Raw genomic sequence first — 235084 nt, 5'->3', positions numbered from 1 at the left:
CTTCTTTTTTTTTTTTTTTTTTTTCCCGATAAAAGGGGATAAAGTGTGGTTTCGGAGTGCGGCCTTGGGGATTGGGAGGCGGTGCTAGGGAGACTGCAGTGACGAGTTATGTCCACTAGGCGTCACCCCAGATCCCATGGTTTTTGAAAACAGACTTTTCAACCAACTGTGGACGTGGCTAAAACTTTTCTTACTGAAGTTTGGAACTGCAAACTAGAGTTTTAACGGGCTCGTTGGTCTAGGGGTATGATTCTCGCTTAGGGTGCGAGAGGTCCCGGGTTCAAATCCCGGACGAGCCCTTTATTTTCCTGCTGTCTGGCTTCAGCTTATTAAAGGGGCATTTCTTCTTACTATTTCCTCATGAGCATCAGTTTATGTTGCACTGTCTCAGGTATATGTGCCCCTTTGTAAGGCAAATGCTCCTTGCTTAGTCATGGGAGCGAATGCCAGAAAGCAGCACACACTGCTTACACAGAATTTCCTTAAGATTTCATGCTTCTAGAATCAACTGCCCTTTCTCTTCTGCGTTTTCTTGGGAGTCATGCGGCACTTGGAGACCCACACTTTGATATAAACCCTGACTTCACCGCATTGGAAGCTCAGGGCCCTGTCGTCGGGTGTGAGACCTCGGCAGGTGGCACACGTGGCGAGGCCTTGTTCCACGAAGTCTGAGCTTCCTCCGGCACTCCAGCGCGGGGTCCCAGGGCTGTCTGGGTGAGCTGTAGCCGGGGTGTCCCTGGTACCCTGGGAAGTCGCTGAGCCCTGAGGACGGGACAGGTGTGCCAGGGTGGCCCCAGGAGCCGCCCACGCCAACAGCCACGTGGCTGCGCAGGCCACAGCTGGGGAGCCAGTCACGGCAGTCACTCCTGGCACTCGGGTTCCCATGCCCTCTCCCCACCTCAGCACTACCCCACTAGCCCCCTTCCCCAAACCCCCTTTTAGCTAGTACCTGTCTCACCCTAGATTACGTCTAGACCCGGCTGTGTGCCAAAGTTAGCTACCCTCTGAGGTCCTCCTCACCTCCCAGAGCCGGCAGTCCGGCGATCCAGCCTGCTGGGCCCAGGGGGTGTGGAAGTGTGTGGCCTGGGTGGTTGCCATGGTGAGTGGGGGTAAGGCAGGTGGGGAGGAGACTCACTCCCTTCAAAGGAATCATCTGGAATCACCTCTGAGCACCCATTCCCTCGCCCCCTCCCTCCTTCCAGGGTCCCTGTCCAGGTCCCCAGCCACCTGCGTCCTGCCTCACCTGGCGCCTGGCCCTCCTTCTGCCCACCCCCGTTGTGGTGTTTAACTCCCAGCGCCCCTTCAGGCGTTTGACCCAACAAGCCTAGAATTTCAGCATCATCCTTGACTCCCTCTCCGGTTCCCTGTAGGTGGGTCCCTCACAAGCAGTGTGAGCTCTGTCTTCAGGGTAGCTCTGGACACTCCCACCTCCTTCTGCCCCACTCCTGCAGCCCTTTGGCAGGCCTCCCAGGCGCCCCTGAGCCCGAGGGAGCCTGAGGGCGCCGAGCAGCCGCCATGGCTGCTGCACCTGCTTGTGGCCTAGGAAAGCAGTCGAGGGTGGCCCAAAGTCTTGGGACCCTGCACCCATGTGGGAGACCTGGAGTAAGTTCCTGGCTCCTGGCTTCAGATCGGGTCAGTTCCAGCCATTGCGGTCGCTTGGGGAGTGAATCGTCGAACAGAAGATCCTCTCTGTCGCTCCTCCTCTCTGTATGTCTTACTTTGCAATAAAAATAAATTTAAAAAAAGTTAATGGAAACCGTGTGTGACAACACTATGCATGATTTCACATTTTTAAAAGCTGATATCAGGCCAGTGTTGTGATGTAGTCAATAAAGCCGCTGCCTGTGACACTGGCATCCCACATGAGCAATGACTCATGTTCCAGCTGCTCCGCTTTCGATCCAGGTCCTTGCTAACCGCCTGGGAAAAGTCACGGACTGTGGTCCAAGGTTGAGCTCCCTGCCCGGCCCCCCGCCCCCGTGTGGGAAACCCAGATGAGGCTCCTGGCCCAGCCCTGCCTGGAAGAACTCTCTCTGTCACTCTCTCTCTCTCTCTGTAACTCTGCCTTTCAAATAGATAAATAATAATAATAGTAATAATTTTTTAAAAGGTATGAACTCTGCTTACCACAATCTTTTTTTGACGCTCCCGGGTGTTCCGTGGCAGCCCCTTCTGGCCACAGTGTGGCGCTGTAAGACTTTCTGGGAACTTTGAAAGGTTCCTGCACCTGCTCGTCCAGGCAGGCAGGAGCGATCCCCAGCCCTGTAAACTGGAAGGCAGCCTTGCCCCCGGAAGACCGGCTGAAGTGCAGCTCTTGGGGCCCCCGGTGTGTAAACGCTGGCCGCGAGGGTGTTCAGATCGCACTAAGGTTTTGCACGAAGCAGTCTGCAGGAGTAGGAAGCCTGAGGCTGAAGAAGAGCCTGTGTGTTCCAACAGGACTTGGTCAACCTCCACTGACTGCAACTGCTAGGACAGCTGTGGCAGTACATCGGGAGGACACAGGAAGGGCTGCAAGGTCGTATACGGACCAGGGGCTGAGACCCCTGCTGGTGCTGCTAAAACGCCCGAGTAGCCGAGCATGCTGTGGGCACGACCTCGTGCTAAGCCAGCCCTCTTGTGGAGAACACAGGGAGCGCCTTGGGTCTCCAAGGGCAAAACTGCAGCGTTCGTTTTTTAGGGACGCCGAGATTTATTTTTGACTCTCTCTGTCTGGGTGGGAATTTCTAGGGAAGACAATTATGTCGTCCAAGACGAGTTCACGCAACAGCATAAAGACGTCTCACAGCAGAAGGCGAGCCTCGTTTAGGAAAAGAAAGAAGCTGCAGAGGGGAACTCCGGGGAGACGCAGCCGCAGGCCTAGGGTCCCGGGAGCAGGAGCTGGAGGAGAATCCACACTTCCCTGTCAAGGAGCTGTCCGCTCTTGTGCCACCCACATGGTGCTATGCAAGTCCCACCCAGGCAGGCATCCAAAAGTTATTAAGGTCTGCCGAGAAAAACTCTCAGATACCATAAAAAGCCTGGCGTAGCGCGAGAGGGGTGCGTACTCATTCTTGCATTTCTTTGAGGTTTATTGGGCACATGCTGGTTGGACATCTGCTGGGTTCTAGACGCTGGGCTTGACACAGAGATCCCGAAGGCAGCCAGACACACACGTGGTGTCTGCCTCCTGGAAGAGGGGGCATGATATATTTCATATATTTCATATATATATATATATATATATATATGAAATCAAGAAGTAGCATTAATTTATGGTGCCAAATAAGGCCCACAAAGAACAACGCAGGATTTCATTTGGTAAAACTGGAGCTGTTCACACGCTCTGGTGTTTCTGGGGAGTTCATGGAAAGAAGGGTGTATGTATGGGAGTGACATACACCAGGCAGGACATGGCAGGTGCGCAGAGTGAGAGCCTGGGATGTGTCCTGGCGGCCTTGAGTTGGAGGGAAGCCTAGCCAGTTCAGTCTGGCCGGAAGGAGAGAGGGAGCAGATGGGAGTGAGGGGTGAGGCTGCCTGTGCAGGATCATGTCCCCAGGAGCAGCAGACTGAGGGCACAGGCTTCCTGAGGGGGTGGTGGAAGTGAACCCCTCAGGGCCGGCATGCTATGTGATTCTGGCAGATGATCGGGAAGCAGTCAGGCTCCCTTGAAGCCCAGTGAAGCTGTGTTGCAGTTCCCATAGCAAGCTCAGAGCTCCCAAGGACGGCCAAGCCCAAGACCCCTCCTCAAATCCTAAACCATCAGATATTCTCAGTTCCTCTATTCCCCCAGCTCTGCCCACCCTCCCGCCCCGTCCAAAGGGGCCCAGGAAGGTCCGTGGAGGTGAGTTCAGGGACACAGGGCCGGTTGGTGGCAGAGCCAGTGTGACCTCAGGCGGTCTGCTCCGGTAACTTCCCACCGCTGCTCCCCCTGCTCTGGCTGGATGCTTTGGAACAGGCAGTTTCATCCTTTTGTTTATTTGAAACAGCACATCAGATTTTGAGAGGCCCCGGGGGTTGCATGTGGGTGGGGGCGGCATCTTAGGTGGCACTCAGGGCATGGGGAGGGGTAGTCAGGGGTGGCCGGGTTAATGACCCTTCCCTAATGCTGATTCACAGGGAACCGTGGAGAACTCAGCCTGGGGCACCTGGGAAGCAGGTGCGTTAGGATTATAGTGCTCTTGAAGGCAAGGGACACACTTAGGGCAGCTCACCCCACACCTGGTCATCCCTGGGCTATCACAGCCACCAATCATTTCAGGAAGGTAATGGAAGGGATGAGACAAGGACTAACTTGGCCTTCCTGCAAGGAGGGACAGCCCCTCCCTGGCGTGTAGCCCAGGGCAGTGACGCAGGCCAGGACAGACTCTGACTAGGACACGACCTGCCTGAGGGCAGAAGCAGCAGGTTCTGGGGTGTCAGCCCACCCAGTCTGTCCTTCTCATCTGGGCAAGGAAGCCGGGCAGGTGGTGGGCAGAGAGTGGGAGGGGTGCCCAGGGGCTTGCTGTCTGGGAGGTTGTTTTCTGCAATCGCCACAGCCTGGCACGGATGCCTCTCCCACCAAGGAAGTGTCTCACGAAGGGCTCCCCACGAGCCGAACACTCTCAAGTCAGAGCTCACCATTTTGGCTCTGGCACCTGGCACCCGATTTCCCTGTTGCTTGCCCAACCATAGTCTGAGTGGCTGGCATGTGGAGGGACATAGTACCTGTGGTCACAGAATTGCCATTTTTGCAATCATTGGATTTGTTTAATTTTTCTTTGTTTCATTTATAATTATTTCTTTGACTTTTTAAGACAGAAAAGAGAGCATTCGCAGCTGCTGGTTCACTCCCTAACTGCCCGCCCAGCATGTCTGGGGCTGATTTGGGTCTTTACCCAATCACAGCCCGTGTAGGCTTCCCAAGTGACCCCTAGTTGAATAGCTCTCACATTTTTCTGTATATGAAAAGAAAGGGAGTGGGGGAGGAAGTCTCACAACTCTGCAAATCCATGTACCAACATGTATGGATAGAGCAACCTCCAAAGGGAACCCAGGCTTGCTTTTGGTCCTTGGGGTGGGGCTGGGGGGAGTCCAGTCTCCAGCTGAGCTGGAGACCTGATGCTCTGAAACCTAGAAGCCCCGGACTTCTGCCAGATTCATGTGAGCACCAGGAAGCTGTTTTGGCCTTGTCCTAGATACCACGTGGGAGGCAAACCGGCTGGAACTGGAACTAAGTGCTCAGCTCTTGCCCTGCCTGCCCTGTTCCCTTGCCCAGGTGAGAAGGACAGACCGGGGTGTGCTGATGCCCCAGAACAAGCTGCTCTGGCCCTCAGGTGACGATCCAGCGACCATGGCTGTTTCCCAAACATTTTGAGTGAGAAGGTATCTCTTTTATATTAGTAACAGTTACAAGTTCAACATTCGGCTGCAAGTTTAACATACATCATGGAATTGTACCAATAAACAAAGATAAAAAATATAGTATCATATTGTCAAGGTATGTATTTAATTGTTTTGCTGGGAGTCCTCCTTTTATTGAGGAGTAGAGATATCTAATTCAACATATCTTCACTCCTCAGTATGCTAGTCTCCATTATACAGTTCATCCATGACAGTATATGTAATACTTGTTCACCTATACATCTAATTGTTTTGTATTTTGCTTGAATGTTGCCTTGTATCAGAGAGAACATATTTGTCCTTTTGGGACTGGTTTATTTCACTGAGCATAATGGAAGACCATTTCTTTATCAATGGAATGAAAATTCCAGCCCTGTCATAGGTTGGTAGTAAGAAACTCTGGAAAACAGATAACACTGCGGTTGGCACAATCAGACCTTCACTGAGTGCCTAGAAATGCCCACGTGGTTTAGCGAGACCTGTGCACTCTACACTCCTCTAACGGGAAGGAGTTACCATGACACCCAGGCACCTTGCTGCAGAAGTCCCTCCCATCCTGCCCCGTCCACTTCGGCCGTCCCCACACTTCACCTGCTGCCTCTCAGCTACTGTTAGAGAGCACAGAGACACAAGAGATTTTCCCAAATGTGAGATCAAAAGGATGTGCTGCCTGTGAGACCAACAGTGAGAGTGACAGGTGAGAGGAAGCAGCTCAGAGTGAAGCAGGACTGAGTGGGAGGAGGGCTGGGAGGAGGGCTGTGATGGCTTGGGAAAAAGATGCCAGTGGGACTGGCTTGTGGGATTCGAGTGCAGAGGTTTTAGGAACTCATGGGTATGTTGGCTCTGCCGGGTCAGCCCTGTGTTGGGCATTTTGTTATTATTACTATTTTTTAAAAGATTTATTTATTTTTATTGGAAAGGCAGATGTACAGAGAGGAGGAGAGACAGAGAGGAAGATCTTCCATGATTCACTCCACAAGTGACCACAATAGCCAGTGCTGCGCTGATCTGAAGCCAGGAGCCAGGAACTTCTTTTCGGGTCTCCCACACGGGTATAGGGTCCCAAGGCTTTGGGCCATCCTCGACTGCTTTCCCAGGCCACAAGCAGGGAGCTGGATGGGAAGTGGAGCTTCTGGGACCAGAACCGGCGCCCATATGGGATCCCGGCACGTTCAAGGTGAGGACTTCAGTTGCTATGCTATTGCGCTGGGCCCTGTGTTGGACATTTTGAAGGACTTGGGTGGAAAAAAGTTGCAGAAACAAACACAACAGGTGTAATCAGGGACCAGTTGAGGGCTGACATGACCAGAGAAGGCTTTCTGGTAGATCTGAACTTCCAGCTGGATCTTGTCACCTCAGCAGAATTTGAATGAGCAAAGAGAAGGAAAGTATCCCGAGGGAGGTAGCTGGGGTCCGGAGTCTGCGAGGGAGGGACTGAACATCCTCTGCCATTTTCTGCCTTCCCTTACTCAGCCAGAGTTCAAGCCAAGGATGTGAAGGCACTTTTGCCCTGGATGATCCTGATGGTGATTGTTTTCTTGATGCTTCTGTTCTGGGAAAACGAGCTGAGTGAGCACGAGCCATTGCTAACCTTGGAGCACTTGCATGTAGACTACCCCCCGGACGGCACTGCGGTAAGGTACTGCAACCACCTGATCCAGCAGAGACTCATCAGGGAGCGAGACCACACCTGCAAGAGGGAGCATGTGTTCATCCATGAGAGGCCTCAGAAGATCAACAGTGTCTGTCTGTCCACCAAGAAGGTGGCTTGCCTGAACCAGTCCAGCCTCATCTGCTCCCAGAGCGAGACCAAGTTCAGACTAACCGTCTGTGAGCTCACTGCAGGCACCAGATACCCTGCGTGCAGTTACCAGAGCTCAGCCACCCAGGGATTTATCCTTGTTGTCTGCGATGATTTGGGACCATTGGCTTTTGAGGGATATGTCGAGTAACAGCTACTGTCCTCTCTGCTTGCTCAGTGGCTACTGGGTTGGCTGGCTGGCTGTGAGGTGAACTTGAGTTCTAGACATGGCGTGATGCTTGCGTGGCTGCTGGGACTGAACTTGTCCTTCCAGAATTGTTGAGTTAGTAGTGTCTTATTTTGCTTCAATAAAGAAATCTTCAAAAAAAAAAAAAAAGAAAGAAAAGAAATCTTTTGAACTATTAACTCTGTGTATTTTCAATTTGTGTTCCTCGTATTTGGGAGTCATTCAGGAGCCAAGAGTGAGTTGGAGGCAGGACTGGGATTCACTAGTGTAAAGTGAATGAGACAGTCATGCTTAGTGTGAGATGTAACACACTACCCCCCAATCCTACCAGTCATCAAAACACAGAGTTTCTATCCATCCTTTAAAAAAATCAATATTAAAGCAAACATTTCCAAGGTATGGAATACCCACATTTAAAAAATCTGGTCTGACAGAGTTTGGATTAGAGCTGAGTTCTGTGAGTTGTACTATTGTAGATCAAATTCTGCTGTGCAAATAGGAAATATTTGGTCGCAGGGGATTGTATTGCATTGATTCTACATGTTGTACTAAAATAGTATTTATCTTGATCACTGAGTTTTTTGCTATGTCTTTACATTTTTTAGCTGGAATAAGCAACTCTGTAATTATACCCTAATGCCAGCCCTGACTCTAAGAATAAAAGCAATTGAGATCACCTATCAGGGTCTGTTTGGGTTTGTTTACTAATATTTAAAAGGCAGGATTTACAGAGGTTTGGAGAACCAGAAAGAGAGCGATCTTCCCTCCTCTGATTCACTCCCCAAATGGCTACAGTAGCTGGAGCTGGGCTAGTATGAAGCAAGGAGCCAGGAGCTTCTTCCTGGTCTCCTGTGTGGGTGCAGGGACCTAAGGCATTGGGCCATCCTCTGCTGCTTTTTCAGGTCATAGGCAGGGAACTGGATGAGAAGTAGAGCAGTGGGACTTGAATCAGTGCCCATTTGGGATGTGAGTGCTACAGGCAGAGGATTAGCCCCCAAGGTCTTTTCTAAAGATGGAAGTTACAACACACCACCCTTAGTCCTGTCCAGCAACTCACTCAGTGTCGTGAAACAAAAGGGGAGTGTGAAAGAGGCTGACTGGTCAGTGGCCATTTCGCTAGTGACAACTGGGTGAGGATCTCCTGGGGAGACAGTGGGGTGCAGGACTCCCCGTGTCATACTTCTTGCCATCTCCAGAGGGAGCAGGGAGGGCTTTGGAGGCAGACCAACGTTGTTCAGCACTCAGTTCTGACAGCTGGACTCACAGTTTTGTTCCTGAGGTCCAGCTGTAGGCAGAGCAGCTTCCCTACTGGAGGCCTCTGGACATGCTATGGGATCCCACTCTCTGATAACAGCCTCCTCATCTGGGAGGTGAAGGGCCCCACCTAGCCCATCTTTGAGGTTCCTTCCAAGTCTGTTGCTCTACAATTCAATATCCTAGGTGATGTGGAGATTGGCTTTGCTGGAGGTGAGTCTTGCTATTGGAAAGTACAAGAAATAGAGCCAGTGGCAACTGAAGGCCAGATGATGGGGTACCTAACTGTGAGCTGCTCCGATCCTGCGTGTGAGCACCAGAGAAGCACACAAGGGCTGAGAACAGGCCTTATGGGGTCCCGCAGCTCCTCAGGGCACTTGCTGTTGCTACCTTCTCAGCTGGGGGACTTGCACAGCTGCAAGTTTAGACCAAATTCCATGGCCATCTCAGAGGGAGGCCCTGTGCGTCAGTTGCTGCCTACCTCCGCAAATCTTCTGTAAGCATCAAGTTCTGATGGACTGAGTGGATCTATGGGGGATCGCGACCAGGGTCTGTAGAGGGTGCAGTGCAACCTTGGAACTTGGCCAGAGGTCACTGTCCCACAACTTCTTTCCCATGCTGGCCTCCTTTCTCCATGGGAATGCTGCCACAGGCTTGGGTGCCACCAAGTGAGTAGGGCCCTGAGTACCCGAGTCTAGGTTGAGTAGGAGCAGCTGGCCCTAGCACAGGACTAGCTGGGTCTTGGTTCCAGCACTTCTTGAGCGCAACGCTGAAGTAGATGAAGTGTGTCCTTCAGTCCCAGACTTCTAGTTTTTTTGCTTTTTTTTTTTAAGCTCTGTTTCCTTTCCTTAGCCACCTCCTTTGGCTGTATTGTCTTTATTTTTTCTTCCCTTCAGCCTCTAACCTCCCCTCTTCTGAATACAAGTGAAATCTTACAGATGAGCACATTTCCAAAACAGTGAGAATAACAGCGACTGCAATGGCGTCTGTGCTTGGAGTGCTTTCAATGATCTTATTTATGTAAAGTTCTGCTTAGTTTTGCTTATTTCAAAGGAAGGAAAGAGGGGAGAAAGGGAGGAAGAAAGGAAGGAGGAAGCGAGGAAGGGACGAGGATAGGTGAGGATATGAGGAGAAGAGAAGAGAAGAGAAGAGAAGAGAAGAGAAGAGAAGAGAAGAGAAGAGAAGAGAAGAGAAGAGAAGAGAAGAGAAGAGGGCATTTCCTGTCTGCTGATTCACTGGCTGATTAAAATCTAGACGTTGGAGCTCAGTCTGTGCAGGCATCCAAGCATTTGTCCAACACCTGCTGTCTCCCAGCATACAGATTAGTAGGACACTGGAATTGGAAGCTGGGCCGGGACTGGAGGTCAGATACCCTGATACCAAATAGGATACCTCAAGCAGTATTTTGTTCTTAAGATTCGTTTTATTTTTATTGGAAAGTCAGCTATACAGAGAGAAAGAGAGACAGAGAGGAAGATCTGTTGGTTCACTCTCTAAGTGGCTGCAATGACTGGAGCTGTGCTGATCTGAAGCCAGGAGCCAGGAGCTTCCTCTGGTCTCCCATGTGGGTACAGGGTTCCAAGGCCTTGGGCCATCCTTGACTGCTTTCCCAGGCCACAAGCAGGGAACTGGATGGGAAGCAGGGACGGTGGGGATCCCTGAGTGTTCAAGGTGAGGACTTTAGCCTCTAGGACACCACTCTGGACCCCCAAACAAGATTCTTGCTTAATGTGAACACTGGGAAGCAGGAGATGCTGAGGATGACGGCTTCAGTACTGGATTCCTTGTCACTCATTTAGGAGACCCAGATTGAGTTTTGAACTTCTGGTTTCTGCCTGGCCCTAGTCCTGACTACAGCAAGCATCTGGGGAGTGAACCAGCAGATGAAAGATCCCTCTCTCTCTCTCTCTCTCTCTCTCTCTCTCTTTCTCTCTCACACACACACACACACTGTCTCTTTCTCTCAATTGTAGAAGTCCTTATTCATAACATCAGGTAAGTGGAACAAGGTTTTATACAGTGACTCATAGGATCCTTGAATCAGTGAGGAAGGTTCAAGGATTCTGAGGTAGTGTTTATTTCAGGAGGTGATTTTGGAAAAAGCAGAATGTTGAATGAATGGAGGAGGAAGTGGTGATGAGTGGACAAGGGTGGTGACACTGCATCTAGATGTGCCAGGCAAGGAGGCTTTGAGGGGCAGAGATCAAAGAGGGCACGAGGGGAACAGGGTCACCGTTAACCATTTTGTCTGGACTTCTCATGACGAGTTTTCTAGTACTCACTATAGATGAAGCCATGTTCTGTTGTTAACCAGTGCCATTGTGAAGCTCATGTGTTCAGTTCAAGTTTTGACACAGGACAGAATAATGAGAAAAGGGGTTCAGAGTTCTGGGGGGCTTTCAACCCCACCTAAAAGCAGGAAAAGACCGACATGTATCCATTGACTAGGGTGAAGAAATATGAAATGAAGGACAACACTGGCCAAGCTCCAGAGTGCCAGAAAAGCACAGGTCATTCTGGGTTCAGCTCTGGACAGGGCAGCTTTCACAGAGCAGGAGGCCGTGCTGTGGGCCGTCAGGTCTCTGGCTGCCAGAGGGACACTTAGTTCTCTGTGTCCTCGGTTCCACATTGTCTCCTCTGTCAGCCGTGCCCCTCCTCCCTCAGGTGGACTCAATAATAGAAACTCCCAGGAAATAGACACAATTTCACTTCTAACCCTGCAGCAAGCCTGGAGTCTTTTTCAACCGGATCAGCTTGACAAAGGAACTGGTAAAGTCGGATCCCATGACTGGGAATGGGTGGGAAAAGCCATGGAGAGGCGGGAAAATGGCATTGTATGTTTCCTTCGGCTTCATTTCTCCAAGTGGTTATCATGTGTCAGATACCAGGGGTGTGAGACCAGGGGTTCTAACAAGAGTGAATAGCATGTGGATACTTTTTTCTAATCTAATCAATGAGATTATGCATAACAGGACAGTGAAGAGGAAACATACTTAGCACCTAACTTCATTCTCACCTTTCTTTTTCATATGGGGAAACTGAGGTTAAAAGAGGCCAATTTTGAGGAACTTGAAGTCAGATCTTCAAACTTTACCACTGCTTGTTTTTTGACTTTATCTTACTGCCATTCCAGCGTGAAGGGGTCTGTCCATGTTGGAGTCACTTCTGGGAATAACTATAGTGGGAAAAAGAGCACCATCTCCTTAAGAGTTTCCTTGTTTTTATCTTTGTGTCTCTGGTGCAGAAAAGACTGCCCTGGCTCTGCGATGGAGACTTCTCTGCTGCTGCTTAGCCTGGGCTTGGTTCTTGCAGGAGCTTCAGAAGTTATGGAGATAAGGAAAGAAGAATTTGCAGAAGAGCACATGCACGATGACATGGCAAACCAGGCTGTTGAGATATTAATGAATGTGACCCTGTTGGATAAAAACACCAGTCTCCTTGTGTCCAAGAATACTATGTCTTCCTCATTATTGAAATTTGGAAAGATTCCTTATGGCATCCCTAAGGGAAACAGGCTAAGTGATGCCAAATGTTGTTGCAATGAAGTGATGGTCTGGAGAAAGGTTTCCAAAGTCAATGGCTCATGTGGGCTGAGCGACATCTTTCCCCACGGCGCTGTGGAAATGACCCGCGGGATCCAGAAGGTCCCCAGATGCAGCTGCAGGCGTGGGAAACACCTTGGTGTCAGCATCTGTGGCAGTGCGGATCTGGAACTTTCTGTGTGCCAGCTCCCCGCAGGCAAACAGTTTCCCAGGTGCCAATACCACAGTGTGACCTCACTGAAGAAGTTGTTGATGGTGCTGACAGGCCATTCTCTGATGAGCTGGCTAGTCAGTGGCTCAAAGCTCTAAGCCCCACAGGCCTTTGAGAACGGGGCCCACCTAAGGAGGCTATAGTCATGTTGGTTCCTGTTTCTTTCCTTCTACTATCTAAATGCAATAATAAATTCTTCATTGTTTCTGCTAATTAGAGAAGTGAAAATTCCCAAACTGGATAATTCCATGAACATTTACAACTGATTCTGGGGTGCAGATTCATATTCATCTCCCCCTGCTTTCCTTCCTCCCTTCTTTGAAACAAACTGAAAGAAACTGGGCTCTGTGCTAGTTTACTCATGAAGTGAGGAAGCTGAGTCTATCCACCTAGGTGGAATTTAAAGCGAAGTTCTAAAACCCATGTGGATGATGAGAAGTGAATGGTTCTGCCAATGAGGTCTCCAGCAGTGCAGCAAAGGAGTGCCCACCCCGATCTCTTCATTGTGCCCACAGCGCCCATGCCCACCCACGTGGACAGGGGTCTGACCATCCTCCAGCACATGTTAAGGCAAACAGCCTTTGGCTGGGCATCACCTAATCCAGTACTGCGCAGTCACCACTCCCCTACCCTCAGCTCCATCCCACGGGTTGCTGCCAGAAGAAATAAAAGCTCTGATATTCAAAATCTTGCCACCCTGTGACTGTGGGAGCATAATGGCAAGCCAAGGAAGAATGAAGGAGACGTGAAGATGGAAATAGGAAGTCTGTGCCAAGTTCCAGGCGGGATTGATTTTTCATCTTGATGTTTTCTGATATTTTAATGATTTTTCCAGACAGTTGTTTGCAAGTCTTCATGATTCAACTTTCTGTAGAAAGCCTGGATGGTTGTCCTGCTCATGGCTGTGTGCCTACATGCTTCTGTTTCTGACTCTTACGTCTTCCTTCCATCCTCAAGTCATCTTATTGCAGTGTTCTCAGTTTCAATAAATGCATGTCAATGAATATTATACCACTGTGACATTTTTCTTGTATCTGACTTCTTACAAGTGAATTTTCTGGTCATGGGCCAGCATACAACATTCTGGCAAGAAACAAAACTAAAGGACAGGAGCTGAAAGATTTAGAAATACACGATTTAAGACTCTTAGCAGGACCAGGGACCTGGATACACTCCCAGGCAAACAAGCAAGTTGCTCCCAGATACTGATTTCAATAGGTTTCTTCCAGCAAGCCATTATAAAGATCTGAGGGTCTTGTAATAGAAAAAAAAAAAAAGGAAAAGGAAAAATTACAGAGACTCAATAACATAGTTAACAATCTTATTATTTATGCTAATCATGCTGGGCATTGGGTTGCAGTTGGGAGACCGTCCCCTTATCCTCAGATTAACACTCACTCAACTACAGAGGTTCCCCTGACATCCCTGCCAAACCAGGGTCTTCCACACGTTCGTCATCACCTTTCTCAGGCAGTGGACCACTCAGAGCTTAGGAGTTCTCATGCATCTGATATGGTTGCCAAGGGTAACCTGTAAAGAACAAGTGTTTAACCTTGAAAAGGCAAGAAGCTTCACACCAGCTCCCGTCTTGCTGTGACCAACCATGATGAACTACAAAGAATTCCCAACATTTCCCCAAGGTTTTTCATCTTGGTGCAGAAAGATTACACTGGAACTGCAGAACTCTGACAATCAGCATTATGGTGCGTGACAGCACAGACTTGCACCTGCTTTCCTGATCAGCATAGTGGCAGCTTAACTGAATGTTCACTGGGTTTGGCCAACAGGCGTGTAATCTGCAGGTGCGTAATGAGCAGCCAGAAGGGAGAGGGAGAAGAGATTCCTGCATCTTAAAGGTTTCTTCTTCACAGGAAAACTCAGGAGCCATCTGTGTTAGATAGAAAAAAAGCAAACTTGCTTATAATCATGCTGAAAGGTAAAGGTGAAACATCCCTAACAATTTGCACCCCTCAAGATTGTTTCGAAGATAAAATCATGGTTCCTGTTCTTTTTGTTGCATTACATCAGGGCACTGTGCTAAGTATACAACAACAAAATTACCAAGGGTAGCATTTGATCTACTGGTTAAGCTATTGATTGGCATACCTACATCCCATAATAGGTGTCAGGGTTCAAGCCCACACTCCACACCTTGGGAAACAGCAAGTGATGTTGAAGTGGTTGGGTCCTACCAGTCATGTGGAAAACCTGGTCTGAGTTTTCAGTTCCTGGCTTCTGCCAGAAACTGAAATTGTGACCAATTGAGAGTGAAGCAGCAGATGGGATCCCTCTGAAATAAAATTTTAAAATCATTTCCAGGCCCTGTGCAACAGCCTAGTGGCTGGGTCCTTGCTTTGCATGTGTTGGAATCCCATAGGGGCGCTGATTCCTGCCCCGGCTGCTCCACTTCCCATCCAGCTCCCTGCCTCTGGCCTGGAAAAGCAACACAGGATAGCTCAAAGCCTTGGGACCCTGCACCCACATGGGAGACCTTGAGGAAGCTCCTGGCTTTGGATCAGCTCACCTCTGGCTATTATGGCCGCTTGAGGAATGAGTCAGCAGACAGAAGATCTTTTTCTCTGTCTCTCCTCTTTGTAAATCTGCCTTCCTGATATAAATAAATCTCTTTTTTTAAGAAAAATCATTTGTAATTTATAGATGACTGACAAAGGGTTGATGACTTTAATGTAAAAAGAGGTCATTAATTTGATAAGATGAATATTCATACAGAAAAATCAGTAAGGGACACATGAAAATTAACTAAAGGAGAAATGGTCATTCAACATTAAAATTTTTTTTCTTCCTACTAAATGTATTATGAATAAAAACAATGTACTGTCACATTTTCCCTCACACAATTTGCAGAAGCAATAGTTTAAAAATATCCTGTAGTGGGGCTGGTGCTGTGTGCTGTTTGCAGCATCAACACCCCACATGGGTGCTAGTTCAAGTCCCGACTACTCCACTTCCAATCCAGCTCCCTGATAACACACCTGGGAAAGCAATAGAAGATAATCCAAGTGCTTGAGAAATCTGCTACTTATGTGGGAGACTTGAATGGAACCCCTACCTCCTGGTTTTAGCCTGGCCCAAGCCTGGCTGTTGCAGCCATTTGGAGAATGAACCAGCAGATAGGACATCTCTCTCTTTGTAACTTTGCCTTTCAAATAAAAATAAGCTTTTTAAAAAGTGACCTAGCAGTGGCATGGCATAAATGTGGGAAAGGAGCTGTTTCTGTGCACTCCTCCAAGGAAACCAAGGTGGCAGTTTTCGCTCTTTCTGAAGAGCAGCTGGAGTGAAGCCCAGTTCATTTGGAGGATCTCTATGCACTGTTCTAAATCACTTCGCCCTTGACACCCCTCCCTCTTCTACAAGGTTTAGGAAGGAGACTCAAGCCAGTCAGCACTGGCCCCAGGGACTTTGATATGTGGCCCAGGGACTTGCCTTGCCCAGGATCAAAGGGCAGGGTCACACAGTGGGCAGAGCCCTGGGCAAGCCGGCACTCCCGGCTGTGCTGTCACGCACGTCCAGTTCAGGGTGTTCCAGCTGCTCTGTATTTGGCAACCTGAGAATTCGAGCTGAGCTCTCTGGCCTATCGCACTAAACACGCTTGCTGAGGGCTTGCCTGGCACAGGCAATGGGGGTTAGTTAGAGGAAGCTCATGGAGGCAGGAAGGCCTGGGGGAGGGGCTCTTGGCCAGGAACACACAGCCTGGGACCCTCACTTCCATGTCTGACACTGCTTCCCGCATCTCCCCTTGCCTCCTGTCCTCACGCCAAGTCCTTATTCTGGCCTCCTGACTCCACCGTGCACTCAGCACACTTCTTGCTTTTGCATGTTGCTCCAGCTTCTGTGTTCTGCTTTGGCATTAAATCTTGCAGATTCAACCTTGTGTGCCCTTTTCTGCGTATTCTGCATCCAATATTCACTGTTCAGGTGTGGAGTGACAAGTGGGGAGATTTCTAGGGTCAAGACTAAACGTAAAGTTCTCATTCAAAGGCTGCTATTCCATCTGTGCTGGTTTCAGCCCCTTTGGAGCCACTACCTGTGTCAATACAACTCTTTGGGCTGAACTCCTGATGAACCAGAGGATAAGCTGGCTCATCAGGAGAAAAGAGAGTTTATCACAAGCCAGGAATACCTGATAGCCTTGAAACACCAAGGAGCAGACTGAGTCCCAGTGCTATCTCTTCTTCTTGCCTCCCTCTGGCCACAAACAGCAGAAGAAAAGTTCACTAGCCTTGGCGTTATCTTTGCCAAGGTCAAGCAGATACTCCCATCCAAAGATGTCTGACATGCTGCATCTGTGCAGATCAACACCCACCATGATGACACATCACAAGCATGTGCAAACCGAGGAGCTGCTACCTTCCCTCATCCCCCACACCTAAAAAGGATAAAAGCCCAGTGCTGTGTACCCTGGGTGGCCATTTCCCTCATGGGTCACCCTGCCATGTGGAAGTGGCCCCAGCAAAACCAGTTTGAAGAAGAATAAACCTGGAAACATTCTATGATGCCAATTCTTTTATTTGGAAATTTAAAAATGGATTTGAAAGAGAGAAAACACTCCCCTGTGTTGTTTCATCCCCAGCTGTGCAAAGCAGCTGAAATACCAGCTTCTCAACTGGCATCTTCATGGATGCATCAAACACCTGCCTCTATACCTCTTTCATTTGAAAGTAGAATTGCCACCAAGGAGCACCGAGGACTGCATCCCTACTGCCAAGGAGACCACGGGGAAATGGAGTGCCTTCGGAGACCAAGAACTCTGAGGTCAACCACCCCCATTTGGATCTACCACATGGGATGGAAGAAGCCCAAATCCTGCCTTGCAGGTTCCAAGGTCATCGGAACAGCAACCAGGATCCCTGAGCGGTCCGCAGAAACGGAAGAACAGTAAACTTTCTTCGGGACTAGGGAGAGGAGCTTTCTCTGGTCCTTGCCTGCTTCCAACTTTGGGTCCCCACCCCCTCTCGTAATAACCATCAGGAGCACTCCAGAAACCCCTCAAAACAAATAAACAAACAAACCAACAAAACTAGAATAGATAGACAGAGAACAACAAGGAAAGCTTAGAACCAGACAGGAAACGGTCAGCGGGGATGCACTTATACCTCACTGGGTGGGACACAAAGATTAGTTACTCCTAACTGGGGTATGGAAGATTTCTCTGCACACCCCTCCTAAACATGCTCACCTAAACTGTTGACATATATACTGTTAGAATTATAGAGTTAGACCACCCGAAAAACAGCCAGGTTCAGCGAAATCATGCTTCAATGCTATAAACTGCTAAATACTAAAATTAAAATAGGCATGAGAAGCTGAATAGCAATCTAAGCCATTTTAAGGTGTATAGAATACGGTTGAATGTAAACCAAAATTGAAATGTCTATGAAGAAGTCACAGGTTGTGGTTGAGAACCTGCATTTTCCTATTAACATATTGGTTAATCAATACCATGTCAATTAATGCCATAATGTTGTAAATGGTTGGAAATATTATGTTGGGACTTTTAATTGATTGGAATGCTACTCTGCCGGCTCTACCTTCAGACCAGAGATGGTCTCACCAAGAAACCATTGAACTTACCAGGAAAATAAGATGCTGGACTTTATGCTTGGTAAATACCTCCAATGAAAGAATGTCAATTGAATTCGAACTATGGAAATGCAACAAGGTGGAGCAATCCACCATGGGGGAGGGCTTTGGGAGGGGCGGGGGGAATACCAGTGCATAAAAAAATGTATCACATAATGCAATGTAATTAGTTTTAACAAAAAGGAAATGCAATAAAAATATATGTTTCCAAAACAAACAAACAAAAAAAGTAGAGTTGCAGAGACAGAAAGGTCTCCATCCACTGGTTCACTCCCCAGATGGCTACAGTGGCCAGAGCTGAGCCAATCCAAAGCCAGAGGCCAGGATTTCTTTCAGGTCTCTCACGTGGTGCAGGGCCCTGAGGCTTTGGGCCCCATTGTGCTGCTTTCCTGGGCTGTAAGAATAGAGCTAGGTAGGAAGCAAAAACAGCTGGGACATTAACTGGTGCCCATGTGGGATGCTGGCATTTTAGGCAGAGGTTTAGTTTGCTATGTGCCTGGCATTTTGCATATATCAAACCCATTGACTTATATTTAATAAATGCCATTATATTTAATAAATGCCATTATTTTTCTCTCACAATCATATATTTTTTATTTTTGCAATTATATTTTTAACAAAGTTTAATTACTATGAAAAATTGCGTGTATTTTTCTATTTATGATGGGTAAGTCACATTTTATTACCATACAATGTTCTTCATTCATCTTGTATAGATGCAGAATTCCACCTGGTACAATTTCCCTCCTGCTGGTGTGATTTCCTTTAACATATTTTGCTGTGTGAATTTGCTGCGGGCTTATACTGTAAGATTCCTCTCTATTTTTGAGACATTCGAGCTAGGTATAGAAATGCTGGAGGCGTAGCTTTCTTGCTGCCAGTTCTGTTTTCCCACTGCTTTCTTACTTGTTTTGTTTCAAATGGAAAGTCTGGCAGCACCTTTGTCGCTGTTTCTCTGGGCCATACCGAGGTGTTCTGGCTAAGACTGCGTTTCAGGGTTTCTCCTTAGTGCTGCTCTCCCCTGCCTCACCCTCCACCCCAGCCAAGTTTGAGCATGAGGTGTCTTGGCCTATTTTCTTCATGTTTTTTGTGCTTGGTGTGTACTGAGTTTTTATGTTTTTGTGAATTTACACTTTTGACCACATTTTAAGGTTTTGTTCTGTGTCTTCATTTTTTTTTTTAATTTCCCAGTTTTCGCTTTAAGGATTTCCAATAATCTGGGTATGAGGTTATTTCCATTTATTGTACAGGGTTTTTTTTAATGCAATGTCTAACCAATGTATATGTTCATACTATACTCCGCAGCTTTTTTTTTTTTTCTGAAAACATTATCCAGGCTTCTTTTTTCTAGAATCCAAGACTCTGCTGACCTTTTAACTTGTATGAAATTCATCAGTAACAGATGTTTTAGCATCCTTCTGCTTTCACTCTAAATCTGGGGCTGGTCTGATTTGATTTCCGTTGATCATCCTCCTTGCTATGGTGTTTTCCTGCACCTTTATGTGCATTGTAGTCTTTGAGTGGATCCCAGCAGTTCTGAATTCTGCATTATTGATTTGCCCTGTGGAACATTCATGGCATCCTGCAAATCTTGTTGAACTTTGCTCAGGGATACTCGGGGTCTTCATGTGAGGACTTGTGAGATAGATCTGAAGTGTGCAGTCCAGGGTTAGTGATGGACCATTGTGGAGGCTACCACCTAATGTAGGGATGGGAGCAGGAAGGGGACAGCTGTGACCTTACTGAGTCTTCCACCTAAGGCTTTCCAAGGGCTTCCTTTTCCAAGTCGGGCAACTGGGAGGAGGCGCTGTTCACTCTGCTTCTTTTAGACAACCCTCTCCCTAGCCTTGTCTGAACTTCTCCAATGCATGCTCTGGCAGGCCTATGAGGGAAGCCCTTGGCAGAGCCCCAAGGCCACGACTCGGTATTACACTCTGTGCTGTGGACTTGAGCTACCTTGTCCCCTCTCCTCCATGTCCTCAGTTCAGGCCACCTGCGGGCTGTAAGTCCACCCTCCCTTTACCTCATCCTGAAACCTCTCTCAAGACAGTGGACAGAGTCAGGGCGGGACCCTCCTTGTTTATTTCAGTTGTTTCAATGACCTGTGTGTTTTGTTGCCATTTGGTCAGGGTCTTAGAAATAAGTCTTCAAGACTTGTGCTAGTTTTGTGTTGTTTCCAATGGGATAACTCAGGGATATATTAGTCTACCTTGGCTGATCTAGTCCTTCTTCTTCTTCTTTTTTTTTTTTTCACACTTTAAACCTGTACAGTACTTCCCTGGAGACATGCTGTCTTCACGTTTAGGGAGCGCAGGACCCTCTCCTCTGCTTTAGTGCCACGCAGCAGACATGAGCCCCAGGGACTTCTCTACCCGTGAGGAAGCTGGAGATGGATGAACAGACCGAGGAGGCAAGTCGTAGCAAAATGAATTTTATTGAAAAGAGCAGAGGGATGGAAAGAGCAGAGGGCAGGCTGCTGGGAAACATCTGGGGGAGACTTCCTGAGCAGGAGAAGGCCATTGCAAGCAAGTCACCTGGGGGATTCATTCCCATTGCTACGTTTTCAGGACAGCATTTCCAGAGAACGTTTCTTAAATGGAGAGCCCATTCCCCTTACCTCACTTTTGGCTGTGATTTGTGCAGATAGAAAGAAAGTTCTATCTTGGGGCCTGCTGGGGCTGGGGCCAAGAGGGGACATCTGCGCTCTTCATCACATGCCTGGGACTAGACACAGACAACTCCAGCAGCCTGACCTTCAGCATGGTCTTGGCAGTGGAGTCTGCTTTCCTCCCTAATAAGTACAGATTTTCTTTGTGTCTCTGTTATTATCACACGTATTTTCTAGCTCTTAAACCCAGCAAAGTTAAGAAATGTTCCACATTGCTGGAGGGGCCTCTTTTGTTTTCTCTGGTTTCTGTGGTACTTGTTCTAACCAACTCCTTTCAGTGGCCAAGTGCCATCCACACTGAACACAGTAATGGAGCTGCACAAGGTGAGACATGCACGGGTCAGTGTGCAAATTCTCTGGGTACAAGAAAGGATCGGGGTTCTGGCGTGGTAGCCTAGTGGCTAAAGTTCTCACCTTGTTGTTCATATCCCAGCAGCTCCACTTTCCTTCCAGCTCCCTGCGTGTGGCCTGGGAAAGCAGTCAAGGACAGCCCAAAGCCTTGGGACCCTGTACCCACGTGGGAGACCTGGAAGAAGCTCTAGACTTCTGTCTTTGGATCAGATTAGCTCAGTTCTGGCAGTTGCAGCCACTTGGGGAGTGTACTAGCAGACAGAAGATCTCTCGGTCTCTCCTTTTCTCTGTAAATCTGAACTTTGCAATAAAAATAAATAAAATTTCAGGCTCGGTGTGACAGTGCATTGGTTAAGGTCCTCTCTTTGCACACCCAGGATCCCATGTGGGTGCTGGGTCTAATCCCAGCAGTCCCGCTTCCCATCCAGGCCCCTGCTTTAGCCCTGGGAAAGCAGTCGAGAATGGCCCAAAGCTTTGGGATCCTGCACCCATGTGAGAGACCTGGAGGAGGTTCCTGGCTCCTGGCTTCGGATTGGCTCAGCTCCAGCTGCTTGGGGAGTCAATCATCGCATGGAAGATCTTCCTCTCTGTCTCTCCTCAACTCTGTATATCCATCTTTCCAATTTAAAAAAATGAATCTTTAAAATAAACAAATAAATAAATAAGTAAAATTTAAAGAAAAGAAAGAGGTCAGGAGTGAAGACTGACGCCACTTGAGGGCTACGTTAGCCTGGGACACATCAATCCCTCTTCTCAGACACCAGGATCAGAGGAAGAAAGGACGAGACTGCAATGGCCAGCCCACCACAGGGACAATCAGGATGGAGACTAAGGGGGAACACATGCCAGCCACTGGTGCAGTCACCCTGCTGACACTGCAGCTTGTGACTGTTGTTATCTCACCCTGGGACCCCCTGTGGTGGCCTCAGGTGGGAGGGTGAGGGGGGGGACACAGCAGAACAGTAACTTCACTCACTTGAAAGTGAGTGAGGTAAACAGAGCTTGAAGCTATTGATATTAGTCAAAAAGAGGACCTTAACAGGTCATTGTTACAAAGTAACTACTTTGTTTCCCCCTTAATTGTAACTTAGAGATTCAATGAAGCCCGTGCCCACCACCTGGAGAGAGCCAGTGATGCATGACCTGAAGCGGAGTATTCTCATGGGTCAACTACTGACAAAGCTGAATCCATCCCACATCCAGGTTGGCAGCCCTGGCTTTAGGAAACAGGAAGAGAGTATCAGCAGTTCTCTATAGCATTCCATAATGGTTGCTTGCTTTCTGGGTGAGAGTTCTTATCTTTACATTGGGATTTGATTCAACAATGCATTAGAAGGTCAACTGGGATCCTCAACAGCTTTAAGCAAAGTTCTTCTTTCTCATGGAAAAGAAATTTGCAGCTAAGGAGCTCCAGGACTGGGGTGTAGTGTCATGTTGCAGGTGACCATGAGGGATCAGTTCGCAGGGTCCACTCTGCTGACCACCCAGTGTGGATTCTCTTCTGAAGGAAAAATGGACAATGAAATACCAGTCAGTACTTGAACACTCAGGTCAGCTCCGAGAGACGAGAGAATGCTAGGTAGGTCCAAGGGAGTTACTTTTTTTTTTTTAAAGGTTTATTTATTTTTGTTGCAAAGTCATATATATAGAGAGGAGAGACAGAGAGGAAGACCTTCTGTCAGATGATTCACTCCCCAAGTGAGCACAATGGCTCGTACTGTGCTAATCCGAAGCCAGGAGCCAAGAACTTCCTCCAGGTCTCCCACGTGGTTGCAGGGTCCCAAGGCTTTGGGCCGTCCTCGAATGCCTTCCCAGATGAGCATTTCTGTTTATATGACATATATATGCTTGTATGCCATTGATAAGCATTAAGTCCTATGAACATCTTTACCAACAAATAAGAAATTAAAACTTCGTGCATTTGTTTATTTATTTATTTATTTATTTATTTATTTATTTAGGGCCAAGAGTGTTAGCCTAGCAGTTAAAGTAGTCACCTAGCCTGGGCTGGGATTCCTTACGCGCATCAGTTCTAATCCTGGTGGTCCCACTTCCCATCTAGCTCCCTGCTTGTGGCCTGGAAAAGCAGTGGAAGATGGCCCAAACTCTTGGGACACTGCATCCACATGGGAGACCCAGACGAGGCTCCTGGCTTCCTGACTCCTGGTTTCCACTAGGCTACCGCACCAGACCCTGGATTTTGTTTTGAAAGAGGAAGATAAAAATGGGTATTGAGATTGGCAATGGCAGTGGAAAAAAAAAATCCCACTTGAAACAATAACTTTTGTATAACTCATCTTACAGAGATCTATTAGACCATTACAAAGACTGTTCAAGAAACTGTTTTGGGAGAGTAATTTGTTGAGATGCAAAGATTTATAGAGAGGTGGAGAGACACTCCCCAAGTGACCACAAAGGCTGATGCTGTGTTGATCTGAAGCCAAGAGCCAGGAACTTCCTCCATGTCTCCCACACAGGTGCAGGGTCCCAAGGCGTTGGGCCATCTTTGACTGCTTTCCCAGGCCACAAGCAGGGAGCTGGATGGGAAGTGGAGCCACTGGGATTAGAACCTGTGACCATATGGGATCCTGGCACGTTCAAGCAGAGGATTTAGCTGCTAGGCCACCATGCGGGGGCCAGAACTCCATGTCTTTAACATAGGAAGTTATGCTACTTTTAGTTCTTGAGGTGTGTGAGTTAATAGCATGTGTGCTAAAATTTACAATTTTGTATATCCAAAAGATGCAGAGAAGCAGCAAGGTTACACAGAGGGCAAGCGTGACCACATCAATGAACATTCCCATGCACAGAGCTGTACTTCCTGCTTTCCTAGGACAGCCCCAGGTCCCTGGGTTCTTCTGGTTCTATAAGAAAGGCAGGGGTTATCCACACAGTCACAGAGCTGAGTTGCTGCTATCCTCAAGAACTGAGGTTTTGGTGTAGATGTGTTGGATTTAGGAAAGAAATGAAAACTTTTTCCTATATGGAACTTTGAGAAGCAAATTCACGTGGCACCTGTTCAGAGAGGATTTTTTTTCTTCAAGCTAATGTTGATTTTTGAACTTGGCTTTTGGTGTCTTTAGACATTAGAGCACATCATTTATTTTGGGAGAAAACCAAAGCAAACACTCATGTCATAGGTATGTGATTGAGTCTGTATGTGTTGAATCAAGTCTTAACAGTTTCCTTTACACCTCTGCTCTTATCTTGTCTAATGAGAACAACTTGTATTAATCACTGAACTATGAAACATGCTCTGTTATATTAATAGTTAATGTTCTTAATTTTTGTAAGATATTCTTTTGAGTGTTGGGCTATTATACTTTGAGTTTTAGAGAGTATGTGTGTTTGTGGGATGTGTGTATGTAATTCTGTGTCTATGTGATATGGGATGTGTGTATGTAATTCTGTGTCTATGTGATATGGGATGTGTGTATGTAATTCTGTGTCTATGTGATATGGGATGTGTGTATGTGTGAGAGAGAGTGATATGAATACAACAATCTACATTCATTTTTTTAATATGCAGCCTATTGTTTCCCCAGATCTACTTTTCTTTTCCAATACAAATTCTGTGATTGCATTCTCTACATTCTATTGCCCTGCCTATTTCTTTTCTGAGATAAACTATGAAATTATAAAATAAACAACAATTCCAATATTCACATTAATATCAAATTCTACCTAGCATAATCTTTCACAGATCTTGTAAAAGCGTATGATCAATAAGCTGAACAAAGCACAGATAATCGCCCCTAAGTGTGTTCTGGAGTCAGGCTAGCTCTGGAATGAAATTGTCAAAGTTGAGCTGCAGTTTGGCTCTGAAGGTTTATTTTTCATTGTTGTCTTTAATGAGCTTCTGTTTGTAGCTGCTGTATGTTTTAAGACACAGCCTGCGTACTGGTCCTAGAGCAGGAACTGTGTTGATTGGAGTAAAAGACTCAATACCTCACACTGTTGATTCTCTGTTTCCCTACAGGGATGCTCTTTTTCTCCTGATTTTCCCTACCTGATCCCTAATATAAAGTTTGCTTAAGGGTGTGAAGATCTGAAATTTAAACAGTGCTTCAAAATGCTTGTAAGAAGTATAAATCCCAGGCTGGTGAAATTTTAGGGTTTTAATTTGTAATTTTATGATAATATTTTTTAATGTACACTATAGTAAAAGGCTTAATGCTCCACTGAATAAAGAATTCAACAAACAGAAAGGCAGAAGTTCAGCAGGAAAATAGGCAAGGAATATGAATAATAATTAATTGAAAAGATCAATCTAATGCATCTAAAGCGTATTTTGAAATAGTCACAAAAAGTATAACAGTGTATAATTCTTCACGACTTGTTTGGGAGCAATCTAAACAACCTAAACACTGCATTTGAAATAAAACTAATCCACACAGACATTTCTTATCCATTTTTTATTTTGTCTTCCAGTTGCAAGCATTTTGATGCAATTGAGGGAATTTTAAACTTTTTAAAAAAGGTTTAATTATTTTACTTGCAAGAGTTTACGTAGAGAGAGGGGGAGACAGAAACAGAGAAATCTTCTATTTGCAAATGGCTGCAATGACCAGAGCTGAGCTGATCTGAACTGGTAGCCAGGAGATTCTTCTAGACCTCCCACATGAGTGCAGGGGTCCAAGGAGTTGAGTCATTCTCTGCTGCTTTCCCTGGCCATCAGTAGGGAACTGGATCAGAAGTAGAGAAGCCTGGACAGGAACCGGTACCCACATGAGATGCTGGCACTACTGGTGGAGGAGTAGCTTGAAATGCTACAGTGCCAGTGATAGAATTTCATCCTTTTTTATAGCTCAAAAATATTTCATACACACACACATATATATGGATGAACACATTGGTTGATTCCATAGTTTGGCTATTTTGAACAAATATGGTGATGAGATATTTCTTTGATAGAGTATGTTGATGACTTTTGGGTAAATGCCCAGCAATGGAATCATTGCCGAGTCTACTTCCAGTTTGTAAAAAAGCTATCTTACAGTTTTCCGTAGTAGTTACACCAATTTGCATTCCCACCGACACGTGTAGGAGTTCTCCTTTGTCCATATCCTTGCCAGCTTTTGCTTCTCTGTCTTCCATCCATCCTGCTCTTCCCCACTCTGACAGGGAAGAGGGAATATCTCACTGTGCTTTTGATCCGTATTTCCCTCCTGGCTGGTGATCTTGAGCATTTTCTCCTATGCTAGTTAACCATTTGCAGTTCTATTTCTAGACAGGTTCTTTCCCTGTTTCTTAACTGATTTGGCTATTTTCTTGTTGAAGCTTTTGAGTTGTTGGTGCATTTTTTATATTAATCCTTTGCTGGATTAACAGCTTGCAAATATTTTTTCCATTTTATTGGATGTCTCTTTCCTCTATTGGTTGTTTCCTCTGAAAAACAGAGGCATCTGAGAGTGATATAATCCCATTTGTCTAGTTAGATTTTTTTTTACTGAATTTAACTAGAGATATCCTGGGCTCCATTTGCAAAGCTGGTCTATCCGTAAGAGTCACTCAAATTAGGAATGGGCTTGTCCTGATGCTAACGAAAAGTGGGAGTTCACCGATACCAAAATGTAAGGTTCTGGGCCCGGCATGGTAGCCTAGTGGCTAAAGTCCTCACCTTGCACAAGCCAGGATTCTATATGGGTGCCAGTTTATGTCCTAGCTGCTCTACTTCCCTTCCAGCTCCTTGCCTGTGGCCTGAGAAAGCAGTCCAGGGCAGCCCAAAGCCTTGGGACCCTGCACCTGTGTGGGAGACCAGAAGAAGCTCCTGGCTCTGGCTTTGGGGATCAGCTTAGCTCTGGCCATTGTGGCCACTTGGGGAGTGAACCAGCAGATGGAAGATCTTTCTCTCTGTCTCTCCTTCTCTCTGTATATCTGACTTTCCAATAAAATTCAATAAATCTTAAAATACATACATAGGGTTCTGGAAATTTGATAGCTCATAATTAGGAACATGCTCAATTCAAATACTAAAAGTAAATTCTTTTCATGATTATTTTGCTATTACTCTTTTTTTGGTAAAATAGATCATTTTCAAGAAAAGAATACAAACTGAAACTGTAGCATAACATTCAGAAATAATCATCTTCTAAAATCTTGTTTTTTCTTCTCTCCCTCATGTAAGCTATATTCATATTGATAGAGTTCATGAAACAGGTAAAATTCAGGGTTTTGATTTTTTTCCCCAGTCACTTGGGATTCACTTTGTCTATGTCTGAATTTGTTACTGTTATATTGATGAGCAATAGTGAACAGGCATGCTGTCAAAAATTGGAATTCTGCCAGGATTTTGATGGTGTGGTTTCTCCTTTATTCCTCAAGGAAGGACATGCACTTCAAGTTGACCAATCCAAAGACCTCTCCTCCTCATTGTCATTTCTGTAGTAGAAGCAAGGCCAATCAGGAAAAAGGCCCTCCATATTGGACGGTGGGAGAAGAAAGCCCTTCCTACTGTGACCCTAATATAAGACTAGCAGCAGGTGTGATCAGCCCTGCCCTGGCCTGGACAGAGACTGAGAACAGCATCAGTGTACCGTGTGACTGGAGGAGATAGCGAGAGTGTGAGTCCAGTGAGGAATTGAACTTCATCCTCCTGCTATCATCCTGGGACTCCTGTCTTCTGTGAGTCGGTAGAGTCTTCAACATTTCAGGTATTTATTTGCGATTTCTCTCACAGTCCATCAAACAGTGCTTTTTTGATATCATATTATAGTACATAAAATTCCACTGAGTCATACATTTGTAAATTCTGGAAAATAGCTCATTCTAAGAATATATAAATCATGACTACTGAATATCACCTCAATAAACATCAGCTTTTATGAAAATGATTATTATTGCTAACATGGTTAGAATCGATGACTCAACTGAACCTTTCCTACATTCTAAGATATTATATTTTTAAGAGGTTTAATATATACATTTCCAAACATTTGACATTTTTTTTTCTCTCAATTGAAACGTGCTGTACATCTGTCCATAAGCATTTTTATGACTGAAAATTCTAGCTGATACAATGTTGGGGCTGGAGTGTAGTTTTGGTGCTGTGAGAATGGCACTGGGACACCTGTATCCTGAGTTTGTGCTGCTTCTGCTTCTGTTTGTAGCTTCCCAGGAATGCTTACACTGAGGCAGCTGGTGAGGTTCAAGTGCCTGGGTCCCCAAGACCCATGTGGGAGACTCAAATATGCTCCAGGTTTGGTTTCAGCTTGGCCCAAACATGGCAGTTGAGATCTTAGAGATCTTGCTATATCTACCTGTCTCTTGCTTTCTAACTTTCAAAAAAAAAAAAAAGTTAACAAATTAAGTATTGGAAAGAATATAGCTTCTCAAGTTTTTGGGTTATATTTATCTTTTCAGAAAAAAAAACCTTATTAAAACAACTTCTTTTGGATAAAAGATACATGATTTCTCTCTTTATCACACTCTTTCAAAAAAAAAGATGTATTTATTTTTATTGGAAAGGCAGATTTACAGAGAGAAGGAGAGACAGATCTTCCATCCGCTGGTTCACTTCCCAAGTGACCATGATGGCCGGAGCTGAGCTGACCCCAGGAGCCAGGAGCAAGGCTTTGGGCCATCCTCTACTGCTTTCGCAGGCTGCAAGCAGGGAGCTGGATGGGAAGTGGAGCAGTGGGGACATGAAGTGCCCATATGGGATATCTGTGCAAGGATTTAGCCATTAGGCTGTCACATCAGGTCCTCTTTATCACACTCTTAACAAGACTGGGTTTGTAAGATATTATTTTTTTATAAAGATTTATTTATTTTTATTACAAAGTCAGATATACAGAGAGGAGGAGAGACAGAGAGGAAGATCTTCCATCTGATGATCCACTCCCCAAGTGAGCTCAACGGCCAGTGCTGTACCGATCTGAAGCCAGTAGCCAGGAACTTCCTCCAGGTCTGGGTGCAGGGTCTCAAAGTATTGGGCCGTCCTCACCTGCTTTCCAGGCCACAAACAGGGAGCTGGAAGGGAAGTGGAGGAGCCAGGATTAGAACCGGCGCCTACATGGGATCCCGGCGCGTTCAAGGCGAGGACTTTAGTCGTTAGGCCACGCCGCCGGGCCCTAGATATTATTATTTTTTTAAGATTTATTTATTTTTATTGGAAAGATGGATTTACAGAAAGAAGGATGGACAAAGAGAAAGATCTTCCATCCACTGGCTCACTCCCTAAAAGGCCACAATGGCCAGAGCTAAGCAGGTCCAAAATGAGGAGCCATGAGCTTCTGCCGGGTCTCCACGTGGGTGCAGGGGCCCCAGGACTTAGGCTGTTCTCCTCTGCTTTCCCAGGCCAAAAGTGGGAAGCTGGATGAGAAGTAGAATGGTTGGAACTAGAACCAATGCCCATACGAGATGCCTGTACTGCAGGTGGAGGATTAGCCCGTTGAACTACAGTCATGGTCCCTGTAGGATATTATAATTGTCACTAATTTGAAAGCTAGTTTAAACTTTCCTTTTTGTGACTGAGGTTATATAATAATTACATAATCATTGTGTATTAATGTCTTAACATAGATTTTAAAATTATTTGGCTTAGGCTTGGCACAGTGGCCTAGCAGCTAAAGTCCTCACCTTTCACTGGTCAGGATCCCATATGGGTGCCAATTCTAATCCCAGCAGCCCTGCTTCCTATCCAGCTCCCTGTTTGTGGTCTGGGGAAGCAGTCCAGGATGGCCCAAAACCTTGGGACCCTGCACCCGTGTGGGAGACCTGGAAGAGCTCCTGGCTCCTGACTTTGGATCTACGCAGCTCCGACTGTTGTGGTCACTTGGGGAGTGAATCATCGGATGAAAGATCTTTCTCTCTGTCTCTTCTCTCTGTATCTCTGACTTTGCAATAAAAATAAATAAACCTTTAGAAAATTGTTTGGCATTTTCTGCTTAAATGTTGACTTGCTTTTTAGACACCACTAAGGTATCCATCTGAAGTGCACACTGATGTACTTAGAAAGCCCAGACCAATCTTTTCTTTTTACTATAAATTCATGTGTGTGTGTTGTGGTGTGGTGTGGTTAACAGAGTCCTGGCGCTCAGGACCTCTGCTTGAGGAGACACCCTGGCCGAACAACATCTCTCAGGACCTTCCCAAGTCTACAAGTTGGAGTTAACCATGACCCTGTGAGAAAAATCAACTTTCTGCTATACATGAACATAAACTCAAGATAGTAAATTTTTTCAATTTATGAAAGTAACAGAATACAAATGAAAATGCACATACTTTAAGAAAGTACTTTGAGAAACATGAAATCAAAGGTTAAATTAATAAATAAAGGATTAAGGGCTTGACACAGTAACCCAGAGGCTAATGGGGAGTTCTAATCCTGGCCAGTTCTAATCTTGGCCATCCCATTTCCCTTCCAGTTCCCTGCTTGTGGCTTGGGAAAGCAGTAGAGTATAACCCAAAGCCTTGGGACCCTCCTCAAACATGAGAGAAGCTCCTGGCTTTGGATCAGCTCTGGACATTGTGGCCACTTTTCTCTGTAAATCTGCCTTTCCAATAAAAAATTAAATTAAAACATAAAATTAAAAAGGAAGAATAGAACATGTGGTTAAAGAATTTTCCTCATCAAAGCAGGATGCCAAGGGAGGGGGTGGTAAAAAAACTTCTCTCTCCTTTTAAGATTAAAATATATATATTCCAATTATTTGGCAGGTAGAATTACAGGGGAGAGGGCAAGATCTTCTATCCCTTGGTTCACTCCCCTAATCACGGCAATGTCTGGGGCTAGGCTGGAACTGAGCCAGTAGCCAGGACTGAAGAGCTTCTTCCAGGGCTCCCACGTGGGTGCATAGACCCAAGCTCTTGGACCATCTGCTGGTTTCCCAGGAATTTAAGCAGGAACCTAGAAAGAAGAAACAGAGTTTCAGTTGTCACCCGGGTGTTGCCACAACACCAGGCCCACTTGTGTCTCTTTTCAACAAAAGTCATCGCTTCCTAGGAAGGGGCCACATGTATTTGCTCCACATGGAGAGAGGTCTGAGTCACCTCTGCCCCCAGCTCTCCCCCCACTGGTATCTTGATCTCCTCTTTCCTTCTTCATCCCTCACCCCCCACTCCTGCTTACTGTATTGCTCAATCTTTTTTTTTCTCCTGATTTTTATCTCTATTTCTTATTTCTCTCCTTTTACATCTCTCCCCACCCCTTATCCACAATCTCTGAACTAGTACACTTTGTGTCAGAATTAATTTTAACCATTAAGTCAAAGAAAGTTATATGTGAATGGTCAAAATCTTACAGTTTAGAATCACAGTGTTAGAAAACTGCCCTGTACGGAAAGCAAAACAGCACGTTTTCACAATAGATGACATCTCCTTATCTCTTTTAGTCTCCAACAAAAGAAATGTTGAGGATTCTGATCTCGATACACCCACTGTCTCTATTGCTACTGCAGCTGGCACAGCCATCACAGCCTGAAGAGAGAAGCCATTATCACGTGGAACCTGATGAAATGTACAACTACGACGAAGCTGTAGAAGAATTTTTTGGTAATGGTCCTACCAGACCACCTATCAGAGAAAAATTCATTAGGACTTTCCTTATTGGGTCAGAAAGGCCATTATATGATTCCCTCTTCTGCACTGACTCAATCTTGCTAAAAAATGTGCACCATAAGTCTCGTTGTATGGCAGAACATTATTTCATCTTAATGCCTTACAATGAGGTGAAAAAAATATGTTATACTAGGTTTGTTGAATGTAAGGATGGAATTAAGAAATGTAACAGAAGTAGGGTGCCCATAGAAGGAGTCTATTGTAAATTAACAGAAGGTACCAACATGCCTGAGTGCCAATATGATTCATTTTATAAGAAAGGGCTTGCTGTAATTATTTGTAAATGGGCAAATGCTTTTGAAGAACTTATTCCTGTTACTGTAAATGATATCAAGGAGTTACAGTAATGAGCACAAAGGCGCCCTAAGTGAAGTCTTCCTCAGGGTTTAAGAAACCATCTCTGGTGCAGGTGTCTCCCACAACAAAGACACCTTCAAGAAAGAGGAGGCATTTGAGAAGTCAGTCACCCTCTCCACAAGATCATCAATCATCCAAATTGTGAATGGTTATTTCATCGCACTCTTTGTAATCATCAACCTCCCTCCTGCTGGCCCCAACATTACCCCAAGGCCACGTGAGCTGGGGTCACTACACGGTGACCTAGCTAATGCCCGAGGATGCGTGTTTAGAATGCAATCTACGTATGAATGCGTGAAATGCAAGGACGGCCAATATTAGCAGGAATAGGAAAAGGTGGCCTGAAGTGTGCTCCCAAGACACACTCATGGAACTTTCTAGTCCAGTAGGATAAATAAAGTGCTTCATAGGACAGTGACTCTGATGTGGTTTCTGGGTTTGGAACTTGCTTCTAGTGACACAATCTGAAAGCAAGAACACTCAATCCCTTAGAGATGAGACAGCTTCGAGCACCAATGTGTAGATATTACATGTTTCCTATTCCTTCCACGAAACATGACACACATGACCACAAAAATTGGTTCTAAATGGGGGACACCTCAGGATAAAACCATATAAACACTTGGGAAAGCAAACTGTTCCAAAATACCGTCAACCCTCCAGTACGTTGGTGAATAGATTAAGAAAATTTGGAAGTTAAAATTAGGGGCCACTGCCATGGCTCAATAAGCTAATCCTTCATCTCCAAGTGCCAGGATCCCATATAGGCACCAGTTCATGTCCTGGCTGCTCCACTTCCCTTCCAGCTCCCTGCCTGTGGCCTGGGAAAAAAGTGGAGGATGGCCCAATTCCTGGAACTCTGCACCTGTGTGGGCGACGAGGAAGAAGCTCCTGACTTCAAATCGGTTCAGCTCCGGCTCTTGTGGCCATTTGGGGCATGAACCAGCAGGTGGAAGATCTTTCTGTAAATCTGCCTGCAAATAAAAATAAATACATAATTTTTTAAAAAGAAAGAAAAATTAAACAACCTAAGAAGGGACTGTGGGTTTTAATTCTTTGTATTTTGAATACTAGTTTAATTCTCATCATTAAAGCCAAAATAAGCCTCTGAATAGGTTTTCTGGAAAAACCGAGCATTCCAAAAAGCTCACATTGTTCCACAGTCCGGCAGGAGCCTGACAGCATGAACATGCCACCAGTTCACACAGAGCCTGGTATAGCAGAAAACACCAATGATGCTGGGTCTGGGCCTGCCCGGAACCTGCTCTGGGCCTTCAGTTTGTGGCTGGTAGCTCTCAGCCATCCTTGGGTATGATCAAAGAACAGAGCAGAAGGGTTTTAGAAGTCATGTGGAAGAGGTGGAGCATTGTGGCATAAACAGTACATGCACATACTGCCCTCATTCTCCTTATCTCAGTGGAAATGCGCACCAAGTGCCCTCTTGCTTCAGTCACAGGTCATGCAAGCAGTGTGTCCAGGCTTAATCCCTCGTAAAATTAGGCTTAAAATTTCCACTTAAAAGCAGATTTTGAAGGCTTCAAAGACTCATGGCCGCAGACATGGGCGTGTTCTCCCACTAAAGCCCTTGGGTAACTCCTGACTCTCCGGGACCTGACTTGCACTCTCACAGGTCCTTCCAATGTTTCCAGGGCTGTCTTCAACTGCAGTGCTGTCTGTGGATGGACCCAGCAGGCTATCAGGATCCCACTCTACACGGGTGGTCCTGCTTCCAACACTGCTGTTTCCTCTGGCGACCTAAGAATATGCTATGTTCTGTCCTTAATGGTCCAAAACATATTTGCGATCAGATAGAACTATCTTTAAAATTAAATGTTCAGGAAATCAGAGTAGGCAACAATGTTGTGGTGCATCATTATATGTCACAAAGCATTTAAACCTTACAATGCATCCAAGTGTTGCTGTTAAAAGAGCTGGGAAGGTAGCATAAGATGGCCCAAGTATTTAAGTTCCTGCCACCTGTATGGGAAACCAGAGGGAGTTCCTGGCTCCTGACTTTAGTCTGGCACAGACCTGGCTGCTGTGGGTATTTAGGGATGGAATATTAGCAGATGGAATATTTCTCTTTCTTTTTCTCTTCCTCCCCCCTCGCCCCCAGCACCATGTAAGTTAAAAAAATAATAAGAATTTCAAAAAATTCAAGCAATACTAAGATAAACTGAATTTAACATCTTGCATAAGCCTCTTTATTTATTTATTTATTGTAAGATTTATGTTTTGGTGCCATGGTGGGAAAAATTTTTTAAAAATTTACGTATTGGGGTCTAGTGTAATAGCGTCCTCACTTTGAACACACTAAAATCCCATTATGGGCACCGGCTCTAATCGTGGTGGCCCCACTTCCCATCCAGCTCCCTGCTTGTGGCCTGGGAAAGCAGTCGAGGACAATGCTGCCCATGTGGGAGACCCAGAAAGTCCAAAGCTGGGAGATAGGAACTTCTTATGGATCTCCCACATGGGTGCAAGGGTCCAAGACCTTAGCCATTCTTCATTGTTTTCCCAGGCCATTAACAGGGAACTGGAACAAAAGTGGAGCAGCCAAGACTTAAACTGGTGCCCATGTGGGACGCTGGCACGACAGGTAGAGAATTAGCTTGCCACAATACTCTGCTGGCCCCTCCACTCCTTTCTTGGAGACACTCCAATAAAAGTTGTGTCCAGTGCCCGCCACTCACCCCCACCTTCTGCCACCTGCCAAACCCTGCTGACTCCCCTCTGACCCGGGGTGCTTTCCCTTCTGCAGGCTCCTTGCATGACCACACATTGCTTCCTGAACTTTTCCTTGTCTCCTCTCATGGCCTGTGTACTGCTTACTGCTTCAAGGAATAGACTCAAGGACTGCGGTGGGTAAATGCGTCTGTCCTCACAGGAGCACCTTTACCAAGCCCTTCCTGTATGGCTACGAGTCATTGAAGCTTGTTAAAAAACTGTTTATCTGGGCCCGGCAGCGTGACCTAGCTGCTAAAGTCCTCACCTTGAGCACACTGGGATCCCATACGGGCGCTGGTTCTAATCCTGGCAGCTCCACTTCCCATCCAGCTCCCTGCTTGTGGCCTGGGAAAGCAGTCGAAGACAGCCCAAAGCTTTGGGACCCTGCACCCATGAGGGAAACCCGGAAGAGGTTCCTGGTTCCCAGATTCGGGAACCGGCCGTTGCGCTCACTTGGGGAGTGAATCATCAGACGGAAGATCTTCCTCTCTGTCTCTCCTCCTCTCTGTATATATGACTTTGTAATAAAAATAAATAAATCTTAAAAAAAAAAAAGAAACTGTTTATCTCTCCGGCTCAGCACAATAGTGGCTAAAGTCCTCACCTCACACGCACTGGGATCCCACGTAGATGCAGGTTTTTGTCCCGGCAACCCTGCTTCCCATCCAGCTCCCTGCTTGTGGCCTGGGAAAGCAGTCGAGGACAGCCCAAAGCCTTGGGACCCTGCACCCACATTGGAGAACCAGAAGAGGCTCCGGGCTCCTGGCTTTGGATTTGCTCAGCTCCAGCTGTGGCAGCCACTTGGGGAGTGAATCAGCAGACAGAAGATCTTCCTATCTCTCCTCCTCTTATAGCTGTGACTTTCCAATGAGAATACAGCAAGTCTTAAAAAAAAAAAAAAAAAAAAAGGAAATAAAGAAAGAAACTTTATCTCTCAACATTAACTCCAAAAGCTTTCTCTCTGAGGGCATTAATCAAATAAAATGGATAATTGTTGAGGTGAGGTTTTCATTTCATTCTTCCTTTTTCTATGGATACCAATTATCCCTGAGTCATTTATTGTGAAGCCTTAGGGCAGGCACTGTGGTACAGAGGGTCCCACCCAGCTTGAGATGCCTCCATCCTGTATCAGAGTGCCAGTTGAGTCTCAGCTGCTCCCTTGGACCCCAGCTTCCCCCTAACACATCCTGGAGTGTAGCAGATGGTGGCTCGGGGACTTGGGTCCCTGCCACCCACTTAAGAGACTTGCATGGAGTTCCAGGCTCTTGACTTTGGACCCTGCATCCACATGGGAGACCTGTAGGAAGCTCCTGCCTCCTGGCTTCAGATTGGTGCAGCTCTGGCCGTTGCAGTTGCTTGGGGAGTAAGTCAGTGGGCGGAAGATCTTCCTCTCTGTCTCTTCTTCTCTCTGTATATCTGACTTTCCAATAAAAATCAATCTTAAAAAAAAAAAAAAAACAAGAATCTGATCAATACTCACAATCAAACATAATTTATGTACCCAAATATATGTAAGGTCATGTAGCTTAAACACTCTAGTCAGGAGTTACTTTAAAGAAGTTGGGTCCCACAGTAGAACTAACTTAGGAAGGATAGGCAGGAAACTTCTGTGGTGTTAAAAGGATTGATGCAAGCTCAGTGCAATGGCTCAGTTAGCTAATCCTTCCTTACCAGCCTTCCTACAGGGCACTGATTCCAGCCCCTGCTCAGCTCTGGCCTTTGTGACTATTTGGAGGGTGAACCCCAGTGGATGGAGAAACGGTCTGTCTCTCTCCAATATTCTTATTCTCCAATAAAAATAAATATATCTGTTTTATTTATTTATTTTTTTTTTTAAGGAATTAGTGAAAGCCTTGTGAATTCAGTAGAGTTCAGGCTGTTAGGAGTTAATTGTGGCTGAGAGGCAGGAAACCCACAGAGCCTGTTACCCCCGCCCCAGGCTGGCTGCGGAAGCTGTTTTACCTGCTTGAGCCACTAGGAGCCTGCAGAGTATTTTGTAAATTTCTTTCCTGAGTTAGGTTCTAGGGCCTGACTTGTGAACTTTACCCAAAAGAAGAGTGAGTCGTGGGACTCCCTGAAAGCACTATGGCATCCCTTAGGGAGAAAAGCTGATGGAAATCCGTAGGAGAATGTAGCCACATCCACAGTTTAGAGAGTACAGTTGCTTCTGGTGTCTTGGTAGTTCACCCTTCCGGTATTGGCTAAGATAAAGTCAGGTTTGGAATCCTTTCACTTTCCATTGCTAAACCTAATGCCCTGAGGTCACTTGTCAAATTCCTGACTGGGCTGACTTTCTCTAAGACACACTCTTTCCGCTGGTATTTCCTTGCCCTTCCGAGCTCTCTTGCCTTGCACTGTCTTTGCTTCTTTCTCCAGAGATGGGTTTCCCCCCTATTACAGTAGAAATTTCCCTAAGCCAGGTCAGAGCCTCCTGCGACTCCTCAGCTCGGATCTGAAACGTCACAACAGCCCACAGGTCTTGACACTTCCTGCCCATCAACACGGTTTCTGTGAGGTCACTGTCAGGAGGCATGAGTCAGAGGCAGAAAGGAAAATAATGAATCGGGGAGGGCTGGGAGGATGTAGAGATAATATATACGCAAGTGGTTGCCTGCCTACAAGAACAGGAAGGACAGAGGACATTATGGAATAATTGAAGGGACTAAGTGGGAAATTAAAAGCTAGCTCAAAAGAACCAGACTCTTTCCTCTCTTCAATTGCTCATCCACATGTGTCCCTGGGGTCTGGGAAGGTGAAGCAGAGAAAAATGCTAGAGGGGAGGAAATCTCTCAATTAAACCACACAGTAAGTTCTTACAGCCATTTTCACGGATGTCTGCCTGCTCCTATGTAGGACCAACTGCACTGCTTTGCTTCTGGTTATGTTTTTAATTTTTAAAGACTTATTTTTATTGAAAGGCAGAGTGACAGAAAGAGGGGAGACAGAGATCTTTCATTTGCTGGTTCTCTCCCTAAATGACTATAATGGCCTGAGCAGAGCTCATCTGCAACTAGGAACCAGAAGCTTCCTCTGAGTCTCCATGTGGGTGCAGAGACCACTTGAACCATCTTCTACTGCTTTTCCAGGCGCGTTCACAGGGAGCTGAATTGGAAGTGGTACAGCCAAGACTTGACTCAGTGCTCATATGGGATGCTAGTGCCACAGACTGAGCCCAAGCCAGCCAAGTCACAGCACCGAATCCCCTGTTTTAATAACTAGAGACTCTGTTTCTTTTCTTTCCATTCATTTTTATTTAGACATATATGTGTATATATATGAGAGAGAGAGATCTTCCATCCTCTGACTCCCTCCCCAAATGCCTACAATAGCCAACATTGGGCCAGGCCCCAAACCAAGAGTTAGGAGGCCCATTCTGGTCTCTAGAATGGGTGGCTGGACCCTAAGTACTTGATCTGCCATCTGCTGCTTCCCAGCATATCCGTTAGCAGGTGGCTGGATTGGAAGCAGAGCCAGGACTCAAGCCCGGGCACTTCTGTGTGGGATGGACACATCCCAAGCTGAAGCACATGAATGCTCCCCTACTTCTTGAGATATTGGGATTTAGAAGAGACAGGCTAAGAGATGCCACCTGTGTCCTCTGTTTATTTAGTCCCGTAGCTATCCTCTTCAGTAAGTAGATTCAATAGTTTTTCTGTTGAGATGGTCTTTTCACCAACTTGCATCCTCTTCAAGAGCAACAAAAGGGTAGAGAGGTGCTGAGATGAGGACTCCCCCTACTCCCACCCTGTCCTGCTGGTTCCTCATCCTTTCGAGCTTCTGGTGTGAGTGGCAGTCTACTTTTTAGACTTAATTTAGAACTACTTCCCCTGCCCCCAGCTTCACCTCCTGACTCATACTTCTTCCCTCTCAAACCCTGCGTCAGACTCTGAATATAGAACTAACATCTTGTCTACCTGGGGTAGCACAAATGACAAGCATTGGCTGATTAAAACTCTGAAAGGACTTAGAGAAGTGTAGGGAAGGTCTCAAAAGAAAAGGAAGAGAACAGAGGAAAGAAAAGAAAAGGAAGGAAGGTGAGAGGGTCAGGAGGAAGCAAGGAAACTGGGGAAAAAAAACTGAAGAAGAGAGAAGAGGGGTTGAAGAAAAAGTGCCTACCCTACCCCAGCACGTGTTCTACCTTGGTCTGCGCCCCAGAGCACATCACTGGCAGATCCCCCAGCCTGTGTCTTATGTTTTTCCAGCCTCAGAGAAAACACCCTGACCCACATGAGTATTCTATGCAACCAGACACAGAATCGGTTTAATAAAATCCACACAAGAGAAGTGCAGTTGTGCAAAGCTGAGATGTCTTATGCAATTGCCACAGAGGATTGGGGTGGGTAACAGGAAAGGACAGGGGATGCATTACACTCCTTCAGACAGGCTCACCCTGACTAAGGGTGGGGCTAGAGCAGCTCTGTGCTTTTCTCTTCCCCAGAGAAGCAGCAGGTAAGCCGAGACAGATAACCTAGTGAAGCCAGGCCTCACTACCCTACTCTGCCACCTCTAATTCTGGGTACAAACTGCAAGATGGGTGACCCCAAGGCAAAGAAGAATTAAATTTTCAGGATGGAAAGAACAAATGGTCCATCCTCTCTTCCCAGAATCTTCTCTGCAGGATCTGTAAACAGGAGGAGAGGACCTCAGAAAGGAAGAGGGAAGAAAGAGAGGCTCGGCCGCTCATGGCGCTATTTGGACCTTCTGGTCGTTGCAAGTCATAAAAATGTGCTTCTCCAGAACAAAAGTGAGATAATGGCAGTTGGGAGTAACTTGGCCTGGTTTGGATAATTTGCAGAATGTCAAGTTGAAAGGACGGGGACTCTTGTGACATTTGCCATTCTTGGATTCACAGGCCACGGTGGGAGTTTTGCAGACGGCTTTGACGGTCTTGGGTTCCTCGTGGATGAAAATGTACTGCGATATGCAGCTGCGGTTGTTCTCCTTTGCCTTCTCGGCCATCATGGTGTTGCAGTCCCTCGACAGCAAGTCAAATCTCAGGTACTGGTTGTGGCTGTGGGAGGGGGCCTCAGCTCTGAGCAACCTGTCCCCTGCAGACTTCTCCGGCCTGCCCGTGCCCTCTTCTGGCCAGCCAGGTTGTTTCACCCGCGTGTTGCTTATCTCCGGACTTTCTGTGGTTTGAGCTGCCTTCTCGGTGGCCTCCGCCCTGTCCTGAAAGTCACCAGACCAAAACTCTTTCAGCGACTGCCCGCTGTCCTCCAGGACTGCTGCGGCCATTCGGAGGCCCAGCCCCAGGCCCATCCCCATGCCCAGTAGCAGCAGCAGCAGCATGAAGAACATCTGGACCAGAGTCAGCTTCATTTTGGCTGGAAGGGAGGAGAGCAATGGAAAGATAGAACTGATGAAAACTGACTGTGGCGGAGGTTGTGGCTTCCCAAGCTCCATAGCTCCTCCTGGAGCTCTCTCGCCCTGTTCAAGGCGGGGACACGCTTCCTTTCTTACCCCATTTCCCCTTGTTCCTCTCTACTGCATTCCTCCCTATTCACTGATGGGCAATGAGGGGTGGATCCTAAAAACAGGAAAGAGGACAAGGAGAAGCAGTTTTGAAATCGGGTCACATAGGGGAGTTTAGTGAGCGAAGTTGACTCTTACTGATTCCTAGACAGGAATTATTTCTGAGGGGATGGGTCTTGTGGCACAGTGAATAAAGCTGCCACTTAAGATACTTGGATCTCATAGCAGAATGACTGGTTTTAGGCTCAGTTACTCTGTGTGTGTGTGTGTGTGTGTGAGAGAGAGAGAGAGAGAGAGAGAGAGAGAGAGAGAGGGAGAGATAAAGAGAGAGAGATTGTGTTTTAGGAAGTATTTGGGCCGAGCACAGTGGCCTAGTGGCTAAAATCCTCGCCTTGAATGTGCCAGGATCCTGTATGGGCACCGGTTCTAATTCCGGCTGCTCCACTTCCCATCCAGCTCCCTGCTTGTGGCCTGGGAAAGCAGTCAAGGATGGCCCAAAGCCTTGGGACCCTGTACCCAAGTGGGAGACCCGGAAGAGGCTCCTGGCTCCTGGCTTCAGATCGACTCAGCTCTGGCCATTGTGGTTACCTGGGGAGTGAATCATCAGATGGAAGATTTTCCTCTCTGTCTGTCCTTCTCTCTGTATATCTGTCTTTCCTAGAAAAATAAATAAATCTAAAAAAAAGAATTATTTATTTATGGGCCTGTTATGGTAGCCTAGTGGCTGAGATCCTCGCCTTGTACGCGCTGGGATCCCATATGAGCGCTGGTTCGTGTCCCAGCGGCCCCGCTCCCCTGCTTGTAGCCTGGGAAAGCAGTGGAGGACAGCCCAAAGACTTGGGGTCCTGCACCCGTGTGGGAGACCTGGAAAAAGCTCCTGGCTCTTGGCTTCAGATCAGAAAGGCAGAGTTCCTGGAAGAAAGGGAAACACACAGTGAAATCTTCCACCCACTGAATAACTTCTCCAATGGCCGCAATGGCCAGAAGCCAGGAGCCAAGTGCTTGGAAATCCACCCTTGTGCTCCAGATAAAATGCAAAGACCCAAGCACTTTGGCCCCCTTCTGTTGCCTTCCCAGGTACATTATCATGTAACTGAATTGGAAGTGAAGAAGGTGAGACTGGAACCCGACTCCTGTGAGATGCTGGTGTGGCAGGCAGTTGTTTGTCATGTTGTGCTCCCTGACAATGTCCCTAAAAGCTGCAGATGATGACTGAAATGCTTGGGTCCCTGTTACCCATGTGGGAGACCTGGAAGGAGCTCTTGGCTCTGACTTTGCCCTGACCTAACCCCAGCTGTTGCTGGGGAACAAAACAACACATGGCATATCTCTCAATCTCCCTCTCTCTCTCTCACCTCCTACCCCACCTCTCCCACTCTCTTTGTCACTCCGCTTTTCAAATAAATAAATCCTTTCCAAAAAAGGGGGAAACTGTTTCAAAATAACCAAAGATGAGAGCTGAGTACAGAGATATATCCTAATAGAAAGTCAAATTCTCAGAATAGAACTGGAATTATCATAGGAGGTCACCTCTCTATTTTTATGCCAAATTTGCCATGTACTCATTCAAGTATCAACTACTCTCCTCCACCCCACAAAAAACACTTTCAAAGAATAGATAACATCAAGTCCAGATTTGTGTGTAATAGGTAAAAGCTGCTACTTGAAATGCTGTCATCCCATATGGATGCCAGTTCATGTCCCGGCTTGCTCCATTTCCCATCCAGCTCCCTGCTAATGGCTCAGGAAAAGCAGCAGGTGATTCAAGGGCTTGGATCCCTAACACTGGTGTGGGAGACCTGGATGAAGCCTCAGGCTCCTGCCTTCTGCCTGGTTCAGTCCTGGCCATTGTGGCCATTTGGAGAGCCTGGAGGGGAAAAAAAAACCCGTTCCATCTCAAGCTTTTATTGAAATCATGCCAGAATTTTTTTTTTTTAACAGTTACAGAGAGGATCTTCCATCCGATGATTCACTACCTAAGTGAGCGCAACGGCCGGTGCTGAGCCGATCTGAAGCCAGGAGCCAGGAGCCTCCTCCAGGTCTCCCATGCTGCTACATGGTTCCAAGACTTTGGGCTGTCCTCGACTGCTTTCCCAGGCTGTAAGCAGGGAGCTGTATGGGAAGCAGGGCTGCCTGGATTAGAACCGGAATGCATATGGGATTCTGGCCCATTAAATATCTTTGTCTTAGGAAATGAAACCTGAAATATATAGGAGCAATGGAGCCCAATGTATTTAACCTACTCTCAATATAGAATTTACATACACAGATGTGTAGGCGTCTATGTGTTTACAGATGCATAAGATGATAAAATAAATGTGGGAGGAAATTCTAAAAGAATCGATCTTGGTAAGAGTGCTCAGGAGTGCGGTGATCATTTGGTCTAAGAGTTAAGATGTGTCTTGGGATGCCCACTTTCCTCATCAGAATGCCTGCCTTGAGGATTAGCTTCTCTGCTTCCGATCCAGCTTCCGGCTACTTCCTGAGCAGTAGCAAGTGTTGGCTTAAGTACTCGGATCCCTGCTATGCAAGTGCAAGACGGAGTGACTTCAGTGTTCCTGGATTCAGCCTGACCTAGCTCCAGCGTGGCTGACATTTGGGGAATGAACCAGCAGGGGGGAGGTCTGTCTGTGTGTCTTTTTGAAAGCAAGTCTTAGAATAATAAAACAGTAATAAAAGGATTTTAAAGAGAGTACTCAGAAATTTCTTGTATTATTATTATTTCCAATCTTCTCTGAAGTAAAAAAACACATTTTTCTTTTTTTAACTTTGAAGAACTTGCCCTAGTGTTCCGTGGGGCACCCAGCACCTCTGTGACTTACCTGCACACCTGAGTCGCTTTGCGGAGTCTGGTACCTTCCTGCTCCCCACGCTCTTCGCTCCCAGATTCTCCTCTGTGTTAGAACAATCTGGACGCTGGTGTGTAGAGTATAACTGTCTGCAAGTGGTCAGTGTGCTCTTAAACACTTCCTTCTGAAGCCCACTCCCCCTCAACCCTCACTCAATGGTGAATAAATACACTCTGCCAAGTCCCCAGTTCTACTCCCACGGACGTTTAAGTTAAGGCCATTGAAGCCTTGAGACAAATCCGGACATCCAAGACAGGAAACGCGTCCAGCCAGGGAATCTGCAGCTTTCTTTCTTCAGTCAATTGCTCCACTCCTTAGTTACACCCACGACTTTGTGGCTCACAGCAGTCTGACCCTCTGCATGACTTTCAAGCCCAGTCATGGCCTTGTATCGCCCATGTGTATTTCCTCTAAGCCTTTCCTGTCGTTTCTGGAATGTCAAGCTCTTTGGCTTTTATTTATTTACCCTCTAACACGGTTATTTCGTTTTCCACGTTCAACAACTATTGCCATGACTTAATTTGAAGATTCAGAGTATTTCAGTCAATTATGAATTCTCATATCCCTCCACTTCTGAGCCAAGGACAACCTTTCCCATAAGGATATCCAGATTTTATGAATCTGATCAATTAGCCATAGATAAGAGACCGTGTTAAGCAGCATTATCATTGTCACTCTCTATGACAATGCTGGGTAAATCAAACAGGGTTTCAAACTTGAGTCAGAAGTTCACTTGTTAAACCAAAGTTGGCTTCATAAGACAATATTTCTCAGAATTTTTCAGATAATGGCCTGAGAGCCACTCCGGTGTCCTATAAATCTTTCATGCTGACTTTTTCTTTTTTTACAGTGCCGATGTCTGTAATTTACATTAAAAAGACAAAAACAAACCTACATAACACACTGAACTTCAAACAAGGCACTTCTGTTCACCCTCATCATATGCCTGTCCTAGCCTTCTTTGGTGTCTGTTCTACTCACTCATTCCACTGGTCTATTTGTAATGAGAAGAGGAAAGCAAGAACCCTCTGTTGAGTCCAGTGGCAGTTAGAGACAATAGGGATAATACATTCAACTAAAGGTACCACCTGCTAGATTCTCACTGGAATGTCTGGGTAATTTTTAGAGATTATTTGAATTTAATTAATTTAATGTGGTGAAAGAACTTAAACCTGTGGTCTAAACATAGCCTTTGAGCAGGTTTTTATTTTTTCTTTTCCTAGGCCACAACTTTCTTTCTTTCTTTCTTTCTTCCTTTCTTTCTTTCTTTCTTTCTTTTTTTTTTTAGATTTATTTTTATTGAAGAGTCAGATATACAGAGAGGAGAGACAGAGAGGAAGATCTTCCGACCAATGACTCACTCCCCAAGTGACCACAATGGCAGCAGCTGCGCCAGTCTGAAGCCAGGAGCCAGGAACTTCCTCCAGGTCTCCCATGCGGGTACAGGGTCCCAAGGTTTTAGGCCATCCTCCACTGCTTTCCTAGCAGGCCACAGTTTTCTTATCATAAATTTCGATAATAGTGACACCTTATAGAACTGTTATGAATATTATGTAAGATGCTACACGGTAAAGTCTCAATATGTTAGCCATCGTTGATAGTGTTATTACTATCACATACTAATCATCAACACATGACCATTACCCACCCAATCAATGTGATTTTCTTGTATTAAGGTAGCATGTTCTGCAGCAGAGGCCTAATGGTTGAACGTGTTTCTAAGATGCTGGCATTGTTCAACTGGGTCAATTGCTGCTTGTGATGTCAGCTCTTCGTACCGGAAAGCAGGCCATAAGTTGGGAGCTGGAAGGGAAGTAGAGCAGCCAGGACGCGAACTGGTGTCTATATGGGATTCTAACTTGCAAGATGAGGTTTTAGCCATTGATCCATTGCATGGACCCTCCTTTTTTTTTTTTTTTTTTTTTTTTTTTTAGATTTATTTACTTTTGTAGAAATGGCAGATTTATAGGTTCCAAGGCTTTGGGCCATCCTTACTGCTTTCCCAGGCCACAGGCAGGGAGCTGGATGGGAAGTGGAGCTGCAGAGCACAAACTGATGCTCATATGGATGCAAATGTTGGCGGGTGGAGGATTAGCCAGTTGAGCTGTTGTGCCTGCCCAGCACATAAACCCTCTTATACTTTGTATATCCCAATTCTCCTAACATCGGCCAGCTCTTTCATTCTCAAAATCTTTCCTTCCCTGATTGCTGTGGTTCCTGATTTGTGTTTCTGTCCATTCAAATCCCGGCCTCATCCTGGGTCCACTCAGTGGCCCATTTTTCTGGGGGAATTACTGCACTATGTCTTGTTCTTTCTGCCTGAGTGACCTAGGTAACTTCTGTAATCTTGGAGGAGTTTTGCTAATAAAATGTGAGCAATAAACAGACTTCAATTTCCCTAATATGGTACAACAGGAACTTTCCAAACCAGTAGTCTGCAGAGGGAGCTCACCCAGACCATCAAAGCTGTCAGTCTGTCTTGCCAAGTGGCCCTTTGTCTTCACCCACGCCTCCTGAGGGAAGAGGGCAGCTTGCTGACATTCTGGGTCACAGCCTCGGTAAAAATTATATTCTGGCTCCTTATCAATCAGTATAATACTCACTTTTAAAGATTTATTTATTTTTATTTTAAAGTCAGGTATATAGAGAGAGGAGGAGACAGGGAGGAAGATTTTCCATCTGGTGATACACTCCCCAAGCAGCCACATGGCCGGAGCTGGATCAATCCGAAGCCAGGAGCCTGGAGCCTACTATGGGTCTCCCACACGGATGCAGGGTCTCAAGGCTTTGTGCTGTCTTTGACTGCTTTCCCAGGCCACATGCAGGGAGCTGGATGGGAAGCGGGGTTGCCAGTTTTAGATCCAGTGCCCATTTGGATCCTGGCATGTGCAAGGTAAGGACTTAAGCCGCTACGCTACCACACCGGGCCCAATATTCACTACCTTTTTACAGACAGATTTTGTCATTCTCTTTGGAGGATTTTGGCTAAAAATATTTTTTGAAATATCTTTCTTATTTTGTATGCCAAAGAAACAAATTTCTTTATAAACTGCATACTTTTAGTATGAATCTTCATAACTCTTCTTATTCGAAAATTATCACTAACAAAATGAAATAATGATGACAAATAATAGAAGCTTTTAAGTCTATTCCAGGATGGGTGTTGGACACCGGGGTAACCTCCATGTGGGATGCTTGCGTTTGATATCGGAGTGCCACTGACAGTCCTGGTTCTTTGGCTTCCAATTCAGCCTCCTGCTAACCCACTTGGGAGGTGGTATATGTGGGCCCAAGTGTTTGAGTCCCTGCCGCTCACATAGGAGACCCAGACGGAGTTCCAGATTCATGGTTTCAGCCTGGCCCAGCCCTGGCCAGTGCAACCATTTAGAGAGTAAGCCAGTGCATGGAAGATCTTTGCCCTCCTGCTCCTTCTGTCATTCTGCCTTTCACATAAATAAAAAGATTTTTGGGCCCGGCACGGTGGCCTAGCAACTACAGTCCTCTGAATGTACTGGGATCCTATGTGAGTGCCAGTTCATGTTCCAGCAGCCCCGCTTCTTATCCAGGTCCGTGCTTGTGGCTTGCTAGGAAAGCAGTCGAGGACGGCCCAATGCCTTGGGACCCTGCACCCGCATGGGAGACCTGGAGGAAGTTCCTGGCTCCTGGCTTTGGATCAGCTCAGCTCTGGCTGTTGCCACTTGGGGAGTGAATCTTTGGTAGGAAGATCTTCCTCTCTGTCTCTCCTTCTCTTTCTCTCTCTCTCTCTCTCTTTCGCTATATATATATATGTATCTGATTTTGCAAAAAAAATCTTTTAAAAATTTAAAAAATGAAAATAAATTCATAATCAGGTTTGAAATAATCCAACAGGAAATAAAAATAAAATATGGAAGAGAGATGAAACAATAGGTTAACGTTTATTATAATTGAAGTTGCATATGATGGGCATTTGGGGTAAATTTTATTCCTCTATTTCAGTGCATGCTTGAAATTTTCTAAAAAAAAAAAAAGGAAGGAAAAAAGGGAAGAGAAAAGAAAAAGGAAGAAAAGGAAAGAAGCAAGGAAAAAGAAACTGCACATAGACCAAGGAGGAGTGATGAAACAGGTGATGAGTGAGCAAGTTCAGGCCGTTCTGCTTTGCTCTTGGGTTTTTGCATCCAGTACACACTGCTCCTTGCTCCACTTTTTAAAATTATTATTATTAATTACATTGTATTATGTGACACAGTTTCATAGGCTCTGGGATTCCCCCAACCTCTCCCCTTACCCTCCCCCCATGGTGGATTCCTCCACCTTGTTGCATAACCACAGTTCAAATTCAGTCGAGATTCTTTCATTGCAAGCATATACCAAGCATAGAGTCCAGCATCTTATTGTCTAGATAAATTTAACGGTTTCTTGGGGAGACCATCTCTGGTCTGAAGGCAGAGCTGGCAGAATATCATCCTGGCTTGCTCCACTTTTGATTTCCTCTTCTGACCTAGGAGAGAGCTTGTAAAGCCCTAGAGGTTTCAAGGAGTGAGCCAAGGGAGGGGTGTGCCCAAGTGGTATTGTTTCACTCTCAATGTTAGGAAGTCAGCCCTACCCCATGCACCCGCCCTTCAGCTGAACCCTGGCTGAGCTGGTGTTGACAGAGATTGCAGTGTGTTGAGGAGAATGGAATGCCCTAAGAACAGAAAAGTAGGGTTGTGCAGATGTGGAAGAATCTGTGCTGGACAAGAGAGACAGGAAAATGGGAAGCACTTGGCCCTTATTTTCCTCTTGTCACCCTCAGCAGTGGAGGAAGTCAGGAAAGAGTGGAATCTGGGACAGAGGAATTTGCATGAAGAATAGACATGGCTCATGTGGACCGCCAAAATTCAGATCATCTTCCCGTCTTCACAGCTGAGCACAGGCCAGCCTTCCCAGTAAACACCAGAGCTGAGACCACCTGTGGACGTCAGATTTTTGAGATTTCTTCCCCCCTCACGCACCACAAACTGGTCAAACACAGTGTAAGATTATACCACTTGAGACATATCCCTCTAATAATCTTCCTGCAGTTTTTTCTTTTTAAAAATGTATCATTTAGGGCCCGGTGCAGTGGCCTAGCTGCTAAAGTCCTCGCCTTGAATGCGCCCCAGGATCCCATACGGGCGCCGGTTCTAATCCTGGCAGATCCACTTCCCATCCAGCTCCCTGCTTGTGGCCTGGGAAAGCAGTCGAGGACGGCCCAAAGCCTTGGGACCCTGCACCCGCGTGGGAGACCTGGAAGAGGTTCCTGGTTCCCGGCTTCGGATCGGCGCGCATCGGCCCGTTGCGGCTCACTTGGGGAGTGAATCATCGGACGGAAGATCTTCCTCTCTGTCTCTCCTCCTCTCTGTATATCTGGCTGTAATAAAATGAATAAATCTTAAAAAAAAAAAAAAGAAAGAAAGAAAAGCGTGTGTGTGTGTGTCTGCATGAGACCCACATACACCGTTGGGGAGAGGGAGACGTCAGGGAGGGAGAGAATTTGCTGGAGTGGAAGATGGTCATTTCCAAAATGATCGGCAGATAATTCAGTTAATACAGTTCTTTTAGAATGACCACAGAGATTGAGACAGTGAATTTCAGAGAGAAAGAACTGTAGTTTCAAACAACGGTCAGTATTTGGTATTTCAACTTGAGGTAATGGCCAAACAAGTTTTAGTGGAATCACATTTAATCCAATCAGCAAAAAAAGCTTCTCAAGTCAAAAAGAAGATATACGAGTCAAACTAGTAGCTTCCAATCTTTAATCACAAAGCCTTTTTTGTTTTGTTTTGTTTTGTTTTGCTATTCCTAGCCCCTGTGGGTCCCTAAGCTTGTGAAGTGGTTATTATTTTTCTTGATGAGATAGAGATAACTAAGGCATCCAGAAAGGTCAGATGGCCACCCAGAAACTCATAGGTCTACACTTGATTTTTGTCTGTGCATCCAGAGTTCTTTAGTTTTATGGGACCAACTCATACTAACCAATAAAAAAATAAAATTGTGAACAAGAGCTACATTGAAAACTGTGCACAGAGAAAAATAAACCCTGTACCTTCTCTTGCTGACTCAATTGGAGATCAAACCATGAAAAGATGTTTGCTTGGCAAACAGGAGTGGCAAGTGTAGTCTTGTGATTCATTCAGGCCAGGATGAGGTTAACAAAAACATTCCTGACTTGGAATTAAAAAACTGAGCGCTTGTCTAACTCCTCAGCAATGTTGGCTTCGTAAGAAGCCATTCCCACCATTTAGAATTTCACCATCTAGTCTTCAGACTTTAGAATCCCTTCCCTAAAATGCAACAGCATTCCTATTGGTTTGTATTCTCTTATTAAACTTATATGTATATTTATTTTTCATTTTATTTGAAAGGCAGAAAAAGAGACAGATGGAGTAAAGTCTTCCATCTGCCAATTCACTTCACCAACGCTCATAAAAACCAGGATCAGGTCAGACTGAAGCCAGAGCCGTCTACGGCCATACCACTCTGAACACGCCCGACCTCGCCTGAAGCCAGAGCCAAGAACTCTGTCTGGGTCTCCCGCATGGGTAGCAGGTATCCATCCACCACTGCTGCCTCCAAAGGTATGCGTGAGAAGGAAGTTGGAATCAAAATGGAGCTGGCTGAGACCAGACACTCCGATAGGGTAAGACTAAAATCAGCTTGCAAAACTAACTCCAATAAATGATGACTCAAACCAATTTAAGTAAGAGAAAATAGGAAGGATACATTTTGATTGATTATGTTTTAGGGATAAAGAAACTGAAATCTCCACGCTTTGCAAAGCCTACTATACAATTCAGTCCCCAAACCTGGAGTCTGTGAGTTCTTAACCCTCTCCTCACTGATAAATTAGGAGTTGGGAAAACAAAAACAATGTGGAAATAATAGTCTTGCCCATTTTTCTGTATCCCTTGAACCTTTTTACCCTAATTAACTATGTAAAGATTGTCAAAAAAAAAAAAAAAGAAGAAGAATTTGGATAGTCCGGTTTACAAATATTGGTCTATTTACCAAACGCTGATTTGACTTCATTTAGTTTCCAGGCAGTACCAATAATAAAAATTTAAGGAAATTTTCCTATTGTACTTATGAAGCAACATAGTGTCATTTTCTTATTTGTATTAGTAAAAATAAATAAACCAGGGTTGATGATGTGGTATAATAGCTTAAGCTTCTGCCTTTGGTGGTAGCATCTCATATGTGTGCTAGTTCGGGCCTTGGATGCTCCAAATCCTATTCCAGCTCCCTACTTATAGCCTGGGAAATCAGCAAGGATGGTTCAAGTTCTTGGGCCCCTGCACCCAGGAGACTCCTGGCTCCTGGCTTTGAGTCAACTTAGCTCTGGCCATTGCTGCTATTTGGGGAGTGAACCAGCAGATGGAAGATCTCTCTATCTCTCCTTTCTGTAACTCTGCCTTTCAAATAAAAAAATACAATATATCCTTAATAAACAAATAAATGAACTTATTAAAAAAGACCTTTTGGGCCTGGCACAGAAGCCTAGTGGCTAAAGAATCCCACCCCTTGCAAATGCCGAGATCCCGTATGGGTGCAGGTTCATGTCCTGGCTGCTCCACTTCCCTTCCAGCTTCCTGCTTGTGGCCTGGAAAAGCAGTTGAGGATGGCTCAAAGCCTGGCTCCTGGCTTCGAATCAGCTAAGCTTCAGTCGTTGCGGCTGCTCGCGGAGTGAAACAGCCCATGGAAGACCTGTCTCTCCTCTCTGTAAATCTGACTTTCCAATAAAAATAAATAAATCTTTTTTAAAAAGTATTTGCTCCTATACTGTAAAAGTGTATTTAAAAAGTGAGGAAGGCACAGACACATGTGGGCCACTTTCAGGGATAGAGTGGCAGGAAGGGTATGGGTGGGAGACAGCTGTTTTTACTTCCATCTTGTGTCCTCAGCAGGAGAGAGGGAGTCCCTCCCAGTTGCCTGGCTTCTTAGGAGCCTGGAAAGGAGAGCTGTAACATGATTGCATCTTAGCAAAGATGTTAGTTAAAGTTGGTGTTCAATATGAGAATGTCCTTATTCTAGAAATGTTTGATAACATATTCAACAGTGGCAGGATGGCTGCCATAAGGTTACTGGTGCGAGTCCCAGTTGCTCCACTTTCTTTTCTTTTTTTTTTTTTTTTTTAAAGATTTATTCATTTTATTACAGCCAGATATACAGAGAGGAGGAGAGACAGAGAGGAAGATCTTCCGTCCGATGATTCACTCCCCAAGTGAGCCACAACGGGCCGATGCGCGCCAGTCCGAAGCCAGGAACCTGGAACCTCTTCCGGGTTTCCCACGCGGGTGCAGTGTCCCAATGCATTGGGCATTGGGCCGTCCTCGACTGCTTTCCCAGGCCACAAGCAGGGAGCTGGATGGGAAGTGGATCTGCCAGGATTAGAACCGGCGCCCGTATGGGATCCTGGTGTGTTCAAGGCGAGGACTTTAGCCACTAGGCCACTGCCGCCTGGCCCCCAGTTGCTCCACTTTCAAGTCAGCCCTTCACCGTCTTGAGAGACCCAGGAAAAACCCCTGACTCTTGGTTGAGCCTGACCTAGCACTAGCCATTGCAGTCAGCCGGGAGAGTGGACAGTAGTCAGAAGATCTCTCCCTCTTCTCCCTTTTACTCTGTCTTACAAAAAATTGTCTTTAATTTTAAAATGAATAAAATATACAAAAAGTTGCCTGGCAGGATATGTACATCTACTTACTTTGAAATGGCTCAGCAGAGAAAAAGGAAGTGCAGTAAAGGAGTGACCCTTTGTTAGACACAGACAGGCTCGGAGGAAAGTAGGCTGTGTTTCTTAACACTTTCACCTTTGTCAGCAGCTGAAAGCTTTCTCAAGTCAAAGGTGACTTTCTTAAGCTGGTGACAATGCTTTTCTTGGCTGGGCATGTAAAGGAATTCTTTTGACTGTTGTAAGATGTAGCTGCTAATATTGCATGGTTACATAAAATGCAGAACATACACATACCTTTTGTTCTTGTTGCGGTTGCTTTTTGCACATATGTTTTTAAAGGCCATGGCAAAGGTAAATTTTACAGTGAACCATAGCAGTAGATTAAGGATCTTAACATGTTTATTTTACTGCTATTTGACACTATGATACAAAAATAAGAGGATTTACTTGACATTTTTAATAAATATCTCATGGGCTTTGTTAAAATTTGTTAAAATTTGCTTCTGTTCAAATTTGTTGAGATCGCACATAAAAGTATCCTAATATTACTTTGGCTGGTATTTTCTAATTACTGTATAATATTTTGGGAATGTAAATTTTATTTGAATGTCAACTACAGTTAAGCATGTGCCGTTTGTTTTTCTTGCTCAGGTTTTGTAATTTGATCGAATGTTTTTATTATAGTTTAATAAATGTTTGCTTTATTAAAAAAAAAAATAAAGGCCATGGCAGTAACCCTCCCTTCTGCCCTACGGCTTCTTTCTCTACACTAACACCACCGCTTCTGGGCACCATCCCCGTCCCCTACACAGCAGTCTGCACAAACCACATTCCTCAGCAAATGCTCCCATGCGTAGCATGAACCCCATCAACCTCCTCCCACTACTATTTGCCTCATGAAACATTGCCCACACAAAACACACCCCCTTTCCACTGCCCTCCCAGAACAAACGACTTCCTTCACCACTTGCACCCATGCACAAGGCTTCCGCCTACAGACCCTTCACCTGTCCCCACCTGTCCTCAGTCAAACTCCCCATGCCCTGAGGACAAGCCTCCTGCACTGGGAAACAGATGTGAGGTTGAGGCTTTCTCAGTCAGGGTAACAGACTGCCTGTGTGTGGGCTGGGAAAGCAGTTGAGGACGGACCAAAGCCTTGGGACCCTGAACCGGCGTGGGAGACATAAAAGAAGGTCCTGGCCCCTGGCTTCAGAATGGCTCAGCTCCAGCTGTTGCAGCCACTTGGGGAGTGAACCATCAGAAGGAAGATCTTCCTCTCTGTCTCTCCTCCTCTCTGTATATTTGCCTTTCCAAAAAATATACATAAATCTTGAAAAAAAAGTCATTTTGAAAAGCTGGCTTCAGTTCTCTTTTTCTCTTACCCAGGCCTTCTTGTGCTTTGGTCATTGATTCTTCATTACTCCTGAATGATCAACATAGACAAGGTAGCTTCACCAGGAACCAGAGACCCTAACTGCCTATCATCCTATCTGACTCCTTACATTTCCAAACAGAGGAATGAACCCTAGCTGCAATTTTGGTTAGGTGGATCTGCACAAACGAGAGAGAAGGGGGCCCAGAGCTGTGGTTTAGCTGCTCAAGTCCTCACCTTGAACATGCTGGGATCCCATATGGGTAATGTTCTAATCCCGGCTGCCCCACTTCCCATCCGGCTCTCTGCTTGTGCCCTGGGAAAGCAGTCAAGGACGGCCCAAAGTCTTGGGACCCTGTACCCATGTGGGAGACCTGGAGGGAAGTTCCTGGCTCCTGCCTTGGGATCAGCACAGCTCCGGCTGTGGCGGTCACTTGGGGAGTAAATCATCGGACAGAAGATCTTCCTCTCTGTCTCTCCTCTGTATATCTGACTTTCCAATAAAAATAAATAAATCTTAAACAAGAATAAGAGAGAGAGAGAGAGAGAGAAGGGAAGAAAAGAGAAGAGAAAAAGAAGACAAGAGGGCCTGGCACAGCAGCCTGATGGCTAAAGTCCTCACCATGCAAGTGCCAGGATCCCATGTGGGCTGCAGTTCACATGCCACCTACTCCACTTCCCATCCTGCTCCCTGCTTGTGGCCTGGGAAAGCAGTGGAGGATGGTCAAAAGTCTTGGGACCCAGAAGCCACATGGGAGATCTGGAAAAGACTCCATTCTCCTGGGTTTGGATCAGCTATGCACCAGCTGTTGCAGCCACTTAGGAAGTGGACCAGCAGTTGGAAGATCCTTCTCTCTGTGAATCTGACTTTCCAATAAAAAGAAATAAAAATCTTTAGAAAAGAGAGAAGAGAATAATTATATCAATAATCATCATTTCCTGTGTGTTTATTATAGTACCAGGCTTTGTCTAAACACTGAATAGCTGTTTCATATAATCTTTGTGTAATAGTAAGTGCTATTATTATCACAATTTTACAGTTAAGAAAACTGAGACGCAGGAATAGTTTTACTTACCTAAGATCATACAGCTGACAAGTAAGGGGGCAGGGATGGAATTCATACAGACAGTTGGATTATGGGCCACTAATTTACACTTCATAGGTTCAGAGATGAAGTGGTAATAGAAAAAGTGAGGCCATAGTTCCTAAACTCTGCGCCAGAGTATAAACTCATACAGATACCATGCAATATTTTTTAAGCTAAAAGGAAAGATGACAATATTTTAGAGTTCTTGTATGCTGTGTGAATTCTTAGTTTGAGATAACTTTTTGAACATTAGATTAGGCTACATTCCTTCCAATAACAAAATATGTTTGCAAAGCTGGTTTGAGGAGATGCTTCTGATAAAAAGTGAATACTAGATGGGAAACAACATGAAACAGTAGATGAGGATTGCAAAGTCAAGTCTCAAGGTTTGTTAAATTGTACAAAGCCAAGCAGGTGCATACATCCCATAAGTACTTGCAATTTTCTTTAGAATGAATTAAAAAAAATTCTAGCTTCCATGTGTTTCTTTCCCACATGATAAGTAAGCTTTTGGGAGCAAATGGCCTAAAAACAAAACTGTGAAGTATTTCTCTTGACCTAGAGGTGCTGTGAGACATTGTTGGGATACTAAGTGCAATGTGACCTGGGAACCTGGGCAGTCTGGACTGGAGTATTGAGAACAGATCAAAGCAGTCTTAGACGAATAGAATGTGGAAATTTGGTGTGAGATGATCTCAAGGGAGATGATGGACATTTCTTGGGCCATTCATGGGTTGGGCCACCAAGTATCTGTTCACAACACTGCAGAAACATACTTGTTCATAAAAGACCCTTTACGTAAAGTAAGATACGTAAAAATGATTTACTAAGGACAGGTGTAGGACAGGGCTCCAGATAGTACTTGATGTCCCCTGGAGTGCCATCCTTGATAGACCATACCTAAAAATGTGGCCTGAGGAGGTCTGCTACACATAGGGAAAGGAAGTGGAGAGAAAGAGATTAGGAAAGGATGACTTGTGTGTAACAAGCTACACATTGAAATGAGAAAGATGTTGTCGGTTCTGTTACACAAAGAGGCAACCACAGAGAGCGACAACACACTCTCTATGTTTGTTTGTTTGTTTGTTTTTGGTTAATAGCCAAAATTTATTAGTGGCATCAGGCTTTTATAGAATGAGGGTCATGTGCCTGGCGGCTAAAGTCCTGGCATTGAATATACCCGTATCCCATATGGACATCAGTTTTAAACCCGACTGCCCGCCTTCCCATCCAGCTCCCTGCTTGTGGCCTGGGAAAGCAGTTGAGGATGGCCCAAAGCCTTGGGACCCTGCACCCACATGGGAGACCTGGAGGAAGCTCCTGATCCTGGCTTCGGATAGGTGCAGCTCCAGCTGTGGCGGGCACTTGGGGAGTGAATCATCAGACAGAAGATTTATAAATAAATCTTTAAAACAAGAATGAGGCTCATATAGGATAAAGGAGGAGGTACTGAGGAGCTTAGATTGTTCCCATAAACCTGTCTACAAAACCCATCAATTGTTAATACACCCTTGTCAGAAAATATCTTTGTTTTATATATCCAATCAATTGTTCCCACTCAAATGATAGCCAATCAGTTGTTTTCGTACAAATCATATCCTGGGCCAGAGATGTAAGTCGACACTTGGTAACAGTGAACTAATTGTGCTGCCTAGAGTCAGCCACCTTCTCCTTCTCTCGTCCTGCTCCTCCTTCTCTCGTCGGAGCGGATCGCAGCTAGGCAAAGGCTCTTGGAGAGGACCACGCCGGACCATGGAGAACGGGTGAGCTGGGCACCAGGCCCAGGGAACCCCAGAGGACCCTGCGGAGGGGAAATGGCTGTCACCAAGCCTGGGAAACTTGGCTGGCTGGGCCCTGAGGGGGTCGGGAGAGGGCGCAAATGCCCTGGAGACGCAGAGAGGCCCGGCATGGAACCTAGGTGTCCTGGGCGAGGCGACAGAGCAGTGAGGCAGCCCGCGCTGGCAGGGGCGCGCGCGGGAATGGAGCTAGGGTGGCGCCACCGCGGCGGGAAGGGGACAGGTTGGTGTGGTGCGGGCTACTCGTAAAAGGGACCGTTGTGTGGGAGCTCGCGTGCCTGGATTAGGGTGCGAGTGGAGACAGAGGCATAGGACCTACTTCGAAGCAGGGCAGACGGCCCTCCAGCCCATGCTAAGAACTCAAAGCCACAAGGTGTTTGTGCCTGAAGCCCCAGTTCCCCGTTTAGAGAAAAGCGTGCCCGCCCTCTCTCACAGGTTGCTTCTGGTTGGTTTCCCTCCGAATTGGAGATCAGATCAGTCAGTGGGGAATCATGGCTCCCAGGGAAGACAGATATTATTCCTGAGCTGAGCGAGACCTTTCTCCATCCTCACCCTGTTCAGGGAAGCCACTCTCCCCATGTCTGTCCTGTGACTTCCAGTCAAGCTCACCAGCATTAGGGATCACAGAACTTTCGGCTGCCCAGGGATCAGGGAATCCCTGGGGGACTGAGGGCCAGGAAGGAAACCCTGAGTTGGGACTATCACACCAGGTGGCAGCTGCTCCAACATTTCCCTTTCCTTTGCACCTCTTGGAGATACCATTTGATTCATTTTTCACCAGCCTCATTGCCTCTTTTTCATTTTGTGGCACTAGCTCTCACCATCACCCCCAGCTCTCCTCTTGCCCACCACCTCGTGAACTGGGGAGTAAGTCTGGCTTCCTCTGCTCTGCTCTCAAAGGGAAAGAATGTCTCTGTTGGCTTTGCCAGCTTTGTAGCCCTGCCAAACCTCAGTTCCACTGCAGGCAATCATTGGTGTTTCAGAGGGGAGTGAGAACTGGACTTGGGACTGTAAGAAGCATTCTGAGTTACTCTTGCTGGCGAAGTAGAAGCAGCGGTTCTGGGTCAGTGTGCGCGGCCAGATCCTTCAAGGGCATGGAGCCTTGGTGAAGAGAAGGAAGGAGAAATTGTCAGGTGTGCAAGACAGTGTCGCAGGGGCTGGATAGCAAGTTTTAAATTCGCTTGCAAACTGAGTCTGTCCAGTAATAGAAGGGCAAATAACATGGCCTTACTTTATACCGGAGGCAGATGAAAGCACAGATTATTCACTGAAAAAGACAACCTCAGCAAGAATCTAGATTGAGTTCTGCTTCCCTCCCCTCTCCACCCAAATTCCCAAACATGACTTTGGGATCAGTTATGTGAGCCATTTTACAGAAATGGGAATTCTCTGGCCTCTCTCCAGCAGTGTTCCAGCCGCAAGGGTGGGCCTGTGTCTTTCACAAGCTTCTTCTGAGATTGCATGCTGTCAGGCTGGCTTAGCTTGTGGCGACCGCGTTGTGGCTTAGGTATACTTTTGTATGCCTTTATATGCACCCTTGCAAGTCTCATGACAGGGATGTTTGTGGGTCTGCCTATCCCAGAAAGAACCCAGGGAACCATGAACGACACCCAGACCTTCTAAGAGGTTGCTAGTGCTTTTCTCCTCAAAACATCGATCCTTTAGTATTTGAGGAAAGAGTTGGAGAGTGAGGCAACAAGAGAAAATTGGATTTCCTCCTGCCCCCAAGGTAACTTTAATTCCATTTTAAATGAGATGTAGACAGAGGCCTTCCATCTGCTGATTCACAGCTCAAATGGCTGCTGCACGTCAGGCTGGGCCAAGCCCAAAACAGTTAAGAGCTCCATGCAGGTCTTGCACCGGGTACAGGGGCCCAAGTGCGAACTGCTGTTCCAGGCATGTTAGCAGGAGACTGGATTGAAAGTGGAGCAACTGGGACTCAAACCCATACCCCCAGGTGAGATGCGGGTGTCACAGGCAACAGCTTAAACCCAGAGTCCCAGGCTGGCTCCAGGCCTGTCATTACATTTTGTATGTCCCTAGGGGATAAATAAAATCCTGAGCAAAATTGTCTTAGGTTTGTTGCTGCCCACAGTAAAGTCTTAATCCCACCTTTTAAAATGAGATGTATTGATTTGAAAGGCAGAGAGCGAAGAGAAGCTCCCATCCACTGGCCAGATCCAAGCCAGGAGTCAAGAATCCATCCTGGCCTTCTGCATAGGTGGCAGGGGCTCAAAGACCTGGGCCATCTTTTCCTCTGCTTTCCCAGACGTGTTAGCAGGAGGCTGGAGCAGAGGTGGAGCAGCCAGAACTAGACCTTGACATTTGAATGCTGGTGTCACAAGCAAGCGGTGGCTTAACAAGGGTGACAATGCTCTCCGTGGCACCAGCACCCGCCCTCTGGCTCTGCCACACTGGTCCCACTTTGAGTACTCTCCCTAAGCTTTTCAGACTCTGGTTGAACCTTTGACCTTGCTGACTGGATGAAGTCATTTCAGAAGGGAGATTAAACCTGCTATGGGTAACAGGACAGAGGCGGGGCTGTTGGTAGAGACATGGGCTTTATAAACTTAGCCTCTCCAGTGGGGGTAATTTCATGTCTGGGGTCCCCGGGCTGAATTCAGAAAGGGCTGGTGGAATGGGTGGGTGAGTATGCTGTGGCTTCTCCCTCGGAGCCAGTTTCTCTGTCCCCTGCTGTCTCGGTGTACCTGCCAGCCTGTTGGTCATTTGTTGGACACCTGTGGCTGGGAGCAGCACTCACTTTCGTTTTCTCTTCTTGTTCTAGATTCACATATGAAGATTATCAGAACACTGCAGAATGGCTGCTGTCTCACACCACGCACCGCCCTCAAGTGGCCGTGATCTGTGGTTCTGGGCTAGGAGGTTTGACTGATAAATTAACGGAGGCCCAGGTCTTTAACTACAGTGAGATACCCAATTTTCCCCAAAGTACAGGTACGACCAGAGGAATGCTGGGGATGGCACTGAGGGAAATATGTAGATACATATGTCTGCATGCATATATATGTATGTATGTATGTATATATAATTATAAATGAAATTTTATTTTTATGTGAAAGGCAGATACAGAGAGAGGAGAGATCCCATCTGTTGGTTCACTCCCTAAATGCCTGGCACTCCAACCAGCACTCACAGGATGCGCTGGCACCGCCCCCTGGGGCCGGGGCGGGGGGGGGGATTTGTATTGATGGCATGCTGTGGAATCCAATCAAGGAGGTCAAAGCTTATTATCCTATGACCCAGTATTTGCTCAAGATAAATGTAAGAGAAGAAAAATGTCCACTCTCAACCAGGATGACTCGGGAGTGAAGCTTTTCCGGCAGAAATGTGGTAATAGGACAAGTATGTGTTAGTGCAACTAGGGTGGCATCATTCCATCTTTCCTAAGCTTTGCTGACTCAGAGCTCCTCCAGACCCCAGGATAAGCCACTTACCTACTTCCCAGCCACATGCCTCCTCCCCTACTGTCAGCACGTTCAGACGGTACTGTCGATAGTACTGTGAGGACAAGCAGTATTTGGACTCCGGGACAAAGTCACACCTTCCCTGGCTGGGTTAAGACACACCTTTGTGCCCAGCAGCAGATGAGAAGGTGGCATAGGGTGCTCTGCAGACATAGCCACAGCTCGCTGCACGGGTGGAAAGGCCTGACTAGCTGACCCGTTGGAAAGGGAAAGCGGCAGATAGCCCCTTATCTACAGGGGAGCCCTGAGAGCTCGGGAAAGCACCCAATGGCCACACTCAGCCAGGTGAAACTGGCAAGGAAGGGCCAAGGGTACTTTATTTGGTTGACTTACTGATTTTGTCAATAACTTGCTTCCCTGGGCTTATTCACAAATGTTTAAGATTCCTATCTTCTGTCTCTGCAGAATTCATTCTTTGAACAAAGATTGTTAAACTCTTTGGACAAGATTGGAAGACTAGAATAGAGAGATGAGAATGGGGGTTGGAGAAGGAAATATTACAGTGACAAGGAAGGCTTTTTTTGTAAATTGTTTTAAGATAGTAGTGACATTGGCTGCATCTGCCACTTCCACTCCCAGTGAGCTGGGCACTGCATTGAGTGATAAGTGGGCTCCCTTGCTGGGTTGGGGAGCTGTATAGTAGAGTGAAGGAGATAATTTTGGTATTTTTAAAGAGGTCTATCATTATCACAATCACTTTTCTCTGCTCTCTTTTTGTTTGTTTGTTTGTTTTACAATGTAGCTTTCTCACTCTTTTGCAACTTCTTTAGCAAGCCTTTCCTTTTCCTTTGTATGTTCACATGGATCAGTTTTACCTCTAATCGCAGGTTATGTTTGCATAATCATGACTAATGCCCGTCTACCACAGCAGACAAAACTTTCTGAAAGCAGAGATAGTATCTTTTGCTGAATTATGCCCGCCTCTGTTGAGCAGCAAGTGGCCCACAGCAGGTGCTCAATGGCTGCGTGTTGTATGAAAGCCTAAGCCTAATCATTCTCCCCACTTCCCCCTTTTTGGTATGCAGTGCCAGGTCATGCTGGTCAGCTGGTGTTTGGCTTCCTGAATGGCACATCGTGTGTGATGATGAAAGGCAGGTTCCATTTGTATGAAGGATACCCACTCTGGAAGGTAAGCCAGGAGCAAAAAGGAAGAGAAGTGTCTGTTGAGTTATATTGTATTCCTCGCTTCTTTGGGCCCTTCTACAGAGGCAGCATGGGAGAGTTCAGAACACCTTTTCTGATCTTGTGTTTCTAAGGTGACATTCCCTGTGAGGGTTTTCCGGCTTCTGGGTGTGGACACCTTGGTGGTCACCAATGCAGCTGGAGGTCTTAACCCCAAATTTGAGGTTGGAGACATCATGCTGATTCGCGATCACATCAACCTTCCTGGTTTCTGTGGACAGAACCCTCTCAAAGGACCCAATGAGGACAGGTGCGTGTCTCACTCCTTTGTTCCTAGATGTGCATGCTCCGTGGCATTTGTCTAAGGTTCCAGTGTCTGAGGTGGTCCAACCTGTGCCCTAGGTTTGGAGTTCGTTTCCCTGCCATGTCAGATGCTTATGACCGGACTATCAGGCAGAAGGCTCTGAGTACTTGGAAGCAAATGGGGGAGCAACGAGAGCTACAAGAAGGCACCTATGTGATGGTGGCAGGTCCCAGCTTTGAGACTATCGCAGAGTGTCATCTGCTGCAGAAGTTGGGGGCAGATGCTGTTGGTGAGAAGGGGAACTTTGGTTGGAGTCTTCAAGGGGGAGGGGTTCTCGTTATAGCCATCTTCCATACCTCTGGCTCAAAAACAGGTCTGTGTCAGCAGCACTGACTTCAAAATTACTGCAATATGTTTATTTCTATATAAAACATGGCATCGGTACTATTTTATAAGCAATGCAGAAATAAGCCCTGTAAAGCCCCACTTATTTCAAGTCATACACACCAAATAAGACCGGTGCTAATTTAGTGTTGAGTGTCCTTTTTTGCATTTGGGGATTGAACATTTGCAGTGAAGTTACAGTGGAAGCCGAGGCTGAGGACGAGGATGCTGACGGTCACTTTCCTTTCTTGTGCCCACCAGGCATGAGCACCGTGCCAGAAGTGATCGTTGCCCGGCACTGCGGACTTCGAGTCTTTGGCTTCTCACTCATCACTAACAAAGTCATCTTTGATTATGAAAAGCTGGAAAAGGCCAACCACGAGGAAGTGTTGGAAGCCGGGAAACAAGCTGCCCAGAAACTGGAACAGTTTGTCTCCATTCTCGTGTCCAGCCTTCCACTCCCTGGCAATGTCAGCTGACCAGCCCTGGGGTGGTCAGGCCTCTCCGTGTTAGGATCTGAGTAGCTGCTGTCTACTTGGGCCCCCTAGCTGGAGTCATGTGCCTGTGTGTCCTTACTAGCAGGAAGAGGGAGATCCTCATCCTTTACCTTCTCCACTTTGTTCCACTAAACACTCCAGTGCCCGGTTCTCTTGCCCAGTGGTCTTCTCAAACAAGTTTGCTTCTAGTCCCTCGTCTACCATACGAACTGGAGCTGGTGCCCTACGACACACGCGTGCACATGCTCGGGATTTGACCTGGGCCTTCGGACTTTGCACAGTAGCTGTTGCTAGCTGTTTGAGACGATGCTTCTCACGTTCTTGGGGGTTCAGTTCTGCCCCACCTAACACTCTGGAGACCAAACAAGGACTAGACCAATACCTCATAGAAACTTTATTTAATACTGAAATGTTTTGACAATAAAGAAAAAAAGGGGGGAAATCTTGTGTGTTTTTGTTGCAATTTGGGGTGAGCCTGGGGCTCAGGCCAAGACTGTGACTCAGCTTCAGAGTCCAGGAGCTGAGAACTGAGAGCACTACCGCAAGGGAGGGAGGAGCCACGAAGGGCAGCAAGGTGGCCGGAGGTGAGGAGGAGGAGGAGGACTCCCTTGCGCTCTGTGGTGACCACTTCCTTCAGGCCAGTGCTAGGCCTTCTGGTTTCACTCCTCACTTATGAATATTTGGATGCATTCACTGATCTCGGCTACTGTGCTATGATTAGCTGCCAATTCCTTGTTTCATCTCTGGTTGTATTTGTTCTCTCTGCCCTGTTCTTCTCCCCTACTGTTTGTGACTTCAGCAGCCATATACACTCTGCTGCATACTAACAATGCGGCGAGTACCCCTGCCCTGCCTGCCTTTCTCAATTTGTCTGTTTGCTTTTGCATGGCTAGATCTTAGCTATGAAGTGGCACTCCCTTATCTTTGCTTCTCAATGTGCATTCAATGGCTGGCAGGTTTGAAAAACCACATTACCCTCCCAGGCCTGTATGTTTGATGAGCCTCTAGCAGTAACTAACCTTTCACTTACTGGTAATATGATATGTAGAGGTATACTGGACAGGAGCTGAACTCAATGAAAAGGATTCTTTTTCATTGGAAAGTCAGGTTTTCTGAGAGGAGAGACAGAGAGATAGCTCTTCCACCCACTGTTCATTCTCCAAGTGGCCACAACACCTGTAGCTTAGCCCATCCAAAGCCAGGAGCTAAGAGCTTCTTCCAGGTCTCCCACGTGGGTGCAGGGTCCTAAGGCTTTGGACCATTCTCTGCTGCTTTCCCAGGCCATAAGCAGGAAGCTGGATGGGAAGTGGAGCAGCCAGGATATGAACCAGAGGCCATGTGAGATCCCAGCGCTTGCAGTGGGAGGATTTCACCAACTGAGCCCCTTCATGGAACAAATGCAAAGGCTTCAGCTGTATCCCTGTCTTCAGTTTGCTGTACTTCTATTCACCAGGAAATCCATCACTCGCCTTCAAGCAATCTCTCACATTTGTTTGTCCATGAGTTCATTCAGAGAGAAGTACAGTGCAGCTATTAGGTGTAATTTATTTTCTTTGTTTATTTGAAAGGCAGTGTAACAGAAGGAAAAGCATAGAAAAAGAGATTTTTCATTTGCTGGTTCAGTTCCCAAATGAAGGACAGCAGCCAGAATTTGATCCAGGTTTCAAGTGGGTGCAGGGGCGCAGTCACGTGGGCCATCCTCTGTGGCTTTTCCAGGCACATTAGCAGGGAGTTGGATCAGAAATGGAGCAGCCAGGACTCAAACCAGTGTCCATGTGGGATGGATGCCGGTGCTGCAAGCGGCAGCCTAACGTGCTGCACAAGTTCTGGCTCCAGGGAAAAATTTTTTGTTAAACCTTTGAGCTTAGCTTTGTAGGATGGAAAAGAGGATGAGGGTTCCACATCACAATAAACCAAAGCACAGAGTGATGAAGAGTTCTTGGCATGTTCCTAAGTCATTGTCACACAAAGGGATCTGTAAAAGACAGCAGTAGTTCAAATTGCTTTCCATTCCAATCTCTGATCTGCCTCCTGGCTGGAATGATCAAAATGATGCCACAACACTATCTATCCATCTATCTATCTTTCTATCTATCTATCTGTTTATGAATGATTGATTTATTTGACATGCAGAGTCAGAAACAGATGAAGGGGCCCAGTGCAGTAGCCTAGTGGCTAAAGTCTTTGCCTAGTAAGCACCAGGATCCCTTATGGGCTCCAGTTGTGTCCTGGCAGCCTCATTCTCTTTTTTTCTTTTTTTTTTTATAATGTATTTATTTTTATTGGAAAGTCTGATACACAGAGAGGAGAAGAGACAGAGAGGAAGATCTTCTGTCCGATGATTCACTCCCTAAGCGGCCGCAACGGCTGGAGCTGAGCCAATCTGAAGCCAAGAGTGTCCAGGTCTCCCCACGTGGGTGCAGGATCCCAAAGCTTTGGGCCATCCTCGACTGCTTTCCCAGGCCACAAGCAGGGAGCTGGATGGGAAGTAGAGCCGCTGGTTTTAGAGCCGGTGCCCACATTGGATCTTGGGCCCATGCAAGGCAAGGACTTTAACCACTACGCTATTGCGCTAGGCCTAGCCTCACTTTCCATCCAACTCCCTGCTTGTGGCCTGTGAAAGCAGTAGAAGATGGCCCAAAGCCTTGGGACCCTGCACCCACATGTTGGAGACCTGGAGGAGGTTCTGGAATCCTGGGTTTGGATCAGCTCAGCTCTGGCTGTTGCGGCCACTTAGGGAGTGGATCAACAGGCAGAAAAATCTTTCTCTGTCTCTCCTCCTCTCTGTATATCTGATTTTCCAATTTAAAAAAGAGAGAGATGGAGTGACACAGAGATCTTCCATCTGCTGGCTTAATTTCCAAATAACTGTAACTACAGGGGCTAGACTCTAGCCAAGAGTCAGGAGTTTCCTCCAGGTCTCCCACATGGGTGCAGGGACACCAGCACCTGGGCCATCCTATACTACTTTTCCAATTCCAAGAACAGGGACCTGGATCAGAAGTGGAACAACCAAGTGCTGGTGTGTTGTCAGCTTCACAAACAGCAGGTAGCCCAACCTGTTGTGCCACCATGCTAGCTGCTCTGTTTTTATTTTTTAATGAATACATCATAATTTGGTTTACAGGGTGTGATTAAGCATTTCCATTAATATATACAATGTGTAATGATTAGGTGAGGATAAATGGCATATCCCTCACCCATACCATTCATCATTTCTTTGTGTTGGGAATGTTCAAAATCCTCTCTGCCAATGATTTTGAACTGTCCACGTAACTATTGCCTACCACTGTGATCCCGCAATGCTGGAGAGCATGAGAAGCTCCTCCTCCTTTCCTTCCACACCCCGGTACCTGGTAACCGTCCTCCTTCCATCCTCCCCCCGCAGCACCCTTCCTGGGCTCTAATGACCACTCAGCATTCTCTACTTCTCCAAGATCAACATTTTGGCTTCAACATACAAGAGAGAGCGTACAGTCTTTTGGTGCCAAATTCTTATTTTTTACTTCTCTCCCACATTGAAAACAGTGCTCTGTGTACTGTTGTGCTTCTTGCTGCTCTGTTTTAATCTATCCTAGAGCTCATTTCACATCAATAAATTAGTGTTTTCTTAATTAAGTCAGTGCTGCCAAGTTTACATGCTTGTCTTCTCAAAGGTTTTGGAAGCAAAAGAAGAATATAGCCTGATTTTTTTTAAGCCACTACAAAACCTTTATGGCTTATTCATGGTAATGGAGACAAAGACGTAATGTAATCAGCTCTTGAAAGAGTGAGGAGGAGAGCTGCTCTTTCTGTTCTGGGCCGAAATTTGATTTGGCTTAGATTTCTGTTGCCTTTCTCTCTTGTAAATAGGCCTCTGTTTTTCATTAATTATGTTTTGTTTCTATGGGACATCTTTTGAACAAATACTGGTCATGCGCCTGATTTTTCTGTTACAATGACTTTGGAACTCAATAAAAAGGAAAAATTTCCTATCTTTAATCTTGCCTGGTTTTTAGCTTTGGTCTAAATTAAATTTGATGTCCTTCTGGATGAATCTACCCTTGTGTTTTTTCTGGGTTGGAAAATCCTACTCCTCCATTTGGCTTTCACTTTCATTTCCATTCTGACTTTCTATGTTCATTTTATTAAGTTGACTATCTCACTTGCTGTTTTCTTATTTTCCATGTTCATTTTATATTGTTTTAAGATTTACTTTATTTATTTTTATTGGACAGTAAGATATACAGAGAGGAGGAGAGACAAAGAGAAAGATTTTTTGTGCGCTGATTCACTCCCTAAGTGGCAGCAATAGCCAGAGCTGAGCTGATCCAAAGCCAGAGCCAAGAGCTTCCTCCAGGTCTCCCATGTGGGCGCAGGGTCCTAAGGCTTTGGGGCAGCCTTGACTGCTTTTCCAGGCCACAAGCAGGGAGCTGAATGGGAAGTGGGGCTGCTGGGATTAGAACTGGCACCATTATGGGATGCAGGCATGTACAAGGTGCGGACCTTAGCCACTAGGCTACCGTGCTGGGTCATTTCATGTTCTTGTTATCTTCTGTTATTTGCACTTTTTTAAAGATTTATTTTTATTGGAAAAATGGATTTACAGAGAGGAGACACAGAAAGATCTTCCATCCACTGGTTCACACCCCCAAATGGCCATAACACCCAGAGTTGAGCCAATCTGAAGCCAGGAGCCAAGAGCTGCCTCTGGGTCCCCATGTGGGTACAGGGCCCAAGGCTTTGGGCCTTCCTCTACTGTTTCATCAGGCCATAAGCAGGGAGTTGGATGGGAAGCAGAGCAGATGGGACATGAACCAGTGCCCATAAGGAGTGCCTGTGCTTGGAGCTGGAGGATTAGTCAGTTAATCCAGTGTGCCAGTCCTCATATTTGTATTTTCATTTCCATTTTGCTTGTTGGCTGTTTGACTTTGACAATTTTCATGGTTTTTAAAAGATTTATTTACCTACTTAAAAGCAAAGTTACAGAGAGTATTCAATCCACTAATTCATTTCCCAAATGTCAGCAATGGCCAAGGCTTCGTCAATCTTATCATAAGAATCTGGAAGATCTCCAACCTGGGTAGCATGGGTGCAAGCATTTGGGCCGTCTTCCACTGACTTCCCAGGCACTCTAGTAGGGAGATGGATCAGAAGTGGAACAGCCAGGTATTGAACAGGCAAGCAGACATGAATGAGTTGGTAGTATCACAAGTGACAGCAACCTGCTGTGTGATAGCACCAGCTGTATCTTCTATTTTGACATGCATATTTATTTGTCGTCTAGCTCCAGACTACAAAAAGTAAGAATGTTTTCTTTACAAAAGTAAGAATGCTTTCTTGTTCTTTTCTCTATCCCTAACCCTAAACCATTTGTTTAATAAGTGAGTAAATATACCACCTCATGCCTCCGCCGCTGCTCAGCAGCCTAGGGAGCCACTGTTGGCTGGTATCCTGTCTTGGGACTGTGAACGATTTTAAGCTTCCTCATGATTTCATGGGAAGATGATGATCCACATACAAAGCACACACACACACACCCCAGCACTTTTTCATGAAACTTAATACATTTAAATTTCAGAAGAACAAATTTCAAATAAGATGAGGCGAAAACAAAAAGACAAAAATGTTGTGCAGGGTTGTTAAGTAAATGTTACAGTTATTTAGAAACTGGGTGTCCAATCCATGTTGACAAACGGAAAACTCAGGTGCAGACTGATGACAGAGTCAACATAATATCATTTACATAAGCCAAAGAGGTTTGTTTAGCCCAAGGACTCATAATAGTTCACTGAGACAAACCAAACTTTCCAGTACAGATAGAAGCACAAACTTTTGACTCTAGAATCCTCATAGAGGGCTGGCTGCATCAGGATGGAAAGCTCCTGTACTGGAAGTGGAGAGACTATGCGTACACGCTCATCTTTGTCCAGTCTAGCTGAGCTCACAAGCACCTGTGAATCTGCCCAAAGCCCCTTCACGGGCAAGGGTACCTCATAAGTCTGAAGATTATATGCAATGCTCATCATCGTTGCTTCAAGGTGCAGTTCGGTTCTCCAAGGCATCTCTCAGACTTTCCAGGCAAAGATAACTTGATCTGAGAAAATTCCTGAACCCAGTAAAACCACATCAGTTCCTCACAACTTTGGGAGACCTGACATAGGGCTTATCCTGAAGTGAAGGGTTAACAAGTAGAAAACAGTTTAGAAGCTGAACAACTATGAAGAATCATGGATTGGCAGAAAACATCCAGCTACTCTTACTATACCTCCATGTTTGTTTTTAAATAATGAGTGGTTTGTGTCCATTTATAACGTTGAATGAGAAATTGGCAGAGTAAGCATATAAGAAAACCTAAAGACTTTCATTTACTAAAAAACAGTCTTACAAAGTACCTGGACCATCGATGCATTAGCAGGGAGCAAGTGACACAGCCAAGACATGAACCAGTACCCATATGGGATGCTGGTGTTGAAGGCAGAGGCTTTGCCTGTATGCCATAACACCAGCCCCCAGAAAGAGTCTTACTACACATTTCACTAGAGTTCAGTGAAGAAAGGAGATAATGGTGGTTGATAAGAGGATGGAGACATGGGTAAATGTTGTAGGTCATGGTACAAAGTCTGAGTTTTGAGCATGAAAAATTATCATTTAAATGATTTTTAACTGACTCACCTTTACAGAATTTCACTGATTGCCTCATAGAAAACCAATGATATGAAGTAAAGATGGAAGTAGAGAGATTGATTAGGAGAGCCCTGTGGTAGACAAACCAAGCTACCAGTTGGTTCTGGCTTGCACCATTGGTGGTAATGTTTAGTAGGAAAGAAAAGTTCAGACTGGAGATATTCTGAAGGTAGAAAGGATGCAGTCAAATAAGATCTGAGGAAGAAAGAAAAAAGTCTAGATTGGCTCCCAAGCTTTTAATGTGACCTAATAGGTAAATGAAAGTTCCATTTACTCAGACGAAGCCTTGAAGGAAAAAGTGATTTTGGAAGGATAACCAAATTTGGCTCACAGCTGTAAAGTGCGGAAAAATCTTTTCTTTCAGATGGACACATAGAGTTTCTACTTGGGTAAATGTGTTTGGACATCAAGGGACAGGGCTTAAGCTACATTCATTAATTTGGAAGTTATTAACACATAAATGGCATTTAGCACATGTGGTCTGGACACCATTCCATCCTCATCATGAGAAAAAGGATGCAAAAAGGAAATGTGAAAAAGAGCCGTCAGGGAGGTATGAGAAAACCAGAAAAACAGACTGTCTTGGGAGGTGAGTACAAAGCTTTCGGGGCTGGCACAGTGGTTCAATTGGCTAATCCTCTGTCTTACAGCATTGGCATCCCATATGATTATAGTTCTAGCTGCTCCACTTCCAATCCAGCTCCCTGCTAATGGCTTGAAAAAGTGGTGGAGGATGACTCAGGTCCTTTTACTTCTCTACCTATGTGGGAGACCTGGAGGGAACTCCTGGCTCTCAACTTTGGATGGGCTCAGCTCTGGCCACTGTGGTCATTTGGGAAGTGAATCAGTGGATGGAAGATCTCTCTCTGTGTCTCACTCTAAATCTACCTTTCAAATAATAATAAATCTAAAAAAAAAAAAAAAAACTGCTTCAACCAGAGAGTTGTCAAGGTCCCCTTGACAAGTGGTCTCAGTGGCGTGAGTCATCTCTTGAGTGGAATAGAAACCACAATGAATGAGATGGGGAAAGAGAGATGACAAGTACATGCAATGAGCAACTCTCAACATAGGAGAGTCATAGCTGGAGGATAGATGTGAGTTCGGGGAAATAATTCTTTTTTTGAATGATTGGAGACATCTTGAAATAGAAAGAAACTGAGTGGGACTTGGGTTATGATGCAAAGAAGACAAGGCGGCCTGTGCTGTTGTGAGGAAATTAAAAATTTTTTTTTTAAGATTTTATTATTATTAGAAAGCCGGATATACAGAGAGGAGGAGAGAGACAGAGAGGAAGATCTTCCATCCGATGTTTCACTCCCCAAGTGAGCCGCAACGGGCCGGTCCGATGCCGGGAACCTGGAACCTCTTCCAGGTCTCCCACGTGGGTGCAGGGTCCCAAAGCTTTGGGCCGTCCTCAACTGCTTTCCCAGGCCACAGGCAGGGAGCTGGATGGGAAGTGGAGCTGCTGGGATTAGAACCGGTGCCCATATGGGATCCTGGCGCGTTCAAGGCGAGGACTTTAGCCGCTAGGCCACGCCGCCTGGCCCTTGTTGTGAGGAAATTAAATGGGACTTTTGGACACGCAAGGGAAAACCAACCCCGACTCAGCTTCTCTTCTTTACTCTCACAATACAGATCACTGTGATACCAGATATGTGTGAGGTTTTCTCTACAAACCAAGCAAGCAATCAGTTCTGCAACTGACACAAGCTGGATGTTCTCAAATTCAGTTCTGACACTACCTACCCGGAGATAGCATCAGATCCCACAGGTTGAGGGGGTTAGTCTCCAAGACTGCTCCCCTCTCCCTATTTAACTGGCAGTTGCAAGGTCCAGGTTATTTTATCTGTGTTTCTGACCAGCCAGGTGCAAACCTGTAGCCATGAATTTTTTTTTTTTTTTTTTTTTGAGTAGCTGGGAGAATTCAAGGGAACACTAACATTTACTGGTTTATTACCAAGGATGTTGAAAAGGATAATGTAGACGCCCAGGATGAGGCCTGGGAGAAGAGATGCAGAGCTTCCACACTCTCCTGGTGCAACACCCTTCCGGAATTTCAGCATTCAGCTGTGTCTGATTACTGTTCTGGAGTCTACTGGAGATGTTACTGCATAGGCAGGATTGCTAATAACAGACTGTGTGGGGAAATGCAGCAAGACCCGTCTGTACAGATTCTTCAGCATTTCTTTCTCTTGGAAATGGAGCAGGACCCTTTTGGAATGAGGGAGGGTCTTTAGGTCTCTATGGCCTATATTGGGGAGGTAGCTATGAGTAAAAATCTTGAACAACTAATTAGGTAACTGTGTGTGTGTACATATATGGGGGGAGTTGAGAGAGATCATAATATTATAGAACATTTAACTTATTGTTGGCACCATACACTATGGCTTGCTTATGATGTAGTTACAACTGTTTGGTATGATATGGATTCTGGAGGGAAGAAAATGAGTCCATGTCAGGAACTTGGTCTTGACTTGACAGCTGTCCATATTAGGGCAGCAGAACCAGGAAATAAGAAAAAGCATACGGTGGTCTCTTTAAAGAACAATGATTATTTTTGAGCTTTATTTTTTTTATTGGAAAGTCAGATATACAGAGAAAGGAGACTCTAAGATGACTATGTCAATCAGTGGATTCTTCAGCACCTCATCATGCTTGTAGTGGCGAGTTTGGCAGCAATTCATAACTGTTGAACTATCAAAACTCTTGAGCAAGACGCTCGTAGCATGCTCCACAACAGGGACCTGACATGGGTGGGAGACTGGGTGGGGCTTCTCCCTTTATCTCCCCCTTTATGCCAGATACATGAGAAAAACAATGTGGAAATAATAGTCTTACCCACCTTCCTGTAGTCCTTGAATTTTTTTTGCCATACTCAACTATGTAAAGATTGTCAAAAATTTTAAAAATGGAAAAAAAGATTTATTTATTTTTATTGGAAAGGCAGAAATACAGAGAGGAAGATCTTTCGTCCGATGGTTTACTCACCAAGTGGCTGCAACAGCTGGAGCTGAGCCAATCGGAAGCCAGGAGCTTCTACCAGGTCTCCCACTTGGGTGCAGGGTTCCAAGGCTTTGGGCCGTCCTCGACTGCTTTCCCAGCACACACAATGCTGTTTGGTGCCTTTCTGCATAGCCACCCCTGCCCCTGTCCTAGTTTTCCTGATCTCCAGTGGGAATGGTAACCCAACAGGGAGGAGCCCACTATTTCCCTTGTAGGCCAATCCCACTCCCCGATTATGCACTATCCAGGTGGGTACAGTATTCAACTTGACAGATTCAGGAGTGAAACCAGAAGGCCTAGCACTGGCCTGAAGGAAGTGGTCACCACAGAGCGCAAGGGAGTCCTCCTCCTCCTCCCCACCTCCGGCCACCTTGCTGCCCTTCGTGGCTCCTCCCTCCCTTGCGGTAGTGCTCTCAGTTCTCAGCTCCTGGACTCTGAAGCTGAGTCACAGTCTTGGCCTGAGCCCCAGGCTCACCCCAAATTGCAACAAAAACACACAAGATTTCCCCCCTTTTTTTCTTTATTGTCAAAACATTTCAGTATTAAATAAAGCTTCTATGAGGTATTGGTCTAGTCCTTGTTTGGTCTCCAGAGTGTTAGGTGGGGCAGAACTGAACCCCCAGGAACGTGAGAAGCATCGTCTCAAACAGCTAGCAACAGCTACTGTGCAAAGTCCGAAGGCCCAGGTCAAATCCCGAGCATGTGCACGCGTGTGTCGTAGGGCACCAGCTCCAGTTCGTATGGTAGACGAGGGACTAGAAGCAAACTTGTTTGAGAAGACCACTGGGCAAGAGAACCGGGCACTGGAGTGTTTAGTGGAACAAAGTGGAGAAGGTAAAGGATGAGGATCTCCCTCTTCCTGCTAGTAAGGACACACAGGCACATGACTCCAGCTAGGGGGCCCAAGTAGACAGCAGCTACTCGGATCCTAACACGGAGAGGCCTGACCACCCCAGGGCTGGTCAGCTGACATTGCCAGGGAGTGGAAGGCTGGACACGAGAATGGAGACAAACTGTTCCAGTTTCTGGGCAGCTTGTTTCCCGGCTTCCAACACTTCCTCGTGGTTGGCCTTTTCCAGCTTTTCATAATCAAAGATGACTTTGTTAGTGATGAGTGAGAAGCCAAAGACTCGAAGTCCGCAGTGCCGGGCAACGATCACTTCTGGCACGGTGCTCATGCCTGGTGGGCACAAGAAAGGAAAGTGACCGTCAGCATCCTCGTCCTCAGCCTCGGCTCCCACTGTAACTTCACTGCAAATGTTCAATCCCCAAATGCAAAAAAGGACACTCAACACTAAATTAGCACCGGTCTTATTTGGTGTGTATGACTTGAAATAAGTGGGGCTTTACAGGGCTTATTTCTGCATTGCTTATAAAATAGTACCGATGCCATGTTTTATATAGAAATAAACATATTGCAGTAATTTTGAAGTCAGTGCTGCTGACACAGATCTGTTTTTGAGCCAGAGGTATGGAAGATGGCTATAACGAGAACCCCTCCCCCTTGAAGACTCCAACCAAAGTTCCCCTTCTCACCAACAGCATCTGCCCCCAACTTCTGCAGCAGATGACACTCTGCGATAGTCTCAAAGCTGGGACCTGCCACCATCACATAGGTGCCTTCTTGTAGCTCTCGTTGCTCCCCCATTTGCTTCCAAGTACTCAGAGCCTTCTGCCTGATAGTCCGGTCATAAGCATCTGACATGGCAGGGAAACGAACTCCAAACCTAGGGCACAGGTTGGACCACCTCAGACACTGGAACCTTAGACAAATGCCACGGAGCATGCACATCTAGGAACAAAGGAGTGAGACACGCACCTGTCCTCATTGGGTCCTTTGAGAGGGTTCTGTCCACAGAAACCAGGAAGGTTGATGTGATCGCGAATCAGCATGATGTCTCCAACCTCAAATTTGGGGTTAAGACCTCCAGCTGCATTGGTGACCACCAAGGTGTCCACACCCAGAAGCCGGAAAACCCTCACAGGGAATGTCACCTTAGAAACACAAGATCAGAAAAGGTGTTCTGAACTCTCCCATGCTGCCTCTGTAGAAGGGCCCAAAGAAGCGAGGAATACAATATAACTCAACAGACACTTCTCTTCCTTTTCGCTCCTGGCTTACCTTCCAGAGTGGGTATCCTTCATACAAATGGAACCTGCCTTTCATCATCACACACGATGTGCCATTCAGGAAGCCAAACACCAGCTGACCAGCATGACCTGGCACTGCATACCAAAAAGGGGGAAGTGGGGAGAATGATTAGGCTTAGGCTTTCATACAACACGCAGCCATTGAGCACCTGCTGTGGGCCACTTGCTGCTCAACAGAGGAGGGCATAATTCAGCAAAAGATACTATCTCTGCTTTCAGAAAGTTTTGTCTGCTGTGGTAGACGGGCATTAGTCATAATTATGCAAACATAACCTGCGATTAGAGGTAAAACTGATCCATGTGAACATACAAAGGAAAAGGAAAGGCTTGCTAAAGAAGTTGCAAAAGAGTGAGAAAGCTACATTGTAAAACAAACAAACAAACAAAAAGAGAGCAGAGAAAAGTGATTGTGATAATGATAGACCTCTTTAAAAATACCAAAATTATCTCCTTCACTCTACTATACAGCTCCCCAACCCAGCAAGGGAGCCCACTTATCACTCAATGCAGTGCCCAGCTCACTGGGAGTGGAAGTGGCAGATGCAGCCAATGTCACTACTATCTTAAAACAATTCACAAAAAAAGCCTTCCTTGTCACTGTAATATTTCCTTCTCCAACCCCCATTCTCATCTCTCTATTCTAGTCTTCCAATCTTGTCCAAAGAGTTTAACAATCTTTGTTCAAAGAATGAATTCTGCAGAGACAGAAGATAGGAATCTTAAACATTTGTGAATAAGCCCAGGGAAGCAAGTTATTGACAAAATCAGTAAGTCAACCAAATAAAGTACCCTTGGCCCTTCCTTGCCAGTTTCACCTGGCCGAGTGTGGCCATTGGGTGCTTTCCCGAGCTCTCAGGGCTCCCCTGTAGATAAGGGGCTATCTGCCGCTTTCCCTTTCCAACGGGTCAGCTAGTCAGGCCTTTCCACCCGTGCAGCGAGCTGTGGCTATGCCTGCAGAGCACCCTATGCCACCTTCTCATCTGCTGCTGGGCACAAAGGTGTGTCTTAACCCAGCCAGGGAAGGTGTGACTTTGTCCCGGAGTCCAAATACTGCTTGTCCTCACAGTACTATCGACAGTACCGTCTGAACGTGCTGACAGTAGGGGAGGAGGCATGTGGCTGGGAAGTAGGTAAGTGGCTTATCCTGGGGTCTGGAGGAGCTCTGAGTCAACAAAGCTTAGGAAAGATGGAATGATGCCACCCTAGTTGCACTAACAAATACTTGTCCTATTACCACATTTCTGCCGGAAAAGCTTCACTCCCGAGTCATCCTGGTTGAGAGTGGACATTTTTCTTCTCTTACATTTATCTTGAGCAAATACTGGGTCATAGGATAATAAGCTTTGACCTCCTTGATTGGATTCCACAGCATGCCATCAATACAAATCCCCCGCCCCGGCCCCAGGGGGCGGTGCCAGGGCATCCTGTGAGTGCTGGTTGGAGTGCCAGGCATTTAGGGAGTGAACCAACAGATGGGATCTCTCCTCTCTCTGTATCTGCCTTTCACATAAAAATAAAATTTCATTTATACTTATATATACATACATACATACATATATATGCATGCAGACATATGTATCTACATATTTCCCTCAGTGCCATCCCCAGCATTCCTCTGGTCGTACCTGTACTTTGGGGAAAATTGGGTATCTCACTGTAGTTAAAGACCTGGGCCTCCGTTAATTTATCAGTCAAACCTCCTAGCCCAGAACCACAGATCACGGCCACTTGAGGGCGGTGCGTGGTGTGAGACAGCAGCCATTCTGCAGTGTTCTGATAATCTTCATATGTGAATCTAGAACAAGAAGAGAAAACGAAAGTGAGTGCTGCTCCCAGCCACAGGTGTCCAACAAATGACCAACAGGCTGGCAGGTACACCGAGACAGCAGGGGACAGAGAAACTGGCTCCGAGGGAGAAGCCACAGCATACTCACCCACCCATTCCACCAGCCCTTTCTGAATTCAGCCCGGGGACCCCAGACATGAAATTACCCCCACTGGAGAGGCTAAGTTTATAAAGCCCATGTCTCTACCAACAGCCCCGCCTCTGTCCTGTTACCCATAGCAGGTTTAATCTCCCTTCTGAAATGACTTCATCCAGTCAGCAAGGTTAAAGGTTCAACCAGAGTCTGAAAAGCTTAGGGAGAGTACTCAAAGTGGGACCAGTGTGGCAGAGCCAGAGGGCGGGTGCTGGTGCCACGGAGAGCATTGTCACCCTTGTTAAGCCACCGCTTGCTTGTGACACCAGCATTCAAATGTCAAGGTCTAGTTCTGGCTGCTCCACCTCTGCTCCAGCCTCCTGCTAACACGTCTGGGAAAGCAGAGGAAAAGATGGCCCAGGTCCTTGAGCCCCTGCCACCTATGCAGAAGGCCAGGATGGATTCTTGACTCCTGGCTTGGATCTGGCCAGTGGATGGGAGCTTCTCTTCGCTCTCTGCCTTTCAAATCAATACATCTCATTTTAAAAGGTGGGATTAAGACTTTACTGTGGGCAGCAACAAACCTAAGACAATTTTGCTCAGGATTTTATCTATCCCCTAGGGACATACAAAATGTAATGACAGGCCTGGAGCCAGCCTGGGACTCTGGGTTTAAGCTGTTGCCTGTGACACCCGCATCTCACCTGGGGGTATGGGTTTGAGTCCCAGTTGCTCCACTTTCAATCCAGTCTCCTGCTAACATGCCTGGAACAGCAGTTCGCACTTGGGCCCCTGTACCCGGTGCAAGACCTGCATGGAGCTCTTAACTGTTTTGGGCTTGGCCCAGCCTGACGTGCAGCAGCCATCTGAGCTGTGAATCAGCAGATGGAAGGCCTCTGTCTACATCTCATTTAAAATGGAATTAAAGTTACCTTGGGGGCAGGAGGAAATCCAATTTTCTCTTGTTGCCTCACTCTCCAACTCTTTCCTCAAATACTAAAGGATCGATGTTTTGAGGAGAAAAGCACTAGCAACCTCTTAGAAGGTCTGGGTGTCGTTCATGGTTCCCTGGGTTCTTTCTGGGATAGGCAGACCCACAAACATCCCTGTCATGAGACTTGCAAGGGTGCATATAAAGGCATACAAAAGTATACCTAAGCCACAACGCGGTCGCCACAAGCTAAGCCAGCCTGACAGCATGCAATCTCAGAAGAAGCTTGTGAAAGACACAGGCCCACCCTTGCGGCTGGAACACTGCTGGAGAGAGGCCAGAGAATTCCCGTTTCTGTAAAATGGCTCACATAACTGATCCCAAAGTCATGTTTGGGAATTTGGGTGGAGAGGGGAGGGAAGCAGAACTCAATCTAGATTCTTGCTGAGGTTGTCTTTTTCAGTGAATAATCTGTGCTTTCATCTGCCTCCGGTATAAAGTAAGGCCATGTTATTTGCCCTTCTATTACTGGACAGACTCAGTTTGCAAGCGAATTTAAAACTTGCTATCCAGCCCCTGCGACACTGTCTTGCACACCTGACAATTTCTCCTTCCTTCTCTTCACCAAGGCTCCATGCCCTTAAAGGATCTGGCCGCGCACACTGACCCAGAACCGCTGCTTCTACTTCGCCAGCAAGAGTAACTCAGAATGCTTCTTACAGTCCCAAGTCCAGTTCTCACTCCCCTCTGAAACACCAATGATTGCCTGCAGTGGAACTGAGGTTTGGCAGGGCTACAAAGCTGGCAAAGCCAACAGAGACATTCTTTCCCTTTGAGAGCAGAGCAGAGCAGAGGAAGCCAGACTTACTCCCCAGTTCACGAGGTGGTGGGCAAGAGGAGAGCTGGGGGTGATGGTGAGAGCTAGTGCCACAAAATGAAAAAGAGGCAATGAGGCTGGTGAAAAATGAATCAAATGGTATCTCCAAGAGGTGCAAAGGAAAGGGAAATGTTGGAGCAGCTGCCACCTGGTGTGATAGTCCCAACTCAGGGGTTTCCTTCCTGGCCCTCAGTCCCCCAGGGATTCCCTGATCCCTGGGCAGCCAAAAGTTCTGTGATCCCTAATGCTGGTGAGTTTGACTGGAAGTCACAGGACAGACATGGGGAGGGTGGCTTCCCTGAACAGGGTGAGGATGGAGAAAGGTCTCGCTCAGCTCAGGAATAATATCTGTCTTCCCTGGGAGCCATGATTCCCCACTGACTGATCTGATCTCCAATTCGGAGGGAAACCAACCAGAAGCAACCTGTGAGAGAGGGCGGGCACGCTTTTCTCTAAACGGGGAACTGGGGCTTCAGGCACAAACACCTTGTGGCTTTGAGTTCTTAGCATGGGCTGGAGGGCCGTCTGCCCTGCTTCGAAGTAGGTCCTATGCCTCTGTCTCCACTCGCACCCTAATCCAGGCACGCGAGCTCCCACACAACGGTCCCTTTTACGAGTAGCCCGCACCACACCAACCTGTCCCCTTCCCGCCGCGGTGGCGCCACCCTAGCTCCATTCCCGCGCGCGCCCCTGCCAGCGCGGGCTGCCTCACTGCTCTGTCGCCTCGCCCAGGACACCTAGGTTCCATGCCGGGCCTCTCTGCGTCTCCAGGGCATTTGCGCCCTCTCCCGACCCCCTCAGGGCCCAGCCAGCCAAGTTTCCCAGGCTTGGTGACAGCCATTTCCCCTCCGCAGGGTCCTCTGGGGTTCCCTGGGCCTGGTGCCCAGCTCACCCGTTCTCCATGGTCCGGCGTGGTCCTCTCCAAGAGCCTTTGCCTAGCTGCGATCCGCTCCGACGAGAGAAGGAGAAGGTAGCTGGCTCTAGGCAGCACAGTTAGTTCACTGTTCCCTAGCGCAGGCTTATATCTCCGGTCCATGGAGTGCGCAGCCAATGGCAGGGGAGCACGCGGGCCGGCCCTTGTCGTCATGGTGACAGAACCTGATTCAATCGCCCCAGATGGGGACACAAACCTTTTTCCCAGCTCTGGTCCCTCTCTACCCGCTCCGGTTGTTATGGGGTGGCATCCAGCATCTTATCCCTGTACCCACTTTGTCTTCGCGGTCTGGCTTTTGCAGCAAGGAGGCCTGGAAGCCGCAAGATGTGCGGTTCAACCTGCCACCCGGCTCCCAGCTCTCTAAGGTAAATCCCTAAGCCACGTGAAAAGAACAAGTTTCAAACCGCGGAGAGCGAACGCAACGGCGGAATACAATGAAGTGGGTCATATACTTACTCTTTTTTATGTCACAAACCTTCCCTTTCAACCTCCCTTGGCAGTCAGGGCAGATCAGGAGGCAGGGTGTTACTGGGGAGTAGGGAAACAGTACGTAGACTCAGCATATAAATAAGAAAAAAAAAAATGAAGTGAGTGGGTGTCTGGCTTCCTGGACAAGGGAAGACTTGCAGTTTGTGGGAGATTGAGAGAAGATACACGTCCAGTCCGGATGGGGAGAAGAAAAGTTCTAGGGCAAGAATTTCTGGATCCCAGACACGAAAGGATGAGATGCCAGAGCACGGAAAGATGGGAAAGATCCTTTAATTTCCTTTGGACTGGATATATGCCATTCAGATAACTAGAGAAAATCCTGCCCCAAGATGAAAAATGCTTCTAACACAACTACATAAATTATCAGTAAAAATTCAGTTATTTTTATTTTTCTCCCTAGTTTTACAAATTTAACCCACCTCATGTTAAATGACAAATCAATGGCCCAAAGCTTCGTCATTGGAGCTGTCCGCCTGTTCTTTCTCCTGAAACTCTAGGTTGCTGCTTGCCATTTTACTCATAGCCCAATCACACTGTTCTCCAAGCTGGTGTCTCCCCTTCCTTGAACAAATATTTATGGGACATCAACTATACACCAGAACTGTTAGTGACAGGGACGACAGCAGAAACATCATTGGTACGGGGGGGAAAAGGAATGTAAAGAACTGAGACCAATGTCAAACAAATGGATTATTCTGGCACGTAGTAATTTTATTACTGTCTTTATACATTCCATGATTTTAGCAAAACTAACAAGAGAGTGGTCTAAAACTGAAGTTTCACTTCACTAATGAGACCATGCAGTTTTGAACCTTTGAAGGCATTCTTTTCAACGATTGGGTCATAAGTAAAAAATGGCTCATGTATTTGATTCCTTACTGAAGGTGTTGGTTTTTTTTTTATTTATTATTATTATTAATTATTTTGCATTATGTTACAGTTTCATAGGCTCTGGGAATCCCCCCCACGCCCCTCCCCCCTGGTGGCTTCCTCGACCTTGATGCAGTATTACAGTTCAAATTCAATCAAGATTCTTTCCTTGTAAACATATACCAAGTATAAAGTCCAGCTATTAAGGTGTTATTTTTAAATACCCCAAATCTGATTCCGTTTACACAGAGGCAGGATTGGAACAGGATTATTTCTAAATTATTACAAATTTAAACAATTCATTTTAGTGGACTCTCTGCAGTAAGTGGCTTCAAAACAAAAGGATGCAATATTTCTACAATAGGAAAACAAGCTGGGTTCAATCTACTGCAGTGTCTCTCCAGCAGTTTGTGGGGAGTCGTCAATATATGGGAAACATGAAACATAAGCTTATTTTGGTGTAAGAAAATTTGAAATCCATGCACTTATTTCTGTGAACTTTCTCAGGGCTGACCAACAAACAAGCATTCTACCAAAGACATGTACATGTAGATGACAAGCAAAGACAGGAGTTTACCAGACCACACCTCGGCCAGGGTGATACACCTTCCAAGGTCACATTCTCCATAAACACATTCCTCAGGCCTAATTTACAAAATAAAGATTTGTAGAAGGACACTTGATAGGATATCATTTGTATGAAAACAATTGATCGTGCTTGGCGGCGTGGCCTAGTGGCTAAGGTCCTTGCCTTGATCCCATATGGCCGCTGGTTCTAATCCCGGCAGCTCCACTTCCTCTCTGTCTCTCCTCCTCTCAGTGTATCTGACTTTGTAATAAAAATAAAAATTAAAAAAAAAAAAGAAAACAATTGATCGAATATCTTATGAGTGGCAACAATGGATTGGATATACAAAACAAATATTTTCAGACAAGGGTGTAGAAACAATTGATGGGTTCTGTAGACAGGCTTGTGGGAAATATGTAAGATTCTCCATACCTCCTCCTTTATCCTATGTGGAACTCATATTTTTTTTTAAGGATTTAATTATTTTCATTGGAAAGTCAGATATACAGAGAGGAGGAGAAACAGAAAGATCTTCTGTCTGATGATTCACTCCCCAGGTGATCACAATGGCAGCAGCTGCGCCGATCCAAAGCCAGGAGCCAGGAACTTCCTCCAGGTCTCCCATGTGGGTGCAGGGTCCCAAGGCTTTGGGCCATCCTCGACTGCTTTCCCAGGCCACAAGCAGGGAGCTGGATGAGAAGGGGGGCAGCCGGGATTAGAACTGGTGCCCATATGGGATCCCAGCATGCTCAAGGCCAGGACTTTCACTGCCAGGCCCATGACCCTCATTCTATAAAAGCATGATGCCACTAATAAACTTTGGCTATTGACAAAAAAAAAAAAAAATAGTAGAGAGTGTGCTGTCCCTCTCTGTAGTTGCCTCTTTGTGTAACAGAACCGACAACATCTTTCTTGTTACACACAAGTCATCCTTTCCTAATTTCTTTCTCCCCACTTCCCTTCCCTATGTGTAGCAGACCTCCTCAGGCCACATTTTTAGGTATGGTCTATCAAGGATGGCACTCCAGGGGACATCAAGTACTATCTGGGGCCCTGTCCTACACCTGTCATTAGTAAATCATTTTTACGTATCTTACTTTCCTTAATGGGTGTTTTATGAACAAGTATGCTTCTGCAGTGTTGTGAACAGATACTTGGTGGCCCAATCCATGAATGGCCCAAGAAATGTCCATCATCTCCCTTGAGATCATCTCACACCAAATTTCCACATTCTATTCCTCTAAGACTGCTTTGATCTGTTCTCAATACTCCAGTCCAGACTGCCCAGGTTCCCAGGTCACATTGCACTTAGTATCCCAACAATGTCTCACAGCACCTCTAGATCAAGAGAAATACTTCACAGTCTTGTTTTTAGGCCATTTGCTCCCAAAAGCTTACTTATCATGTGGGAAAGAAACACATGGAAGCTAGAATTTTTTTTTTTAATTCATTCTAAAGAAAATTGCAAGTACTTATGGCTTTGCAAGTACTTACTTATTGCAAGTATTGCTTGGCTTTGTACAATTTAACAAACCTTGAGACTTGACTTTGCAACCACTTACTTACTGTTTCCATATCAGGAGCATCTCCTAAAACCAACTTCGCAAACATATTTTGTTATTGGAAGGAATGTAGCCTAATCTAATGTTCAAAAGGTTATCTCAAACTATGAATTCACCTAGCACCAGCTGGTGCTGCGTCGATCCCAAGCCAGGAGCCCAGATCTTCTGGGTATCCCACGTGGGTGCAGGGTCCCAAGGCTTTGGGCCATCCTCAACTGCTTTCCCAGGGCACAAGCAGAGAGCCAGATGGGAATTGAGATTAGAAGAAGCACCCATATGGGATCCCAGCGTGTTCAAGGTGAGGACTTAAGCTGCTAGGCCACCGCTCTGGGCCCCCTTCTCTCTTGTTTGTGCAGATCCACCTAACCAAAATTGCAGCTAGGGTTCATTCCTCTGCTTGGAAATGTGAGGAGTCAGATAGGATGATAGGCAGTCAGGGTCTCTGGTTCCTGGTGAGGCTACCTTGTCTACGTTGATCATTCAGGAGTAATGAAGAATCAATGACCAAAGCACAAGAAGGCCTGGGTAAGAGAAAAAGAGAACTGAAGCCAGCTTTTCAAAAGGACTTTGAATAACCCCTCGCTCCATTCCTGTGTCATCCACTCAGATGTAAATTTTTTTTTTTTTAATCAAACCATTAACCAGTTTCTTTACAGGTCTAGAAGTGTCCCTCCATCTCTCATTCCTCCCACCAGGCTGCAACCATTGCCATTAGTAAACTCAGCTTGAAGAAACCATAGAGACAATGCCCCTTTTCCTTTATGTATAACAAAAGGAAGGAATGTAAGGAGTTATTAGAATATCCCACCCTGGACCCGGTGCCATTTCCTCTTCCTCATAGCTGAGAAAATTCTTGCCAGTCCAGTCATCCACCACCAATCAGAAGTAACCCGGCATTTCACCTGAGAATCCCACCCCCAATCTCCCAGCCCCTTTCCCAACTCCACCCGCTTACCAATCATTCTTAGGCAATCACCTGTGACAGTCTCAGACACCAATCCCATGGGGCTTGCCCTCAATCCTTCCCAATCCCCGCCCTCCACACCTTGCAGGCTCACTTGAATGGCATCAAGGTGCCCTCCAAAAGGATCTGTCTCTCACTTCTACCTGCCTCCCCCCAACCTCTCTTCTTCCCCTTCCTCCTCACCTCCCCACCACCTCCACCCCATTCTAAGATACAGAAAAAAAAAAGAAAAGAAAGAAACACCAACTAAAGTACTACCTTGTCCAAAAAGTAACCTTCACTCTTATATGGTTAGGTAATATAATAAAATTAAATAAGATGAAATAATTGTAAAAATTCAGTCTCCTAGTTATATTTATTAGATTGTAACTACTCAACATCTACAAGTAGCTACTGGCTACCCTAGTGCATAGCATAGTGCTATTCCTTACCTAAGTAACAGAACCTACAACTGTGAGTTTTTTTCTAAACTTGTGATAAAAAATACTTCTAGGATTACTGTAATCAGGAATCAAACCATCACCAACCTGAGTGTGATTATAATCCATTTCTGCCTTATTATCTTCTCTCTCCTCTTACCATTCCTTCGTTGTTGAGAAGGACTCCTTTGTTCAGGCATATACTTAGTAACACACCCATCTTCTATCCTCAAGATCAAAGAAACAGGAGTGGCAGGGACAAGTGCTACAGCTGCCCCATGTTGTTTTGTGGAGGGAGATGGCTCCAGATAGAACTTATAACAGCAGCAACTATACAAACAAATACAGCTCCAATCATTTTTTTAATTACATATTTGTTTAGTTTATGTATTGCAAAGGCAAGGAGTCAGAGATAAAAACAGAGTTTTCGCATCTACTGATTCAGTCCCCAGATGCTTGCAATAGCTAGCTACTAGGAAGTCAGTCCAGGTCCCTGCCAGGTGGGTGCCAGGGACCTAAGAACAAGAGCCATCACCTGCTGTCTCCCACAGTGCACATCAAGAGGAAGCTGGGATTGGGAATGGAGTACCCACTGGAACCCAGGCACTCCAGTACTGGATCTGAACGTCCTAACTTGGGTCTCCACTATCATGACAAATGTCCACCCTGTAATTTTTCACAAATTTGTAAAATATAAAATCTCAAAACTCCTCTGTACTAATGTTAGAATTCTTGGGGCTGGCGCAATGGCTCCATTGACTAATCTTCTGCCTGCAAATTGACACTCCATATGGGTGCCACTTCATGTCACGGCTGTTCTGCCTCCCTTCTAGCTCTCTACTTGTGGTCTGGGAAAGCAGTGGAGGATGACCTGAATCCCTCAGACCCCATATGCATGTGGAGACCCAGAGGAGGCTCCTGGCTCCTGGGTTTGCATTGGCTGAGCTTCAGCCGTTGTGGCCATTTGAGAATAAATCAATGGATGGAAGATCATTCTCTCTGTAAGTCTGCCTTTTCGATAAAAATACGCAAATCTTAAAGAAAAAAAGAATGATAGGATTTTTTTTAAGCTAGGAATCACCTTTTATTCCTGCCGCTTTCACCTAAGATGTTAAATTTCTTCAGATCATCCTTGTCTTTAATTACCCCTGCCTCCATCACAAGTTCTTGATCTTTGACTTTTCTCTACTTCAATATAGAAATTGAAAATATTATTTGATCTTATGGTTTTTTCCCATTAACAGGGTCATTTTTCTTAAGATTTATTTATTTTTATTACAAAGTCAGATATACAGAGAGGAGGAGAGACAGAGAGGAAGATCTTCCGTCTGATGATTCACTCCCCAAGAGACCGCAACGGCTGGTGCTGCGCCAGTCCGAAGCCGGAAACCAGGGACCTCTTCCAGGTCTCCCACGTGGGTGCAGGGTCCCAAAGCATTGGGCCGTCCTCAACTGCTTTCCCAGGCCACAAGCAGGGAGCTGGATGGGAAGTGGAGCTGCCGGGATTAGAACCAGTGCCCATATGGGATCCTGGTGTGTTCAAGGCGAGGACTTTAGCCGCTAGGCCACGCTGCCGGGCCTATAACAGGGTCATTTAAAAAAAAAATGTTTCTATTTTTATTGGGAAAGCAGATTTACACAGAAAAAGATACAGAAAGATCTTCCATCTGCTGGTTTAATCCCCCAATGGCTGCAATAGCCAGAGCTGAGCCAATCTGAAGCCAAGAACCAGGAACTTCCCTTGGGTCTCCCACATGGGTGCAGGGTCTGAAGGCTTTGGGGCATCCTTGATTGCTTTCCCAGGCAACAAGCAGGGAGTTGGATGGGAAGCAGGACTACCGGAATTAGAACTGGAATGCATATGGGATTCCGGCCCATTAAAGGTGAGGACTACAGCTGCTAGGCTAGCTAGCTAGCCCACTGGGCCCAGGAGGTCTACTTTGGAAAAAAATAACTCTGGCTGTTGTGGACTTCACTCACTGGTAGGATCAGCACAGTAGAGAGAAAGGACAGCTTGTATCTTCAATTCCAAAGACTTCTGCTAAGTAGTCCTTCAATGTTAAAGATTTAAAACAAAAACAATAACAAGAGCTGGAATGGGTAGGATACATAAGGAACAAAGGGCAAAGCTAACTAAAACAAAATCCTTTAAAACCAAACTACATTCTATTCTACCCCCAAACAGCTCTCTATACCACCCTCATTTCTGGTTAACTCATTTTGCATTTACCAGAAGTGTTTTCTATACAGGAAATGGAGCCATGTCTTGGGTTATTCTCCCACAGGGAAAAAAAAGTGACAGGGCATGTGAAATATCTGGGCAAAAAATCAAATCTACACTTGAGTCCTATTAGACAAATGTTTCCTGCCCTGCTCTAACCAGGCACACCCAATCCTAGTTCCTCTTGGTTGAAAGCCTGAAGAAACAAATCATTTCCAGCTCTTTGAATACTCATACATTGAAGCTTGCCACCAATTTGCCCATATTTGGACACAAGGCCTTTAAGCAGATAATTGAGCCTGGATGAGGTCAGTAGGGTAGGGTCATAGTCCTACAGGACTGATATTCTTAGAAGCAGCAGCAGCAGAGGGCTTGGGCACGGTATCCTAGCAACTAAAGTGCTTGTCTTTGCATGCACCAGGATCCCATATGGGTGCCGGTTCTGATTCTGGCAGCCTTGCTTCCCATTCAGCTCCCTGCTTGTCGCCTGGGAAAGCAGTGTCCATATGCGAGACCCGGAAGAAGCTCCTGGCTCCTGGCTTTGGATTGGCTCAGCTCTAGCCGTTGTGGCTGCCTGGGGAGTGAATAAATTGACAGATTTTCCTCTCTGTCTCTCCTCCTCTCTGTATATATAACTTTACAATAAAAACTAAAATAAATCTTTAAAAAAAAAGCAGCAGCAGAAAATCAGGCACACGGCAAGATATTGGCCACTTGGGGCAGTTGGCAGCTCAGTTTGAGACTGCCTGGGGAGCTCGCATCCCCAGGAGAGCCTGGGATTGCAGAACCTGGGATTGGAGAGCCTGGGATTGAGTCCTGGCCCTTCCTAAGGACAGGTTTCTGCTACTGTGTACCCTACGAGTCAGCAGGTGACAGCTCTAGTGCTTGGGTCTCCATGGAAATCCAGCTTGAGTTCTGGGCTTCTAACTTTGGTCTGGCCCAGTCCTGGCTGATGTGGGCATTTAGGGAGTGAGCAAACAAATGGAAGATTTTCTCTCTCTTTCTCCCCTTCAAATAAAATAAACTACTGCAAGCTAAAGAGAGAAGCCTCAGGAGAATGTAAACCTGCTCAAATCTCCAGAACTGAGGAAAAACAAATATGCATGGTTTAAACCATGAATCTGTGATGTTCTGTTATAGTTGTACTAGCAAACTAATCATCAGCCATGGCCTGATTTTTCTTGTCAAGCAAATTGCAAGTATAATATTGGATACCCAACATTTCCCAGAGATAATAATAAAATATTTAACTCATTTAATATAGGCACAGGTAATAGGTGTCAATTCATGTCCCAGCTGCTCTACTTCCCATCCAGCTTTCTGCTTGTGGCCTGGGAAAGCAGTAGAAGATGGCTCCTAAACCTTGGGACCCTGCACCCACATGAGAGACCTAGAAGAAGCTTTTGGCTCCTGGCTTTGAATTGGCTCACTTCAGACATGGTTGCTGCTTGGGGAGTGAACCAGTGGATGGGAGATCTTTCTCTCTGTCTCTCCTTCTCTCTGTAAATGTGACTTTCCAATGAAACAGAATAAACAACTCTTTAAAAAAAAATAATAATATAGGCATCAACTGGCCAGAACCAATGCCAGTCCCAATGACGTGTCCCTGCTGAGTGTCCACCTCGCTTGGGGCTGCAGCTAACAGGACTGCTCAGTACTCAACAGAGTTAGCTCAGGATGGGTATAGGCTAGTCAGTTCATTTAATAATCACTTAGCAAACCGCTTCTCCATGTCAGGCATTGAGCAAAGCAACCACTCTACCCCAAGGATCTTGTGTTCTGTCACCTCTATGCTTCTGCCCTTTGCAATGTGTATTGTAGGTCACAGAAGTGTAAAATGCCATAAAACAAGAAACCTCACTTTTCTTCCTTTTTTAAAAAAATATTTATTTATTTTTATTGAAAAGTCAGATATATAAAGAGAGGAGGAGACAGAGAGAAATATTTTCCATCCAATGATTCACTCCCCAAGTGACAGCAATGCCCGGTGCTGCACCAATCTGAAGTCCAGATCCTCCTCTGGGTCTCCCATGTGGGTGCAGGGTCCCAAGGCTTTGAGCCATCCTCACTGCTTTCCCAGGCCACAATCAGAGAGTTGGATGGAAAAGGGGACAGCCGGGATTAGAACCGGTGATCATATGGGATCCCGGGCGCGCTCAAGGTGAATACTTTAGCCACTAGGCCACGGCGCCAGGCCCAATCTCACTTTCTGGTCCTGCTTCAAGCTCTCACTTAGCACAAATGACACTTAAAAAATCTATTTCCACACCTGGTCGGGCCTGACACAGTGGCTCAACTGATTAATCTTCCCTCTTCAAGTACCAGCATCCCATATGGGTGCCAGTTTGTATCCTGGCTGTTCTACTTCCCTTCCAGCTCCCTGCTTGTGGCCTGGGAAAGTAGTGGAAGATGTCCCAAAGCCTTGTCACCCTGCAACCCGCAGGGTGACCCAGAAGGTGCTCTTGGCTCCTGGCTTCACATCGGCTCAGCCTCAGTTGTTGCAGCCATTTGAGGAGTGAACCAGAAGACAGAAGATGTTTCTGTCTCTTCTCTGTAAATCTGCGTTTCCAATAAATAAATAAACCTTAAAAAATATAAATATTTTCTTGGCTTGCCTGTCCTTGTCACAGTGTGCTCTGAAATCAAATGAATATAGATATGAAAGTTATTTATTAACTGTGAGAAGTTACAAATATTATCATGACTTTGCATCTCTCTGCCTCTTGACCTAGTAAAGAGACAGATCCAATCCAGCAGTGTAATCATTTTTCTTTATACTGTGTATGTATTTTCTCTTGCTGTTCTGGCTAGCTGAAGTGATCTTCTGTGTCCCTGAACTTGTATTATTTTGGCTTATTTTATGTAGTCTGTGCTGTCTCCTACATTTCTAGTAAAGACATTTCTCCATGCAGTAAAAGATGACTAGTGATGACGTTTTGGATTATGAATGTTTAATTATGTCTCCCTACCCTGAGTGTAAATCTCTTATGGAAAGAAACTTGTTTCTTGTCTTTCCTAGCGTAGATATTTAAGGAGTATTTGTAGATGTGTTAGCTGCTGAGATTCTGCCCACTTGCAATAGACTGAAAACCACAACCGAAATCCTTGGCAGCTGTTCTCACTACGGATGTGGGCAGGTTTTATTACTTGCTGTGTTCCCTGGAAAACAGTAATAAGGAAGCTGTGATAATGCTGTAACCTAGACCTAAAGATGGCCCTGCTTCTCCTGTCTCCAGAATCATCACCTGAAGAATCAACACACTACACACAGCCCAGCCACGGGCCCCGCGTTGCGGTGAAGCGGGGCTAAGCAGCTAGCATTCCACATTGGATGCTGCCTTGAGTCCCAGCTGCTCTGCTTCTGACCCAGTCAATGCATCAGAGAAGACAGTGGAAGATGGCCCAAGAACTCAGGCTCCTATCGGCCATGTGGGAAACCAGGATGGAGGTTCCTGGCTCCTGGGTTCTGTCTGGCCCAGGCTGGGCTGTTACAGAAACTTAAGGAAGAAACCATCAGACAGGAGATTTGTCTCCCTCTATGATCCTGATTTTGAAAATCAGTTAATAAATCTTAAAAAAAAAAAAAAAAAAGAAAAGAAAAGAAAAAAAAGAGGCCCAGCAGAGCCAAGACATAGAACTAACACATACAGGTCTACGAGGCCTCCTGGGAGCAACCAGCTGCTTCCAGGCACCTTCTGACTACGCGCTCATGAGAACAACATCTCTGATTCCTCTCAAGTGCTTCACCTAGAACTGTAGGTCGTGAATTAGTCCTGTTGCAGAACAATGGCTTCTCCAAGGGAATTTTAGAATGAACGACCTTACTCTCGGGTAGTTTCATCATAACACAGAGCATTTTCCTTAATCCTTTCCACACCCACCAGGACACAGGTTTGTGCAGGAATAAGAGTCATCTAAACAGTGTTTCAGGCATTACTTCATCATACCTTCCCTTCAGTGTCACACATATTTATTTGAGAAGACATTTTTCCTATTACTTAATACAGACTTCATGTCCTTCCTAGTCACTATCCCTATTTATATATATAAAATATATATTTCTATTAAACAGAAATATAAATAATTAATTTTCTAATTTGAAAAGTAGATCCTAATGAGAGAAAAGAGATAGAGAGAAAGACCTTGCATCCACTGGTTCACTCCTCAAATGATCACAGTGGCAGAAGCTGAGCTGATCCAAAGCCAGGAGTCGGGAGTTTCTTCTTGGTCTCTCTCCACTGGTTGCCCAAGGCCATAACGCAGAGAGCTGGACAGGAAGTGGAATGGCCAGGACAGGAACCAGCAGCAATATGGTAGAGGACTAGCCTGCTGTGCTACTCAGTCAGCCCCATACATCCTTGCATTTAATCTTAAAATTAAAACACCACCTAGGGCCTGGCATGGTGGCTTAGTGGCTAAAGCCCTCGCTTTGAATGAGCCAGTTCTAATCCCTGCAGCCCCACTTCCCATCCAACTCCCTGCTTATGGCCTGGGAAAGCAGTCAAGAACAACCCAAAGCTTTGGGACCCTGCATTGCGTGTGAGACCCGGAAGAGCTCCTGGCTCCTGGTTTTGGATAGGCTCAGCTCTGGCCGTTGCGATCAATTGGGGAGTGGATCATCGGACAGAAGATCTTCCTGTCTCTCCTCCTCTCTGTATATTGGACTTTGCAGTAAAAATTAAAAAAAAAAATTTAAAACTCCACCTAAAGCCAAAACAATAACAACAAAAAGAAAAACAAAACAAAATCAAGACATTTCTATCCAGCCATTCCTGTGAAATTCGTGGGACTATATTCGGTTCTCCATCTCTCCCCTTAACTTTAAGTAGATATAATTAGATCTAAATGACCATCAAATATAACTCGGATGAGGGTAGGGAAATGACAAAAGCACACACACACAATGTTGCAACCCCTCAGTGAATTCTTTTTTTTTTTCCTAAAGATTTATTTATTTTATTACAAAGTCAGATATACAGAGAGGAGAGACAGAGAGGAAGATCTTCCGTCCAATGATTCACTCCCCAAGTGAGCCGCAACGGGCCGATACGCGCTGATCCGAAGCCGGGAACCAGCAACCTCTCCAGGTCTCCCACGCGGGTGCAGGGTCCTAAAGCCTTGGGCTGTCCTCGACTGCTTTCCCAGGCCACAAGCAGGGAGCTGGATGGGAAGTGGAGCTGCTGGTATTAGAACCGGCGCCTGTATGGGATCCCGGGGCTTTCAAGGCAAGGACTTTAGCCGCTAGGCCACGCCGCCAGGCCCCCCTCAGTGAATTCTTCAGTATTTGTGTACCAATACAAGCAGGAAGAGCAGTAAAGTGGCCTGTCCCCTTTTAGCCCTATAATTCCTTCCCCATTTTGTGTCCAGAAGGCCTTTAGTTAGCCAGCAGAGGTGGGAAGGAAGATCTAACTGCTTGTTACAAGGACAGTAGCTTCTAACTATAAGCTGGTCTGAGAAAAAAAATGTGCCTCACCATCAGCACAGAAGTCAGGTGTCCAGCTCCTGGGGCAGCCACAAGGCTGGGGACAGCAGTTTCTTCTTTACTATCTGAGGCCGGCTGGACTTCAGTTTTGAGCTTTGTTGAGAGGCTTCCAGCATATTGTTCATGGCTTTCAGAGTCTGCTCCTTTATCAGTTCCCGTTGCTTTCCATAGTGATTTGGATAAAACCCAGGGAGGGTTCAGGATGCCATGAAGGCCACGTGAGGCTGCTGGGGAGGGCAGAGGCTGGCAGGGCACACTGCTCCTTGGCTTGGTGAGTGACGGTCAAGGTTATGCTTCAGTCCGGGAAGGGGTCAGGCAAAACCTTTCCCTCTGGTGTTCTTCAGGGAAAAGTAGTCCTCTCAGACAAGGAGATCACTCCTCTGATAGAACAGACGAGACATTTCCCAAGAGCAGGTGGTCAGAATGATCTCCCTTTGGCCTCTTGATATCTGGGATTGGGGAAGAAGACTTTGTGCCAGGACCCCTGAGGATGCCAATCTCTGTGGACGCTCATGTCCCTTACATAAAAGGCACAGTGTTGCAATATAATGTACGCACAATCTCCTGAGTACTTTAAATTACTTCTAATTCCTAACACAATGTGTCTGCTGCATAAATTGTCACATTGTATTATTTAGAAAATCACAAGGAAGAAAAGCCTGTACGCGTTCAGTCAGATACAACTTTCTTGGAAAAGCAGAGTGATGGACAAAAAGAGATGTGATGGGGCTGGCACTGTGGCACAGCGGGTAAAGCCTGCAGTGCTGGCAAACCCTATGAGTGCCATTTCCAGTCCATTGGATGCATTAGCGGGAAGCTGGATGGGAAAGAGAGGCAGGACATGACCCTAGGCTGATAGGGGCTGTGAGTAATGCAAGCCAGGGCTTACCTGCTATGCTTGCAACGCCTATACCCAGTGACAACTTCTAATATTTTTTGAGATTTATTGTATTTGAAAGGCAGATTTACAGTGAAAAGGAGAAAGAAGGTCTTCTAGCACTGGTTCACTTCCTAAATGGCAACAACAACTAGAGCTGAGCCTATCTGAAGCCAGTAGGGAGGAGCTTCTTCTAGGTCTCCCACCTGGGTGCAGGACCCTAGACCTGGGCCATCCTCAGCTGCTTTTTAAAATGTATTTGTTTTTATTGCAAATGCAGATATACAGAGGAGGAGAGACAGAGAGGAAGACCTTCCATCCGATGGTTCACTCCATAAGTGGCTGCAACGGCTGGAGCTGAGCCAATCCAAAGCCAGGAGCCAGGAATTCTTCTGGGTCTCCCACGTGGGTGCAGGGTCCCAAGACTTTGGGGCCATCCTCGACGACTTTTCCAGGCCACAAGCAGGGAGTTGGATGGGAAGCGGGGCTGCACACATATGGGAATCCAGCCCATTCGCGGTGAGGACTTTAGCCGCTAGGCCACCATGCCGGGTCCTATCTTCAGCTGCTTTCCTAGTCCATCAGCAAGGAGCTGGATCAGAAGTGCAGCAGCAGAACGAGTATGAGGTGCCGGTGCCACAGGCTGAGGATTAGCTTGCTACATTACTGCACTGGCGCCCAGTCTCTACTTAAAAATCATAGCATTTCTCTTTCTTGCAACTTAAAAATAATATATATTTTTTCTGGTCTGTGGTTTGTTGACTCCATGGTTGAGGATACCAAATATGAAAAGAGACCAATTGTACCTCCCATTTCCTATTCCCAGGGCACCTTTGCATCTTGTATTTGCGTAGCTAAGGAACATCACTTTAGTAACCCTGCAAAGCAAACATTTCTTAGTGAATCATTTTTTCTTTCTTTCTTTTTTTTTGCCTAGCCTTCACCATTAATCCCCAAATAATAGCCTACCCACCCCATACTTACAGAACTAAAGAAGACTTTCCAAATCATTCTCAAAAGTAAGGGCAGTACGCCTTGACTGTCAGTCAGCCCAGATCTTAACTCTGAATCATTCAACAATGTTGAAACTACAAAGAATAAAGTTTCCCTCAGTGTAGGAGGGAAGGAATCCTAAACATTTCATCTGTTTAGTACCATGTACAATAACTCTGACGAGGAGTGACAGAGCCTGATCTCTCCCGTGAAAGCCGAGGCAGATAAGTGTTGTGCACAGATTTTGAGATCCCCAGAAATCACCAGGAGTCGATTCAAGTGCACAAGTTATTCAAGCTTGGCTGCATAAGTTATTTAAGCTTGACATGTCCGAGCTTGGGTTGTTGGTAGAGAGCAGTCAACCAGCAGACCGACCAGCCAGCCGGCCAGCTGGGACCAACACCCCTTACCAGAATATGGCCCGCTGAACAGCACATCCACAGAATTTTAATAGGGGCAGTCCACAATAGCTTGGAAAGGGGCAATTCACAATAGCGAGCAAGGTGAGGAGAAATACCACACATTCCCTACCTAACTCGGCTGGACAGACCCTGCCTCTAGCAACTAAGGTAAGCACCCACTTAATTACTTGGAGCCACCTATGAGATAATCAGAATTAGATGGACCTTGATTCATGAGAATTGGGGCCCATCACTGCTAACGGTCACATAGGCTGTTTGGCCTGCAAATTCAGTTTCTTAGTAGCAATGAGCCATGAACAAATAGTTGGGATTTTGATACTGAGATTCCTCATAAGGATGATCAGAAATGGGTGGGTGAAAAGGCTCTCTGTTCAAATGTCTGAGTTGCTCACTTAAACACTAAAATAACCTCTATGACCAACTTCCTCGCTCAAGGCACAGAAGCTGTCCCATGTGCCACCAGAAGACAAATCACCTTGGAGATGATTGGCAAATTCAAGAACATTTAGTGTAACATTAAAGGGTTAGTGCTCACAAAATTGAGTGGCGCAGACACTGCAACCTGGTAACCTTTCAATCTGATCAGTGTGTGTGGGGGGGTTAAGATTTCGTGTCCTGTTCTAGAACTGATTGCAGCAAGAAACCATGGATTACGATCTTAGCAAACATTCTTAAGTATTTTTTTTTAACTTATTTATTGGAAAGGCAGAGTGACAAAGGAAGAGGAGTGGGATGGAGACGAAAGACGGGGAGAAGTCCATTTCCTGGCTCACTCGCTAACATGCCCTCAACAGCCAACGCTGGGTCAGGCGCAGCCAGGAGGGAGAACTCCAGCTGGGTCTCCCATGCGGCTGGCGGGGGACCGTGATCCACCACCTTGCCAGGAGCTTTAGCGAGAAGCTGGATGCGAAGCAGAGTAGCCAGAGCGCAATCAAATCTCCACTATGGGATGTGGGCGCCACAACGCCATCCTTGACTTTTGAAAGGCATCCCCCACACCCCAGGAGGGTACCTAACAGGGCCTGATCGCCTACCACTCCTAGATCGGTCCTCAGAACTGCCCAAGATTCTGCATTCTGGGATTGTCCCTCCCCTCAACACACTGAAGGCACGCCCTCACGTTCTGGCGCTAAGTTCGAGCCAATACAGTGATTGCCCAAGAATCACAGGACCACCAGCCAATGGGAGGCCGCTTTCCTCGTAAAGAGGGACAGGAGCGTTTCAGTGATGTCGCTAGGCCAATGAGCAGAAGAGCACGCGTCACGTCACCCCGCGCAACCGAGGCGGCGTAGCTCCCCGCAGCACATGACCCGGCCCCACCTCCTGGTCTGGAGGTAGCGCGATGGGCCGCGCTTCCAATGGCTCGCACAGCCTCTAGTCACGTGCGATTTTTGCAAGTTCAGCCTCTCTCGGTAAGTCATGTGACCGTTGATATGCATCTCACGCTACCCAATGGAAACGGAAAGCTGCCCTTCTTAGACTCGGGATTGGCTTATCGCCGCGAATAATAGCACGGCGAGGGCGGAGACAGCCTATCACGTGCTGCGGGGCGGAACGGGGCGGGGCAGGCCGCTGGTTGCGGGGTGAGCGGGGCTCGCGGCGCGCAGGCGCCCTGGGGACCCGGTAGCGGCGGTAGCGGCGGCGGTGGCGGCGGCGGTGGCGGCGGCGGCGGCGGCGGCGGCAGCGGCCGGATCGCTGATCGGAGCGGGAGGCGGCGGCGGTAGCAGCCATGGCGGCAGATGGAGAGCGTTCCCCTCTGCTGTCCGAACCCATCGACGGAGGCGCTGGCGGCAACGGTTTAGTGGGGCCGGGAGGGAGTGGGGTTGGGCCCGGGGGAGGCCTGACCCCCTCCGCCCCACCGTATGGAGCCGGTAAACATGCCCCGCCCCAGGGTAAGCCGGGGCGGGTCCGATTTATTCCCCGGGGTGCTCTGAGAGGAGGCGAGAGGCGGGGCCGAGGGCGGAGGCGGGGTCCGAGCGTCAGGTGCAGGTCTGTGGCACCTGCCATGGGGTGAGGTTTCTTTCCTCACCTGCGTCAGGGTAAAGTTTCTTCCTCTCTGTAATCGCATCCTGAGCGTGGGAAGGGAAGGGGGTTCTGAGGAAGTGGAGTGAAATGCCGACTATGAGAAGCCCGCCGAGCTTGGTCAGAAGGGTTGGGAATCGGAGAAAGCTCCCTGTTTCGGTGGAGCATCCTTGGGGGGGAGGTGTCTGTAAGTGATCCTAGCCCTTCTGTCTATCTTCTTCCTCAGCATTTCCCCCATTCCCCGAGGGGCATCCTGCTGTGTTGCCTGGGGAAGACCCACCCCCCTACTCACCGCTGACCAGCCCGGACAGTGGGAGTGCCCCCATGATCACCTGCCGAGTCTGCCATTCTCTCATCAATGTGGAAGGCAAGATGCATCAGCATGTAGTCAAATGTGGTGTCTGCAACGAAGCCACAGTGAGTTTCACATATAGGAAATGGGCCTTGGTTTCCCGGATCTTCCTTTCCAATTTCTTGATTGTAGACCCACCAAGCATTCGCCAAGAATTCTTAACGAAACTCAGGTTTCAGTTCCAGCAGTCCCCCCAGGAGCCACTCCCCACAGCTAATGTTCACCAGCCCGGGTGGCTTCACACCAATCGCGGGTACTGAAGCCTAGTTCTCATTTACAGATCTTGTGATGCAGGCTTGCTTTCATTTCTCCTTTTTGGTTAGGACCTTCTTTATCTGTTTTCTCTCAAAGTGATTTTGGAGGGAAATGGAAGGGATTGGGATTAGAGATTTGCTTGCTAATGTCACCCTTATTCTCTAGCCCATCAAGAATGCACCTCAAGGGAAAAAATATGTCCGATGCCCCTGTAACTGCCTGCTTATCTGCAAAGTAACTTCCCAACGGATTGCCTGTCCTCGGCCCTACTGGTAAGAGGCGGGTGCAACCCTGAGTAGGAAAAATTGGAAAGCTGAAAACTGGTAGAGTTCTTAGAGGATTTAGAAGGACAAGAAGCCATGGAACACAGCACTTCAGAAATGTTGGAACCATTTCCTCATTTCCCACTAGACACATTGGGATGAAACGGTGTCCTCCAAGAGAAGTGAGAGCTTGGGGGCCTGGGTGCATTATTGTGGAGTTCTAGGGGAGTCGGAGATCTTGGATTGAAGCTGCGTTCTTCCAGGATTCTCTGAAGTTGGACTGGAGAGAGAGTATCTTAAGTGTCCTAGAAACTGAGGAACTTGACACAGAGAGAGAAGCTAGGGTCCCATTGTGGGGGATCTTTTGAACACAAAACTTTTCACATAAGGTCTTTGTTTCATATATAGCAAAAGAATCATCAATCTGGGACCAGTGCATCCGGGACCTCTGAGTCCAGAACCACAACCTGTGGGTGTCCGAGTCACCTGTGGACACTGCAAGAATACTTTTCTGGTGAGGAGGGGGTGTGGGGAGCCTTGTGGGGGGAAAAGGCCAGGAGTGAGTATGAGTATATGTGTCAGGGTAATGGCAATGAATCCTGGGAAAATTTGTCCTGTTGTGATGCATCTCCCATGCTCCCCCGCTCTGGCCTTCTCTGGAGAAAGTCCCTGCTTCTCTAAGTGTCTTTTCCTCTCTCCCTAGTGGACAGAGTTCACAGACCGAACCTTGGCACGGTGCCCTCACTGCAGGAAAGTGTAAGTGATTACGGACAGAACCGGCACCGGAGTGGTGTGTGCAGTGAAGCTACTGGACCACTGCAAGTTGTTTGCCTCCCCACAGGTCATCCATCGGGCGCAGATACCCGCGAAAGAGATGTGTCTGTTGCTTCTTGCTTGGTTTACTCTTGGCAGTCACTGCTACTGGCCTTGCTGTGAGTAACCTTGACCCTAACCCCTTTCATTCCTTAGCTTGATCTCCATAGGCTATGACTGGGGAAGTAAGGCCTCTTAAAAAAAAAAAAAAAGAAAGAAAGAAACTGGGGGTAAAGGACTGGTTTGTTGTCATGTGGACAGGCTGCTGTCTGCAAAGGAGTACAAAGCAGCCATTCTCTGTAGAGAGGATCCCAGAATATAGAACTAGATGGTGCCGAATTGCCCTTAGGAAGCCTGGCTCAGTCATCAGGTATCAAAAGAGACTTGATGTCTGTCTGGGTTGCTATGAGATTATCCCTGTCTTGGGGGAGCTCTGGAAAAGTTGCTGGAGGTGTCTTCTGTGTGGATAGGGATTAGGGACTGAAATCTGAGTTCTGCTCCTGTACTTGGGGGTTCTAGGAAGTAGTGGGCAATCCACAGTAACCTCATTTTTCTTCCCCCTTTTCCTTGTCAGTTTGGCACATGGGAGCAGGCGCGGCAGTATGGAGGCATCTATGCAGCCTGGGCATTTGTGATCCTGTTGGCTGTGCTGTGTTTGGGCCGGGCCCTCTATTGGGCCTGCATGAAGGTCAGCCACCCTGTTCAGAACTTCTCCTGAGCTCCACGATGACCCACAGACTGTGCCTGGCCTCTCACTGGTGGGGACAACGACACTACTGAGGGTACTGGGCCGACTCCCTGGGCTTCTCGAAGGAGGCCGAGCAGCTGCCTTCCTTTTCCCTGGGGAGAGATAGGAAGGACCCAGGCCATGGCTTGGTTTGGAGGGGTGGAGGAGACCCTGGCCATCTGCTTCCCTCCAAGGATTGCTGTTGAGGGTAAAACAGACAAAACATTGCCCTGATGCCTGGGTCCTCATGACGGTTCTAGCCCTGTTCTTCCCAAATGCTCCCTGAGCCTTTTCCTGTTCCTTAGACAGTCCAGGGCGGCAGGGCTGGGCAGCCCTGGGGGTCCCTCCGGGTCCTTAGCACCGCTGGGACCTTGCTGCTGCTATTGCACTTCACCAGGGGCTGGCTCTGGCTTCAGTACCCTCCACCTCCTCTCCCACATTCCATGTCCTATGAGGGTGGGGTCAGCCGCTGATTGTACAGAACCACAAGAACTGATGTACATAGAACTATTTAATTTGGGGTATGTTCCCCTTGTCCTGTATTTCCCTTAACTCCAAACCTTCCTCACCTCCCAGCTGCAGTATTTGACTGGGCTGGGCGGGATTGCTGTCTTGGGGGAGGTTAGGAACTCATCCTGTACTTGTAAATAAATAAGGTCATGACTCTGCCCTTTCCTAGTGGTCAACGCGCATGAATGAAAAGCAAACAAAAAACACAAGGTGTAGCTCCACAAAGGAGTAAAATTATGAGCTTTTATTTTCACATATAGTTCACCATTTTTTTGAAATTAAAAAAAGCATGAGTGTGGGAGAAGGGACATAGAACTTCACAAAACCAACACCTTAGGAGCCTTTAGAGAAACCTAAGTCTGTGATAGGAGCCTACTTGAAGGATTCATGGCTATACAGGAGAAAAATACAGTGCAGATTTCACTAGAGAGCTCTGAGAGAAAGAATTCTATTTCCTGGCTCAAAGTAATTTGGGGGAGGCGTCACAGTGCTAGGTATAGGGTGATGGGGCAGTGATCACTGCCCAGGGCCTTGGAACGGATCTTGCTGTCGCACAAGGCAGGCAACAGAGAGTCGGACAACAAAAAGTAATCAAGGCGCCAACCAACGTTCTTGGACCGGGCATTCATCATGTAAGTCCAAAAGGTATAGGCATAAGCAGTATCAGGGTATAGGTGCCGAAAGCTGTCGGTCAGTGGCACAGCCTGCAGCAATTCCCCAAAGCCCTGGCGCTCTTGTGGAGTGAAGCCCGCGTTCTTTTTGTTTCCCTTGGGATTGCGAAGGTCAATTTCCTCATGCGCCACATTGAGGTCCCCACACAGCACAAGAGGCTTGCGAGAAGCCAAGCCCTTCAGGAACTTTCGAAAGGCTTCATCCCAGCGCTGTCGGTACTCCAACCTTACCAGACCACGCCCTGCATTAGGCACATAGGCTGTCACCAGCACAAATGCATCAAATTCAGCCACAATCACCCGGCCTTCCTGATCATGCTCTTCTTCACCTAAAATAGTGGAAAAGAATCAGCATGCAGAACCACAAGGAAAGAGAAAACAAGAATAAAGCAAGAGTGATGAAAGGGATGGAATAATACTAATACAGTAACTGGGCCCTGGGGTCAACAGGGTCTTACCAATGCCGTAGGAGACTTTGAGTGGGCACTGGCGGGACAGCAGGCCCACCCCACTGTAGCCTTCCTTGTCTGAAGGAGCTGACCAGTACTGATGAGACAGTCCAGAAAGCTCTTGAAGTTCAGGCGGCAGTTTGTTCTCTGAACATTTGGTCTCTTGGAGGCACAGGATGTCTGGAGCTTCTTCCTTTATCCACTGTGAGTGAAAAGGGTGAGGGGATGGATCCATTCAGCAGACAGCACCTGAACAATCTGTGTGCAGAGGAATCAATTCCTTGTGCACAAGCAGAGCTGTCTAGCATCACAAAAGTCAAACAGCTGCATAACTGACAAGGAGACGATGTAAGAAGGAAAAATCCCATATGCTTTACTAAGGGGGTGCTTTTCCTAAAGGCAGTGAATAGCCAGTTAAGATTTTTTGAAAGCAGAAGATACTGGAATGAAGATGATGCTAGAGTAGTTCCTGGAATACAGAGTAATTCGGAGCTAAAACGGAGGAAGTCCAGTAAAGAGGTTTTTTTGCAACAGCAACAAAACTACAGTAAGGAAGAAATGGACAGTTAGGCAAGTCTCGGTGAAGTATTTCTTGTATCTCTCCCATAAAAAAAGAAAAATTTATATCCTGGGCACTAAAATGAAACAGATAATGAAGTTCCGAGGTCATTCCCTTGCCCCTCCTTGAACCCCACTCACATCTAAGCCTTTCTTCTTAATCCAGGCTCGAAGCCCATCCACATTCCAGGAGCAGATCTTGAGAGTGGCAGCTTTGCCGCTAGGCGAAGTTTTCTGATCTGGGGGGTCCTCATACAGAACGGGGCCCTCTGCGGTCGCCTCTTTTTCATTCTTCTTGGCTGTTTTACTCTTCTTGGCTTCTGGCTCTGTATAACGAGAATACACAGCAATAATAACTGGAGGTTTCCAACATGGATCCAGAGTTCACTGTAAACCCACCGGACCCTGCGGTTAACGTGGTTTCCTCGAATTTCTGCACCAGTTAGGAATCGGCCGAGTTAGGAGTCGGCCCCTATTAATTATTGCATAAAGCCTATTAAAAACACTCCTCCCACCACCACCACTGCAACCTGCAGGGAGGGGGCTTCGCTTTCTCACCAGTCTTCGGCTCCTCCCCGTCTTCTGCCGCGGCCCCCTTTTTCCCACGCTTTGGCATGCCTATAAGGATCGCCCTTCGGCACCCGAACCAAGTCGCCCAGCAAAACAGTGTCTTCACCGCGGTGCCTACAGATGCAAACAAACGGTTCAGCCAGTTGGGACTGGGAAGAAAACTCCTTCCTTGGGCATCCCCGCACTAGGTCCCGCCTTTCCAGGCGCACAGTCTCTGAACCCCATCTCCGCCTCGGTGCATCAGGCCTTGGGCGATTCACTCCCTCCCTCAACAAGATAACTTCATAGAGCCTTTGCAGCATCGCGAGAACTGCCCCACGGCCAACTGCACACCTTAATAAAAGATCCCGTCGCAGACTATCAGAGGCCCCTCCTGTAGGCAAATCAGCAGCCCCAAATCTGACCGGCCACGGTCCCAGGTGGGATCCTTACCCGAGCACAAAGGAGCGAGCACGCCGCGCTCCCACGTGGGTACCTGGTGTGGTCACATGACCCGGGGCAGCGCCTGATTGGACCGTCTGCCACCACGTGACGGAGATTTTCCCCTCCGCAGCCCTAGGCAGTCTGGAGGCCCCCATGCTTCGTTTTCAGGCTGTTCACGTTTATGCCAGATGAACGTACAACTCATTCTGCGACGTGATGGAAGAAACCAGTGCTGTTTGGAAGTGAAAAGCCTCAGTGGCAAAGACGGCTGGGCCGCAGGAGAGCGGTGGGGGGTGGGTAGGCAGGGACGCCGCGGAGGCCGGCTCGGCGTTCCTGGCAGCTGGGAAGACACGTCCCGGAGGGGTCCTTGGCGGGCGCAGGCGCAGGCGCAGGCGCAGAGGCGGGCTCCGAGCCGCGGGAGCCTCCTGGTGTTTACCAACAGTGGGATTCTGCGTGTGCGTCGCCCCCTGGGCTTCCGAGCGCCTCCCCAGCTCCCTGGCACGGCGCTCGTCGGCGCTTCCTCTCGGGCTGCACCATGCCCACCGTGCTGGGCTTCGAAGGCAGCGCCAACAAGATCGGCGTGGGAGTGGTGCGGGATGGCGAGGTGCTGGCGAACCCGCGGCGAACGTACGTCACGCCTCCCGGCACAGGTGAGCCGGGCTGGGGTGGCGACTTTCCCCTGAGCGTGGGCGAAGTGCGACCTGGACGCTTCCTTCTGGTAGCCCCTGACGATGTGACAGGACTGTCGAGTGGCAGTCCCGGGCGCTCGGACTTGTTGAGGGTTTTTTTTTTTTTTTTTTTTTTTGAGTGCATTTTGTGTGCGGAGATCATACACAGGCTGGAGTACTGTAGTAGAGATGTACTCAAACGATGAAAGATGTGGAGGACAGATGGTGGAAGGGCTTATCAGTTAGGTACCAGGTAGAAATGACTGGTTTCGTGATACTCATCGAGACGAATTTTTACATTTTACTGTTTGTATCTACTCGAAAGGCAGGGTAACAGAGGGTGTGAGAGAGATCCGCCATACACGGATACAATCCGCAAAGACCTATCTGGGCTAGGTAGAAGGCACCGGCCAGGAACTCCACCCCTCTCCCACTTATGGCTGCCAGGGACACTTGAGCCATCATGTGCCTTAGATGCGCATCAGCAGGAACTTGGATTGAAAGTGGAGCAGCCGAAACTCGATCCAGGCACTCTGAGTTGTGAGTGGCTCCAGCGCCAGAATACCCACCCTTTTCTGGCTCTTAAGATGGTAAAGTTAGGGGTCCTGTGCTGTAGTATGTAGCAAGGTAAACCTCCGCTTGCAGCATCAGCATTCCATATGTGCGCTGCTTCAGTTCCAGATCCAGCTCCTTGTCGTGGCCTGAGAAAGCAGCAGAGGATGGCCTGACTGCTTGGGCCTCTGCACTGGGCATGGGAGATCTGGAAGACGCTCCTGGCTCCTGGCTTCAGATTGACCCGGCTCTGGCCCCTGTGTCCTTTTGAGGAGTGAACCAGTGGATGAAAGATCTTTCTCTTTCATTATCTCTCTGTTGTAACTCTTCCTTTCAAATAAAATTAAATATATATATTTTTAAAATTTAACGCCAACACCTTAACATTTAGTTGGTGTTTCTTTTTTTTTTTTTTAAAGATTTATTTTTATTACAAAGTCAGATATACAGAGAGAGGAGGAGAGACAGAGAGGAAGATCTTCCATCCGATGATTCACTCCCCAAGTGAGCCGCAACGGGCCGATCCGATGCTGGGAACCAGGAACCTCTTCCAGGTCTCCCACGCAGGTGCAGTGTCCCAATGCATTGGGCCATCCTCGACTGCTTTCCCAGGCCACAAGCAGGGAGCTGGATGGGAAGTGGAGCTGCCGGGATTAGAACCGGCGCCCATATGGGATCCCAGGGCGTTCAAGGCGAGGACTTTAGCCGCTAGGCCACGCCGCCGGGCACAGTTGGTGTTTCTTACAAGCTGCTATGTCTTATTTACCCTCTTCCAAAAGACCTGCACATGTAGGAGAGGGAAAATGATTTTCATGTGCCTGAGCAGCTTCCCTGAATAAATAACCTGATGGGCTTTAAATATTAGAAATGGCTACATATGTGTGTTTAAGCCCTCACTATTCTAACTACTTGGGTGCTGCAAATACAAAGACAAATAGTGTGTTAAGATCATTAGCATTAAACTATGGAAGCCATAGATTATTCTTATGCTGAAATTTTTCTGTGTGCAACATAATAATGCAATCAGGTCCAGGTCTCTGCCTGAGGTACACGCTGTGTTGAGTCCTGAAGGCTAAGCGGGAATAGCACTGTTGATGGGTGAGCAGCTTATGGAGAGGTTACCAGGGTGATGACTTGGGAGATAGGATGCTTGAAAATGAAAGGAGCATTCCTAGCTTGCTAAAGCTCAGGGATTCTCATTGCTATTGTCTGAAAATTCCACTTGATTTTACTACAAAAAAACCTTATGACCTCTGGCCTGTGCCCATTTTCTAGGATTCCTTCCTGGTGATACTGCCCGGCACCACCGAGCTGTTATCCTAGATCTGCTGGAGGAAGCCCTGACAGAGGCTGGGCTAGCCTCTCAGGATGTTGACTGCATTGCCTTCACCAAGGGTATGGCTAGGAGAGGAGGTGGGGATGGAGGCAGAGGGTCCTGGCTGGGTCAGCGTAGCCTGTGCCTTGCCTCCATTACCGCGTGAGCCCTTCCTCAGTTAGGTATTCCCTGCACCCCCCACCTGTATTGTTCCAAGCCAGGATTCCAAGGACCATTTCTGTCCCCGCCTAGGTCCTGGCATGGGTGCCCCCCTGGTTTCTGTCGCTGTTGTGGCTCGCACCGTGGCCCAGCTGTGGAACAAGCCGTTGCTAGGTGTGAACCACTGTATAGGCCACATTGAAATGGGCCGTCTCATCACGGGAGCCACCAGTCCAACTGTGTTGTACGTCAGTGGGGGAAACACACAGGTACTTAGGCTACTGCAGCCGCTTCATCTTAACTTCAGAGGCAGTGGACTACTTCCTTCCTTCCTGTCCGAGTTGTGGGGACTGCAACGGAAACAGAATTGTTTTATGTGTTCACTGGAAAACCCACAGCGGATTTGTAACTTAGCAGGTTTTGACAGGATAGTTAGAACATTAGGAGACTTCTGTACCTTTGATTATATATTTAAAAAAAAAAAAACTAGGAATTTCCAATTTACAAAAAGAATGGTAAAAATGTAAGCTTTTGTTATTTTGAAGCATTTTATTTTTTTCTGTAAATTTTAGCAGTTAAAACTCAGGGGAACTAGCAGGATTTTTTTGTAGGATAATTAGACATTCTGTGTTGCTATAAAGGGAAACATGAACTTTGTTATTCTAGGAATATAAAAATATAAGAAAGAAGCAACATTATAAATGGTACAAAAGACTTTAAATGTATAAGTAAAACTAACATTGCTTGGGATAGTCGCATAGCATTTTAAAGTTGGGATTGGGTTTCTTTCCCTCAGAACACCACGTAGAATTATTATTAGAAATAGCTCAGTGTTGCCCCCAGCTTATAAAAGGGTTGTATTCTAAGTCTTTGTTTTGTGTAATGGTTAACTGTAAGGTGCATATTCCTGTGATGACAGCGTGGGAACTTTCGTGAATAGAGAGGGCATTTGAGGCTTGGAGGACAACATGTAAGGTTAGGGACTTGGGTGGTGGAAAGTAGCAGTAGATACTGTTGGAGTTCATGAAGAGAAGTGATAAGGTTTCCTCTTCCTGTTCCCTTTTGCCTAGGTGTAAAAAGAGGGGGCAATGATTGGGTGTGAAAGGAATAAATAATAGAGAGAAAGCTTTTTGACAGCAGAGAAGTATGGAAAAGGGAGCCATCCCTGATAGCAGAGGGGAACTTTCTCTGGTCCGTAGAAGCCCTTTGTGAGTCCACAGGTGATACAGGTATTTGCTGAAAGTTGAACATGTGACAGATTGGCCTATGGAGATGGCTTTTGCTGGGTTGGGTGGGCCGTTAGTCTGGCCCCCATCTGAAGTTCTAAAGTTCATCAGAACTACTTTTCAAACACCACTGCCACGGAAGGAGAATCTAGACTGATTCTTACTGCCTGCTTGCAAGTGAGGTAGTCTGCTCCTAACCTGTGCTGTCAGGGCTGCTTCTAAGGAATATATTGAACCTGTAAACTGGAGAAATAGATCTGAAATTATAGTTTGCCTTTGCTCTGACCAATCTGTCTTCTGGAGATTAGGAATCTACTCAAAATTTTGCAGGGGTATAGGTTTCTTAGAGAAGAACTGTTTAAAAAGTCAACCAATCAGGATTTGGGGAAGCACTTTAGTTGCATGTCTCATTTGAATCTCCAACGGCCATGTTGATCCTTGGCTACATTCTTCCCCAAAGCCAAGCACTCCTCTTTACAGACCTGGGGTTTCATGGACATCCTCGTCACCTTTAGGTGATTGCGTACTCAGAACATCGTTACCGCATCTTTGGGGAAACCATCGATATTGCTGTGGGTAACTGTCTGGACCGTTTCGCTCGAGTACTGAAGGTAAGCCACAGGGGCTGCAGAAAACAGAGATGTGGCTGAAATCTGGGGGCGCCTTCAAAGTGGAGGTGGGAGGTAAACTTTGCTTCCTGCACTGCTGAATTTATCCTCTTCTGGTTACTGTTTTCCTTTTTGCCTCTGGTAGATTTCCAATGACCCAAGTCCTGGCTACAACATCGAACAGATGGCCAAGAGGTAGGGGGGACTGAGTGGAAGGAGGCTGGCTGCCGGCGCTTGTGCGAGTTCTCTGGAAAGGCTTTGCAGGGTGAGCACCAGCTGACTATATGCTCAGTGCCTTTACTTATCCCCACACAGAGGCAAGAAACTAGTTGAACTGCCCTATACTGTCAAGGGGATGGATGTCTCATTCTCAGGGATCCTGTCTTTTATTGAGGTGAGTGTGAAAGGTGAGATGAGGGACACTTTCTTGATTTTTTAAAAAAGATTTGTTTATTTTTTTATTGAAAAGTCAGATATACAGATAGGAGGAAAGACAGAGAGGAAGATCTTCTGTCTGCTGATTGACTCTCCAAGTGGCTGCAACAGCCAGAGCTGAGCCAATTCCAAGCCAGGAGCCAGGAACTCTTCCTCCAGGTCTCCCACATGGGTGCAGAGTCCCAAGGCTTTTGGAAGTTCTCAGCTGCTTTCCCAGGCCATAAGCGCAGGGAGCTGGATGGGAAGCAGGGCCGCCAGATTAGGACTGGTGCCCATATGGGATCCTGGCGCGTGCAAGGCGAGAACTTTAGCCACTTAGGTTACCACTTCAGGCCCACTTTCTTGATTTTTTAATGAATCATGTCTGTTTTACTTTCTGTTTTATTTCTTGCATATACCCTTGTCCTGGCCTATTTTAGATGCTGAATAAATTCCTAATATTTTTTTTACTGAACATCTTCCCTGTGCCAGACTATTCTACAAAGTAGGGATACAGCAGGGAGCAAAACAAAAATTCCTGTTTGTGGGGACCTTAGATTTTTTTTCTAAAGAGGGAGATAGACAGGGCCTGGCATGATGGATCAATTGGCTAATCCTCCCCCTTGTAAGCGCTGGGATCATATATGGGTGCCAGTTTGTGTCCCGTTTTTCAGCTTCCCATCCAGCTCCCTGCTTGTAGCCTGGAAAAGCAGTCAAGGACCTTTGGGACCCTGCACCCACTCTAAAGAAGCCCTGGCTCCTGGCTTCGGATCAGATCAGCTCTGGTCGTTGTGGCCATTTGGAGAATGAACCAGCAGAAGGATGATTTCTCTCTGTCTCATCATCTCTGGAAATCTGCTTTGTAATAAAATAAGTGATTCTTTAAAAAGGCAGGGGGAGACAGACAAGAGAGATGAAAGGGAAACAATAATTTATACCACATCAATGAGTGTTAGTGCTGATGAGAAAAATTGAACAAGCTCTGTAAGGTAACAGCAAGTGTTCAAGAAGTTATTATATTACAGACTCTTGAATGCTGCCAACATATGGCGTGGTATGTGTGAAGGGCAATGTGTGGTACAGGATGTGCTCGTAGTGCGAATTGCGCTGAAGGTGGGGACCCCTCGGCACTTTTGCTCTCGTGTAATCCCCAAATCACTTTTTTTCCCCTCTCCTTTAATTGTAGGATGCAGCCCAGAGGATGCTGGCCACAGGGGAATGTACTCCTGAAGATCTGTGTTTCTCCTTGCAGGTAATGGAATAAAAGGCTGGTGCAGAAGGTTTAGGCTGGGGTTGCTTTTATGTAATAGAGCAGAACTAAGCTGGGATGCTCCCTGATTATTTTCACCTTATCTTTCCCCTGCAGGAAACTGTGTTTGCAATGCTGGTAGAAATCACGGAGCGAGCTATGGCACACTGTGGCTCCCAGGAGGCCCTCATTGTCGGAGGGGTGGGCTGTACGTATGCTGGAGCAGTGTTGCCCATTCCTTTTGGTGGCACTAGGCTTCTTTCTCCTGTTGTTCTAAATGGCTGAGGTTTGGAGACAATTATTGGTTTCACTTGTCCTGTGCTGCTTTCTGCCCTTGGCTCTCTACCGCATTGTCCCAAGTGTGCATGAAGCTTGCAGCTGGGCCATGGAGAGATAGTTGAAACCAAGCTCACCCTGCCTCCTGCCTCTTTGTAGGTAATGTGCGGCTACAGGAGATGATGGGGATAATGTGCCAGGAACGTGGAGCTAAGCTTTTTGCCACAGATGAGAGGTAAAGGCCCTTTCTTGTTCGGTTACTGGGATTTGCTGCCTGCAGATTCTAAATCGCATCTCTTGCTTCCAAGGTTCTGCATTGATAATGGAGCCATGATAGCTCAGGCTGGCTGGGAGATGTTTCAGGCCGGCCACAGAACTCCACTCAGAGATTCTGGGGTCACACAGAGGTGAGGGGTTCACTCTTTATGGGGATAGACAGGAATATTTGGGGGAAACAGGCGAAAGTCGGCTGGGGAGGGAGGGTACTTACAGTGGGGAGGCAGGGAAGAATGCAGAGCTCTGAGGCTTAGCCCTGCTGCCAGACTCTTCCTATTTTCCCGTAGGTATCGGACAGATGAAGTAGAAGTGACCTGGAGGGACTAGCAAGATGAACAGGATCTGAGAGTTTGCTCAGGGGAGCCTGCAGACCCTGGGTCTTAGTCTCTGTCCTGCCATAGGAGCCGGGCCACAGCTGTGGACTCCCTGTCACCCTGGCGAAGCTGTGCACTGTAAGCAAGGTTGGCATCCCCTGAGGAATCCCAAGATGACTCAGCAATAAAGTATTTTTGGTTTTCTATGTTGCTAATTAGATTGTATTGCTTAGAACATGGAGTTGGTGTGGGGTAAATTCTTGTTGCTGGCTAAGGAGCCAGGGGTTCTGACAGCACTCTTGGAGACCGCTCTGCTCAGCAGCCAGAACTGGGAAGGGAAGTCATAGATGATATCTTAGCATTCCTATAACGTAAAGTTTTCATATCAAACCCATTACTGTCTAGTGGGTAAAGTCCTCACCTTGCATGTACCGGTGGGCGCCGGTACTAATCCCAGAGCCCCACTTCCCATCCAGCTCCCTGCTTGCAGCCATGTTTGGATGCTGCGCTCCTCCTGGAAGGGCAGGACTCAGGAGTCACAGGGTATTGGCTAGTTAGATTCCTGCATGTGATTTTTTAGAAGTAATTCATCCAGTCTGCAGTCAAAGTGCAAGGTTAGACCATCCAGGATTGTCAGGCTGGAGAGATGAACACAGAAAGAATGGTGGGCAGTACCCAGAGCATGTCTGAGAGGGTCTGTACAAAGCCTACCATGGACCTAGCCCATGGCTGTGGCATTGGCAAAGGCAACGATGATTATGCGTGAAATAAGCAAATACCTGCCTTGGGGGAGTAGAGAAAAGGACAGGTGGTCTGTAGCCTTGGCAGTTGCTGACAGGCCTGGGGGCTCTGCAAAATAGGGATGTCACAACAGGCTCACCAGCCTTCACCCCTGGCAGCTGGCCGAGATAGAAGCCAGTGATGGTAGCCTGAGGCTCAGTGTAGGGTAATGAGTCACATACCTGGGTGGGAGTAGCAACTCTTGCTAGGCCCTGCCCTCTACCTCCCTTCTGACTTCCCAGGAGAGCGCTAAGCTCATGACTGTGTCCACACTAGCCGTGATCCAGCCAGGCTTGAAGATGATGTCCCATATGCTGAGCACAGCCAAGTAGTGATGAAAGAACCACCCCTGCCAGCTGTTCCCTGTCTCAGAGACACCCTTCAAGAACACTGGAATGAAGTTCACTCTTCAAGCCACTGAGATCCCCGGCCATTTTTTTCTTTGTATCAACAGTATCACAGACTAACTTGCTGTGAACACAGGGGAAGAGGTGCAGTTGATCTGTTGTTGATATTGGTAATTCTGTCTTTGGGAACCTTGGTCTCTGATCCATTACAGTGACTCCCGTGAGCCAGCAGAAGCACACTGAGGCCTTGCTGGGCGTGGGCCTGGGGTTCTCCATTACATCAGGAATGTGGCTGGTCACGGGGCTCCTCTCAGTAAGGTGGAAGTTGAGCTAGGCCCTGATGAGATGGCATGGATGTTACTGAGATGCTTTGACTCATTCCCAGCCAGTCTGTCTGTGATCTAGACCATAAATAATGTGCCTGGAGGCCCTTCGTGGGAAGGGCAGCACCAGATTACATCCTACCTTCAGGAATTCTCTGGTGGGCCTAGTGTGATGGCTTAGTGGCTAAATCTTCACCTTGCAAGCCTGAGGATTTCACATGGGTGCCACTTCGTGGCCCAGCTGCTCCACTTCTTATCCAGTTCCCTGCTTATGGCCTGAGAAAGCAGTGGAGGATGGCCCAAAGTCTTCGGACCCTGTGCCTGCAGGTGAAGGATGTGGCCCCTGGCTCCTGCTTTCAGATGGGCTCAGCTCCAGCTGTTACAGCCATTTGGGGAGGGAGCCAGTGGATGGAAGATCTGTATGCCTCTCCTCCTTTCTGGAAATCTGACCTACCTTTCTAATAAAAAATAAATATTTAGAAAAAAATATTTTTTTCTGGCATGACTGTCACCATGGTGGAGCCCCACAGAGCCTCCAGAGTTTGGTGATGCCTACCCAGGACCATAACATTGGCATAGAACTCGTAGTAGGACCCGTGTCATTGTCCTTGTAGGCAGGTGGTGGGCAAAGGCTAGCCCAATGTACATCTCTGCCAGATTACAGTTTCTTCACTTCATGCTGGCGACTGGAGGTTCTGACCACAGCGTCCTGCAGCAGAGGGAGGCTGTGAGAGCACCAGAGGAGGCAGAGGATGACCACCATGTTCCCGCTTGTTAGCAAAGTCACTGCAGGGAGTGCTGCCCTTGGGGCCTTGGGGACATGACTCAGTTGGTTAGGTTACCCAAGGCCACAGGTGGGGAAATGGAGATAGCTCCAGAAGCCAGAAGGAGTAGTTGGCTTTTTAAAATTATTATTAATTTATATTTATTGGAAAAGCAGATTTAACATAGGGAAGGAGAGACGAAAGATCTTCCATCTGCTGGTTCACTCCCCTAGACGGCCACAGTGGCAAGAGTGGAGTTGATCTGAAGCTAGGGTCCAGGAGCCTTGAGCTGTTTCTGGGTGTCCCACGTGGATGCAGGGTCTTAAGCCTTTGGGCCATGCTCTGCTGCTTTCTCAGGCCATGAGCAGGGAGCTGGATGGAAAGTGGAGCAGGCAGGGTATGAACCAGTACCCAAATGGGGTGCCAGTGCTTTCAGGTAGAGGATTAGCCAATTGAGCCATTGTACCAGCCCCTTGGCACATACTAGGTTGGTTAACCCAGCTTTCTGCCCCCTTAGGTGGGATTTCCTCTCATGCCTATGGATTTCCTTTCATGAAAATCAACAGTTGGACCTGGCGCAGCAGCCTTGAGGCTAAAGTCCTCACCTTGCACGTGCTGGGATCCCATATTGGCTCTGGTTTTAATCCCGGCTATCTGCTACGCATCCAACTCCCTGCGCTTATGGCCCAGAAAAGCAGTTGAGAACGGCCCAAAGCCTTGGGACCCTGCACCCACATGTGAGAGACCCGGAAGAAGCACCAGGCTCCTAGCTTTGGATCAACTCAACTCTGACTGTTGCAGCAGCTTGGGGAGTGAATCAATAGACAGAAGATCTAATTCTCTGTTTCTCCTCCTCTGTGTATTTGATTTTCCAATAAAAATGAATAAATCTTTTAGAAAAATCGTAACAGTCATGTCTCCATTCTTGTCTGTTCGGCTTGTCCGGCCTGGAATACCCTTTTTTTATAGGCCAAAGGAGTCTGCCTCTAGCAATACCTGGCTGCCTTGTCTCCCCAGAGAGGGCAGGGGAGGGCATGGCTTGCTGCCCTCCTCCCCAAATGCTTCCCGAGGAGACTGACCCAGAGTTGATTGATTCAAAGCTTTTGCCAGATTTTACAGCTTCAGGCACGCCCCAGTGATAACATGAGATGGGAGGTGCCCTGCACAGAGCGTGGTTTTTTTTTTTTTTTTTAAAGATTTATTTATTATTATTAGAAAGCCGGATATACAGAGAGGAGGGAAGAGAGACAGAGAGGAAGATCTTCCATCCGATGATTCACTCCCCAAGTGAGCCGCAACAGGCCGGTGCTGCGCCAATCCGAAGCCAGGAACCAGGAACCTCTTCCAGGTCTCCCACATGGGTGCAAGGTCCCAAAGCATTGGGCCGTCCTCGACTGCTTTCCCAGGCCACAAGCAGGGAGCTGGATGGGAAGTGGAGCAGCGGGATTAGAACCGGTGCCCATATGGGATCCTGGGACGTTCAAGGCGAGGACTTTAGCTGCTAGGCCACACCTCCAGACCCCAGAGTGTGTTTTTTGCCAGCTCAGTGAATGTGCCTGTGCACCTCAGCCTCTCTTGTCTGGGACTGTGATCTCGAAGCAATGGAGTTTAGCCATCTGTTCCAATGTGGGTCCTTATCCTCGTGGCCCAGTGAGAGTCTTGACTCCTTTGAAAACAGGTCTGGGCTTCAGGATCTCAGCTCTGGACGGAGAAACTTCGTGAAGGTGTCACCAAGGTCTTTCAACCTGCTCCTGCCCTTGGCCCTTTCACTTCCCCTCCTTGTTTATCCTCCATGGACAGGGCCTAGTTACATTTGTACTCCATGTCAGTATTGTGTGTTCTAGGGTCCCAGGTCTATCATGCATAGAAATCAACAGCTGAAATCCAAGTCTGACCAAAGCGTATGCTTCTCTTAGCTTGCCCAGCTTTCCACTGGTCTGCAAAGTGCAGAGTCCACCAATTCCATCACCTTGCCACTCTAACCTACTCTTCTGCACCCAGGCCCTCTGGCTGGCTTACTCCACTCATGCCCCATAACCTTTTCGGTTTCCAAATTCGCCTCACTCAGCACCCATGTCTGACCTACAGGTGGAACGGGGTTGGGGGCAGTCATTCTGGGATGGAGCCCAGGAGATAGGGTGTCAGAGTTAAGGTGCTGGGTGCCCAGCGCCTGTGTCCTGCCAGCACCAACTATAATTAGCAGGAGAGGGTCACTGACTGGAGTCGGAGTGAGTTCCCAAGCAGAGGGCATGCAAGTGAGAGGGCAAGCAAAAGGCTGGTGTCTACTGAAGGTGATTAAAAAGATAAGAATGGGAGGGTCTGGGGCCTGGGTACTGCATGTTTCACATGCTTGGCTACAGTGCATGAGCCCTGGCACTTAAGTGCATGGAGTAAATGCTACTCCAGCTTTAGCATGTTACCTTGAGGTGGCAGTGGGGCATTGGAGGAGGAAGGACTGGCATTTAGAAGGGCTGGGGATATGGTTCCTCAGGGTCCAACTCTGGCACTCTGCTCACCTGCAGCCACCCTGCAGACCCGGGCCATGAGCATCTGGGACACAGCACAGCCTCCCTCGGACTCGCTATGCCGGCCCGGAGAACCCCGTCCTGGCCTCCATCCCCAGATGAGGATCGCAGTTTGCCTTGCTTTCCTCTGGAGGAGCCTGGCCCCCAGTCCCGGGTCCCAGGAAATCCCTCTGCAGCTTTGCCACTGGAGGAAGAAGAGCAAGAGGATGTGGACGATGAAGGCGGGCTGTGGCCCGAAGAGATTCGCAGCGAGGAGCATCCGAGCCAGTTTTTCGCCGAGGCGCGGCGGCTGCGGGAGCAGAGGCTGTTGCTGGACGAGGAGGTGTCGGTCGGCGGGCGGGTCTACGGGGTGCACCGGGTAATTTTGGCTGCAGTGAGTAGCCTCTTTCGAGAGAGGCTGCGGGAGGGCGGTGGAAACCCTCGGCCCCCTGTCAGCCTCGCTGTGACCCCCAGGGGCTGGGAGACCGTGCTAACCTTTGCCTACGAAGGGGTGCTGGGCCCCATCCCTCATGGGGAGATAGAGGTGGTGGCGGATGCCCTGGGAGCGCCCCGGGTGAAGGTCGCCGCCCAGCAGAGATGCGACGGGGCCTCGGAAGACGGAGAGAAACCAGGCCAGGCAGAGGAGCTGTGGGCGAACCTGCGCAGCATCGAGCTCCTATACCAAGAGGGCATCGGGTGTGACCTGGAGCTGGAGGCGGACGGCTGCCGGCTGCAAGGTGAGGGCACAGGATCATCGCTTTTCTACCGATACCTAGGCTAGGAAGCTGTGTGCAAGCAACAGGTGTTCCATCCACTCACTGCAGCAATGGTTTTGAGCCTTGAGGCATCAAAATTACCCTCAGGTGACTTTTGGGGCCTCTTGACGCCAACGGGGAGCTGGGCATGCGCAGTTTAGTTGTTTTCCTGCTGCAATGATGGATTTGTGGTATGGCTTTCCTCGTGCACAGCAATGAGGGATTTCAGCCAGCTGGCTGAACAAGCAGAAAGTGATGGACTCCAACAGGGATTAACCAATGGCCCTGCTTGGCATCTTCTACTTGGGACACAGGATAAGCCAGAAGATGGTGCTGCAAAGTGCCATTGCTTCCTTCCACCTAAGTGTGCCGGCCTCCACAGAACATCTGTGGGTCCTGCAGCAAGGTAGAGAGATCTGGTGCCATTTCACCACCATCCTAAGGCTACCAGGCCCTGACACTGAATATAATTTGGCTCAGGACCAAAAAGCCAAGTAAAGTCAAATAACTATTTCACTAGCATTTAGTGAGGTGCTGAGCACGAGGAGTTTCTACACGTGGCATCTCTTCTAATAATCACTGAAAGCTAGTGCTGCTTAGATTCAGACAAGGAACAGTACACTTTGAGAACCAGGATACAAATCCATAGCTTCCAGGCCAGTTGGCTTCTCTGAGGCCTAATCTGCCTCAGGACACACAGGATCTGGAGAATGGAGTCAGAATGTGGTCACATGAAAGTTTAAATGTACACGGGATTAGTTTAGAGTTTACCTAGTTCAGATGTTAATGCTTTACCAAGAAAGAAACCAGATTCCAAAGTATGTCAAAAACCATTAGAGGAAGGGACTGAGAACCAGTTCTAGAACTTTCTAGAAGGGCAATAATCCCTGAAGTTGTTATTATTGTTTCCAATAGTACTAGGTAGAAGGGAAAGTTCAATTGGATGATTATAAAATTCTCATTAGGGTTTGAAATTCAGCCATATTTATATCAGTGCTTTTATTTTTCTCAAAGTTTCCAACTGAGTCTTTGGGAGTATGTCCCTGAAAACCCCAGGGCAAGTGGAGAGAGGTGAATGCAGTGGTTGTCAGCCTGTCACAGTACACTCTGAGCTCCAGCTGGAGTGGTGATATGGAAATTAAGCGGGCTTAACTTGTTTCAAGGAATGTCAATTCCCTCAGACAATGTATGTTTGGAACCTGTTGCTGATGCTTGCTGCTAGGGAAACATCAGGTCAATACTGTTTGAAAGGCAGTGCAGCATTTCAGCAACATCTGCCCTGTGAGAGAGGTGACCATGCCTCATGTTCACGTCTCATGAAGTTTCACTGGGAGTTGGGGCCCTCTGCTAAGAGAAATTCTAGCAGTCTTTCACATACATAGCAAAGAGAAACCAAACATGGGGCTGGTGCTGTGGCATATCAAGGCAAGCCTCCAGCTGTAGTGCCAGGATTTCGTGTGGGCACTGGTTCGAATCCTCATGGCTCCACTTCCAATCCAGTTCCTGCTGAAGATTTGCAGGGCAGTGGAGGAGAATACAAAGATGAACACTGAAACATCCATCAGCTGAATTTACATTATTAAAAAGGAACTATTAATATTTACATATTTTATTATGTTTATTTGCATTATTATTATTTTGCTTCTTTTAAAATTATGGTGCCTAGCATTGATAGCCTGATGGCTAAAATCCTCGCCTTGCAAGTGCCAGGATCCCATATGGGCACTGGTTTGTCTCTTGGCTGCTCCACTTCCTTTCCAACTCCCTCTTTGTGGCCTGGAAAGTCAGTCGAGGACGGCCCAAAGCCTTGGGACCCTGCACCCCTGTGGAAGACCCAGAAGAAGCTTCTGGCTCCTGGCTTTGAATTGGCTCAGCTCCGGCTATTGTGACCACTTGGGGAGTGAACCAGCAGATGGAAGATCTTTTTCTCTGTCGCTCCTTCTGTCTATAAATCTGACTTTTCAATAAAAATAAATAAACCAATCTTAACATTGTGAAATTTCGGCCCCGGCGGCGTGGCCTAGCAGCTAAAGTCCTCGCTTTGGAAGCCCCGGGATCCCATATGGGTGCCGGTTCTAATCCCGGCAGCTCCACTTCCCATCCAGCTCCCTGCTTGTGGCCTGGGAAAGCAGTTGAGGATGGCCCAATGCATTGGGACACTGTACCCGCGTGGGAGGCCCGGAAGAGGTTCCTGGTTCCCGGCATCGGATCGGCGCGCATCGGCCCGTTGCGGCTCACTTGGGGAGTGTGATCATCGGATGGAAGATCTTTCTCTCTGTCTCTCCTCCTCCTCTGTGTATATCTGACTGTAATAAAATGAATAAATCTTTAAAAAAAAAGAAAAAAAACATTGTGAAATTTCACTCATAAATATGACAGTACTTCAAGAAGTTCAGAAAAAATGGAAAGTATGAGTTCATTTTGATGTAATTTTTTTCATAATGCATGAAAAACGTATGCATTTATTTTAAGATTTTTTTGCACCAAAATAAACTCATACTTCAAATTCAGTTTTCTATAAAATATTTTTAAGACACTAGTCCATAGATCTTAAAGTTTACTTATTACTTTTTGTGCATTTCAATGGTAGAGTGAAAGAGAAAATTCAGTCTTCCAATGCTGGTTTGCTCCCCAAATAACTTCAACAGCAGAACCTGGCTCAGGCTGAACCCAGGACTATGAACTCGATCCGGGTCCCCCACACGGCTGGCAGGAACTCAAGTACATAAACCATCAACTGCTCAAGCCAGCTTGTGCATTAGCAGGAAGCTGAATCGGAAGCAAAGGTGAAACTTGATCCCAGGCTCTCTGAAATGGAACGTAGGCATCCCTGGCAGTGGATTTACCAGCTGCACTGCAACACTATCTTCCTTCAGCGGACTTGGTGAAGTGCCTTCATATTGTGTGTGTCTCTTTAAAAGACTACATGTTCTCAATACCTTTATTATGTCAAAGAGCATTAATAGTTCCTTTTTAAAAGGGCTAATATTATTTTGAAAGTCAAAGTTACAAAAAAAAAGAGGGAGAGACTCAGAGAGAGAGAGAGAGAGAGAGAGAAGGATCTTTCATCTGCTGGTTCATTCTTCTGATGGACGCATCAGCCAGGGCTAGGCCAAGCCAAATCTAGGACCCAGGAGCTTCGTCTGGGTCTCCCATGTGGGTGGCAGGAGCCTACATACTCGAGCCATCTTCTGCTGCATTAGCAGGGAGCTGGATCAGAAGTGGAGTAGCCAGGACTTGAACTGACACCCATGTAGGATACTGGCCCTGCAGGTGATAGCTTTAACTGCTTGCAACAACACCAGCCCCTAAATTAAGAATTCCTTTATATCATCTATACACATTTATGTTTTTCCACTGGTCCCAAAATTGTCAGAGCTACTTTGTTTAATTCAGGAACCAGTCAAGGACCGTGCTATAGGGTTCAGTTTCTTCTAATCCAATATAATACTCTCTCCTCATTTTTTATAAAGTGATTTCCACAAGAAGCAAATTAGTTATCCTGTAGAATGCTCCATTTCCTAGCCTGTATGATTTTTTTCTTCATGACTTTAACTTATCCCTTTACACTCTCAATTTTCTATAAACTTGATTTTAGATCTAAAAGACTAGACAACATTTTAGGCAAGAATATTCCACAAGTAAGAACTGAGTATCTCAAACTGACTTGCTTTCAGAGGTGTTTTCAGAGATCTCGATGTTTGGCAGTATTTGTTAAAGGGACAGTTTCATTGTCACGAGGGTCATGGCTGGGCTGGCACACAAGCACACTCATAGCGGCCTCACATTGCTGACAGTGGGTGGAGATGACTGATCAGAAAGCCACTGCTTGGAAGTAGAAAATAACCCGCAGCCTTCTGCTAGAACTCAGTTCTTAACATGAATAGTAGAATTAGATGATCTCAAAGTTTTCATGTTTCAGTTCTCATAGTCCCATGAACGATGCCAAGGTGGGGAAATGCTGTGTGGAGGACATACAGAGCACATGGGGGGTTTCAGGTGCTGAATGCTGGGTAGCAAATGAGATGGGGTAACAGCCATTCCTGAGTGCTACACAGGATCAGAGAATGAGCTGTGTCAGTGGTTCTGTGGTCATAAGGGAACATCTTTATTCCATGTACAATCTAAACAGTCTGTATAAGTTGCCGACTGTAGCATCCTTTCTATTTGGTTTTTGAGATTCTTTTTCTAATTGTTCTAAGGCATCTTCAGACCGTTAATATGAAAATTGGTCAAGGAGGCATAAATTTTAAAAATAAACCCCCTAGCATCTTCTCCAGACCAGGTGGATCAGAATCAGAATTTTCACAAGTTCTCCAGGTTTTCTGATGCATGCCACAGTTCAGGCTGTAACCTTGAGGGTGGGTGGTTGGCCCGAAGTTTGGGGTTGCCGGGCTGGAGTAGTTCCCAGAAACATTTCAAATCTCTGGGTCCTCTCTGCTTTTCCCTTTCTGCAGTGCACCGAGCAGCCCTGGCCTGTGGCAGCGAGTTCTTCGGGGCCATGCTCCTGAGCAGGATGAGGGAATCCCAGGGCACGCAGGTGTCTCTGCGCACCATGTCTGCTCAGGACCTGCGACTCCTTGTCTCCTTTGCCTACTCTGGGGTTGTTCGGGCTAGGTGGCCAGGGCTGTTGAGAGCAGCACAGGCCGCCCTGCAGTACCAGAGCTCTTCCTGCCTGGATGTCTGTCAGAGAGCTTTGTCCCGAGGCCTCAGCCCTGCGCGCTGCCTGGCTCTATACCCCCTGGCCGAAGCCCCTGGCCTGGAGCAGCTCTGGAGCAAAGCCCGTCATTACCTCCTCACCCACCTGCCCGCGGTGGCTTTGTGCCCCACTTTCCCTTCTTTGCCAGCTGCCTGCCTGGCAGAGCTCCTAGACAGTGATGAGCTTCACGTCCAGGAAGAGTTGGAGGCCTTTGTGGCTGCACGGTGTTGGCTGGCTGCCAACCCCGAGACGCAGGAGTCAGAGGCCAAGGCCCTGCTGCAGTGTGTCCGCTTCGGGCGCATGTCAACTAGGGAACTTCGGAAGGTGCGGGCAGCTGGGCTACCCTCCCCTCTGCCCCCGGAACTGCTGCACCAGGTGATGGTGGAGGCTGAGGTCCCAGGTCAACAGAGATGGAGAAAACCTGACCGGGCACTGGTGGTGATTGGTGGGGACGGGCTCAGACCAGACATGGCCCGAAGAAAGCCATCCCGCAAAGTGTGGTGGGTCCAGGCCTTCCGCTGTGGCATGGGACTCGTAAGGACTGTGGAGTGGGGGCAGTTCCCTGGCCTGCCTTCCCCAGGGCGCTTCAGGCATGCTGCCGCCAGCCTGGAAGGAAGTGAGCTCTATGTGTGTGGGGGACAGGATTTCTACAGCCACTCCAACACCTTGGCTTCAACTCTCAGGTATGGAGGCATTTAAGAGAGGGTAGGGTGTGGCGGGGTCCCAGGTGGACAGGTCTGAGAAATCACTGACTCAGCTATCTGCACACTCGCCAGTCTGTCTCCATCTCTTGTTCCACTGTGTCTAGGTGGGATCCCTGTCTAGAGGACTGGGAAGAGGTGGCATCTTTATGCCAGGCCCGGAGCTTGTTCCCCCTGGTGGCACTGGATGGACAACTCTATGCCCTAGGAGGACGACATGATGGTGTTGCCCTCAGTTCCGTGGAATCCTACAACCCTGAGCTCAATGTCTGGAGGTGAGAGGACTTGCGGGGTATCTGGGAGAGACTGGAGACTTGAAATGGAAGAATTGACGATGCCTGTGGCCTGATCTTGTGTCCTGTTCTTTCTTAGGCCGGCTCCTGCACTGCCAGCACCGTGTTTTGCCCATGCAGCTGCCATTTTGGAGGGCCGGTTATATGTGAGCGGTGGCTGTAGTGAGAATGGCCAATTTCTGGCCTCACTGCTGCACTATGACCCCAAACTTGAGAATCCAGGAACATTTCTGAGCCCTATGGGGGTGCCTCGAGCTGGCCACGTCATGGCTGCTCTGGGTGGACGTTTGTATGTGGCAGGAGGAATAGGAGAGACTGGGGACCTACTGAGCTTTGAGGCCTATCAGCCAAGAACTGATAGCTGGAGTCGCCTGGCACCTCTGCCCTCTCCCCACGTAGGGGCTGCAGGTGCTGTGCTACAAGGGGAGATGCTGGTCCTGGGGGGCTATAGCCACCGGACCTATGCCATCTCACACCTTATCCATGCCTACTCTCCTGGTCTGGGCCGGTGGCTGTGCCTTGGAACTCTGCCAAAGCCTCGGGCTGAGATGCCTGCCTGCATCTTGGCCCTGCCTGCAGTGCAGCACCTAGCTTCGGCTCCCACCCCGCACCAAACCAAGCCTGCTGGGTGAAGAATGAGCAGCAAGGTAGCGATGGGAGGAAGAGGAAAGAAACATCTTTAGAGAAGGATGGGGATTATGAGAGGAGGAAGAAAAGAATTTGTTCTTGATAGCATTTTGTTTTCACCTAGGACTTTCAAGCTCATGCACTGCTTTTGTACGTATGATCTCCATTGAGGATAAGGTGGTGGCAGAGCTCCTGAGGACAGGAGGAGGAGAGGGCTTGAGGATGGGGGACAGCTGGATTACCTGAGTAATGAGACGAGCCCAGGAGTGACTGCCTAATGGTTAGAGAATCTTGATGGAGGGAGCTCAAGAAGCTCTAGTAGCCAAAGAGCAGGGGCTGTGAAGGACGTTAGAGAAGTGATCTGGACCCATGGGTCAAGGAGGAAAGTGTGGAAAGGCCAAGCATGAGTGAGTTTGAGGAGTGTGGAGTGGAGAACTTCCAATGGCCAGCTCTTCTGTTCTCCAACACCTGCTCCACGTTACTGTCCTTGCTTCTTGACAGTATGCCTTCTCAGCTGTCTGTGGACCCAGCCTAGGGTTTGGTCTGCCCTCTCACCACAGGCTTGCCCCTAGGTACCTCTTAGTTTCCATTTGAGGCGGAAGTTCCCATCGGGAGCTGGATGCACAAGGAGCCTGAGATGGGCCCCCAGGATGGTGAAGTGGGAGTGTTGTGTGGGCAGAGGCTAAGGGAGGGAGGTGCTGTCTGCAGAGGGGTGATGTTAGGTCAGAGGCGTGGCGTGGCTTCTTCCCTTCCCTGCCTTTGTGAGAACACAGGTGTCTGGAGTGAAACACAGAACAGTTGTGGCATGAGGCCCCATGTTGTAAGGGGAAGTGGCGGGAGAAGAGCGAGAGGCAGAAAAGGCCCCGAGAGAGTTGTTTCCCCTTTCAGTGTCTCTCCCCCAGAGTTAATTTTAAATTCATTTCCCTTTTCCGTGGGTCCAGATGAGACAGATGCTTCCTGTCCCCTCCTTTAGTTCTGCCCTTCTTCCCTCTTTTTTATTATTTTATTTCTCCTTAGTCCTTTACACAATTAATAATTATCTACTATACCAAGCAAGGTATGAGGCATCAAGAATACAAAAGCCATGGAACTCCTAATCAGCTGACTTTACCCAATGCAGGTTCCTGGGGTTATGCAAATTACAGACTTGGTTCATCACCTCTTGGTTCATCACCAAATGCACACAACAGCTTGTTCTGGGCCAGGCTGAGGCCAGGCGCCAGGAGCCAGGAACTCAATCTGTATCTCCAATGAGTGATAGGGACCCAACCACTTGAGTGATCACCCATTGCTTTCCCGGGTGTGCATTGGGAGGAAGGTGGAATCAGAAATAGAACTGTGTCTCAAATCATGCGCTGCAAAATGGTATGCGGGCATTCCAAAAAATGTCTTAACCACTACGCTAAAGGTATGCCTACCACCTCAGTGTAAGTTTGACTGTAGATTTAGAAGTAAGTACATGCTCGTGCAACAGTCCAGAGGAAGGAGCTGTGAACTTGACCCAGGGAAGGTACCATCAAATGGGTATAGTTTGACCCAGATTTTGAAGGTTGCCCAGAAATCCAGCAGTTAGAGAAGGGAGAATGCATTCCAGACAGGAAAGGGAAGTGCATGAGGACTGCTGTGCTGCTGCTTTTCTGGTGAAAAGATGTCAGTAGAGCAGAACACTTCACGTGCTTCTGCAGCTGCTGCCAACCTGCCCTCCATTCCTGAACCCTTCTGAAGATGGTGTGCCACCGCCCCCTGCCCTCCCCGCCCCCATTGCAGTCCCCTAAGTCTTGCCTGTGGGCGTTTCCATTGCTGCACCCAGAAAGTTGTGGGAGTGGTTGGAGAGGAACAGTGAGTGCTTTATATAGTTCTGTTTTCTATTCCTGCTGTTTATGGCGCCTCCCTTGATTTTTTTTTTATTCTAGCCTACAAAGTACTTGACTTGTGTCTATTTATTCTTTTGAGATTTCAAATTTTCTTTTTTATCTATATAAAGGGAACAGATTTCATGTATTACATATAAATATGCAGGTTTTTAAAAAAGATTTATTTATTTTTATTACAAAGTCAGATATACAGAGAGGAGGAGAGACAGAGAGGAAGATTTTCCGTCCGACGATTCACTCCCCAAGTGAGCGCAACAGCTGGTACTGCACTCATCCGAAGCCGGGAACCAGGAACCTCTCCCGGGTCTCCCATGTGGGTGCAGGGTCCCAAAGCTTTGGGCCGTCCTCGACTGCTCTCCCAGGCCACAAGCAGGGAGCTGGATGGGAAGTGGAGCCGCTGGGACTAGAACCGGCACCTATATGAGATCCCGGCTGTTCAAGGCGAGGACTTTAGCCGCTAGGCCGCACAGCCAGGCCCAAATATGCAGTTTTAAGAACATACTTTTCACCCTCTTTTCCTCCCTTGCTCCTTCCTCTTCTTTTTGTTTTGATTTTTTTTAAAAAAAGATTTATTTATTTTCATTGGAAAGGCAGGTAGATTCATAGAAAGAAGGAGAGACAGAGTGAATCATGCGCTGGTTCACACCCCAAATGGCTGCCACAGTCAGAGCAGAGCTGATCCAAAGCCGGGAGCCACCCTGGGTCTCCCACGTGAGTACAGGGCCCTAAGGCTTTGGGCCATCCTCTGTTGCTTTCCCAGGGCAAAAGCAGAGAGCTGGATGGGAAGTCGAGCAGCCAGGACACAAACTGGCACCCATATGGGGTGCTGGGTCTTAAAAGGGGGGGATTAGCCAGTTGAGCCATTGCACGGGCCCCTCTTAATTTTTATGATGACATACTTTTATAATCACAAGCTTGATCTTTCACTAAGCAAAGAATTCAACTAGTAGCAAGTAGAAAGTCAACTGTTCCTCAGGAGTATCAGCAAGGACTATAAGCAGTAATCACATCTCAAGCTGTCAGTTTCACGCATGTATTGTGTGTTTGTGCTCTGTCTTTTAGTTACCACAGTTAGGAGAAAACATGATACTTGTCTTTTGGGGACTTCACCATTTCACTAAGCATAATGGTCTGCATTGCATCCATTTTACTAAGTTTTTCTAGTTTGTTCAAGGTAGACTAAGCATGTAAACAAAAATGATGAGGACATATGTCAGTAGGACATATAAGACAGAAGGACAGAAGCGGGAACATGGAGGAAGAGAGGGAAGAAGAAAATTAGGAGATGAGAAAACTAAGGATGAGGCAACTTCTGTGGGTGTTTTCTTTGTGATCTCTACCTGAAGACAGGGTCAAATAAAGCCTTCACAGAGATGAAATCATGCATGTCTGAGTTTCTGTACTGTGAAAGACTTTTAAGTCTTTTCCTGTAATATGACTTTGCTGTCATATGTAAAATTCCTTGTCATAGGACTTGCGTCTCTACTCCCTGCTGAAATGACTCGCCCTTCTTTGTTGCCACAGCTTCTTTATTAAATCTAACAATTGGTGACCACCCTCATTCTCTTCCATCTTTCTGCTGAAATTGACTGATTTGGAAACTGGTTCTTAACCCTAAAAATATTTTCTCCCTTGCTTCAGAGATAGGACATTCGTCTGGGTCGACAGTCTCACTTCTCAATTCCAAAGGGTGGCAATAGGTCAAATTAGAATGTCTACAGAGGGGAGTGTTGGCTCTATCCTGGTGAAGCTGGTAGCTCAGGGACTAAAGGGATAAGGATGAAGATAATGAGTTACAGAAGAATCTAGCTTTCATTGTTTAATTTTATTTTTTATTTTATTTTATTTTTATTGCAAAATCAGACACACAGAGAGGAGGTGAGACAGAGAGGAAGATCTTCCATCCTATGATTCACTCCCCAAGTGAGCACAACGGCTGGTGCTGTGCCGATCCGGAGCCAGGAGCCAGGAAGTGGAGCTGCTGGAACTAGAACCAGAGCCCACATGGGATCCCGGTGCGTTGAAGGTGAGAACTTTAGCCGCTAGGCCACACCGCTGGGCCCTCATTGTTCGATTTTAAAATTGAGGTTGTCACACTGAGGTTAGGAATCAGGATTCCCAACCAATAAATCATATTTTAGTGAGAAAGGATAGTATTTTTTTTTTAAGATTTATTTATTTTTACTGGAAAGTAAGATGTACAGAGAAGAAGAGAGACAAAGATTTTCTGCCCGCTGATTGACTCCCCAAGTGGCTGCAACAGCCAGAGCTGAGCTGATCTGAAGCCAGGAGCCAGGAGCCTCTTCCAGGTCTCCACATGGGTGCAGGGTCCCTAGGCTTTGGGCCGTCCTTGACTGCCCTCCCAGGCCACAAGTAGAGAGCTGGATGGGAAGCAGGACCACCAGGATACAAACCTGCACCCATATGGGATCCCAGCGCGTGCATGACAAGGATTTTAGCCACTGGGCTGCCACACAGGGTCCAAAAGGATGATATTGGAAGGTAACAGATTGGAGTCTTATCCAAGTGATCCAATATTTAGGATAGTTTTCAACACCAAAAGGAGTTGGGACAGATAATACACTTTTCCTTCAACTTTTTTTTTCTTTTTGGGTGATTATGCAATTAAAATTTATTTATTTGAAAGATAGGGACACATAAACAGAGCCAGAGTGAGAATAAGCTCCCATCCACCAGTTCACGCCCTATATCCTTTGCCAGGGCCAAAATGGGCCTAAGTCCAAAGCTAGGAGGCAGAAACTTAACCTGGCTCTCTCACTGAGTGGTAGGGAGCCAAGTACTTGAGCCATCGCTGGCTAGTTTTCAGGGTGTCCATTAGCAGGAAGCTGTATCAAGAGTGAAAGAGCTGGAACTCGAGCCCAGGCAATTTGATATGAAATAAAAGCAGCCAAAGCAGTTTTTAAAATTCTGAACAGATTTAATATATTATATATAAATAACGGGAATTTAAAATTCCCATTTTCATGCTCCTCATCAGGTTTCTGGGATGACACTGAGTGACCATCACCCATCCCTGGGTACTGATGTGGTTAGGCTGCTGGGAGCAGCCCTTTCTTCTCTCCCCACTCCCCCCAGATACAGGAAAAAAAAAAAAAAAAAAACGAAAATTGAAAACAATTGTCTCATCCACTTCCCCTATTCCTTGACCCCAACCTAATCAGTGGTCTACATGGGTATGCATCCTTTTCCACTATGTAACATCATTAAAAAATAATAATACAATTTTCCTTTTTGTTGAAAGGCAGAGAGACAAAGAGAGATCTTCCACCCTCTGTTTCACTGCCCAAATGTGTGCAACAGTCAGGACTGGATCAGGCTAAAACCAGGAGGCAGGAACTCTATTTACATCTCTCACATGGGTGGCAGAGACCCAAGTACTGGAACCATCATCTGCTACCTCTCAGGATACATATTAGCAAGCGAGGCGGTGGTGGCGGGGGCAGGACTCCACCACGGAATGCAGGCATGCCAAGTGGAGACTTCTCTGCCACTTAAGGAGCATGAGTGGCACTGGAGGCTTAAAGACCCAATCTTGAGCAATGCAATATCCAGTCAGTCTAAGGTGAATTAAGTATGGGTTTCTGAGAAGGTCATCTGGAATAGCAGTTTGTTCTGTAAGTCAGGGTGTGTGGAGCCAGGGGTTGTCATGAGAATAATATGCAAAGTGGGACATTCCAAGTTGAGAACCTCATTTGCCTCTTTGCCACATCAACGTCCTTTGATACTACTGCAGATGCAAGGACTATCATTGAGGCCCCAGCCAGGGAATCAGGAGACTTTTGAGATTTTTATGATTATTAACCTTATTTTCTTCCGCACCACTAAACCACAGCAGAGGAGGATCTGGGAGGATTTGAACACCTGTCTGTTGGATCCCTCAGTGCAGGTTTAAACAATCATGTTTAGTACATACTATAACGTCTCCATATTTTCTATATGCCTTTAAAAAACAGATTTACTTATTTTTACTTAAAAGGCAGAATTACAGAGACAGGAGGAGAGACAGAGAGAGAAGGAGAGACAGAGAGAGAGAGATCTTCCATCTGGTTCATTTCCCAAATGGCCTCCATGGCTGAAGCTGGGCCAGTTTGAATCCGGCATCCAGGAGCTTCTTTTGGGTCTCCTACATGAGTGGAGGGACCCATGGGCTCGGACCTTCTTCTGCTATGTTCCCACATGTATTAGCAGGGAGCTGGATTGAAAGTGAAGCAGCAGAGACTCAAACCAGTGTCCATATGAAATGTTGGCACCACAGGTGGAGGCTTAACATACTATGCTGTAGCACCAGCCCCCAATTTCTGTATTTCATTTTGTTATTCCTCAAAGCACAAGTTATTTCTTCAAGTCCACTATTTTAACATCCAAATTTTACTTCCAAATGTCTGATCTACCCCAAGGCACTGAAATTCCTTGTGAGATTAGAAGTCCTGACTCTTTTTTATGCAATTACTATTATGACATGAGTCTGTATGTACTAAGGCAGACCCTATCTTACAAGACTTGTGGGCAAGGGCCAGTGCAATGGCTCAACCAGCTAATCCTCCACCTGTAAGTGCTGGCATCCCATATGGGCACTGTTTCATGTCCTGGTTCTTTTACTTCTCATCCAGCTCCCTGAGTGTAGCCTGGGAAAGCAGTCGAGGACGGTCCAAAGTTTTGGGACTCTGCACCAATGTGGGAGACCCACAAGAAGCTCCTGGCTCCTGGCTTCAGAGTGACTCAACTTTGGCTATGGCAGCCATTTTGGGGATTGAATCAATAGGTGGAAGATCTTTCTCTCTGTCTCTTCTCTCTTTAAAACTGCCTTTCCAATAAAAGTAAGTAAATCTTTTAAAAAAATGCCTAGGGCCTGGTTTCTTGAGGCTAAAGTTCTCGCCTTGTGCATACCAAGATCCCATATGGGTGCAGGTTTGTATCCTGGTGGTCCTGCTTCCCATCCAGCTCCCTGCTTGTGGCCTGGGAGGGCAGTCAAGGACAGCCCAAAGCCTGGGGACCTTGCTGGCTCCTGGCTTCAGATCAGCTCAGCTCTGGCTGTTGCAGCCACTTGAGAAGTGAATCAATGGATGGAAGATCTTTGATCTTCCTCTCTGTCTCTCCTCTTCTTTGTATATCTGACTTTTCAACAAAAATTAAAAACAAATCTTAAAAAAAAAAGGCTTGAGGACAATTGATAAACTCTTTCATTGTATTTCTGAAAAAGACCTCCAAGCCATCAGTGTATCGTTTTACATAGGCAATAACATCAAAGACATGTCAAGGGAGCAGGTAGGTACTACTGGGACCACACACTGGCCTGGGCATCAGAAGACTTGTATTCTGGTCCCAGCTTTGCCTCCAGTGGGACGTTTGAACTTGCTTCAGTCCCCTGTACAAGTTGGACCGATGATCTGGTGAGAAATAAATGGTTAGGAAGTGAGAACAGCTCTGAAGTGTGGCTGGCAAGCAACAGCAGGGTCGTTCAGGGTCCACCCAGAGCCTCTAGAGTTGCTAGCCAACAGCCACTCTTCTTTCTGGTCCTCTCAAAAGGCATTGCTGAGGGGTTTTATTGTAGCGTATGTCCTAATCCTTCCACAGACCAGACAGTTGGTCTTTTCCCGTTTATGGGCTTGTCAAGAGCTAAAGTAACCAGGCCAGCTCTCCATTTCATACATCAAAACTTAAGGACTTCAAATAGCTATCATTTCATTATAGCAATTCTCCTTTATTAGTAGGTGATTTTTCCCCCCAGCAATAAGCATGCTAGCAAAGTTAGATGAAGGGGAAAAAGGATTATTACACCCAACAGGCCAGGTAGCCATCTCCACAAAGAACTGAGAGCCAGTAGGAAATCCATCCTAAGACATTTCGTGGAATTATAGGTAGTACTGACTCAAATATATATACATATATATATATATATATATATAAAGTTTTTCTAAGAGATTAACAATAATAGTTACTAATAAAGCAGGATAACTATAATAACATACTGTAATACATGCATTTAAAACATAAATTATTTCTAGAATCTTCTAATATTTTCAAATTTCAGTTAATGGTAAGTCACTGACACCATAAAAACAGAAACCACAAATAAGGATAACGAAGGGTTACTATATGGTTCACATTTTTATGTGTCATTTATTTCATTAAATTTAGGCAAGCATCCACCAGATACTTATGTTCCATGTGTTATTGGTAGAAATTGCTGTGTGGCATTCCATTGACATACAGGCAGGTCTGAGGGTTCCGGAAGACTTCATTCACATATTTGATCCTCTAGTATGGAAGGCTGGGCGTGGCTGAGACAGTTAACTGATGCAACCTAAATGTGATCTTAACATGGCAGGTGGCTTAACTTCCTTGGCACCTCAGTGCTTCCTGAGAGGGTATTCTAGAATCTTGGGGGGACAGTGCAAGGCTACTTTGACCTAACATCAGAAGTTCTAGAATGACACTCTGCCACATTATGTTGGTCAATCACAGCATTAGGTAAACCTGAATTCAAGAAGTAGGTAATCACAAGCCAATATACACCCTGGGAGGCTGCGGTGAGTAGTCAAATGGTGGGGTCCTGCCACCCACCGTGGAAATCTGAATTGAGTGTCTGCTCCAGCCGGTCCCATCTCTATGAGCCAGTCGAGGGAGCTTTCTGTCTGCCTCTCTATGTATCAACTGAATTTTAAAATGAAGAAGAGGAGCAAGAGGAGCAGGAGAAAGAGAAAGGAGAAGAAGAAGGAAGAGAGGGAGAAGACAAAGATGGAATTCGATAATACTTCTCACTGGAGGAGAAGCAAAAATTATGTGGGTTTTTTTTTTTAAGCTGTTGTATCTAAAAAGGAAAACGAAAAACAAAACAAATTAAAAGCAAATAAAGAAGGAAGCACCACCACAACAAAAAAACAAACAAAAATAAATAAAAAGGGAGATGAGTCAGCAGTGAATGTTCCTTGAGAGAAGATAAGAAAAAAAGTTGGTAAATGTCAACAAACCGCAACAAATGCAGGGCTTTTTGAGTCTGAGGGGTCAGCAGGGAGAAGCTCTTAAGGCACCTGTCATCTGATTGGCCGCTGCTGCTCTCAGCAGCCCTCTGAAGTGCCAAGTCCCCATGAGTAAGCACTCAATTATGTAACAGGGGACGCGGTGACGCTGGCAGTGAAGTGAATGCTGTGAATGTGACAGAGGAGAAACCAAATCAGGCAAGACCAATGGCCTTTCTATTTCCTGCCACTTCCTCCCTCCCAGTTTTTTATCAAAGAGCCCGCTCTTCCCACTTCCAAGTCCAAGGGCTTTAGGTTACATCCTCCATCCAGGGAACCTGCACTTCTCATCCTTTGTCTTGTGTTTTTGTGACCTCTGCGTGTCTTTCTCCATGATGGGAACGCTTGAGAGGAAGAAGCACCACCCTTTGTACTCCATGGGTGCTTGGGGCCCTTTGTTGTGGGGGAAGAGCAAGAGCATGCAATGCAACTGACCAGAAATGAGCAATTTTAAAAGGATTTCCGAAAGCTAAGGGAATGGCACTTCACTGCTCCAGATAAAACAGTTTGGGTACTCCAGTCACCAGCTGGCTTTTGTTGAGTGTCACCAATCAACAATCAGGTAGGTTATGTATGGAGCAGAAGGTGAGTGAGTAGTCTCTAATAACTTGTAAATAAGGAAAATAAGATAATTCCTTGGGCATTAAATGAATTTGATTGGTGAAAGTCCTGGTTTAATCAATGATCATGACCTGAAGAAAGATTGCTATAGCTGAACAAAGTGGCGAGTTAGCAAGCCACACACAACAAAAAAAGCAATTGGCAGAATGCATTTAGTCTACCCTCATCCACAGTAAAGGAAAGTTGAACCTGGAGTTTTGGACACATCTTAGCAGTTGAAAGATTCCTTCTGTACCAAGGCAGGGAGAATTCATTTGGCTCACACACAGCTGGAATATCCCTCAAGGATCAGTCAGTGGCTATCTAATTGGAAAAGATCTCTGAGAATTTGGCCACATTTTATTTTATTTATTTATTTTTAAAGATTTATTTATTTTTGGGCCTTGTGCAAAGATTTATTTATTTTTATTGCAAAGGTGATCTATAGGGAGAAGAAGAGACAGAGAGAAAGATCTTCCATCAGCTGGTCCACTCCGCAAGTGGCTGCAATGGCAGGAGCTGAGCCAAACTGAAGCCAGGAGCCAGGATCTTCCTTTGTGTCTCCCATATGGGTGCAGGGTTCCAGGCTTTGGAGCATTCTCTGTTGCTTTCCCAGGCCACAAACAGGGAGATGGATGGGAAGTGGAGCAGCTGGAACAAGAACTGGTGCCCATATGGGATCCCAGGCATGCGATATGAAGATTTAGCTTCTAAGCTATTGTGCTGGGCCCTGGGCCACATTTTGATTTTATATATGACGTTACTTTAAAAAAAATGTGGATGAAAATGGGCTTGGTGCAATGACTCAATTGGCTAATCTTTCCCTTGCACTTCCAATTTAGCGCTCTGGTCATACACCTGGGAAAGCAGCATTTTCCCAGACACGTTCAAGGCAAGGACTTTAGTTGCTAGGCCACCATGCCGGGCCCTTGGGCACCAGTTCCATAGCCATCATCTAAGATATCCCATGTGGGTGCCAGTTCTGATCTCAGCTGCTCTGTTTCTGATCCAGCTCCCTGACGATAGCTTGGGAAAAGCAGAGAAATATGGCCCAAGTGTTTGAAACCCAGCCACTCACATGAGAGACCCAGGTGAGACTTGCAGTTTGGGCCTCACTCAGCCCTGGCCATGCAGCTTCTTGGGGAACGAATCAGCAATAGAAGACCTCTGTCTCTCTCTCTCTGTGTATGTGTTTCTTGCTCTCTCTGTAACTCTGACTTTCAAGTAAATAAATCTTTTTTTTTTTTTTTTTAATGAGAAACCCATGGTAGTTAGGATCTAACCTCACTTTAAATATGAACACAAGAGATTTTGTGCCTGGTTTTAATATACATTGAACTTTCTGCAAATGAAAGTACCCTGAAAATTATGAAACGATAGGAACACAAAGCATTTTGTGCATATCTGTAAGGAATGAGCATACCTTGTGGTGTTTGACAATCTGCCAAAGTTATTCAACAGTTTTGGAAAATCTGTTCATGAGATTAAAAAAAATACTTTATTTATTTGAAAGAGTTGCAGAGAGAGAGTGTGAGGGAGAAAGAAGTCTTCCATCCACGAGTTCACTCAAAGCTAGGCGGGTCCAAAGCCAGGAGTCAGGAACCTCTCTGGGTCTCCCATGTGGGTGCCGAAGCCCAGGCACTTGATCCATCCTCTATGGGCTTTTTAGTCCATTAGCAAGGAGCCAAGTGGGAAGTAGTGCAGATGGGTCATGTTAACTGGCATTCATTTGGGATGCCAGCCGCTTTACCTGTGATATCACAATGTTGGCCTGTTTTTCTTCATTTTAACAGTAAAACCTCACTCTAGTAGGAGGTGAAGCCTTGTTACCATAATATGTGACATATATTAGAGCATGTTTCTGAGTTTCCACCTCCTACATGTGATGACAAGAATTTTCCCTCTCGGCCCGGCGTGATAGTGTAATGGTTAAGGTCCTCACCATCAACGGGCCGGGATCCCATGTGGGCGCCGGTTCTAGTCCCGGCAGCTCCACTTCCCATCCAGCTCCCTGCCTGCTGCCTGGGAAAGCAGTCGAGGACAGCCCAAGCCCTTGGGACCCTGCACCTGCGTGGGAGATAGGAAAGAAGTTCCTGGCTCCAGGCTTCGGATCAGTGCAGCACCAGCCATTGTGGCCACTTGGGGAGTGAGTCATGGGACGGAGGATCTTCCTCTCTGTCTCTCCTCTTCTTTGTACATCTGCCTTTGCAATAAAATAAATAAATCTTAAAGAAAAGAATTTTCCCTCTTGTATATTCATTTTTCGCTAAAATAAAAGATGGTTATAGACCCTTGCTCTGGAAATCAGGGTTTTGGAAATGGTCTCCCTGTTTGCAATTACTTTGTGTGACAGTGCTTTCTTGACTCAGCTCACCAGAAGCAGGCCCACAAGGACACCAGTATCATCATGGGCGGTTCCATGTCAATCACTCGGCTCCACAGAAGTTCTTTGTAATGCACAGATCTCTCTTCTGATCCGTGCAGGGGCCATGCTCCCAGTTCACCCTACCTTAATTATCAGGTGTGACAGACCATATAGCTTTGGACTTCCCATTCCAATTAGCTGAATTAACTTGGGACGAATCCAGAAGCCAATCATCTTTGATATCTGGACAAAACATCAGATGGGCAGGGAGCATGACACAGAGGATAGAAAAAGCATAAAGGAATGAAATTCGAATTTGGTAGAGGAGGAACCCTGAGGCTAAGGAGAAATGAGGACCAGCATGGGAAAAACAAAACAAACAAACAAACAAACAAAACAAAAAACCAGCAGCAAACTCTGGCTAGGACGCAGGCTAAGCCTTCAAGCCGTGCGCGGACTTTGGTGTGGTACGTGGCCGGGGCCCCGCCCGGCAGCGCTGGTTCCGCCCAGCCCCACCCGGCTCCTCCCACGCACGCCCTTGCCACTGGCACAGCCCCGAGCCAGTTTTTTGCTTCCTGCTGCCGGGAATCCAGACGCTCCACGCCAGGAAGGGGCGAGCCCAGGTAGAACGGGTCCCGACCCCCACGTCTAGGGCGCTGGGCTGCGAAGCTGAGAGCCGGGTGGGAAAGGCCCAGGGGGCCCTGGGACTCGGGTCTGACAGCAACCCGGCTCGGAGTGCGGAGTGCGCCTGCCTGGCTCCTCCCTGCGGCTCACTCGGGCAAGGCAAGGCGTGTGCCCAGTGAAAGCTGAGGGAACACGGGCTTGAGGAAGAGAAACAAAGTCAAAAGCTGTCCTCGTCCTTCCTTGCCCTGGTGTGTGCCGGAAGGAGAGTTTGTAGTGACAGAAACTCGGGATGTGCTTAAGTTCGCTGGAGTACGATACAGCCGCTTGACAGAGCGAGGTGGGAATTCGTGCGCTACAACAACGAGGTCCCCGAGGTATCCTGCGTGTTACAGTGTGAGCCGTGTGTGTAAAGCAGAAGACACGGGTGGCGGTGGTGGAGGCAGGGACTACATGTTTATCAGTGGCGAAAGGGGCTGGGACAGCGCACAACTAATGTAAACTGGCCAGCTCTGGAGCATGGCGCTGGACCTGCGGGGAGATGTTTAACTGTCCTTTGGTGGATTTGGCAAATCTCCTTTCACAAACTGCAGAGGGCAAAAAAAAATTTTTTTTTTAATTGTTTTTATATTTCTGTTACTTTCTGTTTTGACTTTTTCTCCTTTTCTCCATCCCCTCTTCTCTCTCTCTCTTTTAAAATCCTGGGTTAACTCCTGGATCCCTCAGGCCTTCCCTTGGGAACTAACTGACCCTTGCACAAGGTGAGGAGGAAGCAACCCCGGAGGCTGACTGCACCATAGTGAGGAGGCTGTGCAGTGTTGTCAGGGAGGACGTGGTCTTGTCTGATCCCGGAGAGTGAGTCCTCACAAGTCCTGGACAGGTTCTACCCTCCTCTGTGTGCTCATTCTCATGAAGGTTTTTAAATGGTTGACTTAACAATATCATCGCTAAAATATTTAAATGTCATTGGGAGCTAAGCCTTTGTTCAAATAAATAGGCAAACACATTCAAGCATTCTGTCACACAAAGATTCCTATTTTACAGTTTATGGAGATCCTTGGAGACCTAAGAATATACTTCATGGTGTTGCTAAAAACAGAGAACAAACAGTACAGACACAGGTGTTTCCCCACCCCTGTGGGAAAGCTTCATAGCTTTTATAGGTTCTGAAAAACTTCTGTAGCCCACTAACTAGGAAGTATAGAAACCATAGTGAACAAGACTCAGCAGTCTCTGCCCTCAGGACTTTACTGTTTAGTGGGACAAGAGGCAAACAGGTGTTCCCCTATGGTGTTTGTGAATACCTGGGGAGCATCTAAGCAGACTGGAGCTGGGTGTCAGCAGAGGCTCTGGAAGAATTTCTATGAAACCAAGGCCTTGAGAGGGAGAGGAAAGTAGAGTCGGACGAGGAGGAGTTGAGGTGCTGTGGTGGTGTTAGAAGGAGGAGTGTCTTGGGCATTGGTCCATGCAGAAGATCACAGTCAAGTGTAGCCCAGCCACTCATCAATGCAAAAGAATCCATGTGGTTGAAGCTTAGAGTGCTTAGACGGGAGACCAGAAGGAGCTGAAGTAGCAGGTGGGGGGTCCGAAGGCAGGATGTGTGGTGATGCTGGGGATCCAGAGGGAACAAGACAGAGAAGCACCTGGCAGCAGGGAGCTTTATTTTTAAAGACTAATTTATTTGAAAGGGAGAGCTAGAAAGAAAAACAGAGAGAACTAGCCAAAGGGCTGCAATGGTCAGGTCCGGGCCAGGCCACAGGCAGTATCCTGGAATTCTGTCCGGGTCTCCCACATGGGTGCAGGGCCCAAGGACTTGGACCATCCTCCACTGCCTCCCCAGGTGCATTAGCAAGGAGCTGGATCGGAAGTGGAGTAGTCAGGGTTGCTAGTATTAGAAGTAGTGGATTAACTCGCTGTACCACAATGCCAGCCCCCATCAGGGAGTTTTATTTCAGAAGGAAATAAACTGCTTCTTTTATTTCAGAAGGAACAGTGAAAAGCAGGCAAATAAACCAATATATAGTTATAAGCATATATACGTATGTATATATAAAGAATAATAAAAAGGGTAATTTAGTGAATGGTGACTGGGTTATATGTCAAGGGCGTGTCTTACATCTACATAAGATCTCCACATGGAGCAGAGTGTTTCAACAGAACTGGAGGTAGGATGGATGGAGTTGGGTGGCTGTGGGAGACCTTGAGCATGTAGAATCACAGCATTTGGTAGTTTGTTGAATAACAATAATCACCCCCACTGACTGAGCACATTGTAGTTTTAGGCTTCGCTCCAAGTGTTTCATATATTTTTCCCTCATTCCTAGAACAGCTCTGTGAGGTAGGCATTTTTCTTTATTTTGTAGATGAGAAAAGAGAGGGTCACAACATTTAACTGGCTCAGGATTCCGTGGTGAAATAGCGAGGATTCCAACTTAGATGTGTCTTATTCTAAACCCCTTCAAAAAGAAGGGGGCAAAAGAGAAGGAATGCATGGGGGCAGAAGTTAAGAGTACAGAAAGATGGTGTCTGTGGAATCTGTTGACTTTTGGTTCCTTTATGTCATTCAGCTGGAGATAGTCAATAGGCACATGGGTTAGAGAGTATGGAGCTTCCAAGAGAAATTTAGACCAAATACAGATCCAGGAAAAAACTTGTGAGCTGCCAGCACAGAAATGTTATTTAAAGTACAAACTAGATGAGACCCCTCTGGGAGAGTGTATAGGTGGATTAGACTAGAATTGTAAGGTGCACTAGCATTTAAGAAATGACCAGGAGGGCCTGGAGCAACAGCCTAGTGGCTAAATCCTCACTTTGCCCATGCCGGGATTCTATATGGGCATTGGTTTGTGTCTCGGCTACTCCACTTCCTATCCAGCTCCCTGCTTGTGGCCGGGGAAAGCAGTCGAGGATGGCCCAAGGCCTTAGGAACCTGCAGCTGTGTGGGAGACCTGGAAGAAGCCCCTGGCTCCTGGTTTTGGATTGGCTCAGCTCCAGACATTGTGGCTACTTGGGGAGTGAATCAGTGGGTGGAAGATCTTTCTCCTCTCTGTAAGTTTGCCTTTCCAAAAATAAAGAAATCTTTAAGAAAAGGAAATGATGAAGAGAGAGCTCTCACTTGGGGCATAATGCCCTGCTTTCCCAAGCTATGCACAGGGAGCTGGATAGGAAGCGGAGCAACCAGTACTCAAACTGGCACTCACCTACATGGGATGCTGGCACCACATGTAGAGGCTTGACCTACTATACCGTGGTGCTGGCCCCTAGGACCATGATTTTTCTATTCATGGTAATAATAACCAGAAGTCTACTAGTTACTCAAGAGGACAGTGCTGCTTTTTTTTTTTTTTTTTTTTTTTTTTTGAGTTGAAAGTCCAGGAATCAGATTATAAACAAGGCCCCACCAGTAAGTCGAAATCACATCAGTGGAGGGGGCGGTGCTGCCTTACATTTCCATGAGAGACATATCCATCCCTCCTTAGCTATCATTGCTTGTGCATGTGTGATTTCACTCTCTCAAATGCCTCACATTTTCTCTAATTCCTTGCTGTAAGAATATTCTTTGGATGGGGGCCAGTGAGGTAGCAAAGTGTGCTCATCCTCCTCCTGTCACTGCAGCATCCCATATATGAGCACTGATGTGCCGGCTGCTCCACTTCTGAGCAAGCTCCCTGCTAATGAACTGTGAAAGCAACAGAGAATAATGTGGGTTCTTGGGCCCCTGTATCAACATGGGAGATTCAGAAGAAACTCCTAGATTCACACTTTGGATGAACCCAGCTCTGACTGTGGTCGCCGTTTGGGGAGTGAGACAGAAGATGGAAGATCTTTCTCTCTGCCTTTCTTTGCAATTCTTTGAAATAAAATAAATCTTTTTTTTTTTTTTTTTCAAGAATGCTCCTTAGATGAATCCAGTCCTGGGGCGGGGGTAGGGGAGAGTATTGTCTGCACGTGGCTGTTGTTACCACGAGGGCTGTGAGAAGGATGAAAGGCAGCCTGGTGCTCATCACTTCTCTTTCTTTCCTTCTAGGCATATGCCAGTTGGACTGCAGCCATGGAGAGACTCCGTGGGCACGGCTCAGCCCTCCCAGACGTACTGTCCTTGGAGAATCGGTGTCTGGCTACACTTCCTGACCTGAAGGCCACAGGGAGATTCCATGGGCATGGGTCTGCCCATCCAGACATCCTATCCTTGGAGAACCGGTGTCTGGCCACACTTCCTGTCCTGAAGGCCATGGAGAAAGCACACGGGCATATGTCTGCCCGCCCAGACATCCTCTCCTTGGAGAACCAGTGCCTCACCTCCCTCTCCAGGTTGGAGAGTATAGTGTCTGCCAGCCCCTTGCTTCAGTGTCTCCAGCCACTGCACACGATGTCAGCTGACGGATGCAGCCTGAACACCAGAAATGCCTGGAAGTCTTGGAGTCTCTCTGAAGGACAAGACCTTGGGTCTTCTCCCGAGGCCCTGAAGCCCACCTCTGCCACAGAGAAGAGTCACACAGCAGCTTCGGTAAGAGTTCCAGGCAACTTCTCTTGACTCCAGCTGTGTCTTGTGTGCTTCTCTCTGGCTCTCAGTGCCTCAGTTTCCCTTTGAGCTGCTGTATGCTGGGTATCACATTTCCTTAGAACCACTTCCTGAGTTGCCTTTTCCCCTGGGCATGTCTTCATCAGCATCATTATTTGTTGTATGTTTGGCACCAGAGAGAAGAAAATAGGTCCTGTCCTTAGTACACACCTGCTCCCGAGAGCTTGGGCAGAGTCAGGCCAGTGCTTCTGATACGAGATGTGTCAGATATGAGATGTATCTGTTAAACTGGGTCCTGCTCCTGCATCCATGTGGGTACACATTGCTTTTTATAGACTTGGGGTCTGGACTGATGGAAAAGGTGAATCTAAGCCCGCACATGGTGTCTACCAATGAAAGACAACCTGCCCAAGACCCAACACTTTCATGGCCTTCATTTACTCTCCCCGAAAAGGCAAGGAGTGACAATCTACCTTCTTAGGTCATTGACAGAATACTAGCTACTCCTATATTATTCTGCTTTAGGGCTTTGTAACATGCAAAAAGTCGTAGAGAATATAGTTGTTTCATTCAATTTTCCAACAGCCCAGTCAGCTAAGTGGCAGTGAAGGTGAAAGCTCAGGTTCAACTGAGCCCAAGATTGCTGGAGGACTGATGTGGGAACTGGTTCTTGTTCTTGTTCTTTTTTTTTTTTTTTTAAGATTTATTAATTTTTTTATTGCAAAGCAAATATACAGAAAGGAGGAGAGATAGAGAGGAAGAGCTTCTGTCTGATGATTCACTCCCCAAGTGGCAGCAACGGCTGGAGTTGTGCCGATCTGTAGCCAGGAGCCTCTTCTGGGTCTCCTTCATGGGTGCAGGGTCCTAAGGCTTTGGGCCACCTTTGACTACTTTCCCAGGCCATAAGCAGGGAGCTGGATGAGAAGTGGGGCTGCTGGGATTAGAACTGGTGCCCATATGGGATCCTGGCATATGCAAGGTGAGAACTTTAGCCATTAGGCTAGTGTGCTGGGCCCAGCTCTTGTTCTGGCTCCGCAAACATTTGAAAAGCATCCCTGGGGCTCAGTGAAGGGTTCTAAGCTTCCAGATGAAGACATCAATAAGGAGATAAAGGCAGCAGAGGAAGATCACAAAACATCTGTGTGCAGGCTCTCAAGGTTGAGTAGGAGAGTAAGAGACGTGGGATGTGCGGCAGAGAGAGGAGAGCATTTGATCAGAGAAGCGGCAGATGAATGCTGTGCTAAGAAGGGAGAGGAGTTCATGTGTCGTAGAGGTGGGCCCTTCCTCTCTGGGATCCACCTTCCGATTTCTGCATCTAAGAAGCTCTGTGGGTACTTCCTGTGACTTGTAACTGCTGCCATCTCCAGGGTCATTGGTCCTATTTGAAAGAAGATAAAAAACTGGAAGAGGCGAGCGGAGCCGAGGCCCACATGCCTGTTTACAGTCTGAGCCTGGGAGACAAGGAGGAGGTGGAGGAGCTGGCTCCGAAGCTCGCTGCCGCTGGGGACGCTGTGTCTCATCCTGAGCCCACCGACCAGGTCCTTCAGGAAAAGAAGGTGAAGGATCCAGATCAGAGTGACCGTGGGGGAGGGGAGGTTGGGGACAGGGCTGCTTCCAGATGGAAGGGGAGGCAGGGAAGCGACGCGACCCAGCTCTCATTTCTCTCATCCTAAACCTCCTTTGTAACCTTACGGTTGCACATTTTCCCCAATCTAGGGTTCCATCCTCTCTGTGCTTGATTTTGAGTTGTTCTGTGTGGATGCTTAAATGGGTCCTGATTGCCACTGGCCGCCTCTCTTCTCTCTTTTCTCCAATTTCCAGATGGTTCTCATGAGCTTGCTGTGTTCCACCGTGGCCTCGAATGTGAACAGAAAAGATAAAACTGACAGGACACAGGATTGCATCTTCCATGTTTGCGAAGAACTTGCCGCCTTGGAGCCTGAGTTCATCCTCAAGGTATTGCTGGGTGGAGCAGAGGGTGGGTGTGGACATGGGGGAGCTGATTCTAACTTGGGCAGGAGTGGCTCCTAGCTTGCTCTTGGGTGGAAGGAGCTCCAACTTGGGAGGAAGTGGAATCTCTGGGTGAGTCTGAAGCTTAGTTCTGGGATTCTGTGAAGAGTGAGCAAAGAAGAGACTGGGAAAGACACACTAAGGTTGTCAACAGGCTGAGCATGCCAGGCTGGTGGGGATTGAGGGTCAAACTGAAATCTGGAATGCTTTCCAAAAGTTCCTGTGACTGCACCTGGAAGGTTTGGCGTTGTGGCACAGTGAGTTAAGCTACCGCCTGTAGTGCTAGCATCTCATAATAGCACCAATTCAAACACTGGCTTCTCTATTCACACTCTAGCTTTCTGCTAATGCAGCTGAAAGAGCTTCAGAAAATGGCCCCAGTCCTTGAGTCCCTGGTCCAGCTCTGGTGTTTTGGGGATAAACCAACGAATGGGAGAGCTCTCTTTGCCTCTGTCTCTCTCACTCTGTAACTCTGCCTTTCAAAGAAAGAAAAGGAGGTGTTTGGTTTTTTTTTTTTAAGATTTATTTTTTTTTATTTGAAAGGCAGAGTTACAGAGAGAGAAGGCAAGACAGAGGGAGTGAGATCTTGCATTCATTGATTCACTCCCCAGATGACCACAGTGGCTGGAGCCGAGCTGGTCAAAAGCCAGGACCTTGAGTCTTCTTCCAGGTGCAGGGGCCCAAGGATCTGGGCCATCCTCCACTCTTTTCCCAGGCACACGAACAGGGAGCTGAATCGAAAGTGGAGCAACCAGAACTCGAATAGACACCCATATGGGGTGCTGACACTGTCGGTGGAGGCTTAAGCTATTAGGCCATAGGACTACTCCCAAGAAATAAATCTTTCTAAAAAGACACCTGAAGTAGTAGATAGTGACCATTTCAGAAGCAGAGAAGAGGGGGGAAATTTTCTGTGATTCTTTGGAAGTCAGCAGGGCCAATTAGCGTTTTGTATCCCAGGTAGGTTTTTGACAGATGTTGATGTGGGGGATTTTCCAGAGAAAGGCCCCTGGCTGGCTTGGATGCCAGTTAGCAGAGCTTGTGTGGGAAAGGTGGAAAGGAACTAGATGACAGGACTTAGAAGGTTCAGCCAAAAACTCATGGGTTTGTGTTTTGTGGACCATCTGGGGGCTTAGGAAGGGTTTTATGCAGCTAGACCCAGCTGGCTGAGGGCACGGACTGTTTGAAGTGGCTGACCAGCCAAGCTCCCTCTCTCTCTGTCCCAGGCAGCTCTCTACACCAGGCAGCAGCTGAACATCCGGGATGTGGCCAACCAAGTCCTGGCTACTGCTGCCTTCCTGCCGGCCTGCCGCCCTTACCTGCGCCGATATTTCTGTGCCGTTGTCCAGCTGCCCTCTGACTGGATCCAAGTGGCTGAGTACTACCAGGTACAGCACTTGGGTCCCTGGTCTGCGGCCCCCACCCGATGTCCTCTCTTGGCTCAGGCATCCCTGGAGAACGCTCGGCCAGCCTGGCTTCCCTTTTCCTCTGCTCACGCTCCTCCTGGCTCAGCCTGGGTTGGAATGGCGAGAGATGTGCAGCTTCTCGCTGGGCCAGATGTGGTTACAGACTCAGATTGAGAAAGGCTGGACTCAAGCCTGGGAAAAAACCCATCTTTTTCTGGATCTCACGTTCTTAATGAAGAAAACAAGAATCAGGGACATCTGCTGAGTCACCCAAACACCGCAGAAATTGTGATGTGGGAAAAATTTGCTCTCTTATCTGTACTACTCTGGGAGCCCAGGAGATGGCCTTGTAGGTTTGGAAGGGCCTGTTTGGGTCTTGCTAATGATGGTATTTCTGTCGCTGGCTCGCACTCTGTCTGACAGAGCCTGGCTGGAGGAAATGAGAACAAGCTGGTAGCCCTGCCCGCCTGTCTCCGTGCTGCTATGACAGACAAATTTGCCCAGTTTGATGAGTATCAGCTGGCTAAGTACAATCTGCGGAAGCACCGGGCCAAGAGCCGTCCCCGCCGGCCCCCACGCTCTCCAGTGAGTCTTGGCCTCAGTCTTCCCGGTTAGCCATCGGGGCCTCTGTCTCTGGGGAGGAACTGACCCTGGGAGGGAGGGCAGGGGCTCTACATCCAGCATCTGCTGAGGTCCTGTGGTGGGAGCCAAGGAGTCTCAGAAATGTGGAGGAGCCTGGCAGAGCTGGGGGTGCAGTGCAGGGCGGGCATCTTGGTTAGAGGGCCTGCTTTTGGCTGGCAGGAAAGCCCTAGGGCTGTTGGAACGGGTCTCCCCTGGGAGACGCTCCTTTCTCGCGTTGAAACTGCTTCCCCTGTTTCTACAGAGGACCGAGTGCCCGTTTTCTGAGAGAAAGAGGAACGTGCCGAGGTGCCTCCGGCTTCTGAAACAAGAACAGAAAAAGGTGAATCCCTTGTGTCTCAACTGACCTTCAGACATGAGCTGTCCAAGTTCTCGTTGGAGGGTGCGGGCGGCACGTGCTCATTCCTGGGCTGGAGAATCTCAGATTGCAGTCAGGTTCTTCCAGTACTACGGGAGACTTATTTGTCCCCCCCCCCCCACTTTCCTTGATAATATATTTTATTGATAGGTGAACTGGCCAGTAGGACAAATGAGTTAGAAACATGAGGAGGGTTGGGCATTTCAGGCAGTGATTGGAATGTTTCTGGTTTGAGTCCCAGCCCCACTTGTGATCCAAGTTCCTGCTAATGTGCACTCTGGGAAGGCAGTGGGTGATGGCTCAGTGGCTGAGTGCCTGCCACCCGTGTGGGAGACCCAGCTGGAGTTCCTGGCTTTAGCTTGGACCAGCCTTGGCTGTTACGGGCATTTTGGGAGTGAACCAGTAGATGGAGTTCTCTCTTGCTCTGTCCCTGCCTCTTTCGTTTTTTTCCTCTCTCCTTCCTCCTGCCCTTACTTTACAGACAAAATGAAAAAAAATAAAAAATAAAAAATAAATGGTTATGAAATATCTGCCTTTCATAGGAAAAATTTTAAAGTACACCAAACCTTTTTATTTTGATGGCAAATAAGGCATTGCAGAGAGCAGTTAAGAGCATATAATGTGGCCTCAGCTCCCCTACTTTCACTTACCTTCAGCCCTTGATGACTGTGAGGCCTTGGCTGGAGGCCTTAACTTCTCAATTTCCTCTGAAGTCCAGTGGGGAAACAGCAAAATGTACATTGAGGGCTATTATAAGGATTACATTTTTAAGATTTATTTTATTTGTATTGGAAAGTCAGATATATAGAGAGGAGGAGAGACAGGGAGGAATATCTTCCCTCTATTGGTTCACTCCCCAAGCAGCCACAATGGCTGAAACTGAGCCAATCCGAAGCCAGGAGCCGGGAGCCCGGAGCCTCTTCTGGGTCTCCCATACGGGTGCAGGATCCCAAAGTTCTGGGCCATTCTCGACTGCTTTCTCAGGCTGCAAGCAGGGAGTTGGATGGGAAAAGGGGCTGCTGGGATTAGAACTGGCGCCCATATGGGATCCCGGGCATGCAAGGCGAGGACTTTAGCCACTAGGCTACTGCGCCAGGCTCTTGTTACTCTATTTAAAGTGTTTCTCATGTCAGCCATGACATAGGAGTTAGCTATCACCACTGTCATCATGATTAAAATAGATTATTGGGAAAGTGTAAATTGGTATAATAATAATAAAAAAACATGTTTTCGGTTGGCCAGCTGGTTTTTTTCCTCCCATTAATGTACTGTGTGCTTAGCTCTTATACTCTAGGAGCCTCTGAAAGCTGCCTTTTTTCAGCTTTGGAACCCCACACAGCTTACGGTGTGTGCTTGCTTCCCTTTACCTGTTCAGCTCGAGGAGGCTTACCTAGGGTTGCTCTTCCCTGTCCCTCCCTCTGAGAACAAGGATGTTCTCTGTTCGGCCCATCCCTGTGTTGTTTTTTGCAGCCAGCCACCCCACGTAGCCTCTGATAGTTCAGTCTTGTGTAAACACAGCCCAGTGGACTTGCCTCCGGCCCCGTAAACACCTGCTCTCCTGTGCTCATTGTGGGTGCTCTTATTGCTGGACATCTTTCACTCTCTGTTTCTACTCTGCTCAAACCGAGTTTGGGAGGAAGAAATTACCTCATAGGTACAGCATGATCTTGGGTTCTGCTTTCTGAAGACAGTGATGATAGACATGGAAGAAATGTCCCCCATGGGACTGGGGGCTGGGGGTGTTTCCACAGTTTGAAGCAGCCTACAGTCATGTGGCAGCGAAGACTCCATCAAGGTTCACCTTGAAGAAGCTGGTACAGCGATTGCATATCCATGAGCCTGCTCAGCATGTCCAAGCCTTGCTGGGCTGCAGGTGAGGAGCTAAACCCTGCTCACACATCTCATGGCTTTTCAAGGTCATGGCCCCACTTCTGGTCCACCCTAGGGACCTGTGCTGGGGTAGATGTGGGCTGTGAACATGGTTGACTGCATGTGGGTGACTCAACTTGCCTTTTCTTTCTCCCACCAGCTGTGGAATGATAGACTCTTTCTCTGTTCCAGATATCCCTCCACCCTGCAGCTCTTTTCTCGGAGTCGCCTGCCTGGGCCCTGGGATTCTAGCAGAGCTGGGAAGCGGATGAAGCTCTCTATGCCAGAGACCTGGGAGAGAGAGCTGAGCCTGCAGGGCAACAAAGCTTCCGTCTGGGAGAAACTCATTGGTAGGATGACCTTGACCATTGTGTTTTAGACATTGGGTAGAAAGTTTCCATGTGTGATGAGGTTGTTCTCTCACTGCTAGTTCCGACCCTGCAGTTGAATAGATTTGGAAGGTTTCTCATTGACTGTACCAAAGTAGACAGAGGAGCCTGCTTTGAGTGATGTTGGAGTTACAGGTAGGTCATTATTCCAGATGTAGTTAGGTGACCTGCAGATTATTTTTGTTGTTAAGATTTGTGTATTTAATTACTTATTTGAAATATGGAGTGATGGGGAGACACACACATACATCTTGCATCTGCTGGTTCACTCCCCAAATGCCCACAAAGGCCCAGTCTGGGCCATGTCAAAACCAGGAGCCAGAAACCCCATCTAGGTTTCTTACGTGGGTGTCTGTCTGGGACCCAAATGCTCGGACATCTTCCACTGCCTTCCCAGGAACACGGCTGGAAGTAGAGCAGCTAGGACTGAAAGTGGTGTGCCAGTGCCACAGTTGGTGGGTTAACTCACTGTGCCACAATGCTGGCTTTCTGCACCTCTGGCTGCTGCCCTGTTTAAGCTTTATCTGAAAAACTGAATGACAGAGAGATGACACACACACATTACATTCAGTTTTCCCTTTCTCTGTTATTTTGTTAATTAAAAAAATTTCAAATATTTGTTTGAAAGGCAAAGTTACACACTTTGAAAGACAAAGTTACAAACACACACACATACAATGTTCCATCTCTTGGCTCACTCCCCAGATGACTGAGATGGCTGGAGCTAGGCTGGTTAAAAGCCAGGAGCCAGAAGCTTCCAGCAGGTTTCTCACATGGGCGTAGAAACCAAAGCAAATGGACCATCTTCTGCAGCTTTCCTAGGTACATTAGCAAGGAGCTAGATTGGAAGTGGAACAGCTGGGATGCAAACCAATGCCCATTTGGGATTGTGCCATCATAGGCAGCAGCTCTACCCTCTAGGCCACACCTCTGATTCCTATTTTGTTAATTTTTACCTATAGAGTGCTCTATTTTTACCTAATTTCCGTGATGTTTCCTCTTTTGTTTTTGAAAAAGAGTCAGATTATATTGTTGAAAATCATCCGACTTTGGAGTTTTCTGTTGATTTCATTAGTGGGAGCTTCAGGGTTCAGATTGCCTTTTACCCCATTTACGTGTGCATCCATGGATGTAGGTTTTCGCTGCCCTTGTTCATTCATTTTTCTGATCCCTGTGCCCCATCTGCTGCAGATGACGGGAAGCTTCCCTACATGGCCATGCTCAGGAACCTGTGCAACCTGCTGCGGGTGGGAATCAGCGCCCGCCACCATGAGCTGGTCCTACAGCGCCTCCAGCATGCTGTATGTGTTTGGGGTCAGGGTGGTGGGGTGAGGCCCTGTGCTGAGACAAGGTGTGGAGCTGCGGTTGCTGCTAGGAGGCCAGGGCTTTCCAGGGGGCCGAGGAAGGTCACACTATTTTCATGAGAGCTACCAGTTGGGTTGGCAATGGAGATTGGGTGGGGGAGACAGGGCTGAAGGTTTAGTCCTTCCTTTGGGAAATTATAATGGGGTTTTTAAATTTCTTCAGCCCAGTGACTTCCTAGTAATGTAGCTTACCCGACAGGGAGTCAGATATGAAAATGACATGCCTCCTTGTGTCATTTTGTTATCTTTATTCACCTCTTCTCATCCTTTAAAATGACCACTTTTGGGGCCAGACCTGTGGCATAGTAGGCTATATCTGCCAGTGCTTCCAGCATCTAGCATGGGTGTTGATTCAAGTCCTGGATGCTCCATTCCAGCTCTCTGCTTATGGCCTGGGAGAAACGTGAAGAATGGCTCAAGTCCTTGGGTCCCACACCCATGTGGGGAGACCTGGCTCTTAGCTTTGCATTGGGCCAGCTCTGGCTGATGCATCTTTACGGGGAGTGAATCATTGGATGCATGATCACCTTCTCTCTGTCTCGCCTTCTCTCTGTAACTTTACCTTTCAAATATAAATAAATTAATTAAAAATAAAAGATCACTTTTCTCCTTCCTCCATTTCTCTAAGTCCCTCTTGTCCTTCCTGGCCTTCCCACACGCTCAGGGAGCTGCCGCCTCACCCCCGACTCTCTCAGCTCACATATTGCCCGCTCCTTTGCTCACGTCCCTTCCTCTGCTTTGCAGAAGTCGGTGATCCACAGTCGGCAGTTTCCATTCAGGTTCCTCAATGCCCATGATTCCATCAATGTCCTGGAGACTCAACTCAGAAATAAAGGTATTCACTTCTTTCTTCCAACTCTTGTCCTCCTGTCATGTCTGGGAGGGAAGGACACAGCAACTTTGATATCGTTGGCTTCTCCTTGCCTTATGTGCCTGCAGTGGGGGTGGGAGAGAACAGAACTCAGATGCTTGCAGCCCCAAGGGTTGAGACTCTGGACACAATAATGGCAGGGCAAGATGATTGAATGGAAGCTTCTGGTCTCAGATATCTGTCTGTTGCCACACAGCATTGCCCTTTCCTTCCAATACAACATTGATGAGGCGGATACTGATTAGAACTGTAAGAGATGACGAGAGGCGCACCCGCGCCCGTCCTCATGTGTTTTGCAACCCGAGTCGTCAGCAGCTTCGGGCAGCAATGGCGATCCCTGTGTTGTACGAGCAGCTCCAGCGAGAAAAGCAGAGACTACACAAAGCCAGGTGTGTGCCTCAGCCGGGAGCTGACAACAGGCACCAGGAGATGGCCTGGTGGGATTTGGGGGTTGCCTGAGAACCCCAGTTGTGTTTCTGTAAGGATGCTTGTCAGCCCTCTGCATGCCTTGGACTTGCCTGGTTGCAGTAATCTTATCCATTGCCCTGCAAAACTCATCTTTAACATTGTCCAGTCCCGGTCTCCTCTACCCGTGCAGGAGGCAGGCAATGGCCCAGGGTGGCAGTGCTGAAGGAGGGAGGCAGAGGACCCTGTCACCCAGTGGCAAGTGCACGTCTTCCCATCTGTCTCACAGTGGCAGCTGTCTGAGTGCCCGTGTCTGTCCTTCCTGCCCACAGGCGGTACACCTATGACAGTGACATGTTGGAGCGGTATCGACAGGCCCTGGAGACAGCCGTGAACCTCTCAGTGCGGCACAGCCTGCCCCCGCTGCCTGGCCGCACCCTCTTGGTCTATCTGGCTGATGCTGATGCAGACAAGCTGTGTCCCAAGAACAACATACAAGGGGTAATGAAACAAAAAGCATCTTCCAAGGGGTTGAATGCTGTTCCCAGCCCTGGTTCTCCAAGGCAAGCACACTGCCTGGAATACATGGTGTGAATTTGCCTCTGAGAACTGGATTTGTAAGACAATTCCTAACATGTGGTGTCACCATGTCCATGGATTATAACAGCCACCTATCACGTGTGGCTCTTACTTGACACCCTCTAAATGTCTGTCACTGAAAATATGTCTCAGTTTTACCTCTCTGCCTTCCAGCATTGTTTTTGAGCAGAGATCTTCCCTCCTGGTTGCCTGCCACCCCAGCTGGCTTTCAGCTGGTTGCTGGAGACACCCTCTCCAAATGGGGACCCCGTGTCTTTTTCTGAAGTCATCAGTGGGGTCTGGTTCCCAGGGCTGGGCAAGCCAGGAGGGGATTTCAGAATTAGGGCTTTGTTGCCCCTGATGCTTGTCCATCAGCCGCCGATGAACTACGTGCTGCTGCTGCTTGCCATGATGGTCGCGAGGGCGGAACAGGTGGATCTCTTGCTGTGCGCTGGAGGCACTCTGAAGACCGCGGTGCTTAAGGCAGAAGAAGGCATCCTGAAGACTTCCACCGAGCTCTACGCTCAAGTCCAGGTCAGACGGCCAATCCCACCACTCACAAATGCACGGGGTATCCAGGCCTGGCATTTCTGATTTCCCAAGATAGCTGTGCTGTCACGTCCGTTCCAACCACACAATGTGAGTCTCTTTTCTTAAGGAGCTGGAGAAAAAGGATGGTTGGTCCGTGCATACTTTTGAGAAGTACCTGTGCTCCCTAGCTGCCCGAAGGGTCCCTGTGAGTACTACTTAGTCCCTCAACAACCCTCCTGTCCTCACATTTTTCTCCACAATGGATGTATCTCATTTCTTGTTGTTGTAATGCTGATTTTTCAAAACATGTACAACATCGATCTAGTGCAGTGCTGGTGAATTTTTCACCCTGCCTGTCTTGGAAGGATTAGTTTAAAAATCAGCATTTGTTGATCTCCACGGTGTGAGTTGTCCTGTACAGATTCAGGCTGTCCACACGGTGTCACACGGAGTTGGGAGGCAGTGCTGTGCAGCACACCACCGCGTATCATTTCCTTGCTTCTAGCATGTGGAGGTGCATCAGCTCCAGCGCCGATCACAGTCAGGTGAAGTAAGCAATCAGGAAGGGGCAGGTTTGGAGCATCGGATGCATTTGTTTTTAAAGTGATTTATTTACTTCTAAGCTTTTACAGTTTAGTGTTTAATAGTGACCATGTTAATTACCAGCCCTACAGGAGCCCGTTTTAGTAGACACCACTGCTCCTACCCTACCACAGGGTCTGCAGCCCTGGAGCATCAGAGGTCGGTGGCTGTTTTTTTTTTTTAAAAAAAGATTTATTTACTTTTATTACAAAGTCAGATATACAGAGAGGAGGAGAGACAGAGAGGAAGATCTTTCATCCGATGATTCACTCCCCAAGTGACTGCAATGGCCAGCCGATCCGAAGCCGGGAACCAGGAACTTCTTCCAGGTCTCCCACGCTGGTGCAGGGTCCCAAGGCTTTGGGCTGTCCTCCACTGCTTTCCCAGGCCACAAGCAGAGAGCTGGATGGGAAGTGGAGCTGCCGGGATTAGAACCGGCACCCATATGGGATCCCGGGGCATTCAAGGAGAGAACTTTAGCTGCTAGGCCACGCCGCCGGGCCCAGGTGGCTGTTTTTGTTCAGAGGGCTCTGGGTTCTCCAGTCCTCTTTTCTTGACATCCTGGGCTCATTCGCATCTCCTCTATCCCATTGGTCCCTGTTCTTATCCTACAGGTGGACAGGGTCATCCTCTTTGGCCAGAAGATGGATGAGAGAAGGTTAAATGTAACCAAGCAGCTCTTCTGGCAGCACGTGAATCCCAAGTGCCTGTTTGTTGGTGTCCTCCTAAAAAAGACGCACTACCTGTAAGGGTGCCTGCACTCCCTGCCTGAGGTCTAAAGTTAACAGTCCCTGCTTCCCCTTAACCCCTGCAGAGGTTGGGATGCGCTCATTAGCTTCGTACTCCTGTCTCTGCCTTCTCATCGCTGCCGCACTGTAGGGGCTACAAGTTTCTCTGGTCTTCAGCCTAAATCTAGATCTGTTTGTACCAGCCCTTACCTAGCACGTAACCCTATGTAAAGTACAGAGGGCAGGTTCATCTTAAGGTGTGAGGGGAGCCTAGATCAATGACTGCGTCTTCCTTTGCCAGGTCACCAGTTTCGCATCCCAATGACGTGACACTCTCAGGCTGTACAGACGGGATCCTGAAGTGAGTACAAGGTGGACCCTGAAGGGGTTGGGGACTTTGTTAGGACACCTTTAGAAAATTCTCTAATGTCTTACTTCGTTTATTTGTTTTTTAAAGCAAGGTAGAAGTTTATTCCTCTTTTACAGCTGTTTAGGCCTGCTAGTAATATAGGGACCCAGGCACTTGCTATTTTTTAAAAATACACAGTTTTATTTTTAATTGTTCTATAATAATTATGCATATTTATGGGGTACAATGTGCCATTTCAATATGTATACACAGTGTGTAATGATCAGCCGGAGTTCTTGCTTATCTCTCATTTCATATATTGATTATTTCTTATGTTGAGAAGATTAAAAATCCTCTCTGCTGGCTGTTTTGAAATGTGCCATTAATTATTGTCAACCACAGTTAGCCTACTGTGATCTAGAATGTTTCAGGTTATTCCTCAGATCCATCTGTACCTTGTATCCCCTGGCTGTCTTTCTGCGTGCTTGCCTTTCCACACCTTTGCTGTGTTCCACGAGCCACTCTTCTACTCTCTGCTTCTGTGAGATCAACTTTGTAGCTTCCAAATATAAGTGAGAACATGAAATATTTGTCTCACTATGCCTGGCTAATTACTTTAAAAATTCTTTTTTTTTTTTTTAAAGATTTATTCATTTTATTACAGCCAGATATATACAGAGGAGAGACAGAGAGGAAGATCTTCCATCCGATGTTTCACTCCCCAAGTGAGCCGCAACGGGCCGATGCGCGCCGATCCGAAGCCGGGAACCTGGAACCTCTTCCGGGTTTCCCACGCGGGTGCAGTGTCCCAATGCATTGGGCCATCCTCGACTGCTTTCCCAGGCCCCAAGCAGGGAGCTGGATGGGAAGTGGAGCTGCCGGGATTAGAACCGGCGCCCATATGGGATCCCGGGGCTTTCAAGGAGAGGACTTTAGCCGCTAGGCCACGCCGCCGGGCCCTACTTTAAAAATTCTTAAAGGTCTATTTATTTCTTTGAAAGGCAGAACAATCGAAGGAGAGGCAGAGAGAAAGAGATCTTCTTGTAATTCACTTCCCAATGGCTGCAAGCGCCAGGGCTGGGGCATCTGCTGCTGTCTTTTCTGGGGTATCCACAATGTGCTGGATTGGAAGCAGAGCAACTGGGACTTCAACCAGTGCTCTGATAAAGGATGCCCTGTTGCAAGTGGCTTAATCTGTTGCACCACAACACTACCCTGTGGCTTATTTGCTTTAACGTAATGTTTCTGGTTCTATCCATGTTACTGCAAATGACGTAATTCCATTCCTTTTTATGGCCGAATAATATTCTGTTGTGCATATTATAGAACACATCTTCTTAATCCACTGCCCTAGGTTGAATCTCTCTTGGCTTCTGTGACTAGTGCTGTATTAGACATGGGGCACACACGCCTCTTGGACATACTGATTTCATTGCTTTGAATATATGCTCACAGTAAGATAGCTGGATCATGTGGCTGTTCTATTTCTAGATTTTTTGAGGAACTTCTGTATTCTTTTCCATACTGAATATGCTAGTTTACATACCCATCAACAATGTATAATAGCTTATGGTTTTTCACATTCTAATACTTAAAAAAAAATTTATTGGCGGGCCCAGCATGATAGCCTAACTGCTAAAGTCCTCACTTTGCATGTGCCAGGATCCCATATGGGTGCCGATTCTAATCCTGGCAGCCCTGCTTCCCATCCAGCTCCCTGCTTGTGGCCTGGGAAGGCAGTTGAGGACGGCCCAAAGCCTTGGGACTCTGCACCCATGTGAACAACTCGAGACTCCAGTCTCCTGGCTTCAGATTGGCTCACCTCTGACTGTTGTGGTCACTTGGGGAGTGAATCAACAGATGGAAGATCTTCCTCTCTGTCCTTCCTTCTCTCTGTATATCTACTTTCCAATACAAATAAAATAAATCTTAAGAAATTTTTTTATTGGAAGACACAGCAGGGTGGGCTCCAGCTGAGTTTTCTTCTCCCCCATTCCCTTGGTTCTACAGTCTCTACTTTTGTCATATGTAGTCGTCTTCTTAAGGGGATCCTGTTTACTGGGCGACCCACACTAACCATTTCCCTTGTCCCTCTTGGAAGACATTCCTGATTCTGAATTCTACTTTTATTTATTTTGTTACTGTTAATGTCAGGTTCATCGCAGAACGCGGAGCCTCCCGCCTTCTGGAACATGTGGGCCAAATGGATAAAATATTCAAGATTCCACCACCCCCAGGAAAGAAGGGAGTCACATCTCTCCGGCCCGTGGAAGAGAATGTTCCAAGCCCCCTAGCTCCTATTTCCCAACCTGGGTCCGTCTGTGTTTCTATGTCTTAGTGAATTGGGAAGGGTTGTGATAAGATCAGAAACTGAAATTCTGGCTGTTGAGCTACTGTTTGTTCTAGTCGCCAAGGTATACTTCTCCTAGCGGCACGTTTCTTTAGCACGGGGAACTGTCAGGCTGTGAATTTGAAGGTTAGATATAATACTGTGAGGCCAGCAGGCACCATGGCCATATACCTGGGGCTTAGGTGCAGGACTTGGAAGTACAGGCTCTGACTTTTTCATCCTAGCTTTGCCAAAGAGTACCTTGAATGTTGGGCTAATTGTCTGATTTCTTAAAGCGATAGTTTCCTGGCCAATGAAAAGGAGATCATAATAATATTTACCTCACTGTGTCACGTGAGCAAATTTTAAGTGCATAATAATGGCAAGGCAAAAAGGGAGGGCTATGGGAGGAACATCAAGAAATTGTAGGGTTCTGCATTTGAGACCAGAGTGGACTGTTCTCTGGAGTGTTGCTGGGCCCCCCTTGCCGCTCCCTAGCCCCCTGGTTCACGTTCAGTTCTGAAGGTGATCGCATCACTCTTGGTGGATTAGGTGGTGGGGCCAATCACTAGACTGAGTCTCGCCATCTCCCTGCCAACCCTCAGGTGGCGCAATATCCGGCTTTTCATTTCATCCACTTTCCGGGACATGCACGGGGAGCGGGACTTGCTGCTGAGGTCTGTGCTGCCAGCCCTGCAGGCCCGAGCTGCACCCCACCGCATCAGTCTACACGGAATTGACCTGCGCTGGGGCATCACGGAGGAGGAAACCCGCAGGAACAGGTAGGGATGTAGGGGTGGGCTGCAGGAATGAGGGGCTGGAGCGCCAGAGCTGAGGTGGGCCGAAGCTAGGGCTGCAAGAATCAATGAGAGCAAGGCATGGAGTTGCTTGTCAGGTGCTAATGAGGGCCGCCTGCGTTGACTTTGCTCAATGTACCCCAGGCCCCTACTCGCATTCCCTCATCCTCGCACCACTGATTCTTTCCTGTCTTCATAACCATGCCTGCAGGCAGCTGGAGGTTTGCCTCGGGGAGGTGGCGAGTTCCCAGCTGTTTGTGGGGATCCTGGGCTCCCGCTATGGCTACGTTCCCCTGGACTACAACCTACCTGATCACCCTCACTTCCACTGGGTGAGCAACATGAAGTTGGGGAGAAAGTCAAGGTCAGACAGGAGTTGGGGGAGTTTGTCAGGAACCCATGGGCCTGTGCACAGGCAGGCCCTGGTTGCTTGGAGTGAGACATGGGCAGGAAATTGTGCGAGTGGCTAAGTCCTAGAGGGGGGGAATGCATTTGACAAGGCTCTCTGGATTTGACCAAAGGATGTGAGAAGGAGGAGGAGAGGTAGGAGAGGTAGCTGGGTGTTCTGTCCGTCAAAGGTGGGATCCGATCTCTGGTCTGGCATTTGCAGGTTATCTGGCTTTGTGAGAAGCAGCTGAATCTAATCTCTCCTTAGTCTCCCCATATATTAAAAAGAAACAGCCACACCCACATTGCATGTTCATGTCAGAATTAAAAGCCTTTTCAAGAGATGCTCCATCCATGATGGGCATTCCATAAATGTTAGCGATCAGCTACGTCTGGGAGGGATGTGATGGAGGCTGGGGGTGAGGGGCATGAAAGTGACCTAAACTTGTCCTCTTTGCTCTCTCCCTGTAGGCCAAGCAGTACCCTGCAGGACGCTCTGTGACGGAGATGGAGGTGATGCAGTTCCTGAATCGGGACCCAGGTCTGCAGCCTGCTGCCCAGGCTCTCATCTACTTCCGGGATTCAAGCTTCCTCGGGTACGTTCTGTTGCTTCCGGGGCCAGCATTGCCCTCCCCAGAGGGCAAAGGCTGTCTTAGTCATCTCCAAAATTCAAAGAGGAGGGAGCCAGAAGAGAGAAGCAGGCCCCAGAGAGAACTCTGTTACAGCCCCCAGTCAGCCTCAGAGCTGACGTTTGGGGAACACCATATGAGGTAGTCAGGGAATCACTTGTGATGTTTGGTGGCGGCAGCTGGCTCTGAGGGTAACCTCACGCTTGGTCTAACCTTGGTGGTCAGCTCTATGCCAGATGCCTGGAAATCGGACTTTGTTTCTGAGTCTGAGGAGGCTGCGCGTCGGGTCTCAGAACTGAAGGGCTACCTGAGCAGACAGAAAGGAATTACCTGTCGCAGGTGAGCTGGGGAATGCCCCTGAACAGAGAGCTGCGGCAAGGGAGCCAGGCCTGCCCTGACCTGGGTGCAACTTGTTTTGCCCACAGATACACCTGTGGGTGGGGGGGTGTGGCTGCTGGCCGGCCCTACGTTGCAGGGCTAGAGGAGTTTGGGCAGTTGGTTCTGCAAGACGTGTGGGACATGATCCAGAAGCTTTACCTCAAGGTCAGAGGGAGTGATGGGAACTGGTGGAGTGGAGGGAGGGAGGGTGATCGGGGTGAGCCCTGGTGGGGAAGGAGGAATCCATCCTGTGGGGGTCACGTGCGTGATGCCTGGTGACTGAGGGGCCTGGAATGACAGGTCATCACCGCCCTCTGTGTCCTCAGCCTGGGACTCAGCCAGAGCAGCCGGCCTCCGACTCTGACGATGATGCGGTCCAGGCCACCTTTCAGCAGCTGCAGAAGCCCCTGAGTTCTGCCCGCCCACGCCTTCTTCAGGACATGGTGCAGCAGCTGATGCTGCGCCGGGAGAGGCTGAGCCTGGTGACCGGGCCGTCAGGACAGGGCAAGACTGCCTTTCTGGTACAGCCTTTCAGGGCCCTGGCTGGGTGGGCTAAGGAGGCGGGGCACAGGGAGCATGCGCACTTCCAAGGTGTCTGTCTTCTGTTCCCGTCCCTTGTAGGCATCCCTCGTGTCAGCACTGCAGGCTCCTGATGGCGCCAAGGTGGCGCCCGTAGTCTTCTATCACTTTGCAGGGGCTCGTCCTGACCAAGGTCTTGCCCTCACCCTACTCAGACGCCTCTGTACCCATCTGCACAGCCAATTGCATGAGCCAAGTGTCCTGCCCAGCACGTACCGGTGTGTAGCTCCCTTCTAGCCCTGCCTCGCTGAGGCCTCATGGCATCACCCCCACATCTCCTCACACACTGACCCTGAATTCCCCTCCACCGACAGAGGCCTAGTGTGGGAGCTGCAGCAGACGCTGCTGCCCAAGTCAGCCGAGTCCCTGAAACCTGGCCAGACCCTGGTCCTGATCGTTGATGGGGCTGACAGGTTGGTGGACCAGAAAGGGCAGCTGATCTCAGACTGGATCCCGAAGACCCTTCCTCGGGTGAGTGTGAGCAGGTGGAAGAGGCAGGTTGGGAGAGAAAGGGAGAGGGGACTTTCTGATGTTCTCTTCTTTCTATCCCCCACTCCCATGCTTCTTTCCTCAAATGAGACAGTGGGTGCATCTGGTGCTGAGTGTGTCAAGCGATGGGAGCCTCGGGGAGACTCTTGAGCAAAGCCAGGGTGCCCATGTGGTGGCCCTGCGGGCGCTGGAGCCATCTGCCCGGGCCCAGCTGGTGAGAGAGGAGCTGGCTTTATACGGGAAGCGGCTGGAGGAGTCTCCATTTAATAACCAGGTTGGCTGTGGGTCAGGATTCCTCTGTGTGTGTGTTTGTGTGAGAGAGAAAGAGATAGATAGAGAGAGAGAGAGAGAGAGAGAGAGAGAGATGGGGTGTGGGTGGGATGAGGGATCTGAGAGCTGAGTTCTTGGAGCACCGAGGCTGTCAGGTGTTCTAGCAGGCTGGCTGCTTCCTGCCTTCTCAGGGCTCTGTGCTGGGGAAGCTGTTAGTAGTATGACTGTTAGTAGGATTGCCTTGTTCACCTGGTGACTGGTATCTTCAGGGCTTTTTGGGGAGAAGGGGGATGTTGCTCTCTGGCTATGGGTGGGGTCAGGCTGTGAGCCACAGGGGCTGGTTGGGAAGTGGGGAAGGATGGTTGTGTCCTATGGTGATGTCTGTGCACCTGTCCCCTGCCAGGGACTCTCAGTGAAGGCACTGCCTTGTGGCGGACTGGGGGTACAAGTGGCAGTTGGCTGGCTATGGTCAGCCTCCTTGGTCCCCCCCGCCCCCCGAATCCTCTGGGTCTCGGCAGATGCAGCTGCTGCTGGTGAAGCGGGGCTCAGGCCTGCCACTGTACTTGCGCTTGGTCACCGATTACCTGCGGCTCTTCACGCTCTATGAGCAGGTTGGTTGCTGCGCGTCGCCTGAGTCCTGCTCTTACTTCTCTGCCGCTGGACTTCTTTGTTGCCTTCCTTCAGCATGACTGCTCCTCCCATGCCATCTTGGGATCACTCACTCCCTCTTTTTGGCATACTCCTGTCCCCTCTTCTTGCCCACCTCCTTCTCTGTGTTTTTTTTTCATCCCTGCCCACTGTTTTTCTACTGCCCTTTCGCAACAACTGAAACTACTCCTCGCCATTGGCTCCCCAACTGACAGCTGGACTTCCTCACCCTCCAGGTGTCCGAGAGACTCCGCACCCTGCCCGCCACTGTCCCCTTGCTGCTGCAGCACATCCTGAGTACCCTGGAGCAAGAGCATGGGCCCCATGTCCTTTCCCAGGCCTTGGCCACCCTTGAGGTCACCCGGAGCGGTCAGTGGTTGGAGTGGGTTGAGAAGCTGGGGGTTTCCATGGTCAAGTGTCCTTGGTTAACATAGGGTCTCAGCAAGCCAGGCAGGGAGGGTCAGGAGTCATCGGGGTGGTGGGGCATGTTGTGGTTTGGACAGGGAGTTTGAGCCTCAGAGGGCTTGGCTTTCAGGTCTGACTGTGGACCAGCTGCATGGAGTGCTGAGTGCTTGGAGGACTCTGCCCAAAGGGACCAAGAGCTGGGAAGAGGCACTGGCTGCTGGGAACAGCAGAGAGCCCTATCCCATGGGACCCTTTGCCTACCTTGTCCAGAGTCTACGCAGGTACAGGTGTCCCTCCACCCAGCTGAGCTCCCACCCGCCTCACTCTGCCTGCAGTCTGTGATCCAGGGTCTCATGGGGCCTCTCTCCCTGCATTCCTGTGAGGACAGTTTACTAGGAGAGGGCCCTCTGGAGCGCCCTGGGGCCCGCCTCTGCCTCTCTGATGGGCCTCTGAGGACAGCAGCCAGGCGTCGCTATGGGAAGAAGCCAGGACTGGAGGACACGGCACACATCTTCATTGCTAGTGAGTGCCATCCAGGCCAGCCTGGGCATGGGGTGTGGAGACCATGCCTGGAGTGCTTCCTGGCCCGCCATCCTTTGATGCGGCCTTCATGATCTCAATGCCCTAGTCCTTCCCAATGTCTCTCCTTCCAGCCCAGCTCTGGAAGACATGTGATCCTGATGGCTTGGGCACCTTCCGAAATTGCCCTCCAGAGGCTCTGGAGGACCTGCCTTACCACCTGGTTTGTGTCAAACGTCATGGACACTTCTGTCCAGGCAGCTGCTTTGCCTGCTGAGCCCCTGCCCATCTTTTACCTCCATGCCCCATCACAGCTGCCGTTACTCCTTCCCACCCCTCCTCCACTGTCTCCTTTCAGTTTTCCTGCTCTGCTTGCTGAGGTGTTCGTCCCAGCTCCTGGCTATGCAGGCAGGGTTTGGGAACCCAGAATCTCCCTGCTCACCAGCCTCTTCAGCTTGCTAATGAACCCAATCTGACTTTCCTAGCTCCAGAGTGGGAACCGGGGCCTTCTTGCCAAGTTCCTCACCAGTGTCCACGTGGTGGCTGCACACCTGGAACTGGGTCTGATCTCTCGCCTCCTGGAGGCCCACGCCCTTTATGGTGAGCTGACAAACTGGGGAGTTTCTTCTCTGGTCCATCGGCCTCCTGGGAGTGTTCTGGGGTTCTAGCTGCTGCCGGGGGCGTTGCGGTGGAAGAATAGCCATATTTCTGTTGCAGGTTGAAGATACCAAGAGGGTGAGCAGGTGATTCTTAGGAAACATTTTGCTTTGATCCCCTAGATCAGAGCTTCTTAAACTTTATTTCATAGGCATGAAGTTTAATGTGGGACATTTGTCAAATTACACATCCTTGGGCCCCAAGATTCTGGTTCTCTAGGTTCTGGTTCTTTTTGTTTTTATAGCAAGCCTTCCTGCTGTGAGGCCAGGCAGCCATGTTTTGAGGTTTATTAATTTGCACTGTATGATTGTACTTGGTGCTGGGGTTCACAGGGTCCAGGCTCGCCTCCTAGGGACATACTGCTTGTCTTTGTAGCTTCTTCAGACCCTGACGAGGAACAGCCGCTCCCTGAGGCTGATGTTGCTGTTTTTCGCACCTTCTTGAGGCAGCAGGCGCCAATCCTCAGCCAGTACCCCGTCCTGCTGGCCCAGCAGGCGGCCAACCAGCCTCAGGACTCGCCTCTCTGCTGCCAGGCCCCCCTGCTGTCCCAGCGATGGCACCTCCAGCACAAGCTACAGTGGCTTAATAAGCCCCAGTCCATGAGCGATCAACAAAGGTAGGAGGACCCTTGACCCCAAACAGAGCACGCTATTGTATTTGCTTTTCCTTTTTTTAAAATCTGGTCCTCCAGTATGGCTGGTGTTGTAGGCAGCAGCTTAGCTCATTGAACCACTGTGTGCCAGAGAATAAAGGACAGACCAGAATCACTGGGGAGAAAGGGATCCAAGTGCAGAAATGCGGAGATGGATACCTGTTTGCTTTCCCCCTCCCCAAAGCCTCCTCTCTTCCTGCTCCTTCTCCAGCTTCAGCGTGTCTCTGCCAGTCTCCTCCTCCCCCACAGCTGTGGCCATCTCCCCCAGTGGGCAGAGAGCAGCTGTGGGCACTGCCAATGGGACGGTTTACCTACTGGACCTGAGAGCCTGGCAGGTATGACCCTCGAGGTGGTGTGGAAGTTCCCTGTAGAAAACCCGCAGAGAGTTCCCTGAAGGTCTGAATAGGCCAGGCCTGCTGATGGGTGCGACATCCCCATGCCAGTCAGGTCAGATCAAAGTGCTTGGTCAGAGAAACAGCCCTGCCTAGCCCCACCCTGCTCCCTACCCCTTGGCGGCTCCTCTCCTCTCTGCCACTTGGATGTCCTGGGCACTCCAGCCTCTGGGCTTGACTCTGGGTAGGACTCCCCTGCCAACCACCTGCTGCTGAGCCCTCTAATGCAACATATTGAAATTCCCATTTCACATCTCCTCCTGGGCCAGAATGAGGTCCTCCTTCTAGCTCTTTTTTTGTGCTGGTGGCCCCATTCTTCGAGGCACCACGGTGGGAATCTGGGCTGCACTCAACATGCCCTAACCCAGCCATCAGTGTGCCACCATGCTACTCTTTGTGGTGCTTTTCTAGTCACTCTTTACTGAATTTTTAAAAAAGACTTATTTATTTTGCAGAGTTAGAAAGAGAGAGAGAGGGAGGGGGAGAGAGATCTTCCATCTGCTGATTTACTTCCCTGGTGACTACAATGGCCAGAACTGAGGCAGGACCAAGGCCAGAAGCCAAGCTTTATTCAGGTACCCACATGGATGGCAGGGCCCAAGTACTTGCACCGTCTCCTGCTGCTTTCCTAGTCCGTTGGTAGGGAGCTGGACTGAAGGTAGACCAGCTGGGACATGAACCAGCACCCGTGTGAGATTCTGTTATTGTAGGCAGCAACTTATCTGCTGTACCACAGTGCCAGCCTGCATTCTTTTTTTTTTAAAGAGATACTTTATTTTTATTGGAAAGTCAGATATACAGGGAGGAGGAGAGACAGAGAGAAAGATCTTCCACACGTCCCAAGCGGCCGCAATGGCTGAAGCTGAGCCAATCTGAAGCCTGGGGCTTCTTCCAGGTCTCCCACACAGGTGCAGGGTCCCAAGGCTTTGGGCCATCCTCCACTGCTTTCCCAGGCCACAAGCAGGGAGCTGGATGGGAAGTGGAACCATAGTGACATGAACCCGTAACCATATGGGATTCTGAAGCACACAAGGCAAAGACTTTAGCCACACTGGGCCCCTAGCCTGCATTCATTATGTGTTGTTATATTTATTACCCCCAAAGATGAGGGTTCTTTAAATGTTTATGAGGAAAAATGGAAGTAAAAGGCAAGTTTAGGAGTAGACATTTGGTGCAGTGAGTGAAGACTCTGGTGGGGATGCCTGCCTCTCATGTGGGACTGCTGGTTCAAGTCTCACTTCCTCCTCTTCCAGTCCAGTTCCCCACTGGTGTGTACCCTGGAAGGCAGCAGATGATGGCCCATCACTGGCATGGAGTTCTGGAGTTCTGCTTTCAGCCTGGCCCAGTCCTGACTGTTGTGGGCATCTGGGGAGTAAACCAGCAGATGAAGGAGCTCTCTGTGTCTCTCCACTTCTCAATTAAATGAGAATAACTTCTTAAAAGATGCGGTTGTTGTGATATGAATCTTTTTTTTTTTATAATCTATTTTATTGTGCTGTTGTTGACAATCTTTATATAGTTAATTACAGTTAAAGAAAAAGAAAAAAAAAAGGTTCAGGGGGATAGGGAATCTTTTTAAATCTATGCATGTGATGCATCTTTAAAATGGTCACAGAAACGCTTATTACAAACAACCTAGAGATGAATTTCAATTTTTTTGCAATAAAATAAATTTTATTCAAAGTATATATTAAAAAAATTTTGTTTTATTCTTAACTTGGCTTTGAGCTTGGGCTGGGGGATGCAGAGAGCCAACAGCTCGAGGGCCTCTTGCCTTGGCCTTCTTTTTAGTGGGGGCCTGCAATGGTGGCATCCCACAGTCCCGGGAGTGGCTTGAACGAACTTGTGCACTTGCCATCACAGGAGGAGAAGTCTGTGGTGAGTGGCTGTGACGGCGTCTCCTGCTGTTTGTTCCTCTCAGACAACACGCTCTTTCTCACTGCCTTTGATGGGCTACTGGAGCTCTGGGACCTGCAGCATGGTTGCAGGTAAAGGGCCCTGCCCCTCATGTCATCTGCAAGCCTGGAGGGAAAGACACTGAGGGGGACCCTATGGCTAGGGGGCGCCCCAAGGACCTTTGTCTTCTTGAGGTAGAGTGCTCCAGACCAAAGCCCACGCGTACCAAATCACTGGCTGCTGCCTGAGCCCGGACCGCCGGTTGCTGGCCACAGCCTGCCTGGGAGGATGCCTGAAGGTGAAGGCTTGCAGTGTTGTGGTAGTGGATGCTGGGAGACTTCTCTCAGTGCATCAGGGGCTTGCTGACTGCTTGCCCTGGGGAGGGAGGCCTTCCCTGCTGGGGAGCAGCAGCACCAAGGTGGCCCTGAAGCTCTCCGACTGAGAAGTGCAGTGCTCTGAATCCTCTGCTCTCTCCGCAGCTCTGGGACACAGTCCGTGGGCAGCTGGCCCAGCAGCACACTTGTCCCAAGTCCCTGAACTGCATTGCCTTCCATCCAGAGGGTCAGATGATAGCTGTGGGCAGCTGGGCTGGAAGCTGCAGCTTCTTCCAGGTGGATGGGCTCAAAGTCATCAAGGTGAGCAGCTAAGGGAGGAAGCACGGGAGGACAGAGTGAAAGAGGGGGAATGATGGCCACCAGTGTCGCTTGGGCTTGTGCAGAGCACCTGCCCTGACATTTCTGCTTCTACCTCTCTGTGCAGGAACTGGGGGCCCCAGGAGCCTCTGTTCGTACCTTGGCCTTCAACGCACCTGGGAAGGTTGTGGCTGTAGGCCGGCTGGACAAGACAGTGGAGTTATGGGCCTGGCAGGAGGGGGCTCGGCTAGCTGCCTTCCCGGCTCACTATGGCCCTGTATCTGCTGTGCTTTTCCTGCATGCGGGGCACCAGTTGCTGACGGCTGGAGAGGATGGCAAGGTCAGGTCACAGAGGCCCATGTGGCTTACAAGGAGGACAGCCTGTCTACAGCATGAGACTTCTAAGACGAGTCTCTGGAAGGGGACTTGAACAACAGCGGCTGTAGCTCTGGGTAGGTGGTAGAGGTGAGTATCCTTAAGCCGTGTTTTCCCCACAGGTCCAAGTGTGGTCAGAGTCCCTTGGCCAACCCCTTGGGTGTCTTGGTTCCCTTTCCCTCTCTCCTGCCCTCTCCGTGGCCCTCAGCCCAGATGGTGATCGGGTGGCTGTTGGATACCGAGCAGATGGCATTAGGATCTACAAAATCCCTTCAGGTACTGAAGGGGAGATGCGTGTGTGGCTGCTCCTTCTGGAAGATGCCAACCCCCCAGCCCCTGAACCCTTTCTGAGCTCCCTGCTCTGCTGTTTTGCAGGTCCCCAGGGCATTCTTTGTCAAGCACTCGATGTGGCAGTGTCTGCACTGGCATGGCTAGGCCCTGACGTGCTGGTGAGTGGGGCAGAAGACGGCTCCCTGCAGGGCTGGCTGCTCAAGGAGGGCTCTCTCCGGTCCCTCTGGCTTCTGGCCAGACACCAGAAACCTGTGCTGGGACTGGCCACCTCCCAGCAACTCCTGGCTTCTGCCTCAGGTACTCTTGGGTAGTGGATGGAGTTACTGAGGGGCAAAGAGAGAGAGTGCTAATTTGCTGGTTTACTTCCCAAATGCCTGCAGTGACCAGGGCTGGGCTGGGGTCAATACTAAGAAAAAGGAATTCAACTCAGGTCTGTCTTGTGGGTGGCAGCCAATATTTTGAGCCATCCAATGGGAGACCTGGACTGAGTACTCATTTCCCAGCTTCCTGCCAGAGGAAATTCGGGGAATGACCTCGCAGTGGAAGCTCTGTCTCTCTCAAATAGATTAAAACAAACAAAAAAAGCCAAGGCCTTCCTTCAATTTATATGTTTATGTATATATGAAAATACATGTAAGACTTTTTGTTTTTATGCCTTTCACAGTGCTTTAGAGTGTGTTAATCTAACATAATCAGTCTAAATCGTTTGTTCTGTAATGCTTGTTCCTTTATTATTGTTACTTTGAAAGATTTGTTGTGTTTATCTGAGAGGCAGAGTTACAGAGGCAGATGGGGAAAGACAGATTTTTCATCCACTTGCTCACTCCCCAAATGGCTGCAAAGGCTGGGGTTTGGACAGGCTGAAAGCTGGGTCTCCCACATGGGTACAGGAGTCCAAGCACTTGGGCTGTTCTCCCCTGCTCTCCCAGACACATGAGCAGGGAGCTGGACTGGAAGTGGAGCAGCCGGGACCTGGACCGGTGCCTGTACAGGATGCCAGTGTCGAAGGCAGCAGCTTTCACCTGCTATGCACAGTGCTAGCCCCCAATCCTCATTCGGAGACCTCTAAATTCCCAGGGATCTTTTGAGTTTCTATCCAGTGTGAGACTTTGCCTGTAAACAGATAGGTTTCTCTTCGAAGGAGAGAGAGGGAGATGCTGATGTGGATATGTAGAATGGCCTCTGTCCTCTCTCGTGGGGGCTTGGTCTTTGCTGATAAGAAAGTGAAATGTCACTGAAGGGACTGGGAAGTGTGGCGGGGAGTTAGTGAGAGACAAAGCACCATGGTGCTTGTGTGAGCTATACAATTGTAGCACGAGCTGGGAGTGCTGGCTGTCCCTGCCCTGCACGCCCACAGGGTGACTGGCCCCTGTGCACAGCCTCATCATACCCTGTGGCTGTGCCCTCGGACATTACCCTAGGCTCCCATGACTGCCTTTGGTCTCCTAGGCCCACTTTGCCTCGTCTTTGAGGAAGCCTTCCTCTCTGTTTCCAATGCAGAGGATTTCACAGTGTGCCTGTGGCAGAAGCAGCTGCTGAAGGGGCCACATAAGGCCGAAGATGTTCCTCATGGCATTGAGCTCCGGGGACACGAGGGTCCTGTGAGCTGCTGTAGCTTCAGCAGTGATGGAGGCAGCCTGGCCACGGGGGGCAGGGACCAGGTGAGCACCCTGGATCCCACAGCACTCTGGCTCCTGGGCTTCTTCCTACAGATTCTTTACACTTTTTTTTTTTACCCCCTTGAAATCTCTTGTCTGAAAAAGCCTGGTATCCCCTCTTCCCTTTTTCTGTCCTGACTGCTTTCTGTCCTTGGGGTCCAACCAGAGTCTCCTTTGCTGGGATGTGAGGACCCCTCAAACACCTGTTCTGATCTGCACCTTCGTTGCCTGTCACCGTGACTGGATCACTGGCTGTGCCTGGACCAAAGACAACCTGCTGGTGAGTAAGGGGCAGGGTGGCTCTTGTCCTTCTAGTACCTCTTCATAGTAGTAAATCCAATGTTGCCAACACTTGGCATATACTGGGCATTGAACTAAACTCTTCATGTATATTGACTGAGTCTTCACCTTGCCATAAAGGAGATACAAGGAAATAGAACTCAGAATGAACAGTTCCAAGGTCATGTCACTGATAAAGCTGAGCCAGTAAGCTTTCCGATTAGAAAGCACCTGCTCTTAACAAGAACCCCGTACTGTCTCTCCAGGGTTTAGGATTCTCAGCCTGCAGGTGAAATGGACTGCTGTGAATTATTTGATCCTTAGCGCATAAAAAAATGCATCTCCAATTACGTACTCAGAGTTGGTAAAGTTTCAATTTCCAATGCACAGACCCTATGTTCTTCTCAACCAGGGGAAGAGAGGAATGAGTATCAGCTGTATAGTCTAGCCATAGTTTTACCTGTACTTTCTAGGCAACCAGATTTCTCCTTGGTGCTGCAGGTTTTCCAACCTTCTCTTTGTTGACTGGCATTACAGCCACAACAGGAACAACATTGCTGTTATTTCTTCTCTGGTTGCTGTGTCCCAGGCAGTATGCCAAATCCTTTATGTAGCTGCCCGTGGCCCCTAGCAGCTGGATCAGACAGGTGCACCATCATTATCCTCACTGGATGCATGAGAGTCCCAAGGCTCGGATCAGTGGATGTGAAGCAGGACTCTGAGTGCAGGAGAGTCTGTACGTCAGGATCACAAGGCTTATCACCCTCTGCCCCATAGTGTGAACATACGGCAGTGATGGTGGGGTGCTGGTTGTTCCCTTCCTCTGATGTCTGACTCTGCAGATCTCCTGCTCCAGTGATGGCTCTCTGGGTGTCTGGGACCCAAAGTTGAGGCAGCAGCTTGGTCAGTTCCTGGGTCATCAGAGTGCTGTGAGCTCCATGGTGGCCATGGTAAGAAGGCAGTGGAAAATTCACTCCCTACACATCTATGAGAGGGCTAAGGGGGCTTTAGGGGACTGGGCATGCCATGTATTTGATCCTAAAGTCAATAGAAACGTCAAGAAGCAGAGGCTTGGTGCTGGCTTGTGGTGTTGAGACTGAGGACTGGTGAGAGGATACTAGCATCTCAGTGTCAGGATCGCAGTCCTGAACCACCACACCCCACTGCTCCTGAGTTCTCCTCACCCTGACCTCTTGCAAGCCCTGTGGAGGGAGCTCCATTTCCCATGCATTGCTCAGCATGATCCTGCTCTGACTGTGCTGTTGTGGTAGGAAGAGCATGTGGTGTCTGTCGGCCGGGACGGGACCTTGAAGGTGTGGAACCAGAAGGGTGTAGAGCTGACCAGCATCCCTGCTCACTCCAAGCCCATCAGCCAGTGCGCAGCTGCCCTGTGGCCCCGTGCAGGTAGTGAAATATCAGTCATCTGCCCTTCCCGCTGCTGCTTCCCTTCACTCCTGCATCTCCCCCTTGTCTGACTCTGTGTTGTCTTATCAGCTGGACAGCCTGGGTCAGAGCTGCTTGTGGTGACTGCTGGACTGGATGGGGCCACACGGTTGTGGCATCCACTCTTGGTGAGCTTCCTGCTGGGATTTGGTTAGGTGGGGAAGTGGAGAAAGCATGTGGACAAACTTCTGTTAACTTCCTTCCTGCCTATCTCCATCCTGTCCCAGGTCTGCCAAACACACACCCTCCTGGGCCACAGCGGGCCAATCAGCGCGGCTGCCGTTTCAGAGAGTTCAGGCCTCCTGCTGACTGCAGCAGAGGATGCTTCCATTCGGCTCTGGCAGGTGCCTAAGGAGGCAGGTGAGTGAGCCGTGGAGAGAGGCAAGTAAAGCAAGAAGGAAGTTTCTATTGCTGGGACATAGAAGGTCAAGGTTCACGTGATAGATATATATATGAATCACTTACCTTCTTTAGATGGCACATGTATGCCCAGAAGTTCTGCACCCATTACTGCTGTGGCCTGGGCCCCAGATGGCTCCTTGTCAGTGTCTGGAAATGCAGCTGGGGAACTAACCCTGTGGCAGGACACTAAGGCTGTGGCCACAGCACAGGTGAGCTGGTTGACCTCAGTTCTTGGTCTGCATGCCTTCCCTCCTGACTCTCTGCTTAATGGCACATGCCACGGTTGGGGATGGCCCATGTGCCTGGGAGGGGAGAGGGTTAATCCTGGCTCCTCCAAAATACTGACTTGAACTTGCGTCCACCAGACCTCAGGCTACATCAGTGCTCTGATCTGGTACTCTGCACACTCCATTATTGTCAGTGATGATGAAAAAGTCACCGAGTGGCAAGTGGAACTGCAGAAGGGTATGACACCCAGAAATTTCAGGTGAGATGAAGCGGCTGGGTTAATGCGATAGGAATAATAGCCTCCTCATACTTGGGATTTTACTCAAAGTACTCCATTTCTGCTTCTAAACTAGGTCAACAGGACTTTTTTTTTTTTTTTTTTTTAAAGATTTACTTATTTATTTGAAAGCAAAGTTACTGAGAGCAGAGGAGAGACACAGAGAATCTTGTATCCTCTGGTTTGTTCCCCAACTGGCTGCAATGGCTAGGGCTGGGCCATCTTTTGCTGCTTTCCCAGGTGCATTAGCAGGGAGCTGTTTGGGAAGTGGGATTCAAACCAGGCTTAGCTTGCTATTTCACAATGCCAGTCCCTCAATAGAATATTGTAGAAATTCCTTTCTGATCCTGGCAATTTAAATGATTAATTCCCAAGTGCCTAACTGATGTCAAGCTCTGGCCCAAGCGATTTGAACCAGACACAGAGGAAGTATGTTTCTTAAAGAAGTTCACACAACAGAAGGATTACATGTAACGAAGCCACCAGAATAGTCACAGTGATTAGTGCTACAATGAAGACACCCATGTGTACACACATTTGTTCCCAGGGCTACAGATTATATGAAGGTGTTGATGTTTGAAGTTGGGCTCAGGGCTGTAGAATTAAGAGATTGTAGGAGAGCGTTGATGGTTGAGGTTGGGCTTAAGGAATGAGCAGGATTTTGCTGGATCAGTAAGGGAAGGGAACAGTTTTAGGAAGGGGAAATAGCATTAATAAAATGCACAGAGGCACTAATATGCATGACATATTCTAGGTCTGGCCCAGTCCTGGACTCTTGATCAGAGTGGGGGTAGTGTGGAAATTGGATTGAAAAAGTAAACTGTGGAGCACCTTTCCTAGGGTTTTTCAGTGATTTGAATGTTTGAAGGAGAGCTCTGGTGGCTATGGAGGGTGGACGGTAGTAGAAGGGTACTAAGGGGAGGGAGACCCCTGCAATAGCCATTTCTATTTGCTCGGGGAAGACAGATTGTGGGCCCTGCTCTGGGCAGTGGAGAGATGCAGACTGAGGCAGAAGCCATGGGACTTATTAATCACTTGGTGGTGGGGCGTAAATGCAAAGATAAGAACGTTTGAGCATCAGCGTTTGACCTGGGAAGGAGACAGAAGTGATGAATACGGATGTAGGCCAATAAACAGAAGCAGGATTATAGGGAGGGTGATGCTTCCTCTTTCGTGGCTTCACAGAGAACTAAGGAGCCCGGGCAGTGGTAACTAAAGTAGGCTCTTTCTCTGTATTTTCTGAACTAGTCTTCGTCTGAACCGAGTTCTGCAGGAGGACTTAGGGATGCTGACAGCAATGCACCTGGCCCCTGATGGTCAGTCCCTTATCTTGGTCAAAGAGCTGGAATTACTACACATGAAGCTAGGAGAGGCTCCCTCTGTAATCTGGTAAGATGTAAAATGCTCTTTCCCCTGAGCTGGAGAAAGGAAGTGTGGATTTGTGGTTACCCTGAGGTTGAGTCTTAGAACACTGGAATCACCAAAAGAGGTGTCCCCTCGACACTCTGGGCTCAGCCTCTTTCTTATAAATCAGGGAGAACTGCTTTGATCAACCCGTAGTGACATCCACCCACAAGGATTATGGTGTGTTTGTTCTGCCATCAAGCAAAACTGCGTTTCTTTTTTTACTCGTAAGTTCTGTTTGTGTATTAAAACCTACACGTGTGTAGGATTATTGTCTTTAAGCCTTGGGGCCCGTTATTGAGGCTCAAGGGAAGGGAGGCAAGGACTGTTGATTCCAATTCCCCCTGCCCTTTGACTGGAGCAGCTCTATCTAATGCATTATATGTTACATGTCCATGTGAAATTTTACTGGCTAAAATATTATGGCAAATTGTAAATCTAGAAATTTCCTTAATTGCATTTATTAGAGTCTCTCTAATCTTACCACTGTCTATATTAGTATTTTGGGAGTAAGGACTTCATCTTGCCTCTGTCCTCACATTAACAATGACCTAGACATTCATGATTCACTGGTATGAGTATGCTTGATCTGGCTGTCCCTGGAAGCTCTTTGTGCCTGGGAAGGTTATTCGTTCCTGGCTTAATGCTTGTCCTTTCTACTCCTAAATTCATATCCAAGAGAAATGCGTGTATATGTCCATCTAAACACAGGACAAGAATTTCCATAGTACTTGGTTTTTCATTGTAGCCAAAACAATCTCAAGGTCTGTACATAGGAAAAGGATAAGCAATTGGTGGTACAGTTATACAATGGAATGCTATGTGGTTAAAGTACATGTCATGCTGAATACTGAAGCATGGAACAATACAGACATGCCATGGATATGATGCGAGACAAAAGAAACCAGACATACATGAGTTTAGGACAGGCTTTCACTGAAAAGAAGTTTAAGAAGCAAAACTATCATAACAGATGTCAAAATGTTGTTAGCTCCATGGGTGATGGTTTGGTGTTGATTGAGAAGGGGACCGAGGGCAATTTTGGGGGTGCTGAAAACATTCTATATATTGCTTCTGGGTGTGACTGCATGATGTATGCATCAGTAAAACTTCATCATCATGTATATTTAAGCTTTGTGCACTTTATTGTATCTGAGTTGTAGTTTGAAAAAATGATACTAATCAGCCCAGAGCAGAAAACTTTTGCTTTGCCATGCGGAGTTGAGTGAGCTGTTATGAGTAGTCTCAGCACAGTTACATATGATTTCACAGAAGCAAGACGAATCAGGAGAGTTCTCAGGAGGCCTGGACTTCATCCTGCAGGGTCCTAGTGGCGCCCTGAAATCACTCACACAGGCCAAACCCGGGTCGGGTGAGTGAGAACGGGAGGGCCCAAGTGGAGACGCCATCCTGGATGACTGAGACTTGATTCTAACTGCACCCTTACAATGGCAGAGTCCTCGGTTTTGTTACCGAGCTCAGATGGGACTCTATGGAACCTGGCTGAATGCACCCAAGAAGGAGAATGGAACACAGGTAACATTTGGCAGCAAAAAACAAAACTTCCTGAAACCCAGACTCCAGGGACAGACCCAGCAGAGAGCTCTGAATCAGATAATGCGGAGTACTGCCCAGTAATTACAAACCTAACCCCACGGTGGCAAAGAAAGGTGAGTTTGAGGGAGGAGTCCCATCTCTAGGGGAGGGGGCTGGAGGCCTGACCCAGTGACTGGCTGCTTCCTTACTGAGGAGGCCCCTCTGAGGACTCACCACACTGCTTTCCCTTCCTTCCTGAGATCCATTCGGGCTCTGTCACAGCCCTGCACGTGCTGCCCGAGTTGCTGGTGACAGCATCGAAGGACAGGGATGTGAAGTTATGGGAGAAATCCAGCATGGAACTGGTGAGTGCGCATGCGCACAGCGGGCTGAGAAAAATCTCGCAAAAGGATAAAAGACCCAAATTCTGCTTTTTTGGATTCCTCTTGCAAAAACTCATGACTAAACTGTTTCTAAATAAAAGGTGTTCACATGAGAAAAATATTAAGTGAGGAGGCCCCAGGTCTGTAGCCCTCATGCTCATGCTCTCCTTTTTTGTGTGTTTTAGCTGGGCCTGTTCCGATGCGAAGGGGCAGTGTGCTGCTTGGAACCTTGGCTTGGTCCTAACTCCACACTGAAACTCATGGTGGGAGACACACAGGGCAATGTGTACTTTCTGTCCTGGGAATGAAGATGCTTTCCTCAGGGAGAAAAATGAAGACAGTAGTGGGCACTTTCTTAACACGATGATTAAAATAAAGTACCAGAAGATCCCAAGTTGCAGGCCTGTCTGTGTTTCCATGTGTATTTGGTAAGAGGGAATAATGTGGGTGTTCTGTTTCTATTTTGACTTAACATAATTCCTTACTGAAATGGCAAGAAAATGATCTGGCTGTTCAAGCAGGCATTCTTTGAAAGTCAACTTTAGAATTCCTGCATCTAGGACCTGGTGCAATGGCTCAATAGGCCAATCCTCCCCTTGCAAGTGCCAGAATCCCATATGGGCACTGGTTCATGTCCCAGCTGCTCCACTTCTCATCCAGCTCCTTGCTTAGATTCAGGGAAAGCAGTCGAGGATGGCCCAAACCTTGAGACCCTGTACCCACATGGGAGACCTGGAAGCTCTTGGCTTCTGGCTTTGGATTGGCACAGCTCCAGCCATTGCGGTCACTTGGGGAGTGAATCATTGGATGGAAGATCTTCCTCTCTGTACCTTTTTTTTTTTTGTATGTCTGACTTTCCAATAAAATAAATAAATCTTTAAAAAAAATCTATTCCTAAATTCTTTACTCTGGATGATGCTTTTATAAATGGAATTGCCTTATTTTCCTTTTGGATTATTCATTATAATGTATAGTGATACAATTATTTTTGTATATTCATCTTGTATACTGCAATTCTGCTGCAGTTGCTTTTTGGGTCTATTTTTTTGGCATGTGCATTCTTTGGGGGGGATTATATAGATCAGACCACATAATATGAAGTACATACAGTTCTTTTTTTTTCCTTTTTGTTAAAGATTTATTTATGTATTTGAAAGTCAGAGTTACAGAGAGAAAGGGAGAGAGAGATAGAGATCTGACGTGCTGGCTCACTCTCCAAATGGCCGCAACTGGCTGAAGCTGGGAACCAGGAACCTCTCCCGGGTCTCCCACGTGGGTGCAGGGTCCCAAAGCTTTGGGCCGTCCTCGACTGCTTTCCCAGGCCACAAGCAGGGAGCTGGATGGGAAGTGGAGCTGCCAGGATATAAACCAGCACTCTTCTGGGATCTTTGTGCATGCAGGGAGAGGACTTTAGCCACTAGGCTACCATGCCAGGTCTGAATGTATATCTTAAATTTTGACAAATACTGGTAATATGGTTTCTAAAATGTTATGAGCAATTATTTGTATGTAGCCATTATTATTTAAAGAAGTATGCTGCATATGTTAAAGTCTTTAGAATTTGATCCAAATATGGTATATAAAACCATACTTCTCTCCTTCTTCCTTAAGACATATTTAGGCTTAATAACATGGCTTCCTAAAGGTTTAGATATATAATAAATATTAGGATGTTAAGTGGGGAAGACTTGGTCTGCAATAAATAAAGAAGCCAACGAAGGACTGGTACTGTGGTGCAGCAGGTAAAGCAGCCTGGCCACTGCTGGGAGTCCTGGCTGCTCCTCTTCGATCCAGCCCCCTGCTCCAAGTGTTTGGGCCTCTGCACCCACATGGGAAACTTCGAAGAAGCCCCTGACTCCTGCCTTTGAACCAGCCCAGCTCTGGACTGTCTGCAGTCATTTGGGGAATAAATCACAGATGGAATATCTCTCTAATTCTGCTTTTCAAATTTATAAATAAACAAATCTTGAAGGAAAAAAAAAGTGCAAGTGAGAAGATTTGACATAAAAGAAGGAAACAATTCAGCTTTTGCTGTTGTTACTTTTCCTAAAACAATGCCTGGGAAACTACTTTTCAGGGTAATAGTTTTATTACATAATACATAAATAACATACATTAAACAAACAAACAAACAAAGTCCAGAAGCACAATAGTACTTATTGTCTTGTGTGAAGATTACATCTTCTGTTTTTGTCATTTTTATAAAAAATACAAACCAACACTCACCACAACTTTAGGAAATTAAATTGAACCTTGAGAAGGTATCGCATACGGACCTGGTTGGGATTATAGACAACAAACTCATTGTAGTTAAGAGTATAACCCTCTGGATTCAGAACTCCGGTTTCACTTGCTGGCCCTAAGGGCACTGTACTCCCATTCCTGCGGAAATGAAGAAAGTATATCAACATCAGCCTTTGGTTCAGAAATTGGAACGGAGAAAACGGGAGTCTTCCAGCGCTCCCGGTTCTTCAGGACTTACAGGGTGACGGAGCAGGAAGGACTGGGAGCCATCTTGCCCAGGCCCTTGGTGCTGTGTTTGCCTTGAAGTAATCCCTCTGCTCTAGGATTGGCTTCCAGTAGTTCATTACAGTGCCCGAGGGCTACCTGCAAAGCACAAGATCTTTGAATGCCCACATGCGGATGAGAACTAGATGGCTCTACAGTCAAACAGAAAACCCCATCAAGACTTTATTCCCTAACTTCCACCAGCAGTGGAGCTCTATGTGATGCAAGAGGCACTTGGTTTCCATTTTATGCCATCCCAGCTGAGCCTCATGGTTCTGGGATCAAGCTTTTTTCATCGGAAAAAATAGGAGTACTAAAGGAGAGATCACAATTACCTCTGATAAGAGCAGCAGTCCAATATTCTTTAGGTGAGAGGCAAAGCAGTAGTTGGCACTTTTGGAAGACATGTCAGCAAAGTAGATTCCTTTTCCAAACTGAAATAAACACACACCAAGGCCAGCTACTTAACTATTCTCTTAGACACGAGGCTTCTATCAGTGACCCAGACTTCCCATTTGGGCAACACAAAATCCATCCTTCTCAATTTCTCTTCTCTCTCTGTGTGTGTCTGTGTATTTAAGTATTTATTTATTGTAAAGGGAGGAAAGAAAGACTGAGAGAGAGGGAGGGGGAGAGAGGGAGAGAGGGAGAGAGGGAGAGAGGGAGTGAGGGAGAGAGGGAGGGAGGGAGGGAGAGAGAGAGAGAGAGAGAGAGAGAGAGAGAGAGAGAGAGACCCTCACCTATTGGTTTACTCCCCAATGGCTCTAACAGTCAGGAATGGGCCAGGCTGAAGCTAAGATCCAGGAACTCTATTTTGGCTTCCCTCCTGGGTGGCACAAGCCCAAGTAACTGGGCGATCATCTGCTGCCTTCCCAGCCAGACACATTAGCAAGAAGCTAAATTGGAAGTGGAGTAGTTGTGGCTTGAAGTGACACTTCAATAAGGGATGCTGGATTACAGGTGGTGGTTTACCCCATTACCACAAAGATGGGCCCTTCCTTGACAGTTCTATTCCAGAGAGGGCAGAAGTACTTGTGAATTATTAGTTTCTGGGGGAACTGAACAGATATCTTTAGGTATTTAAAGAAAGATGAACTTAGAACGAGATGACTGGGTTATTGGTAAAATGGCTTACTTCTTGGGGAGGGGTAAATCTAATTATAAGCCAGGAAAAATGGCCAGAGAATGTTATTGTCTAAATTTCCGCCGCGCCCCCCCCCCCCCAATGTTCCTTTCCAAGTCAATTTGTACTCACCATGTAACCTGTGATGGGAGCCTCGGGTGGGGCAATTCGAAGCCCATGGCTCAGGATTCCTACCCAGTTACTCAGTCTGGAACCATGCCATAGCAGCATCCTAAGGAAAAGCTATTATTATTGTATTCTATTGCAATTCTATAGACACAGGCTACATGCATAAGATCAACCAATGCCCCTTCCACCCTCCTGAGTTCTATGAACTTTGGGAAGGGAATTTCTTCTCCAACCCATAGCTAGTTGCGGACCTGTTAGGAAGGTCCTCTCTGAAGGCTTCTTTCTCTCCCTCCTTTTCTACTTGAAAAACATCCAGCAAGGTCATGGTGTAGTCTTTGTGTGTGGGAGCATGAGTAGACTGTAGGTACTGAGAAATCACCTGTGCAAGAGAATGGAAGAAATGCTCCAAGATATTGGCTGAACTGAAGTAGTCAGGGTTTCTGCTATAACTTAGCAAATTTCTCTGTTCTCAGACAAGGAAGTTAATGCACTTACTTTCCCAACTCCCAGGAAATAGAAAGTCCTCCCAATCTGATAGTAGGGAGAGTGTCTTAAGGATATAACAGTTTAAAACTTACTTTGAACTCATAACTTTCATGGTCTACCGGGTGCAAGGCACAACGTAGGTTTCTATAGTGTTGGTCTAATGGGTGTTCTGGGCTTTGCAGCTCTGTCTTCACCAGTTTAATGGCAATTTCAATGTCTCCCAAAGCCTAAGTAGATGAGACACAGAGTTGATTTGGGAGGAACCTGGTTTAACAGATTTAATACTTCCCAATTCATACATAGCTTACCTCCAGTAGCAATATTTTTTCTGAGAGCTCTTTTTCTGTTCGGATTAATGGAGGGGTCCGCAGTCTAAAGACAGAAAAGATATAGTGAACTAATATCATGGGTAAAGGAAACATAACAAAGAACAGCACAGTTAAGATAGGCCCTTTAAAAGGGGCTGATGCCATGGCTCAACAGGCTAATCCTTCACCCTGTGGTGCCACCATCCCATATTGGTGCTGGTTCATTTCCTGGATGGTCCACTTCTGATTCAGCTCTGCTTATGGCCTGGGAAAGCAGCACAGTATGGTCCAGGTACTAGGGACCCTGAATCTATGTAGGAAACCCAGATGAGACTGCTGGCTTTGAGCTTTGGATCAGCTCAACTCAGCTCTGTCTGTTGAGGCCATTTGCGGAGTGCATCAGCAGATGGAAGATTTCCTTGTTCTATAAATCTGCCTTTTTTTTAAAAAAAAGATTTATTTTTATTGCAAAGTCAGACATAGAGAGGAGGAGAGACAGAGAGGAAGATCTTCCATCCGATGATTCACTCCCCAAATGACCACACCGGCTGGTACTGCGACGATCTGAAGCTAGGAGCCCAGATCTTCTGTGGGTGCAGGGTCCCAAGGCTTTGGGCCATCCTCAACTGCTTTCCCAGGCCACAAGCAGGGAGCTGGCTGGGAAGCGGGGCTGCCAGGATTAGAACCAGCACCCATATGGGATCCCGGCGCATTCAAGGCGAGGACTTTAGCCAGTAGGCCACGGTGCTGGGCCCAAAATAAATAAATCTTAGGAAAAAAAAAAAAAGAAGAAGAAGAAAAAAAGATATGTACTTCAGAAAATGAGTCTAAATAACAGGTTTTCCATTTGTGACAGACATCTGTAAAGAGACGTTAACTCCTAAATACAACAAATGATATTAAATATGCATTTTGAATAGGATAAAACAAATTAAATAGATTTTGACATTTGAGACTAGCGCTGAAATTCTTTTCAAGGGGAAACTTTATATAAAACAACCTGTACAATATCAACAAAGAAAATCTGGATCCAGTCCCAACAAGAAGCAGCGGTGGACCTGCTAACCTCATAGGACAATTCCTAGACCACAAGGCACTATACAAAGCACTAAAAGCAGTAGGAATAGAATGAAAACCAGACACAGAATCAACACTGATCACATGTTTTTAGTAAGTTTAACACATTTTAACTTAGAGAATGTTGCCAGTGCACAGTCTCTTTAAAGAATAAGAAAAGGGAGTGACATTCCTTAGGCTATCTTACTGAATGGCTGCATTGCTGCACTCCTCCTCTAGAGTTGGTAATTCCCACTCAACCAGAGAATACGGTTGAAATCAGGCCAGGAGAATTTATCCCACATATGTAAGCTGATTAAATAGGCTCTCTGGAAATCATTCTGGCTCTGACTCTACTTTGGATGATAATTTCCATGGGAATAAAAGAATGAAGACAGTCTAACCGCTGGTGATAGATTTGGGAGATATGGATAAGCAGAACAACAAGTGAAGAAATAATACAGGTCTTACCCAAAGTCATGTGGGATCCTGGTATAGAATTCGTTGCACGCTTCCAGGAGAACACGACCATGCTGGCCAGATCGAATACAATCTTCAATCTTCTTAAGAGACTGGTAACCTGCCTTGATTTGTGCCACTGTCAGTTTCCCTGCAAACCCACATAGAGATCAAACGAATGTCCTATCCTGGAACTTATGTTTACATCCCTGTCCAACAAAGAATCTCACCTTTCAACTTTCAAAAAGCTCTCCTTTTCGCCACAAACTCAAATCTCCACTTGATCTTAGCCAAAAGGCCAAGAAGCGATCAAACTCAAAATCTCAAAACCTGTTTTCATTCAGTACCTTCAGCAAGCTTTACATCATGTTAGTGATGAAACATCACATTAAGGGATTCGGGAAATATGAACAGAGGGTGCGGGAAAGAATCTGAAGTCCTACCAAGTGGGGCTTTCTTGGTATCATACTTCATTTCTATCATCATCTCTTCCATGGCCTGGACATTGCAGATCAGCCTTATCAGCTCTTGTACCCGAAGATCGAGCTGTGACTCCGGTTGCAAGGGTGATTTAAGAGGGTCCTCTTTTTTTGTTTCATCTTCATCCTACAGCAAAACCAATGAGCCAAGCAGCTCACAAGGTCTGAAGGGATGTATTTTAGAGTCCTGTAGACTGGCTAGGCACAGTGATCATCTCTCAGCCTCTGACCAGACACAGGTACATTTCATTCTTACCCAGACCAAAGCACTCAATGTAACTTCCACCTTTAATTACTAGTCCCTCCTCCCACAGTTAAACATTCAGAGGAACTTCAGAAGGCTTTTTCCAGTGATACTAAGCATGTAAAGACCGCTGTTAGGCCTCAAGAGCTCCATTTTTCTCCATTTTTCACAGAAGCAGCAGTGTTTTGGGACAGTCCAGCATTCAGGTTTACCTCCATTTTTCCAAAATTCCCTGTTTTGGGGCTTAGCGTGATGGTTTAACTGCCTATCCTCTGCCTGCAAGCTCTGACATGCCATATAAGCACTGGTTCCTGTCCTAGCTGGTTCACTCCTGATCCAGTTCCCTGCTTATGGCCTGGAAAAGCAGTGGCAGAGGGCCCAAACCCTCGGAACGCTGCATCTATGTGAGAAGCCCAGAAGCTTCTGGCTGCTGGCTTTGGATCAGCTCAGCTCCCGCAGGAGCAGCTATTTAGAGTAAACCAGTGAATGGAAGACCTCCTCTATCTCTCCCTCGCTGTAAATCTGCCTTTCCAATAGAAATTGAAACATTACTAGAGTTAAAAATAAATGAAGACAACTTTAAACGTAAGTTTATCAGTTTATTTATTGATCGGTAATCTAAACTGATTACTTCACCCTTGTCTGTAACAATGAACTTCTGCAAGCAGGGCCCAAGACTTGAAAATACCCTTAGTCAATAACAGGAGAGACTGAAAAGGTAACTTCTATCTGTATGTTTTCTACTGCTTTGAGATTACAAAGATCAGAGAGAGTTCACCAAAAGGTGAGGAACAGTGACAACCCAAGCCACACTGGCCTATTCTGGTTTAGGATGAATTAAAACTATCCTCTTAGCCTTCACCCTGAATAAGAGGAACCATTATTTTCCACAAAGGTATGATTGGAATTTACCTGAGTATTGCTGGCATAATCCATTTGTAGCATATCATATTTTCCAGGCACCTTCTCAAACTTTTCACGATCCTCCCAATTATTTTTTGTTTTGTCAAGGAATCTGTAGAGCCCCAAAGGTAGTAAGAAAACCTATGAATAAAGTTCTATTACTAGGGATGAACCGAGAGCTAAATTCCTTAGAAAACCTCTAAAAATTATCCATTCCCCAATGACTTCAGAGCTCTTTCAAATGCCAAATTTCCCTAAACCTGAATTCTAAACAAGGTCATTGAATGGAGAAAACTCTAGAAACAAAGGGTATTTAAAGAATTGGGAAGGGGTCAGCATTGTGGCAAAACAGAAAATTTTTTTTAAAGATTTGTTTAATTTTTTAATGGAAAAGTCAGATATACAGAGAGAAAGAGACAGAGAAGATCTTCTGTCTGCTGGTTCTCTCCCCAAGTGGCCCCAATGGTCAGAGCTGTACTGATCTGAAGCCAGAAGCCAGGAGCTTCTTCCAGGTCTGCCACGTGGGTACAGGGTCCCAAGGTTTTGGGCCATCCTCAACTGCTCTCCCAGGCCACAAGCAGGGAGCTGGATGGGAAGTGGGGCTGCCAGGATTAGAACCAGCATCCATATGGGATCCTGGAACATGTAAGGCGAGGACTTTACTGCTAGGCTATCACGCTGGGGTCCCAAAATAGCAATTTATTATGCCAGCATTCCACATAGGTGCTGGTTTGAGTCCCAGCTGTTCCAGTTCTGACCCAGTTTCCTGCTAAAGCACCTGGAAAAGCAGTGAAGGATAGACAAAATCCTTGGGTCTCTGCACCCACACGAGAAACCCAGAAGCTAGCGGCTCCTGCCTTTGGTCTGACTCAGCCCTTGCCATTCTGGTCATCTGGGGAGTGAACCAGCAGACGAAAGATCTTTCTCTAACTCTGCCTTTCAAGTAAATAAAATAAACCTTTAAAAAATGGAGAAAAAGGATCCCAAGACTTCTGAAGGTTCCCTAAACCCTATAAAAATCATTGATTTTAAAACAATAGCTATCGGGCCCGGTCGTGGCCTACCGGCTAAAGTCCTCACCTTGAACGCTCCGGGATCCCACATGGGTGCCGGTTCTAATCCCGGCAGCTCCACTTCCCATCCAGCTCCCTGCTTGTGGCCTGGGAGAGTGGTTGAGGACGGCCCAAAGCTTTGGGACCCTGCACCCGTGTGGGAGACCCGGAGGAGGTTCCAGGTTCCTGGCTTCGGATCGGCGCAGCTCTGGCCGTTGCAGTCACTTGGGGAGTGAATCATTGGACGGAAGATCTTCCTCTCTGTCTCTCCTCTCTGTATATCTGACTTTGTAACTAAAATAAAATAAATCTTTAAAAAAAATATATATATATGTCCATGCTTTCTTAAAAAAACAAACAAACAAACAAACAATATTTATCCATCTAATCTCTGTTCCCAGAATCTCAAAGTTCTTCATCCATATCACAGCAAACATTTTAAAAACTGTGGTTGGATACTCTGTACCCTTAATATTTGCCACTTACACTGATTTCCTAAATTTGTTAGTTGCATGTGAAATATATTGCATTCTCCTGTTTACAGTCAATTTCAAGATTCTAGGTTAATTTCATACTAAGTTTGGTATTCTAATCATAGACTTTCAGAATGGAAAGATAGTAATATTTAGGTCAATAGAATTTTTAATAGAATTCTTAAGGAAGATATAACCAAGGAGAGCTGGTATTTTTTGGTACCAATTTCTTCACACTCACTTCTTCTGAAAGATTTCTTTGGCCTTGTTGAGGTCACCTGAACAAGCCACCAAGCTGTGCTGTCCCATTTTCCCAACTGCAAAGGAAATGCCACACTTCAGATGGTTTGTTGTCCTCCAGTCCCCGGTTCCCTAATCTTAATGAGCCAACTCTTGTAAGGTCTCTGTTTACCATCTGACACACAGGCAGAAAAGGGAGAGAAGAAGACAAGACGGCTTAGGGAACTGATCACATTGATGTCACCTGCTCACAGACATGGTCAATGAGCAGCACTAGCAAGCTAACTCCAAGAGTTTTCAGGCTCAGTAGCGGCTCTTAGCATTCCTTTGATTCTAGAAGCACAGTTTGATTCCTAAACACTTCCCAGACCTCACCTCAGATCCTCCACCTACCCAATGTAAACCCACAGGAACTTATGGTCATTCACTAAGTTGTTTCTGACTTTTGGAAAGACAGCTCCTAAAATCAAGTATAAAATCCTTACCTCGTCCCCATCTCATCCAAACACTGAAGTTCCTCTGGGCATCATCTTCTAATAGCTGAATCAGATAGTACTTGTTGTTGTTGAACTGGAGGTTGGTCTATGATGAGTAAGAGACATAGAAACATGAAGTAATTTTCCAAATAGAGGTCACGCAAGTCAACGACTGTTTCTTGATAATTTCCCTAAGCAGAGGATAGATACAAAGGATAATATTTATGTTAAACTTGGGATTCTTAGGAATTAAAGTGGCAACGTGTAACCTTCCTAAAACCCTCTACCTAACTTCAAACATCCAGCACTGGATGGCTCCTGCTGTTTTTCTCTCCCTCAGCTCCCTCCACGGATTTCTTTCTATGTCACCCGTGTTTTCCAATTCCTACTTCATTCCCAGTGATTGCTTAGCAACTTCTTCCTCTCTGATAACTCTACTTGCAGTTTTGGTTTGTCTGTTGCAGAAATTTATTAATGAGCTGAGAGAGCAAGACAATGTTTTAAGTCTTTGGGGAAAAAGAATTTGTAGAAACCACGGCCAAAGCAGAGCAGGATCTTCAACCTGACCCAACTTGGAGACACTCAGAGTGAATATGACTAGTGGCTAAAAATCACTATCTGTGAGTAGTTGCAGAGCGGGGAGAGAGCAGAGGCTAGTACTGGCAGGCCGAGCAGTGGCCAAGGCACTGCTCTTCTCTCTTTTCACCCCCTTTCACATTCACACTGTAAAGCCACTTTTTGTGAGAACAAAAAGGAGCTTTACATATTTTCTATCTATTCATGATATTTTAAATGGGAAAAACAGTAATAAGAGAGCTTTACCTGGCTGTTAAAATTATATATATATCTATATCTATATCAATATATCTAAACATGCTATGATATGCAGGAAATATGTTTCTCAAGCAAATGCATATATTATCTACTGAAAGCCACAAAAAACAAATAAAAAGATTAATTAAAAAGAAAACTGTAAGTTTAAGCATGTACAAATTTAAAATGTCAACACGGGCACAAAGTACACTGTAAGGAAAAAATCTAAAAGCAAATCAAACACAGAAATATACAAGCAATATGTTATACAGACAAAGCTTTTCTCCATTTTTATGAAATTTCTCAAAGCCAGTAACAAAAAGGAGAAATTAACAACTCATTAGAAAATATGCAAAATGATATAAAGAAATCACAAGTTCAATTAAAGACATAAATTGCAAAATCATTTGCCTCTCATACAGAACTTGCCTATCAGGCAGGGTATGCTGGGCGGAAACTCAGGGGTTTAACCTCTAATGGCTATCACATATACAATGGGCCTAATCAAAGAATTACAGATCTGGGCATTGAGATGCTATCACAGCCACTACCAGGAAATGGAAATGCTCAACAAAATGGCCCCTTCTTACCTGATTAAGCATGACATCATAGACATCATTTCCTTCACTATACACGTGAGCCTGGAGAAGAAAAAAACAGGAGTGCACTGTCAGTCCTGAGATATGGAGTGCGGCTCTAGATTTTCTTGTGCCTCAACGTGTTATTCTCCAAGGAACCTACCTTCCAGGAAAGGAAAGGTACATATACGAGAGTACTTCAAAAGTTAGTGGGAAGGGCCCAGCGCAGTGGCCTAGCAGCTTAAGTCCTCTCCTTGAACGCCCCGGGATCCCATATGGGTGCCAGTTCTAATCCCGGCAGCTCCACTTCCCATCCAGCTCCCTGCTTGTGGCCTGGGAAAGCAGTTGAGGACGGCCCAATGCTTTGGGACCCTGCACCCATGTGGGAAACCCAGAAGAGGTTCCTGGTTCCTGGCTTCGGATCGGCGCAGCTCTGGCCGTTGCAGTCACTTGGGAAGTGAATCATCGGACAGAAGATCTTCCTCTCTGTCTCTCCTCCTCTCTGTATATCTGACTTTGTAATAAAATAAATATTTACAAAAAATAAAGTTAGTGGGAAACAAGGCAAAACAAAGAAAAAAAGTCAGTAGAAAATATAAATTAAAAAAAAAAGTTAATTTTGAAATGCATACATATGAAGGGCCTTCAACTTTATAAAAAGTGTAAATTGTAAAAAAAACCCCACAGTTTTCAAAAAATCTTTTGTGCCCAAATAGCTTTATTTTTAATACTATTTTCCACAAAATTTTTAAGGTACCATTGTACATTCTATCCATAGCCTGTCATTCTTAAATGAAAACACGTTGCTTTTTCTAATATACAAATAAAAATTCTAACTCCCTTGAAAGCAATCTGTTCTAGAGGTAGCCTTCCTGAATTCTTTAAGTTCTTTCTCCCTTCAGAAGTAACTCACACCACTGCAGGGTTTCTCATTAGGACAGCAGGACAGTTCTCCTTTAATAATACTAGCTTCTGTAACTAGGATACGAGTTACAGAAGGCTGGTGGCCACCCTAACATGGAACTGTGTTAAAATACTAACATGATTAATCCCAGACCACTCCTGTTCTCCCCCTTGGAGAAAGCTCAGCATGAGTTAAATTTTAGTTTCTTAAATGAATTCTGGCATCACTTGAAGACATGAGCCTACAGAAGATCACCGCTTTCTGAGAAACCTCCGGGTTGGGGATTGGTTCCAGTCCTTACCTTTCCCACCTTGGTTGTGCATTCTGGGTCCACGGGGGCTTTGCCCTTGATGAGCAACGACTTCACAGAAACTGGGGAAAGACAGCAGGCGACAGCTGTCACCATTAGGCACAAATCTGCCAGAATTAACCCTGCCCTTCCCATACACTCCTGGTCTCCTGCTTTGGTTCTGAGCCACTCCCAAATACGAAAAGGAAGATTCAACAAAGTAGATTTCTACTTTGTATTCATTTGCTGAGTTCTTCAGGAGAGCATTAAACCTTTGACTATTACGTAAATTTAAACACGTTATCTCAAAAAACACTAAGTAAAAGAAATGGATGAGTCCTGTGGTATGTACCGAGGATAGAGAAACGAATTCTAACCCCAAAGAGGAAGACATGACTGAAGAGCAACTGATCACAGCCCACCAGCCACTCCTCCCAGGACCCGTTGCGTGCCCTCCCACCTTGCTCATCTTCTGTGCCATCCTTGTCAGCCTTTCCTGCAGACACAGGCTCCTTTTTCACCTCCACTTTCTGGCATTTTCGAGTTTTCTTCGCAGGGGGAGGGTCCTCTTTGGCTGCATTACCAGGGTTAACTTTCTTGGTTTCATTTAATGCCACACAAGCTAAGAACAAGAACAAAAAACCTATGAGAATTAAGAAAGAAAAAACAAACCTTTAAAGGAATCATGTAAAGATGGCTTTGTAAGCAACAGAAACCATTGTCACCGCAGGGTTCTAGATGACAATCCGAGCAGTGTCCCATAACTGCTATTTTAGTTAAATAAAAGGATGCCCCAAGGCACCTTTCAGTTTATTGCTCAGCCCAAGACTTACAGCTTACTCACTGCAGTACCTACAAATACACACTCTCAATGAGTCAAGGCTGGCAGACTGCTGTAGGAACCACACCTAGCTTAGGGCCCAGCCCTGCTTCCAGCTGAAGAACCCTGGGGAGCTTATGTAATCTGCTTACTATTTTGTTTAAATTTTACTTGTATTTTTATTTTCCATGATACAGTTCTGTAGGGATTTCCCCCTCGCTTCCTCCCCATTTACTCCAATATTACCGCAAGAGGATAGTTCTTTTTTTTTTTTCCATTTTTAAAATTATCTTTAATTTGGAAAATAACTGATTTTTCAAGTTTTACAAGAGCAGCACATGTTCACCATTGAATACTTAGTATAGGAAAGACACATGCAAAGTAAAATGATCTATAATTCTATACATGACACTTTTGTTTCTGTATTTTATATGCATTTATATGATGTCCTATAAAATTTCCAGAAGCTACTTTTTGTACAATTTGTTTCACCAATAATTTGTGCAAGAGGATAGTTCTTAAGTAACAGTTATTAGTTTAACATTTGTGGCACTGGAGGCATAGGCAAAGGCAGAAAACCAAATATGTCATCTGCTTATTTTATTTCATAGCCTTCATTATTATCATTTTATGATACAGTTCCATAGGCTCTGGGATTTCCCACACCCCCTTCTCAGTCCCCCCCACTGAGTTCCCTATAATATTATCATACTTTAGTTTTTCACAGTCATATGTCCATCATTGCGGGCATGGACAATGTGTGATCTGCTTCTAACCAACTGTGACACCCAGAAGATGACAACAGTGCGACCTGCAGCACAGAAGGACACCACAGGGATGGGTCAGGCTGGAGTTCCGCTTTCTGCCAACATGTCTGGGGCAAGCCCAGGGCGCCCTGGAGTCCCTCCCGGGCCTGCAGAGGAAGACCCTCCGGTCTGCCCCTCGTCACTGCCCCTCAAAACCCCATTACACAGAATACTGCAACAGCTCCAACGCTCGTCCGTGGGCACGAAAGGACGCGCCTTCCAGTTGACTTTTTAAAATTGAACTGAATGAGGCATTCGTGACTCGCCAGTGTGGTCACTATATTAGCTGTCACGGGTCCATAGGCCTTTCCTCTAAAAATCAAACCTAAGAAGTTTAGGAACTAAGCACGTTTGGCTGCCACGTGCAGATCCAGGGGGACAGGGGTCCAAGCAGCGAGCCCCGTTCCCTTCCTAAGGACTTCCCGCCCGCCGACCCCGGACTCCGCACCTCGCGCGCCCCGGCCGGGAGCCGCCTTGCGCCGCCGCGCCGCCATGGAGACCGAACGTCATCAGCCAGCTCCCGGGAACCGCGAGCGCGCGTCCAGGGGAGACAGCGTCCGCGCGCCTGCGCCGGGGCGGGAAGCGGTCCGCGAATTCATTGGTAAGCTATTTGCATGTCGCTGTGTACTGTGGGAAGTCACCGTAACGGAAAAATGTCTTGAGTTTTTGGAGCTTTATAAAGGCTGATCGAGCCCAGCTTCCCCCATAGGGCGGAGGAAGCTCATCAGTGGGGCTACGAGCTGAGTGCATCACGTCACTCCCTTGTCCCTTGGGAAGGTCTGAGACTAGGGCCAGCAGCGGCCCTAACAGGGCTCTCCCTGAGTCTCGGGGAGGTGAGTTCCCAGAGAACGGGGCTCCGTGCGAGGGCAGACTGGGCAGGAGATGCCGCGGCCCCTCTCCCGGAGGGACCCGGCGGATGCCTCCTTAGCCGGAGCTTGGAACAGACTCACGGCCAGCGAAGTGAGTTCAATGGCTGAGGTGAGGCACCTGCCTGAGGGCCTCATAACCCAATTCAGACTACTCTCCCCCGCCCAAGTTTTGGGGAAAAAAAAAGTGAGATGAACTTCTCAACTTTTCCTTTCTTTAAACATTCTTTTAAAAAAGACAAATAAATAGTTTCAACTCTAGAATTGCAGTGAAACTACAAACTAAAGTGGAGTGGAATGGGCAGCAACTTTCATAAGGCAGAAACTGGGTACAGTGGATGAACTTGTAAAGTGGGATGTGTAAATTTTCAGTCTTTTTCGTATAATACTTTGAATACTTATATTTGCATACATGTTCAAGATGTATATGTATGTGTACATATTTTTATACGGATTCTGTGTTTTATATCTTGATTGTATTTTTAAGAATCATAATGAATATTGTGCCTGGGCATTCTCTACTTATGGCTTAAAATGCTATCCTAACTTTTTTTATACTTGAGGAAACTGGGACTTAATTGTCCATAATCAGAGGGCTCACATTCGAAGTCAGCTGAATTTCGCGTTGGCTTCTCGGCCTTTTCGCTAAGATGAAGTGAAATCAACTGCATTTTATGTTAAAGGCTGAGCGGTTAATCATGCCGATTTTATCCACGGAGCCTGTTCGCCTGAAGATGACCCGGAAGGCACTTTAAACTTGAATGGATCTGGAATCTTTATCAGGGAAGCTATTATCTTGTGTAAATTAACCACTAGGAGATCAGAAAGGTTGGGGAGTTATAAAGGGGTTAAAATTCTTTGGAATGGAATGTAATAGGCCCAAGAGTTTGTACAAATTGTTTAAATTAGCCTCTGTTTGCTCGTGCTAGTACATTAACCCAGAAAATAATTTGGTTTTTGAAGGTCAATGTAAAAACAGAATGGAAAGCATCAATGGTCCTTGGAGCAGTGGGTAAAGGAGGCCATTGCGTCATTTCAGCGCGGTTTAAGGTAGAGCGGGAAGGCAGCGTCCTTGGACTCGTTAGCCAATCGGCTTCCGAGGCCCCTTCCTGAAGGCCCCTTCCTGCCGCGCTACTTTCTTTCCTCCGGTGTGGTGGGCTGGTGAGTACGCACTTGGCTTTCTCACTTCACCCTGACCTGTCTTCCCTGTGAACCCGGGGGCCCAGGCTGCAGGCCTTGCTTTTCCAGCCAGCACTGCAATGTGTGTGAGTACCAGGCAGTCTCCGCTCGGTGCCGTGGAGGCTGTGGGGAAGCAAGACCTGCTGAGCCTGGCTGGTGTCCACGTGGGCCCCTGCAGGACTGACTTGGCCTGCCCTTCCGGAGACCTGGTGACCCGAGAACAATGGATGGCCCGTTCTGTGCAGAGCGTGTGTTCCTGGAAAAACCCGGCGTCAGTTTGCTTGGAGGGAAAGGCAGTTGTGACCATCTCAGTGTTGTTTTGGTTTCTGTCTCCGAGTGAGGCTGACCTTGGGAGACTGAATCCAGGCCAGTGCGTTTTAATTTCACTGTGGAGTATCCTCAGGGACCCAGGTTCTTAGAGGGTTCGTGGGAACTGCATTGGATGTTGCGTTTCCCCTAGTTTTGCACAAACCATTCTGTGCAGGAAAGACTGGAGATTTTAGTGAGCCTTAAAAGGGATTTCTAATTTTAATGCTGTAACTGTGGTGATTGCGCCTTTAAAAAGCTGAAGATGTACTGAAAAAGAACAGGGAATCGCTGCTTTGCTCAAGCCTTGTCTCAAATTCCAGCGCCACACTTCATGGCCTTGGGAAAGGCAGCAAGCTTTCCAGTGTTCAGCTGCTAAAAAACTGCACTGATCAACACATGATGAATGTTCCGTACCTTCTAGAAGTGGGCTGTATTTATTTGCAATAAATATTTTGGATGTCTGTTTTTTTTTTTTAAGTTTTGCCTAGTGGCCTCAAGTATAATCTCAGTGAATATCTGTCTTTCTCTTTTATTGATTTGATGGTCATCCTTACAGACAGAAAGTGTAGAAAAATTTCAGTTAATTGAGTATATTAGTAGGCCTCCCGTAATTGCAATTCCTAAGCGTTATGTTTTTTTTTTTGATAACAGCATTCACATGGCTCAGCATTCAAACAGGCTCTACAGAAGCATGCTTTTGCTTTTTAGAAGTAAAGTTGGGGCGCTGGTGTTGTAGTGGGTAAAGCTGCCAGCAATGCTGGCTCCCCACATGGGCACTGGTTCTTTGTACTTCGAATCCAGCTGCATGCTAATGGCCTGGGAAAAGCAGTGGGAAATGGCCCAAGTATTAGGGCGCCTGTCACCCACATGAGAGATTTGGACGACACTCCTGGCTCATAGTTTGTGGCTGATTCTGCCTTAGGACTTGGGCAGGCAGTTCTGGCTCAAACCGCACTTCCCCAGCCTACGCAATCCTTGCCGCCTGAGGGGGAGGGCAGTTTTGCATAACCACTCCCCTTTCAAGCCCCTTAAAACTCCCCACCCAGGAGGGACTTGTTCCCCTGAGCTCCCACGTGCTTGCTGGCTCTCCTGCCGACTCTCCTGGCTCCCAAGGCATGGACTCCGAGGACGGAAGGTAACAGACCATACCACTTTCTTAAGCTGTGCCTGTGCTTAAAATGCTTCTTAGGTAACAGGCAAGAACCTAACAAATAAATATTAGGTCTTAGCTTAAATACGGAGAGTGAACAAGTGAATGGAAGATCTCTTCTGTGATTCTTTCAAGTATGTATTAGAATACATATCTCATAAATTTAGAGTACATTAGGGTGAGTGAAAGAAGGGAAAGCATGTATTTTTTTTAAAGCATGTATTTTTTTTTTAAAGATTTATTTACTTTTATTACAAAGTCAGATATACAGAGAGGAAGATCTTCTGTCCCCAAGTGAGCCGCAATGGCCGGTGCTGCGCCTATCCGAAGCCGGGAACCAGGAACCTCTTCTGGGTCTCCAAAGCATTGGGCCGTCCTCGACTGTTTTCTCAGGCCACAAGCAGGGAGCTGGATGGGAAGTGGAGCTGCCAGGATTAGAACCGGCGCCCATATGGGATCCCGGGGCGTTCAAGGCGAGGACCTTAGCTGCTAGGCCATGCCGCCGAGCCCAAAGCATGTATTTTTTTTAAGAATGTTTTTTAAGATAGATTTTTATTGCAAATGAAGGAGGGGGAGGAGAGACACAGAGGAGAATCTTTCTGTCTGTTGATTCACTCCCCAGGTGTTCGCTGAGCCAAATCGAAGCCAGGAGCTTCTTCCTGGTCTCCCATCTGGGTGCAGGGTCCCAAGGCTTTGGGCTGTCCGCAACTGCTTTCCCAGGCCACAAGCAGGAAGCTGGATGGGAAGTGGAGCCACCGGGATTAGAACCGGCACCCATATGGGATCCTGGCACGTTCAAGGCAAGGACCTTAACCATTATGCTATCACATCGGGCCCCATCTGCCAGTTTATTCCCCAAATGGCCCAACAAAGAGGGGGGCAGGTCTGAAGCCAGGAGCCTGAACCTTCTGGGTCTCCCATTTGGGTGCAGGGATCCAAGCACTTGAGCCATCCTCTTTTCATTAGCATGGTGAATTGGACATGGAGCACCAATATGGGATGCTGGCACCACAGGTAGAGGCTTAATATATGCTTAATAGTTTATGCTACCATGCCAGCTCCTCAGCTGAAGTGGGCTTGGGTGAAGGAATGGGCTGAGTTAGGCTGTGCTGCATGGATAGCCCAAGTTTCTGACCTTCCTGCATTTACTTCTTGCATGTTTTTTTTTACTGGGTTTTTCCTGTCCTGAGAGGTGAAGACAGTCTTGGCTAAAACACCTGTCAGTGGTGGGAATTGAAAGTCGGACTCTGTTCTGAGAATAATATCCTGCAGAATTAATTCTGGATGCTGCAGTCCAGCTCCAGCCAAATTCGAAACTCGAAGGGTGCCTGGAGTAGGCGTAGAAAAGAAGTGGACCCCTACGATTTCATGGTCATAATGGACAATTCAAGAAAGCTGTCCTCTTTATACAGAAACCCTCAGAAGCTCTGGGACAGACTTTTTGACGCTGTGGTCAAGTGGGTGTATCCAAGAATAATTCTGCCATTTGTTTCACCTAAAAACCCAATAGAAGTTCCTACTACAATTCTTATTCTACAACTCAATCTTGTATCACAAAGAACCTAAAGATAAAGGAAAGAATGAAACCCGAAACAGATCCCTTCATTAGCAGTAAGGTCAATGCAGACAGCCAAGACAGCAAGAATAGTAAAAGGTCTTTTGGCAAGCTGTTGTTATTGACATTAACCTCCAAGCTCATATTGATAGTAAAAACCCAACTCCAGCAGCAAAAAAAAAAAAAAAAAAAAAAAAAAAAAGCCTGAATGGATTACAGAATTCTTCCGCAGGGTGGTCCGTTGTCCATGCAAAGGAAGGTGGAGCTGCATTCAGGTGCCTGTAGAGACATCCGCTGGGCCCTGCCATGCAGTGGGAAATTCCTTGTGGCCCTGCCTGCAATGGAACAATACTCTTCACACCTTCGTGACCCCCACATCCACTACACGGACCCCAGCATCTAGAGGAAAACTATGCCACATGATCATGTTAGAATTTTTTTATGCAAGGTTCTGTATTATTTTCCTTTTGTTTCAGGTTCAAGATGAAATTGACTGAGGAGGAAAGTGGAGGTTGTCAGCACCTTACGCACCTGCCCAGATGTTACCCCGTGAAAGCCTTCAGAGCATCCCCAGACTCGCTGCATCACTTGGGCTTGGATGCAGATGTTGTCAAGAGGAAGGGCTAGTGGGAAATGGACCACAAGACAGGTATGTGAATTTTGACCAAGATAGGATCTTAGGATCTTTGCATTACTCCTGTGTGCCTTTTCTGTTTAAAAAGATTTGAGGGTTTTTTTTTTTTTTTTGGAGTTGTTATTTCCCATATTGCTAGGCACAGAATAGATTGGGATGGAAGTAGGTAAAATGGGCTGATCATCAGTCTTAAGGTGAAAGCATCTGACTTAGTATAAAAATTTGTAGATTATGGGCCTGGCACAGGAGCCTAGTGGCTAAAGTTCTTGCCTTGTGCGTGCTGGGATCCCATATGGGCCCTGATTTGTTTCCTGGCTGCCCTGAGGACTAACCCAGAGCTGTGGGAGACCTGGTAGAGGCTCCTGGCTCCTGGCTTCAGATCGGTTCGGATCAGCTCAGCCTTGGCCGTTGTGGCCATTTGGGGAGTGAATCAGCAGATGGAAGATCTTCCCTCTCTGTATATCTGACTTTCCAATAAAAATAAATAAAATTTATTTTAAAAATTAATACATTTATAAAAATTTACAAATAAAAATTATAAAAAATAAGTAAAACATTTCTTTAAAAAAATTTGTAGTTTGTCTATTCCTGCCGGAATTACCTCTCCCTTCACGTACAGCGTAGCTTTCAGCTGTGGACTTCAGTGCTTTGCAGTTCCTAGGGCCTACAGTGAGCAAAATGAGCGGAGAATTTACAAAATACTTGGTATGAAATGACTGCAGTGTGAGGGTGATGCCAGCAGAAGTATGACTGGAATCCTGCCAGCAGCATCACACGTTGAGCGGCCTCATGTATTTACCATCAGAATTTCTGTGCTCAGCTTTGTGTGTTTGCATTCTAGGTTCTGTGAGATAGGTAGAAAAGTAGTTATCCTGTTACAATCATTCTCCTGTGACAAGTACTTGAGTCTAGGGGTTTTGAGGTAGACATTGACAAAACTGTACAAGCTACTGACACTGTCTTGCTTCTTGTCCATGGTAATAGACATACGGGATAGACGTTATGTCCGGGTTAAACTTCCATGCCGCTGATCTGAAAACATTTTTCAGGTTGAAGTGTTATTCCACTGCGGGCAAGGAAGGAGTTCAAGAATTAGATTGTATTTGAGGTCCTTAAGACATCTCAGCTTTGCCTGCTGTTACTCAGTTCAGTAGCGTTGCTGATGGGCGTAAGATCTAGTGCTGCAAAGAACCTGTGCTTGAATACGTCGGAGTGATGTGTACAGTTTTGCTTTCTTTGCCCCTTGCATGAGGACATCAGGGGTGAATTTTGACGTGGTCCCTGTTATAGCAGTGTGTATGTGACAATTCAGTTTCATTATTCCATAGTTTTTCTATCAACCAGCCCTACTAGTCTGACTTACTGGGCATGTGACTTTAAGGCACACTTAAGACTCACTTGTTTTTCTCATGAAGTCTTGGTCAGTGATCATCTTTCCCTTAATCTTGATCTCTGCTACTTGTTTGCTTATTATCACTACAGTACCACTTTGTGTACAGGAGTCTTTCTGATGTCTGGAATTAGAGATTTTTTTTTTATCTCCACACTGCTGTATGAAAAGGTGCATAATAGTAATATTTTTAGCTTAAGTTTATGATCATTATGTAATAAATTATAGATGATACCTAGAGAAAGAATAGGAAATGAAGCTTGCCTGTAGTGGTGACTGCATACTTCATGTGTTTCATCTAAGAGTTCAGATTCTATGCAAGCGGGTAAGAGGAAATTAAAGGCTCCTACACTGCCATCTTGTGGTGGGTTTGGGTTCCAAATGAAGCTTACAATTTCCTCGCGTCAAGGGCAGTTTTTTTTTCCAATTTATTGTCACTAGAAAAATGGAAAATTGCCAAGATTATAGATTAAATACAACTGGCATTGACTGAGATGAACTGGAAATACACTTTGTAAAAACATAATTATTTTATATTGCCTTTTCATTTGTCTGAATCATGGGGATTTTTGGATTTTTTGTAAGCGTTTAAACTTTTAAAGCCCTTTAGAAGGTGATTGGATTTAGTGTGCTTTTTTTTTTTTTTTTTTTTTTGGATCCAGATCTTAGGTTTATACAAAGTTGACCGTGATAGTTTAGTGATTTTATTCTCCAGATTAAAAAAAAAAATTATTACTGCATGAGGATTTGGGTAGAGAATCGGTAGTTCCTTGTTTCTTGTGACTTAATTTGAGCATGCCTGCTGAGTTGTCATCATCCTAACCATTGTGTATTTACTCCCCAGAGATGTTAACTAGGTGGTTCATTGATCCTACACTTCACTTTGATTCCTAGATAGCAGCTGGATTTATCTGAAACCAGAGGTAAGTGTAACAAAATCTTCATTTTCACCTTGCAAGATTTAAGTGGCTGAACGTTGCTAGTTGAAAAGGTCAGAGCTAAGGGGGATGGGAGGCATCGGTGGTTTGCCCTTCACCAGTCATGCAGTTTGCCATGATGAGATGCATGTTCAGTCCGTGTTTCAGCTGATGACCCTGATTAAACACATGCTCTGAGCAGACTAAAGGCAGGGGCAAACACTTGGAGTTCTTCCTGGGAGTCTTAAATTTTAGATGCCAACATTTTGTTGTGCTTCATCTCTTTGAGATGACATTTCGTCTCTTTGAGATAGAATGAGAGTGAAGAATTCTCCATCTAAAAATTCAAGAACTATAGGAAAAGTACAGCCAACCAATCTATTCACATCTACGCAACCAGTGAGGCTATTTTAAACTAATCACTACATTTGTGTGTGTCTGTGTGTGTGTGTGTGATTAGAATTGCAGAAATGGTTAAAACAGTTATAGAATGTTATAATGCAACAGTAAATGAATAATATTCATGATACATTAACTTAAAAAGATTTTGTTTGTGAGCCCAGTGCGATGGCCTAGTGGCTAAATCCTCACCTTGCATGTGATGGAATTTCATATGTATGCCGGTTCGTGTCTGGCTGTTCTGCTTCCCATCCAGCTCCCTGCTTGTGGCCTGGGAAAGCAGTTGAGGACGGCCCAAAGCTGTGGGAGACCTGGAAGAAGCTCCTGGCTCCTGGCGTCAATTCAGTTCGGCTCCGGCTGTTGCAACTGCTTGGGAAGTGAACCAGCGGATGGAGGAAGATGCATTTACATGTTTGAAAGAGTGACAGAGGGAGAAGACAGATCTTGCAGCTGCTCGTTCACTCCTCAAATGTCCATAAGGATTTAGTGTGTAGGACAAGCTGAACCAGGAAACCAGGATTCTGGAGCTGTTTGCAGATCTCCAGAGTGGGTGTGTGGGTACCTAAGTACTTGGGCCAGCCTCTGATGCTTTCCCAGGAGTGTTAGCTGGGAGGTGAATTGGAAGCAGAGTAGCCAGGGACTTGAACTTAAAATTTGATAATGGAATGCTGGCATTCCCAAGTGGTAGCTTAACCAGCTGTGCCTGTGACATTATTTCCTGCCTCCCTGGAAAACTTTTTATATGCTTATGTTTGCTTGAGAAACACACATGCATAATCAAATGATAGTGGTAATTTTTAGAATTTGCTTATATTTTTGTTAACATTTTTGCTTAAAATTTTATTATTTATTTGAAAGGCTGATTTAACAGGAGAGAAACAGAGAGCAGGGGAGAGGGAGCTGGTTCAAGACCTAAATGGCTGCAAAAGCCAGGAGCTTTTTCCAGGTCTGTAGGAGTTCAAGTATCTGGACCATCCTCCGCTGCTTCCCTAGGCATGCTAGCAGGGACTTGGATCACAAGTGGAGCAGCCAGGACATGAACTGGCAACCATACATGGTGTGCTGGTGTCACAGGATGCCATCCTTGACACAGGTGTCACCATGCCACAGCACCACACCACCAGCTGCAAACTGTATTTTCTGATTTTGCTCCTTTATGTGCTGTTTTTAGAAACCATTTGACACAACTTGGACAGCCTTGTACTCATTGCCTGTGCCTGCATTTTCAGCAGGGAATGAAGTGGATAGATGGGAGAGTAAAAAATACAAGTAAAGCAAATAATGCAAAGTAATGTCAGCACTTGAAATGCTTTTTAAAAAGCTTTTGGTTATCTTTTGTAGAAGTGAAATTTCAAGAGACCAGAATCACCTATGAGTCTTGCCTTACCAATCTGGACCTCTTCCCTCCTGCAAAGCTTGGATTTACGATCAATGATGAGTGCACTTTGTTTCATGGTAAGCTTCTGCTGGGACTGAGAAGCCTTTTGAAGATGTTGAGGTAATGGTAGTAAAAGATATTCTAGACAAGATCTCAACTGGGTCTAACCTACGTACTGCTTAATCAGTTCTATACCTATTTAGAAGATGATGGCAACGGTACTCAAAGTTTAGTTACTTTATGATTAAATCTGATAAATGGGGCTTAGCATGTTGTAATACACATGGCAGATGCTGAATACATAATTAGGTGTTTTATCTGATTGTATTTACTTTAGACTTTGTACTACCTGGCAGTTTCTGGCATTTATAATTCTGGCATTTATAATTTATAGCTGGTGTCTTTCCCAGTTGACCTACCCCTCGTTACTTTAATCTCTGGCATCCCTGAATCTAATTTAGGTATCGAGTTATGGTAGCAGGGCTATCGTGTGTATCTTTATGTCATTATCTTGGTTTGGGTACTATTTTATTTGTCATTTGTTTAGCTGGGTCAGTTCATCCTACTGCTTTTGTTCTTTGGTATTTTTGTGTGTATGTGTTTCTTAGTAGGATTGGGGACAGCTCTGATGGCCGTTCCTCTCGCTGCTAGAAGCCTTGGGCAGTGGGATTTTGGTCCATCACACAGCAGTGCTGGCTTGTCTTCACTCGGGGCACCATGGGATGGGTTGGCTGTCCGTTAGTGCCTTCTGATTTTTGCGGAGTCAAACAATTACACTTAAGTAGCGATTCTAGATTAAGAGATGTAATAATGATTTTTTTAAAAATTGCAAGCCATGGGGATACATGTTACAGAGAACACTTTCTGGTACTACAAAAGAGTTGTGGGTGGTTCTGGGGGTTGCTGAAACATACTCTGAAGTTATTCATGTTTAAATGTTAATGTTTCTTCAGTTTTCTATAGGGGCTTACACATATTTCAGAGCAGTTTTAAGACATATGTTTGTTTACAATGTGAAGGTAGAAGATTCTTCAAATGAAAGATGGAAGCTAACGTCTTACCAGAAACGGCTTTATAGAATGAACTTGGAAAAATGTAAGAGGCAACCAAAAAGAGTAAATTTTATTATCTTCTACCTTGATCTTAACCTTGATGTAAAGTGTATATACCGATCATTAAACTATCTGACTACCCTTACATTTGTCTGATTATGATGCTGGATCCTTTTAAAGGCAAGGCAGAATGTGAGGACTAGATATGCACAAAAGCTTCCCGGTAGGGCAGGCATTGTGGGACAGCAGGTCAAGCCAACGCCTGACACTGGCATCCCTTTTCAGGGTGCCAGCTGGAGTCCCAGCTGCTCTGCCTCTGGTCCAGCTTCCTGCTGATGTGCCTGGGAGGCAGCAATCACTTGTAATTACTGGTTCGTCGCCCTGGCTTGGCCTGTACCTGCTTGTTGTGATTATCTGGGGAGCGAGTCAGTGAACGGAAGATCTCTATTTAAAATAAAGGAATGAACATTTCAAAAGCACAAGGTACTGGTATCTAATACTCTCAGAGTGGGAGAGGCTTGCAAAGGCAGAGTGGGGAACTCAGTCCAGGTCTCCTACATGGGAGGCAAGCACCCAGCTCCAACCATCCGGGGAACTCAGTCCAGGTCTCCTACATGGGAGGCAAGCACCCAGCTCCAACCATCCCTGCTGCCTCCCATGGTGCATGATAACAGGAGGAGTCTGGATTTGGCAGGGGAGCCAAAACTTGAACCCTGGCAGTCTGATACTGGGTGTGGGTGTCCCACGCAGTGTTTTGTGCTGACCCAGAAGCACCCTGGCAGCTTCATTTTTAACTTACAACAGGTCTTAATAGATTACACAGTTATAGAAGCGAAGAAAAGCAAAGTGTGCCAGATGTAGTGTGATACAGTGTCTGCAATTCCCAGGGCCTCGCTAGGTGGATGCAAAGGAAAGACTAGCACGTGATGCTCAGTGCTGTCCATTGTAAGCATCTCAGCATTTTTGACCCCGTGCCTCCCTCCCGCCCTGTGCCTTGGGGGTCAGAACTCCCTGGCTCCCCTACGACAAGTACCTTCTAGCACCCAAAGTATGCTGCTTTGTCTCCCCTTTGAGTGCAGAAGACTAGCGCCTTAAAAGATGCACGGAAAGAAAGGGTACTGTGCCTTTTGAGGGCTTTGCGGGCACCTGCCGGCCTCTGAGCAGGCACACCCATGGCGGCTGAGACGACCCCGCCCCTACTACCCGTCAGGCTGCTGGGCCACTCGGCACATGCGCTCTGGGTGGTCAGTGTTGACGCATGCGCGACTCACGGGCGTCGTGGAGGCAACGGCGTTTTCCCGCGCTTTTTTGCTCTTCAGGTTAAGTATTCTATTTTTGTGTATTTGTTCCTTTTGTTCTCTGTCTGGAACGGAGGACGGGCCAGAAATTCTAGCATGTGATAGTCTGTGGGTTTAAGTCTCTAGAACTTTTCCTCAACCAGGCAGCTTGACTCCTCAGTCCTGTGGAAAATTTGGAACTGGTTATAGCTTTGCCCGACAGGAGCCTCAGATTTAAAAATTTTCAGCTTTTATGCCTTTCCGGTGCCCTTTTTTATTTATGCTGCCCGGTAGGGCCTGCCTGTGGAGGCTGACATTGGGGATGAAGGTGTCGGTGTCGGCATCCCCTAGGATCCAGGCGGCGACCCTGACACTGTTAAACGCCAATATTTTTTCTTGGTATATAATTGATGATTTCTTTTTGGTTTGTTTAGAACATTGTTACCTATTTGTTCAGTAGAGCTCTGGGAAAGTTGAACCCTTTTTGAAAAGCTTATGCTGCTTTTAGGTGATATTTTCACAATTGTTTTAGGTGGAGTCAGCATTGGAGTAAGACAAAGTAATAAATGAACATCCAAGTTTTTGTGCATATTTTTAGGTGTCACGATAGGTTTACTTGGGTAAACTCGGCTTCCATTAAATGTTAGTAGCTTGCTGCTGTTTTTCAATGGGGGCAAAATGGGTTAAGATTCAGAACAGTATATATGAAAACAAGTTTTAAAATGCAGCTTAACATCTTGGCATGAAAAAAAAAGGTTGAAGTCCATAATGTGGAGTTTTAGGTTTAAGCGTGGGATATGACACTAAAACAGTTAACAAAAAATGAATGGGTGATACATTGGGCATTTGTTTATTTTTACAGATTTTTTTTCATTGGAAAGGCAGAGTTACAGAGAGGAAAGACAAAAGATCTTCCATTTGCTAGTTACTTCCCAGAAGTCACAACAGCCGGGCTGAGCTCATCAAGGCCCTCTGGGTCCTCCCGGCAAGGCTGCAGGGTTTCAAGGACTTGGGCCATAAACCGCTGCCAAGTGGGAAATGGAGCAGCTGGGACACAAACTGGTATCCCTATGGGATCCCAGGGCTTGGAGGTATAGGATTAGCCAGAACCATGACACCAACCCCAGATGTTATTACAGAATGAAAAAAGCATTTTTTAAAATTTGTGAAATGTTAATGTTCCTAAACATTTTTTCCAAGGACATTATTATTTCTGGCCTTAATAAGATTAGGAACCGGGCCTGGTGTGGTAGCTTCGAGACTAAATCCTTGCCTTGTGTGCGCCAGCAATCCTATATGGGTGCTGGTTCTAATCCTGGCTGCTCCACTTCCCATTCAGCTCCCTGCTTGTGGCCTGGGAAAGCAGTAAATAGCCCAAAGCCTTGGGACCCTGCACCCGTGTGGGAGACTTGGAGCTGGCTCCTGGCTCCTGGCTTGGAAGATCTTTCTGTATCTGCTTCTCTCTGTTTATCTGCCTTTCTGATAAAAATTATAAGTCTTAAAAGAAGAATAACAAGTCATAAGTTTGTGTCGTAGGAAAAAATAAACAAATCTTCAAAAAAGGTTTGGAACCAACTATGTCTTTAATGTTTTCCTTAATTTTTTCATGAGCTTTGCATAGAGAGGATGCACAATTAGTATTTTTGAGAAATTGAAATCAGTATAATGGATTGATCATAATAACTGCACTTACCATAGCAAAACAAAAGCATGCAGGTTTTATTTGTTATTTTTCATTGCACTTTGACCCATTCATTTACCTCTTTGTAGGACTCTTCAGAACTTGGAGAAATCACTATCCTACTATGTCTTTGTGTGAAGATATGTTGCTGTGTAATTATCGCAAGTGTCGCATTAAACTCTCAGGTTATGCATGGGTCACGGCCTGTTCTCACATCTTCTGTGACCAGCATGGCAGTGGAGAATTTAGTCGCTCACCAGCTATCTGTCCTGCCTGTAACAGTACCCTTTCTGGGAAGCTAGATATTGTCCGCACGGAGCTCAGTCCCTCAGAGGAATACAAAGCTATGGTGCTGGCAGGACTGCGACCGGAGATTGTGTTGGACATTAGTTCCCGCGCACTGGCGTTCTGGACATACCAGGTTAGCACTTACTATTACATTAACAACTTATTGTCTACTAAGATTGAACTCCTGAAAGTGGATAAATATCTTTTTTTTTTTTTTTAATTAGTTAGAAAGAATTACAGATACGGGAACAGAGAAATGTCCCATCCATTCATTCACTCCCCAAATGGCCTGACGGCTGGAGCTGGGCCAGTTAGAAGGCAAAAGTCAGGAGTTTGTAACTGTCCGGTCTTCCACATAGGTGCCTGGCCTGTGTACAAAGGGCCATCTCTCACTGCCGTTGCACGTGCACCCGCAGGGAGCTGGGTCACAAGTAGAGAAGCTGAAACTTCACTTGGCACTGTGCTGTGGAATGCAGGCATTGCAAGTGGTAGTTTGACCCCCTGTGCCACAAGCCTGCCCTGGTAATATACTCTTGAAGCAACATCACCTTTGGTGTGTCTAGTCCTACGTCTTCCCCATACCTAAGAGGAGGTGCACACAGTGTATGTGACAAGAAGGTGATATTGTATATCCTGACTTCTGCTTAATTTGGTTCTAAATGTTAAACTGATATTACCCTTATCTAAGCATCTTTAATTTCCTTTTGTGTTTGCATAGTGTGTTGTATATAACTTTGTACTCATTATTCTAAAAATCTTCTTGGCAGGTACATCAGGAGCGTCTCTATCAGGAATACAATTTCAGCAAGGCTGAGGGCCATCTGAAACAGATGGAGAAGATATATACCCAACAAATACAGAGCAAGGATGTAGAACTGACCTCTATGAAAGGGGAGGTCACCTCCATGAAGAAAGTGCTGGAAGAATACAAGAAGAAGTTCAGTGATATCTCAGAGAAACTGATGGAGCGCAATCGCCAGTATCAGAAGCTCCAAGGCCTCTATGATAGCCTCAGATTACGAAATATCACTATTGCTAACCAAGAAAGCAATCTGGAACCATCCATGATTGCACAGCCTGGCATTTTTGGCTTCCCATTAGGTAAGACGGGGCATGTGAGATCTCATCTAGTTCTTATTTTTATTGTTCTTATTTTTATTTGAAAGGAAAGAAACAGAAAGAGAGGGTGAGCCAGCTAGCCTAGGAGGAAGACAGATATGCAAATTTTCTAAATACTCCCCAGATGCAGCTAACCTAGGAGGAGGACAGATACGCAGATTTTCCATATACTCCCCAAGTGCTGCAGTAGTCTGGTTTGGGCCAAGCTGAAGCCAGGTGGCAGGAACTGCATCCTGGTCTCTCACATGAGTGATGGTGGCCCAGACAATTGAGCCCTCTTCTGCTGCCTTCCCAGGAGTGTTATCAGGAAGCTGGCTTTGGAGCAGAGCAGCCTTGAACTGGCACTTCAGTAAGGGACATTGGCAAGTGGCAGCTTAACATAACAAAATAGTAATAGTCCCTGCTTGAAATTTTTTTCTCCATGGATTTTTTTGAAGTATTCTTGTGTGTTTGTGCATATAAATGTAAATATATATAATAGATGATTCCTCTAGAGTAATCTACAAAATAATAAAATTATTGTTTTAAAGATGTGTATTTTTATTTGAAGTAGTCAGTTTCAGAAAGAGAAAGAGCTCTTCTATATATTTGGTTCATTGCCCGATGGCTGCAATGGCTGGGGTGGGTCAAGCTGAGGCCAGGAGTCACAAGCTTCTTCCAAATCTCCTGCATGGATATGGGGGTCCCTTTCCTGCTTTTTCCCAGGCACATTAGCAACTGGGACTCAAACCAGTGCTCTTATGGTGTGTTAGTATTGTGGACAGTGGCTTAACTCACTGTACCACAACTCTAGTCCTCTGTGTTTAATTTAAAGATATATTTATTTTTACTAGGAAATCATATTTACAGAAAGGAGAGACAGAGGGAAAGATCTTCCATCTGCTGGTTCACACCTTAAGCAGCTGCATCAGTTGGAGCTGAACTGATCAGAAGCCAGGAGCTTCTTCTTTGTTTCCCTTATGGGTGCAGGGTCTCAAGGCTTTGAGCATCCTTCACTATCTCCTAGACCAAAAGCAGGGAGCTAGATGGGAAGTGTAACAACCGGGATACAAACCGGTGCCCATATGGGATCCCTGGTGAATGCAAGGCGAGGATTTTTGCCAGTGGACTGCAGTGCCAGGTTCTGTGTGTTTTACATTTTGGCTCTAATGAAAATGTATTTCTTTTCTGAGCTTTATTTTGGTGGTGAGATAATGACTCATTGAAAATGGCAGGAGAAAGTATAATATATGTTGTGGTCAGGTGAAGGAGTGGGAGATACTCATGATGTTTTTGTTATGCAGTAGTAGTATACTTTGTACATTGTATGGCAGTTGAGGTCTTTCAGAGTATATATTGAATAACTTTTTCTTTTTGATGATTTATGAGGAAGTAGTTGCTAAAATTCTCATTTTTTTCCCCCTAGGGAATAACTCCAAATTTCCTGTGGACAATACGCCAGGTCGAAATCAGGGTGGTGGTGATGGAGATTTTCACTTCAGACCATTCTTTGTGGGTTCTCCCACAGCACCTGAACCCAGCAACAGCTTTTTTAATTTCAACTCTCCAAACCATGAGCTAGAGCAGCAGCAGATCTCCAGTAGGGCCTTCAAAGTGAAAAGAATTTAGTTCACTTCATAGAATGTCTCCCTATTCACTTTCAGTGGTTTTGGCCAGTAAATTGACCTTATTCTAGACAGGGAGTCGGCAATCTTCCTGCGCTATTAAGTCTTTGAAGTTGTCTTTCCATTTTCAATGTGTGAGAAACTCTACCTGTGGTAAATGCTTTAGAGTCCGTTTGCTTTATTTCCTTGTGAACTATTGTGTTTTCACTATTGAAGACAAGACATTATTGTTATTTTTTTTCACTGTTAACTGAATTGTGGCTTTATATGAATATAGGTATTAGTGTTCTACTTATCACTTTGGATCCTATTTATGCTTTACAATTGTGAATATGTAATAGTGTTCATTTATATCAATATTGTGGTATTTATCAATATATTCATTTGAAAATTTTGTTCTCAGAAAATGGTGGATTACATATTGATTTATATATATGTATATTTATGTGCTTTCAGTAATTTGTTTGCACTCATGCACTTATGTCAGTGAATGAGAGTATAATTTGACGCATTTATGTTCAGTCCCTATTTGCATTTGAAATAATTCACATTGATAATGCTAATTTGTAAGGTTGATTTTTTTTTACAATTATTTTTATTCATTTATTTGCAGTTATTTTTAAATAAAATTGTTTATGTCAGCTGTTGTTTGGATTTACTTTTTTAGGTATATACTTTTGTTATAGAAAACTTAACCAATATATTTTTGGTTTTAAGATAATGTTACCAAAAGCTTTATTCCTTGTTTTTCTCCATTATCTTTCATCCGTTGATTCACTCCCCAGGGACCGCAACAGCCAGAGCTGAGCCAATCCAATGCCAGGAGCCCGGAACTGCTTCTGAGTCTCCCATGTGGGTGCAGGGTACCAAAGGGTTGGACCATCCTAAGTTGCTTTCCCAGGCCACAGGCAGGGGCCTGTTTTTTTGTTAGGGTCACAGAATCGGCTTCAAATACAAATAAGCTATAATTAAAACTAAGAAAGTGGGGCTGGCATTGTGGTGCATAGGGTTGAGCTGGGACACCAGCTTCCTTATGAGCACTGTTCGAATCCTGGCTATTCCACTTCAGTTCTGCTCCCTGCAAATGTGCTGAAACATGCCTGGGGAGGTATCAGAGAATGGCCAAGTATTGGGCCGGTATAACCATGTAGGAAACCCAGATGGAGTTCTGGTTTTGGGTTGACCCAGCCCTTTCCATTTGGCCATTTGGGGAGTGAACTAACAGGTAGAAGATCTTTCTGTCTCCTTATCTCTGTATAACTGCTTTTCCAATAAAAATAAATTAATTTTAAGAAAAATCCAACTAACAAAGAAACACTAAGAATTATAGACACTAGGGCCTGGCATGGTGGCCTAGCGGCTAAAGTCTACCTTGAACATGCCAGGATCCCATATGGGCATCGATTCTAATCCCAGCGGCACCACTTCCCATCCAGCTCCCTGCTTGTGGCCTGGAAAAGCAGTAGAGGAAGGCTCAAAGCCATGGGACACTGCACCATGTGGGAGACCTGGCTCCTGGCTTTGGATCGGCTCAGCACCGGTTGTTGTCACTTGGGGAGTGAATCGTTGGACAGAAGATCTTCCTCTGTTCTCTCTGTATATCTGATTTTGCAATAAGTAAATTAAGCTTTTTTCCATTTTAAAATTTTATTTTTGACAATCTTTACATAGTTAATTAGGGTAAAAAGATTCAAGGGCTACAGTTAAGTGGGTAACATTATTATTTCCACATTGTTTCCTTCATGTATCTGAGGTAAAGGGGGTATTAAGGGAGAAGCCCCACCCAGTCTCCCACCCACCCCAGGTCCCTGATGTGGAGCATGCTCTGAGGGTCTTGCTGAAGTGGTTTTGATAGTTCACCAGTTATGAATTGCTGCCAGTCTTGCCATTCCAAGCATGATGAGGTCATTGAACAATCCACTGACTGACAGAGGCTCCGTTTGCCCAGTTTTTCACTGGCAACATATAGCTGAGGTGGTTGATTGACTTGTTCTGTCCTCTATCTTCATGCTTAAGGTTGAGTCTGGCAGTTCAATTGGGGAGATCCCAAAAGAAAGAAAAAAAATTTTTTTTTTTTAAATTATAGACACTCCACAAGATGTTCAAGGCAAGGGAGATAGCAGGATTGTGACAGTGGCTTTCCCAGGACAAGGCTTAACCATAGCATTCCAGACATGCTGACCTCTGCAGCTTCCACAAAGACGGGGAACTCGACAGTATAAATTGTAATGAGGGACTGTGTGTGTACTCTGCCTTTTTTAAAAACAAAAGGGGGAAAGATTTATCTGATAAGCAACTGGGAAGTACCTTTTGTGCTCTTGTGCCTACTCTTGGGCAGTAGTTAGTATGGGGCGGCACAGTGGTGCAGCAAGCGAATCCTCTGCCTGTGCCCTCAGCTTCCCATGTGGGCGCTGGTGTTTGTCCTGTCTGTTCCACTGCCCATCCAGCTGCCTGTCTGTGGCCTGGGAAAGCAGTGGAGGATGGACCAAAGTCCTTGGGATCCTGCACCTGCATGGAAGACTCAGATGAAGCGCCTGGATCTACTCAACTGGCTGTTGCAGCTGTTTGGGGAGTGAATGGAAGATCTTTCTGTCTCTCCTTGTAAACCCTGTCCGTTCAAAATAAGTCGTTTTTTAAGGGTACACCGTGAAAAGAATGATCTTTTCTCACCCATAACTCTCATCCCTCCATGTCTCTCCAGATATAATTTTTTTTCTTAAGCATCATGGGTATACTCTATGAACACAGATAATAATTACTATGATGGCTTTCATAATTCTATCCCAAATGTAATAGATGTATAAGGATAAAGCTTCGAGATGCTAAAATTACTCAGAAAATTACTGCCAAATTTGGTAAAGTTTGAACTTACCAATTCCCTATTTTCCAAAGTTTCATGTAACACAGGTGTTCACTGCCTTAACTATTTAGGGAGACTATAATCTAGTGTAAATAGGTAGGAAGATATGAAACTAGATATATATGTGGTTAAGGGGAGAACAGTTTGATTCCAGGATTTGGGAAAGAGATGAGTTTATGAACTTGATCTCTGCGCTGGATTGGTTGGGAGCGAGTCCCTGGGCGCGGCTAAACCTCCACAGCCCTAGGTGTCGCTGTGGTCCCGGTGTGGGCGTGGGTGTGGCGTCTCGGTGGTTCTAAAGTTGGGGGCGGAGAAGGGGAGAGTTCCTGGGGAATGATGGCTGATGAAGACGAGGAAGTGAAGCGCATCTTCCAGAAATTGCAGGTGGGGCCGTCGGTTAAAGTCTGTGTGTAGGTGTGTTGCTCGGAGCGCGGCAGGGGCCCGGCCAGCGCGGGGCCCCCCAGTTTCTTCTCAGCCGCGCCGCGGCCAGCGTCGGTGCGGTTACTATAACAACTCCCGGTGCGGCGGGCCGCCGGCGCTCCTCCCAGCCGGCGTGGGGCCGCACCGAGCGGGACCTTGCAGGCGGCCCGGTCTCGGTTCCGCCTCGAATGGAGGAGCATTCGTTGCTGCTGACTGTATTCTTAGAGTGTCCGCGCGCGTGGCAGGGCTGTCTGCAGGAGCTGTTATTACGCGTTCTCCTGAGCCCCCGCAGAGGCCGCTCCAGTAATTCCTTTCTGCTCTGAAATTGGCGGCAGTCGGTCCTAGCCTGCTCTGCCCCTGTGCTGGCTAAAGCACTGGCTGTCTTGAACACTAATCCCATTTGGGGTCCCAGGCAGGGGGCGGTCTACATTCCACCTAGACCCCAGGTGAATGTGTTTCCCTCCCGCCTTTAAAAATATATTGTTTACCGTGAAATCTTGATGCAGTCAAGAATACACTGGGTAATAAAATAAGCATGTATGTGCATAAAACCTGGTCTGAGCAATGCAATAAAACCAAAAATGTTTGAGGTGTGCCTGTAGATTCGGTTAAGACAAACCTTTTATATTTGGCAGGCAGGTGTTAACAGGTTGCTGTCTTTTATGTAATTCCTGATTACACTGAAACCTAAAATTGGCCTGTTCCTGCTGGGAAACAGCTTTCTGACATGTTTGTCGTACTGGCAAAAATGATGTTGTATTGTCAGATATTGGCATAGGGAAAATTAAGCATAAACTTGTTTTTGTTAGGAAGTCCAGTTTTAAATGTGATTTCAAAGTTTTATTCTCCAGGGATCAGAAACCAGGTAGAATGGTCTTATTAACCTTCAGCTCAATCCAAGTTGCAAAGAATTTCCCTTGTGACTGGTGCGTGGAGTGCCCTCTGCGGCCGGGAGAGCTGTCCTGTCAGAGATCGGCATGGCATGACTAGGGGTCACTGACTCTCTCCTTATGATCTCTGACATCTTGATAGATCTGCCGACCTACCTGTTGTGCTATTCCTAGGTGACATACGCTTAAAAACTTTTTAATAAATTAATTTATAAAAAATATTTACTTATTTTTTATTGCAAAGTCATATATACAGAGAGGAGGAGAGACAGAAATACCTTCCTTCCGATGATTCATTCCCAAGTGCCCGCAACGGCTGGTGCTGTGCCGATTTGAAGCCAGGAGCCCAGATTTTCTGGATCTCCCACCTGGGTGCAGGGTCCCAAGGGCTTGGGCCCTTCTCACCTGCTTTCCCAGGCCACAAGCAGGGAGCTGGATGGGAAGTGGGGCTGCTGGGATTACAACCGGCATCCATGTGGGAACCCCTGTGTTCAAGGCAAGGACGTTAGCCGCTAGGCCACACCGCCGGGCCCTATTTTAATTTTTCTTTAAAAAAGATTTATTTATATGTATTGGAAAGATAGATCAGATTTACAGAGGGAAGGAGGGACAGGAAGATCTTCCATCCATTGGTTCACGCTCCAAATGGCCTCAACGACCGGAGCTGAGCTGATCCGAAGCCAGGAGCTAAGAGCTTCTTGTAGGTCTCCCACGTGGATACAGGGTCTAAAGGCTTTGGGCCATCCTCTGCTGCTCTCCTAGGCTACAAAGAGGGAACTGGGTGGGAAGTGGAGTGGCTGAGACACGAACCAGTGCCTGTATGAGATCCTGGTACTTGCAAGGTGATGATTTAGCCATTGAGCCATTGTGCTGGGCCTGTATTATTTGTTTAAAAGGCAGAGAGACGGAGACAAACTTATTGAGATCTTTATCCTCTGATTCACTCTCCAAGTGCCTGTAATAGCCAACACTGGGCCTGGCTGAAGTAGGGAGCTTGGAACGTAGTCCGGGTTTTTGTTGTGAGTGTCAAGGACCCAGGTGCTTGAGGCATCCATTACCTGCTGCCTCCAAGGGCGCACACACAGAGGAAGCCACAACTGGAAGTGAGGCTGGAGCTCATGTTGGGCACTCCCATGCAGTGGAAGTGGGGCTGGAGCCCACTTCGGGCACTCCCATGCAGAGCATGGGCTTCTCCAAGGGTGCACACACAGAGGGAGCCGCAGTGGAAGTGGGGCTGGAGCCCACGTCGGGCACTCCCATGCAGAGCATGGGCTTCCTCAAGTGGCACTTTGACTGCTGCTGCTAATGCTCTCCCTGAGAATCAGTATTTCCTGGCCTAGAGCTTGCTAGCTGATTTCAGATTTTCTTGCCTGCTGCTCTCTCCATTTAGTGTCGCCATTCTTACTTCCTTACGTTCTTCCTTAGGAACTGGTGGATCAGCTCTATGCGTTTCGAGACAGCTATTTTGAGACACACAGTGTGGAGGATGCCGGACGGAAGCCGCAGGATGTGCGGGAGGAGATGGAGAAGACCCTGCAGCAGATGGAGGAAGTAGTGGGTAAGTCCTAAGCGCCGCCCTATGCCTGTCACTTGGATGCCATCGAGGTCTGTGCTCTCTCTGTGGTCCCTTTGCTGTCCTGTGAGCCCTAGGGAGCGCTGCCCTCCACTGTCACTGGGATGCCATCAGGGTCTGTGCTCTCTCTGGTCTCTTTGCTGTCATGTTTGTGCTTGTTGTGGGTTGAGGCCCCCTGTGCAACTTGTAGCCTTTCACTGCCTAGGCTGTTTTTCCTGAAGTTTGATCGTAGCAAGTGGAATGAAATAGAGTAGATAGTTGTTGAAATACTGAAGGAATCCTTTTTTTTTTTTAAAGATTTATTTATTTCATTACAAAGTCAGATATACAGAGAGGAGGAGAGACAGAGAGGAAGATCTTCCGTCCGATGATTCACTCCCCAAGTGAGCCGCAACGGGCCGGTGCTGCGCCGATCTGAAGCCGGGAACCAGGAACCTCCTCCAGGTCTCCCACGCGGGTGCAGTGTTCCAATGCATTGGGCTGTCCTCAACTGCTTTCCCAGGCCACAAGCAGGGAGCTGGATGGGAAGTGGAGCTGCCGGGATTAGAACCGGCGCCCATATGGGATCCTGGGGCTTTCAAGGCAAGGACTTTAGCCGCTAGGCCACGCTGCCGGGCCCGAGGAATCTTGATTGATCTTTCTGCCTGTACTTCCTTTTACCTCCATGTCAACTTACGTCATGTCTATGACTGTGGTTATCTTTTTAAATCATTAATTCATGCATTTAATCTTGTGCTCCCATTTGTCCCTTTATTGGCTGGAATCTTTCTTAATCTGATTTTCAAGTCTTAGTTTTCTCACTCTTTTTTTTTAATGACTTCATCTCTGACTAGTTATAGAAGAACATGTGGTTTTCATCCAGGTCAGACCAGTGTTCCATGAGCCTTTGCATGCATTTTTGCCTCTGTGTCTATCTTTACATTGTCTGACCGTGAAGGTCTTTTTTTTTTTTTTAAGATTTATTTATTTTTATTGGAAATATTTACAGAGAGAAGGGAGACAGAAAGATCCTCCATTTGCTGGGTCACTCCCCAAGTGGCTGCAACAGCTGGAGCTGAGCCGATCTGAGGCCAGGAGCCTCTTCCAGGTCTCCCACGCGGGTGCAGGATCCCAAAGCTTTGGGCCGTCCTCGACTGCTTTCCCAGGCCACAAGCAGGGAGCTGGATGGGAAGTGGAGCTGCCGGGATTAGAACTGGCGCCCATATGGGATCCTGGCACGTTCAAGGCAAGGACTTTACTGCTAGGCTACTGTGCCAGGCCCCGAGGGTCTTTTCTTGCCTTTTTTTTTCAATGAGGATAGTGAATTTTTTTTGAAAGATTTATTTTTATTTTATTGCAAAGTCAGATATACAGAGAGGAGGAGAGACATAGAGAAAGATCTTCCATCCGATGATTCACTCCCCAAGTGAACACAATGGCCGGTGCTATGCTGATCCAAAGCCATGATCCAGGAACTTCTTCCTGGTCTCCCACATGAGTGTAGGGTCTCAAGGCTTTGGGCCATCCTCAACTGCTTTCCCAGGCCACAAGCAGGGAGCTGAAAGGGAAGTGGAGCTGTCGGGATTAGAACTGGTGCCCATATGGGATCCTGGCGCGTTCAAGGCAAGGACTTTAGCCACTAGGCCATGGCGCCGGGCCCTTTCTTGCCTTTTTGAAGCCCATTTGGTGTATGCTGTATACCTCTTCTCATGGTTGTGTTAGTTTTCTGTATGTGTGGTTTGTCTTCATCAGACCTTCGGCTCCTCCAGGGTAGAAACAGTGCTTTTGCTGTCACCCAGGTACCTACCGTGACAGTCTGCTCACAGCAGGCTTTCAGTGAATTGCTCGTTGATAAGGATTTTCTTTAACTGTTTTCATTCCTAGAGCTGGGATGTAGTTATTCCATGAAAGTGACCTGCTCTTTAAGAAATGCGTTCCCCCCCCCCCCCCCTTTTTTTTCCTTTTGTTCTTTTTTCCCTTCCCTCTAGGTCCTGCTCAGGGGAAGGCGCAGGCTCTCATGCTAACTGGGAAGGCACTGAACGTGATGCCTGACTACAGTGCTAGGGCCGAGGAACTCCTGTCCAAGGCTGTGAAGCTGGAGCCCGAGCTGGTGGAAGCCTGGAACCAGCTGGGCGAGGTGTACTGGAAGAAAGGGGATGTTGCAGCTGCCCACACCTGCTTCTCCGGAGCCCTCACCCACGTGAGCCACCCACTGCCGCCTCGGGAAACACACATTGGAAGAGCGAGATTCCTTTGGCTTCTATGCATTTCCCAAGGACAAACATACCAGAGTAGGACTGACCTTGAAGTAGGAGAGCAGACAAAAAGGAGAAAAGATGGGGGGAGAGTGAGAGTCCTGGCTGAAGGAAAAACAGATAACAGGGAACTAAGAAAAGAAGGTAATGGAGCCTAGATCAGGGCTGCGTGAGACATGAAGAAAAGTTATCAACTCAGCTGAATCTCACAGACTGAGATGCTTGGGACAGCAAGAATTAAAATGCAACCTTGACTTTAGAAGACTGAGGTCAGAACAGGTCTGGAAAGGGGAGGTAGAACCTCTGTCTTTTCCATTTGCAGTGCAAGAACAAAGTCTCCCTGCAGAACCTGTCCATGGTGCTTCGGCAGCTGCGGCCGGACAGCGGAGATGAGCATTCCCGCCACGTCATGGATAGTGTCCGGCAGGCCAAGTTGGCGGTGCAGATGGATGTCCTTGACGGCCGCTCCTGGTGTGAGTGCTCTCGTAGCCCATCTGGCCAGTGTCCTCCAGCATGGCTGCCTAGCAGAGTCACCCACGGCCCGTCTGTGGAGGCCCGGGGTGGGGAGGGTGGGCTTAAAGCAGGGATCTTTGTGTTTGGATGAATCACTGTTCTTGAAGTGCTTATGTCTTTTCAGTCCAACAGAGGAGACCCAAGTTTCCACAGAAGCAAGAAAGAACTTTCGTACAGTGTGTGATTTTCTTTGGGGTCCAGATTTATGTTTTTTCCCCCAGTAGGATTTGGGGTTTACTAAGCTTAATGTCATCTCCGGTTTGGGTGAGATATGGGGCCTTTTGAAGAGACTTTTGAGAATGAACAAAATAGGTTGTGTTGTGGACTTGGGTATTAACATGATTCTGCACTGTTTTTCAGACATTCTGGGAAATGCGTACCTTTCTCTTTACTTCAATACTGGCCAGAACCCCAAGATCTCCCAGCAAGCCCTCAGTGCCTATGCCCGAGCAGTAAGTACTCGGATCACCCAGCCCTGATGGCTAGAGGTACCTCCAAAGGCAAGAGCATCGTCGCGACTTCCTTGTGCTTCTTTATTAAGCGCCCTGACTGGTGTTGCTGGCATCCAGTGGCTGTGGCTTTGCAAAGCTGTGTTGCAGGGCTCTCTTCTGTTTTCTTGTAACTTGAATGTCGGGGACTACTTACAATGTAGTGCTTTGGTGTCAGGTAACTCCCTGAGCCATCTAGATTGCTTATGGGCAAAGTATAACCGGAACACACAGCTTGCTTGAGCATGTTTATTATTTCTGATGGGAAAACAAAGCTGATTGAAGTAGTGCTTATTAATATTTGCCTCTGGTCATTTTAAACATCTTTTTTGGAGATTTAATTATTTGCATGGGAAAGGCAGATCAGATCAGTTAACAGAGAGAAAAAGAGAGAGAGACAGATATTCTATCTGCTGGTTCATTCCCAAAATGCCTCAAAAGCTGGAGCTGAGCCAGTCTGAAGCCAAGAGCCGGGAGCTTCATCTGGGGCTGCCACGCAGGTGCAGGGTCCCAAGGCTTTGGGTTGTTCTCGACTGCTTTCCCAGGCCATAAGCAGGGAGCTGGATGGGAAATGGAGCAGCTGGGACGTGAACTGGGATCCCTTTACATGCTAGACGGGGACCTTGGCCATTACGCTACCACACTAGACCCAGCAATGGTCATTTTAAAGAAAAATGATAAATTTAGTGATATCCCCAAATGAACCTATAAATGATAGGACTCTAAATTTTCCCCAGATTAAAAGAGAAAGCAGGGTGTAATCACTTCTGTGTCATTTTCAAGAAATCACTGAAACTCAACTTTGCTTAGTCTTCAGGTTATTTGTATGTTGATTCTCACTTGCATGAGTGTCTTCTCTGCCTCAGGAGCTTCACGTGGGTTTTCTGAGCAGTTTTTACTGAGACCTTGTATGTACCTTGCTTCCTTGACATTTATGTTTTCCTGGCCAAGAAAATTGTTTTTTGACTTATCATTACCTTATCTGTGTGGCAGAATGAAGAATCCAATTCTGTATACTCAATTTGCAGTTCTCTGATTATTCTTTTGTAATCAGGGACCTTAAGACAGAGCACTGAGGTTTACTCTAATTGACCAGTCAGGGGAATACTTACATTTCAAGCCGGACTGCAGCTGGCAGCTGGGGACACAGTGCGGGTCTCCTGTGGGTGGCAGGCACATAGCTAGTGAGCCATTACCTATTCCCTCCCAAGATGCACATCAGCAGGAAGCTGGAATCTGGAGGAGAATGTAGACACTCAGGTTTGGGAGGCCAGTGTTCCAACTGGCAGATTAACTGCTTGGCCTGTCTCTTGTTCTCAACTGTGTGTGTGTGTTTTAAGATTTATTTTTATTGTAAAGTCACATTTACAGAGAGAAGGAGAGACAGAAAGAAAGATCTTCCATCTGCTGGGTCACTCTCCAAGTCTCCAAGTGGCCACAGTGGCCAGAGCTGAGCCGACAAGCCAGGAGCCAGGAACTGCTTCAGGGTCTCCCATGTGGGTGCAGGATCCCCAGGCTTTGGACCATCCTCTACTACTTTGCAGGCCATAGGCAGGGAGCTGGATTAGAACCGGTGCCCATATGGGATCCTGGCACGTTCAAGGCGAGGACTTTACTGCTATGCTGTCACACTGGGCTCCCTCAACTGTGTTTTTAGTCATATCTAAACCAACCATTTAAGCAATATTACTCATATTCATGATTTTGCACTGTGCCAGGTAATGGATAGAATTAGAAAATGAACATAGCCACCAGTTTCTTCATAGTATATTTGTGCTGTCCTTTAGTTTCTGGCCATCTGTGTTAGAGATTTAGAGAGAAAGAGAGAGAGCCATGGAAAGAGAGGGATTTTTCCATTCTTTGGTTTAGTCCTCAAGTGGCTGCAACAGCCAGAGCTGGGTTGGTCTGAAGCCAGGAGTCAGGAGTTTGTGCTGGGTCTCCCACGTGGGTGGAGGAGCTTAACACCGTGGACCATCCTCCATTGCTTTCCCAGCCATTAGCATGGAGCAGGATCAGAGGAGCAGCAGCAGGGACTGAGGTCGGCATCCATGTGGAGGGTTAGCCTCACACACCGCTGTGCTAACTCCTCCCTGTGTTCTTTAAGGGACTTGCTCCTACAAACATGATTTTGTGTGTTCTTTGAGCCAGTCGCATTGACATAGGAAATGCACTAAAAGCGATATCATAGTCCCATGCTTTGCTCATTTATCCCAGCATGTCACTGTTTAACTCTTTTTTTAATCATATTACTTTCATGTTTTTGTTCTTATTCTTGCTTTATAATATTATGTAAATAAATTATGATGATCTTTAAAAATTTCACACATGCAAAACCCTTCTGTCCCTGAGATCTTCGATACTAATATACACATCATACAAGTAGTTACCCCATAACAGTGTGGGAATAGGTAGCATTTTGGCAAAGAGACTTAAACGTTTCCAGGAGGGATGGGCATTGCAGCGTAATAGGTTCAGTGCTGCTTGGTTTGCCTTCATTCCTGTATCCAAGTGCTGGGTGGTGTCCCAGCTGCTGTGCTTCTGAACAGCTCTCTGCTCCTAGACCTGGGAGGCAGCACGTGATGGCTTCCTGCCACTCCCATGAGAGTCCCTGATGGAGTTCTGGATCCTGGTTTGGCCCGGCCCGGCCCATCCCAGCCGTTTTAGGCATTTGGGCAGTAAATCAGTGTGGGAGATACCTCCCTCTACCTCTCCCTTCTTTCTCTTTCTCTCTCTCCCTCTCTTTCTACCTTTCAAACAAATGAATAAATAGTGAAAACTTTTTTTTTTAACTAGGGAAAAAAGGCCTGGGACATGTTGGTTAAAGCCATCTTTAAGATTGAGCCAGGTTCCACTGATGATCCTTTATCTCTTTACAGGAGAAGGTTGACAGAAAAGCATCCAGCAATCCTGATCTTCATCTAAACAGGGCGACGGTGAGTCTGTGGGGTCACGTCATCAGCATGGCAAATGGAAAAGATGTCTAGGTGTTAGCCTCTGAAGAGAACTGAGTGTTCACAGGGACACTGATGGGCACCAACTGAAAGGAAAACAAATTATCTCTATAAGAGCCAACTCAGTTCAACTTAGTATCTGCAAAGTCACTGGAGTGGCTGGAGAAAGGGGCGAGGAGGTGGCGGAGGATGGGCGGTGAGACTGGGGAGAACATCAAGCTATGTGGGAATGTCTAGTGTAAACACACAGTCGAGTGACTCTAAACATTGCAGCTTAACTATTTTGGAATCTGGAAGTTAGCTTCTTTGAAACAATTCTGTCTGTCATCATCAGCTTCCTAGGCTGTTCCTAGGAAAGACACAGGGGGAAAAAAATGTTCATTTTTCCAAATTTCTAGTTCATTGTGCCATTATCCCCTCAGCATGGCTTGTGTCAGAAGGTGTTTGATTCCTTCTTGTACAGTTACATAAATATGAGGAGAGTTATGGGGAAGCCTTGGAGGGCTTCTCTCAGGCCGCAGCTCTGGACCCTGCCTGGCCGGAGCCGAGGCAACGAGAACAGGAACTCCTAGAATTCCTGGATCGATTAACCAGCCTGCTTGAGAGCAAGGTAAGGGGTGTGTGTGTGTATGCATGCATGCTTAAGGGTTTACTTGTTTGAAAGGCAGAATTTAGAGAAGAGAGACAAAGATTTCCTTTCCACTCATTCACGTTGCAAATGGCCACAATGGCTAAAGTGGGGCCAATCAAAGCTAGGGCTGTAGAACTCCCTCTGAGTCTCCCGTGTGGGTTGGGTCGCAGGGGCGCAAGTGCGCAGGCCAGCTACTGCTGCCTCTGCAGGCTCATTTTAGGAAGCTGGATTAGAAGTGGACTAGCCAGGACTTGAACTGATCATCATATGGGATGGTGATGTTGCAGGTGTCAGCTTTACTTTCTGTGCTGCAGCTGTGGCCATCAAGATGTACAAAGGACAGGATCCTACTCTGTCATCCTGCCAATGGTCATCAGCAACAAGATGTGTTCTTATTTTTAGGTGGTGATGCCGTGGGCGGAGGGGAGGAAAGACCCGGACTCTTGGGGAGAGTGGCTAGTTTCCAGCTCGCTAATTTGTTTTTCCTTCCTTCACAGGGCAAATTGAAGAACAAAAAGCTCCAGAGCATGCTGGGAAGTTTGCGCCCAGCCCATCTGGGCCCTTGTGGTGATGGGCGCTATCAGTCAGCCTCTGGGCAGAAGGTGGCCCTGGAGCAGAAGCCGCTGAGCGCGCTGCGGCCCGGCGTGAACAGTGGCGCCGTGGTCCTGGGGAAGGTGGTATTCAGCCTTACCACAGAGGAGAAAGTCCCCTTGTGAGTTTCTCATACCATTCTTCTGTTTTACCCTTCTGAATACTTTCCCTTCTGAGTCCTCTTTGGGCTCATGTGGGCTAAAACTCTTGTGGAAGGTGAGCTTTGAGTTAGGATTCAAGCCTATTTGGGGAGACTGAAGTGCCAAAGAGCAGATATTCAGCTGAGCATTTACTGGAAAAGGAAGTGAGGACAGAAAGGTGAAGGCTGATTATAGGCCAGCACAGGGATGAATTTAAGAATACTCATATAGGGGCCAGCATCGTAGCGTAATGCATAAGTCTACTGCTAGCAATGCATGCTTTGCACATAGGTGCTGGTTACTTTCCCAGCCGTTCTACTTCCAATCCAGATCCCTGCTAGTGGTCTAAGCAAAGCAGCAGAAGACAAGTTCAAGTCCTTGGGTCTCTGTCACCCATGTGGAAGACTCAAAATGAAGCTCTTGGCACCTAGCTTTGGCCTGCACCAACCTTGGCCATTGTGACCATCTGGGGAGTGAACTAGTGAGTGAAAGATCTTTCTTTCTCTCTGTCTCTCCTTCTCTCTCTAACTGTGGCTTTCTTTAAAAAGGAATATTCATATAGAACATTCTTTTTTTTTTTTCAAGATTTATTTATTTTTATTACTAAGTCAGATATACAGAGAGGAGGAGAGACAGAGAGGAAGATCTTCCATCCGATGATTAACTCCCCAAGTGAGTGCAATTGCCGGTGCTGCGCCGATCCAAAGCCGGGAACCAGGAACCTCTTCCGGGTCTCCCACATGGGTGCAGGGTCCCAAGGGTTTGGGCTGTCCTCGACTGCTTTCCCAGGCCACAAGCAGGGAGCTGGATGGGAAGTGGAGCTGCCGGGATTAGAACCGGCACCCATATGGGATCCCGGGGCGTTCAAGGCGAGGACTTCAGCTGCTAGGCCACGGGGCCGGGCCTAATATAGAACATTCTTAAATTTTTTTCCTTAAATATTTTTGTGGAACTGGCATTGTGGCATTAAAAGTTAAGCCCCAGTCATGGCACCAGCATCCCATTTGTGTGCCAGTTTGAGTCCTAGCTGCTCTCCCTCCAAAGCAGCATCCTGCTGATGGCCTGGGAAAGTAGTGGAGCACAGCCCAAGTCCTTTGGACCTGCACCCGTCTGGGAGATCTGGAAGAAGCTCCAGGCTCATGGCTTTGGACTAGCCTGATCAATTCAAAATTTCACAGTGTGTGAAATTAGAACTATTTTTATACCTAAAGGTACTTACCTATTTTTAGGAAACTATTTATTTTTTATTTGTTTGAAAGGTAGAAAGATAGAAATGTAGAGAGAAGGAAATTGTCCTTCTGCTAGTTCATTCTCCAGACGCCTTCAGTAGCTTGAGCTAAGTGAGCCTAGGCCATGGTAGGGCACCCAGTTCCTGTCCTGTGTGTGGCAGTAGTTGAGTCATTGTAGCTGCCCAGGACACACGTTAGCAGGAAGCTGAATCAGAAGTGGAACTGAGACTTGAACCTGGGCTCCACCATGGAATGCAGGCAAGTCAGGTGGTACCTGCTGCACGAAATGTGTATCCCCTAGATTTATATTTTAATTCAGTTTTACTGTATACTACTTATTATTCATTACCTTGTTTTAAAGATTTTTTTTCCCATTTTGTTTGAGAGGCAGAAGTCTTTTACCTATTAGCTCATTCTACAAATAACCTCCACAAGCAAACCTGGAGTAGGCTGAAACTGTGAACCGAGAACTCCATGTGGGTCTCCCCATGGATGCCAAGCACTCTAGTATTTGAGCCAACATCTGCTGCCTTCCTGAATATGCATCTGTGGGAAGCTGGATCTTGTACCAAGTTGGGAATGTGAGCATCCCAAGTAGTGACGTAACCACTGGCCCAAACACCAGCCCCCCCACAAACTTCCTTTTTAAAAAGAGGCCTTATTTGGGCCCAGTGCAGTAGCCTAGTGGCTGGATTCCTCGCCTTGCATGCACTGGTATCCCATATGGGCTCTGGTTCTAATCTTGGCAGCCCTGCTTCCCATGCAGCTCCCTGCTTGTGGCCTGGGAAAGCAGCAGAGGACAGCCCAAAGCCTTGGTACCCTGCACCCATGTGGAGGCCTAGAGGAGGTTCCTGGCTCCTGGCTTTGGATCCCAGGTACATGAAGAGGGAGCCCGAGGAGAAGTGCAGTGGTCAGAACTGAAGCCAGTGTTACGGCGTGGAACACTAAGGCTGAAGCGCAGTGGCTCTGCTTGCTGTGCTGCGCCAGCCCCAAGTTTTGAATCCTGTCCAACTGCTGTGGCTCCAACCAGAACTCTGCAGTTCAGTATATTCAGAATTACCTGATCTTTCTTCTTAAACTTCTAGATTCCTTTTCAGTCAGTGGTACTGTCTGTCTACCCAGCCAGTGAATACTTATGAAGTCATCCTAAACCCCTATTCTCCTGTATTGAGGCAGTCACTATAGATTTGCCTCTTGTCCCTATTTCTTGATGCTTATTAGTCTTTAAACGTCTGTCATGTATTTTCTCCAACGTTTTACAGTGCTGCCAGAGAAAATGTTTTCTCAGAGGCAAATCTGACCATTGCCACTGTTTATGTAAAATATTAGTAGCACTTGGAATAAAATTTGAGCACTGAAGCTTAATTTAAGAAGTTTATACTTTGCTCCCTGCCACTCTTTCTGTTCTGCTGTTACTTTCTCACATGTAACCATGGGACTGTTTTATAGGTTCCTGAACCTATAAAACCAGTAGGTTTTCGTGCTTCTGTTCCTTACACAGTTACTGTGACTAGACTGTCTTCCAGCTTCTTAACAGAGTTAATTTCCTCCTGTCAACATCTTTTTAAATAAAGATGTTAATTTGATTGGATTTTGTTGTGAACGTCAGTGCACTCAACTGTACCCTGTAAGGTCTGCTAAGAATTCATTTTCCTACTTTAACCCAGTTTTCACTGTGAGAATTGCTTCCTCAAGGAAATATTTCTTTATTTCCATTTGTTTAAAAAGATTTATTTATTTTTATTACAAAGTCAGATATACAGAGAGGAGGAGAGATAGAGATTCACTCCCCAAGTGAGCACAACGGCCGGTGCTATGCCGATCCAAAGCCAGGAGCCAGGAACTTCTTCCTGGTCTCCCACACGGGTGCAGGGTCTCAATGGTTTAGGTTGTTCTTGACTGCTTTCCCAGGCCACAGGCAGGGAGCTGAATGGGAAGTGGAGCTGCCGGGATTAGAACTGGCGCCCATATGGGATCCTGGGGCTTTCAAGGCGAGGACTTTAGCCGCTAGGCCACGCCGCAGGGCCCTATTTCCAATTTTGATAAAGATAATTCTCTACATTTGCAAAGCACAACCTGTGGCCTCACTGAATTTAGCACAGGAAAAAACTTTGCTAGCACCCATCACATGTTACTATAAGTGATTTTTTTTTAATTGGAAAGTCAGATATGCAGAGAGGAGGAGAATCAAAGAGAAATATCTTCTGTCCGATGATTCACTCCCCAAGTGAACACAATGGCAGCAGCTGTGCCAATCTGAATCCAGGAGCCAGGAACTTCCTCTAGGTCCCAGGTGGTGCAGGGTGTCAAGACTATGGGCCGTCTTTACATGCTTTCGCAGGCCACAAGCAGGGAGCTGGATGGCAAGTGGAGCTGCCAGGGTTAGAACTGGCGCCCATATGGGATCCTGGCACGTACAAGGTGAGGACTTTATCCACTAGTCCACTGCGCTGGGCCCAAGTGATGGTTTTTTATTATCTGACTCCTGCTAGACTGCAGGTCATTTGTAGCTGGGTTGGTATCTTTAATTTTTAAAAAATATAGTCTTTTACTGGAAATCTAGAGCTACAAAGAAAGGATAGAGAAATCTTACATCCACTGATTCACTTCCCAATGGTCACTTCATCCGGAGCTGGTCCAATCCAAAGCTAGGAACCAGGAGTTTTTTCCAAGTCTCCCACTTTGGGGCAAGTGCCCAAGGACTTGGGCCACCTCTGCTGCTCTCCCAGGCCGTTAGCAGGGGGCTGAATGGGAAGTGGAGCATCTGGGACGTGAACTGGCATCCATATGGGATACTGGATTGGCATATTGCACTGTCATGCCATCCCCTAGCTGGATTGGTATTTTTATCTTGACTGTATCATACTGCTTAACACATGCAGAATGTTCAGAGGAAGTTTGCAGAATTAAAACTACAGGGTTTAGAGTGAAGTAAAATTGATAGATCAGGAACAATGCTTCTGTGGCATCATGTTGAGCTAGTCAATCAATGATTATTTTGAGCGTATCCTGCATTCCTAGAAGAGATTGATGTGTCTTATGCATAAAGATAGTCCAAGACAAAAGTACTGAGGGGAATATTATGAATGGTGGCACCTGTCATAGATTTTCTGAATAAATCCAATAGCACTGGTTGATTTTGCTAGTTTTCTCAATCCTGTTTTTGCTCTTTTCTGCTCTCCTTCTCCCTTGCCGTCTCCCTTGCTGGCCTGTCTTACCCTGGTAGTACCTTCGGCCTGGTTGATTCAGATGGACCTTGCTATGCAGTGATGGTTTACAACATCGTGCAGAGCTGGGGAGTGCTCATCGGGGACTCGGTGGCCATCCCGGAGCCCAACCTTCGTCTGCATCAGATTCGGCATAAAGGAAAGGTGAGTGACCATTAGGGTTCTGCACCTCTGCAAGTACAGGGGTGCTTCCTTTTTTTTTCTTAAAAAGCATAAAAATAATATATGTGTGAATGTATATGCAATATGTATATTTACTATTTTTCAATAGAAGAGTAATTATTGGCAAGCAGAAAAAATCAATAAACTGAAATATTATCAGTAAGATGTTACAACAGTTAACAGTTTGGTATATGTACCTCCAGTTCTTTTTCTTTTAATAGAGTATTTAGACATGATCACATTTTTATTTTGAATCATGACTTGGATAATATGCAAACTTTGTGACTATTTCTGGAGCTTTTCTGCATTTTACCATGTTGTGCTGAGTTGACACATGGTGATGGTCATGAAGATAGTAATGCATACTTAAGACTGAGCAGTTAACTTAGTGCTACACACTGCGCCAAGAGTTTGAATCAACACGCAGTTGGTACTTATGAAAACCTCTGAGAATCAGTATTTCACCATTTTTTTAGGCATTTGGTCAGGGCTTGACAAAACTATGGCCCATTGACCCAATCAACCTTCCAGCCTGTTTTTACTTAGTCACTGAAACAATAACACTTCAGTTTGTAAATGAAAAAAGCGAAAAGACTGTATTGTGAGCGATAAAAGAAAAGCCCAAAAGTAAAGTGTTGTTGGAATGAGGCTGCGCTTAGGCATTCACTGCTACGCCTTTGCAGCATGGTGCCAGAGGAGGATTGCTCTGTGACAGGCTGGATCACCCCAGAGACAATAATATTTACTATTTCACCCTTCACTGAAAATGTTTGATGATAACAGAAGAGGCTCCTGGCTTCAGAGTGGCTCAGCTCAGCTGTTGTAGCCATTTGGGGAGTGAACCAGTGGATGGAAGATCTTTCTCTCTCTGTCTCTCCATCTTGCTCTAACCATTTTTTTTTGGTAAAAATTAATAAATCCTTATGAAAAAGTAAAAAAAAATTAATAAGTAAAGATTTACTTTATTTGAAAGGCAAAGATATGGAGAGGAGTTAGATCTTCCATCTGCTGGTTTACTCCCTAGATGACCACAACAGCCAGAGCTGAGCTGAGGTATCTGAAGCCAGGGGCCAGAAGCTTTATCCAGGTCTCCCATGCAGGTGCAGAAGCTGAATGATTTGAGCCAGGTACAGAGGTTGAAACACTTGAGCCATCCTGTGCTACTTTCTTGGCCATAGGTAGGGATCTGGATCAACAGTGGAGCAACTGTGACATGAAGCAGTATCCACATGGGATACTGGCACCGCAGGCAGAGTCTTAGCCTACTATGCCATGGTGCTGGCTCCTACTTTCTTAAAGCATTTTTTTTTTTTTTTAAAAAAAGATGTATTTATTTTTATAGGAAAGTCAGATTTATAGAGAGAAGGAGAGATAGAGAAAGATGTTGCATCTGCAGATTCACTCCCCAAGTGACTGCAATGGTAGGAGCTGCACCAATCTGAAGTCAGGAGTCTGGAGCTTTTTCTGGGTCTCCCACATGGGTGCAGGGTCCCAAGGCTTTGGGCCGTCCTTGACTGCTCTCCCAGGCCAAAGCAGGGAGCTGGATAGGAAGTAGCGCAGCTGGTATACAAACCAACACTCATGGAATTCTGGTGCATACAAGGTGAGGATTTTAGCCACTAGGCTACTGCGCTGGGCCCTAAGCATTTTATTTTTTAATATTTATTTATTTTTATTTGAAAGACAGATTTATATAGAGAGAAGGAGAGACAGAGAGATCTGTCTGCTGATTCATTCCCAAATGGCTGCAAAGGCCAGAGCTGAGCTGATCTGAAGCTAGGAGCCAGAAGCTTCTTGGGGGTGTCCCATGTGGTTACGGAGGCTCATTTGGACCATCTTTTGCTGCTTTCCAGCCTATAAGCAGGTTGCTGGATCAGAAGTGGAGCAGCTTGGTCTCGAGAGGGTGCCCATATGGGGTTCTGGGGTCACAGGCTTTGGCTTTACCCATATATGAGCGTTTTTATACCCCTGACTGTTGCCATCACTGTGTCCTTGAATGAATTTCTGATATAGATCAGATCCAAAGAGAATATAGACTCAGGCTTTTGATACATATTGCCAGATCTTCCTCCGGAGGATTGTACCACTTAGCTATTGTTAACAGCAGATGTGATGGTTGCCCTGTAGTTTTCCTCTGAAGTCTGATTAAACACTTTGGAAAAATTATTTGATAATTTTATGTGAAAAAATTAGCCTCAATACTCTCTTAATTTGGGTTTTGAGCATTTATTGATGCCATTTCTTCCATGCATTACCATTTTGGTACACACCCGTATTCCTGCTGGCATATTTTTAGGAAGAATTATTTATTTGAAAGCCAAAGCAACAGAAAGAAGGGGAGAGAAAGAGTGACAGAGAGACAGAGAACGTGAGAAAGACCTGCATGTTCAGATTAACTCCCACTTGGCTGCAGCAGGTCAGGTGCTGGAACTCCACCCAGGTCTCTCGTGTGGGTGGCAGGGCCCCAGTACTTGGGCTGTGTTTCCCTGCATTCCTGTGTGTGTTGGCAGGGAGCTAAATCCTAAGCGGAGCAGCTGACAGTTGGACTGGCCTCTGGTATGGGAGACAGGAGCGCCACCAACAGCAGCAGGACTAATCACTGTGCCGCTGCGCCAGCCTGCCTGTTAAAACTTTAAGCGTACTGATCTTTGGGAGTTGTTTGTAAGTTTCAATTTATATTATTATTATTCTTAAATCGATGATTTATGAAAGCACTTTAATTGGACTTTATATTTCACAGTCTCCATGCATAGTATTTTTTTAATGAAGATTATTTTAAAAAATTTATTTATTGGAGGGCCTGACACGGTGGCCTAGTGGATAAAGTCCTCACCTTACACGCGCCAGGATCCCACATGGGTGCTGGTTCTAGTCCCAGCAGCCCCACTTCCCATCCAGCTCCTTGCTTGTGGCCTGGAAAAGCAGTCAAGGATAGCCCAAAGCCTTGGGACCCTGCACTGGCATGGGAGACCAGAAAGGGGCTCCTGGTTTCGGATCGGCTCAGCACTGGCTGTTGCAGTCACTTGAGGAGTAAATCTAGGATGGAAGATCTTTCTCTGTCTTTGCTCTTCTCTGTATATCTGACTTTCCAACAAAAATAAAATAAATCTTTAAAAGAAAATGTATTAATTTGAAAACCAAAGTTTTGCAGAGCGATATCTTCCATCCACTGATTCAGTTCCCACATGGCAGCAATGGCCGGAGCTGAACCAGGTGGAAACCTGGTTTGTCATGTGGGTGGCAGGGGCCCAGATACATTAGCAGGGAGCTGGGTTGGAAATGGAACAGCCAGGACCCAAACTGGTGCCTATATGGGATGCTGGCATTGCAGGGGTGACTTTATATGCTACACCACAATGCTGGCCCTGGATGGAGATTTTTTTTTTTTTTTTTTTTTTATTTTTATTGAAAAGTCAGATATACAGAGAGGAAGAGAGACAGAGAGGAAGATCTTCCGTCTGCTGGTTCACTCCCCAAGTAGCGGCTAGAGCTGAGCCAATCCATAGCAATGAGCCAGGAACCTTCTCTGGGCCTCCCACGTGGGTGCATGCTTTGGGCCATCCTCAGCTGCTTTCCCAGGCCACAAGCAGGGAGCTGGATGGGAAGTGGAGCTGCCGGGATTAGACCCTGTGCTCATGGGATCCTGACACATGCAAGGCAAGGACCCCACCGGGCCCTAGGTGGAGTTCTTTTAACAGTGTGTTTTAGAATTTAATAAGCATTTGAAACTGGTCAAGTGAGTCGGTATCTTTTTCTGTTGTTTGGAAAATATAAACTACTGTTAATACTTTCTCTTCTTTGCTCTTGATTTAAATGGAAGAAGTAACTTTAATTCATGGCAGATTAATTTGGGGCTTTGCAGCATTTGGACTTAAGATTTCTGCTGCTTTGGCTGCTGCTTGGTGTACTGTGTTATTTCTCGGGAAGCCCTGTGAGGGCAGATTCTCTGAGAGCTGGTGGCATCCTTTTCCTAAGCAGTGCCAGGAAGCTGCCTGGTTGAACCAGAGGACTGTCTCATTCCTCTAGTCACCTAGCTGGTGCCTTATCTGCTTCAGATTTTCCTCCTGAAGCCCGAAAGATTATTGCTAAAACCCCTTCTCCCTTGTGAGCTCCTTTTTGCCTGAAGAGTCTTGGAGGTAGGTTGGGGGTGTACACTGTGGCAGAGGGGAAGGATGCCCGCGCTGGAGTTCTTCCGTCTCAGGATCTGTAATGACCCACTGACCATCTGTGTGTCTTTGCCAGGACTATGCCTTTTCCAGTGTTCGTGTGGAGACGCCCCTCCTGCTGGTGGTGAACGGGAAGCCTCAGGGCTCCAGCAGCCAGGCTGCTGCCATGGTGGCATCGAGGCCTCAGTGTGAATGACCTTGCCTCACTGGCCCTGCAGAGTGGACTGAGATGACCCCTGGCGCTCAGCAACTGGAGCAGCCACGTCAGAGACTCCACCAGGACGGGCAGGGTGGGGACGTTCCCTTCCTCTGTCCTGTAAGGCGTGTGGGGTCTTTCTTGTCATTATGTGGAACCCTCTCCAGGGCTGTGCCCTCCCTTGGTGTCTCTCTCCTGCCTCTTGCGCTACTCTCTCTGTTTTCGGCAAAGAGCATGGAATTGGCAGAAGTTTTGGGAACCTGCTGTGGACAGTCTCCCAGGTTCCGGTTTGTGCCTCCTTCCTAAGCTTCTGTGTATGTATCAGTTCAATATTTATTGCTGAGGGAGGGGGCTTAAGTTCTTAATGGCTTGGTTTTTGAGCAAGTTCTATGTTTAAAATTTAGATCCATCCCCTTCTCTGGGGCTGGAATGGAATTAAATTCATTTGGAAATAAAGAAACCCTGTATTTTGGGCTGCTTCATTTTTTTTTCCCCAGGCTTGGATTCTTGGTTTAAGGATCATTTTAATCCAGCGGGGTAATAACTTTTATTACCCCCACTGCCTTATGGTTTATTTCTCTCCCAGTTAAAAAAAAATTCTGGCAGTATGCAGCCCAGGGCAGAATGGCAGCTTCACAATAGTTGCTGAACCTTCCTTTTATTTCTTTCCAATTTTCTGTCATCTGCAGTGGTCTTCCTTAGCCACGGTCCAAGATGACAGACACTATTATCCTAACAGTGTTAGTAGGCTGCTGCCAGAGAAGGCAAGACCCTGTTTCCTTAGACGCCAGTGATACATTGTGTAATGGTTTCTCTTATTCTTGTGAAAAAAATGGGGAAATGTGAGTGAGGTTTAATAACCAATTGAATAATATTTGTACGTTGCCGGATACACATGACTCTGGCTCAGGTCTGCGTCTCTCATCCTGCTCTGGTCCATGTTCGATCAATGATTTGCATGTTACTGTTGATTCAGTGTGTTTGTGAAGAATGTAAAGCAGGACTCGTTAGAGAACGGATGGTAGAATAACTGTCTGACTAGCTGTCTAAAGCAGTGTGAGGGCTGAGTCTAACGAGATAAAATTACCAAGTCCATACTTTTGTTGTATGCTGATTGTCAGATATTAAAATTTATTAGCAGTTTTAGTTAGATGAAGTCAATAGGAGTAATCAGTGTGATAATAGTTGCAAAAAAAAAAAAAAGAAGTTTCTTCTTGGACAGCACCGAGGAACCTCTCTGTGACAGCCAGAGAGAAGTTTGCATACCAGTGTCTGTCAGACCACATGTGTAGTCTTGAATTCAGTTTCTGGTGTTGATTTTGAGGCTTACAGTCATAGAAAAGTGATTAGGAGTTAGTGGGGGGCATAGCAAGATCTTGAGAATAGCCTATGCACTGACTTTGGGGGGTTATGAGTGAGCATTAGAGGCAGTAGGGAGACGAGACCCAGTAACTGGCCGCCTTTGACTCGGGGTCTTCTGTGTAGAGCCAGAGACTGGAAAATGAGCAGTAGGTGGTAACTAGAGAGAAGCAGTGTGTAAAAACAAATCAAGTATGTTAAGATGTTTATCTGTGGTTTAAAGCATAGTTTGAATACTCATAGAATACCCACCTGCCTTAAAATCTGAGCGTCACTGCTACCTTAGGAGCCCTGTGTGCCTCTCCATGACCTCGTCTCAATTGGCTTCCACAGCTGTATAATACCTCATTGTATGGATCTGTCAGAATGTATTCATCCTGCTGTTAAAAGGATGTTGGACTTTCCAGTTTTCCTGTCTTTATTTTGCTGTCAAAGCACTAATTCTTGTGCGTGCTCTTACAGGTAAGCACAAGAGTATCTTTTACAGCAGTGGTGCTTGTAGAGAGGTCCCCAGACCCACAGCATCACCTGACCTGGAAGCTTCGTAGAAATGCAAGTTCTCAGGTTCCTGCCCAGACTTAAATGATTCCAAAACTCTGGGGAAGAGCCCAGCACCCTATGCTTAGCAAGCCTTCCAGCAAACCTTCAGGTGGGCACTAGTGTGTGAAGATAGCTGTCTCAGACTAGTGACAGAAGAATAAAACTGCTGGGTTGTAGAGTGTGTACGTGTTTGACATTTTTTGAAAATACCAAACATTTCAAAAGTGCTGTTACCACTCTTTGCCTCTACTGTAAATGGATGAGCCTTCCTCAAGGTCCCTGTCTTCTTCCATGCTTGCTGTTTTGGGACTTTTTGGATGTTGCAAATAGAGGAGTGAATGAACACTGATATTTTCTTGTGGCAAAATGCATGTTCATGTGTTCTGACTACTATTATGTCGGATTCCAAATTGATTTGAACTATTTAAATGTCCCTTGTGCGAATGTTTTGTCAGGATATATGCTGCAGACATCTGATCATTTTTAGCTTGCCTTTTTACTCTAGTAGATTTTTTTTTATATTTTATTTATTTGTTAGAAAGGTAGAACGACAGAGAGATGGGGGAGAGAGAGAGAGACAGAGGTTTTCTATCTGCTGCTGTTTTATTTCCCAAATTCCTGCCACAAATAGGGCTGGGCTGAGCTGAAGCCAGGAGCCTGTTATTCTGTGCAGGTCTCCCACGTGGGTGACAGAGTCTCGGGTACCTGCGCCATCATTTGCTGCTTCCTGGGGGCGTTAGAGTGCGACTTGATTCTAGGAACTCCGATGTCACCCACTGTACCATGGCACCTGCCTCATTAGGGTCTTTCTCTGAACAGAAGTTCTTAATTCCAATGTGATTGAATGTATTTGTGTTTTGAAAAGTCTTTCCCTGTCCATAAGCACATTGCCCCTCTACTGTCTTGCTTTTCTGGAAAAAAAAAATCTTATTTGTTTATTCTGTCGTTTTATTTAAAGACAGAAACAGAGATCTTCCATGTGCTGGTTCACTTCCTATCTGCCCATGAAAGCCAGGACAGAGCCAGACTCAAACCAGAAGTCTTGAACTCCATTCAGGTCTCCTACTTGAATGGCAGCAATTCAAGTGCTTAAGCTGTCGTCTACCACCTCCCAGGAAGCGTGTGAGCAGGAGGCTGGATCAGAAGTAGAGCAGCAGGGACACAAACAGATCACTCCAGTGTAGCATACTGGCATCCCACATCATGTCTTAGCATCTGCAGCAGATGCCTGCCTTTCTCTGTTATTTCATGAAATTTTGTCATACATTCTGACTTGATGTATGTATATAATTTTTTCCCCAAAACCAGTAACATTGGTCCAGCACATTTTATTAAGAATGTGTCCTTTCTGTACCAAACATGAAAATCTGCTTAGACTTAAGCCAACTTTTCTTATACCCAAGGGTGCTTCAGAAAGTTCATGGAACATGTAATTAAATTTATTTTGGTACAAAACACTTTGAAGTTCATACCTAGCTATTTCACAATACATGTTTTCCATGAACTTTTTGAAGGGTCTTGATTTTGGTGTTTCTGAGCTCTCTTACCTGGTTTCTTTGGCTCTGTTTATTATTTTATACCAATACCACGTTGTTCTACGTAGTTTTAAAAGAAGCTAATATGTAATCAGATTTTTTCATGTTAATCTTCACACATAATCTCATATATATATATTTTTTAATCTCATATATTTTTAAAACCAGTTTGCACATATTCATGAGAAATTCCTCTGAGATTTTTTTTTTCCTTTTTGAAAGGCAGGAAGGTAGCGATACCTCCCCTCTACTGGTTCATTCCTCCAATGCCGGCAGCAGCCTTGGCTGCATCAGACAAAGCCAGCAGCCTGGAACTCCTTGCAGGTCGTCTCTGTGGGTGGCAAGGACCCAGATGCAGTATGAGCCTGCATCACCGGCTGCCTCCCAGGGTGCACAGTAGCAGGAAGCTGGAACTGTGATCTGGGCTGGAGCTTGAAGCCTGGATGCTCTGATACCTGGTGCAGGCATCCCGAGTGGCATGTTCAATGCTCAGCTGACTGCCTGTCTTTTCCTCTGGGCTTTTCATTGGTATTGCAATGACTTACATTTAAGATTGGAAGGGTAGATCTCTGTAAAATTTTGTTATCCGTGATTTCCTTCATTTACTTAGGCCTCTTCAGTGTCTTTCAGTGTTATTTGTTGCTTTGTTCAGATTGGTTTTATGTATCTTTAATTAGACTTATTCCTAGCAATTTTATAGCTTTTACTGCTGTTGTATGTAACAATGGGGAATAGAAATGCAAATGGTTCTTTTATGTTTTTATGCTTGTTTATGTAGCAGTGATCTTTTGAGAACTCTCACTGTAATAATCCGTTTGATTCTTTGGAGTTTTGTATGTATAAATAATAACGTTGGTTTCTTGATTCTCAGTTCTTTTATCCTCTATTTGATTTTTTCCTCCTGTATCATTGCTGTGTGCTGCGACAGCAGACGCCGTCATAACAGACTGTGTACCTAAAGAACTACTTTCCACCTTTTGTCATTAAATAAGATGGTTTTTCGTGTACCAGCACTTAGATTCTGAGTTTGAGTTTCTATAAAAAATTAAATCTGTTTTTCTAACTTATGTAATTGTTTCTAATGCTTTGTCTGAATTTATTAAAATAACAAATAATTATTTTTTCCTCAATTTATTAAGGTGGTGAATTTAAGTACTCAATTTTGACAATAAACCAAACTTGCATTCTTAGTGCAAACCTACTTGCTGAGGATATGTATTTGTAAATATTTACAGATAAATGCATTTATATGTTAAGATTTCACTTATTTGAAAATCAGAGATAGAGGGACATGCACACACACTTGTATCTGCTGGTTCTTTCCCCATATGTCTAAAGTGGCCAGGGCTGAACCTGGCTGAAGTCAAGAGTCTCCCCTTGGGTACAGGGACCCAAGCACGTAGACCATCCTCCTGTGCGAGTCCCAGACCATTAGCAGGGAAGTAGAGCATCTGGGACGTGAACTGGTACTCATACAGGGTGCGAGTGTTGTAGATGATGGCTGTCCTTGCTGTACCACAATGGTGACCCCATATATATATTTGATACATTACTCAGTATATATGAGTAACACTTGGGATTTTGCATCTGTGGGTCCCAAGTGATACTTAGGAGCTTATTTCTTAATTTGGTCTTGTTTTGGCATCAAAGTTATGCTAGCCTTATATGATGTTTAAATGGTGTTTCCTCTGTGTATTTGAGAAGCATTTTCTTTACAGAAAGATTGCTGATTTAAATTAAAAAAGAAAGTTTATTTTCATTTACCTGAGAGGCAGAGTACAGTGGGTTAGGGTGGAGCCAAGCTGAAGCCAAGAACCCAGAACCCCATCTGGGTCTCCTGCATGGGCGTCAGGAGCCATCATCCACTTCCTTCCAGGATGCTCTCAAAGGAAGCTGGGTCAGAAGGAAGTGGCCATGACTCAACAACAATACAGGAAGTGGCTGTCTCAAGCATCATTTTAACTACCATGCCAAACACTTGCCTTGTAGGTTGAGCCTTAAACATCCAGTTTGAGAGCTTTTCCAGAGCAAGACAAAACAAAAACATATAACTTCAGATTCCGCTTTGGATCTCTGTAGATCAAGGACTTGCTATTAATTCTAAGGTCTTAGGCTTTGAGTTGCTGTCAATACAGTTATAATTTCCAAATAGAGATTTTTATTATTTTTTAAATGTCATCCAGGACTGGTATTCTTTTTTTTTTTAAAGATTTATGTATTTTTGGGGTCCAGTGCGATGGCGTAGCAGCTAAAGTCCTCACCTTGCACGCGCCAGCATCCCATATGGGCTCCGGTTCTAGTCCTGGCAACCCCTTCCCATCCAGCTCCCTGCTTGTGGCCTGGGAAAGCAGTCGAGGACGGCCCAAAGCCTTGGGAGCCTGCATCTGTGTGGGAGACCTGGAGGAAGTTCCTGGTTCCTGGCTTTGGATCGGTGCAGCACTGGCCATTGCAGCTGCATGGGGAGTGACTCATCGGATGGAAGACCTTCCTCTCTATCTCTCCTCTCTGTATATCTGACATTGCAATAAAAATAAATAAATCTTGAAAAAATAGAATAAGTTAAGCTAATATGGAATGAGAATGAGTTGGACAAGGAAAAGGCACTCCCAAGTGCGCTGGGCCCTTTGGCCAGTTAGCAGCTTCGTGGTTCCTGTGAGTCTGCATTAGTGTAATGAGCACAAGTGTCTTGGGAATAACTTCAGTGCTGATTGATTCCCATAATGATGTCAGTTTCCTTCTAAGGAAATCCTGTATTATTTCTCATAATGTGTGATGGTTGTCTTCCAGTTAATACCCATCTACCACATTTCAAAATGCTTGCCTAGAATCCAGTTAATGATATGCAATCCTTTGTTTAATTATTCCTCTGTTGGTCATTCAACTTTTTTTTTTTTTATTAATTACATTGCATTATGTGACATAGTTTCATAGGCTCTGGGATTCCCCCAACCCCTCCCTGTACCCTCCCCCCATGGTGGATGTATTAGAGTTCAAATTCAGTCAAGATTCTTTCATTGCAAGCATATATCAAGCACAGAGTCCAGCATCTTATTGTCCAGATAAATTCAACGGTTTCTTGGGGAGACCATCTCTGGTCTGAAGGTACAGCTGGCAGAGTATCATCAGTTAGTGGTTGCAGTTGCTGGGTTGGTTCTGTTTTCAGCCCCGACTTCCACTGGAACCACTGGGTGTTGCAGTCCAGCCTGTTTCTGTCCAGCACATACTCGGCCCTCACATAAACCAGTGGGAGCTGCAGCTTAGTCAGAGCCACCCACAATAACCCCCACCAGGCCCGCCTCCTACCCTGGTTTGCCAGTATGTGTAGCAGACTAGTCCAGTCTGTTCCACATCCCATTCGACTCTTGTACATGTCACTGGGTATTAAAGCTTAGTTCCATCTAACCAGCGCCACTATGCAGCCCACACAGATGCTGTTGGGCATCTCTTTCTGTCTAGCCACCCTGTAAATACTCTCAAATATTGGATTGATTTTTGGATCTGGCACATTGGCGATGTGGGCTGATTCTCTGCCGGCAGCACCAGGATCCCATATGGGCGCTGGTTTGTATCCCAGCTGCTCCACTTCCGTTTCAGCTCCCTGCTTGTGGCCTGGGAAAGCAGTGGAGGATGGCCTAAAGCCTTGGGACCCTGCACTCATGTGGGAGACCCAGAGGAGGCTCCTGGCCATTTAGGGAGTGAACCAGCAGATGTAAGACCTCTTTCTGTCTCTCCTCTGTAAATGTCTGCCTTTCAAGTAAAAATCAGTAAATCTTTAAAAAAATTAAATTTATTTTGTTATTTGACAGGTGGAGGGAGCAAGAAAGAGCTTTCTGATTCTCTGTCTCACTCCCCAGATACCTGCACAGTGGTTAGGGTGGAGAGGAACTAAAGCAGGGACCCCCTTTTCCTCGCCTGTGCCACTTGAGCCATTGCTGCTGTCTCCCACATGGGCAACCTGGGTGGGGTTCCTGGCTCTTGGCTTCAGCCTGGCCAGCCCTGGCTGAGGCAGGCATTTGGAAAGGAACCAGTGGATGGACGATCTCTCTTTCCTCTTCTCTGTTGCTCTGCCTTTCAAATAATAATCAGTCAGCCAGTCTTTTAGAGGATTGTAATAAAGGAGATTTCAGGTATAGAGAAACTAAACAGAAAGCCATCACAGTGAGCAAAAACTGCTGAACTATTAAACTCAGAATGGAAAGGAAATAAGTGAGATTTTTAGGCAAGGTGATCTACATACCCAGTGTTGGTTTCGATCTTAGGTTTCCAGCTTAAGCAGTAAATATGTTGTGACATCAGCTGCTGATAGGTGTATGGATGACAACAGGTTGGGGCTAGAGATCATGAATTGAATTTTTGGTCAGTTTTGAAGAGTCTATTGCCACAATCTTTTAGGACTTTTTATTTTTAAAGATTTTTTTTTTATTGCAAAGTCAGATATACAGAGAGGAGGAGAGACAGAGAGGAAGATCTTCCATCTGATGATTCACTCCCCAAGCAACTGCAATGACTGGAGTGAACCAATCTGAAACCAGGAACCAGGAACCTCCTCCAGGTTTTCTATGCCGGTGCAGGGTCCCAAAGCTTTAGGCCATTCTCAACTGCTTTCCCAGGCCACAAGCAGGGAGCTGGATGGGAGGCTGGGCCACCGGGATTAGAACCGGGGACCGTATGGGATCCTGGTGCGTTCAAGGCAGAACTTTAGCCGCTAGGCCACCTCACCAGGCCCTGAACATTGTGTTTTAATTATTTACCTGTCTCCTATCTCCAAAAGCTATAAGCATTTTGAAGGTAGTTATGCATATTTGAGGTCCTAGTTTCTAGTTCAGTACTTAAACTGTTCAATACATTTGCATGGAACCAGTGAATAAATTTTCAAAAGAGTGTAATATTTATAATGTCTCCTATTTCAGTCCATGGTAACAATGCATCCTGTTAGGACCTTCTGTCTATATTTTGTTCTAGTTACATTTGTGGTTTGTAGACCCATGGAACATCAGCAAAGTGTCATTTGTATCAATTAAAGCTGTGTAGCAATATATTTTGCATTCTGACCTAATGTCCTCTCACTCTTCTTGTGGTTAAATCCCCTGTCAATCATGCCAAGATATCTCCCTTAGTGATAACCAGAAAAGGTGCTTTTCCTTCTGCCCCTGCCCCTCTTCTTCGTCCTTTGGCACTGTCCTGTCAGCAAGTATGGGGGACCGCCGTACCTGGTACTGGCCAGTTTGTGGCTTTCATTTTTTTCTCATCTTGATTTCTTATGCTGAGGTTTTAATTTTATTTTCCATTTAATTAAGATATTTGGACAGAGAAGCTATTTTTTCATTTTCCAAATAGAAATCACTTTGGCTGTAAGCTGGAATTACAGTCCTGTTTTCCTGTGACTTGGTTGGGTTTTAGCCCACTCTTAGCTCCCAGCACATTTGCACAGAGTGGGCAACACTGGGAAAGTTCCCATAGAAAGTTGTGCATGTGGATGTGGGTGAGGATGAGTGACAAGACGTGACAAAGAAACGTGCCCTGACTCCTATCACATGGGAGATGGCACTGTGTAATGGGAAACTGTTGGGTTGTGGGTTTTCATTTCCTAATCATAACTTTCTTTTTTTTTTTAAATTTAATTTCAGGAAGTTATATATCCAACAAGTGTAAAATTTAAAAGTTTCAAAAAAGTATATAGAGAAAATGTTTCATTTCCATCTCTTACTTTTAGTTCTCTTGCTAGAGTAAATTAAAAAAAATTATTTATTATTTATTTATTTAAAAATCTGAGCGGGGGAGAGAGAGCTTCTACCTGCTGGTTTACTCCTCAAACGGCTGCAGTGGCCAGTCTGGCCCAGGAGGAAGCCAGGATGAAGCCGGGAGGCACAGCTTTATCATGAGTGCGGAGCCCTAAGCACTTGGGTCGTGTTAGGTCGCTTTGCCAGGCCTATTGGCAGGGAGCTGGATCAGAAGTACAGCAGCTGGGGCTTGAACTGATGTCCATATAGAACATCGGTGCTACAAATAGCAACCTAACCCATTATACCACAATGTCTGTTCCTGGAGTAACTAGTTATTCTATTTTAGAGATATTTGGTGTAGATGTAAGCATAATGGTATATTACTTTAAAAGTTATAATTAATGCTATCTGTGCACTCTTGGGTAAATCTTTTGAGCACCAATATTAATTTCTTTAAATTCCTGAATGGAAATACTAATACCTACCTGGCAAACCCACAGTGATTTTAGAAAATTGATCAAGGTTGTATTTGTGAACATATTTCAGAAATCATCAGGCATTTTGCGGTACGGGGTGGTGGGGAGGGAACTCCTGGAAGTTTCGTTGTTCTATACACACAGAACAATGAGCCATATGCCATCAGAGATGATGAGTGGGATTCTGTCTTGGCACCGGGGCGGTTGGATCTGCAGTCCCATGGCCAACTCCCTTATGCTTTTCATGTGGCCTGCCGCTCTCACGGCGTGTTAGAGTTTTCTACGTGACTAATCAAGAGCTAGCACACTTTAGTTGTCAGGTACATTTTCACTTGGGAGAGGAGGTGGAATCTTGCCAGTGTATGGGACACTTCTGCCTCCTTCTGTCACCCTCGCCCTTTGTTTCTTCTGTGTTCAGGGAGTTGGTGCCGGAACAGTTGGTGCTGGCTGATGCAATTGTTTGAGTCCCTGTCCCTTGGTGGTATGGGATCCACTCACTTTTAATTGGCATTTGCTGGAGTCCCTTCTCCCTTCTTTACAATCTGACTTCTTTCTCTAATTGGCTCTCAGGAGCCTCCAAGTCCTGCTAATCAGCCACAGAAGAGTTGTTGCAGAGAGCCTCCAACCGGGACCTGGGGATGCCAGGGTTTTTTTGCTGTGACTCTGCTTCTCCAAGTTTCTGCTTCAGTCTTTACAACAAATTTGTCTTTGGATTAGGCCTGGGAGAATAGAGTTCCTCTGGGCACTGTTTTCAGAGAGGCAGCTCGAATAATGCCAACCACTCTGGGCTTTGCCAACCACTATGTTCAGCATTGAACTTTTTTCCCCCTGCCAGCAGACAGGGCACAAGAAGGCATCTGGTTGAGATGTTCAGTCTTGGCTTGGAGAATGATGGGGTGAAAGATAATATAATGTGAAGAATGTGACGAATGTGACACTCACCATTTAGGTCTCTAGACTGCTTCTTATGGCAAAAGGCTTTGGAGGAAACTGCTTGCCTCTGTTCATTATTATACAAAAAGTAAACACTAGTTGTGCAGCTCTTATGGGTAGTTCTTATTGACTTTCTGCTTTAAAGCAGTTTTAGGTTCATAGCAAAATTACATGGAAAGTACATAGAATAGTTGCAAACCTCTTCTCCACCCTGTGGCCCCATCTCATGTTCAGCCTACTGTGAGCCTACACTGACACATGTGCTACAACAGAGAGTAAATATATGTCTCATGACATATCCATGCACACTTTTGTGTTTGTAGGAAAAAAATCGTAAAGGAAATTGTCCCACTACTTCTCAGCTCACCCTCCAAGAAACAATGCTGTAAGTTTGACTTGGAGTGTCTTATTGCCAATATTCTTTGGCCAGGACACAAAATCAGGATTGAGAACATTTGTTTGACAATCGGATTGTAATCTTTTATTAGATGACATGGTAGTTGCTAGCCTTTAGATAACCCTACTTACAAAACTTCATCTCCTGACAATACCGAGAAAGAAAAATCTCTGTTTCTACATAGTTTTATCAGAGTTTATTGAGGAATGCATTAAAGATAAAACAGAGAACTCCCATATGCTCAATTTCCTCATGGTTAACATCTTATGTTTTCATGGTATGTTCACTGAGAAACTAACTGGTTAACTTGTGAATTACTGGTAACTAAATACAAGACTTTGGACTTCACCAGTTCTCCACTAACGTCCTTCCTTTGTTCTGGGATCCAATCCAAGACAGCACATTTCCTTTCGTTGTCGTGTCTCTCCAGTCCCTGCTGAGTGTATAGCAGTTCCTAAACCTTTCTGTATCATTTATGGCCTTGACAGTCCTGAGTTTTAATGGGCACATATCTTCAGAGGCCCCAGTGTGAGTCTCAAGTTTTCCCCTGTGAGTAGACTACAGCATATATTTTGGGAAAAGGCACTGTGCAGGTGGACTGACTCCTCTTCATGTCATCTGAGGAAGACATGCTATCCATCTGGAATCAACAGTGAAGTTATCTTTAATTGTTTGGTGGATGGGGCGTTTGTAGGGTTTTTTTCACTGTAAGATCATGGTTTCCTCTTTCCTCTAATGTTTTTTAGAAGTGAGTCATTAAGTGTAGGCCACCTGCGGAGAAAGGGGAGTAGGCTCTTCCATCTGGGGAAGTTTCTACATATATTCTCTGGAATATTCTGTAAGAAAAGCAGTTCTCTGTACATTTATTCATAAGTTATTTATGTCAGAGTGGACTCCTGGATACATATTTCATATTTGGGTTATAATACAATGTGAAATATTTTCTTGCTCAGATTTCTCCAGCTTTGGCATTTAGAGCTCAATAGGATTGGCTTGGATGTATTTCTAGCATCTTGATTTTCTTTGTTCTTTTATTTTACTCAAAAATACAATTAGGAATTAATAAATGATCTCTCAGGGATTGTCTTTTGGCAAAAAGTGTAGGAAGAAGAAATCATGTCTCAAAAAGTATATGAGAAATTTTTTCCTACAAAATTATCTTCAAAGTAAGCTATACAAAAATGATCTTCAGGGCCCAGCATGATAGCCTAGTGACTAAAGTCCTTGCCTTGCATGCTTAGGATCCCATATGGTGCCAGTTCGTATCCCAGCTGCTCCACTTCCCATCCAGCTCCCTGCTTGTGGCATGGGAAAGCAGTAGAGGGTGGCCCAAAGCCTTGGGACCCTGCACTGGCGTGGGAGACCCGGGAGAAACTCCTGGCTCCTGGTTTGGATTGGCTCAGCACTGGCCATTGCGTTCACTTGGGGAGTGAACCAGAAGATGGAAGATCTTTCTCTCTCTGTCTCTCCTTCTGTCTGTAAATCTATTTTTTCCCATAAAAATAAATAAATCTTAAAAAAAAAAAGAAATCATGATTTGAGTGTGCTCATTGTCACCAGGTTACCATTGTTTATAACAATTTTTGTAGATAGGGCTGCATAATATATATTTATATACAAAGTCATGTATACACATTTTTAATTTACTCATTAATATATCTGTTGAACATGAGTCTGTAGTAATATTGTTTTTTTTTTCTTTCTTTTTTTTTTTTTTTTAAGATTTTATTGTTATTGGAAAGCCGGATATACAGAGAGGAGGAGAGACAGAGAGGAAGATCTTCCATCCGATGTTTCACTCCCTAAGTGAGCCGCAACGGGCTGGTACGCGCCAATCCGATGCCAGGACCAGGAACCTCTTCCGGGTCTCCCACGCGGGTGTAGGGTCCCAAATCTTTGGGCTGTCCTCGACTGCTTTCCCAGGCCACAAGCAGGGAGCTGGATGGGAAGTGGAGCTGCCGGGATTAGAACCGGCGCCCATATGGGATCCCGGGGCTTTCAAGGCGAGGACTTTAGCCGCTAGGCCATGCCACCGGGCCCTGTAGTAATATTGTTGACTCTGGAAAATAATAGAGATCTCATTCTTGTCTTATTTTCTTGCTTAATTATAACTTCTCTATTCAAAAATGTGGTCCTTAAAAGTATTCTTCAAGAAATGTTCACATCCCAACATCTGTAACTCATAAACGTGTTATCTTACATGATGATTGAAACTTAGCATGCACCAATAAGTGAACAATATTGCAATGGGGAATGTTATCTCGGATTATATGGGTGGGCTGATGTAATTGCAAGGGTCTTTATAAGAGGAAGGCAAGAGGTTAAAAGGCAATGTGGTAACTGAAAGAGGAGAGTGGGAAGAGAGAGATTAGGTTAAGACTGTAAGAGATTATGCTGCTAG

General features: G+C 46.6%; 14 protein-coding genes and 3 non-coding genes across 24 annotated transcripts; 13 read left to right on the top strand and 4 right to left on the bottom strand.

The window, feature by feature from the left end:
- Positions 1 to 227: 227 nt before the first annotated feature.
- TRNAP-AGG (transfer RNA proline (anticodon AGG)) lies at positions 228 to 299 on the top strand. The gene has a single exon. It is a non-coding gene; the product is annotated as a tRNA-Pro (tRNA).
- A 5590-nt stretch (positions 300 to 5889) lies between these two features.
- RNASE12 (ribonuclease A family member 12 (inactive)) lies at positions 5890 to 7386 on the top strand. Its single transcript, XM_004584644.2, has 2 exons — positions 5890 to 6055; positions 6832 to 7386. Exon 2 carries the CDS (start codon positions 6873 to 6875, stop codon positions 7308 to 7310), a length of 438 nt encoding a protein of 145 aa, XP_004584701.1. The 5' UTR covers positions 5890 to 6055; positions 6832 to 6872; the 3' UTR covers positions 7311 to 7386.
- A 3809-nt stretch (positions 7387 to 11195) lies between these two features.
- RNASE11 (ribonuclease A family member 11 (inactive)) lies at positions 11196 to 12529 on the top strand. Its single transcript, XM_004584643.2, has 2 exons — positions 11196 to 11369; positions 11845 to 12529. Exon 2 carries the CDS (start codon positions 11867 to 11869, stop codon positions 12449 to 12451), a length of 585 nt encoding a protein of 194 aa, XP_004584700.2. The 5' UTR covers positions 11196 to 11369; positions 11845 to 11866; the 3' UTR covers positions 12452 to 12529.
- Positions 12530 to 31200: 18671 nt separating this feature from the next.
- On the top strand, positions 31201 to 32150 carry RNASE9 (ribonuclease A family member 9 (inactive)). Its single transcript, XM_004584888.3, has one exon. It carries the CDS (start codon positions 31323 to 31325, stop codon positions 31878 to 31880), a length of 558 nt encoding a protein of 185 aa, XP_004584945.3. The 5' UTR covers positions 31201 to 31322; the 3' UTR covers positions 31881 to 32150.
- Positions 32151 to 38905: 6755 nt separating this feature from the next.
- RNASE10 (ribonuclease A family member 10 (inactive)) lies at positions 38906 to 43083 on the bottom strand. 2 transcript variants are annotated; one of them, XM_004584887.2, is made up of 2 exons: positions 42912 to 43083; positions 38906 to 39941 (listed from the first exon to the last, which is right to left on the bottom strand). In XM_004584887.2, exon 2 carries the CDS (start codon positions 39934 to 39936, stop codon positions 39298 to 39300), a length of 639 nt encoding a protein of 212 aa, XP_004584944.2. In that variant the 5' UTR covers positions 39937 to 39941; positions 42912 to 43083; the 3' UTR covers positions 38906 to 39297. The 2 variants fall into 2 exon arrangements, with proteins under 2 accessions (XP_004584944.2, XP_058521341.1); XM_058665358.1 differs by having other exon boundaries at positions 42920 to 43076.
- A 12677-nt stretch (positions 43084 to 55760) lies between these two features.
- On the top strand, positions 55761 to 61969 carry LOC101529442 (purine nucleoside phosphorylase). Its single transcript, XM_004584642.4, has 6 exons — positions 55761 to 55832; positions 58651 to 58820; positions 60376 to 60479; positions 60607 to 60782; positions 60875 to 61065; positions 61422 to 61969. Exons 1-6 carry the CDS (start codon positions 55822 to 55824, stop codon positions 61637 to 61639), a joined length of 870 nt encoding a protein of 289 aa, XP_004584699.4. The 5' UTR covers positions 55761 to 55821; the 3' UTR covers positions 61640 to 61969.
- A 9868-nt stretch (positions 61970 to 71837) lies between these two features.
- On the bottom strand, positions 71838 to 78247 carry PNP (purine nucleoside phosphorylase). The gene is made up of 6 exons (XM_058666136.1): positions 78097 to 78247; positions 75103 to 75272; positions 73449 to 73552; positions 73146 to 73321; positions 72863 to 73053; positions 71838 to 72506 (listed from the first exon to the last, which is right to left on the bottom strand). Exons 1-6 carry the CDS (start codon positions 78105 to 78107, stop codon positions 72289 to 72291), a joined length of 870 nt encoding a protein of 289 aa, XP_058522119.1. The 5' UTR covers positions 78108 to 78247; the 3' UTR covers positions 71838 to 72288.
- Positions 78248 to 94123: 15876 nt separating this feature from the next.
- Positions 94124 to 98105, top strand: PIP4P1 (phosphatidylinositol-4,5-bisphosphate 4-phosphatase 1). Of its 2 annotated transcripts, none has more exons than XM_004584641.2 (7): positions 94124 to 94876; positions 95254 to 95444; positions 95800 to 95906; positions 96306 to 96411; positions 96601 to 96653; positions 96739 to 96829; positions 97285 to 98105. In XM_004584641.2, the coding sequence occupies exons 1-7, from the start codon at positions 94735 to 94737 to the stop codon at positions 97426 to 97428; spliced, it is 834 nt and encodes a 277-aa protein (XP_004584698.1). In that variant the 5' UTR covers positions 94124 to 94734; the 3' UTR covers positions 97429 to 98105. The 2 variants fall into 2 exon arrangements, with proteins under 2 accessions (XP_004584698.1, XP_004584697.1); XM_004584640.2 differs by having other exon boundaries at positions 94619 to 94897.
- A 53-nt stretch (positions 98106 to 98158) lies between these two features.
- Positions 98159 to 100746, bottom strand: APEX1 (apurinic/apyrimidinic endodeoxyribonuclease 1). 2 transcript variants are annotated; one of them, XM_004584639.3, is made up of 5 exons: positions 100628 to 100746; positions 100184 to 100309; positions 99767 to 99951; positions 99077 to 99269; positions 98159 to 98947 (listed from the first exon to the last, which is right to left on the bottom strand). In XM_004584639.3, the coding sequence occupies exons 2-5, from the start codon at positions 100239 to 100241 to the stop codon at positions 98430 to 98432; spliced, it is 954 nt and encodes a 317-aa protein (XP_004584696.1). In that variant the 5' UTR covers positions 100242 to 100309; positions 100628 to 100746; the 3' UTR covers positions 98159 to 98429. The 2 variants fall into 2 exon arrangements, with proteins under 2 accessions (XP_004584696.1, XP_012782299.1); XM_012926845.2 differs by having other exon boundaries at positions 100529 to 100642.
- A 260-nt stretch (positions 100747 to 101006) lies between these two features.
- On the top strand, positions 101007 to 107878 carry OSGEP (O-sialoglycoprotein endopeptidase). The gene is made up of 11 exons (XM_004584638.4): positions 101007 to 101268; positions 103114 to 103233; positions 103406 to 103581; positions 105054 to 105149; positions 105292 to 105341; positions 105462 to 105540; positions 106747 to 106812; positions 106927 to 107017; positions 107245 to 107320; positions 107394 to 107492; positions 107649 to 107878. Exons 1-11 carry the CDS (start codon positions 101154 to 101156, stop codon positions 107686 to 107688), a joined length of 1008 nt encoding a protein of 335 aa, XP_004584695.1. The 5' UTR covers positions 101007 to 101153; the 3' UTR covers positions 107689 to 107878.
- A 3760-nt stretch (positions 107879 to 111638) lies between these two features.
- On the top strand, positions 111639 to 120178 carry KLHL33 (kelch like family member 33). Its single transcript, XM_058666135.1, has 5 exons — positions 111639 to 112180; positions 112412 to 113130; positions 117606 to 118530; positions 118656 to 118823; positions 118921 to 120178. The coding sequence occupies exons 2-5, from the start codon at positions 112473 to 112475 to the stop codon at positions 119471 to 119473; spliced, it is 2304 nt and encodes a 767-aa protein (XP_058522118.1). The 5' UTR covers positions 111639 to 112180; positions 112412 to 112472; the 3' UTR covers positions 119474 to 120178.
- Positions 120179 to 128811: 8633 nt separating this feature from the next.
- TEP1 (telomerase associated protein 1) lies at positions 128812 to 168899 on the top strand. Of its 2 annotated transcripts, none has more exons than XM_058666134.1 (55): positions 128812 to 128967; positions 135996 to 136475; positions 137858 to 138046; positions 138312 to 138446; positions 139727 to 139888; positions 140330 to 140491; positions 140790 to 140867; positions 142655 to 142776; positions 142965 to 143122; positions 144353 to 144462; positions 145270 to 145360; positions 145593 to 145785; positions 146134 to 146302; positions 146756 to 146914; positions 147039 to 147116; positions 148108 to 148238; positions 148523 to 148582; positions 150725 to 150883; positions 151505 to 151681; positions 151908 to 152028; positions 152555 to 152679; positions 152938 to 153051; positions 153138 to 153255; positions 153417 to 153611; positions 153712 to 153887; positions 153984 to 154140; positions 154253 to 154432; positions 154947 to 155039; positions 155313 to 155445; positions 155612 to 155762; positions 155870 to 156003; positions 156135 to 156223; positions 156486 to 156600; positions 157033 to 157273; positions 157521 to 157644; positions 159565 to 159689; positions 159796 to 159895; positions 160077 to 160232; positions 160357 to 160569; positions 160727 to 160880; positions 160980 to 161192; positions 162396 to 162556; positions 162720 to 162833; positions 163675 to 163782; positions 164104 to 164236; positions 164327 to 164403; positions 164503 to 164635; positions 164750 to 164886; positions 165043 to 165164; positions 166431 to 166571; positions 166717 to 166813; positions 167859 to 167958; positions 168042 to 168256; positions 168383 to 168487; positions 168691 to 168899. In XM_058666134.1, exons 1-55 carry the CDS (start codon positions 128956 to 128958, stop codon positions 168811 to 168813), a joined length of 7818 nt encoding a protein of 2605 aa, XP_058522117.1. In that variant the 5' UTR covers positions 128812 to 128955; the 3' UTR covers positions 168814 to 168899. The 2 variants fall into 2 exon arrangements, with proteins under 2 accessions (XP_058522117.1, XP_004584942.2); XM_004584885.3 differs by lacking the exon at positions 128812 to 128967 and adding an exon at positions 131881 to 131970.
- A 1729-nt stretch (positions 168900 to 170628) lies between these two features.
- Positions 170629 to 183192, bottom strand: PARP2 (poly(ADP-ribose) polymerase 2). Its single transcript, XM_004584636.3, has 16 exons — positions 183100 to 183192; positions 181486 to 181647; positions 181038 to 181108; positions 179845 to 179895; positions 178451 to 178547; positions 177967 to 178042; positions 176210 to 176312; positions 175018 to 175180; positions 174587 to 174725; positions 173060 to 173123; positions 172844 to 172978; positions 172517 to 172644; positions 172269 to 172368; positions 171349 to 171447; positions 170988 to 171112; positions 170629 to 170887 (listed from the first exon to the last, which is right to left on the bottom strand). The coding sequence occupies exons 1-16, from the start codon at positions 183143 to 183145 to the stop codon at positions 170728 to 170730; spliced, it is 1719 nt and encodes a 572-aa protein (XP_004584693.2). The 5' UTR covers positions 183146 to 183192; the 3' UTR covers positions 170629 to 170727.
- A 4784-nt stretch (positions 183193 to 187976) lies between these two features.
- CCNB1IP1 (cyclin B1 interacting protein 1) lies at positions 187977 to 200081 on the top strand. 3 transcript variants are annotated; one of them, XM_058665357.1, is made up of 6 exons: positions 187977 to 188359; positions 190579 to 190657; positions 192392 to 192505; positions 196528 to 196859; positions 197494 to 197827; positions 199251 to 200081. In XM_058665357.1, exons 4-6 carry the CDS (start codon positions 196563 to 196565, stop codon positions 199451 to 199453), a joined length of 834 nt encoding a protein of 277 aa, XP_058521340.1. In that variant the 5' UTR covers positions 187977 to 188359; positions 190579 to 190657; positions 192392 to 192505; positions 196528 to 196562; the 3' UTR covers positions 199454 to 200081. The 3 variants fall into 3 exon arrangements, with proteins under 3 accessions (XP_058521340.1, XP_004584691.1, XP_058521339.1); XM_004584634.3 differs by lacking the exons at positions 187977 to 188359; positions 190579 to 190657; positions 192392 to 192505 and adding an exon at positions 193451 to 193523; XM_058665356.1 differs by lacking the exons at positions 187977 to 188359; positions 190579 to 190657; positions 192392 to 192505 and adding an exon at positions 194731 to 194799.
- Positions 190780 to 190856, top strand: LOC118759375 (small nucleolar RNA SNORD126). The gene has a single exon (XR_004996165.2). It is a non-coding gene; the product is annotated as a small nucleolar RNA SNORD126 (small nucleolar RNA).
- On the top strand, positions 193055 to 193201 carry LOC118759369 (small nucleolar RNA SNORA79). The gene has a single exon (XR_004996161.2). It is a non-coding gene; the product is annotated as a small nucleolar RNA SNORA79 (small nucleolar RNA).
- Positions 200082 to 202598: 2517 nt separating the features above from the next.
- Positions 202599 to 222392, top strand: TTC5 (tetratricopeptide repeat domain 5). Of its 2 annotated transcripts, XM_004584633.2 has the most exons (10): positions 202599 to 202693; positions 205045 to 205177; positions 207160 to 207371; positions 207749 to 207899; positions 208300 to 208391; positions 211304 to 211360; positions 211842 to 211988; positions 212507 to 212721; positions 217196 to 217340; positions 221601 to 222382. In XM_004584633.2, exons 1-10 carry the CDS (start codon positions 202643 to 202645, stop codon positions 221718 to 221720), a joined length of 1323 nt encoding a protein of 440 aa, XP_004584690.2. In that variant the 5' UTR covers positions 202599 to 202642; the 3' UTR covers positions 221721 to 222382. The 2 variants fall into 2 exon arrangements, with proteins under 2 accessions (XP_004584690.2, XP_058522116.1); XM_058666133.1 differs by lacking the exons at positions 202599 to 202693; positions 205045 to 205177; positions 208300 to 208391 and having other exon boundaries at positions 207328 to 207371; positions 221601 to 222392.
- Positions 222393 to 235084: the final 12692 nt, after the last annotated feature.

This window comes from Ochotona princeps, chromosome 6, assembly GCF_030435755.1.
Source record: "Ochotona princeps isolate mOchPri1 chromosome 6, mOchPri1.hap1, whole genome shotgun sequence".
NCBI lineage: Eukaryota > Metazoa > Chordata > Mammalia > Lagomorpha > Ochotonidae > Ochotona > Ochotona princeps.
This window is presented reverse-complemented; position numbering and strand designations above follow the sequence as displayed.

Bases quoted from the DNA above. Each gene is read 5' to 3' on its own strand.
- RNASE12 (XM_004584644.2), top strand. From the start codon at position 6,873: ATGATCCTGATGGTGATTGTTTTCTTGATGCTTCTGTTCTGGGAAAAC.
- RNASE11 (XM_004584643.2), top strand. From the start codon at position 11,867: ATGGAGACTTCTCTGCTGCTGCTTAGCCTGGGCTTGGTTCTTGCAGGA.
- RNASE9 (XM_004584888.3), top strand. From the start codon at position 31,323: ATGTTGAGGATTCTGATCTCGATACACCCACTGTCTCTATTGCTACTG.
- RNASE10 (XM_004584887.2), bottom strand. From the start codon at position 39,936: ATGAAGCTGACTCTGGTCCAGATGTTCTTCATGCTGCTGCTGCTGCTA.
- LOC101529442 (XM_004584642.4), top strand. The intron at 58,821-60,375 runs GTACGACCAGAG...TTTGGTATGCAG, and splicing joins CAATTTTCCCCAAAGTACAG to TGCCAGGTCATGCTGGTCAG. The intron at 61,066-61,421 runs GTGAGAAGGGGA...TGTGCCCACCAG, and splicing joins GTTGGGGGCAGATGCTGTTG to GCATGAGCACCGTGCCAGAA.
- PNP (XM_058666136.1), bottom strand. The intron at 73,553-75,102 runs GTACGACCAGAG...TTTGGTATGCAG, and splicing joins CAATTTTCCCCAAAGTACAG to TGCCAGGTCATGCTGGTCAG. The intron at 72,507-72,862 runs GTGAGAAGGGGA...TGTGCCCACCAG, and splicing joins GTTGGGGGCAGATGCTGTTG to GCATGAGCACCGTGCCAGAA.
- PIP4P1 (XM_004584640.2), top strand. From the start codon at position 94,735: ATGGCGGCAGATGGAGAGCGTTCCCCTCTGCTGTCCGAACCCATCGAC. The intron at 96,412-96,600 runs GTGAGGAGGGGG...CTCTCTCCCTAG, and splicing joins ACTGCAAGAATACTTTTCTG to TGGACAGAGTTCACAGACCG. The intron at 96,654-96,738 runs GTAAGTGATTAC...GCCTCCCCACAG, and splicing joins TGCCCTCACTGCAGGAAAGT to GTCATCCATCGGGCGCAGAT.
- APEX1 (XM_004584639.3), bottom strand. From the start codon at position 100,241: ATGCCAAAGCGTGGGAAAAAGGGGGCCGCGGCAGAAGACGGGGAGGAG. The intron at 99,270-99,766 runs GTGAGTGGGGTT...TTTCACTCACAG, and splicing joins TTAAGAAGAAAGGCTTAGAT to TGGATAAAGGAAGAAGCTCC. The intron at 98,948-99,076 runs GTAAGACCCTGT...CCACTATTTTAG, and splicing joins CAAAGTCTCCTACGGCATTG to GTGAAGAAGAGCATGATCAG.
- OSGEP (XM_004584638.4), top strand. From the start codon at position 101,154: ATGCCCACCGTGCTGGGCTTCGAAGGCAGCGCCAACAAGATCGGCGTG. The intron at 101,269-103,113 runs GTGAGCCGGGCT...CCCATTTTCTAG, and splicing joins CGTCACGCCTCCCGGCACAG to GATTCCTTCCTGGTGATACT. The intron at 105,342-105,461 runs GTAGGGGGGACT...ATCCCCACACAG, and splicing joins ATCGAACAGATGGCCAAGAG to AGGCAAGAAACTAGTTGAAC.
- KLHL33 (XM_058666135.1), top strand. From the start codon at position 112,473: ATGCCGGCCCGGAGAACCCCGTCCTGGCCTCCATCCCCAGATGAGGAT. The intron at 113,131-117,605 runs GTGAGGGCACAG...CCCTTTCTGCAG, and splicing joins GGACGGCTGCCGGCTGCAAG to TGCACCGAGCAGCCCTGGCC. The intron at 118,824-118,920 runs GTGAGAGGACTT...GTTCTTTCTTAG, and splicing joins CCTGAGCTCAATGTCTGGAG to GCCGGCTCCTGCACTGCCAG.
- TEP1 (XM_058666134.1), top strand. The intron at 140,868-142,654 runs GTGAATCCCTTG...GTGTTTCCACAG, and splicing joins TGAAACAAGAACAGAAAAAG to TTTGAAGCAGCCTACAGTCA. The intron at 153,256-153,416 runs GTCAGAGGGAGT...CTGTGTCCTCAG, and splicing joins TCCAGAAGCTTTACCTCAAG to CCTGGGACTCAGCCAGAGCA.
- PARP2 (XM_004584636.3), bottom strand. From the start codon at position 183,145: ATGGCGGCGCGGCGGCGCAAGGCGGCTCCCGGCCGGGGCGCGCGAG. The intron at 178,043-178,450 runs GTAAGGATTTTA...TTTCCTTTGCAG, and splicing joins TTGGATGAGATGGGGACGAG to TTGGGAAAATGGGACAGCAC. The intron at 175,181-176,209 runs GTAAATTCCAAT...GTTTTGCTGTAG, and splicing joins ATTATGCCAGCAATACTCAG to GATGAAGATGAAACAAAAAA.
- CCNB1IP1 (XM_058665356.1), top strand. From the start codon at position 194,739: ATGCGCGACTCACGGGCGTCGTGGAGGCAACGGCGTTTTCCCGCGCTT. The intron at 194,800-196,527 runs GTTAAGTATTCT...ACCTCTTTGTAG, and splicing joins CGCGCTTTTTTGCTCTTCAG to GACTCTTCAGAACTTGGAGA. The intron at 197,828-199,250 runs GTAAGACGGGGC...TTTTCCCCCTAG, and splicing joins CATTTTTGGCTTCCCATTAG to GGAATAACTCCAAATTTCCT.
- TTC5 (XM_004584633.2), top strand. From the start codon at position 202,643: ATGATGGCTGATGAAGACGAGGAAGTGAAGCGCATCTTCCAGAAATTG. The intron at 202,694-205,044 runs GTGGGGCCGTCG...GTTCTTCCTTAG, and splicing joins GCATCTTCCAGAAATTGCAG to GAACTGGTGGATCAGCTCTA. The intron at 217,341-221,600 runs GTGAGTGACCAT...TGTCTTTGCCAG, and splicing joins AGATTCGGCATAAAGGAAAG to GACTATGCCTTTTCCAGTGT.